The sequence below is a fragment of the Haliotis cracherodii genome, unplaced genomic scaffold (genome assembly GCF_022045235.1).
Source record: "Haliotis cracherodii isolate W230 unplaced genomic scaffold, xgHalCrac1.p SCAF_16, whole genome shotgun sequence".
Taxonomy (NCBI): Eukaryota; Metazoa; Mollusca; class Gastropoda; order Lepetellida; family Haliotidae; genus Haliotis; species Haliotis cracherodii.
In genome coordinates this window covers 10726405-10957873 of record NW_027266271.1, presented here as the reverse complement: position 1 = coordinate 10957873, position 231469 = coordinate 10726405, and the positions used below count along the sequence as shown (strand labels likewise).

The window sequence follows — 231469 nt, the reverse complement described above, 5'->3', positions numbered from 1 at the left end:
TCGAAGTAAATTCCATATTAACATTAATAACTGTTGACATCATTTTGTTCAATAGACTGGTCCCACGCCTCTGTTGCGCACAGTACACAGTTATGTACTGTCAGCAAGCTGGGGCAGGGGACCCAGTCTAATCTGTTCAACGGGTAACATTGTGAAATAAGCGCAACCGCAAGTGTGTCATAAACTGGTTCTAGGGTTGTTACTCGTCGCAAGCTTAGCGGTTTTAGTTAAGGAAGGCAAGTTGACTGTTGTACAGCGTTATTGAGATAGGCGCATAGTACAAATCAATCATGACTCAGGAGCCTCGCATTGGGGAAATATAAACAACATAAAAACATCTTTATTTAACCATATAAAATGGCCACAAATACCGCATAATTAGCGTCAATATAACATGTAGCGACCAGCTATATAGCATTTATGAATAACGGCCTCCCTGATCAGGTCACAGCGTCCGGGGAGCGAAGATCAGGGTTCGATCCCCGTCCGGGTCATACCAAAAGACGTTAAAAGATGGTACTTGCTGTTATCCTGCCTGACGTTTGGTATTAAGTCAGTTTGCTGTGTTTGGGTGGGGTATCTGGATATTCAGTGGGCTAGCACTATAAAACAAGCGCATTAGTCCGGACGAGAACAAGCAACCGCACGGACGGATACATACATGCAATCGTGTCGCTATATAAGTGCAATACTCTCGAACGCGACGTTAAACCCCGTTTCACCTCACCTCCAACCCGCTTGTACTTGCAATATTATATCTTGGAGAGAATGTATATATGTACAACGTTACTGGTGTGAACGGGTTATACACACAGGACAGCAAATATAGATATGTACCACCCATTTTGTAAGTAGAGCAAATACAGATAGACTGACCCTATCTTGAGTCCCTAGTTTTAGTGGAAGATTCCATTCTGAGGTGGAGTTATTCAGCTGTTTCACGTGTCAGTGTGTGCCTGGGTTGACCTAACACAGCTATGTTGTTTGTACATGTCTCGTGTCACCCTCCATTATCATAAATAGCCTTGAGTCATTCGCCATTATGGTTTCGTCTGGAGCCCGAACCCTTCGTCGTGCTACATATTGCAATCTACTCAAGTTACTCTGAGCTGCGTCACGATGCCAAAATGGCCGTCCACTAAAGTTACTCTGAGCTGCGTCACGATGCCAAAATGGCCGTCCACTAAAGTTACTCTGAGCTACGTCTATAGATGCCAAATGGCCGTCCACTAAAGTTACTCTGAGCTGCGTCTATAGATGCCAAATGTCCGTCCACTAAAGTTACTCTGAGCTGCGTCTATAGATGCCAAATGGCCGTCCACTAAAGTTACCCTGAGCTGCGTCTATAGATGCCAATTGGCCGTCCACTAAAGTTACTCTGAGCTGCGTCATGACGCTAAAATGGCCGTCCACTAAAGTAACTCTTACCTGCGCCACAACGCTAAAATGGCCGTAAACTCAAGTTACTCTGAGCAAAGGATATTCTGTGCTCAGCTACAGATAGGAACTATTAGTCTGTCTTACAAATATATTTTCAAAAACAGCCCATGCAAGTCTATAATGTTTGGCAAGTCTAGATCACTGCAGTATCAGGATGAAGAGAGTCACTGGGCTCCTTTTTATTATATTTTTTTTAAGAAAACTGAACAACTGTTTTTTTATGTACGATATGTTCATTTCAGAGACTAGATGTTAGTCTAAGGAACTATGGGAGTGGTGACGAAAGCTTTGGTGGCGACTGGGTCAAGGCCATTTATGATAACAGAATGGAAATAAGCTACACTTGATACTCGAGGATGATCAAATGTCAGTTCATTCTGTTTCATCTTTGATCCCGTTGGTTGCAGAATGGATATAAGTAAATGGGTGAGTGAGTATGGTTTTGTGCCACCTTGAGCAATATTCCAGCAATATCACGGCGGGGACCATCAGAAATGGGCTTCACACATTGTTTGTTTTTTGTTTAACGCCGCACTCAGCTATATGACGACGGTCTGTAAATATGTGTTTGTTTGTTGTTTAACGCCGCAATCACCAATATTCCAGCTATATGACGGCGGTCTGTAAGAAATCAAGTCTGGGCCAGACAATCCAGCGATTGACATCATGAGCCTCGCGCAATTACTATGAGATAAAACTATATTATAGGAATACGTGAATGTCAATGGCAGAACAGTCCCAAAACATAATATAACTACCCACATATAGAGATTGCATGCCAAATTTCCTATTTACGCAAACAGAAATGACATTTTCAATTTGTGACCCTTGGATGCAGTTTTATTTAACATCCTTGTGTACGTTTCACCGTTGTTAGGATATGTTGTACACATAATTCCAGTGTCAGGAATATATTAGTTTCAAAATATCGGCATTACCCACCACGAAGAAACAGTACTTCCCACATTTATTCATGCTTTTTTTTTTATTAAAGCGTTATCTGAGGTCAATACGACAAAAATACGCATTAACCGACAGATTTGCAACTTGATTGACGCGGGTCTTGAAATAAAAGCATTACCAAGTCTCATGTTTTCATGTATTTTCAGGGGGGCACGGGTGGCCTAGTCGTCTAAGGCGCCGCAATTCGCTGTGCAGAGTTGCGTCCCTTGGGCACGCCAGAAACCTATGATTGGGGGTTCGAATCCCGATTCGCCCCAATTATGTTTCTAGGTTTGTCAGCACCATAACCGTGCTCGTGGGTTTCATCGAAGTGGTAAACGTCTGAGACCTGCATCACTTCGGGCTTTCCTCCCACATTAAGCTGACACGCCGCGATATAACTGGAATACTGTTAAAAGCGGCGTTAAACCCAACTCACTCACTCACTCACTCATGTATTTTCAAAGGAAATAATCATAAGTGCTGTGCATATATTACCAGTGAGGTTTGAAATAGCAGAGTTCAGAAAAGTCGTATGGGCAAAAGAGCAAATATCCCATCTCACGCGCCAGTGTATTGTTGACGTCATCGGGATGGCATTGTTGACGTCATTCGAATCTTATTGTGACGTAAGGGCGGATAGCTGAAGATTGTTGACGTCATTCGACAATGGTGTTTTTTTAAAGACGGCGGTCGTGATCGGTACATCCTTAAAAGAAATAATTGGTAATACAGACATCATTCCACTCGCATATGTGTCATACTGATTTTACAAAATACGTGTATGAAGTCATGTATTATCCACGCTTTCGCTCGGGAAATGCAAGACTTCTCGTAAAATCAGTATGACACACATGCCTATACAAGAATCTCTACGTAGATATGACACGGATTTAAATACTCTTGAAATCTAGTAATACTTGTTCAGATTTAGCTATAGCAAATAGTTCAGTGGTCGGTAATAAAGCGGAGTTATATTACCAACGTGGGCTGATTAGTGTGTCGTGACGTAATGTGATAATTCGTATCACATGACGGAGAGAGACGCTTACGTTGCTATGCACTGACTACCTCACTGTGTACGCCGCGTCACGTGTTAATTTAAGAATGGCTTAGAGTGAGTAAAATGTAAAAGTTATCAATGTGCTGTGTTACTTTAGAATGTAAAACGTATGGGAGATTCTTCCCTACGAATCGGGGCGGTCGGGTAACCTAGTGGTTAAAACGTTCGCTCGTCACGCCGAAGACCCGTGGTCGATTCCCGACATGGGTACTATGTGTGAAGCCAATTTCTGGGGTCTCCCGCCGTGATATTGTTGGAATATTGCTAAAAGCGGTGTCAAACTATACTCACTCACTCTCAACGAATCAAATGAGTATACAGAAGCGTGAAGAACACATATCACTTGTGGGCGGTCGGTTAGCCTAGTGGTTAAAGCGTTCGCTCGTCACGCCGAAGACCCGGGTTCGATTCCCGACATGGGTACAATGTGTGAAGCCCATTTCTGGTGTCCCCCGCCGTGATATTGCTGGAATATTGCTAAAAGCGGCGTAAAATCAAACTCACTCATATCACTTGTACGTATGCTTTCAAGAACATTATCTAAATATGTATGTTTCCTAAAGGGACCTTTGGATATTGTGGAGGGGTTGGGATATGGGGTCGTTTTGACATTAAAAATGTGGACTGACGATACTGAGATTAGCACATGTTGAGAACCTAAAGGACCTTCTGAGGAACATCTCAGTATGCTTTGACATACTCGCCACAAAAGAGTATTCACCATCGAAGCTAGGGTCCCAGGCCGTATTTGCAATTGTCCTTTTATATACTATACAAGTTTGAGAATTCAAATTGTTTTTAATAGACCTAGGGTTCATTGCATAACACAGTAGCGATGCATCGCTATCTTGCAATTCAGTTCTTTATTCTTATGGAACAACAACATGGGTTATCACCCATTAAAACTGTATGATCTGCATTTAAAAGAATTATGAACTGTAAGCATAGCACAATCTGTACATGTAATAAAAAAATATTGAAAATAGAAGAGGAGATAGACTCTCACCCTGAGAGAGTATGATTTTACGCCGCTTTTAGCACCAGAGTAACTGAATATGAGCGAGTGAGTGAGTTGGGTTTACCGCCGCTTTTAACTGTATTCCAGTTATATCACGGTGTGTCAGCTTGATGTGAGAAGAAAGACAGAATTGATGCAGGTCTCAGACGTTTACCACTTCGGTAAAACCCACGAGCACGATTATGGTGCTGACAAACCTAGAACAATAATCGGGGCGAACCGGGATTCGAACCCACAATCATAGGTTTCGGGCATGCCCAAAGGGACACAACTCTGCACAGCGAATTGCGGCGCCGTAGTCTACTGGGCCACCCGTACACCCAACTGAATATGAATTCAGGTACAAAATTGTTATGCTTAACATATGAATTGATATTATCATCCAAAACTGGCTCACACACTTGTTAAGAAATTGCATCACATGCAGACCATTGTGGCGTCATTGACGTCACAATCAAATGACATCACTAATGGCTCTGCTACTGAAGCTGTCAGCAGTACGTTTTACGCTTAGACAATGCTTATTACTCTCTACAAACTGAAAAGATTGGAAGAATGATGTTGGGTGATAAATGAAATCTCACCCTCGTGTCTTTTGATATCAAATATATCAACAAAAAAGATACTCGGGTGAGATTCTCTATTTATCATACACATTAGTAACTATATTAAAGAATTTAACATTCTACTTCAGTAATGTTTGCCAAAGGCCTACACTCCAGACATTATCAAACGCTTTTGGGAAATCGATTTTGCTCTCATGGAGCGTACGTCGCATAACCCTCGTCATTGTTGCAAGTACTCGTATGTTACTATCATTTGAACGGGGTTGTAATTTTGACAACAATTTAACCCATATTGTTTACCATATTATTTCTGCAGCGTGCGATAGATATCGAAAGCTTGTTAAATATCGAAAGGACAAGTATAATATTATGCCAGTTGATGAAATATTTGTACTGATTTTATTTAACATAGAGAAAGTTAACCTGTGCATATCTTCTGAGAAGCTAAAATTTAAATAGGCGAAAAAAATCTTTAAACATGTTCGAATAGAAAATCTGTAATGCCTATTTCATCCTTGAAACTCACACGAATGATATTACAATATGACTTTGAAAAGATACTCTATATATACTTCCTTAATTGTTATATACAATTCAAAAGAAATTAAGCAAATCCGAATCTTTCATGTTACTCTTATGTGTCACGCCGTGCAAGTTGAGTAATATGAAAGAATCGGGTGATCCTTTATTTCTTTAGAGTTGTGTATGTTCAAGATTTCCTTGTGATATCTTGCAAACTATTTCCTGTAAGCTGTCACTCTGTACGATCTCACTTCTAGCTAAACGGAACCGTATATCCCCGGACCAGCGATACGTATGTTATATCGGTATGTCGATCCACTTGTCAATAACACATAGATTACATTATGCACTTTGGGCAAACATCCTTAAAGATAGTGTTTGTTTGCTGTTTAACGCCGAACTCAGCAATATATTCCAGCTATATGACAGCGGTCTGTAAATAATCGAGTCTGGACCAGACAATCCAGGGACTGACATCATGAGCATCGAATTACGCAGTTGGGATACGATGAAATGCATCAAACAAGTCAGCGATCCTGACATCCTTTCCCGTTAGTCGCCTCTTACGATAAGCATATAGTCGCCTTTTACGGCAAGCATGGGTTGCTGAAGACCTATTATACACCGGAAGATAGTATTATAGGTAATTAAATATTGATAACCGACATTCCATGTGTACGAGTACCTACGACCAGCGGATCCAGAAAAGGGCAAGGGGCGCAACCTGTACTGCGAATGTGGCGCTTTATAAATAGACCAACTGACCGCCCGTGACCCCCCGAAAACTAATACAGGCTAATAAGGTGTCAGTAACACTTCTTATGAACACATTCTCTGAAAGTGATATCACACTACATATACATAACAGGCCATATACTTTTTGTTAGCCACGTATTGAGGAAATATTACCATTTAATAATGCTATCCGTATTGTGTTACGTCGCGACGTCCGCGATATATCCCTTGTGTAATATACCACATATATATTTCAACATACAGCTCTCGAACAGGGATATGATCATTTATGCATAGGTCCGCTTTTGTATGTGCAGGATATGGCTATAGCATGATACACTATGCATGATTTTGCACAATTTGAGTCATATAAAAAACGTGTGTAAATGAAGGCTCGTCACAATGAAACTGTTTTATAACTCAACCATCAATATCTATTAATAGTCACTTTTGAACTATTTTGTTGCGAATTTCCGTTTAAATAATGTTATATGGGCTAAATGGATCTGGCAGTTATTTATCTGAGTTAATTTAGAAATCGTATTATTAAAATACGAACCGCAACAATCTATATACACGAAAATCGATAAGCTAGCTCCGTACAGTGCCCATGCATAGTTGAAAGTCCTGTGACATATATAACTTATATACATTGTACACACACGAGTGACACTGGGTCTCCGCGGTCAAGGACTTTTCTGTTTCGCATTGTAAAATTAATAAACGAATTATTCTGTAAAAATTTATATCAACATTCTAACTTCCCGATACATAGGAAGCAATGTGACGTCTGACATTTTAAAGATCGAAGATGCTCCGACTCTGAAATATATTGTATTTATGACGGATGACGTCATTCCTATGGGGCGTACATTTACAACACAAGGTGCGTCTGGCAGCTGATATCAATCCGCGTCGGATGATTGTATGAAAATTTGGTGAGTTATATTAATACATACACTTGTGCATAGAACTTGACATAAGCAAAGTAATTATTTTATTAGTATCATGCATTAATGTGAGATTGTTGTTTATATTCACGGAAGAATGAGAATTATATTTTTGTGCGGAGACACATCCTCTATCCGCATAAATTAGCCCTGCTCAAGGAAGGAGGGTGTAAACGGCGAAGATAAAAGCGATATTACTTTGTGCACCATCATCCTCTATCGCTATTATTTCGACAACGCTTCGTGGTCATTTCTGATCTAATTATATATTACTGGTAAGTAGATAATCAGTCGATCGTTGATTGTTTTATTTCTTCTGGACGTGTAAAGAGACTGTCCGTCTCGCTTTTCCGATTCAAGATGGCGACTCGATCATGATATGTTTACATCGAATAGAGTGTCAAATTTATTATGTCATTTGTGTTGTTTGGTCCATATGTTGCCCATGTTCGTCAAAACACAACCTCAACGTATTTACCTAGTCAGTGAATACTTTTGTTCTGATCTGTTGGGCCCTGGACATGTGAAATTACCTCTGAATTTGTAACGTCGAACAAATGGGAAAAAAATGTCACAAACATGACGCGTTACAATTCATAGTTTTCAAGGTATGTTTAATTTACGTTTGATGTTTCATAACTGAAACTGCTTGTCTCAACTTTGTATTTGAAAAGTACAAATTCGGGAAAATGTTTTGAATAGTTCTGAATAAATCATGTCAATTTCATGACTCATCATGGGTATCAAACTACTATATACTGTCAACCTACTGTGTAGATTACTCGTGTCGTATTGTCCCATGGTTTCCTATGCGTCAACTTTTGAACCTTCATTGTTCGGTCTGATTCACTCAAACCTCTTGACGCCAAATGACACTTGATTTTTATTATATTTATCAACTTGACAAAGACATACTGTTCTCTGTGGACAGTGCACAGGGTCATTAATGGTAAGTCATTTTGTTTGTAATATTTGCTGGTGTTAAACGATGACCATAACTGCTTTATCAAATCAGTTTTGTTGAATTTATTGAAATTAGGTCTGAAAGTGCAGGGTCCAACTGCAAAACATTACAGATTCTATGGGTCCTTAAATCTGCAGATTAAGATTAGGGATCTGGCAGTTTGGGGGAAAAGGGACTGCTCACCCCTCCATGTCTCCAGGGCGAGTACCCGAGTTTCGATCAGAGCCATAATTATAATTAAATGGTATTTTCAGGGGTCCCATGACTTCCCTTACTTTGTTTGAATTGTAGTGTAGTGTTGTAATAACACAGGCATGGTTTTAATTGTGAAAATTTCAAGTATGGAGTAAGACCGACAGTACAGTATCTTTTATCAGAACTTTTACCTTGAGCTTACACCATTAATCAATTCTGTATATTTCTGCCAGCTACTCATATGACAACCAAATAGTGACAGACAGAAAGGTAAACTACAACAACAAAAAATTATACAATATGTCATGATAGGTATTGCAGTACAGCCTTGTGTATCATGTTATATTGTGGAATCTCATTTAAATCAGACTTTTTACTCCAATACAATACCTCTCTGCATCAAGATCAGAGGACACCTCAGTGGGAGGTTGTGTCAGGCAAAGTTCCAAATAAGATGGTAAAGAAATAAAGCTTAATCGCTTAAGAGACCTGACATATATTGTGATATGCCTCATGACTTCCCAATACCCATCCTTTATCAGTTGGTGGAAACACCAGGTCACCGGGAAAATATTAAGTGCATGACCATGTTGCATCAGGTATCCTCCAGCAATGTACAGGTATATTTTCATTTTAACTATTTGCCTATATGTTATTATCCTTCATGTAATTTGAGAGAAAAGCAAGTCATGTTCCCTGCTGTACATGAGTGCACATCATGTAAATATTGTACAAGGGATTAGGGTAAAGTTATGTTTATTATGTGAGGAATTTATGTCAATCAGTATGACAATTTAACCAGCATCCTCTATGGTGTTAGGAATCACAATTGGAATATGTTTCTGATCTTCTGTTTTATCACAAACTGTATTTGAATGCTACATCCAGCCACGAGTGATATCATGAATTGAACAGCGAATTTAGACCAGGACCTTCATGGAAGTTCTTTCACAATGTCAGGGTTAGAAACTAACAGTTTTCATCCACTAGTCCTTATAATGATAACATATAGTAAAACCCTTAAAAAGGGCAAATTTCTACTAGTCATTATGATACCTTTACCATTGGGCAGTTTGGCAAGGACTATAGGACTAGTGCCAAATGCCAATGCTGAATGTTCTTACAGGTTTGAAAAGGCCTTGAATTTTAAGGTCCCTCTTGAAAAGCCTTGAGTTTTAGTGTCATCCTTGAATACCCTTGAAAATCACCAAAAGAGCTTGAAAGCCATGGATTTCTACAAAATTACATATACATGTTTCTGAAGGTATTAAAATTCATGACTTAATTTATTTTATTCGTTGGTTGTTATGTTAGAATCTTGTTGGAAAATTTGTGCATACTGCTTCTTTGGTCTTACGACTAATATATAATAAGCTGGATTTAAAACCAATATTGACATACAAAGACTAATAACCCAACTAAGTCCTTAAAAAAGACTTTTGAAAGCCTTGAAAAAGTGTTGAATTTTAGTGTTCCATATCTGTATGAACCTTGTTTAAATAGATCTGGTGTTTGACAATGTTGGAAACATGTCCTTGAGACCATATTGCATTCTACAAACAAAAGTGTAAAAATGGTAAAGATGCATGTTTTACAGTGTTATGCATTAAATAAGCAACATGATATATGTTGGCATTTACTATGATGTATACTTTGCAGTGAATGGGAGTACAAATTCGACTATAAGGGCAAATGAAGCTAATTGATAGGCAAATGAAGGGTCATGGTAGATAGTGATACTATTTCAAGTTTATTTATTGTTTTCATCACAAAGATTTTGATTCTGGATTGAGTAAATCACTCCCAACCTGTCATTTTAGCACCATCAGTAGGCACATGCTTCATTCATTCTTTCTGTTAAGTATGTGTCAAATGATGCTCTGGGTTAATGTTTGTGTAATGAAAGTTGATGGTATGTTCAAGTCTCATTGCAAACACTGTGGTTTTTGCTTTATCTGAGGGATAGCTTGATTCATCTGGTTTCAGCACAGTTCAAATAATGATAACATGTGGACAAACACAAAAAATGACCTTTCCACTCCCTTTTGGCAGTCCTTTTGAGGTTGATTGAAGTGAGGGTTAAAAGTTAACATAGTCAGCTAGCCAGAGAGTAAGATTCAGGAAGGACTAGCAACATTTCCTTGTGGCGTACCAACTTAACTTATTATAAAATGTCAAAGAAACAACATGTACCATGAGTAGAAAGGTTGAAGATAATTAGCAGGTATCCACATGAGTTGGCTAGCCAGAGAGCAGTAATATATTCAGGAAGGACTATCATGGTCTTATATCGGGTCATTTGTTTGGACTTTCATCGTTATGCAGACAGTCCTGTAAATATTTTTCAATTTTAGTAGAGATATAGAAGAATGCCCAATGAAGAGTTGATAAAACAAAAATATCCTAATTTCATTTGTACCTGTTAAGATCCAGGTTAGAATAAATCTTCAACAACCCATGCTTTGCTGTAAAAGGCGACTCCTGGGATCGGGTGGTCAGGCTCGCTGACTTGGTTTGATGCAGGTCATTGTATCCCAATTGTGTAGATGCTCATGATGGCAATCACTGGATTCTCTGGCCAAGACTTGATTATTTACAGACCGCCGTCATATAGCTGGAATATTGCTGAGTGGTGGTACACAAACCAATGACCTTTTGTGACCAACAGAGGTGTTAGAGAGCCTGCTATTATTCTGCTCTTATGTGCCAGTCAGAAGTCAAATTTTGAAAGAAAGATGTGTGTAAGGTCAGTTTGTTGCAACAGGAATTCACAGTTTTGGCCAGTAGATTATTTTTTGTTAACACAGTCTTACATATTGGAATTAATATTAAGTTCTGGACTATCCGATGTAGGTTTTGATGTTTTCCTGGAATAACTTGTCTCTATATATTGTATAATGAAACCATCTGAGAATGTAGGCAGGGGAAATTGGGTCAGAACTTAGTCCCTCCTCAATTTCACTTGTGTACCTGTTAGTCGGTTGATATCTATTACATAAAGTGACCTATTCACTCTTTTGGTGGGGGCACGGGTGGCCCAGTCATTTAAGGTGTCTCGATTCGCTGTGCAGAGTTGCATCTCTTGGACACCACAGAAACCTATGATTGTTGTTTCGAATCCCGGTTCGCCCCGATTATATTTCTCGGTTTGTCAGCACCGTGCTCGTGGGTTTCACCGAAGTGGTAAACGTCTTAGACATGCATCACTTCGGGCTTTCCTTCCACATTAAGCTGACACGCCATGACATTACTGGAATACTGTTAAAAGTGGCGTTAAACCAAACTCACTCACTCACACACTTTGTTGGACCCGTGAAGATCCGGGGTAGAATAAGTCTTCAGCAACCCATGCTGGCCATTAAGGCGTAAGATGCGACTAACAGGATCGGGTGGTCAGACTCACTGACTTGGTTGATGCATGTCATCGATCCCAATTGCCTGGATCGATGCTCACGATACCAATCACTGGATTGTCTGGTCCAGACTCGATTATTTACAGACCACCATCATATAGCTTGAATAGTGCAGAGTGAGGTGTTAAACAACAAACAAACAAATCTTATAGCATGTGCAGGTGACATTGGCAGCGTTGACAGTGTGTTTGGTTTGCTCATGTACAGTGTTTTCTTTTGCAGTTACTTGAATCTCTGAAGTAGGCTGAGTGAGCTACCATCGTGTCCAACAATGGCAGGGCGAGGCGGGGCACAGCGGCCTAATGGGGCAACCCAAGGAAAAATATGTCAGTTTAAATTGGTGCTGTTAGGAGAATCAGCTGTTGGAAAGTCCAGCTTGGTCCTTCGATTTGTCAAAGGACAGTTCCATGAATATCAAGAAAGTACTATAGGAGGTATGTAGACAGATTTCCTTGTTTCTATTCATTTCAAAATATTTCCTATGAATCACTGTTTGAGTTGAAGGGGTGGTGGGGTAGCCTAGTCGTTAAGGCGTTCCCTTGTCTCACTGAAGATCCGGGTACAATGTTTGAAGTCCATGTCTGGAGTCCCCTATCGTGATATAACTTGAATTTTACTAAAAGTGGCGTAAAACCATACTCACTCACTGTTTCATTTGAAATCTGAAATGTATGTACACGTTGACTGCAGCAGTGCAGGTTGGCATTTCTCAAGCACTTTGTTCCTCAGGCTCAATGTGATAAATTTCAAAGTGCAGTTTTTCCCATAATTAAGCATGATATTGTCATGTTTTGTGCTTCCCTGCCCAAGTGGCAAAAGTATATGAGAAGGACTACTCAGTGATTGTTCAAATATGCACCAGTACCTATCTTTTGCAGCGGCTTTTCTGACCCAGACAGTATGCTTAGATGATACTACAGTGAAATTTGAGATCTGGGATACTGCTGGTCAAGAGCGATATCACAGTCTAGCACCTATGTACTACAGAGGAGCCCAAGCTGCCATAGTTGTATATGATATCACTAACCAAGTAAGTTGCTCTGTGATTATCAAGTATTTTCAGTTAAATCAGTTTCATGGTTGTCGACAACTAGAATACTGAGCAATTTACAGTAATGTAGACTAGTAGTTAAAAACATTTATTTTTATGCCATACTTTATTGTTGTGCTTAGTCAGTGTAAGCAATATATTGGATTTTCCGATGAAGATTCACCAGTTAATGCTTGGAATAACTCATGAATTTCAATCCAGAAATTCTTGTCAAAGAGTTTAAAATATAGCTGTGTGATTGAATTATAAACAGTCAAGATGTAACGTGTACGTAAGACGGGTGCGGTCCGCAGTACTCGGTGAAGCGCTTGATACTAATTAATTCAATCACCGTGGCTGTACTGTCACCTGCAACCTCCACGAAAGTAATTAAAGCGCTATGTAAAATCAACTAATACATGATCAAAATACATTTCCTCCTTGTTCTAACCACGAAACTACTCGCTAAATAAATATCGTGCATATTATACGCACCGTTCTGATTCAGACACATTTAGTGTAACAAGACGGATGTTCCGATTGAACATTTTAGTGAGGCATGGGTTACCTCCCTTTATCAGCTTGTTGACCAGTCACTTGTATGTGAGACGGTTTGCACAGTTTCGAAGAAAGTAAACATGTTTCAACGCGATGGCAAACGTGTGTGCGTGAAATAATTCATTTATTATCCCCCCTGCATATAATGCGGATATAGCGATCAGCCAGTCTGTCCTTCTGTAATCATTTCCTTTTCCAGGGCAGAATTCCAAAACCATTCAGTGTATTTGATCGAAACTTGACAAATCTATCCGGCACATACTGAAGTGGTGCCTTTTGATATTTGGGATTTTTCTAATTTTTATTTTTTTAAATTTTTATGGAATGAAGTTGGACATAGACTCAATTGGGAATGGGGTTCGTTTCCGGGGCAGAATTCGAAAACCATTCAGTGTATTTGATCGAAACTTGGCAAAGCTGTCAGGCACACACTGAAGTGGTGCCTTCTGATGATTTTTTTACGAATTTTTATTTGTTACAATTTTTATGGAAAGAAGTTGAACCTAGACCCCATTGGGGAACGGGTTCGTTTCCGGGCCAGAATTCGAAAACCATTCAGTGGGTAAACAATGTATGCTTCTTAAAGAACATTCAACTGTTGACTCATTACATACAGAATTGCACATTTACTAGTGGTTACTTTACAGACAGCTGCCGGGGGGATATGTCATCTTTCTGATGACTCTTGTTTTGCAACTCTACGATGAACAAGCTTTTAGAAAATACTACATGTTAGTTTCTGAAAAATATGTACATAGGAGAAAATCGCTGTCAAAAACAGAACATTTTGCTCAATTTTTGCATATTTTTCTCCCAATTTGATTGTTTATTATTTTTCCTATGACATTTTTTTTCATGTCATACAATAATTAGTATGATGATCAATGACTCTACGTAATTTTGTTTTATTATTTTCACAAATATCACTTGTAGAGACATTTTAGTGCAACCTGCAGAAATCCATGGTCCAATGACAGACCGACACGCATAGGAGTGACCCCCTCTCAGGTGGTCACTTGTACACAAATCGGGAGACCCGTCTCGCGTACACGTTACATCCGCTACTGATAAACAGGGCTCTACCCTGACTAACAAAAATGGGGATCCAGGAGACCCCCAATATTTATTTTTAAAGGTCCTTGCAGCCAATGTGAAGTCCTGTAAAATTATGAAATGGAGTGTACTGTACGTTTTGATAATAACTTTGGAGTCTGAATCAATAATCATGTAGAGAGTGGTCGTTATTGATAGATGAAATGGCAGACACCCATAACCACACTTGATGTGCTGTAGGCACAATTAATATTTGTGTGCATCCTTCGGGACGCAGTAAAAAAAATCTGCATCCATTGTCAACATTTTTATGTGCTGGGTGCACATTTGTGCATTGTGTAAAACCCTGATCTATCAGGAAAAGTGACATTCCACAAGACACTTGCGAGCCCCAGGCTAGCATCGGGTTCACAGGCTGTATTGTGCTGCCCACATAAAGAGCAGTGATCAGTCCAAAGCTGGAGTCAAATAAAATGTTTTGTTTTGTAATATGATCTTATGATAGTCCATGTGTGAAAGAGTAAAACCCAGTGGTCTCTTGGAAAATATTCAAGAGATATGGGTGAATGCAAATTCCAAGTTGTCTCCCTTGACTAGCCACGGCCATCATTGTTTTCATTCCATGTGGAGATTTATCCTAGTAATACATGTGATTAGCAAGCAATGCCGAAATAATGAGATAGGTATGCAGGTACAAACACAATATTTTGCTGCCAAACAAGGAAGTTGTTATCCATAAAAAATTGTTTCAACTCCTAATTGCTAATAAGTTTTAATTATGCTATCACTTCCCCTTTCTGTTTGTCTGAAGTGTTTTGGGAAACGTTTTTTTCTACTTCTGTTATTTAGCCCAGAAACATTGATTGAATGTGTGCTTGCCTCATGTACTAAATGGTTGCTCTTTATTAGGACACATTTGGCAGAGCAAAGACTTGGGTAAAGGAATTGCAGAGACAAGCCAGCCCTAACATTGTGATAGCACTGGCAGGGAACAAAGCTGATCTGGCCAACAAGAGAATGGTGGAGTATGAGGCAAGTTAAATCTCTTTCCCTTTCCTAACTGTCTTAGAACAACCCATTTATCAAATAGCAAGAATTCTACAAGTTCATAACCAACTCTTTATCATCTTTTTTCAATTATTTTGAAATCACTTTGTGAACAAGTAATATGCCATGGTAATATTATCCCTTTCTTCAACAGGAAGCTCAAGCATATGCAGAAGAAAACAGTTTACTATTTATGGAAACTTCAGCAAAGACGGCCATGAATGTTAATGACATTTTCTTGGCAATAGGTGAGTTGAATGATGTATTTCCCGCTAAAGTTTTTAAAAATAGTTGACACTTTTGTACAATAATCTTGGAAAAAATACATGGTGATTTTAGTTAGTGAGTACAAAGTGGATGTTTTTGTCATGAATTTGTGTAGTGTTTTTGAAATCTTCACGGATAGAGACTGTGCTGTTTTTATACTGGTGTGCAATATTTGGGAATTGTTGAGGTCAGCCTGTCAGATCTGCAGGCAATAAAATGAAAATGTCTCATTTTTTATTATACCCTTTCAGCGATAGAAACTAACATTTTTAGTCCACCATTCCTTGTAATGATAACATATAGCAATACCCTTAAAAATGGCAAATTTCTACTAGTCCTTATGATACCTTAACTATTGGGCAGTTTGACAAGGGCTACAGGACTAGTGACAATTTCAAACGCTACCCTTTTCTTATTACATGAGATATGTATTGCATCACAATGATAGTCAATGAAGTTACCTGTTACTCAATTTTCTGTAGATCATCAACAAAATTCTGTGAATCAACTTTCACTTGACATATGTATTTGATTCATTTTACTACATATTTCATCATGTTCATGCAACATGAATATCAATACATACCTCGTGCTGTTGTCATGGTTACAAACACTTCTGCCCCATGGGAATAAGGGGCAACATAGATCTAACAATGTTTGGTTCCCTTTACAACAAGGTGGGCTTGTGTCATGGCTTGTTTGTTAGCTTCCATCATTAATATCTCTTTTAAAGCTATTGAACATAACTATTTGCTAATGACAACACAATTCTTCTAAATATTCCTGGCTTCAACAAATGTGACCCTTATATCACAAAGGCTTCCACTGTAGCACTTTTGAGTGAAAACTTCAATCCTTACACAAACCTCTTCTATTTGACATATTACCTTCATTGTTTGGAAAATGGTCTTAACTTTGAAAGTAAGGCTTCTTTTTTGAAAAATCCAAATGGCCACCATGGCAGCTGTCTGACATAGGGTATGTTAAGACGTTCTCTTTGGCATACGAGTGACTTTGAAGGTCAAGGTCAGTTCTTATGAAAGAGCAGTTATGACTTGAGATTTTGTAATAGATTAGACAGTGAGACAAATGTCATTGGGATATTTTCATCATTTAAGCAAATATTGATAGGACATTCTACTATTCCTTTACCAAAATTGAAAAATATCTCCTGAACATTTTTTATGATAATCACTTGTGTCCAAGAAAACAAACCGATCTCAAACCTTGTAATTATACAACTGGGATTATACAGTTTATTAGTTAATATTTACAGTCACATCTGTCTTTTGTCCCAATATATCACAAAATATCCAAAGAGGTCTGAAAAATGTTCAGAATGAACTATCCATGAAAACATAGTGTATCCTATGTAAGTGGCAGTGTGGTGGTGAGACAAATAAGTAGGTTCAGCACACCCTTGCAGATCAGTTTATTATATCTCCCCTCTAAAGGGATGGGAGACATTGTTTTTGTCTTGGTTCATCTTGGTGTCGGCGTTCCCATTCTTATCTGAGCCATTTCATGAAACCTGTTCAGTGTTTTTCAGTAAAACTTGGCATGTGCATTGCTCATCAGCTCAACTAGTGCCTTTTGGTATTTTGAATTTGTTTCTACACTATATTTTTTTATGTTTCCATGAAAACATTTTCTACTAAGTCTCAATAAGGGTGGGGTTTTTTTTCGTGACATAACTTGAAAACCTTTCAACATGTTTCTGTCCTTTGCTTATTAGCTTAACTGCTGTCTTTTCTATTTTATTTTAATTTATATTATAATGTTTCCATGGAAACGATTTGGACTGAGTCTCAAACAACTCAGGCTCGTTTCCAAGCCATAACTCTCAAACTAATGAATTTTTTGCATTAAAACTCTACATGTGCAATGACCACATGCTGAACAAGTGCTCAATTTTTAATATTTACTTTCTTTGTGGTTTACATTCAGATAATTTTCAAACAAGTAGCGTTTGTTCCCTGCCAAAAATCTATAGCTAATGATTATTTCTGCATGAAACCATTATCCTTCCATGCTATAAATTGCTGTTGTTGTTTTTTTATTTTTAGAATCATTTCTAGTAAACTAATGTATAAAAAAAGAAGGGGGAGGGGAACATGATTTTTAGCATATACACATTCTAGTTTATCATTGAATAAAGGTGAGCTTCTGTACCTCAGGTACTCTGGTTGTAATCCAAATACTGGATTTTCTGGTCCATTCTATGATCAAGTGACAAAGGACATTGTCGAGCATACAATAGTGACATTAGATAAATATACAAAGTCTACAACCCCATTTGGCAGCAGGTTACTGACAGTCAAGTGGTGTTTAGATGGGTTGTGATGTCTAACCGTGTCTTCCCTCATCTGCTACAGAATTGAGGCCATTGTGTTGCCTCTTGTGTTAGGATAGCATGTCTTGTGTCAAATGATTAGAAACAGCTAGAATCACAATACATCTTGTGGACAGGAATAGGAACTATTTACTCACTCTAAAATATTTTGATTGCAGCAAAGAAATTGCCGAAGAATGAAGGTGGTGGCGCTGTGCAACAGAGGAATCAGGGAGTGAGGTTGAACAATGAACAGAACCAGCAGTCAGAGGGGGGCTGCTGCAAGTAATACAACCATTAGTGGACAGCAAGGCTGTCATGTGATCAGACTTTGGTCCAATCAGAAACTTTGTTACATCATGTGAGCTGTGTGCCAGCCCATTGTTTCTGAACTTGACAAACATGTTCAGCAGTGAAACTTTTTGAGGGTGAGGAGCCCCACAGATGAACAAACATTGAACGGATTACTTTACAAGGAAAACATTTTTTGAAATGGCGGCGTGCGGCTGTTACTCACTCTTCAGTATGGATGCGTATTTATTGCTGAATTTGTAAATTTTCATGATAAATGTCTCCTGATAATTTTGAAATAACAGAAGGGACAATTGGGGGTGGGCGGGTGTTTTGTTCTTATCTTCTAAGATTAATGTTATTGATTTTGCATGGTAATTACGAGATAGTATTGGACAGTGTACAGAAATCAATATGAAACTACTCTCCATGTTACACTTCTTTTGTTACTGAAGCACGAGTGATGAATTTGTAGAGGCTCCTTTTCAATAAGACTATTTTACAGGTTGTAAGATGCTAAATTTGCTGTATGATTTTCCTTAAAAAGCAATTTTCTCTTCTGCTTATTTCTTGTCAGACCAGGGTGCAGTTCAGAGGTAATATTAAAACCAAGCAAGGAAGCTGCTGCTTTCTGCACAGACAGGTCGTTGACAATTGTAGAAGTGTACATTTTCAGTGTCCAGCTATGATCTAGCATACATGGAAATGTGGTTGTGCTTTCTTGCTTTCAGCTTCACCACCTGTCTTCTCTTACTATCTATCTTCACTGTGAGGACTAGTCTGTGCAATAAGCTGAGCTTGGTTTCCATATGCCCATTAATGATACAATGATGTATTTGTATATTATATATCAAAGACTTCAAAAGGATATTGTACGGATCATTTTAAACCAGGCATTGGTTCCTTCAGAAGTGTTTCTGGTACTACCAGTTAACATGACATGATGCCTAAATAGTATACACTGGCCTGTCTAAAATTGAAAATACCAAATTATAAATTCCTGTTATGAACAACGTGCAAGTTATTTCTAGTGAATTACTCCATTTAAATGTGTTCCTGTATGTGTCTGAAAGGAGATAGGATTCCTCCATTGTGTATTGCCATGCCATTAGTGTTACTAACATAGGCATATATTTCCTTATACATTACAGTCAACTGTCTGTGTGATTGCCCCCTGGTCTGAAGTGGGAGTTGTGTATATGAGAGCCGAAATTGGCTGTTGACTGTAATATATCTAGCAAAGTGAGAATTGCACATTGTAATTTTGTTGTAAAGGTCCTGTTGTGATCGTGTATCAAAGATTAACATGTATATTCATATTCTGTACATAGACATCGATGAAGTGTTTTATACCAAGCCCATGAAGAATACACACATGGTCTTTCATAAACAGAGACAAGAAAGATGACATAAGGCATTGTATATGTACGTTCATTGTGGTCATGTGCTGCAGGTTCCACTAGAAGATAATTTAACATTGGTACAATGTTCATTCAGAACAGAAGTTCGAACTGCAAGCTTTCTGCCAGTTCAACTTCAGTTTCCAAGTTGTTGAAATTCATCCAAATTGAAAAAAAACTACAGATTTCAGTCAAATGAAATGATAGTTTGAAATGAAGTTGTGTATTCCTGATGTGATCAGAAGTTTTGTTTCAACAGTCAGATCACATTATTACTTTCCCTTGGAAAGAAGAAACATATTTAGTCATTACCTATCATTATCATTGTAGTATATATACTGCCAAATGGTGTCCAGGATACACAACCAAATGATTCAGCTTTCTCTTCCAAAACATAGTCCATGAGACATGCTTTTGTTGCGAGTGTGTTTCAGCTTAAATGTACACAGTATTTAAAATATATATTTATCTTTGAAATATTACTAGTATTGGTTTACATCATCCAAAGGCATATTGTTAATTTCAGATATTTGATTATACAGTAGTGAGGTTACTTTGAATGGTATCATTCTGGAACTGTGTTGTATAGTGAATATCAAGATGCCATACAGAGGTGATGAAGCTGATTTATGAAATTTCATATTTAATCTACAAGTCTGTGTTTAAGGTCAAATTTCAGAACCTGACAGGTTGTTGATGCAATTATTCTTCTGCTCATCATTTCAGAGAAAACATGTAAATGTAGTGATTGTCTTGTCTGCAATACAATGCATCAGTTGAATGGAAAACATCACAGTCAGATTGTCCAGCATTTCCAGATTAGCACCTACACTGACTGCCAAGAGTATTCCTTCAAGTGAACGAATAGCAAAGTTGTAATAGTTCGCAGATTTTCATCCATCGAGTCCAAGTCTGTGTCATACATTCAATGTTTCATATGGACAAGTGCAGGAAACAGAATTTCATGAAAATTATCTTGAAACATTTATCTTTTAGAAAATAATTCTTATAAATGTAATTTATTATTTAGGCACGGTATGTCTGCATCTTTTTCAGGTTGATCTGCACCATACATTACCATTTCATCAAGTAATGATATTATTGGCACAGGTCCGTTTTAAAGATTCACTTGATGACTTTCAGACCATTGAAGATCTGAGTTGATACGTAGTTAGGCTGACTCAGCTGACCATGGACACTATCATAGATAATATTCAAAGTTACGGTTTGCTCATATATGTCGGTCCTGTTGATGGATGTTGCAAGGTTCAGCCGTGTACAAACTGATGGAAACCATGTATAATGTACACTTCACAAATAAACTTCTGTATATAGTAAAGAAGAAGGACCTTGTTTGTTATTTTTAACCTTCACATCTTTAAACTGTGTTTGTCAATGTCCTTGTCAATCACCCATCAGTTAAAGCTGATAGGGATGGTGTGACTTGGCTCATTGTGTCCAAATGGTAATAATAAGCCATTTATATTGCACTATGTTTACACATCACATGGGAATGATCAAATTGCAGGACTATGGATAGCAGTCCGCTCTTCAAGTGCTAGGACAGGTGCAGAATCAATGGGATAGTGCTGGAAGATATGTTTTAAGTGCAGCGTTGGGAGATGATTTCAGTGTGAGAAATAGTTCATTCCACAAAGAAGCAGCAGCAATGCTGAAAGATCTGGAACTGAATGGTGTGGATTGTTGCTCATGCAGTCAGTCATTTGTTCAGAATAAATTATTTTCATGCCACTGTAATACAGGAAAATAAATGTTCATTAAGTTTATGAGCACAATAATTTCTATGATTGGAAATCTTTGGCATAAAAACTATTATTACTAAGGTTCCCTAGTGATTGATGTCTGTGATATAACAACACTGTGGATGTTTCTTGGTGAATTGACTGAATATTGAGGAATAAAGCATATCTTAAACAATTACTTAATGTTAATGCCTTAATATTGATTTGATTTGATGAAAATGAAATTATTTGGTAATTGTGAGTGAATATTGTTGCAGTGCAAAGAAATAGAAATGTTGACCGACACGTCTATTCAACAATGATCAACCATAGCTGTATGTTTCCTGAAATTTGATATGCAGTCACTATGTGGTATGCTACAAGCTGCCTTTGCCTCATTCCTGCTATGACCCCTGACACTTATTCTTGGTACTGTTTTTAGGTATCACTGAAACTACCAGGTTCATGAAATTGTGTGTACTGTCTTGGAGATGATTTGATTAACATTTTCTCACAGAAACACACCTGATTTAAATCTGGTGGCCATGACAAGGTTAGATTTTGTGCCCTTAAGGGGCTTCTTAATGTCCAATTTCAACTCCTCTGCAAAAGTTTTTCTCAAGTTTCTCAGATGTCAGAGGCGTCATACCCAGTATATATATCCCCTACATTTATCTTGGTGAAGTTTTCTAATATTTGAGTGGATGACATTGAAGGTCATGCATAAAAAATGCTGAACATCCTAGCATCATAATTGACAAAGCTCAATATACATGATTTCTAAGGTGGGATCTCCAACACATTAACCATGAGGCAACCTGTGTGAGGTCATGGTCACATTAGAGAAACCTATCTCTAAATAAATAACTCTACCTGTCATGTCATGGATGTGCCAAAGGTCAAGGTCGCTGTTCAGGTTATTCACTATTGAAATGAGTACTGGTTTTATCAGTGTGGTATAGCAACTCACATTTGTAACACTACCAAAGTTAGTAACCTGTAATGTTCTTGCAGTGATTGAATGGCATTGAAGGCCAAGGTCACCCTGATAATAGATGTCCTGATAAATAGATGACACTATAACTTGCATATTGCTAATAGATGAAACTCAGTATGTATGATCTCTGAATCAGGGTCTCGATCGCATCGACTTTTGGGTGACCTTCATCAAAGGTCAGGGTCACAAGAGGTCAAATTATGAAACATGGTTCATATTTCACGAAATTTCAGATTAATTCATGAAATATCAAAGATGGTCCAGTTGTCCAATACACCGCAATTCGCTCTGCAGAGTTGAGTCCCTTGGAAACGCAGGAAACCTATGATCGTGAGTTCGAATCCCAGGTAGCCTCAATTTTGTTTCTGGGTTTGTTAGCACCATACCCGTGCTCATTGGTTTCACCAAAGTGGTATCGCCGGAGACCTGCATCACATTTGGGTTTTTCTCCCACATTAAGCTGACACGACTCGATATAACTGGAATACTGTTGAAGGCAGGGTTAAACACAACTCACTCACTCACCCTTATCACATGTCATGATTGTGTCAAATGTTAATGTTGCTTTGAAAGTTTCATTCAGGAAGTAGTGTTAAATAGTATGGAGAGTTCTTACCTGGCACACAGCAATAGTTTTGCAACCAGTAAGGCTCTTGCATGTCATTGGATGGCGTTGAAGGTCAAGCTGACTCGGTGGGAAGTAAATGTTCCCAAAGGCTTGTGTATACACCCCATCTTGAGCATTTAGCTTTGGAATTTGACGAAACGATCTCTTGGCAGTTCATAACTGAGATTGAAAGTCAAACCGGAAGTGCTTCTTGCTTTAGCATTAAGGTAGCTGGATGCGTCGTCTTTTCTGTTTCAAAGCTGTACTGCACAAGATATGTATTTCCCCTCATCTTATGTTATGTTATTAAACTGGAACTCCGTATAACTTAGTTAGTAAGGTAGCTAAAGGGATATGACTGTTTCAAATGTATACTTTATTGGCCATGCGTTTTTTTCCAAACCATAAGTCATATTATTAAATTGGAAGAGCCAAAAACTTTGTTATAGTGGTAGCTAAAGGGAGCACCGTCTACGGAATATTTGTGTTCTGTGTCTTTTCATTTGTACAAATCGAAATATTGGAGCTTTCTATACAGGCGTCATCAGATCTTAATGCAGAGAGGTATCCTATCTGAGAAAACGATCTCATTTTAATGAGATTTCAAGAGAGTGAGTTGGGATATGCGGATCTTCCAGAGGCAAAGGCGTTAACTAGTCCAGTTTCAACCCTTGTCGAACTAGGCTAGAATTTCGAGGCTCGGTCGTAGCCCCACCAGTGGTTATTACGAGTTATGTCCCTTCTATGTTCCCCCTATTGACCAATCAGATTCCATTTCCCATATCACTTGCATTTGTATCTAACAAAATGGCGGCGCCCAGTTGAAGATGGTCTGGTCGATAATCAAGATCTATATTGTAATAAAACGAGACTTACCCCGCGAAGTGCATCAAATCACTTGAGCACCTAGATTAAAAACATTAAAGAATTTGCAAAATATCTGTCGAAGCCCATTTGGCGGTACACATGCTGTGCGAATCCTGTTTACGAAGCGGATGTCGAGTTCGTTTCGCGATTTTGATTGGACTATGCACAGACTCGTTAGTCCATCCAAAATATAACTCCATAATCCCAGCCTAGTTTGGCAAGGGTGGAAACTGGACTTACATAGTCAGTTAACTCACTTACCTCGGGAAGATGGGATATACGCTGATGTTAGCAATATTCCAGCAATATTCCCAAACAATATTCTTCACTGGATGAAATAAAGGTTTGTTGTTGGTTCCTATGAGGTCAAAAAACCAAATGTCGGATGCAATTACAGAAATTAGTATTCGCCAATAGAAATTCCTGGCTGAGGGCAACTTTGATAAGTGGCTGCATCTGTTGATATTTTACACGGTTGATTACCTCCTCAGGTGAGCTACAGTGTCCCGGCATTATTATTTGGTTCATTATCTAGAAAACTTTTGTCAGGTATAACTTGGTTGTAATCAGATATGTATCCAAGACATTTGAGCTCACTATACAGTTATACAATGCGTGGATGAAGCCTTGAAATTAGACCGCCTCCGTGGTCTTATGGTAGAGCGTCCGCCCGGAGAGTGGAAGGTCCGGGGTTCGATCCCCAGCCGCGTGATACCAAAAGACGATAAAAGATGGTACTTGTTGTTACCCTGTCTGGCGCTCGGCATTAAGGGGCTAAACAAGGACTGGTCAGCTCGGAGTCAGTATACTGTGTCTGAGTGGGGTATTCATGTCAAACTGCGGCGTGGTATCTCCGTGTGCTCGGCATCAGTCCGGACTAGTACAAGAAGCCACACACACACACGTGCATGCTCGTCGCTATATATATAAGTGCACTAATCTTAGACGCGACGTTAAACCCCATTTGACCTCACCACCTTGAAATTAGGCGTGGCTATGTTTTGAACCTAAATTAAAACAGGGGCATGGGTTACTGGGTCAATTTATAAGGTGAAGGTCACTGAAAAGGTCGTTCCTATGGTATTACATTTCCAACCTGTTTATGTCAATATTGTTATATCTGTTTGCTTACGTTTGTTGTACGTAATAGGTATATGCTCAGAACTGAATTAATGATAACAATAATGATGATAATAATAATATCGTAATATAAGTAGGTCAATGACAGAATAGGTCCACGCTACTCTATGCTTGACGGCAGATTGCGCTGAGGATTCTGCATAGTCTGTCTGGTTGTGCGTCATCGTATTCCTCGACGTGTGATATTGCTCATTATGTCAACCACTGGTTTGCTTGGCACAGATTTCAATAATTACAGGCCGCGGTGATATATGTTCAATGTTGCTTACTGCGAGTTAAAACACCATTTACGCACTCACTATAAATGGCATTGCCAGGTATTTCTGGTGGTGAAGTGGGAAACTGCTTTATGACCTGGAAACTTGGAGCCTATATTTTCATAAAGACATTTTTAAAGATTTTGCAAATCATTATAAATGATGTTATTGTGCTTTTAGTGTTTCACAACAGGCACATAACTTTATTAAAAAAGGAAATGAAACAGCTTCCAAATTGGAGGATTTTATTTTGGGGTGTTTTCAAGGGATCACAATTCATCGTCAAATCGTCTTAAGATTTTTGTTGCAGAAATAACATTTTAGTGACAAACTTATGTCTGATACAATTCCACATTTTGACATTTACCAAATATTTTCGTGTTTATTCAGGTAAACAATTGGCTTGCCTTTGCATGTGTTTGTGACGGGTGCAACTGGTGGGTCAGGGTGCCCTCGCCTTTCTGCAAATACCGAGTATCATAACTATATGTTTGATAGCGCTCGAGTCTGCTACACGCAGGGATTCCTTATGAATATGGAAAGGGTTTTGCAGCTTCTATTTGCATATAACCTATATGCAAAAGTTCTGCTTCACATGTATGTGGAGGGCGTCGGGTAGCGTTCGCGGGTCCATTCCTGGTGGGTACAATGTGTGAAGCCCATTTCTGTTACCAAACAGCGGTATATACAACTCACTCACTCATTTTATATGTTGTTTAGAATAATTCCTTCATGCAGAAACCAAGTTTCATGAAATACTATCTCCGTCATGAAGCTTGTGGATGTGGATGAGTGCTCAATGGTTGCAAGCGATAGGAGTTGTCTGTCCTTGGAATAGATAGAGATCCGATCATTTGAATGTGCTCTGGCTGGACATTCGCTCTTATAATAATAGATAACGACAGATAACTTGCTCATCAATATCATTAAAAAGGGGACTCGACGCGGGCAGTATAGGCAGTCTCAGGACGTTTGATTCAAGTCATTAAGTACAATTTGTGAACTTAACGTTATAACGTACATATCCATTTATATGTATGTTCCAATGTAACACTCATATTCACTGGATCGGGTGGTCAACTTGGTTGATGCATATCATCGTATCCCAATTGCGTGGATCGATGCTAATGATGTCAATACCTGGCTTGTCTGGTCCAGACTCGATTATTTACAGACCACCGTTATAAAGCTGGAATATTGTTGGAAATAAACAACAAACAAATCAATAATTTCACACATGGCAATGATTACAACGTCTAGACTGGAAACAGGCATGTTATGGATTATATCGACAACCAATCGGGATAAGCCAGACATCCTGTGTGCGGAGGTGTCCAAGTAAGACATCCTGTGTGCGGAGGTGTCCAAGTAACACATCCTGTGTGCGGAGGTGTCCAAGTAAGACATCCTGTGTGCGGAGGTGTCCAAGTAAGACATCCTGTGTGCGGAGGTGTCCAAGTAAGACATCCTGTGTGCGGAGGTGTCCAAGTAAGACATCCTGTGTGCGGAGGTGTCCAAGTAAGACATCCTGTGTGCGGAGGTGTCCAAGTAACAGATCCTGTTTGCGGAGGTGTCCAAGTAACACATCCTGTGTGCGGAGGTGTCCAAGTAAGACATCCTGTGTGCGGAGGTGTCCAAGTAACAGATCCTGTGTGTGGAGGTGTCCAAGTAAGACATCCTGTGTGCGCAAGACATCCTGTGTGCGGAGGTGTCCAAGTAACACATCCTGTGTGCGGAGGTGTCCAAGTAACACATCCTGTGTGCGGAGGTGTCCAAGTAACACATCCTGTGTGCGGAGGTGTCCAAGTAACACATCCTGTGTGCTGAGGTGAATGTTGCATAACTGGCTTATATCTTGAACGCTTTTCGACACAGTTAAAATTTGTGAAAGTCATCTTAGTGGGATCCGTGACATAATGTCAAATAGCAACGCATGCTTCCGAGTAACGGGATCAGGTGGTCAGGCTTGCTAACATGATTCGAATGCAGACCAATGTGATACACATGTAATTTTACTGATTATAGACCAATGTGATACAAATGTAATTTTACTGATTATAGACCAATGTGATACAAATGTAATTTTACTGATTACCAACTAATGTGATACAAATGTAATATTACTGATTACTGACCAATGTGATATAGTTTTGATATTACCGATCAAAAAATATTACATATTGCAACCAACACCCCAATTCCTTCTTATACAATATTTAGTAATTATTTTGTAAGGGCAACATCACATCGTTCTAGTATAGGAGATTCATTCTGATTAAGACGATGCTAGTAAATCGTTGATGAGAAAAGTTATAACTCACATATCACGTTAGCTTTTGACGAGGCCTTCGGGTATTAATACCACTTACCTATGTAATAGGATAATACGTGTTGAATACCACACCGTGTGACATGTAAGGTTATCCCGAGTAATATACCCCGTATACTCCCAGTGCTACACCCCTCCTATACTAAACTCGTGATCACTGAAATATTTATAAAGATGTAGACTTGCTGAGGTTGTTTGGAATAAAGACCGCCGACCTATATCACACAGCTGCCTAGCGCCGAGTGTTGAATTGGTGTCTGCATAAGGCCTCTTTCATAATAGAGGTATACACACACTGAATTACACAGCACTGGAACGTTTTCACTGCGATGTCAGATAAGCGGTGGTATGTTTATAACAGTAAAACCTACTTCCATTATTCAACTCTATATTTCCGAAGAGAGTGAGTGTACAACATTTATTACAAAATATTGAACCGTGTTCATAATATCATATATATATTGATATAATGTTCAATACTATGCATTCACAATATGAAATACTACATGATAACATTCAAAACGAATTACCTTAAAAATGTGCATTCGGGGAATCAATTCTAAAACAGGCCATTTCGTGGAAATGAGAATTCGCGCAATTGTTGGATTCGTTTAACATTAAGTGGAAACGGATTGTCGGAATGTCAACGCTCGGTAGGAATATATAAGTTAAAATTACACCACATTTATGTATAAATTATAATGTGTCCTTAACGGTACGTCAAGTCTATTGATCACACCTATACGAAAGGTATCAGTTTCTGTGCGGTGTTACAGCATACGGCAGCGAGCTTGTGACAGCCTTCATCTACCGCTAGAGGGAGCTATAGAAAGAAAGTCCAGCTGATACTCTCGGCGTCACGTATGCGTAATAACTCCAGTCTACACCAGCAGAAATACTGATTCAATGGATGACTGACTTCGAGGGCCGTGGGGGGACGAGAACTATACAACTGGGTGTTCATCAACAGATTATATTTGCCAGACAAGTTTGGAGGATTATATCCGCTTTAAGGGGGGCGTATCCATAGTGCGTGTATTTGACTTGATTTGAAAACAACGCCTTTGACAGACTCTGTTTCTTAACGAAGATGATCCAACCCTAGAGGTAAGTCATGTGCGCAGTTTGTAAGATTCTCGGTCAGCACAATGGCTGGTTGGTGAAAATGACACTGTTCCAGTTTCGCGTGAGGGACTTGTTGACCTTTGACCCGTCGTGTTATACGCGAGCGGCGAATATGTTGTCGTTGACTGTCGCGCTCATGAAAAGCCTTGTATTTGTGAGAGTGTTCGAGGCAAAGAAAACATGGCTAGGGAAATATATATACAGTGTACGTGACAACGAAGAGAACGTGTGCAGTGTCACAGAGTCATAGATCATTGCACTCAAACAGGAAGCCACCTGCATGCACACGTTGTGACGTAAAGTCAAAAAGACAAACTTAAAATAGGACAATTTGACATGAAATTATTAAATATCAAGCGGTTACATGGTGTTATCGAAAAGGTGATAACAGTAAGCCCACGTGCATTATCAGTGAACATGACCTCTCTGATTGGCTACATGGTATAATCAACGAGGAAGCACGGGATTTAGTACGGGTAAGGGCACTTCACAAATTGTGTTCATTTGAACAATCTCTCTTAAACTGACCCATGCTGATTAGTTAACGATAACGGATAATCCGTCATTGCGATTAACGAATAGATTAGTCTATTTATTATAGACCTAGCGGTGATCTCTAGTGAGTAACTTACTATAAAAGCTGATAAGACCACTCTATACTAGGGGGCACGGGAGTTGCGTCCCTTAGGACGCCAGAAACCTATGATTGTGGGTTCGAATCCCGGTTCACCCCGATCATGTTTCTAGGTTTGTCGTGCTCGTGGGTGTCACCGAAGTGGTAAACGTCTGAGATCACTTCGGGCTTTCCACCCACATTAAGCTGACACGCCGCAATATAACTGGAATACTGTTAAAAGCGGCGTTAAACCCAACTCACTCACTCACTCACTCCCACTCTATACAAAACAGGGAAGGTGGGGTATCCTGGTGATTAAAGCTTTGGCTCGTCACGCCGAAGGTTCCCATCCTGGGTCCAATGTGTTAAGCCCATTTCTGGTGTTCCCACCATAATATGGCTGGAGAATTGCCCAAAGCGGCTTAAACCATACTCACCCACTCACTCACTATAGACTACATTGTAACCACGAAGCGAGTGAGTATGGTTTTACGCCGCTTTTAGCAATCCTGGTTCGATTCTCCACATGGGTACAATGTTTGAAGCCCATCTCTGATGTTCCCCGCAGTGTTATTGCTGTAAAATTATTGCTAAAACCATACTCACTCACTATAGAAACAGTTACGTCACTTTAGACTAGACTGTAACCATCAGAGATGGGCTTCAAATATTGTACCCATGTGGGGAATCAAACCCGGATCTACGGCGTGACGAGCGAACATTTGAACCTCTAGGCCACCACACCGCCCCTGATACCAGGAAACAATGGATGATGTCCACAGCAGCAAGTATATAGACAGCGAGAACATGGTATACGCTTGAGACAAATGGTATACGCTGAATATCATTCCCTGGGATATTCCTGAATTGACGTATGTTATGAACATCATGCTATGGCAGGGGGCACGGGGGCCGAGTCGTTTAAGGCGCCACGATTCGCTGTGTAGGGTTGCGTCCCTTGGGCACGCCAGAAACCTATGATTGTGGGTTCGAATCCCGGTTCGCCCCGATTATGTTTCTAGGTTTGTCAGCACCGTACCTGTGCTTGTGGGTTTCACCGAAGTGGTAAACGCCTGAGACCCGCATCACTTCGGGCTTTCCTCCCACATTAAGCTGACACGCCGTGATAAAACTGGAATACTGTTTAAAGCGGCGTTAAACCCAATTCACTCACTCGTGCTATTGCACCGTGAATGTAAGGGTTATATGAACTCATTCATGAAATGATGTAAACCTAAGATCTAGCATTAAAGAATTAATTATCTCCATGTATTACCTTTTGTGAAAGAAAATGTTCAGCCATAACATAAACAAAAAGCATTCAATGAATCAACATGTTCTGATGACGTAAGGTATCATTCTGTGACGCAATGTTTAACGTCATACCGGATTGTTCTGAACAATGCAGCGGTATTATATCACAGTATTATTAGTTTGTGAACCGCTTATACTCACGTTTGTAAATATTCGATATCACTTGATCTTGACTAATAGCCGCATTGGTGTTAATGTAATTTACGCCACACACCGGACAAAGGTCGCATAGCCAACACAAACAGTTTGTCCCAGAAATAAAAATACCTCATTTAAAATATAGATCCTCAAAATATAATATCAAAACCAAATGGAGCCCAGAACATTGCTCAATTACAGATTTGAGGCAATCTAGACTTGCCAAATCATTCTAGACTTGAGTTGGATTCATTTCTGAATTTATTCTCTAGGGCCAGGGTGGCAGTCCACACATATCCATATTCAAGTTTATTGTCATGCCCTGTGAATGACATATGCACATTTTTTAGTCTTGACCCTATTATCAATCGGCTGATTTTCTGTAAAACATAAATAATCTTAAATATGATTACAACGTCAAAACGTCAACCTCTGTCACATGTAGAAACACGAAAGCACCAAATCCATAGTCCCACTGTTTACAAAGGTGACTCCAGGTGTTGAACAAGATGAAAATATCCTGCCCTACTTATGAGAACTACAGAGTGAAGAATCATTGCAAAACTATACTTTTTTAAGTACGCGTGTATAATGAGTGTATATACTACGCGCCGGGCTGTCGCTGTACCACATGAGATGCGGGTCTTGAAACGATGTACTATTGGCATATTAATCGTTGCATGCCTGAATTCCCGACATGTTTTGTTATTGAATATATGGAAAAGTCGAGTGACTGTAAGAATTGGAACAGTATTTGATGATGAGATGATGATGTGAGAGAATCGATGCTCGTGACGAAAACCTGCACATGGTATTGATTAAGGTGTTTTTTTGATAATTACCTGTTAATGTACAAAGAAATTAATGAATCCGAAAACCAACGAGGCCGAGTGTTACTATGGAAACCGGCTTCGTGTCAACTGTGAAAACTAAAACTGGAATTCTGATTGCTGACATCATTCATGATGGATTTGTAGCTTGATTAATTCCGTTTTAATTGCATAGGCTCTTACTGGTGTTTTGTAGGAAGTGTAATCTAATGTGTGTTATGTGTACCACGTGATGGCTCATACTGCTCCCCACCATGGCATGGTGGGATATTTACTTAATTTGATGGGGGCACGGGTCACCCAGTCGCATAAGGCGCCGCAATTCGCTGTGCAGAGTTGCGTCCGTTGGGCACGCCAGAAATCTTAGATCTTGGGTTCGCATCCGCCCCGATTATGTGTCTAGGTTTGTTAGCACTGTACCTATTCTTACCGTATTTCAGTTATATCACGACGTGTCAGCTTAATGTGGGAGGAAAGATCGAAGTGAAGCAGGTCTCAGACGTATGCCACTTTGGTGAAACCCACAAGCACGGTATGGTGCAGACAAGCCGAGAAATAATCCGACAAACAGGGCTTTCAAATTGACATCATAGGTTTCTGTTACACCAAAGGGACGCAACTCTGCACAGTATGATATGGTCACTATCAAACCGTGTAATGTCACGTATGTTCCCTAGCCTTACTTCAAGTCTGTACTATATGAATACTCAATTGATGTACATCATTTCTATCCTTACAATAGGCAAGTCTAGATAAGCCAGTCTTTTAAAGGGACAACTTGTTCTTGTTATCTATATAATCAAGGAATTATGATTTAAACTAACAATCATTGACCTACAGACGTGTGCAAGTCTACACTGACACATGTAGTTTCACTACCATGCTACATCAGTTACAACATATTTCTTTAGCCTTTTTGTTCTATATGCCTTTTTGTATTGTATAGCTCATCACAACAACCACGTACAACGCGACAAACGGGATCGGGTGGTCAGGCTCGCTGACTTTGTTGATGCATGTCATCGTATCCCAATTGCGTGGATCGATGCTAATGATGCCAATCCCTGGCTTGTCTGGTCCATACTCGATTATTTACAGACCGCCGTCATGTAGCCGGAAGACATTCTGTGTGCGGAGGTGTATGTTGTATAACTGGCTTATTTCGTCCAGGATCTTGTATTAGGATATGATTATTTAAACGCTTTGCGAAACAGCTAAAATTTGTGAAAGTCATTCTTAGTGGGATCCGTGACATGACGCCAAACAGCGATCCATGCTTTAATACATTCCAATACAGTTGCAAGGAAATGAGGGGCCCAGTCGTCTAAGGCGCCGCGATTCGCTGTGCAGAGTTTCGTCCCTTGGGCACGCCAGAAACCTATGATTGTGGGTTCGAATCCCGGTTCGCCCCGATTATGCTTCTAGGTTTGTCAGCACCATACCCGTGCCCGTGGGTTTCACCAAAGTGGTAAACGTCTGATACCTGCATAACTTCAGGCGTTCCTCCCACATTAAGATGACATGCCGTGATATAACTAGAATACTGTTAAAAGCGGCATTAAACCCAACTCAGAGGAAACGTCAGGACGTACAACAGACGTTCATGGTGTCTAGATCGTGGTCAGCTTCCCGTCCTTGAATTGCACGTGTTTGCCTGCGACCTTTAACGGAACATGCACCACAAAGGCTGGGAAATACATGTATGTCTTAATATAGCTGATGGGAAATCCGAAATTCTTGAACAATGGAAAGAACAGATCCGTATTTGAATATACGTATGGCAGTTTACATTATGACAGTGTCCAATCCCAAATGCGTAAACGGCGAACAGCATATAAGAAAATATACACTTGAAAACGGGATTTGACCAAACACAACGTTATCAAAACTGTACTAAAAACAGTCGCTGAAACACTGCAAAGGTAACGTCCAAAACGTAAGTATATTACCCGTATCAAATACATCACCGGTAGGAAATAGAGAATCGCAGCCGAGTTTCTTTTGATATCAACATGAGTTGATAAAAGGGGAAAAATTCCGAGGCTTGCCGAGGATTTTTGCCACTTTTATCAACGAGTGTTGATATATTTAATAACAAAAGACACGAGGGTGAGATTTTATTTATCATCTAACATCATTCTTCCAACTTTTTCAATTTGTAGACAGTAATTAGCAGTGTTTTCAGTGTAAAAAGTACTGCTAACAGCTTCAGTAGTAGAGCCATTAGTGATGTCATTTGATTGTGACGTCATGGTAATCGGTGACGTCACAATGGTCTGCAAAGCATTGTAATGTAATTTCATTGCAGCGATATAAGCATTGCATATCTAAGCGATATCTCCTGTTGGATCCATTTTGGATGATAAAACGGGCTTAACGTCGCGTCCAAGATTATTGCACTTATTTAGCGACGTGCATGCACGTGTGTGTGTCTGCTTGTACTAGTCCACATTAATGCCGATTTATAGTGCTAGCCCACTGAGATACCATGCCGCAGTTTAACATGAATACCCCACTCAGACACAGTATACTGACTCCGAGCCGACCAGTCCTTGTTTTAGCCCCTTATTGCCGAGCGCCAAAACAAGTACCATTTTTCAACGTCTTTTGGTATGACGCGGCCTGGGATCGAACCCCGGACCTTCCGCTCTCCGGGCGAACGCTCTACCACTAGACCACGGAGGCGGTCTAAATAATCACCGCCGAGTATCCATTTCTTGTTTGTTTCAGTTTAGCCACGATCAAACATGGGTGTATACTTCCTTTTGCCAGACAGTATATATTTATTATATTGATAACGGATGACACATGATATTATATTTATAACTGACGACAGTGTACTATCAGGCGTTCATAAACGATGTCCACGTGTTAAGTAACGCATGTATTAATTTTACACAGCTGTGACACGTCACTGCCTCAAACCGTGGTCCTTGAACAATGGAACAGGTAGATCATATTGCTGTAGAGACCATTGTGCGTCACTTTTATGTGACCATCTGTTTTGCAACAAATTGTTTTGGGATCACGGGAGACCCAGTCGTTTAAGGCGCCACAATTCGCTGTGCAGAGTTGCGTCCCTTGGGCACGCCAGTAACCTATGATTGTGGGCTCGACTCCCGGCCGCCCCGATTATGTTCCTACGTTTGTCACCGAAGTGATAAACGTCTGAGACCTGCATCACTTTTGGCTTTTCTGCCACATCAATCTCACGCACGGTGATGTCACTTTGATAATGTTCGAAGGCGGCGTTAAACCCAACTCACTCACTTACAAAATTCATTCACCTTTCTTTGGGTGGCAAAACTGACTGCAACATTAGGGACAGACAATTCAATAATTCTTTTATCGAAAAACATAAATTGTCTCAGAAAATGCTTGAAATAAATAATCGTGTTGACTGTTAGCCAAAATGAAATTTTCAGCCAAGCAAAATACATTGTTGGAAGATGTTTTTGTTTTTTAAAATAAATATTTAGGCTCACAGTTTTAATTTACTCAATATCTGGTTTGCATATGTAGCGGAAATAAAATCTACTTGTAATTTCAAAACAAAATCCAAGCCCCCCCCCCCCCCCCCCCCCCCCCCCCCAGTTACTCAAATGCCCGTTTTCTTAATTATTTAAACCCCTCTCTTAGTTTCACGTGTTTCTTTACATACGAATAGTTCAAGCAAGAACAACAAACCCGATGTGTCACGATGTGTCACGATGTGTCCTGAGGAAAACCTGGAACTGAACCCACTCCAATGGCTTTCCTAGTTATTAATTCTGTGGTGTGAACTTGTTCTAGGACACGATATTGACATACCTTGACGATATTGACGAATTTGACTCACGGTGGTGATATTGACGATATTGACAAACGCTGATAACATTGACATACATTGACGATATTGACATGTAGTGACGATGTTGACATGCAGTGACGATGTTGACAAACGCTGATGATACTGACATACATTGACGATATTGACATGTAGTGGGGATATTGACAAACGCTGATGATATTGACATACATTGACGATATTGACATGCAGTGACGGTGTTGACATGCAGTGACGCTATTGACAAACGCTGATGATATTGACATACATTGAAGATATTGACATGTAGTGGGGATATTGACAAACGCTGATGATATTGACATACATTGACGATATTGACATGCAGTGACGGTGTTGACATGCAGTGACGCTATTGACAAACGCTGATGATATTGACATACATTGAAGATATTGACATGCAGTGACGATATTGACAAACGCTGATGATATTGACATACATTGACGATATCGACATGCAGTGACGATATCGACTTGTAGTGACGGCATTGATATAAATTGACTTCATTGAACGCAATGACCTGTCTGGTCACGGTTCTGACTGTTTTAAACATTTGCCTTATTTTCCTCAGCTCGAAACTTTATTTCAGATATACCGACGTCTCGAATTTGTTCATCCAGTTATTGATTCAATTAAAGGCGTAATTCCTGATGAACACGCCTTTCTGTATTCTGTGGACCGGTTCCAGCTATATATGTGTACGATACAACTCTGAGTGGTGATTAGTCAACGGGAAATATGTTCGGATTAATAGCATATCTTCTTTTCTTCACTTCTTGTTTATATCACACCTTTAATGTTTAACATCTTGAGGAAATATTCCCAGAAATGTTGCTTTGTCTATCCGTCTTCTTATTATATTCGTTTATGTCGAATGTCCGGATGTCTCGAAGTCGATCAGATCAATAGGTTCGACTGTCGTTCATTACAATCACATCACAGTAATAACTATTCGATATGTTGGAAGTATATTTCATTCTGTAACTTGTACCAGGTGTCTCTCCCCGATTATGTTTCTAGGTTTGTCGGCATTAAGCCCGTGCTCGTGTGTTTCACCAAAGTGGTAAACGTCTGAGACCTGCATCACTTCAACCCAACCGGAGTTAAACCCAACTCCCTCACGCACTCATTTGTCCACGGGTTGACCCGTTTGTCTCTCAGTTAGAAATCCGGACCGCCTCCGTGGTCCAGTGGTAGAGCGTAAGCCCGGAGAGTGGAAGGTTCGGGGTTCGATCCCAGGCCGCGTCATACCAAAAGACGTTAAAAGATGGTACTTGTTGTTACCCTGTCTGGTGCTTGGCATTAAGGGGCTAAAACAAGGACTGGTCGGCTCGGAGTCAGTATATTGTGTCTGAGTAGGGTATTCATGTTAAACTGCGGCATGGTATCTCAGTGAGCTAGCACTACAAATCGGCATCAGTCCGGACTAGTACAAGCAGCCATACACACACACACGCGCATGTGTGCACGTCGCTATATAAGTGCAATAATCTTGGACGCGACGTTAAACCCAATTTCACCTCACCCCCCACATCAACCCAACTGGCGTTAAACCCAACTCACTCACGCACTCATTTGTTTCTGTGTTAAACTCAGTTAAGATAATCACAATGTCAGTCTCCCAGTCGTGTTTGAGAACATGTTTTAGAGGGAAAAGTCCACGAGTTGCCCCGTTTGTTGCTCAGTTAGGAATCCACTTAACGCCACTGAATTGACTCTCTCGCTGTGAAACCTGACTCGGATACTTATGCATGTGAAATAATACATTGGCACTTCTCTCTCCTGAACGCAGAGCCTGGCGTGTGTCGGATGTGAACAGCAACACTCATCCCGTCGAGCAATCGGTTATCTCACATCCGTACATTCAGATTGTGGACGTGAAGGTCATAGGTCAAGGACAGCAAAGTGCATCATACTTATATCCCGATGATAGTCATTGCATAGACAATAGATGCCATGTCATATAAATCAGACATACCCTTTCCTGTAGTTCAACATATTGGTAGGTGTGATCTACAGGAGTGTCACGTGCCCTTCCGTGTTGTGCCCTTTCATCTATACTGCCGGACAAAATGAGCGAGCAAGGTTTTACGCCGCTATTAGCAATATTCCAGCAACATCATTACGGAGAACACAGAAAAGGGCTTCACACATTGTACCCATGAGGGGAATCGAACGTGGGTCTTCGGCGTGACGAGCGAACGCTTTAACCAAACAAACAAGAAATGGGTATTGGATGGTGATGTATTTGATACGGGATGTATTTGATACGGGTATCTCGTTGTGTTTTGGACTTTAGGTTTACAGTGTTTCGACGACTGTTTTCAGCCCGGTCACATTTTGATTGTTTTTGTCGAATCACGTTTTTAAGTGTATACTTTCTTTTGCCCCAGAGTGTATCTGAGACTTTGTGAGAGAAATGAATAAGCAACTTTTGCATCAGCCTTTATGAAAGTAGGTAGTATATTAGACTGGGGATATATCGAACTTCAAATAGCAAATTGAATCTGGAGGTATACGCATGTGAACTGTCGACCTTGTGGTCCATGTGACGAGTGAGTGAGTGAGTGAGTGAGTGAGGATGTGAATGATGTGGGTTTATTGCCGCTTTTAGCAATATTCGAGCAATATCACAGAGGGGGACACCAGAAATGGGGAATCGAACGCGAGCCTTCGGTGTGATGAAAGCTTTAACCACTCGGCCTCCCCACAACCAATCACGTGATGCATTGTGAAAAGAAAATGCACGTGCAGAGATGGTACCAATGAAACGTCAGGAGAAAGAACTGTCCGTAATCCAGGACATAACTATTATTATTTAAGATAAAAGTAACTTTGATAGTTTACTTGTTTTTCATTTTGTGATTTTGAGAAGAGCCTAACTTAAAAGTCGGCTCTTTTCCTTTTTTGAAAGGGAAAGCGATTCTGTGTTTGTTCCGTGAGCGACAATTTTACCCCATCACACATTGATACGGCTACCCTGGATTAAGTTACCTCGAGGTTCTTGTGTGCACAGTTGAAACTTTATTAATCTTTAAAGGCAGATAGTCAATGACATCATTATGATAATTGTATGACATCATCATCGTCGTCGTCGTCAAAATCTCGTCACATTATTTATTTTTTTGTTTGTTTATTATTATTGTAATATGTTATTATTATTGTTGTTGTTATCATCATCATCATCCTTCTCCTACTACTGCTGCTACTACCACCACCACCATCACCACTACTACTACTACTACTACTACTACTGTAATTCATTTATCGATAACAGTATATATAGTCAAAGTTACACGTTTCACCTCGAGAATATAAATACATTGTTTTATAATGTAATATACAAGAGAAACCGACACTGACACTATTCTGCTCGGCTAACCGATATGTCAACAACATGTTTTGTCCTGACTTCCCCTTCTCACTTGATATTTTCCCTATGGCACATCGGGCACATTATCTTTACTGTATCTTAATGCAGCAGTTTCCTCACTCATTATGCCCTGTTGTTACGCGGAAAAAATACACCCCATCACATGTGTACACATTAATAAGTACACCACACAAAATAACAATTTCAACTACGATTCAATATTGTTTTCAATTTTGATAAAATATTGCATATTTGATTGTCCTGATATATATTCCATGTATGGCTCACCGTAGTAATGGTATGCTAATCTGTTAATCACGGAACTTGACAATAATTACACGCAGGTCGCCATGCTATTCGCCATCCCCCATGCTGACCTCATCATCATGGCTTTTATAAGGGATGACAGCCGCTCAGTGGGGCGTGCAAAGTAGGTCAGTAGGTCTCGTACATTGTCAACTACTTATATAATAGTACGTCGCCATTCTTCCTAAAATGGTTATATAAATGTCATTTATGAAGGTCTTGTGACGTAAACAGTTGATATTCGTTGATCGTGTTAGAAGTAAAATGATGTATTATCGCGCGTAAAGCTTTTGATCAGTCAATTTTTGAAATTTTAATATTTTGTCAATGAGCTTCTGTTTAATTGATTTTTATGGACTTTTAATGCTCGTGTCAGTGACTAAGTTTCGCTAACGGTATCCGCTTAAGTAAACACCAAAACATAATCAATTAACAATCAATACACAGAACCTGGAATATATGGCCTACAGTAGCAAGAGTTGTCTCCCTTGGACCGTTTAATCTTTAACACTCCCACAACAAATACATCGAATATCGCAACACTTATATCAGACTTGACGATATCAACCTTTTATCACGAAAAGTAATAAGATATACTATCAGGTCTTAGATCGCAAAGCACGAAATCGTATATATAGGTGACACCGTTTATCTGTTCAATCGACATGAGTCATATCTATATACTAACTCGGAGTCATCAAGGGTCGTACCAGGTGTGTTTATAGCTGAGGAAGAAATTGAGTTGTTGTGCGACAGTATCACATACCCTTCAGTTATGGCCGAGCTCATCGTTGACGTAGCTAATAGTCGTCGTTACTCCGGACACCTTGGCAACTCCAGGTAATAATAACCTGTCCCTTCATTTACAGCATATCAAAGAAAGCTAAGCATCAATTTAGCGCATTATCATAATTTATAACAGATTGGGAAATTTTGTAGTTTCAGAAAACGTTGAAATATTTGGAATTATTAGATATCATCAAATGCTGATGAGTTTTGGACGTCTGGCATGATCAAAATCGTATGTGTTGCTACAATTTGTAAAAAAGGGAGGATTTTAGCTCACCTGACTGAAAGTCAGGTGAGCTTATGTCGTGGCCTGTTTGTCCGGTGCGTTGTAAACATCGTGTATCGTCAGATACCACTGGACCAATGAAGCTGAAGCTTCACGTAATTATTCCGATACTTTAAATTGTTCACGAGGTTCGATTGTCACGATATGGATGAAATATTGCCGACGTGACGTTAAATATTAAGTCACTCACTCAGTCAAGAGGTTCGAATCCGAATTTCAAGATGGCCGCCAGGGCCGCCATGTCACAAAGCATACTTGCCTCTGGAAACTTCTTCTCCTCTGAATTTGCCAGACTGAGGGAACTGAACTTTGGCAAGTATAGTTCTTGTCATGATGCCATCATATTTTGTTCAGTTCATTAGATTTTCGCGTTTGTGCAGAACACATATCAGTGCTGACAGCAAACTTTGTTCAGTGGCTTCCTTTGGATTTTAAATCATTGACAACATATCCAGGTGCGCTACACTGCCGTGGTACTATTGCTAGAGGAAAAAATACATGATTAAGTCCGTGACCTAAGATTAAGTTTTTTATGCAAATTGTGTGAGTGGCGAGTGCCACCGGTAGGGACCCTTTTCGTGAACACCTAGGGTCATCACTGATTTTCAGTGATCCAATCATGTAATTTTCACTGCTATTTTACTTCCAATGGAATCAGTTTCGGTGGATAACGGAGATAGGTTATGCTCTGGCATTGACGTTTTATATTTACCATCTTTGTAATCTTTTATCCTCACATTTAAATTTATCTTGTCAAAAGTCCAAACATGGCATTGTTTAAATGAAGTCCAGCTCCCTCTCATATGAGCACATATGTTTTACTAATTTAAATGGTTTTAACATTAGTTTTACTGTATCTATTTTTAATTATAATCCCGAAGACCAAAAACGGTCCTTATCCTAACACGTCCTTTCTATTTTTATTGATTATTTGTATTGTATGGTGAGTTGTTCTTCAATTGTTTGTCTGTTGTTTAACGCCGCACTCACCAATATTCCTGCCATATTGCTTGTCGTATGAGGCGACTAACGGGATCTGGTTGTCAGGCTCGCTGACTAAGGTTGATGCATGTCATCGTATCCCAATTGCGTAGATCGATGCTTCTGATGTCAATCACTGGATTATCTGGTCCAGACTCGATTATTTTCAGACCACCGTCATATATGGGTGAACGACAAATGTACGATAACGTGTTTATGTACAGGTTTAACTGACTCAAGGTCGTTTGAGGCTATATCCACCAAGAAGGATGTAGCTAGGCCTGAGGAGACACAACTACAGTGTAATTTAGCAGTGCACAAAGTGTGGATGGCTGTGAGAGAAAGGAGTGTTGACACTGTCGTTCTCTGGTTTTCAGGGACTGTCGGTCTGCAGGGGTGATGAGCAACCAACCAAAACCGAAAACCCAGCACGTGAAGCTGGTGTTGCTAGGCGACCAAGGGGTAGGAAAGTCCAGCCTGGCGCTCCGGTTTGTTCGCGGGGAATTCCACGAGAATAGCGAGGCTACAATTGGGGGTGAGCTGCGGTCAACGCTATTCATCCCTTCTCAAGTCAATGCATCGTCCCGAGGCAGGAATATCCACTACCTTATATGAGCGAACACACTATTCCTTTTAAAAAGTGGTTCAATGTTACAAACGTTAAATTTGGGATCACACTCTCAGTAAAGTACACATTCTGGTACTTTGTTATTTGCCTCGTGAAGATCCGGGTTCGAATAGGTCTTCAGCAGCTCATGCTTGCCGTAAAAAGGTGACTGCTTGTCGTAAGAGGCGACTAACTGGATTGGGTGGTCAGGATCGCTGACTTGATTGATGCATGTCATCGTATCCCAATTGCGTAGATCGATGACAAGACATCAATCACTGGATTGTCTGGTCCAGATCCGATTATTCACAGACCGCCGTCATATGGAAGTGTAAACTCAAATATAGCATTTGTTACAGCCTATAGGAAACAGTAGTCTGTTAGTGGGTGGGGCCTATTTTTTTCTGTTTATGGATAGGTAAACTGAAACTATTATTATTTTTACATAATTGTCATAATAACATGACATATTTGCCGTTACGTTTAGCCGCGTTCCTGACGCAAACCACGAATGTGGACAACCATTCCATCAAGTTCGACATCTGGGACACGGCGGGGCAGGAGCGCTACCACAGCCTGGCTCCCATGTACTATAGAGGGGCACAAGCCGCAATTGTCGTCTACGATGTCACAAGCGCTGTAAGTCATGGACGTGTACAGCACCTTAACATGTTGAATAATGCACAATGAGAAATTCTAAACATGCATGACTTCAAGATCGTGGAGTGAGTGAGTGAGTTGGGCTTAATACCGCTTTGAACAGTATTCCAGTTATATCACGGCGTTTCAGCTTAATGTGGGAGGAAAGCCCGAAGTGAAGCAGGTCTCAGACGTTTACCACTTTGGTGAAACCCACGAGCATAAGTATGGTGCAGACAAACCTAGATATATATTTTGGGCGAACCTGGATTGGAGCCCACGATGTTTCTGGCGTGTCCAAGGGACGCAACTCTGCACAGCGAATTGCGGCGCCTTAGACGACTGGGGGAGGCCTGAAATTCGAGGGGGAGGGGAGGGGTGTATGGTAACGGTGAGGGAGGTGGATGATGATGTGATATTATTGTGCATATTTGCATGTTTAGTCTTCAAGTAACTGTTCGGGGTTTTTAGAGGTTGCTTGTTCTGGTTCCAGAATTCTTATAACCGAGCGTTGTCATGGGTACGAGAGCTTCGACAGCAAGCCAACTCCCAGATAGTCCTGGTTCTGGCGGGAAACAAGGCAGACATGGCAGGACCAAACAGAGCCGTTCTGACAGAGGTACGGACAACATCGCACTGCGTCCAGCTCAGCCGACATGAACATGACAACAGAGTTTTAGTAACAGAACACCCGGCACCCACGGGCAGCTAAGCGGACATGAACAGAAGCATGGCATACACACGGAATATTGATAACAGAACGTTAAAATAACACGAAACACTGGCCAAAATTCTAAGGGATATCAAGAGATCATTGTCGCAGATACGGGACATCCATACACAGAGCTCCAGATTAGCTTTTGGTGTTGTGGGTATTTTACCCATGCATTTTAAAATCATAGGGTATCAGTAATTCTATCTGGGTATTCAAATTTCTGTTACCCACTAGTTTTTACACATGTGGGTATTTAAGTTAAATATTTAAAAACACTATTCATCTAGTCCCTGCCAACTGGTGTCGTGTGGGTTCGAGAGCTTTATAGGACTCAAATATACCGCGATACTTCCACAAGAAAGTGTGATGGCAAATGATCATGATGTAACTGTCATCGTGGAGTTTGGCAAGGTTGACGGAATGTCCGTTTATAATTTCAAAATAAGTTGCTGATTTGCTAATCGAATACGCAGGGTCACTTCACAATATTTTGATGATACGCACAAGTTTTATTTTTGTAGCGTATCTGTAATGATCGTTGCATATTTGATAGGCTTGGATTTTATTTTACTACGTATTTCTGTATTTCTGATGCGTATTTTACGCAGATACGCAGCTTATCTGGAGCTCTGCATACACTCACCACACCACTGATTGAACACTGTTACACGGTGCCTCCACATTATGACATCCTTCATCCGGATGTTATTACTTGCGTCAAGTAGTTTAGTGTAGGGCATTTCATCAATACAAGACGGACGTTGAAAGACATACGCATACACTTCCCTAGGACACTACACCCCCCCAAACCGTATACGCTGAATGAAAGTTTACAAACTTGTTTATTTATGTTTTTTTCATAAAGAGTCGGAAAAAGACAAAGTTAAAGAGCCACAGGGTTACTTCCGTTTTAACATTGACCTACTGAAAAATGTTTTTCCTGACTGAAGATGTTCTTTAGGTTTCAATTGTGTTCCTCATTTCTGAAATTGTCAGCAATCAGGTAATTTAAAATTAAACACCAATATAGCTTAGTGAAACAATAAATCATATTAATTTCTGTCTCTTAAGTTATCTGTGTTCTTAACTTATGTACCCGTGAACATCCGGGTTAGACTTGGTCATCAGCAACCCATGCTTGTCTTAAGAGGCGACTACGCTTGTCGTAAGAGGCGACTAACGGGATCGGGTGGTCAGGCTTGGTTGATGCATGTCTTCGTATCCCAATTGCGTAGATCGATGTTCATGATATCAATCACTGGATTGTCTGGTCCAGACTAGATTATTTACAGACCGCCGTCATATAGCTGGAATATTGCCGAGTGCGGTGATAAACAACAAACAAACATCTTAACTCTGTGTTTGATTACCTTCTTTGTAACGTCCCTGTGTGTATGTGTTTCAGGACGCAAATGCATACTCGGAAGACAACGGGTTGATATTTGCCGAGACCAGTGCTAAAACTGGAATGGGAGTCAATGACATCTTCATCAAAGTCGGTAGGCCAAACTTAGTCTTGTGTTCATTTTATGCTTCATCGACAATACGGGGCGGTCGGGTAGCCTAGTGGTTAAAGCGTTAGCTCGTCACGCCGAAGCCCCGGGTTCGATTCCCGACATGGGTACAATGTGTGAAGCCCATTTCTGGTGTCCCCCGCCGTGATATTGCTGAAATATTGCTAAAAGCGGCGTAAAACCACACTCACTCACTCACTCATCGACAATACAATTGTAAAGGATGTGGGCCCAATTTGGCGCACTGAAAATATTAAATTTTACAGTTACAGAAATCATCTACATTTTGGTGTGAATCTTATCAGTCATGTCCACTGACAAGTAGGCTTATTTTCTTTCTTACACGTGCATGTTTTGGACTTTGGATGTTTTATCATCAAGAACATATATATGGCTATACCAGTTTGAACTGGTTTGTTTATCTAAATCTCCTGGGACACTGGTGGCCCAGTCAGCTGAGGCGCCGCGATTCGCTGTGCAGAGTTACGTCCCTTTGGTACGCAAGAAATCTATGAATGTGGGTTCGAATCCTGGTTCGCCCCCATTCTGTTCCTGGGTTGGTTACTACCCTTGCTCGTGGGTTTCACCAAAGTGGTAAACGTCTAGGACCTGTACCATTTCGGGTTTTACTTCCACACGCCGTGATATAAGTGGAATACTGTTAAAAGCGGCGTTAAACCGGGATTCGAACCCACAATCATAGTTTTCTGGCGTGCCCAAGGGACGCAACTCTGCACAGTGAATCGCGGCGCCTTAGACGACTGGGCCACCCGTGCCCCCTCGTAAAGCTAGTGCTGACGTCGCATACCCCTTACTCACTTTACAGGGTATTGTCTAACCTATGCTGACCGTGACAATACAGCTGTACTTACCGTACTCCCCTATCCGTTCATCGTTTAATCTCAGTGCTTCTATACGTCAAGGGGCGGTCGGGTAGCCTAGTGGTTAAAGCGTTCGCTCGTCACGCCGGACCCTGGTTCGATTCCCACGTGGGTATAATGTGTGAAGCCCATTGCTGGTGTCCCCCGCCGTGATATTGCTGGAATATTGCTAAAAGCGGCCTAAAATAATACTCACTCACTCACTCACTATACGTCACTCCAGGGGCCTGCGGATCGTCCCGTAAGGAAAGTGCACAGCACACTTATCCATCTCCTATTGGCTACAAATTATTAAATATTTATAAAACCTTGATACCAATCTCTTCCTTAATCACTGATCTCGAAATACTTATGCTTTGTTTCCCCGGAAGTGTACTCTTAGGATTGCAGAACGAAAAAGAAACCGTTACGTGTTTTGTTAAACAAGATGGCGGCCCCTTGAAATCACCACCGATTATTCTTTTCGATCTAGAGATTCGCAATACGTCCTACAGCTCCCATTGGCAGAATTTTCTTACGGGACAATCCGTAGTCCTTAGTAGTCAAAGTTAGAAAATAAACCTGATATGAAAAGAGCATGAGTTGTTCTGTAACCTCAGCTATATCAGTATTGCTAAAAGCTTTACAAACCTTAACTCACTCACTAACGCACAGTCTTCCTTCCATGTTCTTCAGCACAGAAACTGGCCCGCCGACTCGACCAGGGGGACGCACTGGGCGGAAACAGAGATGGAGTCAGGTTAAAAGGGGAGCAAGGCGAAAAGAAGAGAGGTTGTTGCTAGTCAACCAAATAATTGACAGATCTGTAAAAAATATACTCGATTGTACCTGGTAAAGGACCTGTGATAACACTTCCACTCATCAGCTCTGTGTCATATTTAATAGCAGTAACAGTCTTTAAACGCGCGGTAGTGTGTATATAATGGTATCTCCGATGTATGGTATGGTGCAAAGCTTACATTAGAGTTGTGTATGGACACACCTTCATGACTATCATCATCTTCCGGAGGCAAGAGCGCCCATTAGCCTTTTTATCCGAGTCTTGTTTCCACCCTTGCCACATCAACCGCTTTCCTGTACTAAATATGATTTGACTATCGCGCATATCGATAGTCCAATCAGAGAACGTTTCACAAAATCAATACGCACGACAGGTGTACTTTCGTATGAAAGTGATTTACCGCTGCCTGTCTTTGTTGACACTAAGTGTCTTTTTCATCTTGTTAAGCCCACAACGATTGCCTATGTTTTTGTGTCAGATGAAATCGCGAATGTTTTCGTTATCTAATCGACGAGGTCGTCGCCTATGGTTGTCGCTTTTTTGTGAAGCTATACGAGACAAGAACGGCAATCTGATTGGATATCGCGTTTTCATTACACGGGGCTCTTGGTCTACGCGAGGTGGCGCCAGGGTCTAGCCAAGAGAAGTGGCCTTGACTATGGCAAGGGTAGAAACTAGGCTTTGATATAGGCTAGTGGACATGCTTGCCTCGGGTAGATGCTACATTGATATCCGTTTCATTGAGACTATTAGCAGCTCTTCGAGGATTTGTCAAAAAGATGATTATTATCCTTTCATCATCTGTCAGCATCCCACCGCGGCTTGCGTCACTCGGACACGGCATGATATAACCTTACGCCATTAAGGTGACATCAGCTTTTATTCAGCAATTCGCTGGTCATTGTGAACGTGCATTTTTAACAAGTAAAACTAATATTATTAGTCATTATGCACAATTATAAAGGAATTATATCAACCATAGAATGGTTTAAGTCGGCGAAATCACTCGAATCTGTTGATTCCGGATGTAGGATCTACGAACAACTTCCGGTATGAACAGATTCGTGATTTCGTCATTGCTGAATATTGTTCAAGCGGCGTTGTGTAACTGTATAGCTATGTTTCGCTCTTATGACGTTCATATAGGCCTACCAGTTCAACAATGCTCACTTCAATCTGACGCGGCTGAATTTCCTGGGTTGACCTCAGCTATTAAGGGGCTATGATCGAATTAACAAACAGCAAAACCCACCAGTCTGGTATGTCCAAGATTGTGTATTTCGTTCAGATATCGTCAACTTTGAAAAGTCATGCAGGCATCTCTCCGGTTTCTCCGGCTTCTACCAGCTGTGCAAATATCTCCTGCATATTAAGAGCCGCGGTGTTTTTAAAGAAATATGCCAACCAGATACGTCAAACATCTGAAACATAATGTTGTAATTACCGCGCAGGTATCGTCCAACACACATTGAAGCTCTTGTACCGAGGGTCACACGTCCCCTCGCTTCAATGACATAAGTATATTTATAGATTTCTCGTATGTGAAAGTCAGGAAGACGGATGCCCAGTCGCTTGAGACGTATATACGCTCCTGACTATGCCAGGATCCGCTGGTTCGAAGCCTTAATTCAACCTTATAACGATCCAGGGTCTGTCTTGGCCCACTTAGTCTGTCTTACAGACCCTGATGCAAATATATATCAAATACAGCCCATGCAAGTCTATAATGTTTGGCAAGTCTAGATTACTGCAGTATCTGAAAATGAAGAGAGTCACTGGGCTTCCTTTAATTATGTTTTTATTAAGATAACTGAACAACTGTTTTTTCTGTACGATATGTTCATTTCAGAGACTAGATGTTAGTCTATGGCCAACTGTGAATGTGGGTTTCACTAAAATGATACACGTGACTTCCGCCTTTCCCCCCACCTTAAGTTGACACGCTGTGATATAACTGGAATACTGTCCCAAGAGGCGTTAATCGCAAGTCACTCACGAACTCTCTTGCCTTAAGAACTGATGGGGCGAATGTCCATCTATAAGTGACTCATTATAAAGATAATCATGAATGTATCCGACTTGAATATCAATGTGTGTGGTCTGCTGATGATTGTGTACGAGGACATTGACAACACTAGATGATAATAGAAATGTTCTCAGGCATGCTGTACTTATATATCCTTGTATAAACTTCCTATGGCAAAGGAAACGAGTTTTTAATCATATTCTTGCTTTAGAAACGAAACTTTGAATTATGTTGATGTGTGATGTAATTAAATACTTGTAGTCATCTACTATTGTCCTGCTTTAATCATTGATTGTATTTGCACTTAAAACGAATAAAAACCTTTACATAGAAATTAATTTCGTTTGTGTCTTGGAGGTATTGTAGGTGAAATAACCCTTATTACGTTAAACACTATATACACTACTTCTCACAACTACCTACCTCCACGTAGCAATATTACTGCGGAAGGTAGTGACAGTACAGTACCACGTTTTGACCAACTTATTCTGCGTCCAACTGCGTTAAGCTGATGTACTACCGGTTCTTCAGCGAATCGTATCACAGTAAAGGGGTATGTACTTGTGAGCAGTAGCGTACTGGTACGATGCGATGTGCCATGTGAATTGAGGTTAAACGTCGCTTTGGAGATTATTGCATTTATATACCGACATATATGCACGTGTGCGTGCGTGAGTTCGTGTGTGTGTATGTGTGCTATTGTACTGGTCCGGACTAGAAGTCCGGCTTTATAGAAGTCCGGCCTTCTCAGATATGATTTGTTTGTTTGTTGTTTAACGCCGCACTCAGCAATATTGGATACGATGACAAACATCAACCAAGTCAGCGAGCCTGACCACCCGATCCCGCTAGTCGCCTCTTACGACAAGCAGTTACCTCTTTACGGCAAGCAGTCACCTCTTTACGGCAAGCATAAGCTGCTGGAGACCTATTCTAACCCGGATCTTCACGGAGCAAATAACAAAGTACCAGGATGTGTACTTTACTGAGAGTGTGATCCCAAATTTAACGTTTGTTACATTGAACCACTTTCGGGTGGCCCAGTCGTCTAAGGCGCCGCGATTCGCTGTGCAGAGCTGCGTCCCTTGGGCACGCCAGAAATCTATGATCGTGGGTTCGAATCCCGGTTCGCCCCGATTATGCTTCTAGGTTTGTCTGCACCATACCCGTGCTCGTTGGTTTCATCGAAGGGGTAAACGTCTGAGACATGCAGCATTTCTGGCTTTCCTCCCACATTAAGCTGACACGCCGCGATATAACTGGAAGACTGTTAAAAGCGGCGTTAAACCCAACTCAATCACTCACCCACTAACATGGATACCACTTTAAGACACTTGAACCTATGACGCGGCCTATGATCGAACTACCTACCTTCGCTCTCCAGGCCGACGTTCTGTGCATTGAAGGATAGAGTAGAAGTCAGTGAAGCTGTCGTCGTTAACACCACGATCTGATATTACATGAACCTGAAATCTGTAATTAGTAGAATATGATTAATAAAGCTACGTCATGAAACAATGTATTTACATTCTTTAAATTCACAGTTGTTTACAAAATGTAAACTGAAACACTTTGAAAACGCGTATTCGATTTTTTTGTAATATATGACAAAGTGGCTACAAAAATCAGATTAAGTTGATCTGTGTATTTAGTCATGAGATAATCAAACACAACAATATCATTTTGTCACATCATCATTCTTTGTCAGGCGAGTAAACGTTAACTGCTAAATGTCCTTCGAGTTGAAGATGATTTTGCGTTTTCATGGTGTGTCAGAATATTTAACTGTCGCTGAGTGTGACGAATCTTTGAAACTAAAAGCTTCCCTTATGACATGTGACTTACATCTGTCTGTGGGGGAGGGGGTGTCACGTACCTGTCACATGAACGACCGGTTGGAATTACAACCTGCACTTGAATGATAAAACTGTAAATGATAAAACGCAATGTGAAACAATCTCCCGTGCATATCGCCCAAACACATCCCTTTATAAAGAGTAGGAACACTGTCTGCCCTTTGACAAAATTCACCACTTCCTCTCCCCTCCTTCCGACCCCCCACCCACACACGTGCACGACCCCAACTCTTCTACTTTCGCTTTACGACGAGAAAGCCCGCTTCCGTTCGGGTACAAGTGTCAATGAGTCAGATATAGAAACACCAAATAACAACAATCACAAGTGAAGAAAAATAACATAAATCATTGACTACCGAACTGAGCTTGGCGACAGTGACATCGCTGATTCGTTGATTTGAAGGCAATACAATCCCACTGGGTGGTGGTGCATCTCGTGTTATTCCGGGACAAGCCGAATAGCGATATCTTCTTGCAGGTTACGGAAATGGGTGGGGGGTGTTATATATCACTTGTCAATCACGTGACTCGCGCATTTCTCTGAAAGAGATAATATCGGGAAACCCAGTTCGAACGGTAGAGCGTTTATATGACGCGGGAAAACCTCTATGGTTAACACTTTCTATATCGTCATGAATTAAGACGTAGATTTTACACCATGTTAACCTGGCCGAAGAACAAGACACCTCTCCTCCAACAACCAACCAGTACCACAGACGACAAGGTAGGCCCAGTATTTAATTACAGTACATGCAATGTTACAATTTTGGGCTCAAATGCCTATAAGACAACAGCGCAATAGTCTAGGTTTTTGTATGTACAGGTTCAAAGAGAAAAGGGTCAAGTTGGCCAGTATCTATGCCTGTCATATTGACGATGATATCAATCACTGTTCTGTTTTACACGGCTGGGATATAGGTGTTCTAAAGACAGCGGCATACAATCTCACCAACTTGATATTTAGTCTGGCATGTCCACATTTAGCAGATTTTAGGTTTATGTGTGGGTTTTACACTCATAATATGACAATGAAACGAGAAAGTCGGTCCACCTTCAGTTTCCATCTTGGTTGTTGTATATACCGCTATTAGACAAACACTTACGTCATGCATCACGCACTCTCACGGGATAATATAGTTAATAACAGTTATGGATTTCACTTAAGACCAACATTTATCTTACAACAACATGCTATAGTGGATGTTATTTCGATGTTATTAAATTGTACGACTCTGTTTATATCGGATTTTTTTGAAATTATGAATTTTGTTGTTTTACACCTCAGGATATGGAAACCAGCATTTTATAAATGTCTTGTTGAATATTTCCTTCTGTCGGCGTGATATCTTTGGACAGTTTCACATTCCAAATGGAAAGCAGGGTTTGACAGCAAAGGCATTAACAGAGGATTATACCAACACAACCACAGGAGTACACAACCACATGTGTACACAACCACATGCGTACAGTACACAACCACAGGAGTACACAACCACAGGAGTACACAACCACAGGAGTACACAACCACAGGAGTACACAACCACAGGAGTACACAACCACAGGAGTACACAACCACAGGAGTACACACACGTACAGAATTAGAGAACCACAGGCAAATACTTACAAAACCTCACAGTATTACACAATTACATACACAGTATTACACAACCAAATACAGAGTATTGCACCACATACACAGTATTACACAATCACATACACAGTATTACACAACCACATACAGAGTATTGCACCACATACACAGCATTACAGTATTACACAACCAAATACAGAGTATTGCACCACATACACAGTATTACACAATCACATACACAGTATTACACAATCACATACACAGTATTACACAATAGCATACAACGTATTATAAATTACATACACAATATCACACTACCACATACACAGTATTGTACCACATACAAAGTATTACACCACCACATACACAGTATTACACCACCACATACACAGTATTACACTACCACATGCACAGTATAACACTACGACAAACACAGCATTATACAATTACATACACAGTATTACACAATTACATACACAGTATTACACATCCAAATACACAGCATTACACAATTACATACACAGTATTACACAATCACATACACAGTATTACACAATAGCATACAACGTATTATAAATCACATACACAATATCACACTACCACATACACAGTATTGTACCACCACATGCACAGTATTGCACCACCACATGCACAGTATTACACTACTACATACACAGTATTACACTACCACATACACAATACTACACTACCACATACACAGTATTACACTACCACATACACAATATTACACTACCACATGCACAGTATTACACTACCACATGCACAGTATTACACTACCACATACACAGTATTACACTACCACATACACAGTATTACACTACCACATACACAATATTACACTACCACATGCACAGTATTACACTACCACATACACAATATTACACTACCACATACACAGTATTACACTACCACATACACAATATTACACTACCACATGCACAGTATTACACTACCACATGCACAGTATTACACTACCACATACACAGTATTACACTACCACATGCACAGTATTACACTACCACATGCACAGTATTGCACTACCACATACACAGTATTACACTACCACATACACAATATTACACCACATACACAGTATTACACCACATACACAGTATTACACTACCACATACACAGTATTACACAACCACATACACAGTATTGCACCACCACATACAAAGTATTACACCACCATATATATAGTATTACACCACACACACAATATTACACAACCACATGTATAGAATTACACCACCACATATATAGTATTACACTACCACGTACACAATATTATACTACCACATACACAATATTACACTACATACACCATATTACACCACCACATACGCAATATTACACTACTACATACACAGTATTACACCACCACATACACAATATTACACAACCACATATACAGTATTACACTACTACATACACAATATTACACCACCACATACACAGTATTATACTACCACATACACAATATTACACTACATACACCATATTACACCACCACATACGCAATATTACACTACTACATACACAGTATTACACCACCACATACACAATATTACACAACCACATATACAGTATTACACTACTACATACACAATATTACACAACCACATACACAATGTTACACTACTACATACACAATATTACACTACCACATACACACTATTACACAACCACATATATAGAATTACACCACCACATATATAGTATTACACCACATACACAATATTACACCACCACATACACAGTATTACACCACCACATGCACAGTATTACACAACCACATACACAGTATTACACTACTACATACACAATATTACACTACCACATACACAATATTACACTACTACATACACAATATTACACTACTACATACACAGTATTACACCACCACATACACAATATTACACAACCACATATATAGAATTACACCACCACATATATAGTATTACACCACATACACAGTATTACACCATCACATACACAGTATTACACCACATACGTAATATTACACTACCACATACACAGTATTACACCACATACGTAATATTACACTACCACATACACAGTATTACACTACCACGTACACAGTATTGCACCATATACACAGTATTACACCACCACATACACAGTATTACACAACCACATACACAGTATTACACAATCATATACACAGTATTGCACAACCACATACACAGTATTACACAACCACATACACAGTATTACACAATCATATACACAGTATTACACAACCACATACACAGTATTACACAACCATATACACAGTATTACACAACCACATACACAGTATTACACAACCATATACACAGTATTGCACAACCACATATAACTCATAACACAACATAAACATGATTACACATTCTGATACAAATGATGACACAGCCAGACAGTACCCTTGCACATCCGTGTAGGATGACATTTCTTGCACTGTATTTGTTTAATACCTGTTTTACCTGAACGACGGGAACGTTGCTGTAGGATATGAAGGCTAGATTCCCTCTTTCTTTTCTTTCAATAATGACAAACGAAACTGCCCTTGCAATTTGTTGAAGATGGTTGTTAAAGGAAACTGTAAAAACTCTTATCAACGCAACATTTTCTTCAGACTATTTAAAGAGTGATTTGGTGTTGCACACTGTAGTCAGCCATATTGCACCCACACCACAACGGCCAGTAAATACTCGAGTCTGAACCAGACAAGCCAGTGCTTGAGAACGTGACCGATCCACGCCGTTGGGACATGATGACACGCTCAGCTGGATCACATCTTTGTGTGCCCTCAATTCGTGGATTATTTGGCATTGATCGCGCACGTCAGTTTAGCGAAAATCTGGTTTTAACATATAAATAAGTCAGTGACGAATCTGTACAAATATTTAAATATCAACATTTCTTGGGAATGTTTTTGTCGCTTAAGCCCCCTTTACACAGGGCTGCGACGTTTGTGCAACCTTTGAGCGATCAAAAACTGGCCAGGACGCTCAATGGTCGCCTAAGCCCAGAAAATCATCATTTTCTGTGTAACTGCTCCAGTATTTGTTCAGCAGTAACTGCTCGAGTTGTTCAACGTCTGCAACCACAATGAAACACTGCAGGTACACGCCCTCTATTTATAGGCAGGCTGAGGAGACACTACAGGTAGCTCAAAGGAGGCAGAAAAGAGGCAGAAGCCTTGCCATGGTGTCTCAGGGGTTGCCGTGGTCGCCGAATGGAGGCACGGCGGTCGCTACAATCATCGTTCAGTGCACGCTGTTGGTCGCCCAGAGGAGGCACATGGGAGGCAGAAGCATCGCCCAGATTAACGGAATACATTTGCAGCAGAACGCATCTTCTACCTGGCGACCATTGGGTGACCATTGTGCCTTCATTCTGCAACAACGGCAATGCTTGTGCCTCCTTTGAGCCACCTTTGAGCAACCAATCTTCTTGGCGACCTTTGTGCGACTGTTTTGAACATGTTCAATAATTCACGGCGACCATAGCGTCCATCGCGATGTCTGAACCTCCCGTGTACCACCTTGGAACGACCTAGGCATCCATTTTCGCTACACTGAGCCTCCGACGACGACCTGGCAAATTTCATGGTCGCACACGGGAGGCACAAAGGTCGCAATCCCGTGTAAAGGCCCCATTATATTGACACATCATCAGATCTTCGGGTCGTCGCTAACTTCGCACACAAGTATAGAACTTGTTATGGAAATATAAAGTGACCTGTGTGACCCTTCAATACTTGTGGGGTGTACCACACAAGATCATCATACATAACAAGTTCATGTTAGGCTGGTCGCGTGAAAAATGTGTACGTTATGCATACTATGTTATGTAAGTAAATATCAACGAAAGAATGTGTCAGTTTTGTATTACAGGTAACTGTTGGAAAATTTCAATCTCGTTTCACCACCCGAGTTACCCGTGATCGCCTTAAAAACAGGATATAGTTACATCAGAATGACTTTATGTGTTTACATACACGTTTCGGTATGTTTATGCCCTAACGCCGCTCTTGCTGAAAACTTTGTCCTGATAAGCAATCTGTCTTTAAAAGGATGGGGCCTTTTTTGTATGGTAATATACATTGTATGGCAAGAGAGTTAACTGACTTTAAAAGCTCAGTTTCCACCCTTGCCGAACTTGGCTGGAATTCCTGGGGTCGATCGTAGCGCCACCAGTGGTTATGACGAGTTATGTCCCTTCTAAGCCTCTCCCGTGGACCAATCAGATTCCATCACTTGCGTTTGTTTCAAACAAAACGGTGGCGACCAGTCAAGACGATCTGATCGATAATCAAGATCTATGTTGTGATAAAACGGGTCTTACATCGCTAAGTGCATCAAATCACGCGAGCACCTTTATTAAAAACATAAAAACATTTGGAAAATATTTGTTGACAACGAGTTGGCGGTGCACATGTTTTGCAAATTCTGCAATCGACCGAAATCTGCGCGACAGTTTACGAACCGGATTTCGATTTCGTTGCGCGATTTTGAATGGACTATGCATAGACTCGTTAGTCCAGCCAAAATCTAACTCCATAATACCAGCCTAGTTCCGCAAGGGTGGAAACTGGACTTTTATAGTCAGTTAACTCTCTTGTCTCGGGAAGATGGGTAATATAATATGCCTTTAAAAGGATACGGGCATATGATGTAATAATGCATGTCTTTAAAAGGGTACGGTCTTTTGTGTATGATAATATAATTTGTCTTTGAAACAACACGGTAATTTTGTGTATGATAATGAAATATGCTTTTGAAAGTGTTTAATGTATATGGCCTTGTATATGACGTCTTCTATATGTTTGGAAGGTTGACTATGGTAAGTCAAAATGCGGGACGGTGAAGAGACACAACGTGTGTGGCCAGGTGATCGCTGCCAAGGTTACTCTAGTTGGGAATATCAGTACCGGCAAGACGTCGCTGACCCTCCGGTACTGCCGTGGAGATATAGACAGAGATCCGAAACCAACCGTGGCTGGTATGACTGACGCATTTAGTGGCCTGTTGGTGTTTAATGTATGGTAGTACATGTTATGAGATTCTCTCTCTCCTTAAAGCAGCTGATCTAGGACGTCCCTGTATCGCACGCTGCTATTGTTTGTATTTGCCTTTGTCTTTTGCTGCATTTTCCTCATTTTTTATATAAGTAAACAACTGTTGTCCGCAGACACGGGTGGCCTTGCCTTCAACTCGCTATGCAGAGTTGCGTCATTGATCAGGCCAGGAACCTATGATTGTGGGTTCGAATCAGGGATCATACCGATTATGTTTCTAGGGCCGTCAGTACCATACACTTGTTCATGGTTTTACCAAAGTGGTGAATGTCTGAGACCTGGATCACTTCGGGCTTTCTCCCCAAGCTGACACGCCGTTATATGACTGGAATACTGTCACAATCGTCGTTTAATCCAACTCAGTCACTCCACAGAGCTTCTTAAACACAGCTGTATTTAAAGCAACCCGAACACTTAAAGGTTGACACACGAATCCTGTTGTTTTGAGTGGTCTTGAAACAATTGCAGGGCACATTTGCAGGGGTCTGACCGCCTTCATTCATTGTTTGAAGTTAACAGGCTGCACCACGGCGACACAGTTGAATTTAAAGCAGTCATAAGACTTAAAGATCGACACACGAATCCTGTTATTTTGATTTGTCTTAAAATCATTGGGGGCACATTTGCAAAGTTTTTACCGTCTTTAATGGGGGCGGTGGGGTAGCCTAGTGGTTAAAGCGTTCGCTCGTCGCGCCGAAAACCCGGGTTCGATTCCCAACGTGGGTACAATGCGTGAAGCCCATTTCTGGTGTCCCCCGCCGTGATAGTGCTGGAATAATGCTAAAAGTGGCGTAGCATCATACTCACTCACTTTCTCACCGTCTGTAGTCATTGTTGCAGTTGACTGGCTGCACCACAGCGAGACTGTCAACAACCGTCGGGTGAACCTGCAGATCTGGGACACAGCGGGCCAAGAGAAGTTCGAGGCCGTTATGCCAAGCTTTCTACGCTCATCTGCCGTCGTACTCCTCTGTTATGACGTCACAGATGTGGTAGGTAGACAAAATGCTGTTCTGTATTATATTGATTATGTACGTGTATGTATGGCATTACATTTTACCCGTTATGTATGACCTGAAGAGGTTCGTTTGAGTGAGTTTGATTTAACGCCGCTTTGAACAGTATTCAATTTTTATCACGGTGTGCCAGCTTAATGTGGGAGGAAAGCCAGAAGACTCTCAGATGCAGGTCTCAGACGTTTACCATTCGGTGAAACCAACGAGCACGGGTATGGTGCTGACACACCTAGAACAATAGAGGCGAATTGGGATTCGAACCCACAATCATAGGTTTCTGGTGTACCCAAGGGTCGCAACTCTGCACAGCGAATCGCGGCGCCTTAGACGACTGGGCCACCCGTGCCTCCGGTTCGTTTGAACTCATATGGTCGTCAGTAATTGGATAAAATCTATCTGAAAGTTTGTATTTTGATCTCTACTGAACAAAAAAGTTATGGATCATGTATATTTTTTAGGACATTTTTTGCGTGAAAACTGACCACATAAAAGATGTCCCCAATATATTCGTGTACCTAATTTTTTGGTTTAGTATATATACGAGCTAAGAGTTTAATTATATATATAACTATCGGTTATATGATAGGGAAGATGCGATGCAGGGTGACGCAGTAGCTAAATCGTTCGTTCGCCATGCTGATGACCAGGGCCCACTTGCACAAAGCGATCTTAGCGCTAAGATGATCGTAACTCCCATACTTTAACATAGGCTTACGATAGTCTTAGCACTAAGATCGCTTTGTGCAAGTGGGCCCTGGTGTTGATTCCTCACATCGGTACAATGGTCACCATAGGTCTCGCCCGCCGATTTAGTGCTGGAATAATGCTAAAAGCGACATCACACCAGTACTCAGACTGGGGGGTCTTCTGATATAGAAAATGTACTGGACAAAACCGTAACAGTTGCGTTTAAAGTTTTGTGTTTGGTGAGTGAGTGAGTTGGGTTTAACGCCGCTTTTAACAGTATTCCAGTTATATCACGGCGTGTCAGCTTAATGTGGGAGGAAAGCCCGAAGTGATGCAGTCTGTGTTTGGTATTAGATGCTCCCACCCTTGCTCCCCAGCAAACTAGGGGTCTGGTTGTCTTTGTGATTTATTTGTTGTTTAAAGCCGCACTCAGCAATATTCCAGCTATATGAAGGGGTTCTGTAAATAATCGAGTCTGGACTAGACAATCAAGACTGACATCATGAGCATCCATCTACGTAACTGGGATACGATAACATGCATCAACCAAGTCAGCGAGCTTGTCTACCCGATCGCGTTAGTCGCCTTTTACGAGTGGCATGGGTTGCTGAACACCAATTTTAACCTGGATCTTCACGGGGACAAGCATGGGCTGCTGAAGACCAATTCTACCCCGGATCTTCACGCGACTGAATGGATCGGGTGGTCAGGATCAATGACTTTGTTGAATGCGTGACGTCATACCCTGATGGCGTGGAGCGTTGTTCACAATATCAATCTCTTAATTGTCTTATCTGGATTGGATTATTTACAGATCGCCGTCATACAGCTGGACAATTGCTAGAACAACAAACGCCACACAAATGATAATTTGTGGTCTGGAACGCCTCAATGTGAGATTGAAATATCCTGCTTGTTGATCATGGCAGCTATATAAGTAGATGTATCAAACTTAATGGATCTAATTTTCTTTCCTCTCAACTCAATAATGATGGTGTCTTTATCAAGAGATCCTTTATGTCGAAGACGAAATGGCTTGAAATGATCAGAGGAGAGGTCCCGGATGCCCCCGTGTTCCTCGTGGCGAATAAAGTGGACAAGTCCGACAGGATTATCTCAAAAGAGGTAGGGGATGTGAGAAACAGACACAATACAAAGTAAACTACGTTTATAACGAACTGACGGATATGACGAACCTATTTTTTTGGTCCCTGACATTTTCTGTATATATGCTGTACGTATGCTTATTACGAACTACGGTTATAACGAACTAAGATTAGTGGCCCCTTTGCATTCGTTATAACCGTAGTTTACTGTACAAACGGACGAAATAGAATAGAATGCTACTATGGATAACTCCACGTGTTTCTGTGGTCCCGAGGATGTCGAGTTATGGAGGTGTAACTGTTTTGTAGCCTATACATCTCTGCCGAAGTCGGCATTTTGGTTGTACGTACTGTACGCCGTATCACCACTGCATTCCACGGACCATCATCCCCATGTCCCGAGTCACGGGGCCTCCTTATCTGTGACACCGCTCGTTTCTGTATACCATTACTCGGCCACGAGATGAACATATCACTTACACTAAACAGTCTTTGACAACATTATCCCCCTTACACTAGTATGTAGATAACTCAAGCGTTCTTCCAAAAATTATTGAAAAGAATTTCATACAACTAAACGAGCCGTTATTCAATTTGAAATATTGATTATTCTGAAAGTCATCAAGCGTATTTAATATAAATACTTGATCACCGTGAAGGTATTGCTACATAGTTTGGGGTCAGTGGGCTTTACAGTTAACCCGTCATGAAGTTGTTGCTAATCTACAAATATATATCACCAATGACATCCAGGTTAGAAATGGTCTTCAGCAACCCATGCTTGTCGAAAGAGGCGACTAACGGGATTCGGTGGTCAGGCTCGCTGACTGGGTTGATGCATGTCATTGTATCCAAATTGCGTAGATCGATGTTCATGCTGTCAGACACTGGATTGCCTGGTCTAGACTCGATTATTTTCAGACGCTGTCATATAGATGGTTCGGCGTGTATCAACAAACAAACACAGATTGAAAGTGTATCCTGATATGTCTACATCAGTCCGGGGCACGAGTGGCCCAGTCGTCTTTTGCGCCGCAATTCACTATGGGCACAAAAGAAACCTATGATTGTGGGTTCGAATCCCGCTTCGCCTCAATTTTGTTTCTAGGTTTGTCAGCACCATACCCGTTTCACCAAAGTGGTAAACATCTAAGACCTGCATCACTTCGGGCTTTCCCCACACATTAAGCTGACGCGTCCTGATGTAACTGGAATACTGTTCAAAGCGACGTTAAACCCAACTCACTCACTCACTCAAAACAGGTCAGGGTACAACGTGTTTCTAGGTGATATTAGAATGTTATATACGGTGGCCCATAAGGGACATGGAGTCTGTTTTTCCATATTTTGATATTTCGCTTACATTTATCGTAACCTTTTGCAAATTAACACCATTTGTCTTACAAATATGTGATAAATCATGTGTAAAGAAGATATTGAATCGCTGAAAAACGAAATGAAAATGTCAAAAACTAAAATGAAAATACAGAAAACTATTTCCACCGCGGTGAAAACTATTTCCACCGCGGTGGAAATAGTTTTCTGTGTGTTCATTTTAGTTTTTGACCTTTTCGTTTTGGTTTTTGACATTTCCATTTTAGTTTTTGACATTTTCACTTCACATTTCAGCGACTCAACAGCTACTTAAAAGTACATTTTCCATGTTTTCGGATGTTTTAATACATGATTTATCACATATTTGTATGGCAAATTGTGTTAATTTGCAAAAGGTTACGATAAAAGTAAGTTAAACATCAAAATATTGAAAAACAGACTCCATGTCCCTTATGGGCCACCGTAGTTATACACCCAATAATAAAGGAAAATATTAACAATATTGATTATTTTGCAATTGATTAACAAGACTAGAACCTTGTTTTCAAACAAAGCCTTTTACGTGATCGCCAAAACGCTTTTGAGTGAACGACGTCACGTGAACAAGATAGAGGACCATGAAGTGAAACCGGAATAATTACCCTTGACTTCCCGACTGTCTCCTCAGTCCACGTAAAGGTCACAGTCATGGATGTATGTCACAGCACGATACGTGATAGGCGAGCTGGCGATACATACTCAATGAAACAGAAGATGAATCCAAACTCTCATAGAAATGAACGTTTTAGGGGTGGGGTGGGTGGGGGGATGGGGGTGGGACGGAATGCAACAGATCGGGGTGGGAATGGGATACTGGAGATGAAAAGGGGATGAGAATGGGATGTTTTAGTTGAGGAAGAGATAAGAATAGAAAAGGGGTTGCTAGAGATGAGAATGAGATGCTAGAGATGAGACAGGGTTGCTAGAGGTGGGAATGGGATGCTAGAGGTGGGAATGGGATGCTAGAGGTGGGAATGGGATGCTAGAGATGGGAATGGGATGCTAGAGATGGGACGGGGTTGCTTGATATGAGAATGAGATGTTAGAGATGAGACAGGGTTGCTAGAGATGAGACAGGGTTGCTAGAGATGACAATGGGATGCTAGAGATGGGAATGGGATGCTAGAGGTGGGAATGGGATGCTAGAGATGAGACGGGGTTGCTTGATATGAGAATGGGATGCTAGAGCTGAGACGGGGTTGCTTGAGATAAGAATGGGATGCTATAGGTGGGAATGGGATGCTAGAGGTGGGAATGGGATGCTAGAGCTGAGACGGGGTTGCTTGATATGAGAATGGGATGCTAGAGATGAGACGGGGTTGCTAGAGACGAAAAGAGGGGGATGGGATGCTAGAGATGTGAAGGGGATGCTAGATATGTGAAAAATAGGGGAATGGGATGCTAGAGATTTGAAGGGGATGCTAGATATGTGAAAAGGAGGGGGGATGGGATGCTAGAGATGTGAAGGGGGTGACAGTTGGTACCTAGGACTGTGCAGGGGTACACTAAAAGGGATGCTGGAGATGCGAGGGGGGGTCGGAATGGTATGTTATAGATGAGTAGGCGATAAAAATAGAATTAGGTTTTCAGTGGAATTGTTTTTTTAAAAATATATACTCAAGGGTCCGTTAGCGTGAGTACTACCAGTTATGGCTTGAAATTGGTCTTATCATTTCAGGATGGGGAAGTGTTTGCCCGAGAAAACAGGCTGGAGTACGTTGAAACGTCAGCTAAAACAGGACACAATGTTGATGGCCTTTTTTATGAGATTGGTAAGGAGACATATCTACATGGAGTGTGTAGTCCTTCAGTATGAATTGTGTTTGTGTCTGTGTTGTTAAATGCCAGCTATATGGTGGCAGCCTACAAATAAACAATCAGACAAACCAGTGCTTGATATCATGAGCAATGACCCACGCCGCTGGGGTACGGTGACACGCAATCAACCAACTCAACTGGATGCGATCAAGTTTGTCGCTCGATACGTCAAGCATAGTCCGCTGGGGGCCAGTTCTAAACCGGAATTCCGGGGGGGGGGGGGGGGGGGTTAAGTGAGTGAGTGAGTGAATAGTGACACAATGACACAATGTGTTAGCCAGGCTACAGCTGAAAGTTCCCTGGTAGTTCCTGAGAGCTCCCATATGTCACACACACCTACCACCCGTTCCAAGATTGTAGTGAGTGAGTTTAAGTTTAACGTCACATCGGCAATATTTCCGCCACATCGTGACGTCCAAAATTGCAGGTTGCTCAGACGGGAGGCAATGAGCACGATGGACCATTTCTGTTCATCATACCATGGAACAAGCCTTCAACGTTTCTAGTTTAACCTGAATTGCTTACGAAAAAATGAGCAATAACAAGCCATATGTTCTTGTACGTGTGTAATGGCTGTTACCACGACAGCTGTGCCATTGTGTCTGAGAATCGTGTACCTGTTACATTATTTCTCAAGGATACAGAAACAAATTGTAAGTGATTTCATAGTATATGATTGGCTAACCAAGAACTGGTTGTTTTCGTTTTTGTTTCCATAAACACAATCTGGCCCCGCATACTAATGAATTATTGTTTCCTGATTGGCTGATAATAGAGTGGGTGGGGCTTTTGTTGCGCTATTGCGCTGGTCGATATCACACGTTTCGTATCATTGTCTACAGTAATTATAATGTTACTGGCTGGTTGCGAAGGAGCTAAGTACATTTGTCATTAATGTGTGTGTTGGTTGCCAAGGAAACATGCTCAATTCACAAACGTGTGTGTTGGTTGCCAAGGAATAATGAACAATTCATTAACGTGTGTTTTGGTTGCCAACGAAACATTTACATTTCATTAATGTGTGTGTTGGTTGCCAAGGAAACATGCACAATTTATTAACGTGTGTTTTGGTTGCCAACGAAACATGTACATTTCATTAATATGCGCGTTTGTTGCCAAGTATTCATGTAAATGTCATTGATATGCGTGTTGGTTGCTAAGGTAAGATGTCATGGATGTGTGTGTTTGAAGCCAAGGAAACATTTATGTGCTTGTTGGATGCCAAGGAAACATTAATGTGCGTGTTGGTTGCCAAGGAAACATTAATGTGCGTGTTGATTGCCAAGGAAACATTAATGTGCGTGTTAGTTGCCAAGGAAACATTAATGTGCTTGTTGGATGTATAGGAAACATTAATATGTGTGTTGGTAGCCAAGGAAACATTAATGTGTATGTTGGTAGCCAAGGAAACATTAATGTGCGTGTTGGTTACCAAGGAAACATTAATGTGTGTTTTGGTAGCCAAGGGAACATGTTACGGATGTTTGTGTCAGTTACGGGGGAACATGTCATAGATATTTCAATGTGTTTCAGCCGCACGGATGGCAGACATGTGGGAGATGACGTATGCTGATGCCGAAGACTTCAGCAACATCGCCATTCATGAAGATAAGAAAGACCGGAAAAAATGTCCATGTTGATGGATTGAGTTCATGTTTCGTTTACCTTGATATGCTGGGAATAGGTGAGACATGTGGATATCTGTGAGACATTTGGACATCTGTGAGACATGTGGAAATCTGTGAGATGTCTGGAAATCTGTGAGACGTCTGGAAATCTGTGACTGCATATGGAAATCTGTGAGACATGTGGAATATGTTTGACATCTGGACATATGTGAGACGTCTGGCCCTCTGTGAGACATCTGACCCTCGGAGACATCAGTACGTCTGTGAGACAGGGAGCATTATGGCAAGAAACAGTAACTCATACAGGGCAAATTGGCAGTCCGAGGTGGTTTCATGCCGTGGGAACAGACTCTGATTGTCTGCTGCTGAGACTGGATCATGTAGAACAATATACTGGTAGAAATAATTACAAGGAGAAATTGCACAAATTGACTTATAACAATATCTAGACCCGTGGGACCCGGGTAGAATGTGTCCCCAGCACCCCATAACGACTAATTGAGAACATGAGGGGATACCGGGGTACAATTGGTCCTTATATTATACAGAAAGGTGACATTCTTATTCACAAATGGCTGTTATGTTAATATTGCTTTATAAGATAACAATGATTTTTAAATGAGTGAGTGTTGTGTTCAAGGCTGATCAATCGCTCCTTGTGCATTGCCAGACAAGGCCACTGAAGACACGTCCATCATGCATCCATACATTAAGGAAACACATTAAAATACCACTGGCGTCCCTACCCAAACCAATAGCACGTGGTTCAGTGTCTTTTCATTGCTTACTCATCGGCATTCCAGGTATTACTGTACCCCGGGAATAGCGGGGTATTCGGGGATTTAAAGAGCTGAACGTTCGTGTGCACGCTTCGACGTCCGGTACCGGTGGTGCACAACCAACTCCCCTCGAAAGATCCCATACCTACCTCAAGTTACACGTGTCACTCACAATACTCTTACGACGTTGAACAACGCCACCAGACTCTCCGTTGACGCACCAGAACCAGCCTCGATCTCAGGGCCTCGTGTAAGAGCAAGTGAACAATATAACAAATGTTATATTTGGGATAAAACTTTCGTACTTCGAATCCCGAACGGGACTCAACCCCAAAAAGTACGAGAATCTGTACTTTACTAAGAAAGTGTTAACCCTAATATAACCTTTGTTACATTTGATCCCTTTCCAAATGGCATTGTGTATTCACAGATTTCGGCCATGGGAGCCGTGCAAATTTACACTTGTCAGAGGGGTACTCAAAGTACGTGATCCAGACTACGAGTTGTCAGACTTTCATTTTGTGGAAGCCTCGGTGGCTGAGTGGGTTAGGGCTAGATCGCTGTCTTTGTGTGCTGGCGATTAGGTGCCTCACTCTGGCAAGTGTGGGTTCGAATCCCGGACGGGACTCAACCCAAAAAAGTACGAGAATCTGTACTTTACTAAGAAAGAGTTATCCCAAATATAACATTTGTTACATTTGACCACTTTCAACATGGCAGTGTGTATTCAAAGAGAACAATACTATACCAACTATAACACTATCTGTTTATATTGAATACATTAGGTTGAATGTTGAATGACAGGATCTGACATACTGGCTTTATCAACGATGACTGTGAACTGCTATCACTACGCTGAATAACACTGCTCTTCAAGTGTCCACACAATAGTCGCCATGTGTATCCCGATGAAGAGGCAAGTCTGCGTATCGTTCAAATGGAATTTGAATTAACAACTTACTTCGACCTATAGTCTTAGGATTCTATCGCTGAAAAAGATTCTCTTTCAAAACATGGACTCAAAAAACATGAACAAATAAACTTGTCAGAGGGGTGCAGAAAGTACGCGATCTAGACTACCAGTTGTCGGACTTTCTTTTTGTGGAAGCTTCGGTGGCCGAGTGGGTTAGATTGCTGACTTTGTGTGCTGACGATTAGGTGCCTTACTCTGGGATTGGAGTGTGGATTCGAATTCTGGATGCGACTCAACCCACAAAAGTATTAGAATATGTACTTTACTAAGAAAGTGTTATCCGAAATATGACATTAATACCTTTGATTTCTTGAGAGTATTATAAACTGCCGGGCAATAAGAAAATATACTCTTGAAAATTGGATTTGACCCCAAAATTACAAACGTTATTAAAACATCACTTGGCAGAAACACTGTACACTTCAGGCCCCCAAAACAACTATGATAACCGCATCAAATACTCACCATCGAATAACGATTTCTCGTTTGTTTCCTCTGCAGCCACCGTCACGCATGGGTGTATACTTTCACTAAACATTATCCCTTCTATTGTGATGATCTCCATTCTATTATATGTTGTACAACACTGGATTACTGTTGAGATCCTGTTTCAGGTAAAACAGTAATATTATATACAATTTCGTAATTTGAATATTATCAAAATCGTTAAATACATAGTTTATTGAAATCTTTTTCCATTAGCACAGAGTCAGTTGTCATCGATAGCTTCGAGAATAGTGCGTGTCGCCTGAACTCAAGATCCTGTTCCGTGTTTACTATTTATTCCTAATTAATATGCGTAGTAAGACGAATGCCACGTACTTCTCTGTCGGTATGAAGGGTGAAACGCTGACGTTTTATTTTTTTTGTGATTAATTACTTGTGACTTCTTTCGAGGCATCTTCCCGAGGCAAGGGAGTTAACTGGAAACTGGACTTTTATACAGTCAGGTGACTCCTCTCCCTCGGGAAGGTGCTTCCCAGGACCCTTGCTCGGTATCATCTTTATCTGTTGTTACTGGTAAACTGTCCCTCGTTAGAATGTTTTTATTTATTTATTCCTAAAAATTTATTCCTGCCGGTTCCTTAAATAAGTGTGAGATGTATGTTTAATAAAGGCTACAAAATCGAATTAGATTTGTTGCACGATAAGGATGTTAAACCAAGACAGGACCTCAGTTTCCATCTTCATTGACGATGTGGCGGTGTTGATACAACAGCGATTTGACGTTTAAAAAAATCTAACAAAACAGGAGGTGATTTGTGAACAGGACGACGGAAAGGCGCATACATACATTGTCACGTTATTATGAAAGGCCAACGTAACAATACCTTTATATCCACAGTTTATCCATCTTCCCGAGGCAAGGGAGTTAACTGACCGTAAAAGTCCAGTTTCCACCCTTGCCGAACTTGTCCGGAATTTCTGGGTTCGATCGTAGCACCACCAGAGGCTATGACGAGTTGTGTCCCTTCTATGTCCCTCCTATTGATCAATCAAACTCCACCTATCTATCACTTGTGTTTATATCATTAAAATGGCAGCGCCCAGTGAAGACGATCTGATCGATAATTAAGATCTATATTGTAATAAAACGGGTCTTATTTCGCGAAGTGCATCAAATCACTAGAGCACCTTGATTAAAAACATGAAACAAATTGGAAAAATATCTGTTAACTACATGCCTTGCAAATCTCGAATCGACCGAAATCTGCACAGCAGTTTACGAACCGGATGTTGATATCGATACGCGATTTTGATAGGACTATGCTTAGAATCGTTAGTCAAGCAAAAATATAACTCCATAATTCCTGTCCTTTTCGGCAAGGGTGGAGACTGGACTTTTAAAGTCAGTTTACTCCCTTGTCTCGGGTAGATGCATTATACCCTTAAAGGCCGTAAAAGACGACTACACTTGTAAGAGGCGACAAACGGGATCGGGTGCATGTCATCGTATCCCAATTGCGTAGATCGGTGCTTATGATGTCAGTCACTAGACCTTCTGGTCCAGACTCGTCATATAGCTGGAATATTGATGAATGCAGCGTTAACAAAAACAAACAAACAATATATCCACACTTATAACCTGCCGCAAAGATGTCGACTGTGCATAACGTCAACAATGATACGCCTTGACGTCAAAACCATTGTGACGTATGAAACATCAAATCAACAATGTTGTCTGTATTATGTAAATATAGAAACAAAATTGGTATTACACGGAAGCGAGTTTGGCATTTTATATACTACTTGCCGTTTACTGTCGTGTGTGAATAGGCAGCCATCTACGCGATCCACAGCACAATCCAATTGAGTTGGAGGGCATCATTGACGTCAGTCGAATCTTTTTGTGACGTAAGGTCGGAATGACATCACATGATGTCATAGCTGAAGACTGGCGACGTCATCCGACAATTGTGGTTTATTACGACGACCGTTGTCGTAATCAGAGCACTTTTCTAAAGGGAAGCTCAAAAGCATAAAAATATAATGGGCCATAAAGAAATTAATACACTCGCATGTGTTACGAAACTCGTATAAGAATCCATGTATATATACTCCCTCTCGCTCGGGAAATACAAGCTAGAATTCTGACACCCGTTTAGTAAAATCAGTATGACACACACGCTCTGTGTATTTTGTTGAGTCTGAAATCATTACTACACGTATTGGATTTTAGAAACTCGCTCATATTTAATGATATGGATGAAAATAGTAGGTACCGGTAGTGGTAGTAACATTGCTCCCGGATTATTTCGTTTGTTTGTTTGTTTCTTGTTTAACGCCGCATAACCAATTGAGTTATTAATTTAATACCATAAAACAGCCCACCCCCGTTTCACAAAGCTATCGTAGAGCCAAGGTTATCGTAACTCCCATACTTTAACATTGACCTACGACTGTCGTTGAGCGACGATCGCCTTGTGGAACGGGGACCTGCAGCACCAAGTTTTCAATCACGTCACTATACTCTAAGACGTAATTTGTGACAATTAATTGAGGTGAGGTGAGGTGAAATTGGGTTTAACATCGCGTCCAAGATTATTGCATTTATATAGCGACCTGCATATACGTGTTTGTGGATGCTTGTACTAGTCCGGAATGATGCCGATGAAATAGTGCTAGAACACTGAATACCCCACTCAGACTCAGTATACTGACTCCGAGCCGACCAGTCCTTGTTTTAGCCCCTTAATGCCGAGCGCCAGACAGGGTAACAACAAGTACCATCTTTTAACGCCTTTTGGTATGACGCGGCCGGGGATCGAACCCCGGACCTTCCGCTCTCCGGGCGGACACTCTACCACTAGACCAATCTGTTGAGAAACACACCGGCGAAACAATACCATGTGACGTCAGCCTAGCTACAGGGTTGCTCATCGGTTGTGCTTAAGCTTCTCTTGGTGATCTAATATCTCTACGCGCAATGCCGTTGAATAAGCCTATGGATATTGAGAGTTTTCAGTATTTGTTTGTGAAACCTATTCCTGCAGTACATAGCCATGCGCTTTGGTATTAAACACTGTGTAATACAAGCTTATTGTCATTAAACGGGCGATCTCTTCATGGGTGAGTAATAAACAGTTTTATTACCCATAAGGTTAGAAATAACCGAGTTAATAAAAACCGACTGCGCACTAGTGCAAATATCACTTCACAGGTACCAGTGTAATGTTTGCGTCATCCGGAGGGCATCATTGAAGTCAGTCGAATCTTTTTGTGACGTAAGGTCGGAATGACATCACATGATGTCATAGCTGAAGACTGGCGACGTCATCCGACAATTGTGGTTTATTACGACGACCGTTGTCGTAATCAGAGCACTTTTCTAAAGGGAAGCTCAAAAGCATAAAAATATAATGGGCCATAAAGAAATTAATACACTCGCATGTGTTACGAAACTCGTATAAGAATCCATGTATATATACTCCCTCTCGCTCGGGAAATACAAGCTAGAATTCTGACACCCGTTTAGTAAAATCAGTATGACACACACGCTCTGTGTATTTTGTTGAGTCTGAAATCATTACTACACGTATTGGATTTTAGAAACTCGCTCATATTTAATGATATGGATGAAAATAGTAGGTACCGGTAGTGGTAGTAACATTGCTCCCGGATTATTTCGTTTGTTTCTTGTTTAACGCCGCACTCAGGAATATTACAGCTATATGACGGCGGTCTGTAAATAATCGAGTGTGGACCAGACAATCCAGTGATTTATATCATGAGCATCGATCCACGCTATTGGGATCGATGACATGCATCAACCAAGTCAGCGAGCCTGACCACCCGATCCCGTTAGTCGCCTTTTACGACAAGCATAGTCGACTTTTACGGCAAGCATGGTCCCGGATTATTTCAAATGATAATGCTTAAATGAAACAAATTAAAACAAAATAGGATACATAATCACACATAAATCACAAGATCGATCTTTACTTAAAACACTCCACGTAAGTTGACAAAAAAATATCAAAATGAGAGAAAAATCATTTTATCTGATGATTTGGAAAGTTTTATTAACAATTCTACAAACTATATCTCAGGCATTATCAGCTAGTTTTTCTGACAATATTAATTTTAATCCACAATACCTGTGGTGAAAAATATAGTTCACAATTTAATTAACCAAGAAATGATATGTGAAGTATAAGCTGTAAGACGTATTGGACAGTATGATATATAACGAGGCGCCTTTTGCCCTTTAGTTGTGACCCACATCGAATCAAGAGCGTCGTGAATCAGGGGAAATAACTCTGATTTTCGCAACCAACTATCAACGCGGAAGAAAGTTTTGGACTTCCAAATACCCAGTTATCTGTGTCAATACAACACACGGAAGTTGCAGGTGATCCTTGCAGAACCATGTGTTGAACCGGAAACCAGTCGACAGTTGGTCATCGATGTTGTCACTTTGAAAATACGAACTTTAGTATCCGTTTTGTCAGTGAATGTCAAGTTCTGTGTTCCGACTGTTCGTTAGTGATCGTCTCGAAATCAGCTGACGATTGGCAGCTGACAACATTAGTCATGCTTTAACAAATACGCCAAGATGACCTACAATAATCCAACATCCCCATCAAACTCACGTAAGTACACGATCGTGATGATGACAATTAACTTTTTCCTGTTTGGTTGATGCAATCAGTTTGTTGTAAGGCTAATAATAACACAGCCCCGTGTACGGCGAAATCTTGTTAATCCAGACTAAACCTGATACTGTTAATTTTCCGGATTTTTAACATGTTCCGTTAATGTTTCTCGTTAAAGTTCCAACAATAAAAGTAACTGCATTGTTTGACAAGGTGTCACTATATTTATGGTTAAAGGGCTACCTATATTTTACATTGTTGTTTAGGTAAATAGAAGTTTCTGGTTAACTTGGGAGATTAAAAAACATTTCCACTTGCTCACTTGATTTGGGGGAGGGGGGGGGGGGGCACGGGTGGCCCAGTCGTCTAAGGCGCCGCGATTCGCTGTGCAGATTTGCGTCCCTTGGGCACGCCAGAAACCTATGATTGTGGGTTCGAATCCCGGTTCGCCCCGATTATGTTTCTAGGTTTGTCAGCACCATACCCGTGCTCGTGGGTTTCACCGAAGAGGTAAACGTCTGAGACCTGCATCACTTCGGGCTTTCCTCCCACATTAAGCTGACACGCCGTGATATAACTGGAATACTGTTAAAAGCAGCATTAAACCCAACTCACTGACTCACTCACTGACTCACTTGATTTGGGAGTACTGCACTGTATTGGGCACACTTTGGGGGATTTCAATTAGTGCTGCGCAGAGGGTTGAACTTGAGCGGCCAGCCTGAAGGTACTCTAGGCTAATGAGTTAATCTAATTAGTCAACACTTTACCATGGGACCACAAACACTATCACAAAAAATTAGTGCTTGTTTAGCTAATGATCAACACTAGATTATCTCACACCTATAGTCCTTAAGATTATTGGAGGAACTTGGAGGTCATAACATCTACTGTCATTCCTCACTACTAGTTGTAATGTGTTCGCAAGTCGTTCACTATTATCATACAACTATTACTAGAAACTAATATCGCTTACAATTTGGGGATTTTTAGTTATTTCTGTGTATGCCCAACTTTTTTTTAAGAGTATATATTTTCACTAGTGCCATGTTCCGAATAATACAACTCAAAGTCCACAGAACCGCCTCAGTGGTCTGGTGATATGGCGTCCGCCGGGAGAGTGGAAGGTCATGGGTTCGATCCCTGGCCGCGTCATACCAAAAGATGTTAAAGATGGTACTTGTTGTTACCCTGCCTGGTAATCGGCTTTAAGGAGCAAAAGGACCGATCGGCTCGGAGTCAGTATATGTGTCTGAGTGGGGCATTCATGTTAAACTATGATACATGTATCTCAGTGGGCTAGCTCTATAAGGTCGGCTTTAGTTTGGACGAGTACAAGCAGCCACACACACACGTGCAAGAGCGCAATAATCTTGTGGGTAATGTCAAACTCCATTTCCCCTCACCATCTCTCATGACCATGCCCTCTAAACATATGATTTAAGTTACTCATGACATTTCTCCAGAAGGCAGATATAGTTTGAAGATATTCAACACTTTTGCAATTGGGATACGATGACATGTATCAACCAAGTCAGTGAGCCTGACCACCAATCGAGTTAGTCGCATCTTACGACAAGCATAGTTGCCTCTTACAACAAGCATAGTCGCCTCTGTTGTGTATGTATTATGTTATTTGTCCGACCCGCACATTGGAGGAACATCAAATCTTCAGTACATAACAAAATCGTAGTTGGCTCAATCACTGTTTAATGTGGAACTGGCACTGACTCACACAGCTGCCCAGGTTACAACAACATAATGACGTCACACCTAAAGTGACGTCACTGCACGTGCGCATTGGCGCATTTACAATGTAAACATACCTAACATGCACAACATTTCTCCCCCTTAAAAGAAATTACTTTCTACTTCTCTAACCAATACATTTACAATATTCAGAACACAGTACTATGAGCTATTTTCTAAAGTTATAATTTAACAATGTTACAACCTTCAACCACAAATGATAAACTCATATATATATATATAATATCTGCTACACATTGCTGAATACTTTATTCAATGACTTAATTGTCAAAAACTGTCAGTTTCTACATTGTGTTCTCACAGGGTTAGTCTATCGGGAGGTTTTCTCACTCTTTCTGAACGTCTCACGGTTTGTTTTGCTGGTACATTTGCAATTGTCACCTCACTGCCTTCACACTGGCGTTCATCACATTTCTGTGATGCACTAGGTATTACGATAGGGTCGCCTTTTTTGACCCTGATACTTTCTACAGTCCCTGCACTACAGTCACTTTGAACAATCATGTTCTCGTTACCATGGTTACTAGTTGCATCTCTACACCTTAATTGATCAATATGACGCTTGACAGTTCTATTGCCAATGTCAACATCATAATGTCTTTCACCACATTTTGTCATCACCTTGCCAGCAGTCCATTTGTCTTCTTTGTTGTACTCACGCACCCACACCTTATCATTGTCATTTAGCTGTCTTGTGTCGCCAGGTTGACACAATGAAGAAGACTGTTGTGTAGCAACAACATCAGCATGATTAGGCTTGATTAAGTCAAGTCTACATCTTAGTTCTCTTCCAAGAAAAAGTTTTGCTGGAGTTTCTTGAGTTGTGCAATGGGGACTAGAACGATAGGCTAGCAGAAACCTATCAATCTTCTTCTGTAATGTTGCATCATCCCCTCTAGTTGATTTCATAGCTTGTTTGAAGGATTGAACAGCTCTCTCAGCAAGTCCGTTAGTAGCAGGATGATATGGAGCAGATAAGATGTGTTTTACACCATTACTTCTCAAGAATGTTTCAAACTCATTTGACACAAATTGTGGACCATTATCTGTAACAACTTGCAGTGGTAATCCATATTTCGCGAACAAACCTCTCATCACTTTCACTGTCGCATCAGCAGTAGTTGAATTCATAACAATCACCTCTAACCATTTGGAATGAGAATCTACAACAATCAGGTACATGTGACCCATGAAAGGACCAGCAAAGTCCAAATGAATGCGACACCATGGTTTTGATGGCCATGACCAATGATGAACAGGAGCTTTTGTTGGATCATTTTGAACATTCTGGCATGTAATACACATTCTTGCAGTACTTTCAATATCAGCATCTACTCCAGGCCACCACACATAACTTCTAGCAACTGATTTCATTTTCACCATTCCAAAATGACCACCATGTAACTCATTTAGAACACCGTTTCTGAGTTTGGAAGGAATCACTACTCTCATTCCCCATACAATGCATCCTAATTGAATGGAAAGCTCATACCTTCTTGAGTGAAATGGTTTCATTATTTTGTTCTCACTGTGATCTTTATCCCAACCGTTCATCACTGCCATGTACACTTGTGAAAGAACAGGATCTCGCCTTGTCTCATTTCTCACATCACCTGCTGTAATAGGCAGATGTTCAAACTGACTTGCATAGAACAATTCTACATCATCACTTACACATTTCGTAGTATCAGGTAGAGGTAAACGAGACAACACATCAGCATTTGCATTGGCAGAGGAAGATTTGTACTGAATTTTGTAATCATATGCACTGAGAATCAATGCCCATCTCTGTAGACGAGCAGCAACTAATGATGGTACTGACCGTCCCTCACCAAACAGGGCAGTGAGAGGTCGATGATCTGTCACGAGAGTGAAATGCCTACCATACACATACTGATGAAATCTTTTCACACCAAATATAATCGCTAGGGCTTCTCTGTCAATTTGTGAATATCCCTTTTCAGCCTTGTTCAGTGTTCTTGAAGCAAATGCAATCGGTCGTTCAGTACCATCACTCATCACATGAGACAACACAGCACCCACGCCATAGGAGGATGCATCACATGCCAATGTTATTGGCAACAATGGATCATAATGACACAACACATCGGAACTTGCAATTTTTGCTTTAGACATTTTGAAAGATTTCTCACATTCAATTGACCATAGCCATTTCTTGTCTTTCTGCAACAGTTCGTTTAACGGGTGAACGATTGTAGAAAGGTTCTGGATGAATCTGCCATAGTAGTTGACTCCACCAAGAAAGGAACGTAGTTGTGTCACATTTTCAGGTCTTGGAGCACTGATGATAGCTTTCACCTTATCTCCTGAAGTATGAAGTCCTTCTTTGTCAATAACATGACCGAGATACTTGACTGAGTCTACAAAGAATTTACACTTACTTTGTTTTACTCTCAAGCCAAATTGTTGTAATCTTGACAAAACTGCATCTAAGTTCTGTAAGTGTTCTTCATCATTTGAACCGGTCACTAGAATATCATCTTGATGACATAATACTTTCTGCAAACCTTGAAGAATTTGGTCCATTGTAGCTTGAAAAATTGCAGGAGCTGAAGCAATGCCGAAAGCAAGTCTTGTGTACCTGTAGAGTCCTTTTGGAGTATTGATGGTGAGTAGTTTCTGTGAGTCTTCATCCACCTCCATTTGTTGATAAGCATGAGCAAGATCAATCTTTGAGAATTTCTGACCTCCGGCAAGTTGGGCGAACATGTCTTCAATCTTGTTTTGTGGATACTGGTTCACATTTAAAGCTGGGTTTACAGTAGATTTGAAATCGCCACAAATTCTGACAGATTTGTCAGGTTTGACCACTGGAACTATTGGTGTAGCCCACTCAGAATGTTCTACTTTGATAATCACGCCATTTTTCTCCATTCTTGAAATTTCTTCATTCACTCTATCATGAAGTGCATAAGGAACAGGCCTAGCTTTCATGTATTTAGGAGACATGCCATCTTTCACTTCTAAATGGGCTTTGATTCCATTAATTGTACCCAGTCCATCAGAAAATACATCACAGTATTTCACAAACATTTCACTGAGTTGATCTTCACTTGACATTTTGTGACACGTGTTGACATTATTTCCTAATGATTTCCAGTCAATATTTACGTATGGTAACCACGCCCTTCCCAGTAACGGAGGACCTTTTCCCTGCACGACATGTAGTGGTAACTGGTTGACTCTTTCACCATCAAGAACGTCAACATGTATGATACCAAGATTTGTGACAAGCTCACCTGTGTATGTTTTCATTGGGATTGGCGATTCTTGTAAGCTGCATTCTGAAAAGTTCTGTCTGTAAACGCCTTCAGTAATGATAGAACTTCTTGAGCCAGTATCTAACTCCATCTTAAGATCACGTCCATTTACATTCACTGTCACCCATATGACATCTGCAGCACCGTGAATAGCGAGCAAATGATTTAGACAGTCACCTAAATCATCTAGAATGTCATCTTCATATTCATGGGTTGAACAAAGTTCTTCATTGATAGCATTTACACGAAAAGTTTGACGCCTACCGTTTCTGTTTACATTGCTGGAGCTAGCACTTCCTGTTTGACGAAACCCGGATGTTGAACTTTGACCTGACCTTTGACTCCATTTCTTCGCTTTGCATACCTCCTGAATATGGCCTTTCTTTTGACAGAATGAGCAAACTGTATCTTTGAAATTACAAGTATCAGCTAAATGCGAAGGCTTTCCACATCTATAACAATAACGTTCATACCTTGCATTAGATCTTCTGTTGTTGAAAGAAAACACCTCTGACTGTGATTGTTCCTTCGGTAATCCGTTGCGGCACAATTCTTCTGAATCTTTCGCAGCTAATTCCATTGAATTTGCAATTGAAACTGCACGTTCTAGTGTCAATTCTAATTCTGCAAGCAATTTCCTTTGAACATTTACACTTTTCAGTCCAAGAACTAGTTGATCTCTTAAACGTTCATTCAGTGTAGCGCCGAAGTCACAAAATCTAGCCAGTCCTTTCAAAACAACAACATATTGTGAAACAGTTTCGTTTTCGGTCTGCATTCTCTTGTGAAATCTGTATCTTTCAGCAATAACACTTGGTCTAGGCATAAAATGATCACGTAAAACAGTGAATAATTGTTCCAAAGTACGTGTACGAGGCAAATCAGGAGAAACCAACGATTTGAGAACATTGTAAGTTTTTGCACCAATCATGGAAAGAAACCCGGAAACTCTTCGTTCATTTGGAATGTCATTAGCATCGAAATATAAACTCACTCTTTCAGAATATGACATCCAATCTTCTAAACTTTCATCGAACTGTCCAACATCTCCAATGACGCCTGCCATTATGGAAAAGCACTGACTGTATTCACGTATAGAAAGTTTTATCCTCGTCGCCACTGTTGTGTATGTATTATGTTATTTGTCCGACCCGCACATTGGAGGAACATCAAATCTTCAGTACATAACAAAATCGTAGTTGGCTCAATCACTGTTTAATGTGGAACTGGCACTGCCTCACACAGCTGCCCAGGTTACAACAACATAATGACGTCACACCTAAAGTGACGTCACTGCACGTGCGCATTGGCGCATTTACAATGTAAACATACCTAACATGCACAACAGCCTCTTACAACAAGCATAGTTGCCTCTTACAACAAGCATAGTTGCCTCTTACAACAAGCATAGTCGCCTCTTACAACAAGCATAGTCGCCTCTTACAAGCATTGTCGCCTCTTACAACAAGCATAGTTGCCTCTTACAACTAGCATAGTCGCCTCTCACAACAAGCATAGTCACCTCTCACAACAAGCATAGTCGCCTCTTACAACAAGCATAGTTGCCTCTTACAACAAGCATAGTCGCCTCTTACAACAAGCATAGTCGCCTCTTACAACAAGCAAAGTCGCCTCTTACAACAAGCATAGTCGCCTCTTACAACAAGCATAGTCGCCTCTTACAACAAGCATAGTCGCCTCCTACAACAATCATAGTCGCCTCTTACAACAAGCATAGTCGCCTCTTACTGTTACAATGTAAACATACCTAACATGCACAACATTTCTCCCCCTTAAAAGAAATTACTTTCTACTTCTCTAACCAATACATTTACAATATTCAGAACACAGTACTATGAGCTATTTTCTAAAGTTATAATTTAACAATGTTACAACTTTCAACCACAACTTTCTACCACAAATGATAAACTCATATATAATATGATATCTGCTACACATTGCTGAATACTTTATTCAATGACTTAATTGTCAAAAACTGTCAGTTTCTACATTGTGTTCTCACAGGGTTAGTCTATCGGGAGATTTTCTCACTCTTTCTGAACGTCTCACGGTTTGTTTTGCTGGTACATTTGCAATTGTCACCTCACTGTCTTCACACTGGTGTTCATCACATTGCTGTGATGCACTAGGTATTACGATAGGGTCGCCTTTGTTGACCCTGATACTTTCTACAGTCCCTGCACTACAGTCACTTTGAACAATCATGTTCTCGTTACCATGCCAGCAGTCCATTTGTCTTCTTTGTTGTACTCACGCACCCACACCTTATCATTGTCATTTAGCTGTCTTGTGTCGCCAGGTTGACACAATGAAGAAGACTGTTTTGTAGCAACAACATCAGCATGATTAGGCTTGATTAAGTCAAGTCTACATCTTAGTTCTCTTCCAAGAAAAAGTTTTGCTGGAGTTTCTTGAGTTGTGCAATGGGGACTAGGCTAGCAGAAACCTATCAATCTTCTTCTGTAATGTTGCATCATCCCCTCTAGTTGATTTCATAGCTTGTTTGAAGGAATGAACAGCTCTCACAGCAAGTCCGTTTGTAGCAGGATGATATGGAGCAGTGTTTTACACCATTACTTCTCAAGAATGTTTCAAACTCATTTGACACAAATTGTGGACCATTATCTGTAACAACTTGCTGTGGTAATCCATATTTCGCGAACAAACCTCTCATCACTTTCACTGTCGCATCAGCAGCAGTTGAATTCATAACAATCACCTCTAACCATTTGGAATGAGAATCTACAACAATGAGGTACATGTGACCCATGAAAGGACCAGCAAAGTCCAAATGAATGTGACACCATGGTTTTGATGGCCATGACCAATGATGAACAGGAGCTTTTGTTGGATCATTTTGAAGATTCTGGCATGTAATACACATTCTTGCAGTACTTTCAATATCAGCATCTACTCCAGGCCACCACACATAACTTCTAGCAACAGATTTCATTTCCACCATTCCAAAATGACCACCATGTAACTCATTTAGAACACCGTTTCTGAGTTTAGAAGGAATCACTACTCTCATTCCCCATACAATGCATTCTAATTGAATGGAAAGCTCATATCTTCTTGAGCGAAATGGTTTCATTATTTTGTTCTCACTGTGATCTTTATCCCAACCGTTCATCACTGCCATGTACACTTGTGAAAGAACAGGATCTCGCCTTGTCTCATTTCTCACATCACCTGTAATAGGCAGATGTTCAAACTGAACAAATCTACATCATCACTCTCACATTTTGTTGTATCAGGTAGAGGTAAACGAGACAACACATCAGCATTTGCATTGGCAGAGGAAGATTTGTACTGAATTTTGCAATCATATGCACTGAGAATCAATGCCCATCTCTGTAGACGAGCAGCAACTAATGATGGTACTGACCGTCCCTCACCAAACAGGGCAGTGAGAGGTCGATGATCTGTCACAAGAGTGAAATGCCTACCATACACATACTGATGAAATCTTTTCACACCAAATATAATTGCTAGGGCTTCTCAGTCAATTTGTGAATATCCCTTTTCAGCCTTGTTCAGTGTTCTTGAAGCAAATGCAATCGGTCGTTCAGTACCATCACTCCTCACATGAGACAACACAGTACCCACGCCATAGGAGGATGCATCACATGCCAATGTTATTGGCAACAATGGATCATAATGACACAACACATCGGAACTTGCAATTTTTGCTTTAGACATTTTGAAAGATTTCTCACATTCAGTTGACCATAGCCATTTCTTGTCTTTCTGCAACAGTTCGTTTAACGGTTGAACGATTGTAGAAAGGTTCTGGATGAATCTGCCATAGTAGTTGACTCCACCGAGAAAGGAACGTAGTTGTGTCACATTTCCAGGTCTTGGAGCACTGATGATAGCTTTCACCTTATCTCCTGAAGTATGAAGTCCTTCTTTGTCAATAACATGACCGAGATACTTGACTGAGTCTACAAAGAATTTACACTTACTTTGTTTTACTCTCAAGCCAAATTATTGTCATCTTGACAAAACTGCATCCAAGTTCTGTAAGTGTTCTTCATCATTTGAACCGGTCACTAGAATATCATCTTGATGACATAATACTTTCTGCAAACCTTGAAGAATTTGGTCCATTGTAGCTTGAAAAATTGCAGGAGTTGAAGCAATGCCGAAAGCAAGTCTTGTGTACCTGTAGAGTCCTTTTGGAGTATTGATGGTGAGTAGTTTCTGTGAGTCTTCATCTACCTCCATTTGTTGATAAGCATGAGCAAGATCAATCTTTGAGAATTTCTGACCTCCGGCAAGTTGAGCTACCATGTCTTCAATCTTGTTTTGTGGATACTGGTTCACATTTAAAGCTGGGTTTACAGTAGATTTGAAATCGCCGCATATTCTGACAGATTTGTCAGGTTTGACCACTGGAACTATTGGTGTAGCCCACTCAGAATGTTCTACTTTGATAATCACGCCACTTTTCTCCATTCTTGAAATTTCTTCATTCACTCTATCATGAAGTGCATAAGGAACAGGCCTAGCTTTCATGTATTTAGGAGACATGCCATCTTTCACTTCTAAATGGTCTTTCATTCCATTAATTGTACCCAGTCCATCAGAAAATACATCACAGTATTTCACAAACATTTCACTTAGTTGATCTTCACTTGACATTTTGTGACACATGTTGACATTATTTCCTAATGATTTCCAGTCAATATTTACGTATGGTAACCACACCCTCCACAGTAATGGAGGACCTTTTTCCTGCACAACATGTAGTGGTAACTGGTTTACTCTTTCACCATCACAAACGTCAACATGTATGATACCAAGATTTGTGACAAGCTCACCTGTGTATGTTCTCATTGGGATTGGCGATTCTTGTAAGCTGCATTCTGAATAGTTCTGTCTGCAAACGCCTTCAGTAATGATAGAATTTCTTGAGCCAGTATCTAACTCCATCTTTAGATCACGTCCATTTACATTCACTGTCACCCATATGACATCTGCAGCACCGTGAATAGCGAGCAAATGATTTAGACAGTCACCTAAATCATCTAGAATGTTATCTTCATATTCATGGGTTGAACAAAGTTCTTCATTGATAGCATTTACACGAAAAGTTTGACGCCTACCGTTTCTGTTTACATTGCTGGAGCTAGCACTTCCTGTTTGACGAAACCCGGATGTTGAACTTTGACCTGACCTTTGACTCCATTTCTTCGCTTTGCAAACCTCCTGAATATGGCCTTTCTTGTGACAGAATGAGCAAACTGTATCTTTGAAATTACAAGTATCAGCTAAATGCAAAGGCTCTCCACATCTATAACAATAACGTTCATACCTTGCATTAGATCTTCTGTTGTTGAAAGAAAACACCTCTGACTGTGATTGTTCCTTCGGTAATCCGTTGCAGCACAATTCGTCTGAATCTTTCGCAGCTAATTCCATTGAATTTGCAATTGAAACTGCACGTTCTAGTGTCAATTCTAATTCTGCAAGCAATTTCCTTTGAACATTTACACTTTTCAGTCCAAGAACTAATTGATCTCTTAAACATTCATTCAGTGTAGCGCCGAAGTCACAAAATCTAGTCAGTCCTTTCAAAACAACAACATATTGTGAAACAGTTTCGTTTTCGGTCTGCATTCTCATGTGAAATCTGTATCTTTCAGCAATAACACTTGGTCGAGGCATATAATGATCACGTAAAACAGTGAATAATTGTTCCAAAGTACGTGTACGAGGCAAATCAGGAGAAACCAACAATTTGAGAACATTGTAAGTTTTTGCACCAATCATGGAAAGAAACCCGGAAACTCTTCGTTCATTTGGAATGTCCTTAGCATCGAAATATAAACTCACTCTTTCAAAATATGACATCCAATCTTCTAAACTTTCATCGAACTGTCCAACATCTCCAATGACGCCTGCCATTATGGAAAAGCACTGAATGTAATCACGAATAGAAAGTTTTATCCTCGTCGCCACTGTTGTGTATGTATTATGTTATTTGTCCGACCCCCACATTGGAGGAACATCAAATCTTCAATACATAACAAAACCGCAGTTGGCTCAATCACTGTTTAATGGAGAACTGGCACTGCCTCACACAGCTGCCTAGGTTACAACAACATAATGACGTCACACCTAAAGTGACGTCACTGCACGTGCGCATTGGCTCACTTACAATGTAAACATACCTAACATGCACAACACTTACAACAAGCATATTTGCCTCTTACAACAAGCATAGTTGCCTCTTACAACAAGCATAGTTGCCTCTTACAACAAGCATAGTTGCCTCTTACAACAAGCATAGTCGCCTCTTACAACAAGCATAGTTGCCTCTTACAACAAGCATAGTTGCCTTTTACAACAAGCATAGTCGCCTCTTACAACAAGCATAGTTGCCTCTTACAACAAGCATAGTTGCCTCTTACAACAAGCATAGTTGCCTCTTACAACAAACATATTTGCCTCTTACAACAAGCATATTTGCCTCTTAAAACAAGCATAGTTGCCTCTTACAACAAACATAGTCGCCTCTTACAACAAGCATAGTTGCCTCTTACAACAAGCATAGTCGCCTCTTACAACAAACATAGTCGCCTCTTACAACAAGCATAGTTGCCTCTTACAACAAGCATATTTGCCTCTTTCAACAAGCATAGTTGCCTGTTATGACAAGCGTGGGTTGCTGAAAACCTATTCTAACCCAGATCTTCACAGGTCATATGCATCACAGGGGAGAAATGCCAGGTAGTTAGTTCATCACTGCATACACGCAGTAAGGAAGTCCTGCTTGAGTACCACCCACATAGTGATAAAATTGAATGAACATCCTTAGCACTTTGCATATGCCGTACATAAATCTTTTGCCTCACTGTGTATAGTCCTGTTTAGAAACATATTGTTGTCGTCTGACAAGCTGGCTATTTATTAATTGAGGAAAGTTTCAGTAAGGAAGAACAAAAATATTTAAATACAAAATGTTATCAAACAACTAAATATTCATACAAGCTGTTTGTAATAAAGCTTTGTTACATGACTTCCTCTAAACCCTTGTCGTAATGGAACATGTTTAACTGGTGTTATAGTTCTAAATGATAATAATAATGATAATAATAATAATATTAATAATAATAATAATAATGGGAGGGCATGGTTTGATTAACATTGGGGCTCCCTCATGATAGAATTGTTTTGTGCACTTTTGCACACATTTATTTGTCTGATGATCCTCTTGTGAAGCATGTCAAGACTCATGATGAAAACAAGGTATTCCACAGTTTTCTAAAACGAGCCAAGCCGTAATCTCAATGTTGGTGTTGATTTTTTTGATGGTTCTGTACTGCTGGACGGTACAGAAATGAGTGTCAACCAAGTGAAGTGCCATATCATATCGGCCCAGACTCAGTTTTTCAGACAGAGAGGCTGTCTAAACGACCACTGCATCGAGTTTATGTGCAGTGTGTTGAGTGGTTCAGCAACCTTGCAGAGTCCTTCACTTGGATGAATTCGGCTGGCCTGAAAAGTGAAACAGAAGGCTTTCTGTTTGCTGCTCAGGACCAGTCACTTCTCACGCGAAACCGTCAATGTGTGATTTTGCTTCAAAATGTAAATATGAAATGTAGATTATGCAATGAATATTTAATGAGACTGTCCAACACATTGTGAGTGGATGCCCTGATTTGGCACAAACACAGTATCTTAAGCGACATGATGGTGTAGCTCAATCATTTTATTACCGTCTTCACCATGCTTGTGGTTTTGACACAGAGTTCCATCCATGGTACGACCCGGAATATGTAGAGGGCGTCATGGAAAATAATAAGTACAAAATTCTTTGGAATAGGCCCGTTTACAGCCTCAGACGTATCCAGGCCAACAAACCTGATCTTGTCCTTTTGATAAATCCAATGACATCATTTATATCATTGAATTTTCTGTCCCTTTTGACACTAATGTGATTGACAAGATTCAGGAAAAACAACGGAAATATGCGGACCTCGTTTTCAAAATGTCACGTTTGCATCCCAAGTACCAAGTTGTCCAACTCCCCATTGTTCTTGGTGCCTTAGGTTTGGTACCTCCCAATCTGTTGTCTGACATTGGGAGAGTACCTGGGTTTGCTACCATGAATACAGCCCTTTTGACAATCTGGGTAATGCAGAGGGCTGCAGTGTTGAGGAGTCTTCACACTCTCCGAAACATTCTTAGTGGGTTCGACTGGGCAGCGCTTCCTGGGAGAAGTCCCATTTGCTGTCTGGGCTGCGTGTAGAGGGGGCAATTTTTCATTTGTATGGCACATTTTCAGTGGTGAATATCATGCTTAAAGTGCATTATGACCCCAGTCAATGGGTCAGTGTGACAATCATTCTCATCACCCTGGGGAGTATACTGCCTGTGAGGCAGCATGATGCATCAATAAACCAAGATGGAGTTTGAATGTGTATATTTACATTTATTTTATACAAATATGATACATTTATTTACAACCGCTGTCATATAGCTGGAATATTGCTTAGTGCGGCGTTAAACAACAAACAAACAAATATTTATTTACGTGGTCCTACTCTGTATTGCATGCAGAACGCTAGTGGAACCTCCGACCATGCAGGCAGCACATGAGAAGACGACCTCGCTCAGACGGCATGTTCAGAAGGTGAAGGTCGTGACAGTGGGCGATATGGATGTGGGGAAAACTTGTCTGACATTGAGGTTTATGAAGAACACGTTCAACGAAGAATGTCGCGGCACTGTGGGTGGTAAGTACATGTCTGTCTTATATCTGTCATTTGTATATTTCATCTTTACTGTAGCTCTCAAAGCATGTCAGGCTAATATCCCTTGCTAAATTAATCGTACAACCACATGAGAAAACACATTAAGAATTGGTAGTGGGATGATATACTGATGCATCGGTGGATCGGTGGCTTACGCACCATAGATAACAGCACATGCGAGTACCGTGATCGTAAGCAAGGTATCATGATACATATCAGATCACACAGTTGGCGTATCCTCCCAGCCCTATCAATAACCTATGCTCGGCTGTGACAAGGTCTGGTTGTTTTGTTTGTTGTTTACTCCACATTCAGCAGTATTCCAGTTGTATGATGGTGGTCTGTAAATAATCAGTGGTCCTGGGAATGAGGCAGTTCTTATTCTCTATTATATAAACAACAAGTCAAAAAGATAATGTCTGAAATTTAATAAGGCAAAAACAGAAACACAAAACCTTTACACCAGTGAATATATCCCCAAAAGTACATCTTTTTTTTCACATTCCCCAAAAGTGTGAATAATTACTTTTTATCATAAAATGGCATTAACTTCCCGATAATGGAGGTTCTGAATCTAATGTTATCAAAGACTAGAGTCCTATGGATGTCTTCATCCTACAACGATAATATGTCAACTGATGATGTTAGTTGTTTTAACATAGTCTGTCAGATACAGAGCATGATTAGCTCGAGATTTACAAAAAAACATGTTGAAGTTGTATAGCAATGGATGTGTTTGGACGAGCTGTCCCAAGTTAAGTGGTGGGTGTGTTTGGACGAGCTGTCCCAAGTTGAGTGATAGGTGTGTTTGGACGAGCTGTCCCAAGTTAAGTGATGGGTGTGTTTGGACGAGCTGTCCCAAGTTAAGTGATGGGTGTGTTTGGACGAGCTGTCCCAAGTTAAGTGATAGGTGTGTTTGGACGAGCTGTCCTCAGTTAAGAGATGGGTGTGTTTGGACGAGCTGTCCCAAGTTGAGTGATGGGTGTGTTTGGACGAGCTGTCCTAAGTTAAGTGAGGGGTGTGTTTGGACGAGCTGTCCTAAGTTAAGTGATGGGTGTGTTTGGACGAGCTGTCCCAACTTAAGTGATGGGTGTGTTTGAACGAGCTTTCCGAAGTTAACTGATTGGTGTGTTTGGACGAGCTGTCCCAAGTTAAGTGATTGGTGTGTTTGGACGAGCTGTCCTAAGTTAAGTGAGGGGTGTGTTTGGACGAGCTGTCCCAAGTTAAGTGATTGGTGTGTTTGGACGAGCTGTCCCAAGTTAAGTGATGGGTGTGTTTGGACGAGCTGTCCTAAGTTAAGTGATGGGTGTGTTTGGACGAGCTGTCCTAAGTTAAGTGAGGGGTGTGTTTGGACGAGCTGTCCTAAGTTAAGTGATGGGTGTGTTTGGACGAGCTGTCCCAAGTTAAGTGATAGGTGTGTTTGGACGAGCTGTCCCAAGTTAAGTGATAGGTGTGTTTGGACGAGCTGTCCTCAGTTAAGAGATGGGTGTGTTTGGACGAGCTGTCCCAACTTAAGTGAGGGGTGTGTTTGGACGAGTTGTCCCAAGTTAAGTGATGCGTGTGTTTGGACGAGCTGTCCTAAGTTAAGTGATGCGTGTGTTTGGACGAGCTGTCCCAAGTTAAGTGATGGGTGTGTTTGGACGAGCTGTCCCAAGTTAAGTGATGGGTGTGTTTGGACGAGCTGTCCCAAGTTAAGTGATAGGTGTGTTTGGACGAGCTGTCCTCAGTTAAGAGATGGGTGTGTTTGGACGAGCTGTCCCAACTTAAGTGAGGGGTGTGTTTGGACGAGTTGTCCCAAGTTAAGTGATGGGTGTGTTTGGACGAGCTGTCCTAAGTTAAGTGATGCGTGTGTTTGGACGAGCTGTCCCAAGTTAAGTGATGGGTGTGTTTGGACGAGCTGTCCCAAGTTAAGTGATGGGTGTGTTTGGACGAGCTGTCCTAAGTTAAGTGATGGGTGTGTTTGGACGAGCTGTCCTCAGTTAAGAGATGGGTGTGTTTGGACGAGCTGTCCTAAGTTAAGTGATGGGTGTGTTTGGACGAACTGTCCTAAGACAAACCACAAACAACTGTTTCCTTCTGTTCAGATCCTATTCCACAAAGCGATCTTAGCGCTAAGGTAATTGTAACTCATATCCATCAACACATACTTACAACAGTTGTAGCGCTACAATTGCTTTGTTGAATGGGACGCTGGTCTGAACAACCAGACAAATCAGTGGTTGATATTATGAGCAACATCACACAAGGTAAAGATGACTTGCTACACAAATATGACCAAACACAGGAACTGATGGTTACGATGCTCTGCAACTACAAGTCACGCTAACTTGCCAAAGATTGGCGGCAGTCAAGTTTCAAATTTAGAAGTTTGACATTTTAGTACATCAGAAAGTGGGTTTGCATCACGTCTTCTCCTTTCCTACTGCTATTGTGACTGGAAAGATGACTACTTTCGCAATAAATGTTTGAAGACAGCTGTGTAGGAGAAGAAAGCCCTTGTACACAAGTGAAAGATGTGCCCATAAAATGCCAATATTGTGTAAAATATCTCAATTCTGTGTGGATTTGCTGCTTTATACACATTATATATTTACAAGGAGTACTGAGTTCATGAGGTGAGGTGAAATGGGGTTTAACGTCGCGTCCAAGATTATTGCACTTATAGCTACATGCATGTACGTGTGTGTGTGACTACTTGTACTAGTCCGGACTGATGCCGATTTTACAGTGCTAGCCCACTGAGATACCATGCCACAGTTTAACATGAATACCCCACTCAGACACTATATACTGACTCCAAGCCGACCAGTCCTTGTTTTAGCCCCTTAATGCCGAGTGCCAGGCAGGGTAACAAGAAGTACATGAGGTGAGGTGAGATAGAAGTACAATCTTCCGCTCTCCTGGGATATGCTCTACCACTAGACCATGGGGGTGGTTGAGTTCAAGAGAGAATTACAGATGGCTCTAGTATGACTGCAGATCCCATCACATTCTTCACTCGGAGTCATCCTATGGTGTCCAGCACCCTGCTGTTATTGAAAAGTCCAACAATTTTGTGGTTCCAAAGGTGTGATTGCTGACAGCATGTCATTACACCCCAAACATATTGCTGTTGACGCAGCAAACAACTCACTCACTCACTCACTCATGAAAACAATCATGTATTTGTCAAGATGAATTTGGAAGACACCAAATTAAAGAGATTTTGAATGTTTCAAAGTAGTAGATTTCACTGAGAATTGTCCAATCAAATAAATGGAAAGTTTTAATACTGATCCTCATTGTGAGAAAAGCTGACTTAAGATACATTTTATCCTATTTTCCAGCAAGTTTCCTAGCCAAGGCTGTGGACATCCCGGACAAGACTGTCATATTTCAGGTGTGGGACACAGCAGGGCAGGAGAGATTCCGCAGCCTCATCCCCATGTATCTCCGGGACGCCAAGGCAGCCATTGTTGTGTATGATGTCACAGACCTGGTAAGTAATGCGTCAAGCATATTATCCCCTGTCATGAAGTGGGACAGGGATATAACTTTGGGCCCCAATGGTCCATCCATCCATCCATCCTTAATTATTTCTGTCCAATTTCAGTGGAGAACTTTTTTTCAGAAGGATGAAGTTTTGTAATGTTGGTTGGGATAAGTTTGTTGATTGAGTGCGAAACCAGGTTGTAAAATTTTCTTTTGAGATAGCTATGTCCCTCGTTTGATATTTTAGACATCATGCACAGGACCTTCAATGGAGGACATTTTTTCTTGGAAACCACTGAGGATACAAAGATGCCACTTTGCAGTCATCATTAAGGGATGTACAAGTAGATCAAGCTGGAAACCAAGCTTTGAGAATTAATACTTTACAGAGTTATGGCTCTCGTTTCATCTTTTGACAGCATGCACATATAGGACATTTTTACTTGGAAACCAACAGAGGATACAAATATGACACTTTGCAGTCAGATGTATAGGTAGATCAAGATGGAAACGCAGCGTTGAGAATTAGGGCTCAGTACACATTCAGGATTTTAACTGCCGTCCTTGATAGGACCATTTCCGATTGAAATTTGTCAAAAGTCTGATCAAGATCCTATGATTTGTGGCGGGAAATTAACAAACAATAACATATTGTTCAGGAATCGTCCCGATTCACCCGTTTCCAGGCGAATTCGTCCCGATTCACCCATTCTCAATTCAATTCTGATTCGATTTGTATCTTCTGCATGGTAGAAAATGACAGAATCTGTCCCGACAGCATCCCGATTCTCCCAAATGCGGTCTGACAGAGATCAGACAGTGACCGGACAGTGAACCGACAAAGACAGTTCGCATTCGGCAAGGTCTGGAAAGAATCTGGACTCAATCGACAAGAAACGGGAATGAACAATTCATGCCGTTCATCGCGACTGCGTCCCGATCCACAGGACACCGTCCAGACAACACAGGACATTGTAATGATTTTGATCTGATAGAGCAGAATCTGTCACGACATAGTCACGATTGTAATCCGACTAGACAAAATAGGCTGAGTTTCCCGAATCCGAAAGTGGCACACCATACTGTTAGGAGTGCTTGGCTGACCTCTCTGGACCTTTCCCGATCTGTGCGACTCTGTTACGAGTCTGACACTTTAATCTGACTCTCTTTAATCCGACAATCAGCTTTATCCGACACTAATGATGGGAACCGATTCAATCAGTGCTATTTAGACCTGTTAATCCGACAGTCTCGCAGTCCGATTCCGACACACCTAATTTGCAACGAATTACCGAAATCACTCATATATCAGTCTCGTTAATCCGACACAGTGATCAGCGTACTCCGTGGTCATCTGCCCGCGAGTATACAGCCTTTGTTTTGATGCGAGACGAATTGGCTGGTAGCTGCATATTACAACGGCTGCAGAGATAAACTTGCTTAACAATAAACAATTAATGCTTTAAATAAAGAAAACAGGATAAATCACATGCTTAGATTACCTCAATCTTATTAAGATCAGATACAAGTTCTCGCTATTGACGAGGACATCCCATTACAGGTCACGTCAGAACAACCTTTCGCGAACTATGACCTACCTATGAATTGACCAACAGGAAGTCGACGTTAGCCACTTAGAAAGCAGCTTTCGCTTTGGGTACCAGTTTCAAAGTTGCGACTTCCATTCCAGACCATGCTTTTGGAAGTATTTTGAAAAAGTCATACAGTCCATAACAGTTGTTTTGTGTTTAGAGGTTGCATGATTAGAAAACATATATCCGCCAACAATGTAACACAACAATATGAGTATCTATTTTATATTTTTTATTACGTTTTTGAATTCTTATCTATCGGATAGTTGTCCGATTTTCGATCACGAACGTTGATACTACTTAATTTTGTTTATCTGACATACTCGTTAATCCGACATAATCATATGCAACCATCTATGTCGGATTAACAGGACTTGACTGTAGATGACATTTATAGGAATACATCACAATGTGATGAATATGTTATCAATGTAGAAAACTGCCATAAAGAATTAACAGTTAACAGAGGCACTTGTATAATTTTGTTTTGTATTTGCTCTAATGAGGATAAAGTTCCCTTCAAGAGCAAAACTCAAACACTGTTCGCTACATCTCTGTGAATCTTTGCATACTCTTCAAATGCTGAACTGGTGCCTTTCAATATTGAAATTGTGCATAGGGTTTGTTTTAGGTGCCAAACCTTTACCTTTTTTTGAAACCTTGCAAATTTACCGACTAGGCTAGTTATGACTCTTGCCCATTGTTTTCACAGAAATAAAGAGATATTTTATAAGCGAGCAAGGATAACAGGGAATATAGAGGACTACCTGTTTATGATTTCTTTTGCTGGAATATGCAGCTTGCAGTGGCTTGAAACAATACTGACTCACTCAAGCAACTGTAAACAACACGCTTCCGGCACACGATCAACGAGTCTGTGCAAATCTTATGAAAGTGAGTGAGTTAAAGCTTAACGTCACATCGGCAATATTTCAGCCATATCGTGACGATCTTATGAAAGGCTACACAGCAGTATGGTTGTGTTGTCACATGTTCACTAAAAGTGCATTGATTTTTTGCCACACACTCAAACTGGTGATTCTTTCTGGACCGGTAAACATCAATGTATTTGTGTTTATTTGTGATTTGTTTACTAATGTATGTGATAACCCACAATAGGTTTGGGCCCCAAACAATGCATTATCAAACTGAAAAGTCATTTGACATGTGTGATGATGATGTTTTAATTTCACCTGATTCGAAACTAGCATCACATATCATCACAAATTGTGTTGTGTTTGGTTATATTTGAGAGATATTCGACTGGGCTTCTGATAGGTGGCTGAGCACAAATCAGGTATAAGATATGAGATGGAAAGGTTATCTGATATTAGAAGAGTCTTCTGTAGTGGTGAGGGTACAGATTGGGTCAACTTATATTTGCAGGAATCATTCAAGAACATCAAAGGTCACTGGTTGCAAATGCTTCACAAACACGGCCCCACTGACATTCGAGTAGCCATTGTAGGCAACAAGATAGACAAAGAGACAGAGAAAGTTGTTCCCACAAGGGTGAGTGTCGGTAGAGAAAATTGTGTTCACAAGGGTGAATGTAGGTGGAGAGAGCTGTGTTCACAAGGGTAAGTGTGGGTGGAGAAAGTTGTGTTCACAAGGGTGAGTGTGGGTGGAGAAAGTTGTGTTCACAAGGGTGAGTGTGGGTGGAGAAAGTTGTGTTCACAAGGGTGAATGTAGGTGGAGAATTGCGTTGTGGATTGTGGGTGTTGAGAAAGTTGTGGATTCAAACTCAGAGGATCTTGGTTCAGCCAAGGGAAACAACTCTGATGATTGAGTTTGTATTGAGCTGGCCAATGTACCAGACATGTAACCATTGTTTAATTAGTATTGTCGTCGTCAATAAGCCATAGGTCATCCTAAATAGATCATTAGGCTAAAAAAGATAAAAGAATTGGTTCTCAGGTCTTTATTTTTGAAAATATGGTGCTACTGGGCGGTGTCTTCTGATATTGTTGTTGTTGTTGTTGTTGTTCAAACTAGTACGTAACCAAATAAATAGCTGTGTACACTCAACCTGGGAAAGCACCAACCTTCCGTGCCTACATAAATGTATTCCTTGATGAGTTATTTACTAGAATGTGACTACCAGTATGTGACTACCTTTGGACTTGGAATATTTAAGGATTTTTAAGTTAATATTTTTAAATGAAAATAAAAACGAAATATGCGGCAAACTTTCTGATGATACGGGTGGTGCCTGAGAACCAGGACTATTATTTTTTTCAGCCTTATGTTTTTATTTATGATCATACTGACTGTTGTAGGAAGCACAGAAATTCGCGGAGGATCATAGATTTCTGTTTCTGGAAACATCCGCTCTCACAGGAGAAAATGTAGAAAAACTCTTTTATGATGTTGGTAAGTGCAACCATGTATGACAGTAGGGGTGAAACGATACAGCAAGGTCATGATACGATACGTATCACAATACATAGGTAACTTTACGATACATATCGCGATACATATATGTACAGAAAGTTGCGTGTAAACTTCTTGATTATAAATATTTCCTATATACCTATATAATCTTGTAACATAATTGTTGCAATCATCATTGTTTAAATCACATATAACAAAAATCAAATACAGTTTCCACTAATATACAATTCCATGACTTGTACAATATATATAATAGTTATTTGATCAATGATCATTTCAAATGCTTTTGGCTACCTACAATATTGGCTTGACTTCTTAATTTTTCCCCTGGCTACCTAGAAAAAAATACTTGTAGCCATATGACTACTTAATAAAAATTTAAACTTTGAGGCCTGCGGTCAAGGGGGAGAAGTTGCCTTAAAGAAAGTAAATCGTATTAAATTTTTTAAGCCTGTTGGAGTTGTCATTTGCTGATCGGTTTGGGCTACTGTATATCGCTGTGTATAAGGCGACCCCACGTATATGACGACCCCCCTGTACACGCCTTCAAAATCAACCCAAAATCCTATACTCCGTGTATAAGGCGACCTGGAATGAAGCACATATGTTTATCTTGCATTGTTTTTTTCTACAATGATAGGTCGCGTGTGTAACTCCAGCACACGTCGCCATTTTGTGTTTACACGGTACGATATCGAGGCGAGGGTCATTTCAACTTTATTGCAGAAATTATTAATCTTTATTCAAGGAAAAGAGATACAAATCATGTTTATGTATGGAAATAGTTACTGGAACAGTTATTTAGGACGAAATGCGAAGTTTTTTTGTCAAATGCTGGTCTGGCTATCGAACGCCGGTTGACATCTCCAGTGGAAAAAAATGTTAGATCTTCGACTCCGTGTATAAGACGACACCCTTCTTAACCCCCTCATTTTAAGTACGAAAACCTCGCCTTAAACACAGCAATATACGGTACTCTCAGTAGAAGGATTGTCGGCTATGGGTGGCATCCTAGGTTGGTGGCGCGTTAATTGTATGATTTACAGTATTTACAGTGTGCACCAAGAACAATTTCATGCCTTGCCCTGCTGGATGTTTCAGCCCATCTTCTGGGAGATACGCTGGATGAGGATACTAAACGAGACAGTGAAGAAATGAATGTCCAGCTCTCTGATGAAGTTCCTCCTCTTGTGGGGAAAAGGAAGAAGTGTTGTACTCACTTGTGATACTGGCTCAAGTCATCTTATTGGCAGAGCACACCTTTGGGATACCGTATTCTACGTAATAAGCGCCCAGGGCGCTCTCAAAATTAGAAATAAGGGGCTCTGATTGGAATATAATTTTGGTGAGAAAAAAAAACAAAAAAAACAGAGTTGAAAGATTGTAAATTTCGTAGTTTATACTGACAGCCTGAAATGATACAAAAGAAATGTCTGTGCGTATTATACACGACAGATGTATTTTCCAGAATTTAATTGCCTTTAATTAAGGGTGCATATAACACACGAGTGCGTATTATAAAAAAATAAATAAGCGTTCTGTTCATTGATCAATTGGAAGGGGTGCTTACTGGGATTGTTCATTATGATTAGCCAATATATTAGCAAATATTGATCACCGTGGGCCCTTATTAGAGTGGGGCGCTTATTACGTTGAATATGGTAATTGTTATTGAGAAGATGGACAAACTACTGGTCACAAACCTGTGATAATATGTTCTTATCCTGCAAACTGAATTCCAAGGGAAATATAATGAAATTGCTGCACAACGCTTTGCAGGCCATTGTGATTGATCAGTTACCAAGACATAATAAATTATATGACCTTCCAATTCTCACTGCCACTGAAGCTGGTTCGCTGTACCTTTTACACCCAGTACAGTGGGTAATACAGTGGGTAATACAGTGGGTAATACAGTGGGTAATACTGTTTACAAATTGAAAGGCCTTAGAGTTTCAAACATTTTTCAACCCATGTTAATATGTTTGATATCAAAGACACTCAGGTGAGATTCTCTATTCAACATTAAGGCCACACATTTTTTTATTTGCCGCTTCACGGGCCCACCGCCCTTGCTGAAAAGCAGCTGGAAAAGAAATAAATTAAATTTAAAAATATTTATTTTTATTATGTCTCCCCTAGTAATATAGACCCTTTTTCAATATTAATATTAATATCTACATCACTATCACTGATTCAAGAAGCCAGCTGCACTTTTTACCCCACGGCACAATGACTTTCATATAAATAAATAAATAATAAACATAGGTATTTATTTATTTTTATTTTTTTACCGACCTTGTGTGACAAAGCAGAATAAATCCATGAAACATAAAATTAAGAAGTGTTGCCTAAATTAATGAAAATAGTATTGAGAGAAACATTACAGAGAATTTTCATGTAATACTTATAATTGATGCTAACATGTGCTAAAATGTGTCGCCTTTTATACCAAACTGACTCAGTATGTCTTTGCACAAATACCCTAGCTATTATCAGCGGCGGTCGGGTAGCCTAGTGGTTAAAGCATTCGCTCGTCACGCCGAAGACCTGGGTTCGATTCCTGACATGGGAACAATGTTTGAAGCCCATTTCTGGTGTCCCCCACCGTGATATTGCTGGAACATTGCTAAAAGCGGCGTAAAACCAACCTCACTCACTCACTATTATCAGACCGGACTTAACCATGCCTCGAACAATAGAGTGAGGATTATTGATCCAAATAAACAGGTTACTTTGTCAGTATAGTTCCTAAATAGGGATAGGATTTCTGGATGAACAACTTCTTCATTACAATTAAGAGCGACGTTTCGGTGTAGGTTCTAACACCGTTCTCAAGCAAGTAATATACAGAGTATGGTTGACAAGTATATATACTGGTAGGAGGCAATGTTTCTACAGTAGAGTAGATATCAGATGTAGTTATGCTGGAGTGGACTGAGAAGCCTGTTATGTAGACAAAAGGGTAATAAAGACAATTATCGGCAAAGTCAGTTACATAAACAAAGGGTGAAGCCAGTGATATAAACAACAGGCTTATGGCTGATTGGGGTCTTCGATGAGTTGATGGTATGCCGGAGGGGAGGGTATGTAATAGCCTTGGTCACGGTTAATCGACGGTTGGAGTCTTTGATGTTGATCGCTTCTTGAAGTTTTCTGATTTTGAAGTCTCTGAGGTTGGTGTTGAGGGCTTTGATTTTATCCCACTGAATGCTGTGGCTTGGGTTGTCATGGTTATGGTCTGATAGAGCTGATTTGGAGTCATCTTTGGAGACTGAGCTTTGATGTTCTTTAATTCGGATTTCGAGGGGCATAGATGTTTCGCCAATGAAAACTTGTCCACAGTTGCACGGAATGTGGTACACTTGTCCAGATGGTTCTAGCTTGCGGCTGGATGGTGGTTTCCCTGTGGCTTTTATTGTGTTTTGAATGGTATGACTTATCTTATAAACTACATCAATGTTGGCCAGTTTCTTTAAGAGTCTCTTGATTTTGTAGCTATAACTGTTATAAAGTAGGGGAGGCTGATCACAAAGGGTGCAGACTATTGACGGGGAGTTTTCTGAGATTTCATGGTGATGTTCTGTATCGTCCGTTGTACTAGTTGCTCAGGGTAGAGGTTATACGGTGTAAATACTTGTTTCAGATGGCTGAGTTCAGTGGTAAGATGTTGCTTTGTAGAACGGATGTTGTGAGCTTGTCTCGCTAGGGTTTAAATAATTCCTTTCTTGACTTGAGGTGGATGGTTGGAGGTATAGTGAAGATATTGGTCTGTGTGGGTTGGTTTCCGGTAAACAGTGGTCTGGAGTTTGTCATAATAGTCTTTCTGCACAAGTACATCAAGGAAGGGAAGCTGACGACTGGTTTCTTCCTCCATGGTGAACTGCATACGTTGGTTTGGGGAATTCAGGTGGTCCAGTTGGGTTCTTGGGTCATTGTTGGGATATAGGACAAAAAGGTGTCATCAACTTTGCGGAACGAGCAGAGGGGGGTTATTGGGGATGTTTTTAGGCCTTTTTCTTCAAGGTTGGTCATAAAAATCTTGGTGATTAAGGTTGATTGTGGGGATCCCACTGGGAGGGCCTTGGGTTTGTTGACAGATGTTATCTCTCCGAGTGAAGTATGTTGAGCTGATACAGGAGTGTATGAGTCGGATGATGCTGTAAGTTGTTAGGCGGGTGTCCAGGGATGGATGTATAGTTCTTTCAGGTGAAACTGATGCTTTCCACACCATGGGTGACCATGTTGAAGATATTTGACCCATCACTGTGTGCATCAATAGTTCATGGTACAATTTAAAACATCAGAGACCATATAATAGAGGGACGGGCCTCCCCAACAGTTTATCACTAACCATCAGTGCTCCGGTCTGGCATGTAACTGATACACCCCGACACCCTGCTATAACGTGGTCTCTGAAAACATGCAGGTAATTTTTCTTCCAAATTGTTCATGTTTTCTAATTGCTATAAATTTTAGATCTATATATGAGGGAGCACAGGTGGCCCAGTCATCTGAGGCACCAGAAAAATTGATAATGGCAACAAATCAGAATCAAGTTTTTCAGTTTACTTGCCCATAAACAGTAACATTACCACCTCATCTGAACATGGGTGATTCCTTGATTCGACATGAGTGTGATTTTTTGTTTGTCAGGTACCTGTTGTATTGGTTTCACTGAAGGGGTAAACATTTAGACCCGCATCACTTCCATCATCCCTCCCTCACTCAGCTGACACATCATGAGGTATCGGAATAACTGTTCGAAGCAAAAACAAACTTGCTAAATTATGAGGAATTATTTTTGTCTGTACTCGGTGCTTCATGGAGGTGAAACTGTAGGGTTTGATATTGTTTCTAGTCTTAAGCATTATGAATAACTTGTAGCAAATTGTGGTCTATTTGTAGCCAAGACATTTGATTTCTTCTTAGCAATTGTGTTCATGACTAAAGAACATGCAGCATCATACTACTTGTACATGATGCTAGGACAACGTCCAGGCAAGGGAGTTAACTGACTATGAACGTCCAGTTTCCACCCTTGCCAAACTGGACTGGAATTTCTGGGCTCGATGGTAGCGCCACCATTGGTTATTACAAGTTGTGTCCCTTCTATGCCTCTCCAATTGACCAATCAGATTCCACCTCTTGCATCACTTGCATTTAATTCAAACAAAATGGTGGCGCCAAGTCAAGACGATCTGATCAAGAATCAAGATCTATATTGTGATAAAACAGGTTTTGCATCACAAAGTGCATCAAATCACGTGAGGACCTTGATCAAAAGCATGAAAAGATTTGGAAAATATCTGCTAACGCAGAGTTGGCAGTGCACATGCTTTGCAAATCCTGCAATCAACTGAAATCTGCACGACAGTTTACAAACCGGATTTCGATTTTGTTATGCAATTTTGATTGGACTATGCATAGACTCGTTAGTCCATCCAAAATATAACTCCATAATACCAGCCTAGTTTGGCAAGGGTGGAAACTTGACTTTTAAAGTCAGTTATAAACCTCAGAGTGTTCATTTGTATTCATCATTAGGTTTCTTCAAACTTGGGAAAGATCCACATTAGGCTTTACTTGCGTAGAAAACCCGGGACTGACTGTGGAAGACCCAGGGACTTGATTTATTAAGTAAGAGTCCTGGGTATTTTATGAATATAACTTCCGTTCAGATTGTAACATTAAATGAAATGTAAAATCAAATGACAAATGTTTTCTTTATATTTCCGAAGGATCAAACTCGCAACCTTCATATCTGTAGCCCAGTGAGTGTACCACGAGGCTACAGAGGTGTTGATAAGCCTCACTGGATTTTAGAATGTCCTTTTCAAGATCCGTACGCCAGCAACAGATATTTTACGCGCGTTTCCTATGGTTCGTGGAAAATATGTTCGAAACATAAAAATGTTGATAAATGTTGATTTAAGTTTCTTTTTTTCGGTTTATAAGTCAGATAAAACACTTATCCTCGGTTTTGGTTGAAAATGTAAACCCGCCTGGTCGGAAAAATCCTGCGGGCCTTCGGCCCTTAGAATCTTCCCTCCCAGGTGAGTTTACATTTTCAACCAAAACCTCGAACATGTTTTATCCTTCACTTAACTCCCTTGCCTCGAGAAGATTGATGTTAAGACTGAAAATTAAGTTGTTTCAAACAAAGGATTTTCTTTAATCAAATTAATACTGACCAGAAAGAGAGAGTTTTATAGACTTCTCTATGACAAATGGGTTGGGCTTTTTAATAAAAGAATAAAGGAAACAAAATAACTTTTAGCTAACCTGAACTACAGATCGTAGTGAGCTTATGACATGGTTAGTTGTCTCTGTGGTCTGTTGTCCATCTTAAACCCACATCTTGCCATCTGCTCACTTTAACAGATTCTCCATGGGTATGAGAAGTGTTCACAATATTATGATCTGAATTGTAACATTTATTGAAAGTTATATTTTTGCCTATTATTTGGATATGTGTGTTTAGTTTGCATACTCCACTGACTTTTGACCTTCATCTGTTCCCAACAGTTACGTAATAATGTATTTTGTGCATGTGTGTATCACTGAGACAACTGGCATTATGAAGCTGCTACATATGTATTTTACATATATATTACATGTGTATATTACATATATGTATGATTCATATGTTTGTTACACATGAACTGTGTGTGCTTGATATGAATATTAAATACAGGAAACATGTATATGACAAATACGTATGATTCATGTGTATGTTACACATAATAAGTATGTGTGCTTAATATGAATGATACATATATTTTACATATACCGGTATGTATGATTCATATATGTGTTACACATGAACTCTGTGGGCTTGATATGAATGTCACATACATAAAACGTGTATATTATAGATGTGTGATTCATATGTATATTACACATATGAAATATGTCTGCTTCATGTAAATGATACATACATTAAATGTGTATGTTACATACATCTGATTCTTATGTACGTTACATATATATAACAGCAACCATGCTTGCCGTAAGAGGCGACCATGCTTGTCGTAATCCGATCCGATGGTCAGACTCGCTGACTTGGTTGATGCATGTCATTGTATCCCAATTGTGTGGATTGATGTTCATGATTTCAGTCACTGGATTGTCTGGTCCAGACTCGATTATTTGCAGACCACCATCATATAGTTGGAATATTGCTGAGTGCGGCATTAAACAACAAACAATCAATCAAAGAAACAGACATATATATATATATATATATATATATATATATATATATATATATATATATATATATATATATATATATATATATCATGTGTGTGCTTCATAAGAATGTAACATATATAGTAAAAGTGTAAATTACTAATGTATGATTCACGATGCTTACAATAGTAGATGCACTAGGACAATTGTAAGATGTTCTGTTCATCTAAATGATAAGGTAATGCAACCCTGACGTATGACTTAAATGTCAGGAACAAGTAGTCAGCATGTTGTGTGGCTTCTGTATGTGTAAAATGCCTTACATTATCAATTCAATAAAAGATCACTTTTGCTGAAATTTTCATTATCTTGTTAGAGTTACATATTTTATTGCTTTAAGTAGGGTTATTGCTTTAAGTAGGGGTAATGTTTAATTAGATATCAGTCTCAACTCCCATGTTGCCTGTTTACTGTCTCATTGATCACTGTCACGTCTCAAATCCCATGTTGCCTGTTTACTATTGTGTTGATCACTGTCACGTCTCAAATCCCATGTTGCCTGTTTACTATTGTGTTGATCACTGTCACGTCTCGAATCCCATGTTGCCTGTTTACTATTGTGTTGATCACTGTCACGTCTCGAATCCCATGTTGCCTGTTTACTATTGTGTTGATCACTGTCACGTCTCGAATCCCATGTTGCCTGTTTACTATTGTGTTGATCACTGTCACGTCTCGAATCCCATGTTGCCTGTTTACTATTGTGTTGATCACTGTCACGTCTCGAATCCCATGTTGCCTGTTTACTATTGTGTTGATCACTGTCACGTCTCAACTCCCATGTTGCCTGTTTACCATTGTGTTGATCACTGTCACGTCTCAAATCCCATGTTGCCTGTTTACTATTGTGTTGATCACTGTCACGTCTCAAATCCCATGTTGCCTGTTTACTATTGTGTTGATCACTGTCACGTCTCAACTCCCATGTTGCCTGTTTACCATTGTGTTGATCACTGTCACGTCTCGAATCCCATGTTGCCTGTTTACTATTGTGTTGATCACTGTCACGTCTCAACTCCCATGTTGCCTGTTTACCATTGTGTTGATCACTGTCACGTCTCAAATCCCATGTTGCCTGTTTACTATTGTGTGGATCACTCTCACATCTCAACTCCCATGTTGCCTGTTTACTGTCTTATTGATCACTGTCACGTCTCAAATCCCATGTTGCCTGTTTACCATTGTGTTGATCACTGTCAGGTCTCAAATCCCATGTTGCCTGTTTACCATTGTGTTGATCACTGTCACGTCTCAAATCCCATGTTGCCTGTTTACCATTGTGTTGATCACTCTCACATCTCAACTCCCATGTTGCCTGTTTACTGTCTTATTGATCACTGTCACGTCTCAAATCCCATGTTGCCTGTTTACTATTGTGTGGATCACTCTCACATCTCAACTACCATGTTGCCTGTTTACTGTCTTATTGATCACTGTCACGTCTCAAATCCCATGTTGCCTGTTTACTATTGTGTTGATCACTGTCACGTCTCAAATCCCATGTTGCCTGTTTACTATTGTGTTGATCACTGTCACGTCTCAACTCCCATGTTGCCTGTTTACTATTGTGTGGATCACTCTCACATCTCAACTCCCATGTTGCCTGTTTACTGTCTTATTGATCACTGTCACGTCTCAAATCCCATGTTGCCTGTTTACCATTGTGTTGATCACTGTCACGTCTCAAATCCCATGTTGCCTGTTTACTATTGTGTTGATCACTGTCACGTCTCAAATCCCATGTTGCCTGTTTACTATTGTGTTGATCACTGTCACGTCTCGAATCCCATGTTGCCTGTTTACTATTGTGTTGATCACTGTCACGTCTCAACTCCCATGTTGCCTGTTTACCATTGTGTTGATCACTGTCACGTCTCAACTCCCATGTTGCCTGTTTACTGTCTCATTGATCACTGTCACGTCTCAAATCCCATGTTGCCTGTTTACTATTGTGTTGATCACTGTCACGTCTCGAATCCCATGTTGCCTGTTTACTATTGTGTTGATCACTGTCAGGTCTCAACTCCCATGTTGCCTGTTTACTGTCTCATTGATCACTGTCACGTTTCAAATCCCATGTTGCCTGTTTACTATTGTGTTGATCACTGTCACGTCTCAAATCCCATGTTGCCTGTTTACTATTGTGTTGATCACTGTCAGGTCCAAACTCCCATGTTGCTTGTTTACTGTCTTATTGATCACTGTCACGTCTTAACTCACATGTTGCCTGTTTACTATGGTGTTGATCACTGTCACGTCTCAAATCCCATGTTAACTGTTTACTATTGTGTTGATCACTGTCACGTCTCAAATCCGATGTTGCCTGTTTACTGTCTCATTGATCACTGTCACGTCTCAAATCCCATGTTAACTGTTTACTATTGTGTTGATCACTGTCAGGTCCCAACTCCCATGTTGCCTGTTTACTGTCTCATTGATCACTGTCATGTCTGTGCGAGCTGACATGTAAACCCTATATTAGCAATGGGATAACAGGACATTATTTATGCATTGAAGAGAAGACAATGTATCTTAATGAAATTTGTTGTACCAACCTGAAAATTTGTTTTGGTATCCATAATATTGGGATATACCTGATGACATCATCAGGTCATACGTTTTTGTTGACAATGTGCACTCAGGAATCAACTAATGTGCTTCAATTCCATACCACATTTTCATTTGTTTTTGTTGTGACATAAGTTTTTGTCAGAAAAATGTTTTGCAAAAATAGGCTATGCCAAGCGTATGGCCCTCACCCTCAATAAAACTGCCATCGTCACAGGACCACTTTGTACCACCACTGAATCGTAGATCCATGAAGACAAACGATAGAATAGATCTTCAGCAACCCATGCTTGCTGTAAAAGGTGACTATGCTTGTCGTAAGAGGAGACTAACGGAATCGGGTGGTCAGACTCCGTGACTTGTTTGACGACAAGTAGATCGATGCTCATGATGTCAATCACTGGATTGTCTGGTCCAGATTCGATTGTTTACAGACCGCCGTCATATAGCTGCGATATTGCTGAGTGCGGCGTTAAACAAAAAACAAACAAACAATACTGAATCGTAAATGTCAAGGGTTTGTTTTGTTTATATTGTTTTGCAGTTATTTCCACAGTAACCGATATTCTGAAATATCAAATGGTGCACAAGGAATGGTAACTTGACTCACACGTGATAAGTATGTGCATTTTGATTTTTCAACTTTATCGATTTTGGTAATTTTCCGATTTTGTGTACAGTAGAACATGGATATAACGAACTACGAGGGACCAGAGAAATCAGTTCGTTATATCCGTTTTTTGTTATACACGTTTTCGCTCGCAAACGTCCGCCATCCTGGATAAAACAAAACACAATACACGAAATTGCAGCACTGACTTGTATTAGCAGTGATCACTTCATAGTATGTTCTTTTCATGACATTTTATACTTTGACGGAAGTGTCATTGTTGGCATGTCATGACAGTTATTATATCCATGTATCACATACTTTTAGAACTATATTAGTAAAACCGCTCAAGGCCAGTACAATACACGAATGGTTTATTTTTGTTTGTGTTTTGTGTATTGGATACGTCTCTTCTTAAACAGTGACAGTATGGTCTGAATAAATATATTTCTTACTTTTCCACTAAGTGGCGTGTCATTATTCTTATCTGAAGGTCCATATAGTCAAAGTGTGTCACGTGTTCGAACATTTTGATGCCCGTGCACGTTATACATGTTTTCACGACGATCTGATCGATAATCAAGATCTATAATGTAATAAAACGGGACTCACGCCGCCAAATACATCAAATCATTAAATCCCTGATATAAAGAATGAAAAGATTTGGAAAATATCTGTCGACGCCAGGTACCCTGAGGTGAGGTGAAATTGGGTTTAACGTCGCTTCCTATAGATAATTGCACTTGTATAGCGACGGACAGGTGTGTGTGTGTGTGTGTGTGTGTGTGTGTGTGCGTGTGTGCGTGCGTGCGTGCGTGCGTGTGTGTAAGTTTTCTAGCCCGGACTGATGCCGATTTATAGTGCTAGCTCACTGAGATACCATGCCGCAGTTTAACATGAATACCCCAAGTGTTTCAAAGTCTAAAGACGTAGACATATTTAGAAACATCTTACGCAATACATGTGTTCAAATAATATCACCATGAAATGAGAAAGGTCTGTTAAGAACTACCTCAGTAAGTCAATCACAATGACAGTGCGTCGTAATACATTTACATCAAGTACAAGACGTCAAAATGGCCGACATGATAAACGTGACGGGAAGATTTCCGAAGGTGTTAACGAACCTGTGGCGGTTACATGTGTTAGTCATCATTGATCAACTGACCGATTATTGAAAGGTGATTAAAGATGCGTCCAACAGACACCAAGGTAAATTCGTAGATTGCTGGAGACGGTCACTGTCAGCCTAGGCACGGATCGAGTCGATACTGACGCCAGTTTAGATGTGCATTTTCTCGTTTGTTCATTAGGATGGGCCGTAGCGAGGAAATTCGTGAACAATCATGCAGTCAAGCGTTTCTCAATGTATACTGAAATGCTGAGACCAAGATTAAAGGTTCTAAATGATCAGAAATAATGCTCATGTATGTTTTCGTGCTGGGGAATTCCCAGGTGTTTCCCCAGGAATGTGGAAGTACTCCGTCAGTGTTTACCTCATTTCAAGAACACGGTTTCGTGAAAAACGCATGAACGTCAAATTGTGTCGTTCATACACTTATGAACGTCAATTTCGCGTTCAAGTGACCGACCTCTCGTCCAAAGGAAAAGCCGTATATCGTGTAAACGTCAAATTGAAAAATTATTCGCTAATGACGTTATCAAAACCATTCGCTAATGACGTTATTAAAACCATTCGCTGATGACGTTATCAAAACCATTCCCTGATGACGTTATCAAAACCATTAATTTCTAAACCACCCTAATAAAATTGGAAATATCGGCAGATAAGCCACCCAAAGAAACATAATAGTTTAATTTCATGATAACATTGGGCTTTTAAGAATGAGGTACTGCTATCGGCCATTCAGTATGAAGGAAGCCAATTAACGGTTTTCACAAATGGATTGATTCTGAAAGACATCTTGCGAGGTTATTCCGCATCTTCTTAAACTGAAAAAAAAGCGACAAAACCTTTTCCATATCCTTAAGAAATATGTTACACTCCGTTGGCCAAAGCCTGCCATCTAGTAATTAGGTACAAGTTATCTAGCGGAACAATTCTAGGAAATTCGAGAGGCAGGAAGCGTTGCATTAGAAGCTATCTGTTAGTAAAGTAATGTATTAACAGCGTTTCCTTAGTCTCGCCGTCTCGCCGTCCGCAGATCTGCGACTGTACTGCGGTTATTGACAGGCTGCCCATTAGGACAACTTCCAGGACAGGTGACTCTCCCACCGTCTTATGATTGGACAATAGCACTCCGCCCACACTGATTACTGTATGGCTTGACATACAACACACCTGAGACATTAGCACTGGATAAGAGTTGCCAGTGTCACAGATGGCTTGGTCGTGAACGTTGATCACAGAGACACATCTGATTGAGAAGCGGAAATACAGAGCATTTGGCTTTAGCTGTATTTCACAGACGAAATCTAATTCCGATGTCCCTGCAGGGGAGTTGACATGAATTGCAAAGTGGGGCGTGACATTTGGAGATGCTGAAATAGTTATTCGGATCCATCCGAGATGTGAGAGGATAGAGGATTTACTATCTGAAAGGAGAAGTGTAATTTCTATACTCACTGTCAGTCTCGAGAGTCAAACATGTGGTCGGAAAAGGTACATCCTCAAACGTTTCTTCTGTTGTTTCTTGGGTGTACTGGACTGTGTCTGGATCAGGTATCAGGAAAGTACGTGGTCCGCATTGGCACTGTAGAGAGAACAGACAGCAGCTCTTCAGTTAGCGTGAACCGATCTGGTGCTGCCATTGACATGGCACTGGACTACATACGACACAAGTACAATGAAACACTGGACATTCGATACACATTGGGGTTTGCAGTAAGCGGCCCAACTGAAGCCGGGGCTGTGGCGGCTGAACTGTACCACAAGCATAATGTAGATGCATTCATTGGCCCAGGTAAGTTCACATTGCTCCATCGGTTTCAAAATTACTTAATACTGCCTTTGAATGGCATTTAGAAGTGATACACGGAAGTGAGAATTTATGGATGTCAACATTTTTACTATGAGGAACACTTCGTTTCGGAGTATATACTTACTCCTTCGTCAGTTGAAGGAAGGTGCGTATATATTCTCCGAAACGTTCTTTCCTTTTAAACAAAGACCGACCATTTTACAAAATGTTTTTAAAGAAAAACAACCTTCAACAATGTACTTTTTGTGGCAGGCAGTTCTGATTATTTTTCTGAAGAATGCTCGGGGACACCAATATATTTGGGGTGTAGGCTAAAACGGCACCGATTTCTCTGGCGAAAACGGCTGCTATGTGTAGGGACCTCTATTTTTAATAACGAGAAGATCATAACTGTAAATTTGAGTAGGGGGATAGTTTCTAATGTAAACTTGTTTTAACATTTCACAATTATTGGTGTTTGCAAGTGACCATGTAAGTTTAATTTCATTTAATACCTCTGACGAGGTCATGCTACAAAATTGCTTAACGCTGATTGACTGTATTTTAGAACGATTGTTGGGCATCCCAGTTTGATGAAGGCGGAGGGTTCGAAGGAAAAGCCGCATGTTAAATAACAGGAACGCTGAGCGGTGTTTGAGCTAAGAATATAACAAGTATAAGCCTTAACATTCCTGGCTCCAAACTCTTTTAGTAGAACGAGGTTCAGATATTAAAGAGCCGATTGTGGTTAATGTTTTCAGGTCCATATATTCTTTGCATTGTCATTTCCAATGTACTTTGTATGAGAGAACGACATTTTTAGAATTTCCGTATTGATTCCGCAAATAACAAACACATTTCTTAAACATGAATCTATTGTAACGCGCAAATCAAAGCAAACCACTTAAACTGTAAATAACCTTGAGATCCACCCGTCGTTTAATATTTTATTTCTTATGCGCCGCAATCTCCGCTGGGGTGTGGAAAAAAACTAAAATATAGGCATATATCATTAATGAAAAATAATTCTTGCTATATTTACTACAAAATGTGATATAATAAGTTAGTTAACACCTCGTCTCGTATTAACACCCAAGTGATGCACACTAGTTGACTAGTTGGTTGCAAAGTAGAGGTTTCAACGTCAGACTCGAAAGAAACAGTCTTGACAAAGTAGTATTGCGAGGATTTATATTCGAAATATTTTCATAGGATCAGATGTGTTTCGAGCTTTTTCATAATAACAAAATACGAGACAGTCCCCTCAATCCCCATATCCTGGAAGATGTCGCCCTGGTTAATGCAATAGCCAATATGTTAATCATGCAACATTGTAATCTTTGCTTAGGTTAATGCTAATTTTACGAGTGAACACCTTATTACATGAAGGCATTCATTTACGATGACGAACTGAAGTTCAAAATATAATCATCTACATTTTTAAGCTAATTTGTTCGTATGCTGAGAAAATTGCTCCCAAAAATCATATTTTTTTTTAATTTCTGACTCTAGTTTACTAAGTATATGTGATACGGGTTCGTCGAATTGCATTTTCTATCATCTTGGAGTTCTGTTTCTTGAGACATTTATTTGAAAAACTTCTTAGTTTTCAACATTAATTTCTTTCTGATGTGTTTATCGTTACAGTCTGCATTCTATATAATTTCTCCGATCTAATGTCATGCACCAAAACACTGGTTGCTGCATGGGATAACCAAACAGGCATCTAAATGTTACGCAGGGTGGGTCTAAAAGCAATGCTGGCCAGAATATTAGTTGAGGACTCGGTTACTCATTTTTTCTAATCTGTTAGTGTTGATTTAAAAGATACACGTGACGTCATGTGCTTAGTGATCCTCGTATAAGTCAGTGTGATAACTGTGATCTATTATACAGCTTCACTAAATGAAGATATTTTGCAACATCACCTTTCCAAACTTGCTAATATAACAAATCTCCAAGACCAGATGACATCCATATGGATTTTCTCATTGATGACGTTACAGTAAATTACAAAACAGAAATTTCGTTAGAGCGGAATTTCACGTTTTGTTTCTTTGTGATGCCTACGCCTCAGTGAGATTTAAGGACTAGAGCAACTACACGACGTACGTTATTTCTAACGTAACTTTGTATTTTTCAAATGTTCACAAATCTAGAATTGTGACACGTATACAGTTTGAGAACTATATATCGTAATTATGTTCATGCAAGTAAAATTGTGTATGACTGTATTTTGGGCCAGTGGTTTCATACCGAATAAATCTGTTTGTCTGTTACTCGACATAATAATAATCTCAATTTTATTCGATGATTCTTCTGTCCATTTCCAAAATCTTAAGGTCTTTCCAAAATGGAAACAATTGTCAATAGTGAAAATGAAACACGTACAATCTGTTTGTGATTGAAATCACATGATACATATATATGTTCATAAAATTCGTTGCATTCCCTTTCATTTCTTGATAATTCAGTAAAATGCTTTTTGATGCTTTTCTTGTTCAAGTGTTAAATTATTGCCATGCTGTTGATATTTACAAAGTAAATGTTCCAAGAAATCAGTCGTAATGATCTTAATCCAACTCGCATACGATCTCTGTTACAAAATTAAAGGCCTTCTTAGTAAAGCCTTTATTTTGTTTGTTTGTTGTTTTACGACACACTCAGCAATATCCCAGCTGTATGGTGGCGGTCTGTAAATAATCGAGTCTGGACCAGACAATCCGGTGATTGACATCACGAGCATCAATCCACGCAACTGGGATACGATGAAATGCATCAACCAAGTCAGCGAGCCTGACCACCCGATACCGTTTGTCACCCTTTACGACAAGCAGAGTCAACTTTTACGGCAAGCATGGGTTGCTGAAGACCTATTCTATCCCGGATGTTCTCGGGTCCAGTATGAGAGTGATTGAGTATGGTTTTACGCCGTTTTTAGCAATTGTACGACAAGCATAGTCGCCTTTTACGAGTAAAGCCTTTACATGTTTTCTAAACTGACGGGACCCGTGAAGATTCCGGGGTAGAATGGGTCTTCAGCAACCCATGCTTGCCGTAAAAGGTGACTATGCTTGTCGTAAAAGGCGAGTAACGGGATCGGGTGGTCAGGCTCGCTGACTTGGTTGATGCATGTCATCGATCCCAATTGCGCGGATAGATCCTGATGATATAAATCACCGGATTGTCTGGTCCAGACTTGATTATGTACAGACCGCCGTCATATAGCTGGAATATTGCTGAGTGCGGCGTTAAACAACAAATGTAAAGAATCGGGTTGTCCTTAACGTCTCTTGGGTTGTACTTAATGCCACTGTCACGTCTTGTTTCAGGATCCAGCACATCGGTGGAGGCCATGGGATACCTGGTAACCCAGTGGAACCTCCCCCTCATTACCCCTGCAGGGGCGTCAGGCTCTCTGGCGGACAAAACACTCTACCCCACGCTCACAAGGATGTCTCCAATCTCTGTCGAGAGTTATTCTTTCTTCATTCTCAAGATCATCGACAAATACTCTTGGGATCACTTCGTGATATTGCACGGTGGCGATGTCTCAAGACTGCATTGGTACAGCATGGACGAAATTCTGGAAACAAACACTCGCTATTCCTGGTCACACTATGAGATTGACTACGATACTTTTACCGCAGCTGATTATGAAAGAATTCTTACTGATGCAAGCAAGTATGCTAGAGGTTTGTTTGTTTATTTGTTTGTTGTTTAACGCCACACTCAGCAATATTCCAGCTATATGACGGCGGTCTGTATATAATCAAGTCTGAACCAGATAATCCAGTGATTAGTATTATGAGCATCGAACCACACAATTGGGATCGATGACATGCATCAACCAAGTCAGCGAGCCTGACCACCCGATCCCGTTAGTCGCCTTTTACGACAAGCATAGTCGCCTTTTACGGCAAGCATGGATTGCTGAAGACCTATTCTTCACGGGTTATGCTAGAGGTAATCAACACCTACATTTCAAACTGTTCCAAAGTACATATTTGTTTATGATAGCAATAATACGTATAATAATATTCTTATCAATTACTGACCATTCATGATGGCAATATCACACTGGCAGTGGCCAAGGTCATTATCAGTTTCTTGGGCCTGTACATGATATTGCCCGAATGGGGGTCAATAAGTGTTTTATTACTAAATATAAAACGAAATTCAACAATAATTCAACAAATTCAACAATAATTGAATGAGATGTTGGGGCAAGTCACAGGAATTGCTGGGGCGGTGAGAAAGCCTAGTGGGAAAAACGTTCCCTCGTCACGTCGAATACCCGATTTCGATTCCCCTTCTGAGGCCAAATGTTCTCATTCCCTGGTTATTATGCCATAATGTTAAAATTTGGACAAAAACTGTAGTCAACTATTTAGGGATAATTCGCTCTTTTAAATCATCAAAGTAATTGCATTGATCTCAGATTTTGATCTCCAACCGAGAGTATAATCCCTGATCAGTTGTCACATGTCAAGATTCATGTCCTGCCCCCTACAACAAGACCCATTCATTCAAGAATACATGACACTTTTTTATGGATAGCAAGTTCTTTTCTTTGTACTTGTTTCAGAGCTACTTCCTTCAGAGCAAGAAGCTTAAGTAGCTCTGAAACGTCGAACAAAGAATAAAAAAATCCATAAAAAGTGTCCTGTCCCAACTTCTAAAAGCCTATCAAATACTCCGTTCATTCAAGTCCCGTAAATCCAGTTTAATCATCTGAGAGACTGTTTTGGCAATAAACTGCCCCCAATGAATGTGATGTCATGACACTAGATCATGGAATCTTGAGGCACAAGCCAATCCACAAGCGAGGGCTTTGGAGTAGCGCTATACTTGACTGATTCACTGACACAATTATCAGCTGGCTGGAGGCAGAGAATTTAAAAAAGAGTGAGTGAGTTGGGTTTAACGCCGCTTTTAACAGTATTCCAGTTATATCACGGCGTGTCAGCTTAATGTGGGAGGAAAGCCCGAAGTGATGCAGGTCTCAGACGCTTACCACTTCGGTGAAACCCACGAGCACGGGTATGGTGCTGACAAACCTAGAAACATAATCGGGGCGAACCGGGATTCGAACCCACAACCATAGGTTTCTGCCGTGCCCAAGGGACGCAACTTTGCACAGCGAATTGCGGCGCCTTAGACGACTGAGCCACCCGTGCCCCCATTTAAAAAAGAAAGAAGTCCACATAGAATTGGCAATGCATATGATGCGGTCCATGATAGCTTGGATTGTATGGATGACATTGTATTGGTTCTTTTTTGGTCTTCCATATAGCATGTAAGTAAGACTTAGTTTGCGCCTTCCTGGTTATATTGTTGTCCTGGTTCTAATGCTCCGCTGTACGAAAGGGGCTGGAATAGGTTTGTCGTTATCCAGTCTAGGTTGCTTCACCCTGGAGGGAGCCGCTTTTGGTAATATTCCAGCAATATCACGGCGGGGCACACCAGAAATGAGCTTCACAATTGTACCCTTGTGGGAAATCGAACCCAGGTCTTCGGCGTGGCGAGCCAACGCTTTAACCACTAGGCTACCCCGCGTTTACATTAGGGTCCGAATAGTTCCAATGTGCCTCATGATAGTAGTGGGAATTGGTTGTTCGCCTTCTTCTGGCAGTTTAAACGTCGTAGATGTTTCCTCGCGCTTACAGTAACTGGACTGCCTAGTCAGGACACGACTATTTACAACTGAAGCCCATTTCTGGTGTCCCCCGCCGTGATATTGCTGGAATATTGCTAAAAGCGGCGTAAAACCATACTCACTCACTCACTATTTACAACACGCCACGATATAGCGTTATTTCTTATTGCGGCGTGAAATATCATTCACTCACTAACATGAATATCAATATTCTTGTTGTAGGTTTATCATTCAACCATTTATGACTCCATATGTTTATACATGTTTCTGTTTCGCACCCTGCTATATGTTGGTATCACTCTATCCACTATCCTAAATCATATGTATACTGTAAAAAAGTGTTTAGCCTCTAAACACAACCTAATATAAGCACGTGTCTGGTCCCGTAATGTTCACTTGTTTAGAGGCCTATATGTTGGTATATCTCTGTCCACTATCCTAAATCATATGTATACTGTAAAAAAGTGTTTAGCCCCTAAACACAACCTAAGCACGTGTCTGGTCCCCTAATGTTCACCTGTTTAAAGGCCTAAACATATTTTAAGAGTAACTATGATTGGCCTCCATTTCCCCCTTGTTTTATTTTCAGTATTCATCGTCTACATGAGCCAAGAATCAACCAGAGACCTGTTGATAGTTGCACATCGTCTCGGCTACACACGGGGGGAATATGTGATGCTGGTGACCAAAGGTCTCGACAGATCCATTGATGAAAGTTACTGGCGTGTTGGAGATGATGACGATGAGGTAAACACCATCATTCAATAAGTCCATCTGAATCTGGATGAGACGTGCTCTTTCAGAATGATTAACCCCCGTACTGATGATCTTGCTCAAAAAGCTTTTCCTCCCACATTAAGCTGACACGCCGTGATCTGGCCTACAGGTTAAAGCGTTCGCTCGTCACGCCGAAGACCCGGGTTTGATTCCTCACATGGGTAGAATGTGTGAGCCCATTCCCGGTGTCCCCCGCCGTGATATTGCTCTAAAATTGCTTAAAATGGCGTAAAACCATATTCACTCACTCACTCACTCACTTATACTGATTTCTTTCTGAACAAAGGTAGCGAAGGAAGCTTTCGAGAGTTGTCTCTTCTTCACTGGTGAGGCTATATCTTCTGCCTTCAACGCATTCGAGGAGGAAGTGAAGGAACGATCCTTACGAGACTATAACTACGACTACGGGAACTCCTCTGTAAGTGCGCATGTGGCGACGGTAGCTTAGAGCCAGGGTGGGATGCGACAGTCAACACCCGCCTTGACTGTGGGACCCCAATAGCCGTGGCGTATTTATACATTAGTAGCTATTGTCGTGTCGTATTTATACATTAGTAGCTATTGTGTTGGCGTATATATACATAAGTAGCTATTGTCGTGGAGTATTTATACATTAGTAGCTATTGTCGTGGCGTATTTATACATTAGTAGCTATTGTCGTGGCGTATTTATACATTAGTAGCTATTGTCTAGGCGTATATATACATAAGTAGCTATTGTCGTGGCGTATATATACATTAGTTACTATAGTCGTGGCGTATTTATACATTAGTTACTATAGTCGTGGCGTATTTATACATTAGTCACTATAGTCGTGGCGTATTTATACATTAGTTACTATAGTCGTGGGGTATTTATACATTAGTCACTATAGTCGTGGCGTATTTATACATTAGTTACTATAGTCGTGGGGTATTTATACATTAGTCACTATAGTCGTGGCGTATATGTACATAAGTCACTATAGTCGTGGCGTATTTATACATTAGTTACTATAGTCGTGGCGCATTTATACATTAGTCACTATAGTCGTGGCGTATATATACATAAGTCACTATAGTCGTGGCGTATTTATACATTAGTTAATATAATCGTGGCGTATTTATACATTAGTCACTATAGTCGTGGCGTATTTATACATTAGTTACTATAGTCGTGGCGTATATATACATCACTCGCTTTTGTCCTGGCGTATTTATACATAAGTAATAATAACCACGGTGCATTTATACATTAGTAACAATAGCCGGGGCGTATTCATACATCAGTAGCTATTGTCGTGGCGTATTTATACATAAGTAATAATAACCACGGTGCATTTATACATTAGTAACAAAAGCAACGGCTTATATATACATTAGTAGCTATTGTCGTGGCGTATTATTTATACATTACCAGCTATTGTCACGGCGTATTTATACATTATGAGATATTGTCGTGGCATATGTATACCTTAAAAGATATTGTCACTGTTTATTTATACATTACCAGACATTGTCACGGTGTATTTATACATTATCAGCCATTGTCACGGTGTATTTATACATTACCAGGTATTGTCACGGCATATTTATACATTCCCAGCTATTGTCACGGTGTATTTATAAGCACAGCAATTACAATGGCAGTATGCAATAGAGTGGTGGTACAAACATGGCAGTGGTAATGTCAAAAAGTTCAGTGATAATAATATTCACCTATCCGCAACAGTGGTCAAGCTTCCGAGATAGGTCAAGGCAGGGAATGATACGTGATCTTCAGAAAACCGCTGGTCTTGATGTTATGTGAGATGAAATGTGAGATCCGATAGGCACGTGCCCGCTCCACTTATATAGTCTTACTAGCTTCCAGCACTTTCCACACAGTGCTAGCTCGGTCCAGTGTCACTAGAACATTACAGAATATTCTACGTGTTCCTATAACCCTATCCATGCTGTTCCGGAAGTTTACAGATAATTCTAGCATCTAAATATAATCTACCTCACCACTGCTTACATTAAATATAGGTACATTCCTGACAACCAATCATTGTCCAAATATAATGCAATGAACTTCTACTGAATCCTAGAAACAATGTAATACAGTCACAACTGTGGCAATCAGTAACAATAAATTACATTGAAATATAACAGTATTCGTATTCAGAAGCTATTATCGCGGAGTGTTCATACGTTATTGTCAGTATAGGCGACGGCGTACGTAGGCTGCAGTCTATACAATCGCTTCGTGTTACACTGGTAACAAAAGCCACAGGTTAGCCATACATTTGCAACACATCACGGTTTAGGTAAACGATGAATAATAATGTCAGTAATGTGTTCATTTGTTCGCCACCCTTTTCAGTAATGTGTTCATTTGGTCGCCACTTTTTGACATATTCTCACCGTAATAGAAATAAAGAAGCAATTTGATTAAATATATGAATGTAGATCACACATTTCCACCATATAGGTCCATTTCCTCACGGCTAGTTATTATGACGCGTTCCTCGTGTATGGTGAAATCCTCAATGAAACTGTGGCAGAAGGTGGCGACCCCCGGGATGGGAGGGCTTTCGCCCTGAAGATATGGAATCGCACATACCCAGGTAAGTATGGAATATTCGACACGTCAACTTTCATGCATTTTCCGCGTAAGTTTATGGAAAACATGTGAAATATATTCACAAAAGTTACCTTTCCATTGTCATAATACAAGTGGTCCAATGTAAATAAAATATAGTAATATATCGCATGCCCACACAACCTATGTAAGGGACCACCATGTCATATATTGGGGTGGTACTGGATGTATTTTGTCACTGAAAAAAGAAATTCTCATGAGATTTTACCCTTAAAATAAATTGTTCGTTTGAAATGTGCCGTGAAAAAATTTCGTTTGTCTCCACAAAATTGCATGTTTCGAAGCAGCGTTCTGAACATATATAACATGAATGATGAAATGAAACTCTTCTATTGAATTAAAGATGCAATTTCCTGGTTATCTGTTTTTTCTGTAAGAGCCAACACTCACGAAATACGACAAAATTACATTTATGACACCAGGAGTTGAACACCTTTTTTTTATTACGTTTACTTTAAATGTCATGCGTTTCATCAAAGGAAGGTTTATTGATTAAAATGTGACACTATTTTAAAATACTTTTTTCAAGCATTTTCGGGGACGGTTTGTTTCGATAAAATCACAACAGAATATGCATTGCATGACTATCTCGAATAATCTAAGTACTAATTGTAGAACGTTTGATTGTTCTCAATCCTAACACTGACAACTAAATTGTACCAATGAATTTTGTGATCGCAGTCTTGTTTCTTTTTTATCCAAAGGTGTAACTGGTCAGTTCACGATAAATGCTGGAGGCTCTCGTGACTCCGAGGTGTATATGCATGACCTTGACCCGGCTACTGGTGCATTCAAGGTATAGCGACCATCTGACTACAAGTCTTTAGGAACATAAGGTCATCTTCCCGAAACAACAGAGTTAAATGACTTTAAAATTCCAGTTTCCACCCTTGCCGAACTAGGCTGGAATTCATTGGCTCGATCGTAGCGCCACCAGTGACTATTACGAATAATGTCCTTTCTATGCCTCTCCTATTGACCAATCAGATTCAACCTCTCGTATCACTAGCATTGCTTCAAACAAAACGGGGGCGGTCGGGTAGCCTAGTGGTTAAAGCGTTAGCTCGTCACGCCGAAGACCCGGGTTCCATTCCCGACATGGATACAATGTGTGAAGCCTATTTCTGGTGTCTCCCGTCGTGATATTGCTGGAATATTGCTAAAAGCGGCGTAAAACCATACTCACTCACTCAAAGAAAACGGTGGCGCCCAGTCAAGACGATCTGATCGATAATCAAGATCTATATTGTGATCAAACGAGTCTTACATCGCGAAGTGCATCAAATCACGTGAGCACCTTGATTAAAAGCATGAAAAGATTTAGAAAATATCTGTTGACAATGAGCTAGCGGTGCACATGCTTTGCAAATCATGCAGTCGACCGAGCTATGTATGACAGTTTACGAACCGGATTTCGATTTCGGTTTGCGATTTTGATTGGACTATGCATAGACTCGTTAGTCCAGCCAAAATGTAACTCCATAATACCAGCCTAGTTTGGCAGGGGTGGAAACTGGACTTTTACAGTCAGTTAACTCACTTGCCTTGGGAAGATGCATTAGGCAGAATACAGGAGTTGGGTGCACGGGTATTTGCCTAGTGGCAGGACACCTGAAGCCATACAATGTGTTCATTCTGGCTTTGCTGACACACATTAACTAAGTAAGCCAGGTGTGACTCACCCCAACCAGCAAATCATACAATAATACATTATAATAATTGAGCCATTTCACCCGGAATTATGACAGACTATTTGTTTGTAAAAATGTTCAATGGAATATATTGTGGAATTAGAAAGAAATGTGTGGGCAGACGTAATCTTTAATGTAAGCCCCCTTATAAGGAAATGGCGATACCAGCTAAAAACGCGTATGTTTATGAACATTCTTAAATATCCCCCCAATTCATGTTAAACGTGTAACTTAATTTTATCATCATATTGTAATCTTATTGTTGGAGGAAATAAAGAATATCTATCTATCTACGTTCAAACCCCCCCCCCGTTACTTTGATCAAAGTTTTTGATAGTGTAACATGCCGTCAAATGCCTGACCGGACTTTGATGGAAAAGGAACCGATCCTATTTCTCGTCTCGATCCTATTATCTGATCAAAGTTTGATGACGTTGATTTAATTTAGCCAATTAGACAGCATGGAACATTTAGAGTCAAGGAAGGATGTTGGAAGAATAAATGATTTGTTTCAACAACGAATAGACATTCTCGGGACCCAATACGCTTTTGCCTACCCCGACGCCTCCTTTTCAACATGGCAATACACAAAATACATATGACAACAGCAAAAAAATTCTTCGTCAGCCACATCCACCTTGGCAAGATAATTCTCATCAAAACTTTGACGCCCTGTCAAAAACTTGGTTGAGTGTAAACTGTCTAACTGAGACCAAGAAAACTTGGTCAAATATTTTTACCAAGTTTTTTATCAAAGTTTTTGATAGTGCAACGGGGGCTTAGGGATCATATCCATACGTAAAACATTAACTGAACATCGCAAAATAGTGAAACATTAATTATGAAAGTTTATTTATATAACATTGTACATATTTATGGTTTCTTTTTTTTATAGTATATATGCAACCAGGTTTGGGCCGTTAGAAGACACAAATCGGGGCTGGTTAGATAAACTGTACTTTTTTCCCTATCAGTAAAATTACCGAAGTTATCTCAAAGGTGATGTGTGCGATAGGATGCGTTTCCCTAATATACATGTCATTATATACATATACATATATACCTAAATAACAGTTTGTAGATATCCGTGATGATCCGGGTTAGATAGCTCTTCCGCAACCCATGTTTGCCGTAAAAGACGACTTTGCTTGTCGTAAGAGGCGACTTACGGGATCGGATTATCAGGCTCGCTGGCTTGGTTGATGCATGTAATCATATCCCACTTGCGTGGACCAATTCTCATGATATCAATCACTGGATTGTCTGATCCAGACTCGATTATTTACAGACCGCTTTCATATAGCTAGAATATTGCTGAGTGCGGAATCACACAACACATAAACAAACAATGTGCAGCACTGAATAATTAAAGTGTGCGTTTTTATTACTAATGACACCATTTCAGACACTATGCCCTGTCAGATATCAATACCACTTGTTATTCCTGTCACTAATACGCCAATAACTCGAAAAGCAACAGATATGAAATATATGAAAAAAGATAATTGTTTATAAAGTTCTCGACAGTTCTTGGAAAACATTCCTTAAACTAATTGTTTAAAAGGAAGCCTAACGTTAAAAGGGTGGTCTGTTTACAGATGGTAGGCCGGTACATACGAGCCACTGACACACTGACACTTGTTGACGGAGGAGACATCCACTGGCCAGGATCCGGAGCTCCACCTCTAGACATTCCTGTGTGTGGCTTCAGGAACGACAAGTGCGAGTCTCCAGGTGAGCCCTGAAGAGTTAGCACATTTTCAGAACAGCTCCTCATGTTGAAACATGAAACTGTCAGAGGCTAACACCGTGGTTTAGGGGGACCCGTTTAAGGGGTACCACAAGGGAAAGCTTGTTCTGATCTATTCGTGTCATGTAACTAATCAAGACCATTGTCAGTACCGGATAGGGGGCGGTCGGGTAGCCTCATGGTTAAAGCGTTCGCTCGTCACGCCGAAGACCCGGGTTCGATTCCCGACATGGGTACAATGTGTGAAGCCCATTTCTGGTGTCCCCCACCGTGATATTGCTGGAACATTGCTAAAAGCGGTGTAAAATCAAACTCCATCCCCATCAGTACCGGATAAAATAGGTGGTCTCGCATTCACTACGTGGAGCTTTCGACTCGTTAGAATAAGTCTTCAACATCCCATGATTGCTGTAACAGGCGACTTCTAGTCTATCTACTTGTCGTCAGAGGCGACTGGCGGGATTGGGTGGTCAAGCTTGCTGACTTGGATGATGCATGTCATCATGTCCCAAGTCCATAGACCGATGATTTTGATTTCAATCACTGGATTGTCTGGCCCACTGGATTGTCATAAGAGGCGACAAACTGGATCGGTGGTCAGGCTCGCTGGATTGTCTGGTCCAGACTCGATTATTTACAGACCGCTATGATATAGCTGGAATATTGCTGAGTGTTTAACAACAAACGTGTAGCTTTCATTTTCTTTGATTTTCTCGTAATTATTATATGTGTAGATTATAACTTTAATGTGAAATGGCTTTTAGGGTATTGACAGGTTGAAAGAAGAGTTACTTTTGTTCAAAAGAAGAAAAGTGATCGCAACAGCAATGTTAATCGATGTTCCCACAACACGTGTTTAACACGTGTTTAGGGACACGGGTGGTCAGTCTTCTGTACAGAGTTGCGTCCCTTGGACACACCTATGATTGTGGGTTCGAATCTCGATTCGCCCTAATTTCAGTAACATCCCTCTGCATGTGGGTTTCACTTAAGTGACATACGTCTGAGTCCGGCATTGCTTAGGGCTTTCCTCTTAAATTAAACGCCGTGATGTGACTGGAATACTGTTCAAGGCCGCGTTATTCCACGCTCGTTTGCTCGCTCTCACGTGATTAAACCAAATATGTGTTGCATGCCGGTTGTGTTCCCATGGTTATTTAGTGAGAAAAAACCGGTTCTTATTCATTGGCGGATCAGCCAATACACTGTTGTGCTTTTGCGCTTTACATTACCCTATATATTTACCGTTATGACCGAGTTGATTTACTAACAGCTAAATAACAATGGTTACATAGACATCATGCAACATAGCTTGCCCTGATATTAATAATGAAGACGAGTTATCTATGCACGAGTACGTGCGTGCGTGCGTGTGAGAGTGAGTGCGTGGGTGAGTGAGTGAGTGAGTAATACGATTTCACGAAGCTTGTTGGAATATTCCTACACCCAAAATGGTCTGGATTTCCATTCGACGACGCTAGCCAACGCGTTATCAGTTACCGCTTTATAGATTGACTAGGGTCGGTACTGTTATGTCATGAACCGTTATCCTTGTAACCACACAGCCTCATGTTTCCTTCACACCTGCAGGTGCCAACGACTCACTGACCATCGGACTCTCATCAGCTTTCGGGGTGATTTTGGTCGTCGCCTCTGTCATTGCGTTTGGTATAATATGGTAAGACTAAAACTAGATATGGCAGTTCACCTACCTTCTTTCAACGACGGTGACCTATCAATAAAATAATGTCACATTTGAATACCTGTGCGAATATCCCATTGTTGACAGACAAACGAAGCGTCAATCAAGACATCGGTCAACTTTATAACCCATTTAATGAAAAGGTTATATGATTCGATAAAATATAGAATATTCAAATGGGGTTTATATTCCCATGCAGACAACACAATTGTACAGCAATGTAAGTTCCAGTTAGTCCTTGTGGAGTTACGATCGACAACACAATTGTACGGCAATCTCCGGTCCAGTTAGTCCTTGTGGAGTTATGATCGATAAAACAATTGTACAGCTATGTACTGTCCAGTTACTACTTGTGGAGTTTTGATTGACAGCACAACTCTACCGCAATGTACCGCCCAGATACTCCTTGTGGAGTTTCGAGGCAAATGGGTTACTAACTGTAAAAGTCTAGTTTCCACCCTTGTCGACATACACTGGAATTCCAGAGTTACATTTTGGTTATACTAACTTGTATATGCATAGTGTGTGTGTGTGTGTGTGTGTGCGTGCGTGCGTGCGTGCGTGCGTGCGTGCGTGCGTGCGTGCGTGCGTGTGTGTGCGTGCGCGCGCGCTAGTCCGGACTAATGCCGAGTTTATGGTGCAAGCCCAATGAGAGCCCAACGCAGTTTATTGGGGTAAACGTCGCGTCCAAGATTGGTAGACGACTAATAATGCGACGTGCATGCGCGTGTGTGAGTGTGAGTGTGAGTGTGTGAGTGTGTGAGTCTGCTTGTACTAGTCCGGAATTATAGTGCTAGCCGACTGAAATACCATGCCGCAGTTTAACATGAATACCCCACTCAGTATACTGACTCCAAGCCGACCAATCCTTGTCTTAAATAGCACCTTAATACCAAGCATCAGGCAGGGTAACAACACGTACCATATTTTTACGTATTTTGGTATGACGCGGCCGGGGGTCGAACCCCCGACCTTCAGCTCTCCGTGCGGACGCTATACCACCAGACCCCGGAGGCGGTAAAGAGCAGAAATACACATTGATATAGCAGATCTCACACAACCCATCAGTTTCTTGTCACACAGTCTGTAATCACATGTATAGCAGTCGTTACCCGATTTAACGTGTATGGGAGAACAGACAGTAGGGTAACTAATTCTGGAAAATGGGAATCGTGTATTTCGACCAAATTAATGTCATCTTGAAATAATTAAATAGTACATAACCTATACAGATACAATGACAGGCGTGTTGCCGTGACAACGATCACATTTAATGCCTCAATCAACAGATGAAATAGCAAACAGAATCCATTTTCCTTGACAGCTCATAAACAGTTATGCTACTTACTGATACTGATTACTTGGATACACAAATTTCGCTACGAAAACGTGTACTGTTAAGGTCAATTATATTCATCAACATTTTTTATCTACGAAATATATATATTTTTTTAAATGGGCTTTGTTGTCAATGTATTGAGACCAAAATAATGTTCAGCTTACCATAATTATCAACAGGTGTAATTAGAAAAGGTGTTGGCTTGTGGACAATGGATGGACCGACGCTGTTCATCACAATCATTATGATATTGTCTCCCCAATGTATCATTAGTTTACCGGGCGCACTTTTTCAGATCCAATTAGCGCTGTAGGGGCTCGAACGCCGGCTCTGCTAATTATTGTGTTAATGTGATAATTGGCCCACGCTCTATCACTGGACCACAGGCGCTATCACATGTAATCAGTGCTCGTTTAACAGGTCATTGACATGCATGCGAAATTCAGTAAACAATCAATTGCGCATGCGTGTGACGTCATTGCCCGCTCTCCCATTCATCTTTTCTTGAAACCACACCCGCAATTGTCAACATGACCGACCAATGGGATTAACTGGATTAACGCTTGAAGGTGAGAACACAGCGAATCGCGGCGCCTTAGACGACTGGTCCACCCGTGCCCAGAGTCTGCTTGTCTGTTGACGTATCTAAGTTATCGAGGAATCCAGTGATATGTTTCATTCACGTAACTGATGAATTTTACCGAAATCCATTCCAGCAAATTTTCACAAACCCCCCATTGATCTCCCATGTTGTTTTGTGCCCATACGCTGATCCTCTCCCCCACCCTTATATAAATGACATGTTCCTAAATATTCAAAGGCGCTGGAAAAAGAGCTCCGAGGCGGACATGTGGTGGTGGAAGATCGACACCAATGAGCTGAAGATGACTGACGGCAAGAAAACCGGAAGTTGCATCATGTCCTTCACCTCCAGGGTACCACAATGCATCATTATGATTTCCGATAATCCCATATATGGGCGATATGACAAAATGTGTCCATTCATTTCTTTTAAAATTAAATCATGTCATTTGCAATAACCTGGTTGTTGAACGGGGTCTTTTCTTCAGATGAAAAACTCAATATGTGTAATTTCTAAATTATTTGTGAAATTGTTTTATCTACAATGTCTTTCCTGATATCTCAAAACAATATTCAGAGCGTTTATTTTGATAAGAGCTGAGGGAGGTTTAAAGAGTGTAAGGTTCAGACCAATCTCATTAAAAACAGTTCTTAGTTCTCCCTACCGCTAAACCAAGATCGGAGGACATCCCATTAGGGGTCACGTCACAACGACCTTTCATCCGACCAGTAAGAGCGTCGCTTACCAGATCATGAAAGTGACAGTCGGAAAGTGATTTCTAATCATGCAGCCTCGAAAACTTTAAAACGGGGTATTCCGAACGATAGTTACGGACTTAATGACTGAATGCATACAATCTAGACCATATACTAGCCATCCGAGAATGTTCTTTTGTTCAGGTTTCAATTTTTTTAAGCGAGAATTTGTCAAAATATGTTTCGAAGCGTAGTTGCCAATTTGCAATTAGTGCCGTAAAGCACGGGAAAGCTGCCTTCTGATTGGCTAATGTCGACTTCTTGTCAGTAATTCCATTGGTCGATCAATGTTCGCGAAAGGTCGGTCTGACGTGATCCGGAATGGGATGTCATCAGATCTTTGTTTAGCGGCAGCGAGAACTAAGATCTGATGTTAATGAGATTGGGTTCAGACGGGTAAGAACAACCCTTCGGCTGTATATAGCATGGACACGCCTGTAATTGGGAATACATGTTAGCATTAGGACTCAATATCTACGAAATATATAATTTTGAAATTTATTGCTATATTGTCAATGTATGGAGGCCATGTTCAGTGTGTGACAGTAATTAATTTTTTGCAATAAGATATGGTGATATTTCATGAATTATGAGGGGATGAACATAATACCAATTGATCCATTTCTGTTTAACACAATCAGTATGATATTGTTTTCCGAATTTATCTTTCACTGCAGCATTTTGGTATGTAAAATGATAAAACGACAAAAAACATTTTGGAATGTTTTGAGAAAGTCTAGTAATATCTGCTTCGTCTGTTTATACGACATAGTGTTGAATATATGTTCAAACGTATAGGCTCTAGCTTTATGTGATTTTGCATACCCTGTATAAAGGCAAGTGCGCTTGTGAATCTTTCAGTTTCAACACCAGCAGAAATACTGAGAGAAAAGATTTTTGGCTTTGTTTTTGTCAGATCAGTATACTTACAGCGAAGGATGACACGCCCTTCATGGACTATATGACCGACACAGCTATCTACAAGGTGGGTGAATTTTATACTATGGGGGACCGACATTTGATATTCTGGGGTGGGCGGGGGAACCGGATTGGGATTAAAAAATACAAAATACAAAAATACATAGGAGTAGACAAAGATAGTATTAGTATTAACTTCTTGCAATGTGACGGAACAGTGAGGTTAAAGAATCCTAAATAAAGAAATGAGATAAAAATTACGAATGCCACTTTGGTAGCAAAATTGTATTTTTTAAAATAGAAATTTAGAGTATATTTCTCGTTATTTCAATTATTTAGTATTTTCTTTCTCGAAATTTCGAGGCTTTTTCACGTTACTTTTCTTATTTTCTCGTTATTTCAGTTTTATTTTCAAAACTTGAAATTTCGAATAGTTTCTCGTAGCTTCGATTTTCAACCGTAATTTGTTAAAATATAAACGAAATTACGAGAATAAATAAACAAATAAGTGAATTAAAGAAGAATTCTGATTATGCTGCCAAAGTGGCACCATTTGGCCTTTGTAAATAATAACCAGGTGAGTTTCGTGGGGAAAGTTCAAGGGTTATTTTGCAGGATATACTACTCAATCCAAATTACACACTGTGATATCAAGTATAGTCATCACCGGGTTGCAAACCAACTTTAGATCAGTAATCATAAGCAACGCATGCGTTTGACAATATCAGTATCAATCATGACGTGACCCTATTTTTATTTCCGGTTGATACGTATCCCTAGGGCACGAGCCACGTGAGAATCTTGACTCCGTTCCACAAAGCGCTAGTAGCACTAAGACGATCGTAACTCCCAAACTTAGTAGCTCTGTGATCGCTCAGAGGGCCGGGGGCCAGGTTTAGATTTTGTCCGCAGAAGGTTATGCTGGTCGAAACAAATGACACACAACTAGCCCTAAGGATTGAAGTTGTATTAAGGCCAGGGAAGTAAGGTGAGGTGAAATGGTATTTAACGCGTCCAAGATTATTGCACTTATATGGTGACATGCATGCACCTGTGTTGTGTGTGTGTGGCTGCTTGTACTAGTCATAACTGATGCCGATTTATAGCCCACTGAGATACCATGCCGCAGTTTAACATGAATACCCCACTCAGACACAGTAGCCGACCAGTCCTTGTTTCAGCTCCTTAATGCCGAGCACCAGACATGGTAACAACAAGTACCATCTTTTAACGTCTTTTGGTAAGACGCGGCCGGGGATCGAACCCCCGGACATTCCGCTCTCTGGGCGGACGCTCTACCACTAGACCACAGAGGCGGGCCAGTGAAGTAAGGCCATGCGGGTTCCGGTAAGAATAGGTCACCAGCATCCCATGCTGGTCGTAGGGAGGCGACTAAATGGATCTGCTGGTCAGGCTCGGTGACCTGGTTGACTGACGCGTGTCTTCGTACCCCGATGGCGTGTATCGTGGTTCATACTATCAATCACTGGTTTGTTTGGATTGTCTGGTTACTTACAGGCTCCAGCCATGTGAGAAAATGGATATTGCTGGGTACGACGTAAAACAACAGCCACACACACGAACACTCTAAACAGCATGAAATTAAAAGTATTCCCAGTTTCCATCATACATGTCATTGCCCTAATGTATTTGTTACAGGGTCAGGTCGTCCGACTACGAAAACTGACACTGAAAAATCAAACCTTCAACAGATCCATACTCTCTGAGTTCAAACAGGTAATGTATCGCTGTACTGAAAGTACGAAAGCCTAATGGTGCCACTTTGGTAGCATATATATTTATAAACATAAAAATGAGTATATTTTAAATACGAAATTGCTCGTTAGTCTCTGAAAATATATTTTATAGAAACAAACAACTGCATTTAATTGAAAAGGAGCCCCAGTGAGATTGGAGACAATCTGTGGAAAATCTAGACTTGCTTCATTTAGGGCCATAGCCATACAGTAAGGGCTGGGTGGAAGGTAAACTAATACGGTTCAGGGACTGTGAGACAGATTAGTACGACGCAGTTATGGTTGATCCGGACGCCAATGGCAAGGGTCGTTGCTCATAAAATCTATATCTAATCCAGATTCGATCGTTTGATTATGTTCAGGCAGCCATATGTTGCATGAATATTGCCGACTCTAGGGTTATACGGCAAACATACAGAAACAACATTATCTCTTTGATGGTCCCCTGAACTGGAAAACCTTTACAGAGAGAAGATTCAGATTTAGCTCTTTCAATTTAAATATGGAAACGTGTTTGAGAGTGTTTGACACCGACTTGCTAAACTAACCAAATTGCACGCACGTATTTTTAACACGTGAAGGTCCGGGTTAGAATTGTTCTTCGGCAATCCATGCTTGTCGTAAGAGGCGACTAACGGGATCGGGTGGTCAGAGTGGTTGATTTCGGTGATGCATATGATCGTATCCCAACTGCGTAGATCTATGCTCATGATGTCAGTCACTAGATTGCTTGGTTCAGACTCGAATGTTTACAGACCGCCTTCATTTAATCGGAATAGTGCCGAGTACGGCGTTAAACAACAGACAATGTATTTTGAATAAAAATTATACAATACTATGTTTTTACGTATTCGTACATATCTATGTGTGTTATCCGTTTAAACGATGTCGATGTTCTTGGGTCTTTATGGCACAAGGAAGATCAGCCTGTCGTCCTACTATACGAGATTATGTTTCCTTAATACATATTATTGCCATGCTGAGATATAAATATAATTAGGATGGAATAAAGATACATCGATGTTCTCATTACAATGCTAATGGAAAGCCGTTACTATGACAACAAAGTTATGAAAACACAACGTAATTAACGTAAGTGTTTTTTTGTGATGGGTCCATTAATGAATAATGTCGTAGAAGCGTTGAATTGCAGTACATTTCATAACATGGTCGATGTTGTGTCGATGACTCGACAGTTAATTATAAGTAATTCTTAAAGTGCAGATTACACGATATACGGCTTTTTCCTGGCATGAATAAGAACAGAAGCGTTGTTTTTAATCATTTTGGCCCTTTAATCTTGAGCTTTGCGTTTTTAGCATACATAAGGATAAGTCAGAGGAGGTAACTGCGTGCCCCTTCAAGCATATCCTCGCTACGAACCATTCTTGTGAACAAAACCAAGAATTGCACATCGAAACTATAGACTCCATTCTAATCTCGAATGATAGTTAGTTTACAGGAAAGTATAAATCTAGTTTAGTATCTGTTTGACACATCTTTATAATCACATTTCAATGATCGGCTAACAAAAAGTGAGTTCGACCATGAATTTGGAAAATACTCGATTTTGATTGGTCAATCAGAGGTATCAAATCACAATAAATCCCCTCTGGTTGAAACAGCTGCGCGTTCGGTTCCAAATTTAGTTTGGTTAAATCTACAGGTAACCTAGCACAACTTTGAAAACTTGTTATTTTTATCTCCCAATTCGATTCCACATATGTGGGAATCGAACCGGGACCTTCGGTGTGACGAGTAAACGCTTTACTGTGACACTGTACCTACTCAATGAAAACAGAACCTTTTGCAGTAAACGTACTTGCTGATATATCACCTTCCCGAGGCAAGTGAGTCCACTTTCCACCTTTGTCGAACTAGCCTGGAATTCCTGGGATCGATCGTAGCGCCACCAGCGGCTATTACGAGTTATGTCCCTTCTATGCCTCTCCTATGGACCAATCAGATTCCACCTCTCGTATCACTTGCATGTGCTTCACACAAAATGGCGGCGCCCAGTCAAGACGATCTGATCGATAATCAGTGTTGTGATAAACGGGTCGCGAAGTGCATCACAGTTTGGCACATTTTTCTTCCAAGTGAAGAACTTAAAACACAACTAATTACAGGAGGAACACATTTAATTTTTTTCCACCAAGAGTACCAACAAACACAACTGTGCAACCAGTGAACTCGGCTCTTTCATACAACCAGTTGTCAAGCATGTCATTTTATTGATAACAGGTGAGGTGACGTGAAATTGGAGTTAACGTCGCGTCCAAGATTATTGCACTTATATAGCGCCGTGTGTGTGTGTGGCTGCTTGTACTAGTCCGGACTGATGCCGATTTATAGTGCTAGCCCACTGAGATACCATGCTACAGTTTAACATGAATACCCCACTCAGACACAGATACTGACTCCGAGCCGACCAGCCCTTGTTTTAGCCCCTTAATGCCGAGCGCCAGGCAGGGTAACAAAAAGTACCATCTTTTAACGTTTTTCGGTACCTTCCGCTCTCCGGGCGGACGCTCTACCACTAGACCACGGAGGCGGTCTATTGATAACAAAGTAAGCTTTATATGACATGTTTATTTTGTCAATAATGACTGACGGATTGAAGGTACCACGTCTTTACCCGAGAAACATTTCCTTCTCTCAGCCAAATATCATACCTCAAAATTCATTTCCATATTAAATATACCTCCTAACTTTTGGTGTTTCAGCTGCGCGATCTGAACCAAGGCAACCTGGTGAGGGTGATAGGAGCCTGTCTGGATGACACGCCCAAGTACCTGGTGACCGAGTTTTGTTCGAAGGGGACATTGCAGGTAAACAGCGATAGCCATACTCACTGCAGTATGTCGGTGTCCACCGATCTCGAGGGGAACATGGTTTAATGTACCCTCTATGTCAGTTCATGTTCCCCTTGTCCTTCGGCCTATCAACGAGTGGCCGGTGGACAACGAACATAGCTTATATCCCACCCAATTTTATTTCACTTTGGTTTTATGCGTCCATGACTTGGTCCGGATCGGTAAAAATACCAAAGTAAGTTATTCCTAGCAGACGACAAAAAACAAACTTATAGCTATTCCCCCAAGATATATTTCATTCGGAAAATATCGTAAATCTGCGGAGAATGCGTCTTACATAATTAATCCGAGATAAAAAAAAATGCGGTTGGTATGTTGCAAATGTAATGCCAACAGTTCGGCAATTCGAGCGGGGTACATTGAAAATAATAGAATGGGTCTCAGCCAATCAGAGCCCAATAGGTTACGTTTAAGGTAAGATAATTATTATTTGTACCCTTGTAACAATTAACAAACAACGGTGCATATTTGTTGAATGGTGATTAGCTTAGTTTTACTTAATGGGATGACGTTTTCTGAAACATATTCTGTTTTTTCTTTAAGTGAAATAATGTTATATGAAATAGCATATCTGAAAGTAGTTAGTATTGCTGATGCATTGTAGATATCAGTGTTATTGAAAATAAAACATATTCCCTGATTTGTCTTATCGGTTATTGCCATGCAGCTGCAATGTGTATTGTTATGCCTCGATTGAGAATCTTGCAACTCCATTGGTTAATCCGTATCACGTGACGAAACAATACATTCCTGACTGAATATTGGCTCGTCACATGGTCAAAATTGACCTGTCACGTGAGGAATATTGACTCGTCTGCTAGAAAACAAGATGGTGTCTGGTACGAACATTTCACGGTTCGCATCTAAGTTTAATATTGTAACGAATCAGAGGACGTTTTTAAAGATCATAAACTTGTGATTGTTCTTGACGGGGTAAATGTGCGAAAACAAGGACACTCGGACAGGATCCCCGCCGGCGGCCAGACCAGCTCAGGGATCGGGTCCTCGGGTCCTCGGGTCTTTGTTTTTAAGAGTCAGTATTTGTGTACTACAAACTCAATATACATGAACAGATCCACTAATGGCTTTCAATATCATAATGTTAAGCGTTAATACCCAACATGCAACCTTGGAATTCTATCAGTTGTCCCATTAGAGGATTAATGGGTGACAGTGGAACTGATTAGCTAGTGATGTCCTTTCTGAAAGCCACAACGTAATCTTTACTGACGCTTTTAGAAGAAATCGTGTTTGTTTATATTCCCGCTGTTTGCAGGATCTCCTGGGAAACACCCGACTCCCTCTCGACACACACTTCAAGTTTTCTCTCAGTATTGACATAGCCCAAGTAAGTGATATCAACGATCGTTTTCTATACTTTTACCAATAATTCACTTTGGACATAACATCAACATAGGACGCTGCACTTTCACTGCAGCTGCACACAAAGGGATGCAGGGATGCAACGATAACTAATCAACAAGATCCTACATGCATGTAACACTACGACGAAATCTTAGAAATCTCCCTGACGTCTCGTTCATGGATCGGGAGGTCTGGTAACGTGACTTTCCTGGTTGTAACCCGACTGGTGTAGGACTTTGCTCATACTCTCAGTCACCGGTTCAGCAATTGGAACGTAAGGGACTCTCTCTCTCTCTCTCTCTCTCTCTCTCTCTCTCTCTCTCTCTCTGTCTGTCTCTCTCTGTGACCCCCCCCCCCCCCCCCCCCCCCCCCACACATCTCTCTCTTTCCCAACCAAACACACCTCTATATGATTTGCACGTGTGCATTTTAGCGTCTCTCAATGTTGACTTGTCAAATAGACCCCTGTACATTATTTTCTAAAATATGCCGCTGACGTTTTCTCAGGGGATGGCCTATCTTCACAACAGCAACATAACCATCCACGGCCGCCTCAACAGCGCCACCTGCCTCATCGACAACAGGTTCTCCGTCAAGCTCGCTGATGTTGGTGTCCCTTGCATTTTTGACAAGCTGGTTGTTGACAAACAATCACAAGAGCATAAATTGGGTAAAAGCCGATGTCGATGCATCACAGTTTTAACGCATATGGATGTCTAAATCCATAATGACAGATTCAGATTAAATGAGGCATTGTTACCTCCCTGGGAAGTAAACAACCCAAGCTGCCTTGTCAGGTGCTGGAAGGTAAACAGGTCACCTCCATGTCTCATCCTACCGGGTGCCCATTTTACTGACGTGAACAGATGCAAATTTCGAAACAAAGTCAGTTACCTAATGAGACACCCCATGTGCTGCGTGTGCCTCAGATACATGTTATTAGTACATGGGGTTGCTTTTGGGATTTTGTAGCAAGATTAGCTATGTTTCAGCTACAGCTACAAAACCGGATATTTGTTTTATCTAAAACTATTAAACTGAATGATGTTTTTTTTATAAAAAAAACCCCACCTTACAACAATGTAATTCATGTGACAGGTAATTTCTTTTAACAGTCTGTAGGCGCGGTCGGGTAGCCTGGTGGTTTAAGCGTTTCATGTGTGAAGCCCATTTCTGGTGTCCCCCGCCGTGATATTGCTGGAATATTGCTAAAAGCGGCGTAAAATCATACTCACTCACTCACTCACATTAACAGTCTGCAGCCTAAGTTTCAAGTATTCGAAACCATACCCCGTTTACTCCCCTAACCAGTACGTTTCTGCACGTTTACTCCCCTAACCAGTACGTTTCTGCACGTTTACTCCCCTAACCAGTACGTTTCAGCACGTTTACTCCCCTAACCAGTACGTTTCTGCACGTTTACTCCCCTAACCAGTACGTTTCAGCACGTTTACTCCCCTAATCAGTACGTTTCTGCATGTCCAGAATGCCTGTGGAAGGCTCCGGAGGAGCTGCGAGACACTACCAGTAGGGGGAGCCAACCCGGAGACGTGTACAGCTTCGGGATCATCCTGCAAGAAATCATCACACGGGAAGCGCCATTCTTTGAGGAGACAGACACTATAGGCGTGGATGGTAAGAACAACAGACCCCTTGCAGCATCTATAGTACTTAAGGGTTGCCAAACATATGCGGAAAACCGCTCTCTATAGACCATAGCTGTTTCGAACCCTTAAAAACATGCTATGGACGATTGAACAATGGGTATGGACGATGGGCCCATGGGTAGACAATCTGGAAATTTGTAAATATGGAAGATTCCTTTTTGAACCGTCTGGATTAACAGGGTTGCTTGGTTTGTTGTTTTACGCCGCACTCAGCAATATTCCAGCTATATGACGGCGGTCTGTAAATAATCGAGTCTGGACCAGACAATCCAGTGATTAGTATCATGAGCATCGATCCACGCAATTGGGATCGATGACATGCATCAGCCAAGTCAGCGAGCCTGATCACCCGATCCCGTTAGTCGCCTTTTACGACAAGCATAGTCGCCTTTTACGGCAAGCCTGGGTTACTGAAGACCTATTCTACCCCGGATCTTCACGGGTCGGATTAGCAGGGTGTCAATGTTCTCTTATCTGTCTGTACTTAAAGTATCGGTACATCATTTTGGGGTAAAAAGAGATGATTTGGAAGTATTTCTGCTGAGGATGTGAATACAATCGTAGAGATGTTTAATATGATGCGTTATAGAATGTTAATAACTTGTAAAAGGATGACGAGTATACGTAAAACACCGACCCCTATTTTCTGACGATTTTAAGGCGTACTCCACAAAGTAAAGAGAGGAGGTGTGCCGTCATTCCGACCGAAGATTGCTGTGGCGGACAGCATGCGGGATCTAGCCATATTGATGGAGACGTGTTGGGAGGAGGATGCTGGCCGTCGTCCGCACTTCAACGCCATCAGGAAGGCACTCAAGACTCTCGCTGCGTACGTTATCATACTAATAATGTGCATGTTTATAGTGCGCCAAGATCCGCACCCTAAGGCTTGCTCAAAGTAGTACATTATTACGCGTGTCAATAGGTCTTTTTTCATCTCACTGGGGAATAAACAACACAAGCTGCTTGCGAAGCGTTGAAGGTTAACAGTCACAGTACCATCTCGTACTACCGGGTACCCATTCAATACTGGGCGAACAGAGGCATATTTCGAAGAAAGGCACTTGCCTAATGAGACATGTTCTACATGTGCTTCATTGTGGGCAGGACCAAATCTCAGAAGTTAAGCTTCCGAAACACAGTCATCCATCCACCTACACTCCGCGACCATTATCTGAAGCACAATAGGGTTCCATTGTGCCCGTGTGGGTTTCATGAATTTGTTTATCTGCTTCGTTGTTCCTGATACAAACGAATGAATGTATGAGTATAGTTTTACGCCGCATTTAGTAATATTCCAGTCATATCATAGTGGGGGACGCGTGAAATGGGCTTCGCAAATTGTTTCCATGTCTTGTATCAAAGTCTGTCAGTTGGCTTGATGAGCGAACGCTTTAACCAAAAGGCTACTCAACTGTCTTGTATTACAAGTGGCCGTATTTGGTTCAAGACACGATCTTCGTGGGACTTCTAGGGTACAAAATGTCCTCAGTGAATAATGCTTGTCATAGGTGCCCATTGATGAGAAGAAAGCGTCACCTGTGTGGACCATCGCTCGTACTAACTACTTTGCTGGCAGGAACCTTTGCTGCATATTGCCTGTAAGGGTGTTGACATACCGACTACAACTGCACTAAAGAACACGATACACTTACATAAGTAATTTCCAGCAGGGTGTGAGTAGCCTAGAGGTTAAAGTGTTCGCTCGTCACGCCGGAGACCCTGGTTCGATTCCCCACATGGGTACAATGCGTGAAGCCCATTTCTGGTGTTTTCTGAAATGGTACCCCGATTGACAAACCAATGTCTGAACGAACAGGCTGGTCCACCGCCCCAATCTGTATGTGAACATACCATTTGCTGCAATCATTTTGTCAGTCTGTCTGAAGGGTTGGGGGATGCTGGATATACGAGTAGTGGCCGGAAGGTTCTATGACTAACTTCGAAGTATATGTATGTAGTAAACCTGTAACAATTTGAATGTATTGAAGTAAAATACTTCCCATGCTTACAAGCTGCAATTGAACCATATACACAATCAGACAGACCTTTTTGTACAAGCATCAAAGTGATAAGGTATTCTCCGTTGATGGAATTGAACAAAACTGGCCACCGCGCTGTCCATCAAGCATCTCCAAGGGCTTACTCCAACAGCATCAATGCGGACATGGTGTCAACTTCAGAGGAAGATGCTCCTTCCTTTGTTAAGACTGGGTATAAGAGAGCCTCTGAGATGACCCAGGATCAGGAAGGCCACCACTAAAGACAATGTTCATCAAATACATGATCTGATGGTCGATGATGCACAAGTTACCACACGCCACACAGCCAAATATAGTAGGCATCTCTCATGGGAAAGTTCGGAACAGTATGAGGAACTGGGCATAACAAAGGTTGCAGCACGCTAAGGTTTCTCATTCCTAATCAGAAACACACAGGGTTCATCATTTACATCTTTTTGATGCAGACCTTGCTGATTTTGTTGATATGTAACCATTGGTGATTCTTGGGTTTGCCACAATCAGCCAGAGACTAAACAGCTGTCAAAGCAGTGGAAACATCGTCTTCCACGAAGACGGCAACGTCTGTTCCATCAGTTGGCAAATGATGGATTCGGTTTAAGGGAATCCAATAGAATTTTACTGGGGGAATACCACCCGAAGTGTCAAACCATTCATAGTCAATATAATGCTACTCCGCTTAAAGAATATCAAGGCTAAAAGTCAAGGAAAAGCCCACTGAAGGTGTTGTTCTTCGAGGCCGATGTCTGGGGATAGAATGTTGAGTAATATTAAGCAACCAACTCCATTAACATTGTCCATCATTGTTAGTTAGACTCAGACCTGTGCAGCACCCCTAGTATGTATAGTGAATGTAGGGTTGAACTCCCTATTTCAGTCGTTTCGGGGCGAGTGGTAGTCTGATGGACAGCCTCCTCCGTCGTATGGAACAGTATGCCAACAACCTGGAGAAGCTGGTGGATGAGAAGACCATTGAGTTGCAGGAGGAGAAGAAGAAGTCGGAAGAACTCCTCTACCAGATACTGCCAAGGTACGTGACGCTGTGCATCTCGGCAAGGGAGGTTTTAAACCATCATACCAAGTACACTGGACAATGGGCCCAACGGCCGTGTTGTTATTTGTGTCATTATACAATGTGACATTTTATCTTTCACTCGTCTGACCATGCTCTTGAAATCACCTGCAATTCCAAATTCTTTAGTTATTGTAAGGGTTATTCAAAAACATGTCTTCAGAGGCTGAAGAAATGAAGGTTCTGGCTGAGACCCTCTAGGACATGGGTAAAAAAATCAAAGGCTGATAGCCCAGATGTTTTGAAATGTAGATGGCAGAATACTTCTCAGGGAGAATCCATAGCCACATCTCCTCCGCGCATACCCCTTGACATAACCCTCACATAACTATATTACACATCCTGCTTAGGTATCTACTTTGATGGGAGAGACTGGTAAAGGTGAGGTCTGGTGGTAAGAGGTGGTTAGATTGCTTGAGAGTAAAGAACACTACACAGCATTTGTCAATTCTCATTATAAGGTCTCTAAAGGGGAAGGCGGGCGATGTCACTCTTTGTGTAGTGCTAGTATCTCGGGAGTTGTTGGATGTAACGCAGAGCGTACTGTGCAGGAAAAGACTTCTCGACCATATGCATTAACTGTATTCAATGAAGTAACACCACATCTCGATACGTGAGCCAAAACGATTATACTTAAAGTTAATATTAAAAACGTCCTTATTTGCTCTAGGTAGCATGTCGTTATCGTTACAAGTGATCGTTTTACTTTGTTTCAGATCAGTAGCAAACAGTCTACGCCAAGGCTTTAGAGTCGATCCAGAGGACTTCGAGAGTGTCACCATCTACTTCAGTGACGTCTGCGGCTTCACAACCATCTCCGCCATGTCAACACCCTTCCAGGTCAGTTGCTAATCACTATGTATACACCCTTTCCAATTGGTGAGTCTCTGGTAGCCATGTCAAAACCCTTCAAGATGATGCACCAGTTGCCATGTCAACACCCTTCCATGTGAGTCGCTAGTTTCTATGTCAACACCCTTCCATGTGAGTCGCTAGTCACGAAGTCAACACCCTTCCATGTGTGTCGCTAGTCTCGATGTCAACACCCTTCCATGTGAGTTGCTTGTTTCTATGTTAACACCCTTCCATGTGAGTCGCTAGTTTCTATGTTAACACCCTTCCATGTGAGTCGCTAGTTTCTATGTTAACACCCTTTCATGTGAGTCGCTAGTCACGATGTCAACACCCTTCCATGTGTGTCGCTAGTCTCGATGTCAACACCCTTCCATGTGAGTCGCTTGTTTCTATGTTAACACCCTTCCATGTGAGTTGCTTGTTTCTATGTTAAAACCCTTCCATGTGAGTCGCTAGTTTCTATGTTAACACCCTTCCATGTGAGTCGCTAGTTTCTATGTCAACACCCTTCCATGTAAGTCGCTAGTCACAGTAGTTCGTCATTAATGGCATTATAGTTTGTAGGTATCAAGTGCACCTTTTCAGTCCTTTTTGTTTGTTCCGTGTGACAGAGGTATGATTCCAGCCACAAAGACCCTGACGTTTACGCTGCGAACGTTGCTGCATAGGGAACTGTGCGATAGGCAGAGTTAAAAAAACAACTAATATAATCGGATATGTGATATCCTTTCCAGGTGGTTGACCTTCTCAACGATCTCTACACTTGTTTCGATGCCATTATCGACAGATTTGATGTCTATAAGGTTGGTGATAGTTTAGGTCACATCTGAATGTATAACTCCTACTACATAACCGCATCATAGGTCTACTGGAGAGCGTTTGCCCGGAGAGCGGAAGGTCGGGGTTCGAGAAAAGGTTGTCCTTTCCGTTACGGTTCACTCCCCTGCTACGTCATACCAAAAGATGTTAACAATTGCACATGTTGTTACCCTGTCTGGTGCTCGGCATTAAGGGGCTAAAACAACGACTGGTCATCTCGGAATCAGTGTACTGTGTCTGAGTGGGGTAGCCATGTTAAGCTTCGGCATTTGCGCTAGCACTGTAAAACCGGCATTAGTCCGTATAAGCAGACGCACACACTGACACGCACACACGGCACGCAACTATATAAATGCAATCATTTTGAACGCGACGTTAAACAGCACATCATCTCACCTCCTGTTATATTAAATCATCACCCACATCTACAGTTCAATGATGTATAGCCAGTATTTTCCGTACACAGGTAGAAACAATCGGCGATGCCTACATGGTAGTTTCGGGACTCCCACAAAAGAACGGAAATCGACACGTCTCAGAGATTGCCCGGATGTCACTGGCTTTGCTGAAAGAGGTCACCACGTTCAAAATTCGACACTTGCCAGACGAAAAGCTTTTGCTGCGCATTGGCTTGCACTCGGGTATGTTAAATTCGCGATGTTTCAGTCCACTCTGTATAAGATATGAATGTAATAAATATTTCAGACCATTTGATGATGTGGCTGGAACGTGAAGTTAGTTGCCGAATTTTGTTATGGCGCGATCCTTACTGTTTTATTGGCCAAATCTTTTGAGATATACTTTAATAAATCATTGTTGTTAAACTGAGGCACATATTCATGGACCAATTCTATTTGAACTTCCTATATGCATCTTTTATAAGCAGCCTTCGTAAACAATCTGCATCACACCTTTGAATATTGCTCCAAGGCAAGTTCCACACGTTTCATTTGTTCAAATAACGTACATTTAGAATCATGTATGATAATTTCATATATACTTGGACGTACCAGTATTCATTGTTATTTGTTGGTTGGTTGGTTGGTTTGTTGTTAAACGCCGCACTCAGCAATATTCCAGCTATATGACGGCGGTCTGTAAAATAATCGAGTCTGGACCAGACAATCCAGTGATTAATGTCATGAGCATCGATCCACGCAATTGGGATCGATGACATGCATCAACCAAGTCAGCGAGCCTGCATTGTTATTTGTAATAATGCACATCTAATGATACTGCAGTGATGTTCATAGTCTCATACACGCCTTCCTCATACCTTTCAAACCGACCCTACAGACAACACTAGAAATTGGTCAGATATTTCTTTACAAGTGTCTTGTACATAGATCCGAATGGTCTTGTTCTGAAATGATAATCAATCAGTATCTCTTGCATTTAACATCACTTCTAAATCATCTTTCCTGGAAAACGTATGTAATAAACATATGTAAAACATGTTGTCTCCAGGACCCGTTGTTGCTGGAGTCGTCGGTCTGAAGATGCCCCGCTACTGCCTCTTCGGTGATACAGTAAATACTGCCTCCCGGATGGAATCTCATGGGGAAGGTAACATCTCAATACACCTAGATGTCACTACACCATGTCTCCTTTCATAATTTGACCTACGGTTTGTTTGTTTGTTTGTTGTTTAACGCCGCACGCAGCGTTCCGTGTATTTCACAGTGGCCTGTAAACAATCGATTGACTAAAGGTTTGCTAACTTCACAACACCTTGGCTTGTGCGAACAATCCACAGCAGGCTGTTAGGTCCTGCCATCCTAATCGTCTTTTAATATAAGTAATTTGACCTCTGCCTTAGTCACTGATTCACGCACATGCTGCTTTCCACAGAATGGTTCTATCAAGGTTTAGCTCCTTGATATTGTGAGCAAAGATCCACGCCATGCGTTGACACCAATCAACCAAGTCACCGTGCAGGACCACCTGATCTATTGGTCCCATCTAGACTAACACTTATTCTCTGAATATATATTACTTTGATAAAAACAAGCAGCCACATATAATTTGAAAGTAAGATGGGAGATTCAGCCTGAACCTATGGCAAATCTAGACTTGCTTCATTTGGGGCTTTAGCATTACGGTAAGGAATCGGCAGAAGGGGAATTTTATGGACATGTTAATATGTATCTGCTATATATTCATGACATGTTTCATACGGGAGAATTCCATCACCAGGAAGTGACGTCATCGTCCACAAATTGTCCAGGTGTTGTATGTTATAATGATGTTTTATTTGCCTTCAAACCTCCGCAGTTTCTTCCGAGTCATGGAGTCCTTATGAACACAGGAAATGTTTTTCTTGGCTAAAGTTTTGCGAACTTCAACCCCCTGACTGTGCGAACAATCCACAGCAGGTTGACCCAGTGAAATGATCACAGTCACGTACACCCATATCTGAGACCCGTATCATATCAAGGTGACAGACCATGATATTACTGAACTACTTTTCAAAACGGCCCCTTGGTGTGACTACCTATAATTGTGTCAGGCAACAAACACATACTTTCTTATGCAAATTGTGTCAGTAGCAGGTCTACCGGTGGAGCAGGATATGTTTACCCTTTTTCTCGACCACCTGGGCATCACTGATCCGTTTATATAGTTTTCACCGCTATTCTGGTTTTACCCCAAATGGAATCTGTTTCGTCGGATAATTGGTGTTGACTTTTTATATTTATTTAGGTTGAAAGGTTACGACTGTTATTTCCCCAACCTCACACTGGCATCTATATATATAGAACGTTGCTCTTATACAAAATACCCTTTTACAGAATCACGTACTGTAAACTACGGTTATAACGAACTCAAAGGTACCACTTGTTTTAGTTCGTTATAACCGTAATTCGTTATAAATATATATACAGCATATATGCAGCAAATGGCTGGGACCCAAAGAAACAGTTCGTTATATCCGCAAGTTTGAATTCGTTATAAGCGTGTTCGTTATAAACGTAGTTTACTGTATTTGATATCACATACCTATGTACTCGAATGAGAGCTATTGGATGCAACAGATGAAAAGACTTAAGGTTATAATATAATACATTTTTCAAATTTAAGATATATTCACAGAATATAAATGATATGCTTTCCCAAGTATGTTGATACATGGTTCCAGATTCTATTGGAAATGTGCCCCAGAATTGTGCAAGCAAATCATTCTCTTCTAGCAGGTATATTGCAAGGGAACATAATCTCCCCTCTGGAATACGCGGCCTATGTAGTTTGTAATGCAATTTACAAAAGGGAGCTGCTGTAGGGAATTATCCTCTGATCAGCATCACTGGTCGTGTGTATATATTTATAAGGAATGAGAGAGTGGGTGAGTGAGTGAGTGAGTGGGTGAGTGAGTGAGTGAGTGGAGTGTTACGCTGTTACCAGCTACATACGCTGGTGTGTGTGTGCTGTAACCGTCCGGTAACCAGTTGCTACACGCTACTAATGAATGACGGAATGAATGAGTGAGTGAGTGAGTGAGACACGAGCGGGGACACGAGCCATGACCTTCACACTTTCTACCCATGTAGAGTATCGAACCGGGTCTCTGCTCGAAAACAACTAGCCTCAATAATTAAGAATAAATATGGTTCTAATGTCTCCTTTCAGAACTGAAGATTCACATTAGTGGAAGCACAGCAGGCCTTCTGGGGAGGTTCGACATGTTCAACCTGAAGTCAAGAGGATTTGTTGAGATAAAAGTATATGACCTTCTGAAACGTTTTCTTATTAGGATTCCTTTAGACGTCATACCTGACGCTGAGTAACTCCCAACATGTCTGCCACATTGTAGATTTGCCAAGACGCTAGCCAGGAGATTTTTAAAATATCAAACTTAATGCACATTATTACTTACGAGGGCAAACATATCGGGGTTCATAAAAATCATATGTGCCTTGGGGTCATATCACGTCACGAGAGAACAGTGTATTGTTTCCGTCATCCGGACGGCATTGTTGACGTCATTTGAATCTTATTGTGACGTGAGGTCTGAATGACGTTACACTAGAAACGACGTCATGGCTCATGATTGTTGACGTCATTCGACAAGTTGTGGTTCCGCTGCTGTTGCGTCTTGCTGTCCTCGATAAACACTAAAATTCTTGTATGTAGACATCTCCTTCGGTAATAAATAGAACGTTATATTCGTGTTCATATCATACTATGTTTACGACACTCGTGCTTAAATTCCGGTATCATCAAACCATATTCCCCAAATGATAAGCCTAAAACATTTAAGTTTTATGTATCAATGAATGCATATATATTGGTATGACATTTTTATAATTTCAGGGCAAGGGAATGATGGAGACATACTGGCTTCTCGGAGTGACCAACTGACGCAGTCCCTGTTGAACTATTTCGTTGTCTCTGTGCCTAGATTTGTCCTGTAATGCAGCTACTCTATAGATTACCCGTTCACGAATATCACATAGCCAGGCGACATATGAAACGTACTAGTATTCATACTGAAGGAACATTTTTTCAGTGGTGTCTCTCTATCACGATACGCCACCTACGGCTGGCTATACTGACAAAACTTGTCCAGGAACAAACTATTATATTTTGTCTAGCAATTGCATAGTATACTTCAAATACAACATCTTTGGCCAATTGAAACGTCTTGAAATAACCCTGCCCATCGAGCTTTATCAATGTCCCATTCTGAGAATACCAATCTGTGAATGGTTTCGCTAAATGTAAATGGCTTGTGCTTTAACCCACGAACAAATAGTTACACACATGCATGTGCTTTAACCCACTAACAAATAGTTACACACATGCATGTGCGATAACCTACTAAAAATAGTTACACACATGCATGTGCTATAACCTACTAAAAATAGTTACACACATGCATGTGCTATAACCTACTAACAAATAGTTCCACACATGCATGTGCTATAACCTACTAACAAATAGTTACACACATGCATGTGCTATATCCTACTAACAAATAGTTACACACATGCATGTGCTCTAACCTACTAACAAATAGTTACACACATGCATGTGCTATAACCTACTAACAAATAGTTACACACATGCATGTGCTATAACCTACTAACAAATAGTTACACATATGCATGTGCTATAACCTACTAACAAATAGTTCCACACATGCATGTGCTCTAACCTTCTACTAGCAAGTAGCTACACACATGCATAGGCTATAACCTTCTACTAACAAGTAGTTACACACATGCATGTGCTATAACCTACTAACAAATAGTTACACATATGCATGTGCTATAACCTACTAACAAATAGTTACACACATGCATGTGCTCTAACCTTCTACTAGCAAGTAGCTACACACATGCATAGGCTATAACCTTCTACTAACAAGTAGTTACACACATGCATGTGCTATAACCTACTAACAAATAGCTACACACATGCATGTGTTATATCCTACTAACAAATAGTTACACACATGCATGTGCTATAACCTACTAACAAATAGTTACACACATGCATGTGCTATAACCTACTAACAAATAGTTACACACATGCATATGCTATAACCTACTAACAAATAGTTACACATATGCATGTGCTATAACCTACTAACAAATAATTACACACATGCATGTGCTATAACCTACTACTAACAAGTAGCTACACATATGCATGTTCTATAACATTCCTCTAACAAGAAGCTACACACATGCATGTTCTATAACATTCAACTAACAAGTAGCTGCACATATGCATGTTCTATAACATTCTACTAACAAGAAGCTACACATATGCATGTTCTATAACATTCCACTAACAAGTAGCTACACATATGCATGTTCTATAACCTTCTACTAACAAGAAGCTACACATATGCATGTGCTATAACATTTAACTAACAAGTAGCTGCACATATGCATGTTCTAAAACATTCTACTAACAAGTAGCTACGCATATGCATGTTCTATAACATTCCACTAACAAGTAGCTGCACATATGCATGTTCTATAACCTTCTACTAACAAGTAGCTACACATATGCATGTTCTATAACCTTCTACTAACAAGTAGCTACACATATGCATGTTCTATAACATTCCACTAACAAGTAGTTACACGTATGCATGTTCTATAACATTCCACTAACATGTAGCTACACATATGCATGTGATATAACCTTCTACTAACAAGTAGCTACACACATGCAAGTTCTATAACATTCCACTAACAAGTAGCTACACATATGCATGTTCTATAACATTCCACTAACAAGTAGCTACACATATGCATGTTCTATAACCTTCTACTAACAAGAAGCTACACATATGCATGTTCTATAACATTCCACTAACAAGAAGTTACACACATGCATGTTCTATAACCTTCTACTAACAAGTAGCTACACATATGCATGTGCTATAACATTCCACTAACAAGTAGCTACACATATGCATGTTCTATAACATTCCACTAACAAGAAGTTACACACATGCATGTTCTATAACCATCTACTAACAAGTAGCTACACATATGCATGTGCTATAACATTCCACTAACAAGTAGCTACACGTATGCATGTTCTATAACATTCCACTAACAAGAAGCTACACACATGCATGTTCTATAACCTTCTACTAACAAGTAGCTACACAGATGCATGTTACTACACGCTCCTAGCCGTCCACTAACCAGTAGCTACACGCTACTAACCGTCCACCCACCAGTAGCTACATACGCTGATGTGTGTGCTGTAACCGTCCACTGATCCATTGCTACACGCCACTAGCCGTCCACCCACCAGTAGCTACATACGCTGATGTGTGTGAGCTGTAGCCGTCCACTGACCAGTTGCTACACGCTCTACTAACCGTCCACCCACCAGTAGCTACATACGTTGATGTGTGTGCTGTAACCGTCCACTGATCCATTGCTACACACTACTAGCCGTCCACCCACCTGTAGCTACATACTCTGATGTGTGTGAGCTGTAGCCGTCCACTGACCAGTTGCTACACGCTCTACTAACCGTCCACCCACCAGTAGCTACATACGTTGATGTGTGTGCTGTAACCGTCCACTGATCCATTGCTACACACTACTAGCCGTCCACTGACCAGTAGCTACATACGCTGATGTAAGTGTGCTGTAACCGTCCACTGATCCATTGCTACACACTACTAGCCGTCCACTGACCAGTAGCTACATACGTTGATGTGTGTGCTGTAACCGTCCACAGACAAGCTGCTACACACTACTAGCCGTCCACCCACCAGTAGCTACATACGCTGATGTGTGTGCTGTAGCCGTCCACTGATCCATTGCTACACACTACTAGCCGTCCACTGACCAGTAGCTACATACGCTGATGTGTGTGCTGTAGCCGTCCACTGATCCATTGCTACACACTACTAGCCGTCCACTGACCAGTAGCTACATACGCTGATGTAAGTGTGCTGTAGCTGTCCACTGATCCATTGCTACACACTACTAGCCGTCCACCCACCAGTAGCTACATACGCTGATGTGTGTGCTGTAGCCGTCCACTGATCCATTGCTACACACTACTAGCCGTCCACTGACCAGTAGCTACATATGCTGATGTAAGTGTGCTGTAGCTGTCCACTGATCCATTGCTAAACACTACTAGCCGTCCACCCACCAGTAGCTACATAGGCTGTGTGTGCTGTAGCCGTCCACTAACCAGTTGCTACACACTACTAGCCGTCCACCCACCAGTAGCTACATACGCTGATGTGTGTGCTGTAGCCGTCCACTGACCAGTTGCTACACGCTCTACTAACCGTCCACCCACCAGTAGCTACATACGCTGATGTGTGTGAGCTGTAGCCGTCCACTGATCCATTGCTACACACTACTAGCCGTCCACCTACCAGTAGCTACATACGCTGATGTGTGCTGTAACCGTCCACAGACAAGCTGCTACACGCTACTAGCCGTCCACCCACCAGTAGCTACATACGTTGATGTGTGTGCTGTAGCCGTCCACTGACCAGTTGCTAAACACTACTAGCCGTCCACCCACCAGTAGCTACATAGGCTGTGTGTGCTGTAGCCGTCCACTGACCAGTTGCTACACACTACTAGTCGTCCACCCACCAGTAGCTACATACGCTGATGTTTGTGTGCTGTAACCGTTCACTGATCCATTGCTACACGCTACTAGCCGTCCACCCACCAGTAGCTACATACGCTGATGTGTGTGCTGTAGCCGTCCACTGATCCATTGCTACACACTACTAGCCGTCCACTGACCAGTAGCTACATACGCTGATGTGTGTGCTGTAGCCGTCCACTGATCCATTGCTACACACTACTAGCCGTCCACCCACCAGTAGCTACATACGCTGATGTGTGTGCTGTAGCCGTCCACTGATCCATTGCTACACACTACTAGCCGTCCACCCACCAGTAGCTACATACACTGATGTGTGTGAGCTGTAGCCGTCCACTGATCCATTGCTACACGCTACTAGCCGTCCACCCACCAGGTGCTACATACGCTGGTGTGTGTGTGTGCTGTAGCCGTCCACTAACCAGTAGGTACACATATAATGATGTTGATGTGTGTATATCTAGTAACTGACTGTGTGCCCTGTAATAATTATTATGACACATATATCAATTAGGCTGTCATCATTCCGATATCATCCACGAGGTAATGACATTCTTGTATTAAAAGGTATGTGGATGAAAATAAGATGTCTTATATATGACACATGCATCGTGACACGCACATGAAATATGACACCGAACGTCAAAACTGACACGTGTTAATTATACCGTCCGGCTGGAGTCCTTCAGCATTTGACACTGTTATACAAAGGCTGGTCAAAAAGGATCTAAGTCTGACTAACTTTCAAAGTCAAAAGACGATCACTGGTGCCTTCTATGCAGATTTTCTTTATCGACTGAGATATTCTATCAAAGAAAAATGGCGAGGAATACTGACTGCTTGAGTTCTATTTTTTCATGACAATGCCTCTTCTCACACCTCTCGACTTGCGACAATGTGGATTCGAAGAGCTTCCTCGCCCGCCATACTCGCCAGACCTGGCACCAAGTGATTTCCACCTGTTTCCTAAACTGAAAGAACACCATCGTGGAAAGCGCAATGACGACGACGATGACCTCACAGCTGCCGTCTTTGGGTTTTTCAGAGTGGCTTCAGAAAACTTCTTCCTGACTAGAATTAAAAATCTTCACTATCAATATGAGAAGTGTATTGAAATTCAGGGCGATTACGTTGCAAAATAAAAAACCCCAACACTTTCACAATTGTAGGTTTTGTTTGTTAGGATTAGAACATTTTGACCAGGCCTCGTAGGACTTTGAACATTTTTAATCTTTTAGTTGCCATGTCTTAGATATTTTTCAACACGTAAGTGTTGTTTAACAAACGTATGTCCGCCCGAAGTGCTGGACATTTTCAGATCACATAAATGTCTAGTTTGACAGGTTCAGCTACTGCCACATGGTGAGTGCACACATAGCAGTATTCATTTCCTGTGCTGTCGTGTATTGTGTGTGGTAAGTAGACATTGTTACTTTTGTCTGGATCAATATCGTCATTGACTGATCCGTTGTGGGTATACAGTGAAACCTCGTTAATCCAGACTCCTGTCATCCGGGCAATACATCGCAGCCATAATTCATTAAATCGGACAGTTGTTTGTCCGTCTGAATGAACTTTAAGAGATACAGTTCGGAGTAACAAGTATTCACGAAACCTTTTATTTCTGGAAAATTCAAGTTGCAAAGTTTTATCTAAATATAAATAATAGCTCACCAACAACGACTACAAGTATACCATACCTTTTTTCAATTTAAATATGGAATTTGTAAGCCCATACCACATTTTTCTTTAAATCACCATGTCTTGGCTCAACCTTTTTCTTAAGTGAAATAAAAGTGTTTGAAGATGTCACAGAGCTTTTGTTTTTGTCAGACAGTGGAAATGAATATTTATGGAAAGCGGCAAATTAACACCGAAGCAAACGTAATTGTTAAAGTAAAAGCAAAAAAAACCCTCTCCATAATTATACGAAATACCTGCTGAAAGCAGAGACCATATCAACGATTCCGACTATACTTGTCGTAAGAGGCGACTAACGGGATCGGGGGGTGAAGCTCGCTGACTTGTTTCATGCATGTCATCGTATCCCAATTGCGTGGATCGATGCTCATGATATCAATCACTGGATTGTGTGAACCAGACTCGATTATTTACAGTCCGCCATCATATAGCTGGGATATTGCTGAGTGCAGCGTTAAACAACAAAAAAACAAACAAACAAACAAACATTGCCTGAATGTTCGAACACAAGGTTGTGTTATCATGACCTCGGTGCACATGTACTAGGTTATCCTGCGTCCGTATCCACTCATCGCTTTACTTATGCTGGAATTAGTATGGATGCTTTCAGTCTCATCTGCATCGATCGATGCAAATGGTCAGTAAATCAATTAATTGTTCTCATGCCTTTCAGCTCGTGACAAAACACATTAAGTCGCGATAGCAGAAAAATGACACGGAGAAAGTAATCATCTAAAAGAGTTATTGTCAAAATGATATTTTGTGATCATATATTCTTCTGTGGCATAAACTGCAGATTTCGTTCTCATGAATATGGAAAGGGGATTTGTGGCTGTTATTTTGGAGAATGCATAGATCAATGGGTATCCTAAATTTGAAATAGACGTTCTGAAACCCGGATTTCTTTTTAGTTAATTGGATACTCCACCAGAGGCGACATAAACCGCGTGACAGAGATGATATTACAGTTTGAACGCTAATCCAACTTGCAACCAAATCATGTGAGTGAGTGAGTATGGTTTTACGCCGCTTTTAGTAACATTCCAGCAATATCAGGACGTGGGACAGAAATGTGCTTCACACATTGTACTCATGTCGGGAATCGAACCCGGTCTTCGGTGTGACGAGCGAACGCTTTTACCACTATGCTACCCGACCGCCCCCAATCTAAAGTGAGTGTTTAGGCAAATATCCGCTTCTTAGTGTGTGTGTGTGTGTGTGTGTGTGTGTGTGTGTGGCTGGCTGTGGCTGGCTGTGGCTGCTCCGAGCCGACCAATCCTTGTTTTATCCCCATAAGACCAAACGCCATGCAGGGTAACAACAAGTACCATCTTTCATCGGTATGACGCGAAATTGGAGCGTACCACAGACTTCAACTCTCCGGGCAGGCTCTCTATCTACGCCATGAGGTCACTGCATAGCACAACAGCAACTTTCCGGCATAAAATAAATCACACATGTCGATGACATTGATAACTTCCCTGAAAGTCGCTTGCTACTCTGATTGACGAAACATACTTATGAAGTATTCACACATTGATACCAGTATATAGTTCTAGAGATAAAGCAGTAGGTCCATAGTATTAATGTACGCTTTTGATTTAACTCAGCATCTAAAAATCACAATAATAAAAAAAATTCAATCTTTAAATACAAATGAAAAATAGTGAAACAAATGGTGTTTTGAAACAGAGACGTGCGAATTAGTAGAAACACGTTCTTTATATGTGTCTACACGTGCGCCTCGACACACTGATGACGATTGGGGTTTATTCCAATACATTGGTGTGTCTACTGTCCCCGTGGTCTAGTGGTAGAGCGTTCGCCCAGAGAGTGGAAGGTCCGGGGATCGATCCCCGGCCGCGTCATACGAAAAGACGTTAAAAGATGTTATTTATTGTTACCCTGTCTGGCGCTCGGCATAACGGGGCTAAAACAAGGACTGGTGGGCTCAGAGTCAGTATACTGTGTTTGAGTGGGGTATTCATGTTAAACTGCGGCATGGTGTCTCATTGTGCCAGCACTATAAATCGGCATCAGTCCGGACTAGTAAAAGAAGCCACACACATGTGCATGCACGTCGTTATATAAGTGCAAAAATCACGTTAAACCCCATTTCACCTCATCTCATCTGTGTCTACTGTTGTTTGGAATGAATGACTGAGCAGTCAAATTGCCCATGCAAAATTATATTCCTAAACAAAAGTGAATACTGTTATCGTTTAACTCTTATTTGCTCTTGTTTCGATCGCATGAGGCCAGCCTCGTGGCCTAATGGATAGGGTGTCTGCCTTAAGAGCGGAAGGCCGGTGGTTAAATCACCGAATGCGTCACACCGGAAGACGGTAACTTGTTTTTACCCTGCCTGGTGTTCGGCATTAAGAGGGTAACACAAAGACTAGTCGGCCCGGAGTCAGTATGCTATGTCTGAGTTAGGGTGTCCATGTAAAACAGGGCCATGGTGTCTTAGTGGTCTAGCACCTGTTCCGGACTAGTACAAGACACATTGTGCCCGTTCCATGCCTGACCGCCTCCGTGGTCTAGTGGTGGAGCGGCCGCCCGGAGAGTGAAAGGTCCGGGGTTCGATCCCCGTGTTGCGCCATACTAAAAGACGTTAAAAGATTGTACTTGTTGTTACCCTGTCTGGCGCTCGGCATTAAGGGGCTGAAACAAGGACTCGTCGGCTTGGAGTCAGTATACAGTGTCTAAGTGGGATATTCATGTTAAACTGGGGCATGGTATCTCAGTGGGCTAGCACTATAAAATCGGCATTAGTCCGGACTTGTACACGCACCAACACACACGTACATGCACGTCGCTATATAAGTGCAATAATCTTAGACGTGACTTTAAACCCCATTTCACTTTACCTCACAGTTCCATTCCATACCTTTCATCGCATCTCAAACTTACACACCAACAATTCACACTAACGTTATATAATTTTTAAAAGGATTTCCTAGCGGTTGAAGCGTTAGCATCACACAAAATATATTAATATAATTCAAACGTGTCTGTACTTGTTTGACTGTGTATATGTAGACAGAGGGCACACGGTAGATCAGATAATATAAGGTGGTGATAAAGAACACAGGTCAGCTGGCTTCTATACATTCTATCTGAAGTAACGGTCAACATGTTCCTGGAATGTTTAGGTAAGTTTAAAATATGCTTGAATGTTTAAGTAATTTTAAAAACAGGCTGCACGTACTTCTAGTTATTCATGTTATCAGCGTCACCAGTGAACATGGGACCCTTACTGTGTATATTCATGGGATTAATACATGTCGTACATGCTCGGTCGCTCTACATAATGCCATTGGAGAAAGTAGACACATATGGTGTATATGTTACCTTTGGAAGGCCCCGTTCCAAAAGCGGTCGTAGCGCTACGACCTCCCGTAAGTCTATGGTAATGTATTGGAGTTACGATCATCTAAGCGCCAAGGTCTTTTTATGGAACGAGGCCCTGGTGTGTGTTTAAACTTTGCATAAGTACATGTGGATAGATTGGATAAGACCTATAATCTAACAGACGTGTGCTTTTTGAGTGTGACCGCAAAGGCATGGCCCTGGGAATGTAGCTGTTCGCCTTCAAAGGAGTGGCTCAAGTAATGCACTCACATTATCGTATATAAATTATATCATTGTCAAAAAGTCATTGTCAAAAAATGTGAACATTCCTGTCCGGCCCATTCTGCTCCCGACGATTGCTTTATTTAGAATGTTTTTTGTTCAGAGTAACCGTTTATATTTAATGTGTTTGATGTTGAATCAGAAAATGATGTCCTTTAAACAAGAATATTTGTCGGGGGAACAATATACGTCTTTATTCAAGTTTAGGGTATGAGAAAATGCCTGTCCATTTTCATCAACATAGTTTTTACTAGCTCAACTTAAGTATTAAAAATAACTTTTTGGAAATTATTTTACATCAGTGTGATATTTCATACACAGTGACTGAATTCATCACAAAATTGTGTAGATATTGTTTTGGGGCATATTGGATGTGAAATAAATGGTATAAGTAGTATGTCCATCAAACTACTTTCTCTCCTGTTACCAACAGCTAAGTACCATCATAAAACAATTTAGTCTCCCTAATTTGGAAGTGAGGCTAGTGTCATGCACACAAGCACTTCCTGTACACCCCATGGAAACTTATTTCTGGTCTTCTGGTTCCTGAAAGTCCATCTTTTATGCAGTCGTTGGTCTTACAGGTAAGTAGATCTTTTCTCAGGGTTCTCTACTGTTACCATCATATTTCTGGGTAATTAATAAAATATTCTTTTGAAACTGTTCACATAACTGGAGTTCTACTGTCTCTTCAATTTCCCCCCATTTTGGAGTTGCATATGGACCATCCATTTGTAATAAAGCATTTTTTTGTAATATATTTTCCCTCCTGTTACCATGGCTTTGGTAACAGGAAAGAAGAAAAAAAGTAACAAGAGAGAGCTTTCATGAAGCATGTACAAGAATTAAAAGCAACAGCTTTATTAAAAAAATACCCAGGCATAAGGCTGACTACACATTTTGCCAGTTTGAGAGTGAAATTTTGTTTTGGTTTAACAAGTTTAAACAAACTAGCAAACCTTGAACAATGTCTTTTGAAGATAACAGGAAGGAAAAAAATTGACAGGATAGAAATATTTTACAAATAAAATAGTTTCAAGTAAACTTATATAGTTTGTGGTGACAGGTTCATCATGGGTTAGTAGTAGTTTAATACAATGCATGTTGGTACAATTCAAGGGAAATTGTATGTTCCAATGTTGTGAAATTTGAACATATTACCAGCAACTTAATGTTAACTAGTAACAGCAGGGACGTAGTTAGGTAACAGGATGGAAATCCTTTGTCTATCAGATAATATTACAGGTGTATCTTATGCCCTGACTGTATTCCACTAATCAAAATTGTAGTTCTTATTGATAGGCCATGTTTGCCATAATTAAACAGGTCAAATTGAATATATGGTTTGAATAGGAAAACATGACACAACTTTTTGGTAATAGTAAAGAATCTGTCAAACAACAACATAATAGAGTGATGCTTTTTCCCCCACAGGAAACATGGCCATCTCAAAGGCAGAGAAGCAGCGCCGATATAGGGCAAGGCGAGATGCTGATACCATAAAAATACAATCTTACCTATCTAAAGAAAAGCAAAAGTATGAAAACGAAAATAAATGTGGAAAGAAAAAGTTGGTTCAGGACATGACTCCGAGAGAGCATAGAACGAGTAAAAGGAAATTGAGACTGTATAAACAATCAGTGAAACGAAGACAAAAAGAACTTCAAAGTCACTTAACACCCCCACAGTCACCAGACTGTGACCCTCTTGTCCATGAATCATGACAAAAACAGCAAGCAAGAAAGAAAAGGAACAGGGTTGAAAGCAAGTTTAAAAGAAAGTGTCTTTCAGCAACAACTACAACAGGAAAGGAAAAAGGCTGACATGTTCAGAAAGACAATCCCAGGTCCAAGACGAAAAAACTAAAATGAAGACTGTCCGTAAAACGTTTTTGTTCCACAATGTCCTCTTGAATCAGATGAAACAAAGCTACAAGTCTGGTAGAAAGCAACAAAATCAAATAACCAAAATGCTCAGGGGAAATATTCTCAGGAAATACAAACTGACAGTGCATGCTGAAAGACAAATTAGGTGTTTTGCTAGGAAAGGAAAAGGTTCTAAAGCAGGCAGTTTGTTACAGAGGTTAGAAAAGAGTATTCTTTCTCCGTGAGGATGTGACACGAATTACAACCGGAATGAAAACCACAGTCACAATACACAAAGTTAAACGACAGAAACGTTTAGTAAATGACACCATGGGTGAATCTGCTCAAGAAGTGTTGTTCTGAATCAGAAGACAAAATTAGTTACAAGACATTTACACGTGTGAGACCATTTTTGGTGATGGCTCCATCTGAAATGGATCGAAAAACGTGTTTATGTAAAAAATGTCAACTTGCTATCCAAAAAGCTACATGATCTCAATTTGATTCGTAGGTGTGGCCTGCAATTACTTGTGAAAAGCATTGCCTGTGACACAATGAACAAAACATGCATGTATGGCATCTGTGCGACATGTTCCGAAAGCAAAATCATAGAAAATGTCAATGACACAGTCTCTTGGATTCAGTGGAAGACTGTCAAGGAAAGTCGAACAATTCGAGGAAAAGTCAAAGACATTACCATCACCAAGAAACATACAGTACAGGGCACCATTGGAGATCTGGTGGACCAATTTCATGAACAATTTAGGAGATACCGGAAACATTCATACAACAGTTCTCCTATTATAAACACATTTGGGAGAACCTTAGTCACAATGAGTGTCTCCTCCACATTGATTTTGCCGAAAATTATGAAGGGTAACATGCGTCTGAAGTCCAAAGCATGCCCTTTGGTGCATGAAAAACTCTGATACCCCTACACACAGGTGCCTGGTTCATCAAGATCAAAGACAAACCAGAATGCACAACATTTACTACAGTGTCAGACTCTCTACAACATGGGCAGCTACCTGGTGCATCTCAGTCCAATTCTTACTGAAATAAGAGACAAGTATCCGCATATAGACTACATCCACTTTTTCAGTGATGGCCCATGTACCCTATATAGGCAAAAGGGGAACTTCTGTTCTCAAAGACTATCTTTGAAATGGGTTTTAAAGGTGGTGCGTGGAATTATCATGAACCGGGCCATGGGAAAGGAATACCTGATGGGATTGGTGGCACCTTGAAGAGAATGGCAGATTTGAGAGTAAGACATGGCAGAGTCATAATGTGAGCAAGTGCTTTGTCGACGAATTAGAAAGGGAAACATCCATCAAATTGTACCTGATAGAAGACGCAAATGCTGAAGAAACTAATCCAACACAACTACAGTTGAAGCCAATACCAGGGACTATGAGCCTTCATCAAATCACAGTCTTCTTCATTACAGAGATGTAAGCTGCAGCTGCTCAGTCAGAAAACCATGCAAGGGCCATGACGCAAAAGACTTTCTATTTGCACTGTCAAGACCAAGTACTAGTCAACATCCAACAAGGAAAAGAGTCAAAAGACCGAAAAAAGATTCACCAGAACAACACATTGATGCCACTACCTCTGATTTTGACTCAATTCTTGCAAAGTTAGAGGCTTGCTCAGATTTTACAAGAGGAATGCCGTGGGTTGGACTTAGAAGAAAAAGAAGGCCAGCCGGGGAGCGTGTTAGGCAACATCCTGACTGTGGATCAAAAGGCATTGGACGTGTACCCCAATGATATTCCTGGAGACAAGGTACTCTTCCCTACGATTGTCAGAGCTGATAGAGATTGTTTGCTTCCTCAGGCAGCATATTTGCCTATGGGCATGAAGACAGATCCAATTAAATCCGGGCTCGCATAGTTGTGGAACTAGTTCTACACAAGGATCTGTATTTGAATAGAGGTCCAGACAAAACATGATCTCACAAACATTTTTGCAATGTTTTCTGACAAGTATGTTCCTGGCATTGTTCTATCAAATGAGAAGATCAGGGCTATTTATGAACAAGAAGTTCTAGAAATCAGAAAACCAAGGACATTCATGGGTATCTGGCAGATACATGTTTCCACCAAATGCCTTTGTTCTCCATCTACCCAAAATTGGGTAATGCAAATGTCAGGAAATATTTGAATAGGCTTATTATGCCACGTGTTCAGAGAAAGTCTGCTATTGCCCACATAATGTGGAGCAGTACTCGAGCAGATACGAGACAACACCACGGTGCCCAATCACTTTGTATGTGTGTTACCAATCGAAATCCATGAAGATGATCAAGAACTTGAACAATCTGGAGAAGGACATGGCAAGGATCAGACAATTCAAAATTATGACAACAGAAAGAAACAAAAGCAGTGAACTGATGTTGGATTTTGAAATGCTAAGAGATGAAAGTGATTATGAAGTGAGGAGTGAAGAAAGCAAAGAGAGGGTTGATGTTGAGGATTATGATGTAAAGGATAAAGGAAGAAATGGGGAAGAATCAAAACAGTGTTGATGCTGAAAAGAGAGTTGGAAGGGAGGGGAGAGGATAAAATAGTAAACGTTGATGCTGGAGAAAAAATGAAGGAATGGGGAAAGGAAGAAGAACAGTTGAAAACGAAGAGAGAAATGGGAATGAAGGCAAGATAGTTGAAGATGGAGAGACAAATGAGTATTGAGGGGACAAGGGTGGTGAGATGGTTGAAGATGAAGAGAGAAAAGAGAATGGAGGAAGGGTAAAGAATATTGAGACAGTTGGTGGTGCAGAGAGAAATGAGACTGAAAGAGGAGTAAAGGGTGGAGAGAAAGTTGATGGGGAGAGAAATGAGACTGAAGGAAGAGTGAAGCATCAAGAGACAGATCATGATGAAGGGAAGAAATGTGGAGGAAGGAAGAGAAGAGAAAGCTGAAGTTTGGCTTAATTGTCAATATGAAACAAGACATAAATACAGAGTGGCTACTTCGAAAATATGTTGTAGTCTGGTACGATAAAATTTGCCATATCCAGGTATTGTTGAAGACATTGGAAACAGTGATGTTTATTGTGAGTGTATGCATAAGGTCGGGAGGAGAGCAAATTGTTACTTTGGGCCAGTTAAAATTAAAGATAAGTGTTGGTATAAGTTGGAAAATATCCTGGCCATTATACCACAACAAAAACAACTTGAGGGATCACACTCACACTTCTGCCCAGATCCCACACTTTTGGAAGAAATCACAGCTACATCGTAACTGTAAACTATTGAATTTCAGCAGTTACATATCGCAAGTTAGCTTTGTTGCTGATATATAGGTCCAAGAGCATTTATTTTTTGCTTACTTGACTGAATATGAATATATTGAAAATGAATACCAGTAACATCTCACATGTTTTGTCAAGATTATTTGAAGATTTTCCATCCTGTTATTTTTGTTCTATACTGTTACCACAGGACATAGTTATAGAAATATTCATAATTATTTGATAAAATAATGACCTTTTCCTTACTGTTACCTTATAGTGTTATCATTATATATAATTATATATATCATTACTACTACTACTACTACTACTACTGCTACTACTACTACTACTACTACTACTACTACTACTACCAATAATAATAACAACTAGCCTGACTGTGCCTGGATCACCCAAACCCTCTTTGCTGCATTTTTTATTTTAATCTGTATTAATAATAATAATAATAATAATAATAATAATAATGGAATTCTTTCCTCAAGTCCTTTTTCATTTTCATCATTCTGAGCTAGACTAGAATCCGAAACGGTGATAAATATAATGACTGTCACACCAGTATTGGTTCTGTTTGCATTTCCTGTCTCATTTAATGCAATAATGAGACTACAGGCAGGGGTTAGTGTAAGTACGCCCCACACAGTAGGGAGATGATTGGCATTGGTGCCCGATAACTAGGATTCACGGCAACACACCCAAACCATGGTTTCAAAATTGCTTTCAGAGACGAAAACACAATCATTGCTTTTAAATGAGTCAGTTGCATGTAACATACAACTAAGGGACTCCCATGGTTGCAATGAGGAATATGAACTAAGACTGCCCTGGTATCAGTAGCAGGCTGTTATTGTATTAATATATTAATATCCATTATGATTATATACCATAATTGTAGGCGCGATCGATACCATCACTGGAGGCGCGGTCGAAGAAACCGCTATTGTCCCAAAGGTTATAGGTGAGGTGAAATTGGGGTTTAACGTCGCGTAAATGATTATTGTAATTATATAGCGACGTGCATGCACGTTTGTGTGTGTGTGTGTGTGTGGGGTTGGGGGGGGGGGGGGGGGGGGGGGTGCTTGTAGTAGTGTGAGCCAAATGGGATACCATGCCGCAGTTAAACATGAATACCCCACTCCGACACAGTATACTGACTCCTTGTTTTAGCCCCTAAAGCCGAACGCCAGGCAGGGTAATAGCAAATACCATCTTATAACGTAACGCCCTACCACTATACGGTTCAGGAGGTGATAGATTAATAATATAACTAGAATTCTATTCAAAGCGGCCTTAAATAAAACACACTCTTTCACTCACTCACTCTTTCGTCTAAGTTTTCAGCAGTGTCCTGACACATACACTTGCCGACTCGTGTGCCGATCCTACCCAGTTCGTTGCTCAAAGCAAAAAATGTCTGACAGACAACAACATAACGTTTACTCTACCAAATGACATCAACGTAGCCGCTGACAACGTTGTGGAGACAATGAAGACGGTGTTGACACTGGCGGACCCAGCTACGATGTGCAGGTTGGTGACTCTGTTACACTCTGCTATACTTCTCTAACTCAGGAAATGTATGCATTTTAGGACATTACGAGAACCCGAAAAGGGTTGTTGAAAAGGCTTAAATTGTTTTGTCTTCCACACAGCTCATCCTGCCACGAGACTGGTCTTGGACCGAGTCAGTTCTTGTTTAAACATACAGTAAACTATGTTTATAACGAACGCGCTTATAACGAACTACGGTTATAACGAACTAAACATAGTGGTCCCTTTTAGTTCGTTATATCCGTAGTTTACTGTATCTAATCCAGTAGTTACACGGTACTGCGATGTATCTTCTCCAAGGAATGTTGTAAAATCTAGCATTGAATTCGCTTCATATTAATGTGTATTGTTCTTAGTACAAACTATTAAACCATTTGTCATTTGTATGGAATACTGCAAGGGACAAAGCTGGCGTTCTCTCGATCTCGCACTTTCGCACTTTTAGCAAATTCAGCTTGTTCCTACGAGAACGCGAGAATGTCCCTTACTGTATTCCATAATTTATAATTTGTATTGCAATATGTTTGCTTGTGTAGCTCGGGGTAACACCATCATTCTTATCATTAGGGAAATATTTTCATAACTTGATCATGGCATGAAGCAAAGTACTGAATATATAACCGAGGTGATAGAAAAACCCCGAAGTCACTCAGATGTACTATGAACAACGTCGCCTTGCGTGAGTGAGTGAGATGGGTTTAACGCCGCTTTTAACAGTATTCCAGTTATATCACTGCGTGTCACCTTGATGTTGGAGGAAAGCCCAAAGTGATGCACGTCAGAGACGTTTGCCACTATTGTGAAACCCACAAGAACGGATATGGTACTGACAAACCTAGAAACATAATCAGGTGAACCGTGATTCGAACCCACAATCATAGGTTTCTGGTGCGCCTAAGGGACAAAACTCTGCACAGCGATTTGTGGCGCCTTAGACGACTTCAGTGTTTCACTCATGTCACGGTGTGGCAGGTTAATGTGGCAGGACAGTCTCGCTGTGTTGCTGATATAGACGTTTACCACAATGGTAAAAACCCACGCGTAAGAGGCGACTAACGGGATCGGGTGGTCAGGCTTGCTGACGTGGTTGATGCATGTCATCGTATCCCAATTACGTGGATCGATGCTCATGATATTAATGACTGGATTGTCTGGTCCAGATTTAAGGAGGTTGTGCTTCACCCCCACAAGTCGAAATCACATCTACACTGTGATTGTCTGGTCCAGACTCGATTATTTACAGACAGCCGTCATATTGCTGGACTATTGCTGAGTGCGGCGTTAAACAACAAACCAACCAACCAACCAAAAACCCAGGGGGACGGGCACGGTACTGACAAACCAGCATACCCGTGGATTTTCAGGGAAAGATTACAGGCCCCAAGCAAGGGGCGACTTAATAGATCGGGTGATCAGACTCCCTGACTTGGTTAACTGCATGTCTCCGTATCCCAAGTGTGTAGATCGCTGGATTGTCTGGTCCAGACTCGTTTTTTTTTTACAGACCGACGTCATATAGCGGAAATATTGCTGAATACGGCGTTAAACACTAACGCCAGTCAATAAATCTTGTCGAATCTGAGACCTTTAGATCACCTGATTGTCTGGTCTAGACTCGTTTATTTACAGACCGCCGTCATACAGCTGGAATATTGTGTGTGGCGTTAAACAAACACACAAACCAGTACCTGGATCCCATATTAGCAGCTTTGGCCTGTTTGTATAGACCAGTAAAAGGCGACTAACGGAATCGGGTGGTCAGACTCGCTGAATTGGTTGATGCATGTCATCGTATCCCAAATGCATGGATCAATGCTCATGATGTCAATCACTGGATTGTCTGGTCGAGACTCGATTATTTACAGACCGCCGTCATATAACTGGAATATTGCGGAGTGCGGCGTTAAACAACAACCAACCAACCATCAGTTTATAGAGGTTTCGTCTCAAGCTCATTGCCATCTGTTTACATACCCGACAGCAACCTTGACGCGTGGGGCAAGGCTCTAGAGTGTGTGGTCAGCCTGGGGGGACAGTGTCCGAGTGTAGGGGGAGGAACCACAGACTCTGGCCAGAAACTTGATGAACTCAAGAAAATTCAACAGGAGGCATGTTTCAATCTAAAACGTAAGTATTGAACACCTGAAGCTGCTCTGAGGATGGCTGGTTTTTCAAAAAGGAACATGAAACATAATTTATAACTTATCCCTTGCTTGTATGTATCCACGTTTCCGACACTAATTGCCTGTTGGTTTGTAGAAGCTGGCTCTGTGATGATTGTCCCTACTGGGCGACATATATATCAGCAAAGGGGCGGCACCCTGAGACTTGCTTGTGCAGGTGTGGGTCTTGGGGGTGGAACTGATGCTCCTGTCTACCAGTGGAAGGACACGCATCGACACGACATCAACGTGACGCAGGGCAGGTAATGACACGTGGCGAACACAACACAGGGCAACTAATGACACGTGGCGAACAGAAAACAGTGTAGGTAATGACACGTGGCGAACACAACACAGGGTAGGTAATGACACGTGGCGAACAGAAAACAGGGCAGGTAATGACACGTGGCGAACACAACACAGGGTAGGTAATGACACGTGGCGAACAGAAAACAGGGCAGGTAATGACACGTGGCGAACACAACACAGGGCAGGTAATGACACGTGGCGAACACAAAACAGTGTAGGTAATGACACGTGGCGAACACAAAACAGTGTAGGTAATGACACGTGGCGAACACAAAACAGTGTAGGTAATGACACGTGGTGAACACAAAACAGTGTAGGTAATGACACGTGGCGAACACAAAACAGTGTAGGTAATGACACGTGGCGAACACAACACAGGGCAGGTAATGACACGTGGCGAACACAAAACAGTGTAGGTAATGACACGTGGCGAACACAAAACAGTGTAGGTAATGACACGTGGCGAACACAACACAGGGCAGGTAATGACACGTGGCGAACACAACACAGCGCAGGTAATGACACGTGGCGAACACAAAACAGTGTAGGTAATGACACGTGGCGAACACAACACAGGGCAGGTAATGACACGTGGCGAACACAAAACAGTGTAGGTAATGACACGTGGCGAACACAAAACAGTGTAGGTAATGACACGTGGCGAACACAACACAGGGCAGGTAATCACACGTGGCGAACACAACACAGCGCAGGTAATGACACGTCTCAACCACGTGTCACAACCGTACAACGCGTCACAACACAGGGCAGGTAATCACACGTGGCAAACAGAAAACAGGGCAGGCAATGACACGTAGCGAACACAACACAGGGGAGGTAAAGACACGTAGCCAATATGACACAGGGCAGGAAACGGCTGGGCATGAGATATTCTTCATTAACAGGTGTTTGTCATTGCACGTTTCCAACACTTAAGTTTAATTTATGAAACAGAAAATGAAACATCTTTAGTTTGCGATCAGTACCTTTATTTGTTGCTAATCAACCGTCAAATATCAACATATCCATATGCGTACAGTTTAATTAATACTTCATTACACCTATTACACGTAGTATTTAGGGAATGGAGTTTCTGTCACTGTAGCTAGATATGTAGATTTAAGGCTTAGTTTCTGAAAACATTTAAGTTTTGATAGAAACATGCAACAACATCCCCTTGAGATGGGAGTTTCAATCTATCTATCTATCTATCTATCTATCTATCTGTCTATCTATCTATCTATCATCTATCTATCTATGTACATATACCATCTATCTAGATGTTTGACTGATTGGCTATCTATCTATCTATCTATATATCTATCTATATATCTATCCTACCATCCATCAATCCATACATCCATCCATCCAAAAATGTATCCATCCATCCACCCATCTATCTATCTATCTATCTATCTATCTATCTATCTATCTATCTATCTATCTATCTACCTACATAAACCCATCTATCTATTTGTTTGACTGATTGGCTATCTATCTATCTATCTATCTATCTGTCTGTCTGTCTGTCAGTCTGTCTACATATACCTATCTATCTATTAATGTTTAACTGATTGGCGCATTATGTCTAAAGAATACGTGCATCAATGACTTATTACTTATCAACTCCCAATCCCCAACCCGTTCAGGGATAACACGCCATCTTAACGCGCATACCTTTACAACAACTACGACAAAGCATGTACCTTTAGGTCCATACTGTTGATCCAGGTTAATGTAAAAGAGCTCGTTATTTCTCAGCCATTGATAATGTAACAGCATTACAGAAAATACATTAAAGACTATTACGAGACGATCAGTTATGTTAGTTTTGGTTAATGTACTCATTAATGTACTTCCTTTTGCAGTAAAATGCATTTGATGCTAGATTTAGTTTCATATGTTTAAGGGTTCATGTTATCAACATGGGGACATCATCCATCCTCGTCATCAACAACATACAGGGGAGTGATGAGGGCACTTACTTGTGCACGGCATCGTCAACGAAGACATCACATGCCACGGCCTATACCGCAGCCAGGGTTTATGGTAATGTAACCAAGTTCTCAGTGTTTAATTGTACATTACTCCTTTGGCATGGATCGTGCACTATTGACTCCTTTTTCACTGAATGGTCATGCAAGGGTAGGTGGTCTTCATGACAGTATCAACTTTGTCACATACAACTACAAACGCTTTATTAGCCTTCCGGGGGCATGGGTGGCGCCGTGATTCGCTGTGCAGAGTTGCGTCCCTTGGGCATGCCAGGAACCTATGATTATGGGTTCGAATCCAGGTTCGCCCCGAATATGTTTCTAGGTTTGTCAGCACCATACCCGTGCTCCAGGGTTTCACCGAAGTGGTAAATGTCGGAGACCTGCATGACTTCGGTCTTTCCCCCTACATTAAGCTGACACACCATGATATAACTGGAATACTGTTAAAAGCGGCGTTAAACCCAACTCACTCACTCACACACTTATTAGCCTTCCGGGTCGTTAACATAGATTTGCATTATACGTCATTTGTTCGTGATGGTTTGAGATTATGATAAACTAACTACCGCATATACGTACCTTGAAATGTAGATACAAACCCACATTATTATAAGGTGTTTTATTAATTATTTGGTTTACCTATTCGCAGTTGGAACGTATCCTAAACTGTGAAGGAAAATAGCTTTAAAAACTCAGGTTTTAGTCTTTAAGCTTAATATATTTTCCGTAATGACAAAAACAATTGCAAAGTTGGCAGGCCAATGCAGGAAGTGAAGTGACATCTCGTTTCTCCAAATCGACAATTATTGTCCGATATCAAAATTGGAAACACAAATGAATAAATATTAGAGACGTTACCCTTTGCCAAATCATAAGAAATCTCTGCTAATAGCAAAGTCCACTGGACATATTCGACGATGTCATAAACCCGGTGATAAGAGGTATGGTCCTAGGAAACTGTCTGAAAGCATTTGCACGAATCCTGTTTTACAGATGCATTTCATGTCTCCAATGTCGACTGCAACGACCCCGCCAACTACAATGCTGCGTTCGATGAGTGTGCTCACTATTACAACATCACGGGGTTGACCTTCTCTAAACCGTCGGGCGCACCGGATTTAGTTACCAACAACGCTAATGTGTTCTTTACCCAGGATATTCAGAAGATGTGCAGGTCACTTCCCAACTCCATATTTTGACATTTTAAGCCACTGTGTCACACCACACTTCAATATTTTAAGGTGTTTATAAACATATCACCTTATTGCCCTATATTGCATTAGGTTCCTGACAACCTCGGGTAAGCCTGGTAACCCATTCGTGAACAACTCGTGTTATTCCGGAACAAGCCGAATAGCGACTCGTGCCCCTTTCGTGGCCATTTTTGCGACTGGGTTCCGTCTAAGCGCGAACGGGATCAGCCAGCAGAATTATCAACCCATTGCGCAATGATTTACGTATATTTCCCTATGTCATATATATTCCAGATGATATTGAAAACACATCGAGACTTACAGTATTATACAGTGTGATTGAAAACATTTACCTGCGTATATTTTTAAATGCAAGACATAAGTAAAGTAAAAAATTATTCCTCCGGGATTATTTGAAGTCATACGCGCAATCTGATTGGTTTGTCGTGTTTTCGCGCATAACATTCATCGATAGGGGACGAGACGTCTTGCAGGTTACGGAAAGGGGCGAGCTTTGACGAATGCCTAGTAACTAGCTCATCTTCCAAACCTAGGTTTGAAGCGGGCCTCCTCCAAACCGAGGTTTTGAAATGGTTCACTTTTAAACCGGCTTTGAGGTTTTACGTTTCAATTGTTATACGCAGGTACAGTTAACGTTTAATGAACTTTGCTCTTAATATCAACACAATTTTGTTTGATGATTGGTTAAAAGTCACAAAATATTCTACATGAAAATTCCATGACGTGAATCGAACATGCAACCTCTCATATTATGATAAGTTTATAACCCACTGTTTTCTCACTGAGCAACCGGGGTAGGTGATGAGAAGTTATTCAATTTTACATGTCATGACTACAGATGGTTCATGTTGCACGTGTTTTTTCTCTCACACGCTTTGTTCGAATTCCTTTTATACATCGACACACTGTATTATGTCACTGTTAAAATGAATGCAATATTATGACATTTATAAAACCAGACAATCTTTTGGTACGTCTTCGTGATAGAGCATCTGTCCGGAAAGCGGAAGGTCGGTGGTTCGATCCCCGATCGCGTCATACCCCAAAAAACGTTCAAAGATGGTACTTATTGTTACCCTGCCTGGCGTTCAGCATTAAGCGGATAAAACACGGACTGGTTGGCTCAGGGTCAATATACTGTGTCTGAGTGGGGCATTCGTGTTAAACTAAAGCATGATTCGGCATTAGTCTGGACAAGTACAAGCAGCCACACACACACATGCGCACGTCCATGCACATCGCTATGTAACTAAGTGCTCAAGTTGCTCATGCTAATGAAATACATGAATGATATCGATTTTGATAAAGCTACTAACAACAATTTGGTCTCCTTTCAGTAACCCTACGCCATACAACCAGGCGGCACGATGTGTCATGGCAGTGTCATACAAGTGTTTGACAAGTAACGCTATTCCACACATTGCGGACTTCGTCCACACTGGCAACGATGTAGTCGAGGGAATGGAGGCTATATGCTCCGCTTACGTTGCTGGTAAAGTCCTGAGTGATGGTGTTCCATTAAATGCTTTTCTATTTTGCGAGCACCAGGTGCCATATTGTCATACTGATTAGTTGGGCATGGTTCTCTCTGTTCCCTTACTGGGTGGCGGGGTAGCCAAGTTGTTAAAGCGTTCGCTCTTCACGCCGAAGGCCGGGGTTCGATTCCGTAGGTACTATTTGAGAAGCTATTTCACCATACTCACTCACTATGTTCCCTTGCTGTTTTTGTTTTTTGTTTCGACTACGATGATATGTGTGTGGTGAGAATAATATACTACATGTGAACAGATCGGAGATTTATGCCGAGTTTTAGGCACTATATTTAATTTATTATGCGTTACACAGCACATTTGTTTTATTCAAGATATATATGAAACACAGGCACACTACGTCATATACCATAATCGCTTACATTGTGACAAATTTTCGGATTTCAAATACAGACAAATAAAACATGAATGTCTGCTTCCTATTGTTGACGTATATCGGCAGTTTTACAGGTTACTGTCACCATTTGTTGAAGGTCAGCCATATGTATGACGTTAAAACACAGAGATTGATGGCCATGTTTACGTGTGAAATATGTATGTCGTTAGATTACAGATAGTAACGGTCATGTTTACGTGTGAACTATGCATGACGCTAACAAACAGAGGGTGCTGGAAATGTTTACGTTTGAAATATGTATGTCGTTAGATTACAGATAGTAACGGCCATGTTTACGTGTGAACTATGCATGACGCTAACAAACAGAGGGTGCTGGCAATGTTTACGTGTGAAATATGTATGTCGTTAGATTACAGATAGTAACGGCCATGTTAACTTGTGAAATATGTATGACGTTAAAACACAGAGATTGATGGCCATTTTTACGTGTGAAATATGTATGACGTTAATACAAAGAGAATGACGACCATGTGTGCCTGTGAAATATGTATAACGTGAAAACACAGAAAGTGATGGCTATGTTTACCTTTGAAATGTGTATGACGTTAAAGCACCGAGTGACTGACATGATTACGTGTGAAATATGAATGTGATGTTAACACACAGATAGTAACGGCCATGTTTACGTGTGAAATATGTATGACGTTAAAACACAGAGATTGATGGCCATTTTTACGTGTGAAATGTGTATGACGTTAAAACACAGAAAGTGACGGCAATGTTTATGTGTGAAATATGTGTGACGTTAAAACACAGAGGGTGAGAGCTATGTTTATGTGTGAAATATGTATGACGTTAAAACACAGAAAGTAACGACAATGTTTATGTGTGAAATATGTGTGACGTTAAAACACAGAAAGTAACGGCAATGTTTATGTGTGAAATATGTATGACGTTAAAACACGGAAAGTAACGGCAATGTTTATGTGTGAAATATGTATGACGTTATAACACAGAAAGTAACGGCAATGTTTATGTGTGAAATATGTATAACGTTAAAACACGGAAAGTAACGGCAATGTTTATGTGTGAAATATGTATGACGTTATAACACAGATAGTAACGGCCATGTTTACGTGTGAAATATGTATGACGTTAAAACACAGAGATTGATGGCCATTTTTACGTGCGAAATATGTATGACGTTAAAACACAGAAAGTGACGGCAATGTTTATGTGTGAAATATGTGTGACGTTAAAACACAGAGGGTGAGAGCTATGTTTATGTGTGAAATATGTATGACGTTAAAACACAGAAAGTAACGACAATGTTTATGTGTGAAATATGTGTGACGTTAAAACACAGAAAGTAACGGCAATGTTTATGTGTGAAATATGTATGACGTTAAAACACGGAAAGTAACGGCAATGTTTATGTGTGAAATATGTATGACGTTATAACACAGAAAGTAACGGCAATGCTTATGTGTGAAATATGTATGTCGTTAAATGGTGACGGCTTTGTTTGCAACCTAGGTTCCTACAACGACAGCTGTGTGAATTCTGCAAAGGACGATCTGGCTCAGTGTAACATTTTAGAATACGCAAACTGGTCCACGAAACTCGACAAATCATATGGCGAAGCGAAGGCAGTGATGTGCAGGTATCACAATGTTTAATTATAGAGTGCTCTGTTGTCTTCAGCTAGATGACATACCGTGCATCGCCAACTTCACCTTTCACCTGATCCTCAAACACTCGACTATTAACCCTTTTCCACTCAACCCTTAACAATCTTCCACTCAAACCTCAACCCTTTTCCACTCAATCCTTAACCCTTTCCACTCAACCCTTAACCCTCTTCCACCTGACCCTAAACCCTTTTCCACCTGACTCCTCTCGACTATTAACCCTTTTCCACTCAACCCTTAACCATCTTCCACTCAACCCTTAACCCTCTTCCACTCAACCCTTAACCCTCTTCCACGTGGGTACAATGTGTGAAGCCCATTTATGGTGTCCTCCGACGTGACATTGCTGAAATATTGCTAAAAGCAGCGTAAAAATATACTCACTTACTCACTCTTCCACCGACCCCTAACCCTCTTCCTCTCGAGCATCCTAACCCTCTTCCATCCGACACTCTTCCACCCGACTATTATTAACCCTGTTTCACCCGACGCTCTTCCATCCGACTCTTAACCCACTACCAACTCGACCATTAACCCTCTTCCACTCGATTATTAACCCTTTTTCACTCGAGCATCTTCCACATGTATAATACTGCAGCATCCTTAACAAAATTGAGGCAGTATAGTCTCATGTTTGTTTGTTTGTTGTTTAACGCCGCACTCAGCAATATTCCAGCTATATGACGGCGGTCTGTAAATAATCGAGTCTGGACCAGACAATCCAGTGATTTACATCATGAGCAGTATAGTCTTATTTGTATTTTTTTGTTTAACGCCGCACTCAGCAATATTCCAGCTATATGACGGCGGTTGTAAATAATCCTGTCTGGACCAGAAAATCCAGTGATTGACAATATGAGCAGTATAGTCTTATGATTGTTTATTGCTACGTTCACGTTTGAACAGTTGTAATGGACATACCCTTTTGTTATGATTAATATGATCTCTCTATGGAGATGCATTTATATATTTTTTCACATCTAGTTTTATCAAGAATTATGTGATTTTCACTATAATTACATAATATTTATAATTGTTTAAATAGTTTTTGCTTAAACCAAATAATGGTTCTTTTTAGAGTAAGTTTCTACACATGAGACTGTTCAATTTAAAAACTTAACACATTGCCTTGTATTCTTCAGGATATACGGCACCGCTTTAGACTGCGCGGAGAAATTCCTTCAGGTATGCACACCAAAGATGCACACTGTTGAGGCGTTTAAAGCCGCCTACAGAGCCATGGAACCTAGTCAGTGTGCCACAGATAGTAAGTTGATTGGTCGGTTTGTTCTTTTACACCGCACTCAGCAATATTCCAACTATATGACGGCGGTCTGCAAAAAATCGAGTCTGGACCAGACAATCCAAGTGAAAATGTCATAGCGATGTGCGGGGGTGAGGCACAACCGCCTTACATCACATCTAGTGTGGTGATGGTATTGAAACGCAGGTGCAAGTGTATTGCTCTCATATAGCGACATGGATGCATGTTTGTGTGTATGTGTATCCGGACTAATGGCAATCTCGCCCTTATTATAGTACATGTACCTTGAGAAAGAATTTTATGGAATGTTATGAATAACAACTTGATACAGACACCTTTCCAGACTCCTTCTTGATACTTTATCAGATGAATTAATTCACCTGATGAGTAAGTAAGTTGGGTTTAACGCCGCTTCGAACATTATTCAAGCTTAATGTGGGAGGAAAGCCCGAAGTGAAGCAGGTCTCAGGCGTTTACCACTCTGGTGAAACCTACGAGTATGGCGCTGACAAACCTAGAAACATAATCGGGGCAAATCATGATCAGGCGTGCCAAAAGGTCGCAACTCTTTACAGGATATTGCAGCGCCTTAGACAATTGGGCCACCCGTGTAGTGAGTGAGTGAGTGAGTTGGATGTAACGCCGCTTTTAACAGTATTCCAGTTATATCGCGGCGTGTCAGCTTAATTTGGGAGGAAAGCCCGAAGTGATGCAGGTCTCAGACGTTTACCACTTCGGTGAAACCCATGAGCACGGGTATGGTGCTGACAAATCTAGAAACATAATCGGGGCGAACCGGGATTCGAACCCACAATCACAGGTTTCTGGCGTGCCCAAGCTTCTAAATGCTAATAATAGGTTTTAGAAATACATGTTTTGATTGAAGTGTTTCCAATCTCATTAAAATCAGATTTTAGTTTTCGCTACCGCTAACCAAAGATCTGAGGACATCCCATTACGGCTCACGTCAGAACGACCTTTCACGAACATTGACCAACCAATGAAATGACTGACAAGAAATCGACATTTGCCAATCAGAAGGCTGCTTTCTCGAGCTTTACGGCATTAGCTTCAAACTGGCGATTACGCTTCGAAACATATTTTGACGTATTCTCGATTAAAAATATAAAACTGACCAAAACAACATTCTGGAATGGCTTATAGATGGCCTAGATTGTATGGATATGATCAAAACCCCGTAACTGTCGTTCGGAATACCCTCTGTTACATATTTCGAGGTTGCATGATTAGAAAACACATTCTGACTGCCACTTTCAGGATCTATTAAGCGCCGCTCTGATTGGTTGGATGAAAGGTCGTTCAGACGTGACCCGTAATGGGATGTCCTCAGATCTTTGTTTAGCGGTAGCGAGAACTAAGATCTGATTTTAATGGGATTGAAGTGTTTCAATGGTACATGCGAGGTGTGTGTATTTGATGGACAGATGGCCAACCAGGTGCAGTGACCGACTCTCGGGTGTGTTTCCACTCAGCTGATCTCCATGCCCAGTACAGACAATGCTTTAATAAAGGAAATTACAGCATAACACTCCCTGCCTTCATCACCGAGATGGAGATGACTTACACCATCCCAGCATTGGTCGTTCTCCAGACACCAGCAGATACTTGCAGGTAATGTGTGAGTGAGTTTAGTTTGACCTCGCTGTGTGCAGTGTTCCACTTTTATTACAGTTTAATTTGGGAAGTAATCCCAAAAGCCCATAATCATAACGAATTGCTAAGACCAAGGTATGGTACATGTTAAATATAGAAGGGTTCTATAATAGTGTATAGAAAAGGGAAACATGGGTAGACTAGGGAGTCTGTTTACTTACTAAAATCTCTCTCTCTCTCTCTCTCTCTCTCTCTCTCTCTCTCTCTCTCTCGCTCTCTCTCTCTCTCTTCCCGTCTTCCTTCCTTCCTCCTTTTCCCTGTCTGCCCCCTTATCTCATTCCCTCCCCCTTCTTCCCCGCTCTCTTCCTTTCTTCCTCCTTCTCTCCCTCCCTCCTTTCAACCGCTCTCGCCCACAGCTGCATGACGCCTGTATTTTATCAAGTCTATACAATCCAGTGATTGATATTGTGAACAACGATCCACGCTCGATGACGCACTAATCAAACAAACGAATAACACAATGTACAATGATTATGATAAAAACATGACAGCTGGGATGAACTATGTAAGAGATGTGACAGGGCTGGTAGACGCGTCAGATGGAGAAGCAGTAGCTGGTTGTCGCTGTAGATGAACCACACATTCCACAAGCGTATATATATACTTCAGCAAAGTAATCATCACATTAGGCAGGGATGAAAGTTTTAAAAGCGTCTTCTAAACGATGATATGGCCAAAGTATTGTCACGTAATGGGCGCCGTTCTACAAACCAGTCGTAACGCTAAGACGATCCCATATTGTGATGTATTATGCCTGAAAGTGAGATTGACCAATCAGAAAGCAGATCTACTAACCCGATTTGGGCACGTATACCGTCAGTAAAAATTCAAGATGGTTGTTACTGACCTCATATGACACCGTATACCGTTAGTAACAGCCATTTTGGATTTTCTAACACCGACCTCACTCTCACATATTTCACCTGAAAATTCTGGTACAGAAATGATATATTCGACACTGTTTTGAGCTTTAATATCATTAATTGTGATGTGCAGATACATTAATTTGTTAAGAAACCACGTTCGTGATATTATACATAAAATATATAGAGAAAACACGGAGGTCACTGATTTTCAAATATCAACGTCATATATATCTATATAGGATGACGTCACAAACATGACGACATGACGTCACAAACGTGACGCCAATGACATCATATAGCAATTGAATAGATAGCAGCCCGTCTGCTTTCAAGTTATAGTGGCCCGCAGATTGCTGATTACATGCGGGTATTTTCAATGACAATTCTATCCATTTTAGCTATAATACTTGTTTAAACGTTCACATATAGTGCATTATATCTTCCGTTGTTAACGTCTGTGTTATTATTAAAGCGTTGTATCGGAAACATATGTACCGGTCCTGTCATTTATACCGGTTGTAAGTGTCAAGTTGGCATTTTGACATGACATGTGCGATAAAGATACCAAATTGTGTGAACCTTTTGGCATAAGAAATTCGTTAAGGTGTCTTTAGTTGCCGTATACGGTGTCATATTAGGTTAGCGGAAACATATTGGGCGAGGCCTGAGCTATTTTGTATCTTTATCGTATATGTCGTGTCAAAATGAAAACTTGACACTTACAACTGTTGACGTTAAGGGCAAAAGGGAGACTACTCTTCAAACCTTAGAGGCCAAACCTTGTTGACAATTTTAACTGTCATATTTATTAATAAAGGCACGAACATGATCTAAAAAAGATAAACGTCCTTGCACATCACGATTAATGACATAAAAACACAAAGCCGAATATAAAATTTCCGTACCAGAATTTTCAGGTGAAATATGTGAGGTGGTTGCTGGAATATCCAAAATGGCGGTTACTGCCGGAATACGGCCTCATATGGGATCAGTAACAACTACTTGGATTTTTACTGACGGTATACGGGCTCATGTGGGGTCAGGAGTTCTGCTCTCTGATTGGTCAATCTCACTTGGGGAGCATAATAACTAATATTATACTTACGACAGTCGTAGCGCTACGATCGCGTTGAGAATCAGGGCCCTGAGCTGTAACCAAGACTTAGTACATTTTTCAGCGATACAGCTCCCTTGAAGGTCGCAGCTCAGTGCGTGAGTGACATCAGCAGATCCTGCCTCTTTCACAACTGGTACAATCTCATATACCAAATCCCTCAACTGAAAGACGTGGAAGCAGCCATCCAGTACAAATGTACTCATATCGCAGGTTGGGCATTGACTGTATGTTTCAAATACATGTATCGATATTATGAGCAAAGATTCACGTCGTCGGGGTTCGATGACACGCTATCAACCAAGTCACCGAGCCTGACGACCCGATCCATTAAGTCAGCCCCTTCTCCCAGGGACTCACATTGTCCCCCATTGCAACCGATGTCCTAGTCCTGCACCATGACCGTGGAATATATTTATTTTATGAAAAAATAATAATCTAGATATGCATACAAAAGCAAGTCTAGCCAGCTCAAGCTAGCTCTGAAATCAGCATGCATAGGGAATTTTTGTAATTTTTAGAGTCAAGAAGGATATTGTGTAATATAAGATTTCAGAGACTAAATGTTAGTCTACCGATGTCCATTTGAGTCAATATTGCTGTCTTATGGGGTCTAATTTGATCTAAAATAAAGATACCGCGGGTACCGCTACCAAGGTGGAATCTGATGTATGTTTCCAAAATTCTTTACTAGAACTAAAGTCAATAATAACTTGTTTCTCGGGGACATTTTATAATTTATTTATTGAAAAGAAAAGTTCTGAGGGAGGAACACTTTTTCCTTTTTCTTTTACCAAGGAACACAACAGGACACGCATTGGACTCTTTAATGCAATATCAGTGACGAGTGCGTTCATGTGCAGTAAACTACGTTTATAACGAACACGCTTATAACGAACTGACGGATATAACGAACTTACCTTTTTATCCCAACTTTTTTGTAGTTATGCTGTATGTATGCTTATAACGAACTACGGTTATAACGAACTAAAATAAGTGGTCCCTTTGAGTTCGTTATAACCGTAGTTTACTGTATAACAGAATCGTTTTCATATAACGCGGAAAATTGAAACAATATTTATTTAATGGCAATGGTATTGACGGAGGCACAGTATTTAAAGTCACGCCCGATGCCACAGGAACTAAAGTTGAATCAAAAAATTGTAATGTACAAATGTTACATGTGTAGAGAGACAGTAAACTGGAACCATATAACGCAGCGTGTAATGAATCAACATCTCTTGGTATTTTGATTTAAGCTCCAGGTGGTCAATATCCTTAAAAGCACCTTTGAGCAAATCAAATTAGGAAATTGTCTGTGCTTTGTGTTTACGTAGCTTATGGGTTAGAAAAAATGGCCTTGTGGTTGATAAAAAAAGAAAAGCAAAGGATATTTTATTAGGCAAATCAATGGATAATTCACGTTGTGATATGACGGATGGGACTTTTAAAGGGAAAGTAAACCTTGTTTTTATACATGTCTTTTACATGTCTAGGGAGAATTGCAAGATGGTTGCTAGGTTATATCGACAAACTGTGTAGGAAGGTGAGGCAGTCGAGTGTCGTCTTTCCATCGTAACGCCAAATGTCTGGGTTCGATTCCCCCATGTGTTTTGTTAATGCATCATATGTGAACCTTTTGTGTTCCTTGTCGTGGTATTGCTTGAATGTTTCTAAAACTCATACATGTTATTCCTTATTCTTATTGGGGGCACGGGTGGCCCAGTCGTCTAAGTCGTCGCGATACGCTGTGCAGAGTTGCGTCCCTTGGGCACGACAGAAACCTATGATTGTGGGTTCGAATCCTGGTTCCCCCCGATCATGTTTCTAGGTTTGTCAGCACCATACCCGTGCTCGTTGGTTTCACCGAAGTGGTAAACGTCTGAGACCTGCATCACTTCGGGATTTCCTCCCACATTCAGCTGACTCGCCGTGATATAACTGTAATACTTTAAAAAAAGCGGCGTTAAACCCAACTCACTTACTCACCTTATTCATTGTATTGAACATTTGTGTGTGTTTTCAGATTATGACGCCACATGCGCTCCACCAAATTCCCCCAAGGTGTTCCAGTGTGCTTGGCAAAAAATGGCAAATGAATTTAACTTGGTTTACCAACGCAACATGCAAGCTATGTTTTGTAGGCGAGTCACTAAATCTTTTTTTTAATTATTTTAGACTATATCTATGTTCGTATCTCTTTGAGCAGGCAAACAGACATTCTCTTATTTTAACAGCATTAATAAAGTTAAGCCAACAACATCAAAGTTGGTACCTTGATAAGATTAATGTGTTGATTACAAGGCCCTTGCTGCAGTAGTGGCGGTGGCACGTGCACAGATCGCAAATAAGGTGAAGTTAAGCAACGTTGGTCTCGGAGAGTAGTTGGATGGGTGACCGCGTTCGGCAGCTTGACTCTTCAGAGTTTCTAGAGCTTCGGTCCTGCCCAACACTGAAGGACAAGTACCACATGTGGTGTCTCCTTATTTAAGTGACTTTGTTCAAAATGTGCCTCTGTTCACCCAGCAGTGAGTGGGTACCCAGTAGGATGAGATGGTAACCTTCTAGCGCCTCACGGGCAGCTTGGGTTGTATACTCCCCAGGAAGCTGAGAATGAAAATCGAGTGCCCACTGTTCCATTGACCGGGGTAATAATAGTGTAGCGCTATGAGCATCCACTTGGTGAATGGAATCTGCCGCATTATAAATGCACTTTTTACTTATTATAAGTAGTACATGTAATTGCCTTGAAAGAGGACATGCTTACCCTTTTTATAAACACCTGGTGTCGTCACTGATTTCCTGTGATCTATTGAAATATTTTTTTACAGCTATTTTCCCTTTTACGTATAATGGAATCATTTGCGGATAATCGAGACTGGTTATTCTCTTGCGTTGACGTATACATATTAATATTTTGTAGAATGCGGGAGCATATCGACGAGTGTGTCCAGACCGCCTTGCCGGCATGTCCAGCTTCGTCCAGGGAGACGTTTCTCAACGTCAACAACATCCTCTCACCTACACAGAACGTCTGTCAGAAATGTACGGACACGGGAACTATAGTTGCATAGTATTCACACTGAAACCTGCTTTCCGCCCCGTTCAACTCTGAAACGACTGAAATCGTTGTGCAGAGTTGCGTCCCTTGGGCGTCCAAAATACCTCCCGCCGTGCGTCCGAATCGCCCTGAATATATTTCTAGGTTTGTCAGTGCCAGTTGTTTACTAAATTCCAGCATATGTTACGATATGCTTGTTCCAAAATGAAAAATCTGTCCCTCGAATTGTAGACCGTCTCCATGGAATAGTGGATAGAACGCGTGTCCTGAAGGTCGTGGATGTGATCCCCGGCCGCGTCGTACCAAAAGACGTTAAGATATGGTACTTGGTGTTACCCTGACTAACACACTCACTCACACACACACGCGCGCGCACACACACGTGCATGCACGTCGCTATACAAATGCAATAATCTTGAACACGTTAAACACTTGTAAAGTGGGTAAGGATGAATTATATTAGTACATGTGCAGCAGACTAAAAGGTCCGCTTTCTGTTTCAGTTGGCCATGCCGTGGCAGTATCTAACATCATTGGGTAGAGTAGTTAGTGCAACGGTTTTCTTGAGACGAGAAAATATGTAAAACACATGTTCTGCCTTCCAATAAATAATGTCTTGCCTTCGTTCACTTAAGTTGTACTGACGGTCACCGTGGTTCCAGGTCAGACGGCATAATAAACTAATGGGCAAAGGAAAGTATACACCCATGTATTGTTTGTTTGTTTGTTGTTTAATGCCACACTCAGCAATATTCCAGCTATATGACGGCGGTCTGTAAATACTCGAGGCTAGACCAGACAATCCAGTGATTAATATCATGGGCATCGATCCACGCAGATGGGATCGATGACATACATCAACCAACACAGGCCTGCCTGGTCCGAATGTGACCAGCAAAGCATTACATCCTCAACCTGAGTTGTTTAGGTTTAACGCCGTTTGAACAGTTTTCCTGTTATATCATGGCGTGTCAGCTTGACGCGAGAGGAAGACCCAAAGTAATGCTGACTTTTACCACTTTGGTGAAACCCACGAGCACAGGTATGGTGCTGACATATTAGTAATATCAAAATAACATAATGAAAACTGAGACAGAAGATCCAAAGGTTTCAGGGCACAATTAAATAAAAGGACATTTCAGTTAACATTGTAACTGTGACACTGCAGAGCGTGTGGGTTCTGTTTGTTGTTTTACGCCGCACTCAGCAATATTCCAGCTATAAGACGGCGGTCTGTAAAATAATCGAGTCTGGACCAGACAATATAGTTATCACGAACATCAATCCACGCAATTGGGATACAATGGCATCAACCAAGCCAGCGAACGTGACCAGCCGATCCCGTTTGTCGCGCGCTCGGTATTAAAGGAATAGAACAAGGACGGGTCGGATTCAGTATACTGTCCTGAATTGGGTATCCATTTTAAACTGCGGCATGTTATCTCAGTGGGTTCGCGCTGTCAAAGCCGTCTATGCTTGTCGTAAGAGGCGACAAACGGGGTCAGGTGACCAGACGTGCGGACTCGTATCCCAATTGCGTAGCTCTGGATTTACAGATCGACATCATATAGCTGGAATATTGCTGAGTGCGGCGTTAAACAACACACAAACACAATCTCACAAAGAATTGACACATATCTTCGGAAATTATCATTTATATATAGTTGACCTCCTCTAATGACAATCCAACAGGTTTAGAGAGGTGCGCCTGTCCGTTATCATACAGCAGAAAACCAAGCTATACATGCATGTGTGCACATGACAGACTGTTGTATATTTTATCAGGGTTCCGCTATCTAATAATATTTATAAGAATAGGTTTAAGCTATGATCTGTCAGAGGTCAACTGTTCTTGGTGACGTGCGTGGAAATGGTCCAGATTGTCTCTTGCTTTGTAAGTAAGTAGACGATCAAATCACTTATATTTACCCACATCTGGGACAAAAGCGTTTCCTGTACATCGTACCCACTTCAGCTTTCAAGCATTGATTGTATCCCTGCACAAGTGGGACTGACAAAGAACATAAATTTACGTATATACGTCAATGTCCACCCAACAACATACATCACTCGCATGTACGGGCCTACGCACAGTAGCAAAGAAGTCATATGAATAATATTGAATGACAAATATAAATATCACTATCTCATTTTTATGAAAATTAAAAGAAAACAAATTTCATGCAAAGGTGTTTACCTGAACAAGAATGATCGTGGCTTTCGTGGCAAGTGGAAAGACTTGCAGGCTTTCCTCCAACATTAAACTGACATGCCGTGATATAACTGGAATACTGTTCAAAGCGGGGTTATAAAACCAAACTCACTCACTCACTATAAGTGAAAAATGCCAAGGCATATGATGTATCTATGCCATGGTGGAACAATGTAACAATGACGTTACGACTTAACTTTCAGTTTTCGGCAGCATATTCGCACGAATTAGGTTTGGTATTCCGTGTCCGGATCCCGCCCAGTTTGTTGCTGAAAACGCACAATGTCTGACAGACAACAATATAACGTTTACTCTACCAAATGGCGTCAACGTAACGGCTGACAACGTTGTGGAAACGTTGACGACGGTGTTGACTTTGGCGGACCCTACTACTATGTGCAGGTTGGTTTGCGGTATCTTCCTCCTTTAGTTGTACTCACCCCAGGGGGACCCAGCACTCTACTGCGAAATCAGAACGAATTGTCGGGCTCTGTGACGTGGCTGATCGAGTTTCGCTTGCACCGATGACACGTGTCGCTGATCATGGTATCAATCACTGGTTTGCCTGGTTTACACGATTAAGCTGGAATATTGCTGACTTTCATTTGTACCTCGACAAGTTATGTACCAATGTAAGATGGGTACCCGATACATCGCAAAGAACAATGAAGAAAGAAGCGTGGATTATTCCACGTTAAATCATTGTTCTATCATGACGTCATCTGGAGATTCGAACAAGCGCTTGATGACGTCGTAAACTGTTGTCAAGAAAAAAGTGCTTTGAGAGTTGTTGTCCATAGATGTAGCTGGGTTACGTAGATAATCGCATTCAAATGCGGGAGAGATATAATAATCGGATACCGATAATCGACGTGAAAAATGTGAGAATAACCAGGAAATACCAAATGTAATCCCCTGTACATCAAATGGACTTGACCGACATTGCCCAGGTAGGATCGTATTCAGGGAGTCATCATTATTTAAATACGGGGAAACGTTTTTATAGCTTGTACATTGTCTTGACATTCTCAGAAATGCTGTAAAATTGTTGATATATCACGGTTTATTCTTCCTGAAGTGTTTTATTGTTCGATGCTCCCACTCGTCGTTTATTTCTTGAATAAATACATCTGTGTATGTTCTTCAAACATAAACAAATATCCCATACAGAGGAAAGTAAGAATTGATCAGTGAGTGAGTGAGTGACTTCAACGCCGCTTTGAACAGTATCCCAGTTATATCCGGCGTTTCAGCTTGATGTGGGAAAGAGCCTGAAGTGATGAAGGTCTGAGCCATTTACCACTTCATTGAAACCCACGAGCACGGGCATGGTGCTGACAAACCTAGGAACATAACAATCATAGGTTTCTGGAGCGCCAAATGGACACATCCCCGCACAACGAATTCTGGCATATTAGACGACTGGGCAACCCGTGCCCCCAAATCAGGATTAAACACACGGGAAGAGGTATGGCTTTGACCAACAATGGATCACAATCTGCGGAGGATTCGTAGCCACTGGCACCCAGCACAGAGAGTACTGACGCCTTGGACGATTGGTCCATAGTCTGAATGTCCATCGACAGTTCTTATGTGCGTTGAGGAAAGAGGGGTGGGGGTGGGGGGGTGGGGGTGAGGCAAACACTTCATTTTGTATGTGCTTGAAGCTACAGTCTGTTCGTGTGCTTTTGTATCAAACTTCTGTTTACATACCCGACAGTAACCTTGACGCGTGGGGCAAGGCTCTAGAGTGTGCGGTCAGCCTGAGGGGACGGTGTCCGAGTGTAGGGGGAGGAACCACAGACTCTGGCCAGAAACTTGATGAACTCAAGAAGATTCAACTGGAGACGTGTTTTCATCTCAAACGTAACTACTGAAACACTGGATTCAACCATCTTCCCGAGGCTAGGGAGTTGACTGACTGTAACTGTCCAGTTCCATGTGAAAAATGGACTTTTACAATCAGTTAACCTTTTGCCTCGGAAAAATAGATTCAACATTCACCACAACCTTAAAATTTGTATTGTTAGCCTCAACGAGATCGTGTACATATTTCGATTTATAATAAGTTATTGTACTTGTTATGTGAATATGGAATCATGTCAATAATGGTCTTTAAACGAGTACACTATTTAAGCATCGAACGCCAATGGTGGCCCAGTCGTCTAAGGCACCGCAATTCGTTGCGCAAAGTTGCGTTCCTTGGGCGCACAAGAAACTTATGACCGTGGGTTTGAATCACGGTTAGCCTTCATTATGCTTCTAGGTTTGTCAGCACCATGTCCATGCTCGTGGGTTTCAACAAGGTGGTAAACGTCTAAGACCTTCGTCACTTAAGGCTTTCCTCCCACAGTAAGCTGACACGCTGCTATACAACTCTGTCTGGAAATAACTACAGCTCCACGATGGAGCATTGCATCCATTATGCGTGTCAGGACCGACGATCGTTGGTTCGAATGCAAGATTCCCCAGGGATTAAGCCTCTGGGTTTTCAAAAGCATGTCAGTCCTCATGGGTTTCACAATGTGGTAAGACGTGTGGCCTCCCTCAACATCAAGCTGACATGTAGTGATATAACTGAAATACTGTTCCAAACGGACTTAAACCAAAGGTCACTCACTCACTTCCTCAATAGTAGAATGTTCTTATAGCCTCTAAACAGCCGCCATTTGACAGGCGCTGGCTCAGCGATGATCGTCCCGACAGAGGGGCAGGTGCACCAGCAGAGAGGCGGCACCCTGAGACTAGCATGTGCAGAGGTGGGGCGCGGGGATGGGGCTGATGCCCCTGACTTCCATTGGACGGACATTAACTACCACGTCATCAACAATACAAAGGGAAGGTAATGTTACATCGAAGAAAAGGGAGGTCGTCAGGACGTTATTAAGAATAATCTTGTTGATATCAGATGCTTTGCCATTCAAAATGTTAACCCTGCCCATGGGCATCCCTTGTGGAATAGAATAGAAGACAGTCATTTAGTGTACATCGTACGTGTTTGTACGTATATGTACATATATAAGATAAATCGCAAAGAACAATGAAGAACGAAGCGTGGTTTATTTCACGATAGACCATTGACGTCCTTTCTGGACATTCTCATATCTTGATGGCGTTGTAAGTTGGACGACGTTATTTGTAGAAGTGTCTCGTGAGTTGTTGCCCGCAGTTGTTACTGGACAACGCAGATAAATGCTATGGCCGAACTATCGCATCCACTGTGGGCGGGTTATGACAATCGGTACAGAAATTCAAGGTGAAAATTGCGAGAATGCACGGAAAAAGACACTCTTAAACCCCCTGTTAATAACATGGACTTGTCCGACATTTCCGAGGTCGAATAATATTCAGGGAGTCGTCATTTTTTAAATACGGGTAAATAGTTTTAAAGCTCGTACGTTATATTAACACCCTGAAAGAGGCTGTAGATGATATAAGTGGCGGCTACATGGATCGGGTGATCAGGCTCTGTGACTTCCCGTCCCAATCGTATTCTAATCACTTCAGAAATCATGAACTTGAGATAGTTATGTTTGTATCTCAATGTATTTGAACTCAGTCATAGAGTTATTTTCAAGAAATCAAATGCAGAATGTGCAGAAGTTTCCTGTTAACCAAATTGATAAATGTACATGAAATCATTATCGATGTCCTGCTTTAAGTTTCGTTCATATATTACGTACCTGACATGTTTATGCCTGTTTGGTCTGTTTCAGAGTGCATGCCTGACACGTTGTTTGATCTGTTTCAGAGTGCATGCCTGACACGTTGTTTGATCTGTTTCAGAGTGCATGCCTGACACGTTGTTTGATCTGTTTCAGAGTGCATGCCTGACACGTTGTTTGATCTGTTTCAGAGTGCATGCCTGACACGTTGTTTTATCTGTTTTAGAATGCATGCCTGACGTGTTGTTTTATCTGTTTCAGAGTGCATGCATGACACGTTGTTTGATCGGTTTCAGAGTGGATGCTTCATACGTTGTTTGATCTGTTTCAGAGTTCATGTGACTGATATGGGGTCATCGTCTATCCTTGTCTTCAGCGATATACAGGACAGTGATACTGGCTCCTATTTTTGTGGGGGTTTCTCCCATGATGCAGACGTATCAGATTCTGTCGCAGTGAACGTGTATGGTAAATGCGTGTGTCTCTTTACAGTGTGACATGATGACTGAGTTTGCGACGCTTTTAGCAATATTCCGACCATATCACTGCTTCGCACATGATACTCATACATGTCTTTGACGTGACGTGCGAACGCTTCAACCACGAGGCTACCCCACTGTCTGTTTTTACTAATATTTGTAATTCTAGTCTTTCATTACACTTCACATCATTTTATCTCTAAACTGAAAAGCGTATTGTGTTGTTAGGCATTACGGTGCTGGTATAACTTACAGATTAGAGGATAACTTTAATTGAAAAATAACGTCAACCTTTTTTCAAAACATTGGTATTTTACCAAATCTAATAAAACGAAACGAATGCAACATTTCTTAATCGCAGTTTGATATAACAGCATGAAGTTTTATTTAGTGAAGGTGTTACCGAGAATATCTATACTAGGTATATCACGTATATTTGCAGCTTGAATGACCCGTTAACTTCGATATATTGTTAATTTCAGACGCCTTTTATGTTCCCGACGTCGACTGTGGCATCATGGAGATTGTCCACGCTGCATTCCAACAGTGTGTTGGGTATTACAACATCACGGTGATGATGTTCCCTGTGCCACAGGGAGATGCGGACATAGTTATCAATGCAGCCAATGTCTTCTTTACTCAAGAAGTTCCAGAGATGTGCAGGTGAACCAATGGTCCATCGTTAATAGGGGTGCCGCAAACATTAACCGTATTAAATAATAGCTCAACTTCAAAATCCAGAGATTTGCACAGCCATACTGAGCCACATAAATATCACGATGTGTAAAGCAGGGATAATATCATTATAATATATGTTGAAGGAAGTGACAGGACATTAACCTTGCCTTTGCATTTTGTTTGTCCCGGTGTCACCGGTGGAACAGGATACTCCAACCTTTTGACGAACACCTGGCATATGCATCATCACTATTTGATAGTGATTCATAGATACATACTCATGATGTAGTCGGAATCGTACGATTGACGCTGCTTTCAGCAAAAAGGGTTTTGTCGATGATGATGATGATGATTATTATTATTATCATTTTTATTATTAAAATGTTTTTGCTGCTTCTATTTGTACTATCAGACGTATACATGTTAAAAACGACAGGGGTATCTATGTTCGTATATCTGTCAAAGTGGGATACAGCTTCATTGAAAAGGGGTCGAGTGCACTTTAATTATATTTTAAAACGCTGAATAAATTCAATTATTCATTCGCGAAACAATTTGTGTTTGTAGGCCAACATATTTTTGTGTACACACATGATGAGTCTACTTCAAAAAGTGGTGTGTGTTCTCTGGATGCGGGTGTGCGTCAAACAAAAGGGGAACACCGTACAATTGTAAAATATTGGAGAACTTTCCTTTTTTAATCACTGCAATAGTAAAACTAAATGTTCACGAGACAGGTGAGCATGCCGATACTTTACCGCTAACACCATTGCACACATCGGATTTATTGCGTTTAGAAAACGAAGGCAGTTCAGCCTGGCTGCACGGTGTATCACTGCGATATCGGCAGAGTGTCTCAACCGGAACAGGTCCAAAGGCTGGCTGGATTACTTCCATACCGGAAATGACGTAGTGGACGGAATGGCGGTTATTTGTGAGGCTTACATGTCGGGTGAGTTCATGTGACTTGTAAGCTTATGACATGCTATGTTTGTTATGGTAACGTGCAACCCTGCGAATACGGTGCCTGAATAATATTTGAACAAGTATGACTAAGGAAAAACTGAAACGATTTGGTATTTGACAAAAGTAACCCTTGGATACCCTATTCAGACACAGTATACTGACTCCGAGCCGATCAGTCCTTGTTTTATCCCCTTATATGTGAGCGCAAGGCACTACCATCCTGTCCTGAAGTACCATAAAATCTTTTCACTTGCATTTGACATTAAATGAATATTATGTATACGAGCACGAGGTGCTCACATAGACACTCATGGCTTGTCCACTGAACTTACATTACCTATAAGAAATCATTATTCGTTTTAACAATTGTTACATCTTGGAACTTGATCTCTCACTCTATTACGCAAATATACTAATGATGGCATGGATTTGATATTCAAGGGTGTGATTTCTAAAATACTGTATATAATCATAATGTTATAATTATGTCTGCCTAGGATCCTACAACGCCAGCTGCGTGAGCTCTGTGGAAGACAGTTTGGTTCGCTGTATTAACGAGGAATACGAGACGTGGCTATCGCAGCCAGTGGAAACTCATGGGGTTGGCAAAGCAAGTAATACAATGTGCAGGTAGTAGACAAGGAATATAAGAAAACAAAGAGAGTGAGTGAGTTTAGATTTAAAGTCACATCGGCAATATTTCAGCCATATCGTGACTATAATGAAACTAAGAGATATTTGCTTGGTGAGAAGGAAGATTACAGAGAAGGTTATTTTTGACATCGTAGTTACGTTGCCCCTCTCTCTCTCTCTCTCTCTCTCTCTCTCTCTCTCTCTCTCTCTCTCTAACCTGTTGTAAACATCCAGTGGTCGGTATAGATCTATACTGATAAGAACTCCATTTAATGACGTATCATATTGGGCTTAGATACCAAATACGTCCGGAAGAAAACCGTGACCACTTCAACAAATCCTTCTTATCGCTACGACTGTCGTATGTCAGTGTTCAAGTAGTGGTGTTACGATCGTCCAAGAGCTTATATCAACTAGTGTACCGGAGCACACATTCTTCAACGAAAGTGTCATTAAGTATATTACAGCCACATTTTATATTCACATCTACTGTGTTGTTCGAAGATTGTACAGCGCATCTTTGGACTGTGCGGAGAAAGTCCTACAAGTATGCAAGCCAAAGATGACCACCGTTGAGAGGTTCGCGGACGCCTACAAGAACATGAAGCCTAGCCAGTGTGCCACGGAGGGTTAGTGCGGCCAATTCAAACCTTAAGCATTAAGACATCAATATCTATCATGATTGGTGGTTGTAAGGATTAGCCTGTTTCGTCCTTGCCTTTGCCGGGCTACAACACATACCTTTTTAAAGTGAGTGGTGGATGTTACGGAAGGGCAGGACATGCTTACCCTTTTCGCGAACCTGGTGTCATCACTGATTTTCAGTGATCCATTCATATATTTGCAATACAGTAAACTACGTTTAGAACGAACACGCTTATAACGAACTGACGGATATAACGAACTTACTTTTTTGTCCCGATTATTTGCTGCAGTTATGCCGTATATATGCTTATAACGAACTGCGGTTATAACGAACTAAAACTGGTGGTCCCGTTGAGTTCGTTATAACCGTAGTCTACTGTACTATTTTGCTGTTTACGTCTAATGAAATATGTTTCGTCGGATAATCGAGACTGCTTATTCTGTGGAGTTAACTTTTCATATTTACTTTAAATTGTCATTGTGCACTCACATATTGGGAACAGCTATTAACATCTTCAATAGAGTAGAGTATAAAAACCATAACGTTGACTTGTGACAAGTACAGTTGTATTGAAGCGATCTGTATTGACGTAAACATCAGCCAATCATACCATTGTACATGTAGATGGAAAACCCGGTCCTGTGACAGATCCATGGGTATGTTCAGACATTGGTGAGCTACACGCCAAGTACAGACAGTGTCTGGTCCCGGGGATGTACAATGTAACATTGCCCAGCCTCATCACAGGTTCTGAGATGGCATATACTATACCAGCACTGGTGGTGCTGCAGACATCGGCGGACACTTGCAGGTATATACGCGGATGTCCCAGACAGCCTAGGCACATTTCACACATTGAAGTATATATGTTTCACATCCTAGATATCTTCTTTGATAGGCATTTAGAAGTTGGAGTACTGAGTAAGGATAAGAATTTATGGAGGAACAACTTCTTTATTACAATTAAGAGCGACGTTTCGGTGTAGTCGACGTTTCACTTGCTTCATAACGGTGTTAGAACCTACACCGAAACGTCGCTCTTAATTGTAATAAAGAAGTTGTTCATCCATAAATTCTTATCCTTACTCATCCTAGATATATTACACGCACAGATCATGATATCATATCATTATATATATATACGCCATATATTTTTCCCATCCTAGACACATTTCACGCACTGACCATGAGATATAAAGATTGCATATATATAGGTATATACGCGAAGTATGCTTCATATCTTAGAAACATTGCAATCACTGATCATGAGGTATATACATTGCACACACTGAAGTATATACGCGATATATGCTTCACATTCTACATACATTGCACGCACTGATCATGAGATATATAGATTGCACATATATACGCGAAGTATGCTTCATATCTTAGAAACATTGCAAGCACTGATCATGAGGTATATACATTGCACACACTGAAGTATATACGCGATATATGCTTCACATTCTACATACATTGCACGCACTGATCATGAGATATATAGATTGCACATATATACGCGAAGTATGCTTCATATCTTAGAAACATTGCAAGCACTGATCATGAGGTATATACATTGCACACACTGAAGTATATACGCGATATATGCTTCACATTCTACATACATTTCACAAACTGATCATGAGATATATAGATTGCACATATATACGCGAAGTATGCTTCATATCTTAGAAACATTGCAAGCACTGATCATGAGGTATATACATTGCACACACTGAAGTATATACGCGATATATGCTTCACATTCTACATACATTTCACAAACTGATCATGAGATATATGGAATGCACACACTGAAGTAATTACGCGATACCTTCACGCACAGATCATGATATATATTGCACATTTAGGTATATACCCGAGATATGCTTCACATCTTAGACAAATTGCACGTACAGATCATGATATATATAGATTGTACACCCTCACTGAAGTATATACGCGATATATGCTTCACATCTTAGATAGATTGTACGCATTGATCATGACATAGATAGATTGCACGCACTGATCTATGCGCTAAACAGCCTTGAGATCCTAAGCACGCACTGGGATATATATGCGATATTCCTTGACATTCTAGATACAAAGCAATCACTAAGGTATATCCGCGAAATATTCCATATACCCTATATACAAACCAAGCACAGATATATCCTACCTTGCTTAGATGCACAGTACACACTGTAGTATATAGGCAATATATCGTTGACATCATTGACACCATCCACATACTAAGGTATATACGCGATATGTCCTTGACATCCTAAATATATTGCACGGACTGAGTCATATACGTCATATCTCCTTGACATGCTGTGATAGGTACCTGATACTAAGCGCATTGTACACACTGAGATATATACCTCATCTGTCCTTGATATCCCAGATACACAGCAAGCACTGAGGCATATACGTCATATAGCCGTGATGTCCCAGATACAGTGCACACACTGAGGTATATACGTCATATAGCCATGATGGCCCAGATACATTGTACACACTGAGGTATATACGTCATATAGCCGTGATGTCCCAGATACATTGCACACACTGAGGTATATGCGCCATATAGCCGTGATGGCCCAGATACATTGCACACACTGAGGTATATGCGTCATATAGCCGTGATGGCCCAGATACATTGCACACACTGAGGTATATACATTATATAGCCGTGATGGTCCAGATACAATGCACGCACTGAGATATATACGTCATGTGTCCCTGATATTCCAGATACACAGCAAGCACTAAGGTATATACGTCATATAGCCGTGATGTCCCAGATACATTGCAAGCACTGAGGTTTATACGTCATATAGCCGTGATGTCCCAGATACATTGCACGCACTGATGTATATACGTCATATAGCCGTGATGTCTCAGATACACAGCAAGCACTGAGGTATATACGTCATATAGCCGTGATGTCCCAGATAAATTGCACACACTGAGATATATACGTCATATAGCCGTGATGGCCCAGATACATTGCACGCACTGAGGTATATATGCGAATCATATGAACTTGTCTGTACATGTACAGGGCAGTGTTTATACTGATGGTACATGAACTTACAATGTATAGTCCTAATGTGTAGTTCAACCACTTACATGATAGATCCCTGAAGGTCCAGGGTAGAATAGCTCTTCAGCAACCCATGCTTATCTTAACTATGCTTGTAAGGGGCGACTAACGGGATTGAGTGGTCAGGCTCGCTGACTTGGTTGATGTATGTCGTTGTATCCCAATTGCGCGGATCGATGCTCATGATGTCAATCACTGGAGTGTCTTGTCCAGACTCGATCACTGACAGACCGCCGTCATACAGCTGGAATATTGCTGAGTGCGGCGTCAATCAAACAAACAAACAAACCACACAAAGAGCTGTACTGTTTTGTTACGATTAAACTGAATGATACCAATGATGATATAGCCGAATTACTGAAATTTAAGATAACTTTCTCTTATTCGACACAATTGTACAAGTTTAGAAAACCAGAGTATCCTTCTAACGCAATGCACATTGCACTTCAGCAACAAAGCGTCCCTGTCTGCAGCTGTTCGGTGTGTGACAGCCATCAGCAGAAACTGTGTGTATCACACCTGGTTCAATCTGATCCCTGTCCTTCCACTACAGGCAGAGATCGACCTCGCAATCCAGTATAAATGCGTTTTCATAAGAGGTTGGTCAATAATAAGTAACTATGTCCTTAGGGAAAGCCTAAAACTGAAACCTTAGAAAGTTATACAGTTTGTATTTTGTTGCCAAGGCAATTTTTCAGTCTCCGCGGGGAAATCGACTTTGTTCTAAACATGCCTCTGTCCGGGTAGGATGAGATGGTAATGTAACCGTTGACCTTCTAGCTCCAGACAGTTATACTCCCCAGGGAGCTGAGAATGACATATCGAGTGCACACTAATCCATTGACCGAGGAAGCAATAATACAGCACTTCCAGCATATATCAATCTCAATATCTAAACACGTTTGATAGCATGCATTATCAGGCAAGTTTTATATATCCTCAACAATTTCTCAAGAGACGTTTCTATTGATCTTACAATCGGCCTTCTGTATAAGCAACCCATACCCTTCGCAAATAATTAAACAAATAACTGTATAGTTCAATATGAAATATCATACCCTGTTTTTATTTTATTTTTGACTGAAAGAGTGGTACTATGTTTTTTGCAGGCGTATGAAACAAATACTCCTGGATTTATTTTACCAGAAATCCACGTCAATCTCTGTGTTTACAGACCCCTGTGTTAACGTTGTCCTGTAACATCAATGTGACATTTCCCTTTCACAAATACCCTCTGTCCCCACAGCCTATAATGCGTCGTGTGTGGCTCCCAAAGCCCCAGATATGTTAACAGACCCCTGTGTTAACGTTGTCCTGTAACATCAATGTGACATTTCCCTTTCACAAATACCCTCTGTCCCCACAGCCTATAATGCGTCGCATGTGGCTCCCAAAGCCCCAGATATGTTTACAGACCCCTGTGTTGTCCTGTAACATCAATGTGACATTTCCCTTTCACAAATACCCTCTGTCCCCACAGCGTATAATGCGTCGTGTGTGGCTCCCAAAGCCCCAGATATGTTAACAGACCCCTGTGTTAACGTTGTCCTGTAACATCAATGTGACATTTCCCTTTCACAACTTCTCTCTATCCCCACAGCGTATAATGCGTCGTGTGTGGCTCCCAAAGCCCCAAATATGTTCGAGACTGCGTGGATGAAAATGGCACACGATTATAACCTTTCGTTTCAACAAAACATACAGGCCATGATGTGTAGGTGAGTTGACGAAAAAGGTGTCCGAGCGAATACAAGAACCTCCTAAGAACAGTGAATATCATATGCAAATGCTACAATGTATGACGATCTGTGACTCGCTTTCTGTGCATGCAACTTGCAGCTTGGACCCGTTCCACAAAGCTATTTTAGCGCTACGGCTATCATAAGGCCATGGTAAAGTATGGAAATGACGACAGGTGTGGTACTAAGATCGCTTTGTGGACCCTGGCAGTTGACAGGATCCATGGCTGTAGGTTCGAATCCTAGATCGCCCCGATTATGATCCTCTGTTTGTCCACCACCTAAACTGGTCGTAAGGGGCAAGTGAAGCTGTTGTTAAATTTGATCATGTCTATTTAATCATCACTCATTCCTACAACAGTTTGTAAAAAATAATCTGGCTGAGTAACTTTGTGTAAAAATATAATGGTTGAATGAAGGCTGGGGTAATACATGGATTTGCAACCATATGATCCCTACCGTCTTTGAAATGTAAATGTGGCGAAAAGCAAATTTATTGATTTTCAAGAGCAAATGTCTAAGATACCCATCAACAGCTATTTTTATTTGATTTTTGATTTTTTTTTAATCAAACTTTATTTTTTTTTTAAATATAACCATCCCGCAATATTCTTTGAGTGCTAAGCGCCAGTACAGTTGATAGTTTGGATATAATATCTCTAACTTAAAGTATTTTTAAATGAAAATCCAATATATGATAAAATGAACTGAGAGGTATTGTTTATTTTGCTGTCCAGTTCACATCACTGTTGTATGTTTCTGAGCTGACATTCTTTGATATAACTGAAACAGTTTCAAACAGGCGTAAAATCAAAAGCACTCTCTACAGCTTGACATGCAATTCGTGCATTAACTGATCTTTAATGAGATATATGAATTAGTAGTATCTCCCTTATCAAGATATTTCGCTCTACCAGGTGAGGTTTGTTTAAACACTCACGAAACTAAAGAATCGTTGACATTGTTAACCAGCTTTCGCAAGTATGTTGACGTAGTCGCTCAAACCATGATGTCTGACTGTGGTGACGAGGCTGTGAAGACGTTCCTTGCTGTCAACAACATTGTCGCTCCAGACAACGATCGCTGCCAAAGGTGTACGTAATCAATATTTACAAATAATATTGTCTGATACAAAGGGTTTGGCTCTGATACTCGCTTTCCAGGTGTCGCTACCAGGCTTGTAATCCGATGATGCTCCAATCTGTCTGACAGCATAAATGTATCTTTCACGGGCTTTCAGTCCAAATATAAATTCAAGAGGTGAAGTTGTATGGTGTAACGTCGCGTTCAAGATTATTGCACTTATTGATCGACGTGTGTGTATAACAGGAGCAACAACAAGTACAATCCTTGAAGGACTTTTGGGATCGGGCAGACGCGCTATCCACAAAACTAAATTACAGAACTCTGATCGCAAGATTTTTATCTTATTTCCGCACTAAATAATACAACTGAACAGTAGAATGTTTCTATTTCAGTTGGTCACGCAGTGTCTATCCCCTATATCGTTGGATGACACATCCCGAGGTCGGATGATATGTGACAATATCAATGTTCAATTAGTTGTTTATACATGTAATGCTGATAAAACATTTAATAAACCAAGTTAAACTTCAAAAATAATTTTTCATTTTAGGGTTTAATTATGTACCTTCGAAGCTTTTAAAGACGATATTTAGATCTTTTGGGATCATGAATTAGTTCATTAACAATTCCGGATCCGGTTCAGTGTTCGTTTTCATCTACCTTAACACTACATATAAATAATGTTGTAACGGTGACACCCAGTGGAGTAGTGTAATGTAAACACTAATAACTGGCCTACATTTGAAATATATTAAATGTAGTGTATATTACATGTGCATCATGAAGAATTCCGTCCTTGAAACAATTGCATTGGATTAGCTACTTATTTTACAATAATACCCATTGTTATTTTTAAAAATTCTGTTATAATAGAAGTCCATTATCCCCTTTTAACAATCAATTTAATTCTTTACTTACTTTTATGTTGTATAGCATATCAGTATATCAATATACTGTTGAAAAAACAACACTGATCCCTCAAACAGACAAGTTGTGTAGGGTATATAGTAATAAATAAACACGTGTTAAAAGGTTCAAATGGAGAATACACATACTTATTTTTCACTCACATCTGACGTTACTTGCATGATACAGAATCGTTCCCAAGTTACATACACGTAACATTTTTACTTTCTGTAAGTAACATTAGTTCTTGGACAAGTTTGAATGAAAAAGGTTTGTTTCCAACAATATGAGTTTCATATATTTCTTTCTAATTTCAAATATAATGGACATTTCAGTATGAAATGAAACTCATCTTCAACAAAAAAACAAATAATATAAGGGTGGATCTTCATAGATAGTTGATAAATGCTCTACATTATGCATATAAAAATGGATCTCTATCAGTATCCCCGAAAAACAAGTATTGATAACTTGCAATCCAAAGGAAAAGAAACAACAATTAGTTTGAAAGAAATGGCACCCTATTTCTATGGAATACTGTAAGGAACATTCTCGCGATCTCGCATTCTCGTGTTTTGGGCATATTTACCTAGTTTCCGAAGGTCGAGATCGCGAGAATGCGAGATCGCGAGAATGTCCCTTACAGTATTCCATATATTTCCCTTCTGAACACCTCTTAGAAGTTAGCTGCAGCATCGGTTGCAAACAGAAAAAAACATGTTTTGCATGTTACTCATGAGGATCAATCAGGTTTTGTAGCTGGTAGATATGTAGGGGAGGCTAGAATTATCTTTGATTTACCATGCCAGGTTCTTTTTATTAATTGATTTTGAAAAAGCATTTGATTTTTTTAAAAGATAATTTATGCATAATATATTTACTTTTTAATTTTTTTTAACAAGAATTCAAGAATGGGTAAAAAAATCGTTTTTCAAAATATTGGATCAAGTGTTTTGGTAGATAGTCCCTTATTAAGGCAATCAGATATCACTATATAAACTGACGTCCAAAAGAAACTTTACCAGAGTTTGAAATCACTCTTGCCCAAAAACAACAAAATATACATGCATGAAGTAAAGTGTATTGAGAAGATCAATAGATCAACATAATCAACACTGAAAATGACAATCATACCGCGACCGAGAATGACGTCAGAGCCCCCCAAAGTTGGGTGTGGTACAAAACTCGAGCTTTCAGAATCATGGACAATAGGCAGAATACATAAACAATCGCTCACGTTCAATAACAAGTCATTAGTAGCGTGTGTGACCACCAAATGCCTCAATACACGCAAAAACTCTCCGACGCACAGAAAACGTCAGTCGTCTGATGAGGTCACGCGGGATTTGACGCCATTCTTCTTGGAGGGCCAAGATCAGTTCTTGCCGGTTGGCTGGAGAGTGTGGTCGTTGGGAGGGGGAGGGGGGGGGGGGGGGGGGGGCATGTCGGGTGAGCGTGCAGACCACGGCAGAACGTTGACGTTGTTGGCTGCGAGGAAGTTAGTGACAATTCTGGCTGTATGGGCTCTGGCGTTGTCATGCTGATAAATGACACCACGTGACTGCTGTTGGCGAAATGGTAGGACAACTGGACGAAGAATGTTATCCATGTAACGCTGAGCTGTCAAGTTTCCGTCAACGATGACCAGCGGTGTCCTCTCCTGCCCACAGATCCCTCTCCACACCATGACACTCCCTCCACCATATGGTACGACCTCCAGAACGCAACACGCCGCCGTTTGTTCACCCCTTCGGCGGTAAACACGTTGTCTTCCATCAGCCCTAAACATACAGAATCGACTTTCGTCAGTGAAGACAACCCTCTGCCAGTCACGTCGTTGCCAACGTCGTACAGTCCGGGCCCATCTCAACCGTAGACAACGATGTTGCGCTGTCAATAGCTGTCCTCTGTATTGTGTAAAAGCCCTGGTTCCATGAGCCCTGAGTCTCCTGGTCACTGTCTGTCGACTAACCCTGTGACCTAAGGCATATGTCGCCGATGACGTCACTGTCAGGAAACGATTTTTGGAGGTGCAAGGTTCGCAAGTACCGGTCATCATGGGGCGTGCTCAACCTGGGTCTGCCTGTACTAGGCCTGTCAGCGGTTCGCCCTGTCTGTCTGTAACGTTGCATCAAGTTGGTAACGGCAACACGGGAGCAACCGAAGGTTCGTGCAATATGGGCGTGGGTGGCTCCCATCTGTACTATACCCAAGGCTCGTTCACGTTGTTCGACTGTGAGTCGTTGCATTTCTTTTGTGTTTTTTTATCACTGTGGATGTCTGACTTGCCTTTGCAATCGTTTTATATCCTTACCCGCACGTGCATTTGCAGTTGTCCGTGGTGCACGTGTTTTGCACTTTTTCGCGTGTTATCTTGCAAACATGTAACAGACGATTAACATTTTCTGCATACTCTATTGTTGTATTTAGGTTCTGTGTTTTAGATAGACTTCACCGAAAAAAAATTTATACTTTGTCTGAAATTTATAATTTTCAGAGCGAAATGTAATGTATCTGGCTGTTGCTGCTTATATAAAAGAAAAGATTTATCCAAACATTAATTAAAACTTTTCGCAGGAATGTTATGGTGGTCAGTATACATAAATTGCTGTGACAATGTTAAACCATCTGTTGAAGAAATAATGAGCAAATCTGTCTGGTAAAATAATGAAATCAAAATTGATGGTAAGTCTATTTACTTTCAACAATAGCATCAAAAGGGTATAGCATATATAAAAGACTTCATGATTGAAGGGACTCAACCCCAAAAGGTACGAGAATCTGTACTTTACTAAGAAAATGTTATCCCAAATATAGCATCTGTTACATTTGACCACTTTCTAAATGGCATTGTGTATTCATAGCTTTCGGCCTTGGGAGCCGTGCCAATTGTCAGAGGGGTACTCAAAGTACGTGATCTAGACTACAAGTTGTCGGACTTTCATTTTGTGGAAGCCTCGGTGGCTGAGTGGGGTAGATCGCTGACTTTGTGTGCTGGCGATTAGGTGCCTCACTCTGGCAAGCGTGGGTTCGGATCCCGGACGGGACTCAACCCCAAAAAGTACGAGAATCTGTACTTTACTAAGAAAGTGTTATCCCAAATAAAGCATCTGTTATAAGTGAGGATAGTCTAAATTTTGCTAAATAATTTCTTAAAGAAGACAAAGCAATTTTGTAAAATAATATTGTAATATGAATATCAAAGAGGAATTTATACATGTACAAGGCACATTTTGCTGCCGTTGACATCTGAGATCTTATTGTCTGAATACCTTGGTCAAATATACGCTGAAATAAGACATCAGGTTAATCCTCCATATTTGATCATGTTTTAGCCTGTTGGTGCAGACAGCGTACAAGCAAGTGAATTAGTGATTATGTATATGGTTGTGCGACAACAGTTGATAAATAAGATAAGTGGACCCAATGAAAACAAAAGCACATTTACTTTCGTGACAACAACAACAACAGCAACAACAATGAAATATGACAATCCTTGGTTATGCCAGGTCTGCATGTTTAAGTTACAATGCATGTTTAAGCAACACACAATAATTTATTATACAAATGCCTTACAAGCGTAACTGCTTTCAAATGTACACGTTGTGATATCGACAGCCTATGCATTATCTTCATCATTCTTCAAGATTCAGAAAAAAGAGCAGCGGATGGTGGACATGGTCACTTAGAACCTTACCCTGATAAACTCCTCCGTTCTATACATGGAGGAAATTGTATATTTATACACATTAACGTGATAATGTAGTGATTCTCCCGCCCCATGTCAGACGGATAGGGAAATAAAGTGTTTTGTAGTAAATTAAACAAGTATACTTTCTCGACCAGAGGAACATACATATATACTAAGTCAGTAAGAGCCAGGTATTATATACAAGGTTTACTCGTATTCATTGCCAGCTATTCCGAAGGTAAAGTACAATATGGTTAGCCCAATAAAAAGAACAATACAATGATACAGTCTTGATGCCAATATTCGTGATTCCAGCCCGTGGCTCACTGTAGACTTAGTCGATTCGAATATGGAGAACATTCCTGTTTCCATCCACATTCGTTCAAAGTCTGCTGTCATCTGTTCCATACTTTCTCCCCAAGTAACCAGTATGTGTTCATGGATCCCAAGCCCTGTAACACAAACGTAGCAGTATGTACTACACCTCCATCTTGTTCATGTTGTCTGGCGACTGCCTCCCTGACCCTGTGGAAGAGCGTCCGCCCGGAAAGCGGACGGTCGGGGGGTCGATCCCCGGCCGCGTCATACCAAAAGACGTTCAAAGACTGAGACCTGGCTTAAACAAGGACTCCTCGGCTCGGAGTCCGTAAACTGTGTCTGAGTGTAGTATTCATGTATGGTATGGTATCTCAGTGGGCTGGCACTATGAAATCGACAGTAGTCCGGACTAGCACAATCAGCTACACACACAAACGCACACGTGCATGCACGTCGCAATATATTATATAAGTGCAATAATCTTAGACACGATGTTAAATCCCATTTCACCTCAACTCATGTTGTCTATCCATCATTATCGTAATATTAGTTTAATACCTTTACATGTTATACATCGAATCCAGTATGTATGCTTTTGACCATCATAATTTTCATGTTCAACGCACTTGAACGAAAGTCCTATCTGAAAGCATCTCGTACAAAACTCACCTTGACTGCAATACTTCCACGCGACCCGATGATAAAGATGCCACATCGATCCAAGATATTCTTAGTATCCACACTTATGTGGATTTTACAAGCTGTAGAATTGGAGGAAAGAAAAATCACAAATGTTATCTTTTCAACAACAATCATGGAAGAAAGTTTAACTTTAATAGATGATTTAATACAAACTGAGACATTGTCACCTGTAGATTAGGCCTTATAGTTAAGTTAGCAACATCCAGGCATAAGAAAGTGAATGAAGCAGACTTTAAAAAAGTACAAAGAAGATGCAAAGTGTGTTTTTTATCGTAATCATGAGTGAGTGAGTGAGTTGGGTTTAGCGCCGCTTTTAACAGTATTCCAGTTATATCACGGCGAGTCAGCTTAATGTGGGAGAAAAGCCCGAAGTGATGCAGGCCTCAGACGTTTACCACTTCGGTGAAACCCACGAGCACAGGTATGGCGCTGACAAACCTAGAAACATAATCGGGGCGAACCGGAATTCGAACCCACAATCATAGGTTTCTGTCGTGCCCAAGGGACGCAACTCTGCACAGCGAATCGCGGCGCCTTAGACGACTGGGCCACCCGTGCCCCCCGTAATCATGAGGGCAATGCACATGATATATTGGCCGTTATATCCGGATATGGTGGCCGGTGTTCTCTAAGGCCGATGCCCATTTTCTCTAGACTGCTGTCGGTATTCTCAAACTAGATTGAAAAACGATGACATGCTTCAACCAAGTCAGCGAGCTTGCCTCAACTCTACTGGACGATTCCGTTAGTCGCCTCTTACGACATGCATAAACGCCTTTTACGACAAGCATGGGCTGCTGGAGACGTAATTCAATAACGGAACGAACTAACTAACTAACTAACTAACGAACGAACGTTAAAATACAAGAAAATAACTACAAACCTTCTCCGTGAGATTCCATCCGAGAGGCAGTAATAACGGTATCGCCGAACAAGCAGTAGCGGGGCATCTTTTGTCCTACGACGCCGGCGCACACAGAACCTGAACGGTAGTTAAAGAGTTTACGGATTAAGGTAGACAAATTTATCTTACTTTGAAAAGATACATGTATGTATGTAAACCCCTTTCCACAATCTCTTCTTGTTGCTAAGAGTGAGTGAGTGAGTTGGGTTTAGCGCCGCTTTTAACAGCATTCCAGTTATCTGCACAGTGAATCGCGGCGCCTTGGACCCGCGTCCAATGTACGATTCCGACCATAATATGACAAGTATGTGTTTATAACTTCACTTTACAAACAGAAACCGCAAAATAAACTGCTGATCGAAGCTTACATAATACATGTTTTGTCTGTGGAAAAATTAATTACAAATTTGAAATTTCAGAAATGATCTGTGAATGAACATGCCGATAGATTTACTACTCAATGGTCATACATATCTGTACCATCGAACCCAGTATAAAGCGATCGAAATATCTCTAAAGTCAGTACATATACCAACATATACTCAGAGAGTGAGTGAGTGAGTTTGTTTAACGCTGCTTTGAACAGTATTCCAGTTATATCACGGCTTGTCAGCTTAATGTGGAAGGAAAGCCCGAAGTGATGCAGGTCTCAGACGTTTACAACTTTGGCGAAACCTACGAGCACGGGTATTGTGCTGACAAATCTAGAAACATGACAGGATGGTGAACCACAATCATAGGTTTCTGGTGCGTCCAAGGGACGCAACTCTGCACAAAGTAAAGCTAGACATCAAGGATCATTTATAGTAACCAACAAAAAAAATGACGAATACCATGGCAACCACTGGTTGGTTACACATACAAAACGTCACTAATAATTGATAAATACAACGAAATGAAAACTATAGACATAACATTTAATAATACCCTGTCATTTGGAATTAAAATAAAACTTCGAAACACGTGTCTCAATAAACATAAATATAAACATAAATATCTGAAATTGGAGCGATAAACATGTCCTTGTTAAAGTTTACAGTACATTATAGTTGAAATGGATTGAATTATCATTAAATCGCCCGCACTTTATCAGAAATGAGCGGGCCACTGTAACTTGATAATGCCCTCATATCAAGCCAGTTGTTAGGTGAGTTCATAGGGTAGGGAAAGTGACGTCACGTTTAATAATGACGTAATCTGTTTTGTTCTATGACCTTTCAATATGTGTAAAAGTGGGTCAGTGACATTCGTGTTGATTGCAGTAAATGTTTCAAAACCGATATTTTTGTTTCTTTTTATTTGATAACAAATTCCATCCAGTTTGGCTATAATAACGGTAACGCTCTTTTTCAAGGCATTATCATTTCCAGAAGCCCTCGGTCTTTTCAACTGGCCTCCTTCGTCGGGCAGTTAATGCAAGACCTCGGCTTCTGCAAATGAAAATGCCCTGAAAACTAGCGTTACCCTTATAGTATTCAACTAACGTTTGTCGATGTTAGGTCTTTAGCTATATTTCTAAATGGCAACAAGGAACACTTAAAACTGGAGCACCTGAAGATAATGCGTTCTGGATCGTTCATTGCTATTTGTATGCATATATTCCATCTGTGCACCATTTATGATGATAATCTTTTTCTATTCTAACTATGGCATGAGCCGGGTATTTAGCAAGAGCTGCAATGCCAATCGAATCAAGGATTTCTCACCAGAATGAATGCCAACTCTGAGACGAAGCTTTTCATCCGGCAAATGTAGGATCTTGATGGTGTCTATTGCACGGAGGAGAGACAGGGACATTCGGGAGATCTCGGGCGCATGGCGATCTCCGTTCCGGACTGGTAATCCCGAGACGACCATGTAGGCATCGCCAATTGTTTCCACCTGTGAGGATACAATAATCGTAAGTGAATGAGTTAACTGTATTTAACGGCTCGTTTAAAAGCTCACAGGCTGTACACTTAGACCTTTAGACATATGGGGAACCCTTATAAGAACCGTATTGTGCTGACATACCAATTATAAACAATGAGAGCCTGATATTCACTCAGGCCGATGGGGTATCCTAGCGTCAAAAGCGTTAGCTCATCACGCCGAAAACCCGGATTCGATTCCCCACGTGGGTACAATGTGTGAAGCCCACTTCTGGTGTCCCCGCCATGGCTGGAATATTGCTAAAAGCGGCGTAAAACCATACTCACTCACTCACTTAGATTCACTCCAAAGATTAGCTGGTAGGACTAAGGGGAGCAAAGAGGTAATGGAATTAATTTTTTCATAGAGTTCATTTTGCTGTGTAACACGACATGTTGTTTTCTATCGGATATTAAAGTCATAGATATTATTTTAATAATAAATTCATAATTCAATAATTTCGTGATATGTTGGGAAGAAACCCATATTGGGATTGACAAATAAAACACACAAGAAGAGAAGAATACTTATCCACATTAAGTTAAAATACTTATTTCCATTTTTAAGCATCGAAAGGCACAAATATGATAGTAGTAGGTTCTTATAAACTCGGAAATTGGACATTTACGGATATGAAGACAAGCAACCACACTTGAATGAAACGTAGTTAACAAATGATACGAGCTTGTGTGTGTGTATGGCTACTTGTACTTCTCCGGACTTTAGGGGATTTGATGGTGCTAGCCTTCTGAGATACTGGATAGAGGCTCTATCAACAACCACCCCCCACCCCCCCACCCCCCCACCCCCACCACACCAACCCCCCCCCCCCCCCCCCCCCCCCCCCCCCCACACGGTGGCGGTCCAATTTCATATATGTACACAATATGATAGCATAAACGTGTTCTCAGAGTATCCACTTACTTTGTAAACGTCGTATACGTCGATGATGTCGTCGAAGCAGGAATACAGGTCGTTTAGGAGATCAACGATCTATATATAACATTGATAAAAAGAATGAAACTATTTGAAAGAGGTTTATCTTGTTTTACCACAGTTAGGCACTTATCTAACAGGAGAAATAAAACACACTTTGAGTGATTCCCCCTGGGTCTATTTCATTCGGAAAATATCGTAAATATCCGGAGAATGCATCTTACATCATTAATTCGAGATACACAATTGCGGTTGGTATGTTGCAAATGTAAAGTAACAGTTCGGCAATTCGTACGGGAAACTTAACATGTTAGAGGCGTACATTGACAATAATTGAAAAGATCTAAGCAATCAGAATCCGACTTTAAAGTGTAAGGTAAGATAAGATATTACCTGCATCGGTGTTGATCTGGCAGATAGTGTGGTGAAGCCGCAGATGTCGGTGAAACACACGGTTACCGACTCAAATGAATCAGGTTTTACTCTCAGGCCGAGTTTTAACTGGTTAGCAACAGACCTGAAATAATGAGTAGTACTTAAGTCTTTACAAAACATGTTTGGTGGTCAGAAACAACCCCTCCTGTATGTATAGTCTTTTATGAATACTTTGCGAAACAAGGGCGGTCGGGTAGTCTAGTGATTAAGGCGTTCGCGTGTCACGCCGAAGACCCGGGTTCGATTCCCGACATGGGTACAATGTGTGGAGCCCATTTCTGGTGTCCGCCGCCGTGATATTGCTAGACTATTGCTCACTCACACACCCTTGCGAAATAAAAGTGACAAAACCCTTTTCAAATTCATAAGAAATCTCTAAAAGAAGAGTCGATTGTACGATTCCGAGTACATCGCATATGAATCACTATCAAATAGTGATGACACTCGATAAAGTGAGCGTATCCTGCCCCACCGATGGCACCGTGTTTGACTAATAGGTTTAATATATAACTTTGTGTTTAAGTCATTACTTGCTCTCGTCGCTATATGGTTTAACCATTGGCGATGACACTTTAAAATCCATATACAACTAATGACTTAAAAATAGAGTTATATATTACACCAATTAGCCAAACACGGATGCCACCGTTGGGTCAGGATACGCTTACTTTATACAGAACACATGTCATAGATATTAACTCTAGGTGTTTCCGTATCATTTTCTACTAGACTACCGGACAGCCATGTTTGATAGCAGCTAAAAACAAGAAATGGTTATTAGATTGGCTTGTATCAGCTTAATAAAGTTTTGATAACGTTTGAAATTTCTTGATCAAATCCAATTTTCAAGTATACACATTCTTTTGCCCGATAGTTTACATCGATTACAATTACCATATATCATAATGAATACAGTTGAATATGACAATGATGCACATAATGTCCCTTACAGTTTCAAGGGCAAGCGTTGTTCACTAAAGCTTAGCAAGAAACAAGATGTCAGCTTGTCATGAATCAAATGGATGTTATACATTACAGTCACGCTTTCTATAACGTGTGTTTTCATGATAGGGTTTTGGTAAAGTGTTTGGTGCAATGGGTTGTCTCCCCTTCACTGATACTTACTTTGGAATGATCTGATGGAGGAGTTCATCCGTTCTCTTCTTCTCCTCCCGGACTCGGTGGGTCTTCTCATCCACAAGCTTCTCCAAGTTATTAGCGTACTGCTCCATACGACGAAGAAGGTTATCAAAGAAATTGCCAGATGCACCGAAACGTCTGAAACAAAATTTGCTAACTGAACCTCAGTTTGATGACTAAAAGCAAGACGTATATGCCTGAAGTCTGTAGTTATCGACTGCAAGATTCTTCATTGAAGGCTGTATAATTTACATCATCGGTTACGTGCTTCGCCATTGTGTTAACAGCTGTGAATAAATGTATAAGGATATTGATGTCTTTATTATCAAGCAGAAATTGGTAGTTTAAAAACGTACGCCGCCATATCTTTAAGAACCTTCTTTACTGTCACCAATTGAGGTCTTTCTTTTGGATTTTCTGCCCAGCACTCTGCCATCAGGGATTTGATTGCATCCACCGAGGATGGTGCATCAAACCTTGGCCTCAACGGATCGCTACCTCCCTGTTTAAGCTTGGATAGGACAACTGGAAGATGAGAACATGGCGAAATAAGACATAGGACGTGGCGTCTTTCTGACTGTTTATAGAAGAGTGAGTGAGTATGATTCTACGCCACTTTTAGCAATATTCCAGCAATATCACAACGGGGGAGACAAAAAATGGACTTCACACATTGTACCTATGTCAGGAATCGAACCTGGGGCTTTGCCTGGACGAGCAATCGCTTTAACCATTAGGCTACCCGACCTCCCCGATAATATGAGAAACTCGGCAAAGCTATATTTCGTCTTGGTTGTAACACGGTGAGCTAATCACATCACAAGAAATCAGGGAATATCAACAATGAATGTAATGTTTTTTGAGATTCATAGTTTACATTTGTAGTTTATATGCAACTCAGAAAGTTGAAAGTGATGCAGGTCTCTGACGTTAACCACTTTCGAGGAACCAACCACCCAGGGTTTGGTGCTGACAAACCTAGAAACATAAACGGGGAGAACCTTGATTCAAACCAATAATCATAGGTTTCTGGCGTGCCCAAGGGACGCAACTTTGCACGGTGTATGGCAGCGCCTTAGACGACTGGGCCACCCGTTATAACATGACGGAATAACTGTGGATTAAATGAAAAAGATATACCATCGATGCCGAGTGTATCTGTCTCGTTTCCGAAAGGTGAATCTCGCGAAAACACTTCTTGTAGAATTATTCCAAAGCTGTACACGTCTCCTTCTCTGCTGCCACGTAGATCCTTGGCACGAAGGAGTTCGGGGGCACGCCATAAACAATCTGAAGAATGAACAAATAACTTCATGAAGAATTTAAGTGATCCATTCATATCATTTTCACCTCTATTTTGCCTTTTACCCCTAGTAGAATCCGTTTCGTCAGACAATCAAAACTGATTATTCTCTAGTTGTTGACGTGCAATTTTAATATAATTACACATCTAAAATGACTTTATTTAAACCTAACTCTTCACGCTTAAGACGTTCGTGTTTAATTCATGACCCAAACCAATTTTTCGATGGCCATCGTTCACGTTTTAAACTGTACGTATATCCAATATTAACCATGAGTGTGGAACGCGCAGTAAACCATCCTACAATGACACTCAGCCATGTTATATGCTTGACGGTATTGATTGCTACTGTACGTGTAGCGCAGAATACGACAAAAGCAAACATCCTGATACGTACGAAGATCGGGAATCGTTAATAATAATACTAATAATTAAAATGATATTAATAATATTGACACCCCCACACGAAGAATCATGTCAGACAATAAATCCCACCACCCTCGCTCTTCCCTCAAATGCTTATATTTACCAATCATTATGGGAGGGCGTGGTTTGATTAACGTTAGGGCTCTTCATGATTGTTTTGTGCACTTTTACACCCATTTATTTGTCTGATGATCCTCTTGTGAAGCATATCAAGACTTGTGATGAAAACAAGGCATTCCACAGTTTTCGTAAACGAGCCAAGGATGTGGGACATAATCTCAATGTCAGTGTTGATTTTGTTAATGGTTCTGTCCTGCTGGACGGTACAGAAATGAGTGTCAACCAAGCGAAGTGCCATATCAAATCGGCCCAGACTCAGTTTTTCAAGAAGATGATATCTGAACGACCGCTGCATCTAGTTTATGTGCAGTGAAGTCAGCTTCCCTGCACAGTCCTTCGCGTGGATGAGGTCGGCTGGCCTGAACAGAAGGCTTTCTGTTTGCTGCTTAGGACCAGTCAGTTCCCACTCGAAACCGTCAATGTGTGATTTTGAATCAAAATGTAAATATGAAATGTAGATTATGTAATGAATTTAATGAGACTGTCCAACACATTGTCAGTTGTTTTGACACAGAGGTCCATCCATGGTTTGACCCCGAATATGTAGAGGGCGTCATGGGCGTTTTGGAATAGGCCCGTATACAGCCTCAGACGTATCCAGGCCAATAAACCAGATTTTGTCCTTTTTGCAAAGTCCAATGAAATCATATATCTTATTGAATTTTCTGTCCCTTTTGACGGTTGTGTGATTGACAAGATTCGGGAAAAACATGGCAAATATGCAGACCTCTCTCTCGAAATGTCAACCTTGCATCCCAAGTACCAAGTTGTCCGACTCCCCATTGTTCTCGGTGCCTTAGGTTTGGTACCCCCCAATCTGTTGACTGACATTGGGAGTGTGACCGGGTTTGCTACCAGGAATACAGCCCTCCTGACAATCTGGGTAATGCAAATGGCTGCAGTGTTGGGGAATCTTAATATTCTCCGAAATGTTCTGGGTGGGTTTGACTAGGCAGCGCTTCCTGGGAGAAGTCCTATTCGCTGTCTGGGCTGCGTGAAGAGGGGGCAACCAGCCTGACTGTGCCAGGATCAAACCCTCTTTGCTGCATTTTTAAAAAAACCATTTAATATGTACATAATAACATAAAAAAAGGTAAAAATAATAACAGCAGCGTCAAAACCCTCTCCATAATTATAAAACATCTCTGCTGATGTCCATTTTACGATTCCAACTCCAATGTAAGTCATGAGCATGTGTTTAAGAATCAGTATGAACAGGTGTTCGCGAAAAGGTGAGTGACTCCGGTCACAAACACGGGCACAGGACATCAATTGTTCATCTGAAAAAAAATAGGGAATTGCATCGTACATCAATGTTGTCATTGATGCAAATTAGGAAATGTCCTCCAAATGTCCAGCATAAAACATTTTAAAAGTTTAGCTGAATTAAAATAATAATAGCATCAACAACATGGTAACCTACTGTTCAACATTGTAACCAAATGCTGTACCTGTTTTAAATTCTTGAGATTTGAAGTCCGGCTTGAGTTGATTGAATATCTGATGCGGTCCGTAATCTGCTATTTTTACAGAGAAACAGTTGTCCACCAAACACACACTGCTGGTCAGTCGGCCATGCTTCTTCAGGGGGCTATCATGTAAGTAACACATGCCCTGGTTGTATGAACACACGGAAGTCATTACTGCATCATAAATGTCTTTCAATCCTTCTTCTTCAGATGTAATATCTTATAAATAAATTGCAAGTGATTCTGTGGCATTTGATTGGCAAACCAAGCAATATTTTTCCCCGTTTATGTTTCCCTTACCCATCAAGAGTTTACATATCGATATATATGCGATAGTCCAATCATATTTAGCACAGGAAAGTGGCCTGGGTGTGGCAAGGGTGGAAACAAGACTTTTATAAAAAGGCTAGTGGCCGCTCTTACCTCGAGAAGATGGTATATAACATGATATTGATATGTTAGTTGTATCACATCGATCCGCAATGCGTTGGAAACAACAAAACGTGGTTACAACTAGCGTGTACTTGGACCAGTGTCAATATTCATGGTACATGTGTAGTACAAAATGAAATATATCAGAAGCATATATTTTCTAAAGAAAGTTAATATCATTTCCAAATTTTACACATTTTACAAGGTCTCTAACAGAAATAAATAAATTGCATCATAGAGCGTAAAGACAAAACTATATACTCCATACATGTATATTCATATACTCCATCTATGTATATGCACCTTTCCCTTTGTCGCTTTTATTCATAATATTTCAGGTAGTGTACTTTTTACCTTAAGGATGTCGGTGCAGAGTGAGAACTTGAACTGAGCATCCAGATTAACATCGCTGTTTCCAATTATATCCTATTAGAAAAATGAAACATTTAATCGAACAACAAATATAGATTTTAAAAGGAAACACACCCTAGGAAGAGAATATAATATTATGGATGTCACCTTCTCATTTATGAGGAACACAACGTTTCGGAGTAAATGCTTACTCCTTCACCTGATGAAGGAGTAAGCATATACTCCGAAACGTTGCATTCTCTTCCTTATGTGTATCACTTCTAAATACCTTTCAAAGACTTGAAACATACATCGTGTGACGTTTCTAAACAAGGACATTTATGACTAAGGATATTATAATCCAACTATGCTTTACATGCCAAGGCTTATAAGAAACAAGTCATTCGTGCTACGTGTCTGTCATTAAAAAAAAGTAGATCATTTATATAAATGTACAAGGGGACACGGGTGGCCCAGTTGTCTTGGGCGCCGCAATTGTCAGTACCATATCCGTGCTTGTGGGTTTCATCAAAGTGGTGAACGTCTGAGACCTGCATCACTTTCCTCCCACGTTAAGCTAAGCCGCCGTGATATAACTTGAATACTGTTTAAAGCGGCGTTAAACCCAACTCAATGCATTACCTTATTCAGGAAAATGAAACAGAAACTTCTTACCATTAAGCTTCCTTTCTGGCAGAACTCCGTTATCAAGTACTTGTCCTCAGCTTCAAAAACAGCTCCATGAACCCGTGCCAGATTCTCCAAGTTCAAGTCGCGTATCTGACAAAATATTCATTCTGAATAAGCCAATTTGGATTATTACCCTTTGGCTATGATACCTGTCCTATCGGATGAATAAACCAGTCCAAATCACTCATTATGATTCAACCCCTAAATGCCACATATATTGACATTATCTTGTAAACATTATGCGCGTTTGTACTCATATTGTGGCTTGTACTTTTTACTTTTTGCATTTTTGTGGATGTAGTAAACTCACTTAAAGTGTAAGGTCACATAAATGAAAGTTATTGTCCTGTACTTCATTAACGCCAAAGGTTGAACGAAAAGTAATGAATTAATATATTTCACATATAACCGCGCATATTGTTTTGACATTTCAGACCTGGGTCGTTTCAGGTGGTGTATATCAACATGGGTGTTAAATGGGGAGAAGTTTAGTATTTGAGAAACTCTTCCAAATTGTGCGTTCGTAAAAAATAATGGACGAGTCTTGATCATTGAGCTTTGTTCAAAATTGATCCATTATGATTTAACTTTTTTTCTAAGTGAGAAACAAATGCAGCTTGTCATGCAATTACTTAAATGGAGATTTGATAGCGCTTATAAATTGCCGGGCAAAAATGTAAACAAGTGACAACTAGATGTGACCCAAAAAATACAAACTTTGTCAAAACTATAATATGGTGCAAACGGTCGCTGAAACACTGTAAACTTGAGGTTTAAAACACAACTCTGATTCCCCTAAGAAACTCATCACCATCGAATAGCCAGTTCTTGTTTGTTTCCTTTTTAGCCAACATAGCTTCTTTAGTCTGACAGTTTAGTTGGTCACTTGTCTAGATCCACATCTGAATTGGCATCATTTGTAAAACTGTACCTTGGGTGTCCCACCTGTTTGTGTCCAATTCCAACGACAAATGATCAATACGAACGTTGTCATGACACACTTACATGCAGGAATTCTTCAATCAGTGTTTCGTCCACAATGATGGATTGCAGATGAATCTTCTTCAATCGGACTGGGTAGCCCTGAAAAGCAGCCGTCAGAATGAAACGCTTTATGATCAGGTAGAAGAAACTATACTCCCCATGAGAGTCTGATAATATCCCCTGTTAACAGTTGGCATATCTGATTACAAGTCTGTGATATAGCTACATTTTAGGTAAATATACAGTTGTAATTTGAAAGCATAATTTTACACGTGACAACTATTCATTCACGGACAGCAATATTTCACCGATAAAGGCACACAATTGTTATAAATTTGTTCCTTGAATTTTGATTCCATTTCAAGTATTTTTATTATCACACTAATGGTAGTGTAAACAATGTTGTAATTGTATTGCATTTTTTCTGTCAAGATTCGGTAGAAGTTCATGACATTCGGTATTAACAATAATTAGTTGTCTTGAATGAATTAGTATCTAATGTAAGCAGTACTATGGAAGTTACTTTTTTAGGTACTTTTTGAGTCAAGTGTAATCTTGCTATAGATTAATCCATAATGGTATCGAACCTTCTAGAAGGGATTTAGACTATAAACGGTAGGCAAGAGCGTGCCTCTCTCATCTCACATTACATCAAGACCAGTATATATCCAGCATAGGCCTTATTTGGAAGCTTGACCACTGTTGCCGCTAGTTGAATATTAGTATCACTGCCTTTATTGGTATTACCACTATTATTGTATTTTATACTGCCTTTGTAATTTTACTGCCATTATTTTTTTAATTTCTACACTATTGTGTTCTGCCATTGTAGTTACTTTGCAGTAATTTGTATTGATTTGTAAACTTAGTTAATTTTATAATACCATTCTTTATTGTATAACATCGTTGTTATTTGCTTTCACACTGAAGTCTGCGTATGCCTGACTTAACTGATACTGTTTCAACTTGGAAGTCGACACGTAACAATCTGATCTGATCTAATTAAGCTATTTCTTTCAATGTGTACATGAAGAATTACCCTGTGCAGTCCAAATCCACCACTGTAAGAAGGAATACTTTCACTTTTCGGGGTAAGGGAACTGAATTTGGAGTTCAGACTCGCCGCTGAGTCCGACATGCTACGTAGCCCCACCTGGATGTCTGCGGAGTCTATCCTCCACCACAACTTGTCTACAACTGGATTCTTCATTCTGTGCCTGCAACATGTATTTGTCAGTAGCCGAGTGGGTATTTCAACGGCGAAATTCCACGACCAGGTTTCTGGACATAGCCATGTGTACATTTCTGTCCACAGTCGGTAAATATATATGGTGTACAAAACTGAAGACAGGTTGGAGATGATTGTCATAAGGTAACGTTTTATGTGTGGTAAGGTGGTGGATGTGTTCCTTTTGACTGAATACGCTTCACTAACACCCGTAAATTGAGTGGATGAGCCAAAAGACGTTGTCACCATCTTAAAAACAGGAGTGAGTGAGTGAGTTGGGTTTAACGCCGCTTTTAGCAGTATTCCAGTTATATCGCGGTGTGTCATCTTAATGTGGGAGGAAAGCCCGAAGTGATGCAGGTCGCAGACGTTTACCACTTCGGTGAAACCCACGAGCACGGATATGGTGCTGACAAACCTATAAACATAATCGGGGCGAACCAGGATTCGAACCCACAATCATAGGTTTCTGTCTCTGGACAGGTAACTCGTATGACCCACCTGATCTCCAGACATAATACAATGGACAGGCAACTATGACGGCCCATCTGATCTTCACACATAATACAAAGGACAGGTAACTCGTATGACCCACCTGATCTCCACACATAATACAATGGACAGGCAACTCGTATGACCCACCTAATCTCCACACATAATAGATGGACAGGTAACTCGTATGACCCACCTGATCTCCACACATGATACAATGGACAGGTAGGTCGTATGACCCACCTGATCTCCACACATAATACAATGGACAGGTAACTCGTATGACACACCTGATCTCCACACATAATACAATGGACAGGTAACTCGTATGACCCACCTGATCTTCACACATAATACAATGGTCAGGTAACTCTTAAGACCCACCTGATCTCCACACATAATAAAATGGACAGGTAACTCGTATGACCCACCTGATCTTCACACATAATACAATGGACAGGTAACTCTTAAGACCCACCTGATCTCCACACATAATACAATGGACAGGTAACTCGTATGACCCACCTGATCTCCACGATAAAACAATGGACAGGTAACTCGTATGACACACCTGATCTCCACACATAAAACAAAGGACAGGTAACTCGTGTGACCCACCTGATCGCCACACATAATAGATGGACAGGTAACTCGTATGACCCACCTGATCTCCACACATAATACAATGGACAGGTAATGCGTATGACCCACCTGATGTCTACACATAATACAATGGACAGGCAACTATGGCGGCCCATCTGATCTTCACACATAATACAAAGGACAGGTAACTCGTATGACACACCTGATCTCCACACATAATAGATGGAAAGGTAACTCTTAAGACCCACCTGATCTCCACACATAATACAATGGACAGGTAACTCGTATGACCCACCTGATCTTCACACATAATACAATGGACAGGTAACTCTTAAGACCCACCTGATCTCCACACATAATAAAATGGACAGGTAACTCGTATGACCCACCTGATCTTCACACATAATACAATGGACAGGTAACTCTTAAGACCCACCTGATCTCCACACACAATACAATGGACAGGTAACTCGTATGACCCACCTGATCTCCACGATAAAACAATGGACAGGTAACTCGTATGACACACCTGATCTCCACACATAAAACAAAGGACAGGTAACTCGTGTGACCCACCTGATCTCCACACATAATAGATGGACAGGTAACTCGTATGACCCACCTGATCTCCACACATAATACAATGGACAGGTAATGCGTATGACCCACCTGAGGTCCACACATAATACAATGGACAGGCAACTATGGCGGCCCATCTGATCTTCACACATAATACAAAGGACAGGTAACTCGTATGACCCACCTGATCTCCACACATAATACAATGGACAGGCAACTCGTATGACCCACCTGATCTCCACACATAAAACAATGGACAGGTAACTCGTATGACCCACCTGATCTCCACACAATACAATGGACAGGCAACTATGGCGGCCCATCTGATCTTCACACATAATACAAAGGACAGGTAACTCGTATGACACACCTGATCTCCACACATAATAGATGGAAAGGTAACTCTTAAGACCCACCTGATCTCCACACATAATACAATGGACAGGTAACTCGTATGACACACCTGATCTTCACACATAATACAATGGACAGGTAACTCTTAAGACCCACCTGATCTCCACACATAATAAAATGGACAGGTAACTCGTATGACCCACCTGATCTTCACACATAATACAATGGACAGGTAACTCTTAAGACCCACCTGATCTCCACACACAATACAATGGACAGGTAACTCGTATGACCCACCTGATCTCCACGATAAAACAATGGACAGGTAACTCGTATGACACACCTGATCTCCACACATAAAACAAAGGACAGGTAACTCGTGTGACCCACCTGATCTCCACACATAATAGATGGACAGGTAACTCGTATGACCCACCTGATCTCCACACATAATACAATGGACAGGTAATGCGTATGACCCACCTGATGTCCACACATAATACAATGGACAGGCAACTATGGCGGCCCATCTGATCTTCACACATAATACAAAGGACAGGTAACTCGTATGACCCACCTGATCTCCACACATAATACAATGGACAGGCAACTCGTATGACCCACCTGATCTCCACACATAAAACAATGGACAGGTAACTCGTATGACCCACCTGATCTCCACACAATACAATGGACAGGCAACTATGACGGCCCATCTGATCTTCACACATAATACAAAGGACAGGTAACTCGTATGACACACCTGATCTCCACACATAATAGATGGAAAGGTAACTCTTAAGACCCACCTGATCTCCACACATAATACAATGGACAGGTAACTCGTATGACACACCTGATCTTCACACATAATACAATGGACAGGTAACTCTTAAGACCCACCTGATCTCCACACATAATAAAATGGACAGGTAACTCGTATGACCCACCTGATCTTCACACATAATACAATGGACAGGTAACTCTTAAGACCCACCTGATCTCCACACACAATACAATGGACAGGTAACTCGTATGACCCACCTGATCTCCACGATAAAACAATGGACAGGTAACTCGTATGACACACCTGATCTCCACACATAAAACAAAGGACAGGTAACTCGTGTGACCCACCTGATCTCCACACATAATAGATGGACAGGTAACTCGTATGACCCACCTGATCTCCACACATAATACAATGGACAGGTAATGCGTATGACCCACCTGATGTCCACACATAATACAATGGACAGGCAACTATGGCGGCCCATCTGATCTTCACACATAATACAAAGGACAGGTAACTCGTATGACCCACCTGATCTCCACACATAATACAATGGACAGGCAACTCGTATGACCCACCTGATCTCCACACATAAAACAATGGACAGGTAACTCGTATGACCCACCTGATCTCCACACAATACAATGGACAGGCAACTATGACGGCCCATCTGATCTTCACACATAATACAAAGGACAGGTAACTCGTATGACACACCTGATCTCCACACATAATAGATGGACAGGTAACTCGTATGACCCACCTGATCTCCACACATAAAACAATGGACAGGTAACTCTTAAGACCCACCTGATCTCCACACATAATAAAATGGACAGGTAACTCGTATGACCCACCTGATCTTCACACATAATACAATGGACAGGTAACTCTTAAGACCCACCTGATCTCCACACACAATACAATGGACAGGTAACTCGTATGACCCACCTGATCTCCACGATAAAACAATGGACAGGTAACTCGTATGACACACCTGATCTCCACACATAAAACAAAGGACAGGTAACTCGTGTGACCCACCTGATCTCCACACATAATAGATGGACAGGTAACTCGTATGACCCACCTGATCTCCACACATAATACAATGGACAGGTAATGCGTATGACCCACCTGATGTCCACACATAATACAATGGACAGGCAACTATGGCGGCCCATCTGATCTTCACACATAATACAAAGGACAGGTAACTCGTATGACCCACCTGATCTCCACACATAATACAATGGACAGGCAACTCGTATGACCCACCTGATCTCCACACATAAAACAATGGACAGGTAACTCGTATGACCCACCTGATCTCCACACAATACAATGGACAGGCAACTATGACGGCCCATCTGATCTTCACACATAATACAAAGGACAGGTAACTCGTATGACACACCTGATCTCCACACATAATAGATGGACAGGTAACTCGTATGACCCACCTGATCTCCACACATAATACAATGGACAGGCAACTATGACGGCCCATCTGATCTTCACACATAATACAAAGGACAGGTAACTCGTATGACCCACCTGATCTCCACGATAAAACAATGGACAGGTAACTCGTATGACCCACCTGATCTCCACACATAAAACAAAGGACAGGTAACTCCTATGACCCACCTGATCTCCACACATAATAGATGGACAGGTAACTCGTATGACCCACCTGATCTCCACACATAATACAATGGACAGGTAACGCGTATGACCCACCTGATCTTCACACATAATAAAATGGACATGTAACTCGTATGACCCACCTGATCTCCACACATAATACAATGGACAGGTAACTCGTATGACCCACCTGATCTGCACAAAGAAGGCAATTAGGGCCAGGACTATCAGAAGACCAATGGTACCGGCCAGCGCACTAATCAGCCTGACCTCCGACACTGAAGCAATGATAGCAGATATGCATTTATCTCATTTCTCAAACCAAACACACAGAGTTAGGCATGAGCAATATACAAAGACGTTTCTTTTTATGAATATATTTGATGATTTAGCGCGTTAATGGGAACAACGTTGTTCAATGTCCATGTGCCTCGATTTAAAACAGGATAATAGCCGAGTTTGAAATCAAAGATATGCAGAGACGATTTCCGCTGGTGATAGTTTTGAAAACGTGACGAGACATTGTGGCATATTCATGTCCTGACCCACCCTCCCACCCCCCACCCCCCAAAAAATGTATGTCATCCGGCCTTACGTCGAACATTTAACATATCTCCACATTTAATAAGAAATGTCAGTACAGTATTAATGCGGCTTGTGTAAGCGCTGACGAAGATCTGTTAGAACCGTTCGACTGACACACAAATGGAAACGAATCTAGCCTGTACTTACTAGTCAAATTAGTTACATTAACACTATACGTGCACCGCATGCCCTTGTATCCACACTCTGGTACGTCTGGTGGGGGACCTGAGTTCTGAGGCCAAACGATTGTCCTGCCAGGGGTGTGTATGAAGGTCTTAGTTCGTCCCCGGAAACGGCCAACCCCCTGAAGGGCACATCAGTAGTCAGAAAAACACAGGAAATGCATTTGTTTCGAGCAAATAAAATAAAAGTTTCCACATTTCATTTGACACCACAGATTAATATTTTTGTTATTAAAATTTGAGTGAGCTGAGTCACCATCGAGACTTAAAAAACACACGCACAAAAAAAGAGTGGTTCTGTATTAATCAATCTATCTTTGGTGATTGAAAACACTCACAACGACTCTCCCGGCTTTAGTTAAATCGAGTAGGAAGAGGTCCCCATCCCGAGTGCCATCTTCATCTAGTGAGATGTTCCTGTCTATCCCTGAACAACACATGACATGATAACGTTCAAAGTCCAACATCCCATCTGGTACCCATGACATTGTCACGCGGGGCCAGCTGCAATACGTGGTGGTGCATATATTTACAAAAATACAATTTAGAAAGAAGAGTCTCTCTTAATTTGAAATTCTATTATGACGGGTTATAATTTATTGCATTAACATTTAACCATCTGTTAGTCTTTACGATTGTCAGCATTTTGGACCACGCTGATGAGTAAATCGTAATTGAGTAATATCACTGTTATGTGTAGACGGAAGAAAACTGACGTCAGTTGAACCGATATTATCCATGGAGGGAGCGAGACTAGCGTACAAATTAGGTTCAAACAAAGGCCAAGTTATGGTATGACAAGGTCCGTTATTGGCCATTATAGCTAAAATGGATAGAATTATCATTAAAACGCCCGCATGTTATCAGAAATGAGCGGGCCACTGTAACTTGATAATGCCCTCATATTACTTGACGACGGGCCATTATCACGCCCGTTGTTAGGTGACGTCAAAGGATAGGGATACCTAACGTCACGTTCAATAGTGACGTCATCTGGTTTGTTCTATGACGTTTCCATATTTGTTAAGTGGGTCAGTGACATTCGTGTTGATTGCAGTAAATGTTTCAAAACCGATATTCTTGTTTCTTTTTATTTGATAACAAATTCCATCCATTTTAGCTATAATAACGGTAACGCTCTTTTTTAGGGCATTATCATTTGCAGAAACCCTCGGTCTTTTCAACTGCCCTCCTTCTTCGGGCAGTTAATGCAAGACCTCGGGCTTCTGCAAATGAAAATGCCCTGAAAAATAGCGTTACCCTTATAGTATTCAACTAACGTTTGTCGATGTTAGGTCTTTAGCTATATTTCTAAATGGCAACAAGGAACACTTAAAACTGGAGCACCTGAAGATAATGCGTTCTGGATCGTTCATTGTTAATGGAAAACCTCGGGCTTCTGCAAATGATAATGCCCTGAAATATAGCGTTACCCTTATAGATGGACACGATATCAGGTCAAACGTCAATTCGTAAAGTTATGGAAAAACTTTAATTATTGATGAAATGATTATCAGACATGTCTCGAAATGTTTCGTTCTGCACAACACGTTCCTATAAATAGTGACATGAGTGAGTACATGACTTTGGTTTCACGCCGCTTTGTACAGTATTCCAGTATCACGGCGTGTCAGCTTGATGCGGGAGGAAAGTCAGAAGTGATGAGGCTTAGATGTTTAGCACTTTGTTGAAACACTCGAGCACATGCTGTCAAACCTAGAAACCGCGTCGAACCGCGATTCGAACACACGGTCATGTTCTGGCGTGCTTTCGGGACGCTACTTACGTGTAGAAGACTGGGACACCCGTGTACCTAATATTGGCACGAAGTACACGTACAAGCTCGCTATTTCCAACGTCCTCCAGTCACGCTGTAGTTTATGTCTGTTATGTCTCTGATATTGATGCCGTGATAGCAAATAAAACCCTTCATTCGAGGGATGACTACTGATATGTGGGTGTCAACAAATTCAAGCATCTTCCTTTCTTGGCATCTCTTTATCAGGGGTAAGTGGTAACGACGCATCTTCCCGGGGCAAGGGATTTAACTGACTATAGAAGTCCAGTTTCCAGCCTTGTCGAACTTGGCTGGAATTCCGGCTGGACTAACCAGTTTATGATCAGTCCAATCAAAATCGCGTAATTACCAAGACACTAGGTTCGTAAACAACATGGATTTCAACGTGCAGATTTCCGTCGACTGCAGGATTTGCAAAGCGTGTGTATCGTCAACTGCGAGTCGGCAGATATTTTCCAAATCTTTTCATGCCTTCTTATCAAGGTGCTCTCGTAATTTGACGCACTTCGCGAGGTAATACCCGTTTCATAACAATAGAGATCTTGACTATCGATCAGATCGTCTTGACTGGGCGCCGCCATCTTGGTTGAAGCTAATATATGCGATATGAGAGGTGGAATCAGATTGGTCAATAGGGGGTACATAGCCTCGTAATAGCCACTCGAGCCACAAAATTCAAATCTAGTTCGGCAAGGGTGGAACTGGATGTTTTGTCAGTTAACGCCCTTGTCATGGATCGATTGTTGAACATACCCGTAAAGGTCCTATTCCACATTCTCCTTGTCATGGCTGTTCCATTGTACGGATCGCCTCCCTCCTGAAGTGTTTCATACAACACTTGGGCATACAGGGTGACGGCGTCGTGGTAGCCTACGATGAACTCGCCTGGCTGTGGAAAATCATTGTAAACTCATAGCGTATAATCTTTCTTCAAAATAGTTATTTATGAAATTTAGACATCCTGTTCAATTACAAATTCAAAGTAACCGCCAGAACAAATCTATGATATTGTTTTATATAATATTGCTGAGTACGGCGTTAAACAACAAACCAAACCAAAACTGAAGCACTCTATCTTTACGTGAACTCTCACAGTTGAGCCTCAGACATGACGTCACCCTGCAATGAGATGACTTCATGATACGATAGATGACGTCACATGACGTCAACTAAATTGAATTATAGACATTGATAAATATTGATCCAATCGCATATAGATTTAACGTGGTTTTCATACCCCAAAGGCTCGTTTTTATAAAACTGGGATTGAGAAAAAAGAACTACTTATCAAGAAAACTTTTCATGCCCAGTCAATAGTCCAGGAGATTCCCGGGTTTCGAATCTTATTTGCTCAGTTTTGCAACCAATAGAATTGTAGCACACGCTTCAGTTCGTATAAAAAAGAAAATACCATTTATAAATGTAATTGTTCGAACTTACGACGTCGTCGCCGAAGTCGAGGTCCCAGTTTTCGAGGGCGTTGGCAACGACCGTCTCCTTGAAGAGTTCATATTTCTTGGTTTTCGACTCTCTCAAAGCCAGGAAGAAAACGCTTTGGAAGGCTTCCAGTGCCTTCTATAATGGAAGACATCGGTAGTAAAATAAACATAACGACATTCCCACAATAGAATACTCATGTGATAATCGGAAACCTCGTGAGTCCGGAAAAACCCCATCTAATAGGCGCCTGCAGTTACTAACGCCTGGGAGTGCGTCAGTATGGTTATACGCCGCACATTGCACCCATGTTGAGAATCGAACCCGGGTCTTCGGCGTGACGAGCGAACGCTTCAACCACTAGGCTACCCTATCGCCCTACGAACGTCTATATATAAATGCAGAGGGACATACATTATTCCGTGCCCATGATTTGTTAATCCTGACATTTGTTTGATGAATTTTCTTTTATCACAACTTCGGGGTCTTTGAAAACCTTTGTTAAGATGTATCTTGACAGAACCGATTATTATCATTACCAGAGAGCACAACAATTTTTGCTTCTCAGGATTGCAACAACTTATGCCCCCACAGCATCAAGGATGTCGTTTGACGACTGAAGAATATAGCAGATGCACAGGCATGCTTGAAACTTGGTCAGCACATCGTCACGTTGCAAGTCTTTGGTATCAGGCAAAGTGTGATAAGCAGAGCATTGGTGAGTGAGTGAGTGAGTTTGATTTAACGCCGCTTTTAACAGTATTCCAGTTATATTGCGGCGTGTTAGCTTAATGTGGGAGGAAAGCCCGAAGTGACGCAGGTCTCAGACGTTTATCACTTCGGTGAAACCCACGAGCACGGGTATGGTGCTGACAAACCTAGAAACATAATCGGGGCGAACCGGGATTCGAACCCACAATCATAGGTTTCTGTCGTGCCCAAGGGACGCAACTCTGCATAGCTAATCGCGGCGCCGTGATATTACTGGAATACTGTTAAAAGCGGCGTAAACCCAACTCACTCACTCACTCACACTTGTCTCTGAATAATCGAGATATTGTCTCGAGTTATCTTCGAGCCCATGTGTGGCATACACAACATTTGACCATCATTGATCAAATCTGTCAAACCCTTATGAGATCAGGTGAAATGAACGAAAACCTTATGGTGCCGCGTTGACTTTTTCTCGTTATTTCGTGTTTTTTAAATAAAGTGGCACCATTAGGCTTTCGTAGAAATGGTGTTTAGCGTCGTGTTAAAGATTATTGTACTTATACAGAGACGTGTGTGTGTGTGTGTGTGTGTGTGTGTGTGTGTGTGTGTGTGTGTGTGTGTGTGTGTCTGTCTGTGTGTGTGTGTGTGTGTGTCTGTGTGTGTCTGTCTGTGTCTGCTCGACTAATGCCGGTTTTACAGTGTTATCCCACTGAAATACCATGCCGCAGTTTTATATGGACACCCTACTCAGACACACTTTACTGACTCTGAGCCGACCAGTCCTTGTCGAAACAAGGCAAACAAGTAATTATGAAAACTATATGTATGAATCACTGGAAATTACAGACGACACAGATGTTCGCAGAAAAGGTATTCAAATCCGGAGTTGTGAAAGGTCGTGGCATGGAATAACATAGCACATCATAAATTTTCTCGTGTGACTGAACTGGGCCTTTGATTATGAAACCTTGATTGGAAAAGTAAGTTGCAAAGCAAAACGTCTTTCCGTTAAATGTGAATAAAATATAATGCTCTAAAGTCCCTAAACATTTGAGACTTGTAGACGGCATACGCTGGGGCTGATGAATTATACTGCTCGGAGGGCTATGGGCCTGAGACGTTAATCACTTTGGTGTGTTCTGACAAACGTAGAAATATAATCATGGCGAACGGCGAACCGCGAACCGCGAACCGCGAAAAGAACCCACTCTCATAGGTTTCTGGCACGCCAAAAGGACGAGAACTCAGCACAGCGAAATTCCCCCACCTTAAACGACTGGGCCACCCGGAGCTGTTGAAATGTGGCTCTCCCGATCCGACATCGTCCTATCGGCTACCCACCTCGTCGTTCTCGTCCCCTCTCTGCCAGACATAAGGCGTGACGATCTCCCGCAGAGCAACTGTGATGATGAAGACGTACTCGCCATTGGTGTAGCCCATGTCGTGGGCAATCAGCATGATGTCACGAACAACGTCAGCAGGCGCATGGATGATGAAGACTGATTAAAATGGCAAAACGTTAGTTTCGATCTTTGATGCCTTTTAGACATTAAGCATGCGACATATAATCATCTTCCCGACGTAAGCGTGTCAACAAGCCTACATCAAAGCCCAGTTTCTACCCTTGCTACATCAATGCCACTTTCTTGGCTCGAGCGCCACCTCACGTAATTCACGAGTTGTGCCCCTTGTAATGGAAACGCGATATCCAATCAGATCGCAAAGACAGGCGGCGATGAAGCACCTTCATACGAAGGTGTACCAGTCGTGGATGGTGATTTTGTGAAACGTTCTCTGATTGGACTGTCGATATGTGCGATACTCCAATCATATTTAGCACAGGTAAGTGGGTCGATGTGGCAAGGGTGTAAACAGGACTTTGATAAAAAGGCTAGTGGACGCTCTTGCCTCGGGAAGATGCCCTTTAATATACTACTCCACTTTTGACAGGGATATATTTTTATCTAATAACTGATTCTAATAATATGTCAAGTATATATTCAAACAGAATGAAAGATCCTATTAAAAGTCGAGTAATTTATAAATCAGATATAATATAATTAATTTCATTGATGGACAGGCTACCCGAGAGAGTAAAAAGCATGTTGTAAATTTGTTGACTTCAGTGATGTAAGGTTCACAAATGTGAAGTAATCATTAATAAGATAAGTTAGATGGGTATATCATCTCAATATATTTAATCTCAATCGAAGTATGCATCTAAGGAAGCAGAAAAAAGGCTACGTGACTAACTCCTATAAAACAATATCTCATCCTGTTTTATTTTTGTTTGTTTTTTTAGGCCGCACTCAGCAATATTCCAGCTACATGACGGCGGTCTGAAAATAATCCAGTCTGGACCAGACAATCCACTGATTGACATCATGAGCCTCGATCCACGCAATTGGGATCGATTACATGCATCAACCAAGTCAGCGAGCGTGACCACCCGATCCTGTTAGTCTCCTCTTACGACAAGCATAGTCGCCTTTTACGGCAAGCATGGGTTGCTGAAGACCTATTCTACCCCGGATCTTCACGGGTCCATCCTGTTTTAAATCAGTTATTCGTCCATGCAGCTGTGAAGCTCACCCCTGGCATTCTCGCTCCCCTGTTCTAGAATGTACCTATACCCTTTGGGATTCAAGCGCTTCTTTCTCAGGGGCAGATGAGAAACATCAAAGATGGAAGTTTTGAACATCTGATGGAATACCCTGCCCATTCGACTGGACTCTGCATCTCTGTCGCTGTTGTCATACAAAAGGGCTATATGACGCCAGCGGTACATCTGGAGGATTTTCTGCGTGAAGTCAGCAAACAGCCCAAACGGAGATAACTTAGTGACAGTCGGGTATTGCGTATTCTGGAATATATCTGTGTAACCGGCTGGCGTTATAAGAGGGATATTCCAGTCCGCCGCCATAAACCCGAGGATTTCCACAGCGTCCCCACATGCTGTGAACATGACATGAACATTTTCATCAAAGATTGCAAATAAAATTCTATAAATCAAAGGCAATTCATGCGCATAGCAATATATACTATGCAAGTAAGTGATATTTTCTTTTGAGGTGACACTGAAGGAAGATACACCAATGTCGGGCAATGAAAGAAATTCATTTATGTGGCAAGAACATTTTCGAAGAAATCAAGCTCCCAAACACAACATTGTGACTAGGGCTGGGACGCGTAACTCGGGTACTCGGGTCGGGTGGGTACTGAGTAGGACGCGGGTACCCACAGAACTCCCCGGACCCGTGGTTAGTCACGTCATATATATTGTTTCATAACAAAAATTCACTATATAACTACATGGTTACACGACAATTTTAAGTCTCTAATGTTCGTATTTCTTTATGACTATGAACACGTTCCTTCTGACTTATATATATTTGAGCAAAGCTAAAACTTCAGTCAACTTCAGTGTATGCATGACCACATCGTTTTCTACGTGTATCTAGATACACTCTGCCAGGGCTACTGTCAAACTATTCCCAATCGGACATTTTGTACCTGTCTCTTGACACCAACAGCGCACGGGTACCCGGGTAGGGTCGGGTTATGGGGGTGTGAGTACCCGGGTAATAAATTTGGACTCGTCCCAGGCCCAAATGTGACAGTCATGCATCACGTGACCTCGGATAGCACGTGCAAGGGGCGGTATGCCAGATTTACCATCGTCACTCAGACTCGGTTGTAAGCAGATGCATATTGTTTTCATGGAACCAAAAGCTCAATTACACTTTATAAAACACATTTAATCATTAAGGAAGCAACAGCATTTAACAAGCGACGTTTGCAATGTGGTGAACGTTTACGTGTCATAGGCATGTTGCAGGTTGGCACGTGTCAGAATAGTGTTTCTCATGCGCTGCATGTTTCTCAATCTGTCATCAGCAGACTGTGGGCCCGATACAAACAAACACATAACGTCGATGTGCAAAACTCAAATTTCGAAACGGCCTATTGCGCCCCCATCTCATCACACCAATAATTGGAACCCATTTGATGTGATCAACTGCTCCCCAGCAGATATGATCATATCAGTACCATATAGATCATAATGTTTGTCTTTTTAGGCATAGTATAATTATTTAGACTACCACTTATCCACCTTTGCCTCGTCTATTTGATATTACATTCCATTAGTATAAATATATATCCCCTGTACTGGTACTGATCACAAACAAAGTAAAAGCTATATTTGCGTTAATAGGCAGTTCATCTATTGACTGTGATTGGTTGTACGTGTAGCTCTAGACATTTGCAAGTGCGGACATTGTCCACTTATATGCACAAACTGAGGAGCAAAAGAAGGTATACCGATTTTTTTTATGTTATCAAAATTTAAAGAACTGTTGTTAAATTTGATTCTGTCTATTCAACTATCACTCATTTCTGGAGTAAGGGTAAGAAATGAATTTGCAATCACATGACCCCTACCATACCTTAAATGTACATTTGTGCCGAAAAAAGCTAATTTATTAAATTTTCAAAGATAAGATGTCTACGACTCCCATCAGCAGTTGGGTATTATGCGAAAAGTACTTTTTCAGAATTTTTTAAAGTTTTGTATCAAATTATTTAAAAAAAAAGAAAACCATGTGAAAGTATTATTTGAGTGTTGACTAAGCGCAAGTACAGTTCAATTTTTTATATAGTATCATTAACATATCAACGGACAGGTATAGTTCATTTTGCCCCTCAGTTAATAACTCAGCGTTCTTTTTTGAAAACCACAAAAGTGGTATTTGTATGGTAAAGGATTATTTAAACTTAACTCAGTTATGCCCCAAACTAATTTATGACCTTTGATCACTCAAACCTACTCCTCTTATTTAAGAAGCATTTTCTACACTTCCTTTGTTATGAAATGTACGTTTGAAATTCAAGCATCCTTGAAAAAAATAGTGTTTGCCTGAATGCGTCGACAAGAAGTTTTGTTTAAGAAAGAAATTACCGTGCTTCTCAATTATAAAGGTTGGTGCAAACATTTGCTTGCAAATACGAGGATGATCTATGTTGTTGACGTATACACAAATAAATACCAATACTTTGGTTGTCATGGATATAAACATACATTTTCACATCAACAATAATTACATTAGTGAAATATCAACAGAATCATTAAAATTATTTAGTAATAGAATTGAATATTTTAGAACGCATATTTCCCTTTGGTTTTATAGTGACTGCCATAATAAACACAATAAGCTCACCTGGTCCGATGAAAGCTGTGACTCCCTCGTTGTAGTATACATCTGCTGCTATGGCACCGACTTTGTAGCTGTTGCAAGTGTTGTTACGAAAAGTAACCCGAAAGTCAATCGTATCACCATACTTCTCTTGGACTTTGGTTAACGCAAGATTCACTGCGGGCCCTGATCGAGGGAGGGCGAACGAGTACCGGGTATCATTCACTTCAATTATTGCTATTTTGGCTACAAATCTTGCGGCCATAGTAAGGCTTGCGAAACACACAAGTGCAAGTAGAATCAAAGCCAGGCGAATGTTTCTCATGTTTCGACCAGTGTCGACCGAGAAGTGGTCGTGGAAGTCAAATGCAACGCCTTGTTATACCACAAGAAATGGTGCAACTTGACAGTTTGCCTCAAACAAGCCAAACTGTTAATGGTGCCATCACCGCTACCTGTGAACATCTGCAGTCCACATCCATATATCTCCATCCGTGTCAGTCCTGAGTGAGTGAGTGAGTTGGGTTTAATGCCGCTTTTAACAGTATTTCAGTTATATCGCGGTGTGTCAGCTTAATATGGGAGGAAAAAAGCCCGAAGTGATGCAGGTCTCAGACGTTTACCACTTCGGTGAAACCCACGAGCACGGGTATGGTGCTGACAAACCTAGAAACATAATCGGGGCGAACCGGGTTTCGAACCCACAATCATAGGTTTCTGTCGTGCCCAAGGGACGCAACTCTGCACAGCGAATCGCTGCGCCTTAGACGACTGGCCCACAGAAACCACGAAGACATCGTTTATATACCATCACTATTTATTCACCGAAACACAACACTAATTAGGCAGAAAAATTGTTTCTTGGCCACATTTTTCTCAAAAGTGAGGAGGGAGGTGCAAACCTTTTTTAAAATGCTTTTTATTGAAACGACGAATTATTGAATACAATGTCAGTTGTCCAACATGGATAACAGGGAATCATTCATATGACGCGGTAAACTTGGAAACTATCTTTTATTGACAACACAATGACTGACGCACGAAACCCACGAGCACGGGTATGGTTTCGGTTTCATCGGGTCCTGGCGTGCCCAAGGGACTCAACTCTGCACAACGAATCGCGGCGCGATAGACGACTCGACCCCCATGCCCCCGTCATTCCTGATGTATGGTCTACTAAAAGTGTTCCTCGTGTGTATATTTGTTTTGATTATCTGCGATATGTTAATAATAACTTTGGTTTATTATCTGTTTTGTGGTAGGAACATCAAGTAGAAATAAGAAATCGATCACTAATCATCTTGCTGATAAAATGTAAGTGTGATGTTCTGTTCATTTGTGCACTATGCACACTGTACATGGACGTTAGTTTCAAATTACATTCATTTGTGTAAAACTATCTCCCGAGTATAGAATATTCTGAAATGTTCATGAAACGATGGAGTCGCTTACCTGTGATATATTTATTCTAACATTGTTAAATATACATTGTGAAGACTTTTTTACATGTACTTTCAAACTTGGGGATCTCCTTTAGACGTTTCTATCAAATGTGAATATTATAGATATTTTAAAATACAAATATGCGTAGACAATTAAATTATTTAAATTATGTAAATATAGGAAAATCCAGAATATCCTTAGCACAATTTAGATGCAGCTCACACAGGTAAATGGTAGAAGTTAGCAGGCACAAGAAAATACCAAAATGTTTAAGATTATCTGAACAATGTTCCTTAAATGTTGTCGAAGATGAATTTCACTTTTTGCTTGTATGTTGTAAATATGATAATTTAAGGAAAAAAATACTATGTACATCCAAATAAATACAAATTTGTCTCTTTAATATCTCTTGTGAGCAAAACGGCTATACATAATCACTCTCTATTTATAAATCATGCCATGTAATTAACAAATGAATCATTGCAACATTGTAACCGCTTCCACATTGTCATGTATTCTGTGCTATGGGCCTGTGGCCTTCAGTTATTTGTGAATAAACTGAATTGGTTTACATTGTGAGGATACAATGAGAAGGTTTTAAGTCGCACATGTGGTAATCCTGTTTGTGGCCAAAAGGTTAATCTTAAGCTTCATGTAATCGGTTTTCTGATCTCGTTTAATAACAGTGAACTAGCCAATTCACCCCCACTGACTTGACCACCACCCGAACTAGAAATAAAAGATACCAATGAAACAGCTTCATCTAGATTTGTTTCATTTTGAGAACTGTGCATGAAGAATCATACAGAGTGACAAAACACCATCCAAAGGTCTGCATGACAAAGAGGGATGACTTCAACTTTCCAATAGTCACTGTTCCTTTATGTCTAACAATATTCCACCTGCTCCAGCTTTTGATGTATACCTTTCACAACTTATATATGATGACAATCGAGTATGCTCTTTCTGTGAACATTTCATTCGACTCTTGCTCCAAAGTTGTTTGATAAGGGTACAACATTCAAGGCCTCAGTAAAGCTTTAAGAAAGAGTTATGGTAGATATTGGAAATTTCCAATTTTGACCCACGCATCAGTGACAAAATAATGTAATGCAATTCCTTATTTCGACTTGAACCATGTGTTTCCGCGTCTTTTCAGGTGGAAACGTGAATTGCCTTTGCTTGTGTTTGTGACGGGTGCCACCTGTTAGGTAGGATACGACCACCGTTTAGCGAACACCTGATATCATCACTATTTGACTGTGATTTATAAGCCCGTTCTCGTGATATAGTCGAAATCGTACATGATTTTAGCAGAACTTCTTTATGATTAGGAAATGAAAAGTGTCGCTTTTATTTGACAAATTGAAATAACCTTAGATGTTATTGTTACCATTACCGATATCGCTTCTTTTGGTCATTCTGCCATTTCTTTTAATTGCCATAATTACTTAATGACTTTATATACTTAAAAATAATCAATTCTCCCCACACAAAAATTAGTCTCATTATACAAGACCTAGAATGGCTTATAATAAAGGCTCAAATAAACCTCCAGTATGACTACGTCAAAGCGCTGGATTTTTTGTTAAAGAACGTGAATATAGGGGCAGTTTAAGTGTGTTTGGGAGTACGTGCAGCTATAGACATTTGCAACATTTAGAACATTTGAATACAATTGTTGCGTCAAGTTGTTGTTTTTATTTTGAAAAAAAAATAGAAATGGTATAGTAAAGGCTGATTTTACCTTAACTCAATTACCCCCCGAACCCACCCCCCCCCCCTTCCGTGAATAGGTCTTCAGCAACCAGTGCTTGCCGTAAAAGGCGACTTTGCTTGTCGTAAGAGGCGATTAACCTCATTTTGATTAAATTAGTGCACTTAAAAAATTAAGTATCCTTGAAATCAAATTCATCCAATGAAATCGACAATCCTACAAGCAGTTGTGTTTATAGATGAAATTAGCGTGCTTCTCAGCCACTCAGTCAATGATATACTTTGCGGCAAAAATGTTTTGGTCTTTTTTAACAAATAAGGGCATTATAGATAAAAATACATATTCACATCCACGGTAATTCTGTTTGCTCCGGAAAGAACTGACATTAATTAAGTATATCGACTCCCACTGCGACAAAGAAGTGACACTGGGAGAGCCGAGTGTCGACAGCGTAATGAGACATTGTCGGGTATAACTTGTCTCTTTAAACTATTTACACATACTAATTCATGAGATAATTGTTTTGTGGTTATCAGCTTGGTCATGTACAAACCGGTACCCCGCTGAGATGCTGATTACCTGATGATGTGGGAGTTTATGGCAGCAGTAAGTATGTTGGTGATTGTATGGAGCTGTATAATGAGCTATTAATACAGTTGACAAGGTATGAAGTAACGATAACAGTTTTCGCACGCGTCACCACTAACCAGCAAGGATCGTTACCGAACATGGCCAAACTTCCTATAATTGTGATCCGTGTGTATTATGTCCTGCTTTCTTATTTAATGTGAACTATACAATGGAACGGAAATATGTAATCACGATTCTCGATGGAATTGATCTTTTTGTGAGGATAGTAGTGTGTTCCACATGCCAATGAATGCGGGATGATAAATAACAACATGGGACAAGTTGGGCGGAAATGGCAAAAATATATAAGTTATCACACGAGTGTGTCTGGATGGTAAATATCCTTTATAAGGAAAACACAGTGTACTTAGCGAGTGTTTGTAATTTTATCATCCAAAACTGGCTCCCACAGGAGATATCGCTTGGATGAGATCAAGCGATATCTACACTGTAGATATCGCTGCAATGAAATTACATCACAATGCTTTGCAGACCATTGTGACATCACTGGTTACCATGACGTCACAATCAAATGACATCACTAATGGCTCTGCTACTGAAGCTGTTTGCAGTACTTTTTACACTGAAGACACTGCTAATTACTGTCTACAAATTGAAAAAGTTGAAAGAATGATGTTGGATGATAAATAAAATCTCACCCTCGTGTCTTTTGATATCAAATATATCAACACTCGTTGATAAAAGTGGCAAAAATCCTCGGCAAGCCTCGGATGTTTCCACTTTTATCAACTCGTGTTGATATATTTGATATCAAAAGACACTCGGGTGAGATTCTCTATATCTGCGACCATTGATAACTTCTCTAAATGAACACCTTATTCCTTCGGACAATCACTCAAGGTTTGTTATGCAATCTTAATATGCGATTTTATAAACATTATTATTTTCGGTGGTGTCGAGCAACCCTAATGGAAAAAAACATACGACAAAACCCTTTCCATATTCACAAGAAATCTCTGCTAAGAGCACAGTCCATTGTACGATTCCGACTTTATCATGGCTATGTGTTTATGATTACTGTCGAATAATGATGATACCAGATGGTCGCGACAAGCTGAGCGTATCCAGTCACAAACATTCTAAGGCATGAGAAAAAATGATACTGGATATATGTATCGGTCAGCTGTTAAAGTACATTCATTATTACATAACAAAGTCATATATGAACCAATTTCGTTATTCCAAAAACGAATCTTGCTCGAGAATGTCAACTAGTATTTTGCTCATTGCACTTTATACATCCAAGGTCGGAATCGTCAGTCAGTGGTCTTGTGATGCAGGAGAAAATAAAGAGAAAGAATATAGTCAATACAGATCGATCTCACAACTTGTATTTAAACACTTTATACAATTTCAGATACTGAAAATATACAAAAGCCAACAAATATTGAGTTAGGAGAGTCCATATTAAAACATTCTTTAATCATACATTAACATAAAATAAGTTATATACAACAGCATATACACCACCAAACATCACTGGTGTTAACGTACACTCACTGTAATATCAAAATCAATGGTGTAACGTACTGACGTAAATGCTTGAAAAATCCTTTTCTGGCTTCATTTGATAATTAGGAATCATAGTCTTAGGGAAGAGAATATATGGATTTCAACTTCTTTATTATGAGGCACACAACGTTTCGGAGTGTATGCTTACTCCTTCATTAGGTGAATATATTCTCTTCCTTAATCGTATCACTTCTAAATGCCGTTCAAAGACCCGATAGTCTTTTCTTGACATCTTACTTCCCTATTTGAAGACTCAGTTCAAATCTCGAAACATTGTTATTTCGAAAAGAATGGACACTTGGTGTATTTATTCCTAAACACACAAAAGGACCAACAAATGATGTAAATAATATCAGCGACTTAACACTCTCCAGCATATTCAGGAAACATTTTATTTCAAGCATAAATAAAAGAATGGTATTTTGGTCAGACGCTCTCGAGAAGATTGACGAAAACAAGCTGGATTTAGACGTGGGATTTCAAGACAGATAACATATACTTATGTTAAGGGATATTATTGATAGAAAAATACAGGACAAACGTGGTAAATTGTATGCACTTTTTGTGGATATCATTTATAAAGCATTTGATTCAGTATGAAGAAGTACATTACGGTTTTTTTTATTTCATCCTAAAAGAATAAGTAAAACCATTGGAACATTACTATGTAATATCTTTTAAGATAGAAATAATGGTATATATCTCTTCTAGTTCTTTATTAATGAACTTGCTGAACAGATACAACCTAATTATGATGGGGGCATTCAAGCATACCCCGAAACTAAAACAAATATTTATGTTATTCTCTGGTGGGAATATTGTTATCTTCTCAATTACTGTAAAATATTTACAAGGGTAAAAAAATCAAATGACAATCAGAATTATATCAAATAATTGGAAGCTCAATATAGATCAGACTAAGGTTATTGTGTTCAGTAAAAGTAATATATATGTATGAATGTGCGTACGTACGTACGTACGTACGTACGTACGTACGTACGTACGTACGTATGTATGTATGTATGTATGTATGTATGTATGTATGTATGTATGTACAGTATGTATGTATGTATGTATGTATGTATGTATGTATGTATGTATGTATGTATGTATGTATGTATGTATGTATGTATGTATGTATGAACCAGCCTTCGTTGTGGTAGACTCTAGACTTATCTCCATTTGACACACCAGCCATGTAAGGTAAATTGAATTATTAAGCTATTACTCGCATGTATTACTTTAAGAGTATCAACATCTTCCTTCTGGCCGCCGGTTACGATTACCGATGTTGAGAACAAACAGGGCCCGGAATTCATTCACACCAGTTAGTACCAGGTTTTATAATACCTTTTGTGATAAATACTTGTTAAACATTTATTCGCTAAGGACACATTTGATGTTAATTACGTTTGTGATGTTCTTATTTATTTGTATATGTGTTTATCAGTAAGCTGAGACCTAGTGCTGATGTAACCCATATTTTCTTTGAAATAATAAACTTATCCTATCTTATCTTATCCAACATATGATGCAGGAAGATTTCATCAGGTGCCATTAGTCCAACAGCATCAGCATAGATGAGGGTTGAGATCATGCATTCATCATCAAAACTTACCTCACAATGAAGATTATTTATCTCCTCAGCCCAAGTATTCACATGTACGTGGTATCCAAAATAAGGTGGGTGACAGCATGCACCCCTGTTTCACACCCATGGTTACAGGAAATTATATAACCAATAATCTGTAACTTTTTAATGTTCAAAGACCACTACACCTCTGTGTAAAGACTTTGGATAGCATCCAACATACTTCCCTCTATGCTTCCTTTTTTATGAGCGGCAGTTGCGGTTGATGGTCTCAAACGCCTTTTTGCATGTCAACGAAACAGATAGAAATAGATTGCTAATTCACTTTCCTGTTATCAGTCAAAGAGCATAATTAGTATATATGTTAACGACAGTTTCTTTAGGGTCTTTTGTTTGGCTTCAGATAGCAGTTCATTCTTCTCTTACCATATTTGTAGTTTCTGATTTAATACGCTACTGTACGTCTTACAAGGTATTTATATGATGTGTCCTCTGTTTCTAAGTTGATCCCGAAGATCTCCTCCTGCTTTAAAAAAATTAATTATGCTTCAGACTGTTGGAAGAAATATCTTAAGCTCTTAGTTTTAATTAAGATGGTTTTGCATCTGTAGCTGAAAACATTTCACTCTCCATATAAGGATGTATGAAAACTCCATGTAAAGTTGACATGTGTTATTGTCGCTGATTATGTTGACAAGCGACGCGTCATAGCAAGCGAATGGATGTCAAATCTAAACTTTCTGGAATGATTAAACCAGGCCTTTAATGTTGTAACCTCGAAAGAAAAAAAGCTTTCAGTGATTTAGAATAATAAGTATTGAGAAACTGGACTTGAAAATGTGGGATATTGCTGGACATGAAGGGGAAATTCGCGATTTAAAAATCGAAATCATCCATATGCAAAAGTTTCCAGAGTGAACGAGAATAATTTATTTCCTAATCATTGTAGATTATTTCTTTGTATTCAAATGTTTCGATCAAAACAGGGGGTTTGTATTTACGGCTACAGTATAATAAATTTATGTTGTTGTGGAAGGAAGGATGCTTCCTATATTTGAAGAGTGTGTTTGGCGATATTTACCACATGCAACCTCACATTCCTTTTCAAACCAACGGCGATTTGCATGATCTTACTTACTTGCGGCAATAGCGAAACATACTGTACTTTTTCCACTTACAGGGGTATTTATCTCCTCTGGATTCACAGGCTTGTGCAAGTGAAGCAATTTTGTCTTTTATGTCTTTTATAGCACTTATATCCAAACCGTCCTTATACTGATTACTTTGACAACTGTCCCACTTTTTAAGTGATGTTTCTGTTTCAGTAGTACTCTTATTACACTTATCATTATGATAAAATGGCTACCTATTTCAGAACTATTAAAACGTAAACAAAGAGGATTAGAGATTAGGTGTGAAGATCCGGGGCAGAAAAATATGTCTTTAGCAACCCATGCTTGCCGTAAAAGGCAACTATGCTTGTCGTAGGAGGCGACTAACGGGATAGGGTGGTCAGGCTCGCTGACTTGGTTGATGCATGTCATCGTATCCCAATTGCATGGATCGATGCTCTTGATGTCAATCACTGGATTGTCTAGTCAAGACTCGATTATTTACAGACCGCCGTCATATAGCTGGAATATTGCTGAATGCGGCGTTAAACAAAATGTTTGATAATGTTGTCGTTCAATAATGGTAAAATAGCCAATTCACTTCCACTGACTTACCCATCTGAGCTAGAAACTAAAGTCCGCCCGATCTATTTCACAGTTAAGTCTATGCTTAAAGATTCAAAGTAACAAGCAACTATACACAAGATTGGGATGAATTCACCTGTCAATCTTCTCTTTATCTCGAGCTTTCGGGTACAATCAAACATGTTCTGTCTACGAAAATGTCAAAGGGCGTCATACGACTCGTGCTCAAAAGCTGTTTGATCGAGGTTACAGCATTCAAGGCCTCTGCATAACGTTCAAAGGGTTTGTGGCAGACATGTAAAGTATATTTCCATAAGTCGCATTAGGCTGTTTCACATTTTGACTTGATCAGGTGAACATTTTACATGCCTTTGCATGTGTTTGTGACGGTGTACCAACGGTGGGGCAGGATGCGCTCACATTTTTGCGAACCTGGTGACCTGGTGTCATCACTATTAAATTTGGTAGTGATGCATTAACACATGCTTATGACATAGTCGGAATCGTAAAATTGACTCTGCTTTTCGCAGTGATGTCCTGTGTCTATCAAAAGTTTTTGCCCCTTTTCTTAACTAATAAGAAGCGTATATAACATGGCTAATGTGTATCATATATAACTTTAAGACATCAAAAGGTGGAACTGACGAAACATTGCTCGACATATCTGCATAAATGGAAAGTTTACTAGTGAAAAGTCGAAGTCATCTCTTCAGTAATCCATACTGTTTTTTTAACTTATAATTATCCTCTGGTCATGTCCAATATGATTGTGTCATTTCACTAATACACCTGTTGGTGACAGTTATAAACAGATACAAAAAACACACTCGCCCAACGGGGGTTCGTTCCAAAAGAGGTACCAGTCAGAGCCTATTACAATGGCCATCCGATGGTCAAGTTTGTGGATGCTTTTTAAAGTACTCCGAATGCTCACTCAGTCACTTACTCACACACACAGAAACCACGAGTGAGTGAGTGAGTTGGATTTTACGCCGCTTATAACAGTATTCAAGTTATATCACGGCGTGTCAGCTTAATGTGGGAGGAAAGCCCAAAGTGATGCAGGTCTAAGACGTTTACCACTTCGGTGAAACCCACAAGCACGGGTATGGTGCTGACAAACCTAGAAACATAATCGGGGCTAACCGGGATTCAAACCCACAATCATAGGTTACTGTCGTGCCCAAGGGACGCAACTCTGCACAGCGAATCGCGGCGCCTTAGACGACTGGCCCACAGAAACCACGAAGACATCGTTTATATACCATCACTATTTATTCACCGAAACACAACACGAATTAGGCAGAAAAATTGTTTCTTGGCCACATTTTTTCTCAAAAGTGAGGAGGGAGGTGCAAACCTTTTTTAAAATCCTTTTTATTGAAACGACGAATTGTTGAATACAATGTCAGTTGTCCAACATGGATAACAGGGAATCATTCATATGACGCGGTAAACTTGGAAACTATCTTTTATTGACAACACAATGACTGACGCACAGGATATAAATTGATGAGCCAATGCTGGAGATACAGCTCCCTTTTGTAGATTAATAAAATA

The 231469-nt window shown here is 40.7% G+C and overlaps 8 protein-coding genes and 2 pseudogenes across 10 annotated transcripts; 9 read left to right on the top strand and 1 right to left on the bottom strand.

Moving 5' to 3' along the window:
- The first annotated feature begins 7137 nt into the window (after nucleotides 1–7137).
- LOC139463816 (ras-related protein Rab-5C-like) lies at nucleotides 7138–19697 on the top strand. Of its 2 annotated transcripts, none has more exons than XM_071245150.1 (6): nucleotides 7138–7224; nucleotides 12031–12242; nucleotides 12687–12838; nucleotides 15359–15481; nucleotides 15651–15744; nucleotides 18275–19697. In XM_071245150.1, exons 2-6 carry the CDS (start codon nucleotides 12080–12082, stop codon nucleotides 18382–18384), a joined length of 642 nt encoding a protein of 213 aa, XP_071101251.1. In that variant the 5' UTR covers nucleotides 7138–7224; nucleotides 12031–12079; the 3' UTR covers nucleotides 18385–19697. The 2 variants fall into 2 exon arrangements, with proteins under 2 accessions (XP_071101251.1, XP_071101250.1); XM_071245149.1 differs by lacking the exon at nucleotides 7138–7224 and adding an exon at nucleotides 7378–7511.
- Nucleotides 19698–28523: 8826 nt separating this feature from the next.
- On the top strand, nucleotides 28524–48825 carry LOC139463815 (ras-related protein Rab-5B-like). Its single transcript, XM_071245148.1, has 6 exons — nucleotides 28524–28832; nucleotides 41706–41863; nucleotides 42423–42574; nucleotides 43068–43193; nucleotides 44695–44788; nucleotides 46360–48825. The coding sequence occupies exons 2-6, from the start codon at nucleotides 41728–41730 to the stop codon at nucleotides 46464–46466; spliced, it is 615 nt and encodes a 204-aa protein (XP_071101249.1). The 5' UTR covers nucleotides 28524–28832; nucleotides 41706–41727; the 3' UTR covers nucleotides 46467–48825.
- A 1989-nt stretch (nucleotides 48826–50814) lies between these two features.
- On the top strand, nucleotides 50815–65707 carry LOC139463382 (uncharacterized). Of its 2 annotated transcripts, XM_071244640.1 has the most exons (6): nucleotides 50815–51071; nucleotides 56801–56969; nucleotides 57886–58037; nucleotides 59757–59873; nucleotides 62907–63000; nucleotides 64580–65705. In XM_071244640.1, exons 1-6 carry the CDS (start codon nucleotides 51006–51008, stop codon nucleotides 64684–64686), a joined length of 705 nt encoding a protein of 234 aa, XP_071100741.1. In that variant the 5' UTR covers nucleotides 50815–51005; the 3' UTR covers nucleotides 64687–65705. The 2 variants fall into 2 exon arrangements, with proteins under 2 accessions (XP_071100741.1, XP_071100742.1); XM_071244641.1 differs by lacking the exon at nucleotides 59757–59873 and having other exon boundaries at nucleotides 64580–65707.
- A 5510-nt stretch (nucleotides 65708–71217) lies between these two features.
- Nucleotides 71218–94172, top strand: LOC139463381 (ras-related protein Rab-5A-like). The gene is made up of 6 exons (XM_071244639.1): nucleotides 71218–71519; nucleotides 85166–85341; nucleotides 88686–88837; nucleotides 91809–91934; nucleotides 92702–92795; nucleotides 93918–94172. The coding sequence occupies exons 2-6, from the start codon at nucleotides 85188–85190 to the stop codon at nucleotides 94040–94042; spliced, it is 651 nt and encodes a 216-aa protein (XP_071100740.1). The 5' UTR covers nucleotides 71218–71519; nucleotides 85166–85187; the 3' UTR covers nucleotides 94043–94172.
- A 6264-nt stretch (nucleotides 94173–100436) lies between these two features.
- On the top strand, nucleotides 100437–102884 carry LOC139464154 (uncharacterized; annotated as a pseudogene).
- Nucleotides 102885–105856: 2972 nt separating this feature from the next.
- Nucleotides 105857–140756, top strand: LOC139464153 (atrial natriuretic peptide receptor 1-like). The gene is made up of 23 exons (XM_071245682.1): nucleotides 105857–106172; nucleotides 109502–109864; nucleotides 112418–112575; nucleotides 112892–113023; nucleotides 115057–115192; nucleotides 115932–116023; nucleotides 118517–118652; nucleotides 120259–120346; nucleotides 122530–122644; nucleotides 123964–124032; nucleotides 125625–125702; nucleotides 128449–128553; nucleotides 129875–129946; nucleotides 130471–130633; nucleotides 131449–131598; nucleotides 132291–132459; nucleotides 134529–134681; nucleotides 135440–135563; nucleotides 136313–136381; nucleotides 136864–137038; nucleotides 137865–137963; nucleotides 140025–140116; nucleotides 140709–140756. The coding sequence occupies exons 1-23, from the start codon at nucleotides 105857–105859 to the stop codon at nucleotides 140754–140756; spliced, it is 3102 nt and encodes a 1033-aa protein (XP_071101783.1).
- An 8540-nt stretch (nucleotides 140757–149296) lies between these two features.
- On the top strand, nucleotides 149297–174376 carry LOC139463380 (uncharacterized). Its single transcript, XM_071244638.1, has 14 exons — nucleotides 149297–149365; nucleotides 156299–156494; nucleotides 158497–158642; nucleotides 158775–158940; nucleotides 160896–161035; nucleotides 161977–162157; nucleotides 163535–163689; nucleotides 165621–165747; nucleotides 166918–167042; nucleotides 168485–168671; nucleotides 170758–170906; nucleotides 172720–172837; nucleotides 173617–173738; nucleotides 174258–174376. The coding sequence occupies exons 1-14, from the start codon at nucleotides 149347–149349 to the stop codon at nucleotides 174293–174295; spliced, it is 1869 nt and encodes a 622-aa protein (XP_071100739.1). The 5' UTR covers nucleotides 149297–149346; the 3' UTR covers nucleotides 174296–174376.
- Nucleotides 152341–153615, top strand: LOC139463379 (uncharacterized; annotated as a pseudogene).
- Nucleotides 174377–177748: 3372 nt separating the features above from the next.
- On the top strand, nucleotides 177749–189516 carry LOC139463378 (uncharacterized). The gene is made up of 12 exons (XM_071244637.1): nucleotides 177749–177832; nucleotides 178643–178808; nucleotides 179963–180099; nucleotides 180593–180773; nucleotides 181586–181740; nucleotides 182252–182384; nucleotides 182892–183016; nucleotides 183658–183844; nucleotides 186599–186747; nucleotides 187749–187866; nucleotides 188860–188981; nucleotides 189366–189516. Exons 2-12 carry the CDS (start codon nucleotides 178657–178659, stop codon nucleotides 189401–189403), a joined length of 1497 nt encoding a protein of 498 aa, XP_071100738.1. The 5' UTR covers nucleotides 177749–177832; nucleotides 178643–178656; the 3' UTR covers nucleotides 189404–189516.
- A 4449-nt stretch (nucleotides 189517–193965) lies between these two features.
- LOC139464151 (atrial natriuretic peptide receptor 1-like) lies at nucleotides 193966–221563 on the bottom strand. Its single transcript, XM_071245681.1, has 22 exons — nucleotides 221323–221563; nucleotides 218696–219058; nucleotides 217445–217602; nucleotides 215393–215527; nucleotides 214706–214841; nucleotides 212493–212581; nucleotides 212120–212276; nucleotides 211578–211665; nucleotides 206731–206908; nucleotides 205713–205790; nucleotides 204693–204797; nucleotides 204021–204092; nucleotides 203217–203379; nucleotides 201057–201206; nucleotides 200273–200441; nucleotides 199902–200054; nucleotides 198735–198858; nucleotides 198330–198398; nucleotides 197201–197375; nucleotides 195474–195572; nucleotides 194558–194649; nucleotides 193966–194022 (listed from the first exon to the last, which is right to left on the bottom strand). The coding sequence occupies exons 1-22, from the start codon at nucleotides 221561–221563 to the stop codon at nucleotides 193966–193968; spliced, it is 3051 nt and encodes a 1016-aa protein (XP_071101782.1).
- Nucleotides 221564–231469: the final 9906 nt, after the last annotated feature.

Bases quoted from the DNA above. Each gene is read 5' to 3' on its own strand.
- LOC139463815 (XM_071245148.1), top strand. From the start codon at position 41,728: ATGAGCAACCAACCAAAACCGAAAACCCAGCACGTGAAGCTGGTGTTG. The intron at 41,864-42,422 runs GTGAGCTGCGGT...CGTTACGTTTAG, and splicing joins TAGCGAGGCTACAATTGGGG to CCGCGTTCCTGACGCAAACC. The intron at 43,194-44,694 runs GTACGGACAACA...TATGTGTTTCAG, and splicing joins ACAGAGCCGTTCTGACAGAG to GACGCAAATGCATACTCGGA.
- LOC139463382 (XM_071244640.1), top strand. From the start codon at position 51,006: ATGTTAACCTGGCCGAAGAACAAGACACCTCTCCTCCAACAACCAACC. The intron at 58,038-59,756 runs GTAGGTAGACAA...GTCTTTATCAAG, and splicing joins GTTATGACGTCACAGATGTG to AGATCCTTTATGTCGAAGAC. The intron at 59,874-62,906 runs GTAGGGGATGTG...TTATCATTTCAG, and splicing joins ACAGGATTATCTCAAAAGAG to GATGGGGAAGTGTTTGCCCG.
- LOC139464153 (XM_071245682.1), top strand. From the start codon at position 105,857: ATGTGGTCGGAAAAGGTACATCCTCAAACGTTTCTTCTGTTGTTTCTT. The intron at 118,653-120,258 runs GTGAGCCCTGAA...TCACACCTGCAG, and splicing joins CGACAAGTGCGAGTCTCCAG to GTGCCAACGACTCACTGACC. The intron at 137,039-137,864 runs GTATGTTAAATT...TGTTGTCTCCAG, and splicing joins GCGCATTGGCTTGCACTCGG to GACCCGTTGTTGCTGGAGTC.
- LOC139463381 (XM_071244639.1), top strand. From the start codon at position 85,188: ATGCAGGCAGCACATGAGAAGACGACCTCGCTCAGACGGCATGTTCAG. The intron at 85,342-88,685 runs GTAAGTACATGT...CCTATTTTCCAG, and splicing joins ATGTCGCGGCACTGTGGGTG to CAAGTTTCCTAGCCAAGGCT. The intron at 92,796-93,917 runs GTAAGTGCAACC...TGGATGTTTCAG, and splicing joins AAAACTCTTTTATGATGTTG to CCCATCTTCTGGGAGATACG.
- LOC139463816 (XM_071245150.1), top strand. From the start codon at position 12,080: ATGGCAGGGCGAGGCGGGGCACAGCGGCCTAATGGGGCAACCCAAGGA. The intron at 12,243-12,686 runs GTATGTAGACAG...TATCTTTTGCAG, and splicing joins TCAAGAAAGTACTATAGGAG to CGGCTTTTCTGACCCAGACA. The intron at 15,745-18,274 runs GTGAGTTGAATG...TTTTGATTGCAG, and splicing joins TGACATTTTCTTGGCAATAG to CAAAGAAATTGCCGAAGAAT.
- LOC139464151 (XM_071245681.1), bottom strand. From the start codon at position 221,563: ATGGCCGCAAGATTTGTAGCCAAAATAGCAATAATTGAAGTGAATGAT. The intron at 198,859-199,901 runs GTAAGTATCAGT...TCATTATTTCAG, and splicing joins CTCCATCAGATCATTCCAAA to GTCTGTTGCTAACCAGTTAA. The intron at 195,573-197,200 runs GTGAGAAATCCT...ACTACCGTTCAG, and splicing joins CAGAGTTGGCATTCATTCTG to GTTCTGTGTGCGCCGGCGTC.
- LOC139463378 (XM_071244637.1), top strand. From the start codon at position 178,657: ATGATCGTCCCGACAGAGGGGCAGGTGCACCAGCAGAGAGGCGGCACC. The intron at 181,741-182,251 runs GTGAGTTCATGT...ATGTCTGCCTAG, and splicing joins TTGTGAGGCTTACATGTCGG to GATCCTACAACGCCAGCTGC. The intron at 182,385-182,891 runs GTAGTAGACAAG...TGTTGTTCGAAG, and splicing joins GCAAGTAATACAATGTGCAG to ATTGTACAGCGCATCTTTGG.
- LOC139463380 (XM_071244638.1), top strand. The intron at 161,036-161,976 runs GTAATGTAACCA...CCTGTTTTACAG, and splicing joins TACCGCAGCCAGGGTTTATG to ATGCATTTCATGTCTCCAAT. The intron at 163,690-165,620 runs GTAAAGTCCTGA...TTTGCAACCTAG, and splicing joins ATGCTCCGCTTACGTTGCTG to GTTCCTACAACGACAGCTGT.